The sequence below is a fragment of the Aricia agestis genome, chromosome Z, assembly GCF_905147365.1.
Source record: "Aricia agestis chromosome Z, ilAriAges1.1, whole genome shotgun sequence".
NCBI classification, from domain to species: Eukaryota; Metazoa; Arthropoda; class Insecta; order Lepidoptera; family Lycaenidae; genus Aricia; species Aricia agestis.
The window spans coordinates 1,424,737-1,713,094 of NC_056428.1; the positions used below are offsets into that span (position 1 = coordinate 1,424,737).

The 288,358-nt window shown below is 35.0% G+C and overlaps 2 protein-coding genes across 2 annotated transcripts; one reads left to right on the plus strand and one right to left on the minus strand.

The window, feature by feature from the left end:
* Positions 1-114,464: 114,464 nt before the first annotated feature.
* LOC121738817 (protein embryonic gonad-like) lies at positions 114,465-240,773 on the plus strand. The gene is made up of 3 exons (XM_042131068.1): positions 114,465-114,677; positions 168,337-168,414; positions 239,815-240,773. The coding sequence occupies exons 2-3, from the start codon at positions 168,337-168,339 to the stop codon at positions 240,721-240,723; spliced, it is 987 nt and encodes a 328-aa protein (XP_041987002.1). The 5' UTR covers positions 114,465-114,677; the 3' UTR covers positions 240,724-240,773.
* LOC121738816 lies at positions 192,604-195,802 on the minus strand. The gene is made up of 2 exons (XM_042131067.1): positions 194,483-195,802; positions 192,604-193,913 (listed from the first exon to the last, which is right to left on the minus strand). The coding sequence occupies exons 1-2, from the start codon at positions 195,566-195,568 to the stop codon at positions 193,896-193,898; spliced, it is 1,104 nt and encodes a 367-aa protein (XP_041987001.1). The 5' UTR covers positions 195,569-195,802; the 3' UTR covers positions 192,604-193,895.
* Positions 240,774-288,358: the final 47,585 nt, after the last annotated feature.

Below are 288,358 nucleotides of genomic sequence, written 5' to 3' on the forward strand. Positions count from 1 at the left end.
TCAGTTTAATGGTACGAGTATTATTTGCTGAGCGATTGCACTCAGTTCTGCTTCATCTGTACCCAGGGTTGCCAGCTGTTTGTTACATACATTGTATGAGAAACCTTATACCTATTGCTTATTTGTGTATCACTTGTTTTCTTCATAACTTATTCCTTAAACGTAAACCAGTTAGGGTTTTTTTTGTTTGTAACAAGAGCTGAAAATATAAATCATAATTATTGTACATACACAATTTCCATTGCTGCATAATCTTACGTACATAATATAATTTAATGTCTGTCTGTTTCATATTATTTAATGTAAATATTATATCTTATATCTTCCGTTGTACTCGAAGTATTCATAATATACAGATCAACTTTTATATTACTTATTAGATTCAGCGATTTAATCGCGAAAACTAACACAATAATATGGATACTCGATATTAGTGTTGTTAATCTCAACATAATTTTCTTGAAAAGGCTCTGAAATTTCTGATGTAAGAAAATTAACTACAGATAAAAATAAAAAAATGCACTCTTTTAACGCTAGCTTGCCCATAAAAAGGATGTTTATTTTTCAGTTTGCAAATTATTTTTCTGCCTAAAGATCTTTATAATGTATCTTTTACATATTTATTATAGTAGTATAGTATAGTCTATTGTTGATAATTTGACACCTTTTTATACTATAGTAGAAGCTCTCAGCGACCCTATTCACCCTATGGGCTATGAGTCACGACGCGCCAGGTCAAATTTCGTAAGTCAACCTCCCGACGGCGCCCACGCGACTCCAGATACCGACTCAATGAGATTATAACAAAAGTAAATTAATCAAGTGAGTCATCCGCCATTGTTTACATTAGGCCTTACATCAAGGATTCCTTAAGTGGGTTCCGTAAAATTGGGCCTAGAGGCTCTGCCTTTATGGGCTTTGCAATAGCTTTAAGGGTGGCGACCGAATCAAGTAATTCGGAAACGAATAAACCTAACACTGCGACCGGCACAGCGACGCGGGCTGCGGCGTAGCCAGACTTCAGCACGATGTTTGTGTGCGTGCGACAAGACGTATTTTTATGAAATAAGGGGGCAAACGAGCAAACGGGTCACCTGATGGAAAGCAACTTCCGTCGCCCATGGACACTCGCAGCATCAGAAGAGCTGCAGGTGCGTTGCCGGTCTTTTAAGAGGGAAGTAATAGGAGAGGGTAGGGAAGGGAAAAGGGTAGGGGATTGGGCCTCCGGTAAACTCACTCACTCGGGGAAACACAGCGCGAGCGCTGTTTCACGCCGGTTTTCTGTGAGCCCGTGGTATTTCTCCGATCGAGCCGGCCCATTCGTACCGAAGCATGGCTCTTCCACGGTATGCGAATTTTATTATAATTGCATAAGTTGATAAAAAATACGTATTTTTACAGAAATAATTAGTTCTTAATTTTATAACATTTCATTAATAATTGCCACGTCATTTAATATGGCAGTGTAGATGAAAATACACACTAGTAAAAAACAGAAAACTTGTATAATAGTTAGATTCCGAATGTTTGGGGATAAAAGGGCATAAGGACTCTCTCTCTGATCTATCTTGTTATTTTACAGGTAAAAAAGGATTTTAGTTGTGTCCATTCTTCTGCTGCATACCGCAAACACATGGAAGAAGAAAAGAAATAATATTTAAATACAAGTCCTGTTAATATATTTTATTTATGTGCTAAATATACGTGAACTCAAGTCTATATTATGTTGTGTGCTCGTTATGTTCATAATATAAGCAGGACTCAAAATATTTTAGATAACAAATTTCATAAAAATAAGTTTCGATTTTTAGACGTGACAATTTATATTATTATGCGTACCTATTGCTTGTTTTCCTCATAACTTCTTCATTAACTCAATCATCATAATATCATTATCATCACTATCATATTATCAAGAGTACAGGCATACTATCGCATTTATAATACTAGTAAGAATCCGAGCGTTGATTGTAACAAAGGATACTAAAGTTGCATCTAACATTTAAGATCACATTTTAATCAAATAATGTAAATGCTAAACAAATAGCGATGTTTTATTGTTCGCTGCACGTAGGCTTGAGATAATACGGCCTTATAATCTGAATCATATCCATAACATAATCCGATATTTCAAATGAGTACACTATAAATAATAATGCCAATAAATCCAACAATCATTTACGGTTGCCCACATAGACTGTGGACTTAACCGTCTATTATTTGAGATCATGGATCCGTTATTTATAACAATAACAATCTAAATACTTGTGTAATATTTATTGTTAGGAATCAGTAAAAATAAATTAATGTTTTATAGTGACATTTCATACATACTTTACCAATATTACTATCAACGTGAAAATGTGGGTCTGATCCACCTTTGTACGCTTAAATTGTTTAACTGATAATTTAATAGATAAAATTTTGGTATAGAAATATGTACCTGGAATTCCAGGAAATGATTTGGTTTGGTTTTTAGCCTGGAAAATGTATGGTTCTCGCGCGATAAACGTATAACATAACGACGTTGCGCGTAGCATCTATTAATATTTAGGTACAGTTTCCTCGTTTATGTATTTGATATAAGTAGGACTTATGTTAAAAGTTTACGTGGTCGCACCGAACGTGGGTCTCTGAGGGAGGAGACGGTACCGCGAAGGCTGCAGTGAATGTGCAAAGGTTAAGTTCACATGTACATTTAATTCGGCTCCGACCTTAGATTGATTGAATATCATTACGATGATCTTATCAAAATAATTTAATTATAAGACAATAGTGATTTCTTGGAGGACGAAAGCGATAGCTTTATAGAGGTGTCCTGACACAATTTTTTTTTTGTACTCCTTAGACCAAAGTTAGCCAAATCGCTTCTTATTTTTATTGAGTTTCAATTTCCATATTTTATTATCTTTTGTAGATTCAACAATAATATTTTCAATAAAAATTATTATTATTGGCTTAAAAATTTATACAGGGTGCAATTAAACCTTCCTGCCAAATTTTTTCCAGTTCAAAATCGTTGCAGAACGGTCACTCGTGGCGCGGGGGAATGAGCGGTGGTAACGCGGGGGGAGGCGCGCTCGCGGGGTCACATCACGCGCCGCAACGCATCGTGTCCATTAATTGTAGTGTTTTTTAGGATAACTTTCGGAAGCTATTTCTCAACATTTTAGTACTGAGTAATTATAAAAGAAAAAATATGTGTATTTTTATTTTTAACATGGATCAATATACATATCAAAATTTGACAGGAAGTTTTAATTGCAACCTGTACACAATGAACCATAATTTTCCTGTTTTTTTGCATTGTGATTGCCATTTTCATTTCATGATTTCAACAGAAAAGTAAATGTTGACAGAAACTTCGTTACCGCGAAAATATTTTTTTATCTGATTGAGCAAATATATTTTTATTCCATTGAAACTAATGTTGTTCCCGGAGAGCATATCGGTTCAGTGGTTTGAGCGTGAAAATAGAAGCGGTTTTACTGTAACATACTTTAAATTGGAAATAATTAATTTCTTACTAAGTAATATAAGACTAGTAACTTAACCTTACACTACCTTCAAGCGCGCTCATCAGCATATTTACTCAGTGTGTTGTTCCATACCGTATGTAATGCGATATATGGTGTGTTTGTCTGTTTGTAGAGAAATCCAGGCTAATCGAAACCCCGATAATTAGTATGTGGGATTATTTCGATCACGTAAACGAGAAAAATCCCGAGAAGCGTTCGTTTGTTTGTGTAATGAGAGAAATGGGCAGGCGTTAGATTGTTTGAGTTGCGTGGATCATAGTGTAGTCACAATGTTCAGTAGGCTAACCATTCTCAAAATGTTCTCCAAGAAGCACAGCGGCTCCGCAGAGGCTCTGCGAGCGATACATAAAAAATTTGATTTTAGAAATGTCATAGTACACCAGCGTGGAGATAATTCATTCGAAGACAATACATTCATTTATTTGGGGGATCAATAAAAAAAGTTCCGCCTTCTTAAAAGAGTTGTGCCACTAAAATTTGAGAACCGCTGAATCTCCATATTTAACTCTCTAAGTCAAAGATACACGCAATAATCGGATGACTTAAAATGTGTTTTAGACTCTGTTAAAATATTGTTTTGAACATGGATAGTACCCTGTATTAACTTGATTATAAAATGAATTACTGTAAAAGTCTTCAAAATGATGACATTATTATAATATTATGTTTTAACGTAATTTTGTAAATTGTTATGAATATATATGTCGCAGCCGACTGGTCTAAATAGCCGTTCAATCAAACAGCTAGCCCTTTGACTGAACAACGCCATTCAATCACACGGCTATACGTCGTTTAGCCGACTTGTTGACTACAACGTTCAACACTACAGCTAGACGACGCTTAGCCAACTGGTTTGTTTTTGTTTTGGCGGGGGGCTGCGCCTCCCGAGCCACCCTTTTATTTGACGGCGGTCGCCGGCTGCTGCCGCAGCACGCTCGCTGCGCTCGCTCGGCTTCCTCTGTATTGTGGTCTAAGTTCTAACCTAACCTAACCAACTTTTGGACTTTCTGGATTGCGTTTGTTTTTGGCTGGGGGAGGCTGCGTCCATCCATTTCATAATCCCGTAATTTCTCCTCGAATATATGTTGAAATTTTAATTCACTTGTATGTGCCTCTACAATTTTTGTCTCTTTAATAACACTTGTAACTTTTATTAACTACTTTCTTTCCGAAAAACAACCACAATCACCAACAAACACCTGCTAGTTGACGCCATATTGTAAATAAAACGCACCTAGCGCCGCAGCGGTGCGTGCTGAATTACTTCAATTAGACGGCGGCTTTTGAATCAGCTGTAGTGTTGAACGTTTTGAGCGACTAAAATATTCAATATAAAAGCTAGACGTGTGATCGTATGGCGTTGTTCAGTCAAAAGGCTAGCTGTTTGATTGCACGGCTATTTAAACCAGTCGGCTGCGACATATACATGAACATATACAAATACAGAGTTTTCTATTCTTTTTCAATATCTCGATTGAATAAGTTTTAAACTAGTTCAATAACCCAATGGAAAAATTCTTAATCGTAAAGTAAACGCATTAATGATTTCGTGTCACGTGCGGAGCGAGCAGAGCCGTGAAAAACTGCGGCGTGTGCCAATAGCCTGTGGTCTGACGGACCGGTGTCATCGCACTATAATAATCGCCATAAAGGTGCGATTACACTCAATATTATAGTATGAATAGCATAAAGTAGGGTATACCTGTGATTATGATAAAGCGGGCTTTATAGACAAGTTTAAAGCGCGTGCGACTGTTTTGCTCTTCAAGTTATGTGAAATAATGCGAATGTGTACACTGTGCGTGCGACTGACTCGTTTCGAGTGTGTTCTACTGTATAACATCGCTTACTACTAAGTGACGGAAATCATCAACTTGAATTTGTAAAAATATTTTTGCAGCGAAGTTCCTTATCGCGCGTTCGGCGTAAAGAAGGCTAGACAGAACGATATTTGACCTCGACACTTTTTTTATTAATGGTGACATGGTAAGGGCAGAGGGCGTTAATAGTATTCCTGTGCGTCAACTACATGGCGTTTTTTAAGAATAAAGCGTTGTTAGTATTCCTGGGCGTCAAAAGATGGCGTTTTTTCAATATTTTTTGAGTGTATATGTAAACAGCTTTTTGAAACACAGCTTTGTTAAGAAATAACTTCGTTCCATTCGGGTGTCCCTTGACACCTCTCAAGTTTTTAATATATCTTATGTTCGTTGAAATAAATAGGTATGCAAAATATGCTTTAAATAAAGATTTTAAATGCCTTTCTTTATTGACTTATAGATATTGAAGTTTTATGCAAAACCAGTGTGATTGTGTCTTATTTTTTCTTTGTTTGCAAAATCGTGTACTTTTTATTCAAGAATACGTTGGATTGTGGAATCGCAGAACCTTGTGATGTTTATTGTTATCGGCCAGATAATATATTGTATGCGCTATGATGAGTGATAGGTATGCGTGATCCAAGATGTTTTGAATAAAAAACAAAGAATAATGTAAGTATTGGCAATTTACCTCCACTATTTATATGTATAATTAATTGTATTTCAGTAGCACCCAATACCTACAGGCTACAGCTTAATAATATAACATTATAGCTATCTACCTTGAAGTAAAACATAAGCAATGTTTAAATTAAAATACATCTAGATGTATCTCTTATATTTTGATTTCGGTTGTCGCTACGCTCAGTAATTTAAAATGTATGGAGAGCATACAAAAGCACAGATTAGAAAGATCAATATCTAGTAGTTGATTTGGAATATAAATTTAAATAGGTCGATTTTCTGGACAAAATTATCTTGTGGCTTCGCCAAAATTTCAGTTTTGAGTTTTTGGGTATTTAGGCACCAGTCACTAAGATAACTTATAGATACGATATCGCAATTCAGATGCCTATAACTCTATCACAATATTTGCACTAGAGTCGAGTCAATTCAACTATTTTTAAAACGTTTTTCCAAAATACCATATCAAATATTTCTGGTCTGTAGCCCAAACATTTCAAGACAATATAATGAGGTACAAATTATGTGCATTTTGAAATATTCTTCTAAGTTAATTACTGGGCGTGGCAGCTACTGGGTCTACTGTCAGTCTCGCATTTACATAACAAAATACTGGGCAACCGCTAAAGGTGACTTACATCGACAAATAGACGACTCTAGCGAGAGAATAAGTCGTAGCATGATGGCTTTTTAGACTATAATTCTAAAAATCAGTCTTAAATATAAACACTCAGGGGCCATCAACCAAAATTTAAGACTTCAAGTGTGTGTGCAGTGGGAAGAAACTGATAGTGTCCGGCATTGGAAGATGATATTGCTAGAGTCATGCTGAAACAAATAAGATAAAAAAGTCAGGTAGACCTTCAAAACTTGATGCCTTCTAAAGAACCCGCAACAGATAATATTATGTAGATGGGACTCGAACTTTATAGTTGCTGGTCGTTTTTACCTTTGTCCATATTTATTATAGACTAGATGCTTATTATATCATTTATATTACTTGAATTCAATTTATTCCATAACCTGTCCAAGTAATAGCTTATTTCTAAGGTGGCTTGTAAAGCTCAAAGCTCAATGAACGTAGAGCTTATACAAGTGTTAATATTATCTCGACATCGTGTTAGCGGGAGTACGTGCTCTCGAATAAAATGCTCATATATTCGGTATACGCGCTGCTGGGGCGACCATGCTTTATGGAGTAAGTAGGACATAGGTTTATCGTATGCGCCGAAGGTGAATATTATTTTGTGGCATTTCTGGCAATACATAAATTGGGGACTCTTATATACATTATCTTTTAACGCGTTAGCGGCTGATCCGATTTTTATGAAATTGGAGAAGTTATCTTCTTATTTAAACGCTGTTAAGCATCTGTGTACTATGTGTACCCACAAAAAATACGTATTGAGTTATGAATGCAGTTATATTATGTAGATCATTAACAGACACAAGATTGCAAAAAATGTTTTATGGGTTAGTACACAAATCTTTAACAGCGACTATTTATGGTGTGGTTCGTTCAGTGCATATGATTAGTGCAATGAATTTACTGGCAACCTGGACGGCAACCTATTTTCATAAGCTTGGATTTACCGGTTACTGTGGCCACAACAAACATCCCATAAGTTTACCTAAAATATTTTGAGTAAAATTACCAATTTGTGGTTTATCCTATCTTTCCAACTATTTCGGTATCTATCCTACATCGTACCCACTTAAATATTCACCGCAGTGGACGCGTGCCGACTCCCAAACCGCTGCGCCCGCGCACGCGTCGTCGCCATCGATACGAATTCAAATCGGATTAATCCAACATGGCCGCCGACAGTTATGTTCGACAATTATTTTGAGTAAAGACAACGCTTTATGGGTTCTGTCTTGTGCAAATCAGCGGAATGTAGACTGAATACATAAGTTGTGTTTTTGGAAAACCTAACATGAAAGTTGAAACTGTCAAAAGAAGTGACTATATTCAAGCAGATCTATCCTTATTGTTATAAATATAAAACACTAGATGACGCCCACAACTCCGTTGCACCAAAATTCGTTTATCGCGCGGGGACCGTACATTTTTCCGGGATTAAAACTATCCTATGTGTAACAGATAGACAGACAATACACACTTTCGCATCTATATACGTATAAATAAAATTGGAGTGTCTGTTTGTAATATTGAAAGAACCGTTTATTACTACATGCATATGTATTTATATACGCTACATACACCAAAACAACTTTTTTTACAATTTTTGTCTGTATGTCTGTCTGTCTGTCTGTCTGTTTGTTCCGGCTAATCTTTAAAACGGCTGGAGCTATTTTGCCGGGACTTTTTTGGTAGATAGCTGACGTAGTAAGGTGTAACTTAGGCTACTTTTTAACCGACTTCCAAAAAGGAGGAGGTTATATTTTACTTTTTCATATTTGTCAGCGGACTATCCATCTTTGTTATTATACTATGTAGACGCGGACGAATTCGCGGGCAATAGCTAGTTTATAATATAATATTAGTATGGATTGTTAAAATGGACCTATTTCTTAAAACTGCAATAAAAATTAAAAATATGAACCACAGTAAAAAATATTAGACTATGCATTTAGCAAGCTAATAAAACTGAACAGCTAATTATAAAATTACAAATTTTTCAGTTTGTGCCAATCTGTTTTTGTGAGAAAATTGTATAATATAGATTTTACGCGTAGCGTATCAAGCCAAGTTTTAGCTATCATAACCTTAATAGCACTGAGTGTAATATTTTCATTTTACTGCTCTTATCCACTTCACAAAAATACATTTTTATTTTTTCATGGGTAATTGCTTAATCGAATAACAATACGTTGTTAGCCAATCCATTAATTCATACTCATGTCAAGGTGGTCGAACAATGCGGGATCATACCGTAAATACTAACCTCGCTTTAGCAATGATGTCACACTTTTGGACACTCGCAAAATTTAAATTCGTAACAGTTTGATGCAAGTTAGAGGAGGTAGTGTGAAAATGCAATTATTGCGAGTATATCTATATATGTATATAAAAATGGATTTTCAATTGTGTTAGTAACGTTAAAACTCGAAAACGGCTGAACGGATTGGGCTAATTTTAGTCTTAAAATATTTGTAGAAGTCCAGGGAAGGTTTTAAAATTTAAAGTGACACGAAGTTCACCGTGACAGCTAGTTTCTTTATATAAATTGATTGAATTTGGATTGGCCCAGAAATTTTTTCAACAGAAGATTTTGAAGAGATATTTTATTAGTAATGATGAGTTTGGCGATATCGATCCTGGCGACACAGGAGATACAGTGGTGGGAATGTGTAGTGGGCCAAAGCCCGTTTTAAAAAAAAAATAGTGATGATGAGTTGATAGCACGTTTGAACGGGTAGGCTGATTGAATCAGATTGATTTCAGAGCGGTCAGACTGATCGCAGACTGACTTAGCGGACTCGTTCACATACACGGAACACAAAATGAGTCCGGTCAGGTTGACCTATGTAAGTCAAGCGGAAACTATAATATATGGAGGCATTTTCGTTGGTGCTAAGTCATTTACATCTATCTGCACAAACGCCTCATCTTGTCTCTTGTACCTCAAATCATCTTCGCCGCAAATCAATCGGCACGTGCCGTCCGTGACAGGTATATAGCGCCTGAATGTCGATCACAGCGACTTGGCCACTACCGCTACCGACGGTGCCAGGTGGAGCTAGGCTTGCCAAATAGAGCTGGCCATCGCCAAGTGGAGCTAGTAAACTAGTGTAGCCAAGTAGAACTAGTAGGAAACTATGCCAAATGGAGTAAAATTAATATAGTGTTGCCAAGTTGAGATAGGGTATCATAACTTTTTAATACCAGCCGGCTTTGCCAACTTTTCTTCTCATAAACGCTTTGTGCAGGCAAGGAAAAGCTTACATTGTTAATTAAAAGAATAATATAAGCAAATATGGGAGAATAGGGCTTTTTTTGTATAAGTATTCGTTTTTTGAGAATTTTTATTTGTAAGAGGGTATTTTATTGCATTTTATTAATAGAATCTATTTTAATATCGTACGTTAAGCCTTCAAATTTATAGCATTGTGTTTGTACATTTTATATTTAAAAATATTATTCCCACCAAGAAACACAACGAAAATCATGCCCAGAATTAAGAAAATCCGTGATATTCACCCAAATGAATTATTGCCATATACAGAATAAATTCTTTTCACACCCAAACCAGTGTAAATACGGCTCGGGTTAACGACCTGCAATTAGCCGGACTAATTTAACAAAAATATTTAACCACGAACCATTTTCGGCTAATATTGATTTAGTGTATGTCCGGAACGAATCCGAAATAGGCTGGTTTAAAAGTTCGAAAGTTTTATGGTTCACGTGTGGTTATAGATTAGTCCGCCATTTCATTGAAATAATATAATTACTTATTATAATGTTATTTCTATCTTGTAATGATTTTCATATTTTGTTATAAAAAACACACATACAAAGCAGAAAAATTGAGAAGACTGCTAGAAAACTTTGGATTGAAAATACTGAATGGAAAAAATACTAATGCGAAATACTAGTCACATATTCTATTTCACGACCTCTGTAGCTCAGTTGGTGGGCTGCTAGTAGCTCAAGCCGGGGGTCACGGATTCAAATCCCGCCGACGGAAAAAATTTTTTCAAAGTCATGGATGTGTATTAAATATGTGTATCATAAAAAATCTTAAATATATGTATAGTATAAAAGTATAAAATATATTTCCGTTGTCTGGTACGCGTAACATAAGTGCTTCAGGTACTTACCACGGGGCCAGACTGACGTGGTGTGAAGCGTCCATAGATATTATTATTATTATTATGTTTGTGTAAGGTATTCCTTGCTCACGGGCAATTAAATCCCGGACCTTTGGAAGGCATGCGTGGGGCAGAAGCCAACACGTAGAGGCCCGTTACACAGTTTCATCTAAATGTTATGTAACACTGGCCGGCGACTCTCCCTGTCCGCACTATGTAGTACTGGGAGTACGAGCAAGGAGAGCCATCGGCCAGTGTAGGACTATTACTGGGAATGGATATTAGAAATGATACCGGGCTATGGGGGTGAGGTGCTAGTGGACTGGGTAACTAGGACTATGGAAGGACTATGGCGTCTGCCGATACAACTTGTATCATAAAGTTGGCAGACGGTGACTCGCCAACTCTTTGAATGGGCCCCTCAAAATGGTCGCACGCACGGTGCACCGTGGCGGCAACATTGACAGAGCGGCTTATTATTATTATTATTTGTATTACTCTCTTTTTTAATAATATACATACAACTATAATTTGCGTTGCGCGCCGCTCCATCCGCTTAAAAAGGTATCCCAGAGTAATTGAACATTTTCCTAAAATAAAAAGTATCCTATGACTTTCTCAAGAGTTTACTCTAAGTTAAATTTCATCAATATTAGCCAAGTAGTTTCGGAGCCTATTCTTTGATTAAAATTAAACCATTGTGTATTGTATACAGAACCTAAATAATATTTAAAATGCCTTAAAGCCACGTCGCGGGACCAAAAGAATCCCCTATTTATTGCATCTAGATCTCAAAAAGTCCTAAGATTCCAAATTGTAGTTCTATTATGCGCTTATCTGGCGATCAGCAATTCGGGCGTGAGAATGCCGCGTATATCGCCGGACTTATCGTGATCGGGGTTTATCTCGAGATCGCTCGGACGACGCTGACCTCGCGCAAACTGATAATGATGTGCCTTATGGACCTAGGAATACTAAAAGGTGTGAGGTAGTCTAGATAGAAATAATATATAATATTAATATATCATTTTAGCAGCATTATAACTCTATTTGTATGAATATTACTATAATTATTATTCTATGTAAACAATTTAAAACTTACCTGAGTAAGTTTAAAATTATACATTTTTGAAATAACGTGGCACAGAATATGAACTTTTGTGCCACGATAACTATACCGTTCAGACTATAGTGATATTTAGAATAGTTTTTAATCACTTATTGAAAGGGCACTTTTGGGACTTCATGCATAAACCATTGTAACGGCTTAGAAGATATTAGATATAATGATACTTTGAGTCCTGCAAGCACCATAAAATGGTTGGTAATATGACAAAAGGCGCGTTTTTTGCGCTTATAGAACAATTAAATCAGTGACACAATTTTATTCAAAGCGAAAGAGTTAATGATTCTGCAACATTCTTTATAGCCATAGCTGCGATACAAACAAGTACAACGCGATAAATTACAATACCACCTCTGACCCCATCAACGATGCCCAAACAAATCTGGACCAATAATAATTATAAAAGAGATATCGAGTCGAATCGTCGATTCATCGATAACTAAAATCAATAAAATCGATTGTCTCGATTGTAAAAATCGGCGCGTTTGATCCGTCGGCGCGCTTTGATCTCGAATAATGCGACCAAATTAAGTCAAAAGCGCTAAGTGTGTGTCGAATTGTGACATCTATGTTGCATAGATAGTTGAGTGGGCTGTGTTAGGAAATTCATCATCATTATCAGGTACGTGCTTAAGCATAGGTTTTAGCTGTAACTTGTTTAAATTTTGAGACAGTGACAAGATGTTTTGCAATATGTACGATGGTGCTGTTCTGTACCTTTTTTTAAATGAAATAAAGGGGCAAAGGAGCAAACGGGTCACCTGATGGAAAGCAACTTCCGTCACCCATGGACACTCCCAGCATCAGAAGAGCTGCAGGTGCGTTGCCGGCCTTTTAAGAGGGAATAGGGTAATAGGGGAGGGTAGAGATGGGAAGGGAAGGGAATAGGGGAGGATAGGGAAGGGATTTGGGCCTCCGGTAAACTCACTTACTCGGCGAAACACAGCGCAAGCGCTGTTTCACGCCGGTTTTCTGTGAGAACGTGGTATTTCTTCGGTCAAGCCGGCCCATTCGTGCCGAAGCATGGCTCTCCCACGTATACTGTAACGGATTTCCTTTTTTCACAATTTAGGATATTTAAAGGATGAAAATTAGGAGAAAAAATGACTCCTGATAAGTTTAGATACCTCATTGCGACAGTTAATAAAACCGATGAAATTTGTTACATTTTTAATTATGACAATAATTCAAAACTTATTTCTGTTCAGTATTGACGCATCAGATATTTTCTTTTTTTTATATAATTGCTTGTTTAAATTCTCTACTTATGCAGCTATGTTTTAAATTCATATTTTGTTATTATCTAACCATGAAGAAAATAAAAATATTATCATGATAACAAATGAGCCAAGAGAGATGAGATAATAGATCCTCCCGCGTATCACAGAGGCGTGTAGCGTTAACGAGACGCTTGTCCTGTCAGCCACGTGACACCTGACACGCTGTGCAGCGCTGGGCAGCGCTTACAACGCTTTATTGTTTATTACCTTTGAAGCATTTGAATAAATTCATATTAGTTATTTAAGCTTGTATACACTAATGTGATATTAAACTAGATGTCGCCTGCAACTCGCTCGCTTATTGCGCAAGAACCGTACATTCTTCCAGGATGAAAAGTATCCTATGTCCTTTCCCGGGACTCAAATTATCTCCATATCGAATTTCAGCAAAATCAGTTCAGTGGTCTGGACGTGAAGAGGTAACAGACAGATAGACAGACGGACAGACACACTTTCGCAATTATAATAATATTCGTAACTATATAAGTAAGTATGGATTACCTTTAAAGCATTTTAATAAATTATTAATATTGGCGGCGTTAAGTAAAGTAAATTATAAGATGAATAAAAGTTAGAAGTGCTAGAATTTATGTTGCTAAGGCCTAATTTCACCAACGTCTGTTAGTGTTAACAGCTTGGTAAAATGTCATGTCTTCTCTTTCATTCTAATAAAAAACGAAAGAGGTAACGTGAAACTAATTCGAGCATTAATTTAACAGTCGTTGATAACTTTAACTGCAGTCGTTGGTGAAATTGGGCCTAATGCTCGATTTATATGAGCGTCCGCCCAATCGCGCGGTTTGGCGGCTACTCCGCGAGATGATAAGCAATTACACATATGTAAATGACAGCGATTTGGCTTGTGCATCTGTTAGTCAATACACGTAGATTACTTTACACCCATTCTTTAGTCATCTAAAGTATGGGTGTAAAGTAATCTACGTGTATTGACTAACAGATGCACGAGACAAATCTTTCGAAATCTACAGGCTGGATCTTTAGATATAGAAACTTAAAAATATGTTGCTCTTTTTATGAAGGTTCGATCTACTATGAATGTTTTTATTTTTATTTTACCTCTTAAGTAAATTTTGTAATTCTAATTTTGCCCACGTATTTCTTTTGCTATACAGGAATCTTCTATATTTTTTTGTTTTATTTCACCTCTTAAGTAAATTTAGTAGGCCAGTAAATAGTGTAATTATATAACTTTTGAAAGCATTTCAAAGTATATCGCGTTCGTATTTCTATTAGATCCCAGGCAATAATAATCTTATTTAATTAAGTATAGAAGGTCTCTAGTAAAGTACTGTAATATAGAATGTATACCATAGGCACCTCAGGTTCCGGAAGTATTCTAAACAATTAATAATTATTTTTACCGTCCCAAACCCATGTGGGTGTTTTGCGTTAATCAGTTGCATCGGACAAGCATCTCGCCAGCAATCACAGCATCTCGCCAGTAATCGCAGTGTTGCCAGCAATCGCAGTGTTGCCACGGCAATAAATTATCGTCAGCACTTCCCCAGTCAGAGTTCACACCAGCATTAACCGTTAATATCTAGCTTGACCTCGGGTCGCGAGCTCCTGATTTAGTTCAATTATTATTGATTTATTTCGCACAGATAACATTTAATAATTTTGTAATTTATGCCCCTACGCCAGGTAAGTTTATGTGCAATTACTAATGAAAAGCCCATTTCTATTAGTTAAAACTATTATTAACTGTGATAGGTTCAGCTAAAATAATACTACAGTCTACACAGCTGTATAGAATAGAAATTACATTAAACGTAAGAAAAATAAAATCTTTGACTATTATTTGTAGAAAAGCAAAAATATGAAATGTAGAGACAATGTTAGATTGCAAAAAATATATACATGTAAAAACTACAGACATTCCCAATTGAAAAACTAAAAAGTATTAAAGCCGCATTCATCACAACTATATCTATTTATACGTGGAAGAGCCATGCTTCGGCACGAATGGGCAGGCTCGACCGGAAAAATACCACGTTCTCACAGAAAACCGGCGTGAAACAGCGCTAGCGCTGTGTTTCGCCGTATGAGTGAGTTTACCGGAGGCCCAATCCCCTACCCTATTCCCTTCCCTACCCTCCCCTAATTCCTTCCCATCCCTACCCTACCCTATTACCTTATTCCCTCTTAAAAGGCCGGCAACGCACCTGCAGCTCTTCTGATGCTGCGAGTGTCCATGGGCGACGGAAGCCCCCTTAGTTCATAAGAAAAAATCTTTTATGTAAGGCTGGATTCATATGCGTCCGCGTGAACGAGCGGTTTGGCTGCCGCACTATGTATGAACATAGTTTAGTTTTATAAAGCTCGTGAACTATGACCTGATCGATTTCTACGTACCGTACCGTTCACGAGTGCGGTTACAAATTGTATAGAGACATCATACGGTGATACCGAACGTTGTGACTAGTGGGGTTAGGGTACGAACGTGGGATTTGATACTGTTTGTGAAATGAAAATATTATGGTGAGAAATTTTTAGGTTCAAATACTGTCGTATCCCTTAATGCTTATAGATACAATTTTTGATACATGAATTAAGTAATGTGCGAGTAAAATGATGTCGTTCCGTAAATTTTTTGACTTTGAATAATACGGGCAGCCCGTATGATGGAAGCTTTGATAGCAGCGCTTTATGCCAAACCCGATCAAAGGCCTTCGCAATGTCCAAACTAACAGCCAATGCCTCTCCCTTCGACTCAATTGCCTGAGCCCAACGATGAGTCAGGTATGCCAAGAGTTGTGATAATGGATTAAAAATTTAAGATTTTAAAAGACGAAATTCTGTGATTCATTATTACTATAACTAGTCATAATATTCTGGTAATGTATACATATTAAATTAACCAGAATGCATTAAATAAAATAAAATTTAACTAATTTCAACAAACCTTGCGATAGGAATCAATAATTTCATCCTCCACATAAAATCAGTATCAAATGCTGCCACCATATCTTGAGTGTATCGATCAGAATCTTCTACTAATAATGATCTATGATATCTCTAGGAACCTCCAAATGTTCCATACATCACACGCCCCGGTATTGACAGTTGGATGATTTATACACGTCACATACAACCTCATACACTTGCTAACGAGTCAACTATTTCATTAGAAAGTATAAAATCAAGTGATGTGTGAAATTCGTAACGAGTTCTCATTAGGCGCATTATTCGGAAATATGCGTTCTACGTGAAATATGAAAGATTGATATTCTGTACGTGAGGTTTTCAAATATTTGTCTCCTGATTTGATGTCAAATGATGATGTTGTTTTTAATGAAACTAATATTTTAAATATTGATATTATAAGTTTGAAGCATGTCCTTTTGCTGAAATTGTACCTACTCGTATTACTGTATGTCATGTGATGAAAGGCATAAATATACTTGAGTGTTAAGAGATTTCTAAGATTGTTGGAAAATAAGGTTTTTTTATGAAAAAAGAGGGCAAACGCGCAAACCTGATGGAATGTAACTACCGCCGCCCATGGACACCCGCAACATCCAAAGAGCTGCAGGTGCGTTGCCGGCCTTTTAAGAGGGAATACGCTCTGTTTTTGAAGGTTTGCAGGTCGTATAGGCCGGAAATACTGCTGGTGACAATTCGTTCCAGAGAATGGTTTATATCTCAGAAATTCACAGTTCCAATACGATAAACGAACTTCTGTGCAACATTATTAGCACTGACATAATATTTTCTTCCTCTTCAGAAGTTCTTAGGACAAATTTCAGCTTAACCACCTGCTGCACGAGCGAATTTGACAATATTATGACCTTGATTAAAAATTTAGTCCATATATCAGCCACTCAATAATAAAACCAACCTGCAATTTTTAGCAGGGCAAAATCCCTAACAAATATTGATATCTTAATCAAACCTAATAACTCCTTTTGATATTTAAATAACCAGATACACATGACTAGGTTTTTTGACAATGTGTCTCTGACTCATCCCGATAAGATCTCGGCCAAGGCGTCATGTTAGTGAACCACTAACGATGTTAGTGGACCACTCATTAGTGGTTTTAATGGTTGGGGCGCGGCCATTAATACAGATCGCGATCTCGCCCCGTCGCTTCGTTAACCCATCAGGTTATCTACACAATATACATCTTAACTATTAAAATTATCTGCAATTATGCAGATCGCATTATGGAGGCCTCACACGTTCAGATCCGTGTTGGATCTAAGTCTAAATCTCGAGTAGTCAGTCGAATCATTTTCTCTAAACGTAACTGAGGTGAGCTTTTTATATATATTTATAAAAATACAGTAGAGGATGTCAGGAACAGGTCGAGTTTTTTTACTTGTTCTCTTCAATTGTCTTGTTTATTATATTTTTATATTCATTCTTAGATAATCTAAGATTATGTATAATTTGGCCTGAACGCATGTTTTAATTCCTGGTGATTTAGAGCTCTTTTCTCGAAGGTTGTTTCTTCCAAGTCTGATTGGAACGATGCAGGCTAATCACACGATTTGCTGACCTGATTTTAACGAAACCGAGACTTAAAATCTGTAAAAGTACCTAAGAACCTATAAATTTTGAGAATTCGATGGAAACTCCACATCACCAACACCCGAATAGCACAAAGAGTTTCTAGTACAGCAGCGAAAACGTTCATTTGTAAATACCTATTTACATGAACTCTCACAATCACACTCTTTAGTCCGCTGATTGGTGTTTGTATTATTTGTGAATAAATCCAATTCTGTGATTGACAGAGCGTGTAACAAGTATATTGGTTCGAACGAGAGCCTTCATAGATCAGTAGTCATCAGAGGGTATACTGTGTAGTGCGTATAATATTATGAATTTGTAGAATTGAAACACAATTTTAGCACCCAGCTAACTTTTTGGAGATTTTCTGTACCCACTTACCATATCTTTATTATTCTACGTTTCTTTTCATTGTTACTAGCTATGCCCCGCGGTGTTACCCGCAAAATTAGGAGTTCTCTCAGCACCTTCGGGACCGTTATAATGTCTTGGTGCAAAATCTTACTTTAGTAGCATATACTTAGAATACTTCTTCTAGAAATAAAATCACAATGAGCTCGAGAAGTCTACATATCTCATGGATCCCATGATCAAATTGTCACCTTATGATAACAGTAGCACCAAGTTAAAATAATATTATAATACTTTAAAACAACAATAGATATCTGTAAATAATTTAAGTAATTTAAAAGTATATGGAAAGTTCTTACCAATAATAGGATGAGCATAATAAACCAATATAACACCTCTCCCATTTCGAAAGTCGGTTAAAATTGTAGCTTATATGTTATTCTAATGTATAAGCTATATTATTGTAAAGTTTTGTTAAAATCCATTCCGTAGTTTTTGCGTGAAAGAGTAACAAACATTCATACATATACATCCACACATACAATTTTTTTTTGTTCGTTTTTTTTTTGAAAAAAGCTATTTCCTATGATATAAATTATATTTATTACTTATCAATGAAGATACCAAATAAAGAAGCAATATGAGTCGTTTATCATGGGTAAAACGCATTAATATTATTTAATTCATTAATTTTTTCTCCTCTAGTGCCACATGTAGGCATTAACAGTAGTTTACTGCACCATCTACACCATTACCTCTTCTATGCGGAACCACACTACCGACAAAGCCGGTTAAAGATTACAGGGGTCGACCCCTGGTAATCGATGCTCATTAGTGGGTCATTACGTGTTCTCACGTTACTTGAGCTTTTCTACGGAATTACATCATCATCACTATCCTCTATCGCCAACTAAAGCCTATTAGTGTGAGAAAGAGAGTCTTGAAGAAGTTGAAAGAAGTATGTTATCGAAGTAAGGCGCAGGAGAGAGACAGATGGAAGTCTTTGGCTTTTGCCCAGCAGTGGGACAGTTTAGGCTTATAATATTATTATTATAAGCCTAAACTGCCCCACTGCTGGGATCTATATTTATATATTATATCGAAGTACTTTTTTTTTTTGACGCATTCGCTATTTTTTATTAAATACAAAATAAGTCATGCGAAAATTTACCTACCAAATCTTTGCAGCAGAAAAAAAGTTTACATTAAAATACAAAAAATGTTGGTACAAACCTTTTTATTAAAATACCAATTTCATTTTTTTTGCTGTGTATAAGTCTACCAGAATCTGATGGCAATTTTTGACAGTGCCAGATTTTCAAAATATTTCCTTGATCATTGGATATTTTTTTTTATTTGTATGTTTCACACACAAAATAAGCCGCTAAAGGAACAAAAAGGGATGAATATAACATTCCTATTACCCCGGTATTGATAGAGTCAATTTATTTCTCACTTTTTACCATCAGATTCTGGTAGACCTATAACACTACGAATAATTTAAGTAAAAGAGTTCAACGAGCGCAAGCCGAGGTTATTAATTTTAGCGGTACAGTACCTATTCAGAGTATATTCTGCAAATATTCTCATTGTTTCTTATGCATAACAATTTACAAGTATCAAAGCTAACCATTCTAATATGTATATTAAGATGAAGCCATTTTTTATAATTATGAATAACCGCAACACCTGCGCACGCCCCTATCATAAACAATAATTATTGTGACAGACAAAACTGCATAAGTCACGTTTCATAACTTCGCAAAGTCATTCTGAACAAAAAAAAAACTCATCCTCTTTGGTCTAAACAAACAAAAAAAAACTGTTCCATATTCAAATTTGGCGTCACAACGCACCCTACATCTCAATGGCAGTCATTATCACTGCGCCACAAAAACCTGCGCCCGCGCACCGTTCCGAGAAGGTTAACCCTTTGTCTTTTGGGTTGGAGTTGTATACAGAATGATCAATTCTTCAATGTGTGATTTTATTAAAATTAATGTCGAATTCATGTGGAAGCATGTCAACATAAAATATTTGTTATAACAAAGTTTTTTTAGTTTTTCGTCTTCACTTCAATAAAATATTAACATTTATGATAATAATGTTAATATTTTATTGAAAATATCATTTATTTGCAGTTAATTAAAACGAGTGACCCCAATTACATTACATCATGTAGTTACAGTGAACAAGTGATTTAGGTAATTTACAAGCAATGATAAGTACACGTTAATAAATAACATTGCAAGGTATCACTACTTAAATTTATAAATAAACCTGTGTTTTAATTTACACAGCTCTTTACATGTCAAAGTTGCGAGAAAAATATTTCTGAAGCTCCCTGTATAATTCTTATTCCGAGACGCGCCCCTGCTGATTGGAACAAAAAACAATAATGAGTCGTAAATATAATAATATAATATAATAACGTCTGTTTGTCACCGCTCGTGAGAATCGGCCTTAACTGTTACTATTGTAACAGTGATACTCCTCAGGGATTAAAGATTTTGCGGTATTTTGTGAATGGATGGATACCGTAAATAAATTCCGGGATTTCTTGAACGACAAATTTTAGTTTATACTGTGAACAGTGGAGTGGCTTGAATTTTGCAAATATAAATTTTTGATATATTTTTGTCTTTCGTAACTCTTTGCTTAGATTACTTTTTAATCGTATGATAAACGTTTAGTTATTTTCTTAAAAAAAAAAGTAAAATTAGTCTATTGCCCTTTGATAACAAAGCAAACTATTTTATTTAAAAAATAATAAAAAAACATTTATTATTATTATTCAACGGCATAACTTTGTATTTAAGTTCATAGATAAAATAATAATATTTTATCTATGAACTTAAATAAAATATTATGCCGTTGTATGATAAAATATTTTTTATTATTCGGCCATAAGGCCGAATGAATATTAGAAGATCTTGCGTTGACTACCTTGTATGACTTTAGTGGTACAAGACACAGGTAGTGTTGCCACAAAATAGTAGTAATTATTGGTCAATTAAATTACTATATTAAGTTTATAATTATAGGTATTGGGGCCATCGCAAATGCGCGGCCATAACGCCTTTTGGGGCCACTATTATTGTACAAAAACATAAAATAGGCAACATTACGTACACAACTATATACGGGTGACTTTTGCGTTATGGTATAATAACTATATCTTAATGCCGTTGATCTAAGCTCCTTCGATATTGGTTGAAATCTAGCTCTTTTCTAATTATAATTCTTACTGAGTTAGTCAGTTGTTGAATAAGTTAAGTCTCTGTCTGAAAACACATGAGCTAAAGAATTTATTTAGAAATAATACTTTATAATTAACTCGTAAATAAGCAACTAAAATACGTTGAAAAAATACATAAGGTAAATACCTAACCCAATTACTAACACCACTTTATAAAACCCTATAAAATTCTAAGTAATTTAAACAAAAAATCTAAAATGTTAACAACGGTGGGGTAGTTTTCTCTTGGAATATAATATCATAATAATATTATTATTACAGCAACAGTAATCGACACGTCATGATCTAAATAACTTATTCAGAAAGTTTACTCAGCAACTTTAACAATAAAATGCAATCTCTTATGGCATTTATAAGAACACTCTGCTTTTTAAATTAATGTTATTAAACTGGAAAACCGTACTATAGACTTGAAAATTAATATCAATAACTCGCCTATCGATCACAAGCCTAACAGTAATACAAAAGCAATAATAAAACAAATGATTCTGTAAGTTCATAAAACGTAATTAAGTTTGCCATATTTGTGGCGGACTGATTTCTGTCCAAAACCGAACTGCGGTTCGATTCCGGGTTCGGTCAATAATTACATGAAATTGTGTTGCCGTCAGCATTATCATTATCATGATCGTCATCCATACTAATATATAAGTGTTCCTGTCTGTCTGTTACCCCTTAAACTGCTGAACCGATTTTGATGAATTTTGGTACTTTGAGTTCGTCGAAAGGACATAAAATAACTTTTTCCTAGAGTAACGTACGTAAAAAGGTAGCTTTTCAATACGTTTTTCCGGGCAACAGTTTAGGCGCAACCAAGTTGCAAGCGTCATGTGGTAGGTAAATAATGATTTCATCATTATCAACGTCATCACCATCATCATTATGTTTAGCATGGTTAACCAGTAGCAGCTGTAGTAACCATATTATTATGGTCCACATCATAAAAAGTAGGGGTTACCACAATTTTAACAAAACAAGTTTATTACCGAAAAAACTTTATTCGTCAAAACGTAGTTTAAAATTAATTGTCTATAACACGATCAAGTCGATTAAACTACATCTTTTTCTAAAGGTTAAAAATAAGACAATTCAGCTCTGACGACTAAATTAAAGTTCTAAATACTAAACTGTCGGTAAACAAGCAAAAAAAAAATGATGATCCAAATTAAAAAAAAACAAGATGGCGTCTCATTAACGCGGGAAAACCAGGCACGAGGCAAATTGATTTTGCCGCTCAATCAGACGGGACAAAAACTCGAATCCTTTTTGGCGCGAACCTTTTTTGTAATTAGAACAAATTGTTCGGTTATGATTGGCGTCGAAATAGGTTTGACGTCCGCTTTGTGATATAGGGTGTTATAAAACGTTTTGTACCTGTTAAGTTAGATCGTATCTTAAAATTAAATTATCCTCAGGTGGTAATAAAATCTTGGAAATGTGATTTATACGGCGATCATATTATGTTCAACATTAATAATATAATAATTATTGTTATGTTTTAGAAGTTACGCTGCTTCGCCAGTGAGACAGAATCCCGCGGTAACTGTTCACTTTACCGAAATAAAAAGTACCTTATTTCCTTCCGTGATCTGATCGTGATTTATGTCAAGCACGAGTTTATCAAAATGGAAACAATATCGGAGTAAATTCTATGCAAACAAACAAACTTTTTCTCTTTGTAATAATTAGCGAGTTGGAAATATCACCTAGGGCAGAAAAATAAGAAATGTCTCAGATCACATGTAATTGTTGGCCGAGGCAAAGCCAAGGTCAACAAACATATTGTGATCTGAGGCTATCTTATTTACTACCCGTGGTGCGTATACTATTTTCCTCATCGACGGAGGCGGAAAACGGCAACATCGATAAGCGCAGCGGGAAGAAAGTTGACGTTTCCTACCCTGAGGTGAGAAAAATTACTTTTTTGCACATAATTTTCTAGTAAAAATGATTTAAAATTTAAGTACCTAACCGTATAAAAAGTTTTTAAAATGACGTCACAACATTTTCATCCAAACTTTTCAGTATTATTCCCACCAAATCTACTTCACCTTAAGTAAACATCACGTCCATTCATAAGAATTTACATGTAGTATTGAATAGGCAATAAACAAAAATATGTAAGAGCAATATCACGGTGACGGTGTACCGGCCCACCGAGTTGACCCGCGGTTCAATACGGTGTAAACTTGTGTTTTCATAACTTAAGGTGTGACGTACAATAAAACATGATATTGGTGCCCAAAGATTTTATCATAAATATTTAATTTTTATAGAAATGAAATGAAATGAAATATATTTATTACAAGAATGTAGTGCATAAAATAGACAAGACGTAAAGAAGTGCAATTTATTAAGTTAGTATCTGGGAAACCAAGCTTTGCTCGGAGTTCAAGTAGTAATGAAATTCACACAAATCAGGCTGCGAAACAATAAAGTAATTTTTTCATGAGCAGAGGGCGTTACTAGCACAAACAGTAAACAATAATCCGACCAAAATCCGACATGTTGTACATGTCATATCAGAATATTGACACAAATATTATCAAACGTCGAACAAAACTTTTTATTTACTGTCTATGATGGTGCTACCTATCCTACTAGATGTCGCCCGCAACTCCGTCGCGCCAGTATTGGTTAATCGCGCGGGAACCGTACATACCGGGATAAAAAGTGTCCTAGGTCCCTTCCTGGGGCTCAAAATATCCGCATACCAAATTCTATCAAAAAAGGGTCGAGCGGTATTAGTGTGAATAGGTACCTATTCAAATATTCAAATACTTAATTTGCAAACCAATTATACAATATTAACAGACAGACGAAATGACAGACACACATTTTAACCGACTTCCAAAAAGGAGGAGTTTATAGGTATGCTCGTCTGTTTTTGTAGCGTTCCGTACCCAAAGGGTAAAAACGGGTCCCTTTTACTAAGACTTCGTTGTCTGTCCGTCTGTCTGTCTGTCTCCAGACTGTAACTCAAGAACGGTAATAGCTAGAGAGTTGAAATTTTCACAGATTATGTATGTCTGTTTGCCGCTATAACAACAAATACTAAAAACAAAATAAAATTAATATTTAAGGGGGCCTCCCATACAACAAACGTGTTTTTTTGGCCTTTTTTGCTTTATATCAATAATGGAAATAGGTAGGTACTTGAACTTTTCTCAAAGTACTTAGTTATATGTGTTCTTTAATATTTAATAATAATATTTAAAAAAAAGTAAGGGGCATATAAATAACCCAATTTTGGCTTAATTTTGCTCTATAATGCTTCGGAACCCTTCGTGCGCGAGTCTGACCCGCACTTGGCCGATTATTTTTGTACGCTCAACGATCATTTCACCGTTTGTGGACGGATTTTCAAGATTTTTTGAATTTATTTAGTAAAAAACATTAGTTTAGTAAAAAATATCTTCCTAAGCAGTTTTTTTTAATGTAATCATAATCCTCATGCCAGTGTGCGTCAATCCGCCGTTAATATGGTTAGCACCAGCTTTTCCCGTGTGAGCTCTCCACCACCACTCACCACTTAGAGTGTCATGATAAAATTATTAAGAGATTGTACCATTGTTTATCTGTCGCCGGGTTTCACACGACCACTCAAAAATCATTGATTAGCGTATGATTTTGGCTGATATGACATGTTGTGTGATTGTAACAGTACAATAATTGTCATCGGGTTGAATGGTTCGTGGTGAAAAGCTGCTTTAGCAGATGAAATAGGAGCTTTCTTTTTATACTTAATTATTAAATTATCATCTATAATTGTGATTGTATCTGTAAATCTTAAATACATAAATGCGCGGTGTTTCGAGGAACATAAACTCCCTATAATATTATACTGTTACTTAATTTCATACTTGCACTAAAAGTAAAAAAAAATAATATATCTTTTTCTGTGCCCTCTGTCGCTTCGAACGACAAGTAGTTTTTTAATTGATTTCTCTCTATATTATAACGTTAATGCTGATGCTTCGTCTACCAGGCACCCGTGCTTAACCCGCGACCGCAGGGCGAAGGAGCGCCACGACAAATGTTTAAAATAGATTACATTTTTACTTCCGCGCTGAACGGTGACACCGCAATGAGATTAGCTGTACTGCGACTGAGGCTGTTTGATACTTGCATGACTTAATTATTATTGACTGATCGCAGGAACGTATGAGTTGTCTCGGAACTGTCGGAAACTTGTATGCACTTAGCAAGGCAAGTAGGAGGTTTTTAAATAGCTTAAAACGAAAATATTCCAAAATTATCAATAATATTAATTAATATTATACACAGATATCAAAAAATATTGTGAGTAAAATATGAATGATAGAGACCACACTCTTACAGCTTTATTTATTTAAACACTTCATGTAAAAATTTACATAGGCAGTAGTGTAGCCTAGTGGCAACAATGAGTATGTTGAATAGGCGCATTCTAAAACAATATTAGTTAAAATATGATGTAATAAAATATCTTATATAAAAAATTCTCGTGTCACAATGTTAGGCCGCGTACTCCTCCGAAACGGATTTACTGATTTTAACCAAATTTTATATGCATATTCAGTGGGTCTGAGAATCGGCTACTGGGTACTTTTTATATTGATAAGTTCATTTGTTGAATAAATAATAGTAAATTATTACAACTCGAGACTGTCGGCGACTATTGTTTGTGCGACGCGACGGGATAGCGATGGACGTTGCCATGGTGACATACCTATTAAGTCACTTCAATAAAATAATATGGGCGAAATACTATGGCAAAGAAACGTTTGCCGGGACAACTAGTAGTTTTATAAAATATATTAATGTTTGATCACCTTTTATTTTTATACATTTTATCATAATATACCTACATAAACCGTACAATACCTGTTACATACTAATACACACTATCAAATATTATGATAATACCATACTTAAACTAAATAATTAAAAATAAGATTTATCGAATTTTTCACCAACTTCAAAAAAAATTCTCAGTGTACTTCATTGCGAGAATATTGTGTGCTTGCTAATTGTTTGGTTGGTTTTTTCTGCCAGTACTCTTTGAAGCCTGTAATTGAGTGTTGTCTCATTACAATATTTTTATAGCTAAGTATTTAAAGTATCAAGACGAGCCAAATAATAGGTAAAATATAATTCATTTGTGTGTAATATCGTTGTACCCACAGACTAGTTACACAAATACACTGCGGTCACGTAAACGGTAACTCAACTTTCTCATTTAACTCATCATTATGTTACTTTGTTTATTACTTTACTGTGGTATTTCTTTTTTAATTTTCTCTGATAGGTCATGAGCAATGGAAATGGTAACTATTTGCCTAATGCGATAACATTTTTTTCGTTCCTCTTTTTGTAATTTTTTTTAATTTAACCTTTTTTTGATAAAATATAGGGACAAACAAGCAAACGGGTCACCTGATAAAAAGCAACTACCGTTGCCCATGAACACTCGCAACATCAGAATAGTTTTAGGTGCACTGCCGCCATTCTGACAGGGAATAACCTCTCTTCCTGAAGGTTTGCAGATAGTATTGGTCCGGAAATACCCCTGGTTTTTGAAATTTTGTTCTAAAGTTTTACTGTATGTGGCAGACAGTTACGCAAAAAAAGCACCGTAGAGGATATAGGTGATTAGGATGGTATATCTTTGCGTGGACTGAGTCCAAAAAGTTACAGGATGTTTATACCTCCTGTAACTTTTTGGTTCCGAAAAATTCCTCAGAGTTTAGAAATAATAGCGTCACTTCTTCTTAAATTGATGTTAAATTGTCTACTAGACAACGAATTTAGACTACTTAATTCTATAACATTGTCTCCGCATAAAAAGGTAATTTACAATTCAAATACACAATAAAGAACACAATCCTGGCCATTAACAAAAAACTTAGACGCCATGTTTAACGTTCCAATCCAAATTCAAAATTCGAAATCGTATCGCGTCCTGACGTTTCCTCTACGTGCGGTTTCCGCGCGCGGTCGCACTACGCATCCCTAATCGCTTTTATTTTTTTTATTTTTTCTTGTCGAGGCAAAGGATATATTTTTTCTATGTCGCCTATGTTATGTATCCTGTGGCTGATTGATATGAAGATATGGCGAAGAAAAGCTTTGTATTCTACGCGCGTGGTTTTGCATTGATCGTAATATTGTTTGAAAAATATGTAAATTATTGAATGTAACGCTTTAAATATTAAATCTTACAATAGCAATATTATAGCTTTAACCAAACTATATTTTAGTTCTTCTATACATTGTGCAGATTTAGTTTTGGCCAAAGTTTTTTTTATCAACTTATATAAAAGTAACACTTGAAATTTTGATAGGTAAAACCATTTTTCAGAAGAAATTACTAAAATTTCGTGTTTGTTACGTGTAATCCCAACATTTCAATTCATTACGGATAAGAATAAGATTGTTTATTTGCAGAAAGTACCGTTACAATAGGTGTTACAATAGTCATACAGAGGTCAGTCTTTCTACCTAATGCTAGGTACCCGCAACTCTGCCTTAAGCGATGAGTGGAGCACCATGGGGTTTTAGTGGGTAGACTACGCAGAAGTCCCACATATCCCGGCCGATATCCCCGATTTGCCAGGGATGCGCAAAGCACTTCCCCATGTTAAAAAAAGATGCAAATTTTATAGCGATTATTTTGAATTAAATTTTACAGAATTTTTATTAAAAAAAAATGTCGTCGATGTTATTTCATAAAAAAAAACTACGGGAATAACTTTTACATAAGGCGCTCCTTAACATCAAGCTCTATTGACTTACTACCTACGAATGTAATCTCATGTACACTCTGTTATCCTACTGCTCTCTGGTCTATTTAATATGTATCAAGTTCGTGATGACTTCATTGTACGAAGCCCGATACGTTTGAGCTGTAAATTATTTTAATGTGCAGCTCTTTATGCTTGTTGAGTAAGCTTCTATTATTATATATTGTTACTTGATACTATTGTTATAATATAGTTTATTTATATTTTAATAATGGTTTTATTATCTTGATTAAAAAAAAAGTTAGTCTCACTAAAACTCGATAACTATTGATTTGATTTGGCTAATTAATTTAGTTTGGAAATATTCCTGGAAATCCAGTGAAGGTTTATATAATTATTATATAGGACTTAGGAGTAAATTGATACCAAGTTAACCGGTTCATTCACTATACTGAGATATTAGATACTTCATAATTATATTGACAAAAAATATCTTTGGCTTAAACTATCTATGTAAAAACTTTGCTGACAAACAAATTGTAGAGCTGAGAATTATAGAGAGTAAGCTTAGCTCGTTTAAAATAATAGTCTAGGAACAAAAAAAAATATAATAATTTTGGTCTACTTAAAACTTCACAGAGGGAAGATTACTATTGGTCATTGAAATAAAATTCCGTCTAACCGTAATTCAAAGATTAAAAACTAGATGTCTCACTCAGTACAATTAATGAGAGTATAATGCGCGATGTTATCGTCCCCGTAATGTATATCCCGCTTGTCGTTATTAATAACCGTAGATTAGACTACAATATTGTGTTACTGAGGTATCCATGAGAGGTATAAATAATCTTACTGTAGCAATTAAACAAGGCATAGAGTATTTCTTTTTTTCATTCTGAATCTTTTTAATTAAGACAAAATTGTTATGAATGCAGCTAGTTGATTTAGCTAGTATGACGAAAATTTGTGTGATTAAAAATTATGACATCTTAATAATTCTTAAATATGCTATAATTTTTTTATCATCTTTTCTAGAATGTTTTAAGAAAATGACGAAAATGTTTTACTTAAATGGCTCTAAAGGCGTTAGTAACTCTAAATAAATATTCAAAGTAACCGCGGTTACACATCACATAATTGTACGTAATGTACTAATTTTAATTCACCGTGGCGAGTCGTTAGTACGCCGCGCGCGTCGCCGCCGTGCCTCCAATACTGAACGTTATGATCTATATACGAGGTATACACGAGCGCGGTGTGCTCATCGAATAACAATACGTCAGTGTGCCCACAGATTTTAATCGCAGAGTATCCTATTAGGGAGCACCGTAAGTTTTCTATTTGGAGTCGTATTAGCAATTGAAAACGTGTGTTCATTACGACATAGGAATAGTGTTTTTAGTTTAGTTCTATTATACATAATACGACCAAAATTTAATATTTTTTTCGTAAATAAATATTAGTTTTATGTATTTTAAAGTAGATTATAAAGACATCTTAAAAAATATGACATTATTATTATTTAAACATTTATAGTATATATAAAATATTTCAGTGATTTACAGCTGGGTAAGGTTACAAAATATTATCATTAACACAAAACCATTTGTCTCTCAGAGACAAAGTGCAAATACCCTCAATTGCCTTACATACTCTTTGACGATATTCTGAAAATAATTCAAATGTGACATTAGCTGCGAGATACCATCTACGGGATTTCCGGCGCCCCCCCGCAATGTGAGGGGGGGGGATTGCTAATTTCTCAAGAACTTAGATGATAAGTCATGCTACAAATATTTATCTATTGTTTGTAAATGATGATGCGATGAAATTTTTACATGTTTGTAGTATAGGGTTTGCACATAATATCAGATTTTATATCCAGGTATATATGTTTAGTCTCCTGACTTATTTTAATATTATTTAATAATGCTTTTGAAACTGAGTCACAAATACAATGAACTATTTGCTAATTAAATTAGCCTTTTTGTAAGGAGAAAGCTTTTTACAAATATTTTAAGATCTTATATATAATTTTTGTAATGTACTTAGTGTAATTTTTGTTTATTTAGAATTAAAATAATATCGGATTGTATAGGCTTCCGATACGTATTTAGTTATTATGGTATAGAAATCAGATTTCTCATAGCATTTCCGCAACGAAAAAAAAAAAAAAAAAAGGTGTTGGGTTAAAAAAAGTTCTTTTCGAATATTGAAATGTCATCGGATCTATCAGATTAAGATAGATGATGTTTAGTACACCTGTAGGGACATTTTGAAATAATATAAAAAACAAGACTTCATATTTTCTTAAGTAAGCTTCCCAAATATTTTATGTTGCACTAAACTAAAATCATTAATTTAGTCCCTGTTGTCTAAAATCTCTTATAATTTGCCTAAATAAGCAATATTCTGAATATATTTTCCTCTTCATAACCGAAACGGCTGCAGTTTGTAAACCCACCGCTAAAATTAATAACGCTCTTATTTTTTTATCAGCTTTACCTAATGAACAAAACCTACTAGGTCTCCATGACGCTCGAGTGACTACACAAATAGCACCCTCCCCTCCCCTAGTCTCTAATATAATGTGGTCCAATTTTTGTAAGCTAATATCGACGTTACAGTACAGTATACCTTATGTAAATAGTCGACAAGTAGACCTATCTCCGTTACAAATCAATCGCATGCCAGTCATCGGTTTGTCAATGAACTGTCATTACTATGCTGGCGCAGATCGTTCTGTGAAATGATTTAACTTGTGTTTACCTCATTAGCACAAAAAAGCGAATCACGGCTTTCGTATACGTTGACGTACAATATCTAGATACCCTAAGTTGCTAATAAAAAATATATCCACAGCTGAACATAATATAACCTCCTCATTTGATTTGATTTTCCACCCCTATAAAAGATTTCAATGCGTAAAGGTATAAATAAGTCAGAAAAAACGTTAGCTTGTCTTAAAGAATGGTATATAATAGTAATAATTATATTATAACTTTAGAATAAGATATTATTCTGTTAAATAATATTCTAGCGTCGAATTTTCTACTTGGAATTTTCCAACTTCTAAAAATGACGCATGCTTAGGGGTTAAAAAATAAAATACTATGTAAATTGGAGGCAAATTCCTAGTTACTTTGTGGCGTCTTTCCTTTGTTTAAAATATATTGTGTTGAAATACAAAGCTTAGCCTTTTCAAAAAATTATAAACTAGATGTTGGCCGTGACACAGGACGTGATACAAGAAAATGTTCATAATAGCTTTTTTCCTTCTGTGTGCTCTACTTAATATTGATTTCAAGTGCAATTATAATCTGCTTAGTAGTTATGTAACTTATCTGGTAAACAATAGAATTTCCTATTTATAACATAAACAACGCTTTTACTAAGTGTACATTTTCTTTCGCGTGACTTATAGTTTTAATAGTTTTAGCTATGCGACGTCCCTAGTAACAGTACGTCAGTGATAAGATACAAATGAACTATTTAGTATTGGCGGCGCCCGCGTCGTGCGCCGATCTCAAAGTATAGTTAGTTGCATTTGATGTCGATCGATCCCTTCTTAGAAACGTATCATGGAGTCACAGTTTAGACAATGAGTTTAGTACATTATCGCAGTGATGGGTGGATTGTAGAGGCGACGATGTGACTATGTGCATAATATGAATGATTATATTGTACCTATTATTATAGTAACAAGAAAATATTCTAAAAGTACCTATGCAAGGTGTAACAAAACCAAGTGGTAATACTTTAGTATATACTTTAGTAGTGTGTATATGTCCCTTGTATAGAATTGACTGTAAAAGTAGCAGCGCTAAAGGAGCAATTTTCTTTTGCGCCCAAGCGTCATGATTTTTCAATTCTAAAGTAAAAAATAAATATTCTTTCATCGCTGCTACAGTAAAAAAAAGTTACTCTTTCAGCGCTGCCACATTCAGAGCTATCTATACTTAATATTATAATTCTGCAGAGTTTGTTAATTTGTTTATTTGTTTGTTTGAACGCACTAATCTCAGGAACTACTGGTCCGATTTGAAAAAATTTTTGAGTGTTAGATAGCCCATTTATCGAGGAAGGAGGAGGAGGCTATATTTTATCACGCTAAGACTAATAGAAACGAAGTAATAGAGGAAAATGTGGAAAAAACGGGGGGAAATTATTTGAAAGGGCTTATTTGAACGCGCTAATCTCAGGAACTACTGGTCCGATTTGAAAAATTCTTTCAATGTTAGATAGCCTATTTATCAAGAAAGGAAAGGCATAGGCTATATTCTATTACTAATAGGAGCGAAGAAATAGAGGAAAATGAGGAAAAAACGGGGGAAATTATATGAAATTGCTTATTATCTTAAGATTCTTAAGAACTACTGGAGTAATTTTTATGTTATTTGGCAAACATGAAGAATAGACCACGTTAAGGGACATAGGCTATTTTATTGCAGAAAAATGTACGGTCGCGTGAAATTCCTAAATTACGCAAGCGAAGCCGCGCGGAACATATAAATAAAATCGTAGGAAAGTCAATGCTATACATTGAATATTTTTGTACAATAAATAATACTTGGGACGTGATCTACTATACTAACGCGGACGAAGTCGCGGGCAACAGCTAGTATTATATAAGTTTCGCCGCACACACACTCTAAATTAAAGTATTATCACTTAATTTTGTTACACCCTGTATAGTGTTTTCTAGGAGCAACGCAAGAATTTTAGTCTGTTTCAACATTGTTAATTATTGTAACTGTTAATAGTAATTACTGTTTTAAAAAGGCGCCTTGTAGTCAGCATACCTATCAGAGGTTAGTTTCTAAAACCGGTGGTACCTTAGGTTCGAAGTTTCGAAAAGATTTTTTTACTTTGAATAAAATTATTTTGATTTTGATTTTCAAGGTCGTTTTTCCTCAGTCAAGAAACTCTTAAATATAACAATTATCATTAGTACTTTTATATACTTACCAAAATTTCCTTAATATTTCTGTCTCTGTGAGACTTACCGCATCTATCCATGAACCTACTACACTACAAACTAATTGATCTACAGTAGTATTATGGATCATCGTGGGCGCCGGCGAGGCGTGATCGTTTGTGTGAACTAGTGCTATGGGTTACGTAATTAAAAATGTAACCTTCAAAAATCATTATTAGTAATAATTAGTAATTACTATATTATTATTCCGCTTAGATGTTTTAATCTCAATGTAAACAAAGCTCAGTATGGATGGGTAATATAATAGCATAATGCTACCAATTTTAATGTCATTTAATCAGCACACAGATTGTGTGCTGATTAAATGACATTAAAATTGTGATGTGGGTACATTATAACTGCAGTCTTGACGTTGAAAGATACTCTTTTTGAATGTAGAGTTTACAATAATTACGTTACTATTTACCATCGAAAAAATTTAAAAGCAGTGGGACGTAGTATGGTTGGATTAAGTCAAATACTTAAATATTATAATCATTGAACATTGATGACTGTCTTTGACATAACGCAACCGAATTACGAAGATCCGCGATCTGTCTATGAATCAACTTCTCTGATGAATGAATGAATGAATTAATGAATATTCTTCATTGCATTTACACATACATAATATTATATAGAAATTCAAACTTAGTAGTAAATAACTAAATAAACACAAAAGGCGGCTTTATTGCTATGCAGCAATTTCTTCCAAGCAACCGAAAAGCAGGAAATTATTTAATTATTATATTCTCTTATACAAAACAAATTTTGAATTGAAGAAAATGACTTTGATATAAATTGTTGACAAGATGTTGATAATAGAGGCCACTAGACCCACCCACAAAGCAATTAGAATCAAAAAGTCAATAGGTTATTAATTTTCACCCAAAAATTGTGGCCCGCTACAAAGTCAACTTTCTTAACATACAAAGAACACCATAAAATGATTCACACGTCAAATGATTTCCTGTGAAATGTATTTATTGTGTATTAATAGAGATATAGAGATTGAGATTATCAGAATCCCGTTTTTAATATTGTGTGATTGACAGTGGAAAATTACAATAATGTATGGCGTACCAATTAGAGTCTTAATATTGAAGTTTTCTAAGCAGTATATTATGTTATAAATAATTGTTAAAAACGAAATCCTCGTTTGGTAGACTTGTCCTACACCTTGCCTGTTCTAGAGGTAAAAGAGCAAATTTTGCAGATTCATTCCTATATTAGTATTAAGGCGAGGATAAAGCCCAATTAGTTATTCCGTGACTCCCGGTTTACCTAGTTCCAATACAATAACGAAGTGTTAAAAAATATGAGATATAAAGCACAATATTCAAAATACCTTAAACCATAAACATTTTAATAAAACGTAATACTTTGGCTGTAATTAATTTACAAACTTACCTCCGAAAAAACTCTATTTCATCGAAATATAAGTATTAACTAGGACAATTGTACATTTTATTTGAATAAATTGTTAGTAAATCTATATTAAAAATTCTTTAACCGAACAATTTTGTTTCTTAATATTTATTTCCAAAGATATTTAAAAAAAACATGAAAAATAGAGAAGATTCGCCCGAGAACCTATAGTTTTATGCTAAGCTAAAATGAATCTTATTGCGATGCGTATACGCTTGGTCTTTGGTTGTGTGCAACGTTACCGTTTTTGATTGAGATTAATCCCCGCCTTAAGCCGCAAATACATTATCTACAACGACCACAGACTTAGGTCCAGGTTTTTAGGATTTTTGACAGAAGCATATTTATTTACTAGCTCTTTTATTTATTTATTGATTCACCAATAGAATCACATTTAACAAAATACAGCACAGTTTTTTATGGATGAAATGTGTTCCAATGAAAGGTGAAATACAACATGCTTTGCGACAATGGGATGAAATGAAATGAAATATTGTGAATGAAATGAGTATTATTAATTAACAATATTATGTTTAAAATATAAAGTAGGAGACAAGGAAAAATAAAATTGAAAAAAGAAACAATAACTTCTTATAAACTAAATAAAAAAATAGTTTTAACGCTTATTGGAAAATTTTACAATACATAACGTTAATAATATTATTATGATCGGGGAAACAATATTTGCGGAATTAATTAATCGCATTCACTGTATTACTGTTATCAACAAAATGTTGTTTTAATTTAAATTTGAATGCACTTAGCTTGTCGGAAAATATACAAATGTTGGGGCAGTTAGATAAAGCGTTGTAGGATCTACACAATCTTCTGAGTGGTGCGTAATGGCCCAGGTTGGTTCTTGCAAATTTGACATTAAAGGTTTTATAATGTTGAGTAACGTTAAAAATGAAATGCCAATCAACAAATGTGCTTAAATAAATTTTATTTCCGGCAAAAAAACTCGGTAACATGGCATCAGTAGAACCCCGAGTGAAATACTCGTATGTGTTCGCGTACACACTTTTTCACACAAAAACAGTTTTTCAAGGCGCTGGTAAGCTATTTTTGTCAAATAATACCTAGTAGACACAAAATTAATAACAAAATTATACTAAATACGGTAGTAAAAAATTAAATATATCGTTTCAAGAAATCAGATATCTCAGTCACGAAATCCATTACAGTTCTAACATTTTTGTGTTGACCTTACGTGGCTAAAAATAATTTGGGAATATTTTTGTTATAATTGATTATGCTACAAGCAGATACAATGAAATATTATTTATTTTATTGCTACAGCGCTTACAACCTCTAAATTAAACAAATTCATACAAATAAAAAGTTTGGGACGGTCAGCAAAAAAGTTTGATTATATTATGATTGTACCTTTAATATCGTTAGAGAGTATTTTGGATATATTTTGTTTTTTTTTTTCAATTAAGTATTATTATTATACTTATAACTTATTAGAGATTGAGCCTTTAAAGTGCGTTCATATGTGTGGTTGGCGATTAGCTTAAATCAAGTAATTATTTTCGCATCAAGTCTTATTATAAAAAAAATCTATTTAAAAAACCATGGAATATTCACTTCCAAAGGCTCTTGGGTTGCACCCCGGAAGAGGCCTCTATAGTAAACGAATGCTTCAGGCTAGCATACACTTTCGCCATAAGGTTACTTCATTATTATTTTTTTTATCTTTATTTGCACAAAACATGATAAGAAGATGTTACAAGTTTGCGAAAACAGTACATGTTTTGCCGTTTTAATGCCATGCAAATATTACAATAAATAGGATCCTCTAAATTCACTAAATTAACAGCCAAAATATTTAAATATTCATTGATTCTAAAGTAAATATGTAACATTGATATTAATTAACATACAAATTGGAATACATTAAAATGGAATTGAACATTACAGGACAATACTTTATTCATTATCATTGAATTTCATTTAAATACTCTTTAACTGTGTAAAAACTTTTTTGATTAGGAATGATTTTAATTTTATCTTAAATTTATTTAAATCATCAATTTCTATAATTTCATTGGATAATTTATTGTAAAGTTTCAGCATCATTACTTACGTACTTTTGTTAAATTTTGTAGTTTTTGATAGTGGCATTTTTAATTTCCGTTTGTGACGTGTGCTACTGAATTTTTCATATAAATGTATATTACTTTTCTTAAGGAATACTAAAGACTCATATATATACAAACACGGTAACGTTATCTTTAGGTCTTTGAAATATGACTGACAACTATCTGATTGTTTTAGGTTGCACATGAATCGTACGCATCTTTTTTGTGCCCTAAACACACGTTCATTACCTGTGGAGTTCCCCTAAAATATCACTCCATACCTTAAAATTGTGTGATAAGAAGAGTACTTATCTAGATTTGCCACTTTCGACAACATGTGTAATGCGTATGAAAATTTTTGTAGTTACGAGTATACTACCTCGATATGCGAGTTCCAGGTTAAGTCATTGTCTATATGAAGTCCGAGGAATTTAGTTTCTTTGATTTCTGATATAATATATTTGTCATAATTAATTTTTAATAATGGTCGTACTTTATTTTTATTTGCAAATGTCATGATCTTAGTCTTGTCAAAATTTAATATTAAATTATTGTCATTAACCCATTTTATGATATTCTTTAGTGCATTATTAATTTTTTGTTCAAAATCAGTTTTACCATCGTCTAAAAATAATAAATTACAGTCATCTATAAACATTGTCATCACTTCCTCCAACAAATTTTTTGTTGAAGAAGAGGATACAAAAATGGTTCATTTAATGTTATCTAAATGTAAATTATACTACCCCCTCCGTCTTACCTTATCCGTCACGTTACACCGTCTTACTTTACATTTGGAGGACATTAAATCCATATTACTGACTGTGTCTGTCTGTTACCTCTTCACGCTCTAATCTCTGAACGGATTTGCTTGCCTCGGGAAATAAAATAAAATATCTTTTTATTTAAAATGGGTATCATGATACACTTTTTGAAAGTCGTAGAAAGAACGAAGAAACTGCATTGCCTACCACCGGCTCGGGAACTACCCCGCCGAGAAGAACCGGCGTAAGAAGCTCGCACAGGTCCATCTTTTACTAAAAAAATGGAAAATTACAATTTTAAAATAAAATAATATACATAAGAATGTTATGGCTTGCAGCAATAAAAATAAAAGAAAAGTAACCTGTATAGAGCCACCCTATTCCCAAGGTGTGCTCGATGAAAAGGACATAGGAATGTGCGGTTCTCGCGTGATATAATCGCGTGATAATTTTGGCGCAACGGAGTTGCGGGTGTCATCTGCCTGCCTAGCATACGTCAACGAGATGTCTCACTCTCGAGATAATTAAAAACATACTCGTCTCATAATATCAAAATCTCGACATTATCTCGACAAAACTCTATAAAAATGTGTTATTTCGATGATAGATCTACGCGAGGAAAAATGTTTGTCATGCTAGGGTCAATAGAAATGAAGAGACAAACCATCAAACATCGAGAAAACATGTAGAGTGAGATACCTCGTTGGCGTATGCTAGGCAGGCTGGTCAGTCATTTTTTTTCATAAGTTGTTTAATCTGCTGACGCTACCAAAGTCGTGACTGCGAGTCGTGAGCGCGGGTCGGGGACGGATGGTGAGTGATGATGATGATCTAATTACACCGTGATGTACAAGGTGATATTTGTATTGCGCGGAACAACGTTTGTTCCAAAATATTAGACTTCATTGTTTTAGAGAGGTTATATTTTTTAGTTTATGTAATTAAGTTTTGAAAAAGGAAAACGAACAAGTGTGTATTTACCAAATAAGATATATCTATTGGGTTTTAAGTTACTACATAGTACGAGTAAGGTAGGAACATGTCATATTAAAGAATATAATATTTGCCACGCTAGATGTACTGCTACAATTTGTTTACTGTGCAGGAATCGTATACTTTTCCACAATAAAAACTATTGCATGTCCTTTTCCAGTATTTAGTATCTTCATAAAATATCATATTGTTATTATTAAAGATACATACAATATAATATAATAACAGGGAGCTTTATACAAAAGGATGTTAAATAAACTTTATTTTATAGGTCAAAGGATTACCTCATCGTTATATTATTTTAGAATAGCCTCTTCTCGCCAGTGTGATAATTATATGGTCAACATAGCATGTAAAATAATAATCTACATCAGGTTTTATATAACAGTAAATAAGACTTTGCAATGTTAGTAGGTACTAGGTGACTAGCATAATTGTTTATTTATTTCGTTATCTAGGTCCTAAAAGCATTGGACAATATTGTGAATCTATATTATATTGATATTATAAAGCTGAAGAGCTTATGAAATACCGGGAAAATCTGCGGTTACCGCGCGATAAATGAATTTAGGCGCAACAGTTCGCGGGCGTTAATGTATTACTAGACCAATTTTTATATACTTTGGCACAGACAGTAAATTGAGCATGTCAAAGACATGGGGACCTTTTTCCGGGAAAATGTAGTTCTCGCGGAATTCTTTCCGACAATACAAATTGACGCGAATGAAGCTACAGTATTAAACTAGTAGTTAATAGCTTTATTATAATATCTAACTATTAACATATCATAATACGTAATCTAACAAGTTTTCCACCAGATCTTGTGTGATAGCCTAATTACTAATAACATTGTGCACATAGTATGTCGGTTCATGTATGAGAATGAGATACACAATTACATGCGAAGGTCGCAGCTGAATCACGACCGAAGATGTTATGATTGTTAGTTTGTTGTATATCTTATAAACAAATATTTTGTATTACTTGAAGAATGTCTAATCATATATTTCTGTATTTTATACTTACAATGTCTGTTTGTTGCCTTTACTTGCTTGAACAACTACGGTGATTTGGATGGAATTTGGTATATATAAAATGCTCTTCAATACCAAAGGGCACAAAGTTTTAAATGCGTTGAAATGTTCATTCTTTAATTACTATTTATCATGTAAAATTCTGCCTCTATTTCTCTTTGAAATTTACTTAAATTACGTTACTTTGTAAAACGATTTAAGTCTAACCAAACTAACCATCCTTTTTTCTTTCCTGGGCCTAAAGTACATCCTTAATATCAAACTTTTTTTAAATCGTCACAGCGTCCTAAGTTTACAAAAAGATCATTTCCAATTCGTAATTAACTTAGTACTATGAATAAAACCTTATTTGAATTGCCACGTGGCAAACTTGGTAGATGTAACTAGTAGCTCTGCTCAAGAGAGAAAAAAAAACATTCTTTATATAAATGAAATCAAAACACAACCTGGATTAAATTCCTATAATGACAACCCGCCCACCGGCTCTTCAGTTTGGGCTTAGACCAGTTAAAACTGTTTGGGCTTCGATGACCACTCCACAAACAAAACATTCCACGGGTCAATACCAAGATGTTAAATACGATGGATGTGGTTGGGGGTTGAATTTTTGCTGGGAGGAATATAAATGTTTTTCTGTACCTAATCTTTCAAAGATTGTAAAGTATTGGATTGATTTTGGTAAAATTAACTACAAAGTTTCATTATCTAATAATATTAAAATATTACATGGATATACAACCATTTAAGAATAGGTCAAAGTTTTGACACATCAGATACGAACCTAAAGTGTTAAAATTTAATTCACATTGCTGTGTGTTAGAGAAATTGTGTCTGTCTATTAATCTGTCACTTTTCCACGTATGAGATTCTTAAACTATTTATGTGTGGATATACTTTGTACCCCGGAAGAATTTCCAAAAAAAGTCTCAGCAGCATTAGTGTATTTTGATTTTATATGTACTTGGTTGCAAATAAAGGTTTTGAAGTTTGAAGTTACGTAGAATAGTTTTTAACAATTGATTTTCATTATAAAAGTAAGCTGGACTTATGATACCCGCCCGTTTTTTTTGTGCCTATTTGAAGCGGAATCTGCGCCCCAATGCGGGGGAAGAGAACTAAATCTGACGTAACTTGCAAATGGCCGCTTCATCACTATTCAGTGCCAATATGGCGACTTTCAATCGTCATTTTTACGTCAGATTTAGTTCTCTTCCCCCGCATTGGGGCCGCTGGTTCCGCTTCAAATAGGCACAAAAAATAGCTGCAATTTCAAAGGGTATCATAAGTCCAGAGTACTTGTATAATGGAGGTCAGTGTTTTTAACACATTGCAAAAATATCTGCTTAACAGTGTGCAGAGAAATATTGATCAAAGTATCAATGATTTTCAAACAATACTATCCTGTTCATTTGCCACATCCACCAACAAAACTTTCGTCAATAAATTCGGTAACGCGTAGGCTATGTTGTGTTAGAAAGCTGGCCGTGTAACACCGGAATCCGAACGATAAACATTCAGATCTGGCTCTCCGACTATTTGTACTCCGAGAGCTCGCGGGCTTCCGCACTATTTGTTCTGCCCTTAATTATCTTACGAGTTCCAAGTAATTGACAGGTGACGATTCAATCACAAATTGAACAACATAGCCAGAGAGCCCTTGAAATATCTGTCGTTTCTGATTTGGTTTGGTTTTTAGTGTTCCGTACCCAAAGGGTAAAAACGGGACTCTATTACTAAGACCTCGTTGTCTGTCCGTCTGCGTGTCTGTCTGTCTGTCTATCGCCAGGCTGTATCTCAAGAACCGCTATAGCTAGGACTTCTGAAATTTTCACAGATTATGTATATCTTTTGCCGCTATAACAACAAATACTAAAAACAAAAAAAATATATATTTTAGGGGGGCTCCCATACAACAAACATGATTTTCTTAGCCCTTTTTGCTCGATATCAATAATGGCAACAGGTAGGCACTTGAAATTTTCACAAAGGCCTTAAATATATGTGTACTTTAATAATCAATAATAATATTTTGATAAAATAAAATTTAAGGGGCCTCCCATACACATATACAATTTTTGGCCTATTTTTGCTCTATAACGGTACGGAACCCTTCGTGCACGAGTCCGACCCGCACTTGGCCGATTTTATTATTTGGGATGTAAGGTTTATAATATTATCAGCTGATCTCGCTTTATACGGTATAAGAATCCTCAAAGGATAAAATCATTTGATCTAGCGAGTAGTATAACTGTTGACGTTGTTTTCTCATACACGTTGTGATAGTCTCAAAGGAAAATCATTCGACTGGTAAAAAAAGGTTGTCATTTCAGATGTTGTAAATACTACTCCTCATAGAACCTTCCATTTTGCAAACTTCGATAGCTGACTGTTTGGTCCGCTTATATTTTGGGTACGAAACATCCTTTCCCATGGTCTGATTCATAAGGCTGAGAAACTGAAGAAGTTATCAAGAAATCTTTATTTGATTTAGTCACCAAAGCTTTCAGATTTTAAAGTTTTTTTTTGTTTAGTTCATCGAAAATAAATGAAAGCTTTTCTCATAGCTTTTTAGACTATCAAATTGCTAGAGCTTTAGATAAGTTTCATTCAAATGAAGTACATTGTTGTAGCGTATCTGAGCTTTGGTGATGCTCATTGTTCTGCGGGAAAAATGTAGACAATAGATGAGAGCGCGCTGACCGCCGACGGGCCCTGGACTATATAGGTTAGGAGCTGGAGGCTATTTTAAATATACTTTTAAATACCTTAGAACATTATTTTTACTTTTATTATTTCCTGTGTATAATTAACATAATCTGAAGCAATAAGATTTTGATATGGGGATTATAGAGTTTACTTCCCGGGTAAAACAAAAGATAAACGGAAAAAACTAATTTCGGCCCAACAAGCAACAATTTTTTTTTTATAATCATAATTCATGGAAATTAAAATACTTTTCTTGGAAAAATCGTGAATTTACAGAAATATTCAGCTCTTATTTTGTCATAGGTAATGATTTGAGTTTACGCATTTTCAAATTAGTGCATAACTGTAGGACTGAACTGACTTTAAACTCGAAGACTCCTCGACTACATATTCTCATTCAAAGATATTCTACCATTCACATCATCCTTACACCAACTACATAGCGATCAATGTCCCTTACACTTATGGCAATATGATGATGAATATAACTATGAACAGCGCATTGTGGCGGCTGTGACTGCGCATATTCTCGCCGTTCATCATCGCCATGAATATTCCTGTAATAAATTAATTGTACCCCTGACCCCGGGTGTTATGTATTGAGAGGGTAATTACTAACCATATAAACTTAGTAGCCATACGTTTGACGCGTTTAACGCGTAGTGCTGTGGTTTTGAGCGTTTGACTAGGAAGTTATGGGTTTGACTCCCGCGTTTAATAAAAACTAAACAAAGCAAAATATCCTAATCCACACTAATCTATCATAAATACGAAAGTGTGTTTGTCTATTTGTGACCACTTTACGCCCAAACCGCTGAAAAGATTTTGCTGAAATTTGGTATGGAAATACTATGTGTCCCGAGATAAGATAGAGGATACTTTTTTTTTATGAAATAAGGGGGCAAACGAGCAAACGGGTCACCTGATGGAAAGCAACTTCCGTCGCCCATGGACACTCGCAGCGTCAGAAGAGCTGCAAGTGCGTTGCCGGCCTTTTAAGAGGGCATAGGGTAATAGGAGAGGGTAGGGAAGGGAAGGGAAGGGAATAGGGGAGGGTAGGGAAGGGAATGGGGTAGGCGATTGGGCCTCCGGTAAACTCACTCACTCGGTGAAACACAGCGCAAGCGCTGTTTCACGCCGGTTTTCTGTGAGAACGTGGTATTTCTCCGGTCGAGCCGGCCCATTCGTGCCAAGCATGGCTCTCCCACGTATAATTTTTACCCTGTAAAATGTGCGTTTCCCGTGCGATAAACGAATTTTGGTGCAATCTAGTTACTATTGTCATCTAATGTCAAATTTTAAATCTGCCAATTTATTTTTTTTAGTTAATATACTGAATGTCACATATACACATACACATATACACTCGAAAACATAACACTCCTTCTAGTACAGTGGGATAAAAAATACCTCTCGCAGCTTGGTTTATCTTTTACTCCTTCTTTACCTTGTTCCATATGCGTACGCACCTTTACAAGAGAACTTTATAGTTCCATGTTATGTCCAAATGTAATCTATTTTGTCCATAATGTGTATCGTTTGGTCGAACGTTAAAGTAACTGCTGGGCGTTTAAGCGCGGTTTTATAGTGTAGTAGTTATCTTAACTAGTCGCGTTCTAGATAACCTATCTGTGCGAAAGACTTTGGAGTGTATTTCACGAGTTTTTTTTACAATTTCGAAATTCTTATCGGGGCTTATTTAATGTGAGTCCATTTAATCGAATTGATAAAATCTCTGCCTTTTACGATAATTTCTAATGGCGCATCCATAAAGTTAGGACATAATATTGAAAATAGATAATGCCCGCAAATTCGTCAAACGTTACGTAGTTTATTTATCGCGCAAAAAGGGTAAGTTTTCCCCAACTCAAACTATTCTATGACGTCCTTTGTCTCTCAAAGAATCTCCATGCTAAATTTCATCTGAATAATTTCAACCGTTTATGCGTGTAGAACTAACACACAGAGAGATAGACAGACAAACAGACTTTCTCATTTATGTTGTTAAAAGGGTAATGGACAATTTCTTTAGGATATGGTCTTACCCCAAAGATTTAAACATCTATTGAACAAACTGTTTTGAGACCATGATGTACTGATTTTTTTTCTAATTAACTGTTCAAGAGGTGTTTTAATCTTTTGTAGTAAGACTGTTAGTGTCTAAACACACCATGCCGAAATTCCGCGGCGGAAGTTCGGCATGATTACGTCAGCAATGTTAAACGCATACAATATAACGCGACGGAATTTCGGCATGGTGTGTCATCGGTAATTTAAAATACATTGCAGGCGTAATCATGCCGAACTTCCACCGCGGAACTTGGGCATGGTGTGTTTAGAATTAGACACTTAGATAATGAAGACCTAGTTTATAATGATTTCTTAAGTTTACGCGAGTATCACTCATATTATAAGGTTTAAACACTAAATTTGCGTTGCACCAACTAACTTTAATTATGACAGTAACTTTAATTATAACTTTAACTTTGACTACAAAGCAAAATGTCAAATCTTTGGTTAAAAAAAGACGCCATCAAGACGCCATATTTATCCATAACTATAGAGCTCGATAACACACAAAATAAACGCTGTCATCACACAAAAACGCCATTTTTGACAGTTCTCCTTTACCAGCAGCGCCCCCGCCTTGTTGGGCCAGCTGTCATCTGTCAATTTCTCCGGTCAGAGTTAAGGAGTTAAGGTTAAAGTTAAAGCTAAATTTAGCCTTAACTAGAACCATAACTTTAACCTTAACTTTAACTTTAACCATGCCTCTGGTGCAACCCACACTTAGACTATGTTGCACCAGAGGCGTGGTTAAAGTTAAATTTAAAGTTAAAGTTATAGTTAAGGTAAATTTAACTTTGACTTTAACCTTAAGGTTGGGTTGCACCAGAGGCGTGGTTAAAGTCAAAGTTATTTTTATAGTTAAATATGGCATCCTTTAGCTTTAACTTTAACCTTAATTTTAACCGGAGAAACAAACAGTGCTACTGAAAATATTCAGAGCAAGTTTCGCGTGGGGCTACATCCCATTAGCATGGACAAAGGTAAAGGTGTCCTACATACCAAAGAGTGGGGACAGAGATAAGGCTTTACCGAAGTCCTACAGACCAATCAGCCTCACCTCTTTCATGCTCAAAACGATGGAGAAGGTGGTCAACCTACACATAAGGGACACCTATCTCACTAAAAAGCCTCAGCATGAAAGACAACATACCTACCAAAAAGGCAAATCTACTGAAACGGCTCTAATGGACCTAGTAGATCGCATTGATAGAGCAATTGAAAATAAAGAGATTGCGCTCTGTGTCTTTCTAGACATTGAAGGTGCATTCGACAACACTTCAACTAGCTCTATCACAAATAGCCTGGCTTTGAGGGACATGGATCCAACTACTGTACAGTGGATCAAAGCCACGCTCGACAATAGGGTAGCCTCATCGACCATCATGGACCTGACACTCTTAATCAGGCTGACGCAAGGCTGCCCTCAAGGAGGTGTGTTGTCACCTGTGGAATGGTCCCTGGTAGTGGACGACCTACTAAGGGAACTGAACCTCAGAAGATATTACGCTCAAGGGTACGCTGACGACCTGGCGATTCTAGTGGTGGGCAAATGCGCATCAGTGGTCGCTGGGTTAATGCAGTCAGCACTAAGAGTCGTCGAGGATTGGTGCCGAAGGGTCAAGCTAACAGTAAACGCTGACAAGACGGTCTTGATACCTTTCACCAAAAAGAGGAAGTTGGAGGGACTAAGACCCCCAACACTCTTCGGGAAAACTGTTAAGTTTGCGAGTGAAGTCAAATATTTAGGAGTAATCTTAGACAAAGGACTCACTTGGAATAAGCACATCGAGTATATTACGAAAAAAGCTAGATGTGCTCTGGGTTCCTGTTGGAAGCTTGTCAGCTCTAAATGGGGTATTCGGCCGAAGGCAATGCTATGGATATATACAGCCATAGTGAGATCGATTACCACATATGGCTGCGTAGTGTGGCAAAAAAAGGCTGAACAAGTAAACTGTAGTAAAAATCTGAACAGCGTTCAGAGACTGGCATGCCTAATAATCACGGGTGGGCTCTCGTCAACACCCACCGCTTCCCTCGAGGCCCTGATCAACCTAACTCCGCTTCCTCTGCTTGTTCATATGGAGGCCAGAAAGGCGGCTCTCAGGGCCAGGACGGCGGGCAGGACAAATTGGGCCTCCACCCCATTTAGACAGCTAGAACAGTCTCTTCGTGAATCACCCATCATGCCATCAGATGCCATGATCAAGGTGCATAGCTTTTCGAAGCAATATCAGGTTCTTATACCTGCCAGGGAGGACTGGGAAGGAAAAATCCCAATTGATGTTCGCCCTAGCGATATACTGTAATTTAGAATAGTATATTTATTTCCAAGAAATTTGTAACAATGGTTCTTATAATTAGTTATAGTATCAAAATTTCTGCCTCACTGGCGTGGAAATATTGTCTTATTTTAAACATTTGATTTAAATCTTATATTATTCTAATGAGCATGCAACCGTCGCTATTTAACTATTTGAAAAGATTAAATCATTAACATATTTTATCATTTTATAACATATTACTAGATTGAACTCATTTCATTATCATTGTCTTCATTAAAAACCTAATTACATTATATGTCAAAAAGAATTAGATATTACATATGTATAATAATTATTAAATTAATCAGGTCCACAAGAATCACATACATGTCGGAATCATTTCATACGACACCGATAAATTAATTCTATATAATGTCATACTACAAGTTAAATAAAAAATAAATAATATAAATGTCATAATTTCTTAAAATGTAATCTGGATCGAATAAATTATTGTCTTATATTGTCACATGCCTATTCTATATATTAAAAGTAAATTTAAATTTATTTGTTACTGCTATATCGTCAAAGTATTCTTGTACTGAATAAAAGCATTTTTGTAATAGCCATTCAAATAGCGCCTTCTTAAACTTAGCATAAGTATTATTGTCATTTTTTATATTGTCTGGCAGGTTATTGTATATTTTAATCGTCATACAGTAAGCGTTTTTGCTATTTAATGCTGATTTTTGTGTTGGTATATTTATTTTGTTTTTATTTCTTTTGTTTCTGGTTTCTTTATTGCCTTTATTTTCAAATAAAAAACTATGCTTCTTTACAAAAAGACAAGATTCTTGTATATACAAACACGCTAGTGGCAGATTTTAAAATTTTGAAATAGCGGTTTGCAATGAGTGAAATTGTCTACTCCTGCCATAGCTCGTATACATTTTTTTTGTACTATAAATACCCTGTTCACATCCACTGAATTGCCCCATAGTATCAGACCGTACCTTAGAGATGAGGAGACATAACCATGGTAAGTTACCAAGGTGGCTTCCTTAGATACAATATTTTTTATTCTTTTAAGCGCAAATATGAATCTATTCAGTTTATTGCAGGTATTATCTATATGTATTTTCCAATTCAGGTTTTTATCTATATGTATCCCTAAAAAAGTAGCTGATGATACACATTTAATTGGCATTATTTTCTTTTCTAAACTTTTATTTTCGTCTATAGTTTCTTTATAAAACTTAATAATTTTTGTTTTTTCTAGATTTACCTTAAGATTGATAGTTTGAAGCCAATTTGTAACATTTTTCATTTCGTCATTTAATATATTTCTTGGGCATTTTATCAACAGAGTGGTATCGTCAGCGAACATACTGCAGTCATATTTTATTATTTCTGGCAGATCATTTATATATATTAAAAACAGATTTGGTCCTAACATGCTACCCTGTGGTACTCCGCATTCAGAATCTTCATATTCTGATCTATACGACATTTCTTTGTTTTGTTCAATGTGACTTATTTCTACACACTGCTTCCTACCTGTAAGATATGATTTAAACCATTTATGTGCATTTCCCCGAATACCGTATTTTTCCAATTTATCTAATAATCTCTTATGATCAACGAAGTCAAATGCTTTACTTAGATCAAGAAAAACCGCAGCTACAGCTAGTCCTTGGTCAATAGATTGTGTGATTTGTTTGACTAGTGAAAAGCAGGCCATTGTCGTTGATTTTCCTTTCGTAAATCCAAATTGTTGCTTACAAAGTAGATTGTTCCTATTAAGGTAATTAAGTAGCTTAATTTGCATGGCCTTTTCAAATATTTTTGAGATTACTGGTATGAGTGTCACCGGTCTGTAATTTGACATATGCTTTGCATTACCTTTTTTGAAAAGAGGCTTAATTACTGATATCTTTAATTGCGACGGAAAATGTCCCTGTTCAAACGATAAGTTAACTATGTGACATAAAGGGTAGCATATGTACTTTGCTGCTAATTTTATTATTTTTGTACAAATATGATCATATCCAGTTGATTGTGTGTTATTAAGAGAAATTATAATCTTATAAATGTCATTAGGAATTAACGGAGATAAATAAAATGAATTAATTGGTTTATTTTTAATATTAATATTATTGATGTCATTAGAATAATTATTTTTTGTAATGTCAATAAAATATTTATTAAATAATTGCGCAATATCGCTAATTTTTGTGTATATTTTATTATCTATTTCTATGGCGTCAATATTCTTACTTGTGCTTTTTTCATCTAGATTATTTCTTATAAGTGCCCATGTTGCTTTACATTTATTTTTTGATTTTTTTATAAAATTCGTATTGTTTTTGGCTTGCGATTCATGTATACATTTTTTAAGTACATTGCTATAACTTTTGTATTTTTTTAGCAATTCTTTTTTATTAGCAGTCCCATATCTATATTTATAATACAAAATACGTTTACTAACAGTTGACTTTTTTATGCCCTTTGTAAGCCAATTTGTTTTATTCGGTCTGTTGTTCATTTTTATATAAATCCTTGGGAAACAAAGATTGTAAAATAAAACAAAAATTTCATAAAAAGATCTGAAGCTTTCTTCTGTATCTTTCATTTTAAATGTGTCAGAGAAAGAGAGTGCGGCCATAGCATTTAAAAATTTTCGAATATTCTCTTTATTAAAATCATGCCTTTCAACAAAGTAAAATTTAGCCTTCATTCTCACTTTTATATGGTTCACTGGAAATTTTATGGATTGTCCAGTCTCGTGATCCGATAACGCCAAATGATGCACATTTGTTTCATATGTTTTTAAGTTACTTGCAATTTGGTCAATGCTGGACAGCCCACGAGTTGGTTGATTTATATTAGTTTTTAAGTTATGGTTAGCTAGAATGGCTTTTAAATCTCTATGCTCATTTGTATCCTTTAGTACATCTATGTTCCAGTCACCGCAGATTATTATATTTTTATTATTAGATCTATGTAGTTCATTTAAAGTGGCATCCAGACTATTTATAAATATATTTATGTTTTCTTTAGGGACCCTATATATACATAAGACTATCGTATTATATTCAGTAACTTCTATACCACAGCACTCAAATATAAATTCTTTTGCATATTTTGTCAATTCAATTTTTTTAAATTCTAATTCGTTCCTTATTAATATGCAAGACCCCCCTCGTTTTTTATTTCTAGAATACGTAGCAGCTATCTTATAATTAGGTAATGTCAAGTTTTTTTCATTATTTTTCATTAAAAATGTTTCCGTCAAACAAATAATGTCAATTATTCCTATCTGTAAATTTAACGTAGTTGTTAATGCAATTTGTAGTATATCTAGTTTATTCAAAATTCCGGCTATGTTTTGGTGAAATAAAGTTAAGTATTTATTGTTTTTTATAAAAAAGATTTCTCATTATTTTTTACATTTTTATTTGTTACTTTTTTAAAATAATGTGTTATTTTGTTTTTGTCTTGTTTGCTGTCTATTTCATTTGTTTTCTTTATAGAATAATATGAAGAGTCGTTTTGATTGTTGCATATTTCGCTACGTATATTATTTTTCTGTTTTAAACTCTTTAAGAACGTGCTTTCATACTCTCGACTATCTATTTCAAAATTGATTTGTGTACTTATTTTCTGTAGTAACGAGCTGTGATTGTAAATATTATTTACCACATTGAGCAATTTAACATTAAGAAAGTCATTTAACATGTATTTAAGTCTATTTGTTATATAAATGGGATTCGAGTAATTATTGTTTAAATATGGCGCTATTATTACATTGGTCATGGCTAGTTTGGGAAGTGATAGGATAAGACTATGCGCAAATGAATTGATGGTATGTTCATTTACATTTGTAGCTATTATTATATAATCGGATGTTGTGAATTTACTAGCCGTTTCTTTTGATATGTTTAGTAACTGAGAGTAGTTAGCATTTGATTTTATAAAAGATGAAACCAAGAATTTGTCATTCCATTTATTATTAATATTTTTATAATTTTTTATGTTTTTACTTAGTCCCTTAATTTGTTGATCCCCGATGATATATATCTGTGGTTTGTTTTTCAGTGTTATTTTGTTGTACTTTTTCCCAATGTTAGTGATGTTTTCTAAGTATTCATTTTTACAGATTTGATATTGTAATTTTAAGTACATTTGATTGATAAATTTGTTGTAATTGGATTTGTCCTGAGAGTTAAGTAGGTGTGGATGTACGAAAGTGCAGTTTGTATAATTTTTAGCCAAAGAATAGATAGTTGTATTGAGAAAATCTGTGTTTAAATAGCGATTATAGTTTGATTCACGGATGGATCAAGGAAAGACAACCGTGCGGGAGCCGGATTCTACGGAGGCAGAGCAGCAAGAGGCAAACATGCCAGTTTGGGGGAGTTTGCGACCGTGTTTCAGGCTGAGGTCTTCGCAATCATCGGTTGCTTACTAGAAAGCCTAGAGATGGCACTAGTTAACAAAAATATTTTTATCTTCTCTGATAGTCAAGCTGTACTTAAAGCACTGACTGCTTCAGAAGTTTCGTCAAAATTGGTTCTGGAATGCATTGAGACGTTGAACATGCTAGGAAAGGACAACAAAATACGCCTAGTATGGGTCCCGGGCCACAGTAACGTCCCCGGTAACGAAACCGCGGACGAACTTGGACTTGGGCTTGGGGCTGAGAGTCTCATATATGGCCCAGAACCAGTCTGTGGAATATCTCCCAGTGCCACAAAGCAAGTGCTCGAGGAATGGGTTCGCAAACTGAGCAGGAAACAATGGGTTGAGACTTGAACACTCTAAGGCACTAATTTCTGGCTTCAACAAGAAACTGTCAGGAATAGTGCTCACCTTGGGTAGGAATCAATTAAGAATCCTTACCAGAAGCCTAACTGGGCACTGCAAGCTCAATAAGCACCTTAACAGAATAGGTGTTAGTAGCTCAATGACTTGCAGACATTTTGCATTGTGGTTAAATCTAAAGTTAAAGTTAGTTGGTGCAACCCAGTCTTACAGTCCACCCGTAACCACCGTGCTTTACAGCAGTCGAAAAGTGCTCCGCGACAAAATCCGTAAGTGTTTAAACCTTATAGTATCAAGACCACTATAGTTAGGGTTGATAAAGACGGGTAATATGGCCGATTTACATTGTTTCAATCCAGCAATGCAATCAGGTGCTAGATTGCTACTGGAATAATATTGTAAACGGCCACTGGAATGTGCTGGATTGGATTACTGGATTATTATCGCTATTAGTCCTTTAATTCAACAATATATTTTATTTCTCATAGCGGTACTCGCATCCCGGTTCGCGCGTTTGACCCGGTACATCAGCTTAGTGACCGCCCGCATACAACTTGCCGTTTATTCACTAATAATGCGGGAAACTACAATCGGGGTATGCGGAAGGCTGTGTAAGAGGAATCTTGATAGTGTATGAGTATTTATTAACATAAATATGGATCCAATGGCAGATGGCGGACGGCGCTTTTCAGGTGTAAAAGGTCAACGAATACTTAGGTTCGAATGATAAAAAAAATATGCCACCTAGAATTGACATGACTCGACTATGCCTGCCTACGAATAAATTAATCAATTATATTGTGCATAAGTTGATACAGATTTTAAACGAGCCCAAAATTTGTTTAGCGCGAATAATCAACAGAACATCGCCATCTATTAGTGATATTTGACAACAGGTTGTGTATTTCACAATATTTTATTCCTGTTGAAGATGCGCGGGTCACGCGTATGACCTGCAGGTTGTGCGGTGACCGCTCACAATTTTATAGCATTATTACATAATAATGTACTAAATGTAGTAGACCGGTTTTAGTGATATTTTAAAAATGCGACTAGAAATATCATTCAAAGGGGTAACTATGAGGATTATTTATTTATTTAACCGTTTATTGCACATAAAAAACATGTAACAAGTAAAGAAAGACGACACAACAGGTACTGCTTATCTCTAAAGAGATTTCTTCCAGCAGACCTAAGAAGAGAAATTTGATCAGAAAACATCAGATAGGGCGTGCACAGATAAACACAAATGAAATATACAACTAAATTATTACTATGATAAACAGTATTATATGTACAACAAAAAAAAAAATTAAAATAATAATAATAACATACTTACTATATATAATACAATATGTATACTATACAATAAACTATATAAATTATAATATACTATAAATAAATACATTATATATGTATATTTAATAATCAAGGCTGGATTCAGAATTGAGGAGGATTAGTACAGTATGATAGAGAATATCAGGCTTTATCAATACAGTATAATTTAATTTAACTTCAAAACTATGTGTAGAAACGGAGGGTGTTGTAAAAGCGAGTTTTGCTGTGCTTTTTGCTGTTGCTCAATCATGTGTACAAAATGAACACTCTCGTTTGTCTCCTACGCACACAACGCACACAGTGTCCTAACTTACATAAACATTGTAATTTCACTAATTAACATGACAATAACTCACAGTGAAGTGCTAAGCAAACCTAGTATTAAGTTATTCAAGATGTATTTTAATTTGAGTGCGCACTTATTAGGAACTCAATTAACCAATCGCTTTTTAGGGTTCCGTAATCGAAGTCTAAAAATCTTATTATTATAACTTTACTATCTGTCTCTTCGTCTGTCCGTCTGTCTATCACTACTTAGTCTGTATGTACACAACTGCGATTATCAGATTTTTGGCTGCTTTGTTCAATTACAATTATTTTCGTAGTCAACGACACAGAGCCCATCGTGGGCGAACCCAACTCGCACTTGGCCGATTTTATTAATGTTTGTAACAGTCACAATTTGTATGTCACAATAATATTATTGTATTAAAAAATAATTAATTCTTTTGTTTTTTAAATTATCCACTTACTTGTGTAGCTTAACAATTTTGTTATTATAGAAACTTTTCTGCATCTTAGGAGGCGTTATCCAGCCTGATGGATTGAACAAAGGAAGAGAGAGTTCTGCGCACACACTCGGGCACTATAAAATTGCTTTAACTCAGCTTGCCTGATTGTGACGGTCACCATCACCGAAACCGTAGGTGGTATTATATACGGTAAACTCTTTGCAGTTCAAACGCTAGTTTAAAGTTCACCTGGTACAAGTTTATGCAACAAAACCGTCCAATATAGATGCACATACACGGCACACTCACCTTATCTATTTATAAATTGCCGTAACGAAATCAGATACACGTCGTTTAGGGCACACAAAATGTTAAACAAGATGTCTATCGGTACTTAATGTCATAATTGTTGCCTCATATACGCTAGCCCTGTTGGAAATGCATGTTTTAGTTGTAATGAGAGTTATTTTTGAATACAAATGTCAATGTTACCTGGGCATCACATTATTTAACTAATATTGTACAAAAGTGAAAGTTTGCGCGTTTGTTTGTTAACGCAAAAACAATCTAATGAATTTAATTCTTTTTTCCTTGTAGTCACAACGGAATCCTAAAATAGAGGGGTATGATTCCCTCTCATAGCATCACTGTTAGTATCTAGGTTAAAAGTTAAAAGGTACTTAACTAGTCATTCTCCTTCCGTAGAATTCTTAAGGTGTTTATATTTTAATGACATAGAAATCATATTTTATTGATGATTATTATTTTTATTTATTATTTTCATAAGGTATGATGATCTCATAAGGTTTTGGAACATTAGTCTGGCGTTCCCGGATGTGAACAAACAGTCACTTTTAATTTCACCGATAGCATCGATCACTCGACCTTTGAACGAGTAAGCGCGACCTCTGTAGGGCTGCGAAAACAGCGACAGGCTAAGCATGGTTACAAAAGAATGCGATATAAGTGGTAAAGGGACTAAATGACAGACGTATGCACATTGCACAGTGAATCTGTCACTATTCTACCATTGCAAAGAAACTCTTTGTTTAAAAAGTATTTAGATGTTAGGTGAAATAAATGGAGGTTTAGTGCCAGCCAGAAGCGTACAAATCGAGCAATCAAAATATCAAATGATAGGGAGAATAAAAACTCAGGGAGCAATAAAGAAATACGTGTGGCACTCGGGTAATTACATTATCAAGTTATGCAATTATAATTGAATGAATAAAATTCGCATACCTCTAGCCACACGCTCACAAACACCGTGCCGAAGTTTGGCAATGACCGCGATGACCGCTCACTGTGCCCGTCGGAGTGGGGGTGTAAGGGTGTAAGGTTCTTTTTTCTTGATTCTATCGCCACGATAAAAGCTATGCATGGCTTAATAAATATTTTTCCCCTTTTTGACAAGATCACGAACCTACTTGAAATAGTATTTTTTAAATTCCTATTTGTTGTAGATTCTTCTTTCCACAGGCGGTTGCACAAACTTTCTGTAATTGATTTCATCATCATCATTATCATCATCAGTCTATTGTCGTATAAATAGCGCTACAATCCTGTATCGCATAATCGAAGTTTTCTAGGTGCCTCGGTATTTTATGAACGTCAGTTGAAATCAATCTAATTGGCACCATAAAATGGTAGATATTCGCTGTGTTAGTGGCCGCACGTGTAATCAGACATCTAGAAACAATATCAATACGGGCTATGGGAGGACCGGCCCGCCCCACAACAATAAATATTTAATTAAACATAATATTCTCTTGTTGTTATCTTCATCATCATCAGCTCTAACTGGATCAACCGAGTAATCAGGAATCGGATAAATATTACAACAATATTTGCTAATACTGAAAAATGTATGGGATAAAATTAAAATAAATTACTATTAATTACAAAAAAAATTGTTCTAGGGTATCATAGAACAATTTTTTTTTTGATTACTATCTCGTCTAAGAGTTTTTTGAGTAACTTCATTTTGATAAATGGATAAGACGGACAACTTTTTTATTTGCGAAAAATCTTGAAAGTTGTAGCTAACAGAAATAGAAAGATTTCATACTTTGACTTGATGGTCCTTTGAACATTGTCCCACAAATAGAACAATCCATATTTTAGGAACAGTGTTAATTCAGCGCTAGAATTAAGTGGTCGCACTCGCTATTCTTTTAATGTAAGAACGTCTTAATATGAATGGTTTCTATAGTTCCTTAATAATAGAAACCTTTTCAATATATTTGTTGGTTAACGGTTTTCTTTCGATAGCAAAATCACCAGATTCAATTGTGTCTTTGTTGTCAAACCGTAACAACAAAATTCTCTTAAAACTACTTCTTCTTCTCTAAAATCTACAAAATCGAAATCGAAACAGAGCAAAAGTTATCGACGATGATATAAACATACAGACAAACATACAAACTCCCACGTCCGACGTCCGGGTACAATCTAATCTCGACCGCAACACTGATTTGCGAAAATAAAACGAGCGCGGATTACAGACGGCGCCGCGGTAATAGCGTAGGGAGGGATACAGCTTGTTATCGATATCGATAAATGCTACGATAAGGGTACTATACAATGACATTCACATCAATTTTATGAATCTAATCTAATTATATTAACTCTCGTTGCAGTTACAGTATTTGTTGTCGAAGCTAATGAAATCATTTCGGTTTAATTGTTCAACTCATTTGCACTTACGGCACGTTTATCCAATATCTATTTCATTGTCTTATTTATCGTTAAAAATAACTATTTTTATGAGTGTTTAGATAATAGATCAAACAGGAGTGGTAATTGTAACTTATAAGCGTAAACAGTGACAGACGACAATTTCTTAGGCCAGTTTCACGTAGCGGCTGTAACTTCTGCCTGGTTTATTCTGCATTATCCGATAAAACTTTCGTAGCGTTTTATTAAAATATATATATACTCGTAACCTACAGTTTCAACATTTAAAGCCCTGCTTATCAACATCGTAAAAGGCCTAAACCGCTGTCAGTTTTTCACAAGTTATCGACATGCACTGCGCACATCACTAGTTTATCGAGCAATTTCGCAAATATAATTTGTCTACTTGCCTAAACTGAATTATTTTTATAATTTAATGGCGCGGTAATTGGAGGTCTGCTTCTGTGCGGACCGCGGCGGGATTGCTCGTATCATCGCTCTTAAGGGGAAGCCTTGAACTTAGAAAAAATAAAATATATTATGCTTACTAGATAATATTATAAATGTGACAGAGTGTTTATTTATCTATTTTTCTGTTTGACCGTCTGTTACATACACCTTTAGTGACTAAACAGTAAACATACTAGGCCGAAAAAACGCACCCGAAGTTCAGTGTTAGATAGCTTATTTTATCGAGGAAGGCTGGTTATATTAAGATCTTTCTAGTAGTCGTTTATATAAATATTTTCCGCGAATGATTTTAAAATATAAATAAGTATTAAGCCATAAGTAAACTACAAGTTTATTTAGGAGCAAAATATTTTATTTTCGTGAGTTTTCGAAGTAATACATTAAATAAACATAAAATGAGTGGTAGTATAGACTCCAGAGGCTTCCCCTTAACAGAGTCATTACTACAATGAAGCCGGCTTGTGATCTCATTCCTGTGTATTTGTTTTGTTGTGTGCTGATGAATGACGGATACTAGCTCGTTATAGTCCATACGTCTTATTAGTTATTAGTTACTAATGTTCCCATCTGTCTGTCTGTTTGCCACCTCTTCACGTTTAGGTCACTGAACCAATTGAGATGAAATTTGATATGGAAGTAGGTACATAGTTTGAATCCTGAAAAAAGTATATATTAACTAGATGACGCCCGCAACTCCGTTGCGCCAGAATTCGTTTATCGCGCAAGAACCGTAAATTCTTCTGGGATAAAAAGTATCCTAGACTTTTCCTGGGATTTAAAGTATCTCCATACCAAATTTCAGCTAAATTGGTTTAGTGGTATCGGCGTAAAGAGGTAAGAGATAGACAGACACACAATTTAGCATAATTTTTTTTAGTATGCGTATTTAACTTTTAATTTCACAAGCAATATCTATCCCTTCACTAATATAATATTATGTATTTACGCTGAGTCTGAATTAACTATTTTAGGTACTTCTATCTTTTTTGTCACGTGACTTTACCAAAGTCTTTTCTTTCTGCCTTTCCTTTTCTCGTATGAATAAAGAAAAGGCACATTTAGTAATATGTTGGTGGAATTGGCACTTAACCTACTAAATACTTGCATTCTACAATCAATTCGCAAACCTCTAACCTCGTGAACCGATTGTGAAGCACCAGATTTGTTACGACTGAGCACGCCACCATGAGGTAAAAACTCCATAGATATAGTTTAGACAGAGCAGGCATAGACCATTTCAGCAATTCTTGTATATATATATATATATATATATATAATTGGAATCTCGGAATCGGCTCCAATGATTTTCATGAAATTTAGTATATAGGGGGTTTCGGGGGCGATAAATCGATCTAGCTAGGAATCATTTTTATAAAATGTCATTTTATTCGTGTTTTATTGAATACCGAGCAAAGCTTGGTCATACAGCTGCTAACATTTAAGAAGCTGTTAACATTTAAGAAGCTAAAATCTTCTTTAAAAATCCAACAATTTTAAAAACAGTAATAGTGTGATGCTTCGATGCATCCAATGTGAGTAAGGACAATAATTAATCTAATTATTATTTATTACTTTGGTCTGTTTAGTTATGACAAGCAGTTATGATTTTAGAGTATGCTGAAAATACCCGAAAATGTTATCTCCCATTTGGTTTAGGCGGTTAACGATAGTTTATTTTTTTTCTCGTATCGATTCAACAAAGTCAGGTCTTTTTAAGATAAACTATTAAACTTTATAGGTACGGCACATAAAAAAGATTCTCATACACTCCTACCCCCTTACTAATAAACGTTGTATACCTAAGCTTTGAATAGTTATACAGTGTTTTGTTCCTGTCACACAAGTGACATTTTTAATTGAATTGAAGAAGACAAAACACTGTATGACTATTCAAAGCTTATACAGCGTTTATTAGTAAGGGGGTCACACTTTATTAAGTTTATCGAGGAGTTTTTAAACCTAGAACATTATTTGACTCAGTTTGTTGTTCTTTAGGTGCGCTCGCGACACTGTAATTATCGATTTGGCTGGTCTTGGCTGGCTCCCACGCCATCTCTATCTACACCAAATCTATGGGAAGTCACAACAAATTACGCCGAACGATATTGTCTGTCAATGGACGAGTAATTACACTTTGATTTATAATAACCAATTATTTATTGTCTGTGCCCATTCGTGTTCTAATTGTTACGGGTATAATCGATTTGTGTATCGATTTTTTATTCGTAATGGACCACCCGATGTGTGTGTCGTAATCGGTGGATCCTTTTACTTTTGCTGGAGGCTATTAAAGTTTATGTGCAAAATAACACTATCGATTGCAACGATTTTGTAATTTGGAGCAGTTATTAAATGTTTTTAATTGGTAAGCTCTTTGGAGCTTCTGTGGATGTCTAAAGACGGAAAAATATTGTGAAAGAACGGAGAACCTAAATAAATAATTGATAAATAAATGTTGAATTTTCATCGGATGAATTTTACGAGCTTTACGAATGAAGCCTTAAATGCTAAGTAAAAAATATGAATAAATGTAGATGAAGTGTATTAAAATCGTAAGATAAAAATTATAATATGGTTCATATTACAATGGATACAGACATCCAAGTTTGTGCAATGAAAAAGAGTTCAACGCGAGCGAGGCACTAATACGGTTTTGTATAGTATTGCATTTAGTGTAGAAAAATTATGATTATATTAATTATGTGATGAGTAAAAATGTTCTAATTTAGAAGAAATTCTCATTTTTAGCCTATCATCCTCCACTGCTGAACGTAGTCGTTTCCCCAACAAGCAAGTGCCAGCCATCTCATCTTGGGCAGCCCTCGGACCATTGAGCTGCATTTTCAGCTGCGGACATTTTCTACGCTTACGAATTTGATAATAGTTCAGTACTAATTTTCTATATATATATATATATATATATATATATATATATATATATATATATATATATTTTTTTTTTTTTTTTTTTTCAGAAAATGTCTTTTTATTCGTGTTTTATCGATAATCGATGAACTGAAAAATATGACTCTTCCTGACATCTATTGGCGAATAATAATACTATTATGTGAGCAACTAATTGTTTTAACCACCAACAGATGGCGTTATTAAGTAACACGAAGTCAATGACTAATGAGTGTTTGCTATACCGAGCAAAGCTCGATCATCCAGGTACTTAATATTTAAGATATAATAACTACTAATAAATAAAATGCAATGCCTTCCACCTGAAAATTATATAATAACTTTTAGGTTATATTGTTTTTAACGTCACTTTTACTCTGTCACAAAAACTCTGTTAATTCCTCGTTAACGAGTGAATGTATAAGCGATAATTTTACAGTTTGGCAAAATGATTGGTAAATGGACAAAATTCACAAACATCGGACATTGCCTTATGTTTAAATAGTAATCTAACAAACCATATAGGCCGTATCAGAGATCAATTTGATGTAATGATTTTTCTCGGACAAGCAATGGGCGTACTTTCAAGCTGTGCGAACAAACATACAACGTTACAATTATGTTACTCTAATTTATTACAATTGTAATGTTGTAATATTAAACAAATGGTTCAATAACTCGGTCAATCTTTAGATTTCAGCTATTAAGTTTCCTTACTTTGTCTGCATTGTGGGCTTGGCTCATGTATTCGCACGGGTATTGAAAAATATGTCGTGTCAAAAGGTTTATACCGAGTGGTAAAAGTTTATGTATTTCCTATCCAGCAGTCAGTTTCATTGACACGCAAGCACAGATAGAAACACTAATTTAAAATGTTGCACTTTTGTTACTCTAGACGTTTTTTTGGTTTCCGGTGGCCGTGCTAAAGTTGTTTAAAATTCGAATTTTTATTTTTTAAGTTGTATAATTGTATAATTTTAAGTTAGAATTGTAAATTTTATTTTAAAAAAGAATAATTTTTTTCTCACTTTTTTGGTAAAAAGTGGGACCCCGTGCGAGTTCCTTACGCCGGTTCTTCTCGCCGGGATAGTTCCCGAACCGGTGGTAGGCACCATTAGCATCAACGTTCTGAAAGTATTTGTTACAAATCTATTCGGAAATAAAACAATTTTTATTTTTTATTTTAGAATCATTGGGTGACCATAGGCGCTGGAAAGTAGCCGAAACGTTACAAATGATAAAACAAACCAGGCCTTTGCATCCATTGTGGATGATTTATACAGTATTTTCAGAGCGACGTAACCACTCCTCAAATACTGTAGTGCCTGGGACAAGATTTTAGATGTCCGTATGGTTGCCCAAGCGCATACGGCATTCTCGCAATACAGTTAGTCTAGTTCAGAGGAAAGAACATGGCAATACGTCTGGGACCAACTGTGAGCAGGTTTCCTCATGATGTTTTCCTTCACCGTGCGAGCGTTATTGTGAAAAATCGAACGATATTGAAATTGAACCTGCACCCTCTGCGAGTGCGAACCAAAGTTCTACTGAGAAAGAGTGCGAATCAAAGTTCTTAGGCCACGGACGTTCTTGATAAAACAGCTCCATGACAAAATCCATAGCTCAGAACTTTCATTTTTTTTTTTTATGAAAAAAGAGGGCAAACGAGCAAACGGGTCACCTGATGGAAAGCAACTTCCGTCGCCCATGGACACTCGCAGCATCAGAAGAGCTGCAAGTGCGTTGCCGGCCTTTTAAGAGGGAATAGGGTAATAGGGGAGGGTAGGGAAGGGAAGGGAAGGGAATAGTTGAGGGTAGGGAAGGGAATAGGGTAGGGGTTAGGGGATTGGGCCTCCGGTAAACTCACTCACTCGGCGAAACACAGCGCAAGCGCTGTTTCACGTCGGTTTTCTGTGAGAACGTGGTATTTATCCGGTCGAGCCGGCCCATTCGTGCCGAAGCATGGCTCTCCCACGTATAAGATTTCATATACTTAAGCTTCACCCGTTAGCTGTTACCTAGTTTACACATAGATTGTTCATAATAACATTATAATAGAGAATCTAAGCGCATTGCCCATCAGCTACTCCACTCATACACTTATAGATTTATGGCGGAGCTGCAATATGTATTGAAATCCGATGACCTGGAGATCCTAGGTCCTAGGTCATGCGCCATTAAAGAATATTTCACAAGCCCATACAATGGCCGAACGTCGGGGACTAATAACAGGCTCCATACACAATTAACGTATAAGCCGCGTGTAGAGCTGGGAGGAGTAGATAGGGATAGATTAGTTAGCATTATTATTGTGAGTAGATACCTGCGAAAACTATTTTCTATACTAGGATTTTATGATGCAAATCAATGTATTACAGGTCTCATAATAATAATACTGTTAGCGGCAACACCAGAAGCTGATTCACCTAGCCACCCCCCTACCCCTTAGAGTGTATAAAAACTGCCTCGCCACGTGACTCGTCCTCTTTTTCCCTTTTCTTTTGTTTAATTTTGTAATTAATTAGTTTGTTAGCAATTTAGTGATTTAGTTTTGTTATTTAATTTTTTTTTAAAGTGTTAAATTAGATTTATAGAATTGGTGTTGATTTTTTTTTATTAATTAAGGTTTCCCTGCCTAAAAATACAGTATATATGAATAATGATTATATTAATCCTATTACATATTAAAATGAGTGTGGCAAAGCGCGCCACCCCGGCAAGTGCGCCATATAGCTATAATTCCTTACTAATGATTGGAGATTTCCAATCAGTATTATAGAATTAGTATAGCTATAAGACGTACTTGCCGGGGTGGCGTGCTTTGCCACACTTACAATATATTTCGAACGAAATATTTTATTGTATAAGAAATCATCACTAGTAATAATGTATTCAAAGCCGTTGAAATTACGACTATTGCAACTATTAACTGATATGTACAATGTACATAATATATTATCTGAAATAATTACTGTAACGTATTTAGGACAATGCAACTAATTGAATAATTTAATGGTGAGCATTTTTAACATAAATGGTTTAAATCAAACGTTTCACAAAAATTCTGCCATGCCATGTTCTATGCCATAATATTTCTGCCGCATCTATGCGTTCCTACTCTTCGCGCCGACCTACGGTACTATTTTGACGTGTATGCGAAAATTTACACCGCAATAAATAGTTGAATACCGCCGGACTAGAATAACGCTAATAATTTCATTGGTGCATGTGAGGAATTGCCGGGAATTGTATTAGGCGGCTGCGAAGAGGCACTTAAATGTATACTGAGGGCTGTAATACTACGGAAGAGAAGAGTCAAAAATGGTTCCACGAAATGTAAACCTTGGAGTGCATTTTGTGGAAATTACGTACTTTCGGTTGGGTTATCTTATATTAACTAGGGTTTATAATACATTTTTTGTAGCTGCGTATATTTTTGTCAGTAACTGGAACTTTAAGAAAAGCAAAGTATATAAACAGAATGTGAACTCCTTTTTTATACATTCCGATCTATTGTATATTTCGATTTATATTAGTTAATGAAAAGCAACTCGATCGAAATATTATAGCCCATCTGTTTGTATGCTTGCTATGTTATCATACCATCGTAACTCCCGATTTCGATCTAGTTTTTCGTTTGGTAGCTGATAATATGATGGAGAGCGTTTACAGCTTTCATAGTCCGCTCAGTCCTCAATCCTAAATCCTCCTTATACTTTTTATGATTGTGTAAAGATAGCATAACTTTCGCATTTATAATATTAGTATATATTAGCATACAGTGTAGTATTAATTCAGTATTTAGCGTCGATCGTGTGGGATAGCGACAAATGGTCGGCGTTGTTTTTTCAGCTGGAACGTGACTGGGGCGTCTGTTTTATGTTAATGCGATTTGTACCGGCCCGGGGGCTTCTTTATTCGCTGGGCTCTGTCCTGTCATCATCATTATCAACTTGCTTCTTGTCTTAGTGTCTAAACACACTAGGCCGAAGTTACGCGGCGTAAATTCTGCATGACTACGCCCGCAATGTATTTTAAATTACCGATGACACACTATTCCGTCGCATTCCGTCCGTATTTTGTATGCGTTTGACATTGCCATTGTTGTAATCATACGGAATTTACGCCGCGTAACTTCGGCCTAGTGTGTTTAGATACTTAGGTTCGATTCCAGCGTTGGAAGATTCCAAGATTGTTAAGAGTGTTGCGAACCAGTTAGATGCGCGCCATACTTTTTATCATCTGACAAGAACTAATAATATAATATTTCACGCGTTGAATGGTCATGTAAAAAGTCGGTCCCAACGAATTATGAAACCAGCCTCCGTCACCAAAACCGGATTATTTTCGTCATCTTCATCATGACAGTGAAAATTTTGTAGTTGTATTTTAGACACAGTTTATAATTTCTGAGAGTTTCAGCATTTTCCTATAATGATGGGAACATAATATTTAGAATTCGGTAAATCCAACAAACTTGTTTTTTAAACTATGTTGTTTTGGTTTTTATTTCTATACATTTTTTTTTATCCTTTACGTAGATTTGTGAAAAATACGCTTTGTCATTTACGGTATCCTCTTGCGACTTTCGATCGCAATTTTTTTACTTTTTTCAAAAGAAGTGCACGTTAACTGTTCATTTTTATATTTTTAAATTAAAGAAGCTACACGTGGATTATGTTTTAATCAAATAAATAATTTCTCAATCGTCCTCGATCAATATACCGCAATTACGTGATCGTGAGGCGTACGATTGTTTATGAGATATACGCGTGCAGACATATCGCACTCGTGAGATGATTTCATTATTATCATGTAAGCTTTATATATGAATAATACAGTCTTGACCTCTTAGGGTCAGTGCATATTCCACGTGATGAGATGGTCCATTTTTAGGGTTCCGTACCCAAAGGGTAAAAACGGCAGCCTATTACTAAGACTTCGATTTCTGTCCGTCTGTCTGTGTGTCTTCAGGTTGTAACTCAAGAACCACTATAGCTAGACTTCTAAAATTTTCACAGGTTGTGTATATCTGTTGCCGCTATAACAACAAATACTAATAACATATGGGCGGGCCCATACAAAAAACACAATTTTCAACCTATTTTTGCTCTATTGTAGAACGGAACCCTTCGTGCTCGAGTCCAACTCACACTTGGCCGATTTTTTTTGTATGGCAGCCCCCCTTTTTAATTCTATTTTAATGTTATTATTAATTATTAAAGATGATTTATGATTTTGATGATATCTAGCACGCACGCAATTTTATATATTTTTATAACCTTTGAGTATCGCCGAGTCGCGTCTCGTTTTGTTTCATTGGGAAAGTTCAGTTCAAAACCAAGTTCTTAGTTACCATTAAAAAAAAATCACGGTTTAATTTGTGATTCTGCAAACATACTTAAAGATTCTTGTAAAACTCGAGAGTTGCTTGGCTACTTGTCAATTTTCACATTCGAATTATAGAAATTATACACAAGTGTACACACGAAATAATTAAGCAATCACCGAAATTTCGTCAAACCGATGATACAGTTATTCACGAAATCGAAAACGGCGCCGCAACAAATTATACACAACAATTGTATAGGCCTATCGTCATGCAACTTTCAACTCTATTACCATAACATTAGAGTTGTTCAAAATGCGAGGTAAGTAACAGTTTCTCATATTCGCAAACAAGATAATTATTATTTTAAACGGTTTAAATATTTAAACTTGGAACGGAACGCTCTTTCCGTGTTCGCGACTATGTTTGTTTTTTTCGGACACGCAATATTTTTTTTTACTGTCAGATTCATGATGTCATGACGACCTCTGTGGCTCAGTTGGTGAGCGAGTTGCTAGCTCAAACCGGGGCTCGCGAGCTCTACGCCGACGGAACAAAAAGTTTTCAATGTTCCTGGGTCTTGGATGTGTATTAAATATAACATGTATAATATTATAATAAAAATCCTAATGTACTTATGTATAGTATAAAAGTATTAAATATTATATTTCCGTTGTCTGATAACACAAGACCTTCAGGTACTTACCATGGGGCCAGACTGATGTGGTGTGATTTGTGAAGCGTCCATAGATATTATTATTATGAAGTACATGTTAAAATATTAACGGTTCAAGTTTTTTTTCTAACTATTCCTGCCCCTTTCGCATGGCCGCAGTAGAAATGCGAAAGAATAGAAACACTGTATAGATAAACTAAAGGTACCGTTCGAATCTTTACCGCGGCTATCCGCGACCGACAAAAATTTAAATAAAATACCACTTTGAGACCATAGACTATAGTCTATTTACCCTTTGGGTACGGAACCCTAAAAAAATATTTATTTGTCTGTAAATAAAGTTTAAAAGAAAACTTTTCCGCTTTAAGAAAAAAGTTTGCGCAGCGAAACATAAACTATTAATTGTTGAATGAAATAAAAATGTATGTATTATGAAATCTTATCAAGTTTGTCCTTGTCTATCAAAATTATTACAACCAAAGTTATGCAAACCTTCAGTTATAATTATTACAGTGTGACAAGTTAATTTGAATTAAAAACTGTTTCGTACTAATAACTATCTGAATCGCACTCAAATATTTATCAAGAGCGCTTTAGATAATACTTAAATTTAAAGGCATGCGCATACTTTCAAAAGATATTTAACAGTCGTGTTAACTGAAGTAAAAAAACAATTATAATCTGTAAAATCTGTAATATATGTAATATAATATGACGTGATTGAACAAAAATTTAAAAAAAAAACATCAATTAAAGCTGAATAGAAAAATTCATACTCGTATCATGAACTAATTGTATAATAATTATAAATTGATAGAAAAGTAAAACAAAAACTTAGATATGTGGGATATGCGTGTGGTGGTCAAAGGAAGATCTTCCGACCGAGCGAGGTGTTATGCTCGGTCAGGTCGAAGCCCACGTGATACATTTCAGCTGTCGTATATATACCGACGCGCTCAGAAAACTTCGATAGCGCGATGCAGGAATGTTAGGCGAATTGTGGGTACCGCCACATCACTCCCCCCGAAGACCGGAGGTCGAATCTTGAAGTCGTGTCGCTTGAATCGCCAGTGCCAGTGAGTTCCAGTGAGTCGGAACTGTTGCAGTGAGTCCCAGTGAGTCGGAACTGTAAGCTGCTGCACGGGATCCAGTGAGTCGGATAGCTGCCGTGCGGGGCCGATGCTAGGTGCTGACCAGGAGAGATGTGCTCTGCTTGCTGACCGGTCGGTGTAGTGAGAAAGCCCGATGATGCCGATGCGGAGTCGCCCAGGCCGCGGTACATTGCGGCTAGTGGACGATGTACCCGATGAGGCGATGCTGGCTGGCGCGGTGCGGAGGGGCGGGGAGTGATGATGATGAAGGAGGCGTGTTCTGTCGAGGGTCACCAATGTGGGATATGCGTGTGGTGGCCAAAGGAAGATCTTCCGACCGAGCGAGGTGTTATGCTCGGTCAGGCCGAAGCCCACGTGATACATTTCAGCTGTCGTATATATACCGACGCGCTCAGAAAACTTCGAAAGCGCGATGCAGGAATGTTAGGCGAATTGTGGGTACCGCCACAGATAATATAGATTAGGCAGAATAATTAATAATATTATTGTCCCTAGCTGAAGGCTAAGACTTAAAGAATATTTTGGGTTTTCTGGGTACGTAGTATTGTAACTTATTGTTTCGTATTGTTAAATAATAAATTTTATTTCGTTCGTTCTACCACACATTCTTACAAAAAAAGGTTTGTTAATTTTTGCAGAATATTATATTAACTACTCTTTTTGCAATTTAAAAGTTTGCGCCTCGCCTTACGTGTGGGCTCATCGTAGGTTTTATAATGACTTTCTCAGCGCAGCCTCAAGGTGTGAGTGCAGTAGGCGGATCCTTGGCTTAATTGCACCGTGACGCAACTAATACAATTAACAGATGAATATTCAATTCATAATTAGATTATGCTTGGTTAAATCTTTGGGGAGCAATTATTTTTTCTTAATTTTAAGAGGTGGTTTGGAAAAATAATCTTTTACCAAGCTATGTTTTTTCTATCTACAAAAATAAAATGGATTTTCAATTTAGTTAGTCTCTCTAAAACTTAAGAATGGCTGAATCGATTTCTTAACTTTAGTCTTGAAATATACCTACGTGAAAGTCCAGGGAAGAATAGTGATACGAAGTTCACGGATTTATCTAGTATTGACTAAATCCATATCCATGCTAATATTATAAATGCAAAAGTGTTTCTGTCTGTCTGTCTGTTACCTCTTCACGCCCAAATCGCTGAACCAATTTTGCTAAAATTTGGCATGGAGATACGTAACGTACGTTGAGTCCCGGGAAAGGACATAATATTAGGATACTTTTGTCCCGGAAAAATGTACGATTCCCGCGCGATAAACGAGTTTTGGCGCAACGGAGTTACGAGCGTCTATATATTATACTACGAATGAATACTAATATTGCGATAATAAATTAAATACTACTCGAGTCTTCAGCTGTAGTTTTGTGATAAATCAAATTTGCAATAAAAACGGAAATTTACCATGTAGATTCCTCGGCTCAGTACTCCTCTATTATTTCCTTAGAAGTCGCCTTAAATTTAAATAAATTACAAGTTATAAAGATAAATTATAATATATCAATAACTTCTACAACACATATTTACCTCTTGATATGATACAAATAGATGAGATCATACATTATTTAATAGACTGCTGTAGGCTCTATGTTGGTGTGGCGCGATTACTTATCTTCATAATTGTTCAACTTATTGAGTCACGATACAGGAACAGATGCTTTGGTATCCGCTAAAATATAATTGAATTAAAGACATCCCTACGTTTTAGATTAAAATATCCTTAAATCGTGGAAAAGACATATTAAGATGGATCTTATCAAATAAAAATACAATGTTTAAAACTGAATAATCTTTATTGTAGTGCTTCGCTCGCGCTAAACTCGTTTTCATTGTACAAATTTTGCCAGCCGTGCTAGATCTGTCGATCTGTTTCTATGAACCATATTTTTGAACCCCCAAAAAGAAGGATGGTATAATTTGAACTTGGTTGTCTGTCAATTTGTGTGTTTATGTGTATGTCTGTAGCATCGCTGAGTGTATGTCTGGTAGTTGGCAGCTACCAGATGGGTGGACCGATTTTGATCTTGTTTTTTTTTTTCTGTTTGAAATCTGATATAATCGAAAGTATTCTAAGCAAAAGTTTAACATCATAAGCTCGCTCAATGCTGAAAGCTTTCTATTTATTTATTTCATGAAAGTTTGTAAAATTCAATCCATTAATTTGGTTATTTGAGCTATTGTCAATCTACTGCTCTCAAAAGCTGCATAATAAATGAATACCTCAGTCAGACTCAACATTTGTTTGATTACGAACGGCGAAGTCGAATGGTAATGAGATCGTGATTCTAATTTATGTGTTCTGAAGATTCATCTCGTGCGGGCTTGTGAATCGGGGGACCTGTGAATCGGGGCACTTGTTAATCGGGGGATTTGTGAATCGAAAAACTAGCGAAAAACGCCCCGTATTGAAACGGGTTAAAACTTAAAAGTAAAAACAATTCAAAATAGTTAAAAACTAACAAAAAACACGTTACATTCTGGGGGTGCTGGCAGAATAAAAAATAGAACAGCGGTAGCAGGCGTACATTTTCGCTACGCAGCTCTCCTACGCCGCGCCGTTGGTCTACTCTCCCTTGGTCTTGGAGGCCGCATAGGAAGGCCTTCCGACCGAGCGCGATGGTAATATGCTCGGTCAGGCCGGAGCCCACGTGATATATTTCAGCTGTCGTATATATGTCGCAGGGAAAGGAAGATATCAGGGATATCCCGAAATCTCTAGGGATATCACGAAATCGCGGTAGATACCGAATATTCTTGTCGTTACGTCTTCTTACTAAACAAATCTAGGGATTTGTCATTTCACTAAACTAAATCTAGTGAAATGTCAGGAAAGCGGATACCGCCGAATAAAAATCGAGCTACGCATTTCTCTCGCTCGCTCTAATACCCACACGGGCACTAGTGGGAGTGATACAAATGCGTCGCTCGAGCTGGCGCGGCTCGTGTGATTTTAGTCGTTAAATTATTACGTGTACGTTAAATTTGAATGCGATTTTCTAAATATCACCTTTTACGACTCTCGAGTTTCAACATTTTTTAACATTTTCCAGACTTACGCGCATGTTACTTGCATGGTTCGATAGCCTGTTAAACATTTCACTAGATTTAGTTTAGTGAAATGACATATCACTAGATTTGTTTAGTAAGAAGACGTAAGAAACAAGAATATTCGGTATCTACCGCGATTTCGTGATATCCCTAGGGATTTCGGGATATCCCTGATATCTTCTTTTCCCTGCGACATATATACCGACGCGCTCAGAAAACTTCGATAGCGCGATGTAGGAATGTTAGGCGAATTGTGGGTACCGCCACAGTCTTATGAATTTTCGTTTATTTATCTTGACGATAGTTTAACATATTTTAAAACACTTAGGAAGTTAATTTCACTTTTATATAAGTGTTGAGTACAAATGAACGTGTGATTTTTAGAAATAAAAAAAGACTTAAATCAATATTGTAAAGTAATGGAAAATCCATAAAAATAGTTTCCGTGCTTATAACCTATTACGCTCCTTAAGAGGAGTCCACACCGCCCTTTTTTCCATACAAACGTTGTCCCCTGTTTCCTCCCTGGATAATGCTAGTAGAGTTATAATTTTTTTCCTGAATATCTACGGCCACTAATACAATGTCCCTATGTTTTCTTATTTTTCATAATTTAATTATTAAATAAGATATGAACGTTCAAAAACCCAAAAAAATGGCCAGATTTTCCGCTGTGTTCAAACGTCCAGAAAACAGATTTGGCTAGATTATACAAAAAAAGCAAAACATAGGAACACAGCTCAAGCCTTTTTTAATCTTTGATGAAAAAAGTACTTAAATCGGTTAAGTTTTGGAGAAGGAATCAGGGGACAACGAATCGTTGATTTTCTGGATTTTCTGCAGTTGTCTCTATCGCGTTCTGCGGTATAGGCTTGAGGTAAGGGAGACAGCTATAGATATTACACGTACTTTTTTTTCATTTCTCTAGCCCCTGTTGTATCCTCTTAATTTGAAAGCACCGTTACTATGAGGGAAGTTGCCACCACTTAATGACTTCTAACATTGTCGTATTTATTCCACAATTTTACTCATCAACTTGCTTTGTTAGCTTCAAGTCTAATGCAAAGAAATAGAGCTTATATTAGCTTAGCGTCTTCTAAGCGCATACGCGACAAAGTTGCTAGAGAAGGAGCGAAAACAAACAATAATGTGCAATATTGGTGAGCTTTATTGCAATACAATAAGGTTTGTTATTATAAAGCTGGGTGCAAATAAGCTTAGGTGTTGGAACAATCTCGTCAACGTCAGAAAAGAAATATGGTGACCATGGCAGGAACATCCTCGCTATTATTTGCATTTAACTTTGTTTAATATTTACGAACATTCGTGACTCCGTTTCGATAATTTCCTGAATATAATTCTTCATGAACATCGAGCGTACACAATATTTGGACTCTAGAATTCTACGGGCTATACCATGAATTAAATAACACGAAAGTATCAAATCATTTTGTCGCCATTTCATCATCACAAATGAAGTGACATCTTGTTTATCCGTGTTTTGCTCTTTACAGGTTTACAAAATGATTACATTTGCTTCAAGTGGCACGTGACCTCATAAAAAAGGCTAATAGAGAGGTGACGCAGCGTAGGACAGGAAGTCTCTACCGCGCGGCGAAAAAGACATACATTTCGTAAGTAGGCACTTCAGTTGTTTCGTATCCTCTTCTGCCAGCACTCTTAGAATGCAAGTCTTTGTTTTTTTAACAAAAAGAAGAGCGAATATTATTTTATGGAAAATTTCAGGCTTTCTTAGACTTATCAAAGTATTTTAGAACTGCATAGAAAATTCAAGACTTTGGTACATCGCCATTATCAATTATTAGATCTTTTAACGCAGCACGCAGCTTACCAAACGCTGAATTTATCTACCCAACGTCTATACTAAGTCGACTGTTCCTCTCCATAAAAGCCAATCTTCACATCTTCGCTATGTACAGCTTTTTATTTGACCGTAATGAAATGTGCGCAGGGATGCGCGGTGCAGTCACAAATTGATCTCTATCCATACACGAAGAGGAGAGAATTGGGTGGACACGCCGCGTGGTTTATAGAGAAAAGTTTGTGAGTATTGCTGATCTTTTATGTTTCTAATATGATACCTCGTTTTGTAGCAAAGAATCAAGATTCACGAAAAAGTGTTACTAGCACATAAACGGATCTTTTCTTTCATATGCTCGTAGGTATAAGCACCTTTTTTTCACGATTTTACCGAGAGATTAATAGAATGTGAAATAGATTTATGTTTTGTCCAGAGCCTTAACTTCTACGACATCAAACTTTAAAAAAAAATGTTTCTATATTAAAAATAAAAACTTGAGAGGTGTCAAGTGAGACCTGGATGGAACAAGTTCCAGTTTATTATTTATTATTTACAAAAAAACTGTATACACTCAAAGAGAGAGAGAGAGAGAGAGAAACACACGCTACCATTTTTGCTATAGTTGTAAGCCGTGCGGGTTCGAAAATTAAGACGAAAAGTTGTAACGAGATAAAAGTGTCGTTACAACTTTTCGTACATACATGACGATTCCATTTTAGCCATTTGGCTACGGAACCTTAAGAACTTTACTTGTTTACCGATTTTAAAACAGATCATTTTCCATTTCATCCAGCCACCTTCATCTTAAATGCTTGTGTATGCCAAGGATGGATGAACAAAAAAGTCATAGTAGAAAGCTCAAGGCGTGTCCACACAGTCCCATCACCACGCGTGGGTGTGGCGCATCCACGACCCCGGCTCCCATTGAGTGCAGATAGTATTGTCATGGGAAAACGCCGCGTATCCGGCCGCACCACGACCCCCCGGAATACGGCACCTAGATTATCTAGCTGCGGTATTCCGGGGTATGTTTTGTTATTTGGAAGTGAAGGTTATGTGCACTTTTCGAGACCTGCGGGGCTAAAATGGTCGCTTTCAAGAATCATGATATGATTCATAATATGATTCATTTTTCTAAAATCGCAAAATGCAACTCTGCTTGCAATTCGTTTCTGTATTTTTGTACTGATTTGACATTTGTCAGTTTGACAGTTTTGACAATTCATTTGCTGAATTGATTGAGAAGAATTGCTAAATGTGACCATCAGTTCGAAAATTCGCGACCCCCGGATTAAAGCACCTAGATTATTTATCTGCGGTATTCCGGGGTACTCTTGTTACTATTTTGAAGTGCAGGTACTCTTTCACTTGTGCATTTTTTCGAAAGGGGTAAAAACGTGACGTAATCGAAAATTCGTAAGATGGACGGAGAAAGTAAAAAATTGTAATTTTGCCATCTATTTCTACCACATGGCTATTAATGCCTACCCTGTTGTTTCGCCACTTCGTCCTGCACCACTTTCACGCACTCCGTTATTTTTGTTACTATTTTTAAACCCTTGAAGCGTCTAAGCTAAACCACTACTATTTAGATTTCTTATTGATAGAGTTATCTCAGTTAGAATTAATTAAAAGTGTTTCATTAGCAAGGCAAGTTTACTCTGACGACCTCCAGATCTGCAAAATCAGGAAACCATTCTAGCCACCATTCTACACATACATTGTTGAAATCACTTCATTCATAACTTTATAAAATTACAGACCGTATGTAGATGCCATACGTTTCTTAAAGCTGATCGCACATTTACATGGGAGAGCCATGCTTCGGCACGAATGGGCCGGCTCGACCGGATAAATACCACGGGCTCACAGAAAACCGGCGTGAAACTGCGCTTGCGCTGTGTTTCGCCGAGTGAGTGAGTTTACCGGAGGCCCAATCCCCTGCCCTTTTCCCTTCCCTATCCTCCTCTATTTCCTTGTCTACCCTCCCCTGTTCCCTTCCCTGCCCTCCCCTATTATCATATTCCCTCTTAAAAGGCCGGCAACGCACCTGCAGCTCTTCTGATGCTGCGAGTGTCCATGGGCGACGGAAGTTGCTTTCCATTAGGTGACCCGTTTGCTCGTTTGCCCCATTATTTCATAAAAAAAACATATTTTGTCAGCACCGTACGCGCCGAACGCAGCGAATAGTTCACGAAATGCGGCGCGTACGGTGCGGATGCGTGTGGGGTTTCACATCATTTCATGCTGCTTGCTTGCTGATAAATGTGTGATCACCTTTAGTCTATGCTGGCCATCACGTATATGTCATTCCCAGGGATCCGATCGATTTAATACAAAGGGGTAACATCGTATGATTATCGCGTATTAAAAACGCATCATCACCTCGTTTGGTACCGGTGCCCACACCATAATACTTTGATTTCTTTATGGAAGAGTGCTTTTTGTAATCATCGAAATCGGAAGCCTCGTTGACCGTTTGAAGTACCTATTTACATCTTTGTAAATAAAGAAATTGAACTGAGTTGAATTTAATTGAACTGAATTGAATTGAGAAAAGAGATGATGATGATGGTATACGGCGGATGCGACTGGCGTGAAGCAATTACTCAGAGATAAGCAGATGGTAGTAACACTCGCGAGCGGCGACAATTTGTTAATGCACACTAATGTACTGTTAAATATCGATTCTTGTTAGGCTACGTGCACACTTATTAACCCACTTTATCTATATTCTGGCTTCTGCAATACAGTCAACACTAGTGCAGGGGTCAGAGGCTTCTTATGTAACTTCTATTTTTAGTATAAATAAAGATATTATTATTATTATTTATTTTAAGTCTTGTCTCGGTTTTCACCGGCAGAATGAAGCAGGTACGGGCATTTGCCAAGTATCCTGTTCATAAAATGTGAAGTTAAGTTGCTGTGAGATGTTGGAAAGGATGAAGATGAATTAAGAAAGCGGCGAACTATAGAGCAGGTATCTATAACAATTGATTTTTGTAACTGTATATATGTATTTTTGTGTAGGTCAAGAGATTATTATTATTATAAACCAATAATAAAGAGGAAAGGCTCTAAAATCCTAGCCTGATTTTATTTATTTGTCTCGATCTAAAACACCGACGAAACGACCGACGAAGTCGGCATGGCCGCGCCATGCCGACTGTATGTGCGCCGCAAACTCGATCACACAAAAAGTGTGCCGTCTGCGATCTCCCTTATCGAGAAGCTTAAGGGAGATCGCAGACGACATACTTTTTGTGCGATCGAGTCTGCGGCGCCCATACAGTCGGCATGGCGCGAGTTTATTTATTTATACATAGAAAACTTACAGCTAAGTAATGTCGGTGGCAATTTTATGTATAATTATCAGAGACCCAATTACAAGTTTTCACCTCTAAGTAAAAGATCAAATTATACATGATATTGTGAACAGTCTTTTGATGAATTTTGGCACAAATATGAACCAGACGACGAAGAAGGACACGTATAATTATGATACTTTTTATCACAACAAATTAATGTATGGCTTCCGCAAGATATAATTTTTATGCAGGCTGACCTGCTCAAGTTCTAGTCATTATAATTATTTTCTATATTTAATTGTAGTTTAAAATAACCAGACTGATTTGAATGTAATTTATCTTATACTGAAAAAGACAGTCTAGGTCTCTAGCTGATAAAGTCCAAGTAGTCGTTTTATTTCATAATAATTAATAAATCTTTAATTGATAACTCTAGAGAATATTAAGACCTAATTTTATTCAATTATGTTACGAGTACCAAAATCTTTTCACCAATTCTTTTTAACAAAGATTAAATGTTGTGTATAAAACAACGTCTATTAAATTAACCAAAGACGCTTATACACACTTTTCTTATTGGTTATACAATATACAGTATACTGCGAACTTTAAATCGACCTCAGAAAGCGTCTTGTGTACACTCAGCCTATGTTAGAATCATTAAAACTATTAAACGTATCTAGGATTAATAAAATGGCGTTAATGTCGGTCGCAGTCGCACAAATCCAGATCGTATCACTAGTGTTGCCGATCCTCTAATGGCGGCCATTACCACTGATATCGATAATAATTATTACTTAACACATTATTATTTATTATTATTTCTTTTATTAATATAAAGTAGAAAAAATAAAATTGTGATTTACGAGTAAGGCGGTGAAGGATAATTTTATCAAAGTGTTTTGAGTTTAATTTTTTTTAAGACACAATAATATTTTGTTTGCTTTTCAAGACCTGCGGCCCACAAGTCCTTAAAAACCATTTAATTAATTAAAGGCAGACAATAATATTATAATAAAACAATGCAACAAAATAACAAAGTTCCTAGTTGTGGTGTGCTTAATCAACATAATTGCAAAAAGTACGCTTTTCAACAGAACGAACAATATATTGAGTAACGATAAAAACTCTATTTTTAATAAGATTTATGATATATCCAGTACAAAATAATTGCGAAAACTAATTTAGTACAAGTTATTTAATAATTAGTACACATGCGATGCTGCAGGTGCGTTTAGTTATTAAAGTAGGGGAGGCCCAGATTCCTGTACGTGAGCGAAGTGGAAACATAGTAAGTTTGGTAGGTTAGGTAATACAAAGAAAAAAATATTAAAGTTTTTTTTACTCTATTGGTGAATAGACATTTTCAACATTAATCTGCAAATCTTAGATAAAATTTCGAGGTACTAGCTTGATTTTGAGAATGAAGAGCTTTTATTTTTAAATATCCTAATATTATGTCCCTAATAAACTCTATTTTAATCCTATTATTAACATATATGAAGATATGATAATATTGAGACATATAAAAATATCTTTTTTAAGCCACCAACCAAATAAAACATGTGCCGTGCTTACGTACAGAGTATAGAACACCTAAATCTGACTCATATATCAACTAGCAAAATCCTCGCTTTGGCTCCCCTACAATAATATTTGTGAAATTAAATGCAAAAGCGTTGATAAGAATACCTAATTAGATTTCAATGTATAGCAATAAACTTGGGAGATAATTTTGCACGGTAATATTCATAATTCTGCTTTAGTACACCTTTTACTGAGTAGTAAATGTGAGTTATAGATAATTATTACTTATTAGTTAATAATTTACTCTTTACTATAAGTGTTACTCTGTTTTTATGTTATTAGTACTATGTAATTACTGCTAAAGGCTGTATATTTGGCGTGAAAGCATATTTGAGGACACACTGATAACTCTCATCATATCGTATCGTATCGATTTGGTTCGGATCCTATCATTAACAGGACTGAAGAACTGTTCCGGATCCTATCATTAACAGATCACTTTTAAAAAGTGAAAGAAAATCAAACCATTCTGACTTTTTAGGTTGGACCAATCGTTTTTGAACTTGAAAAGACAATTTCATGAGATCAGTTTAGCTAAGGACCCTGGGTACTCAGTCACTTTCAATATAGTAACGACACTGGTATTATAATGTATTTGACATCGTCGAATCTTTCGAATGCATTTTGACTAAATGCCATGCCGTGCGCATTTTTTCATCGTTTTTCCCTAGCCATTAATAATAAGAAAAAAAAACAAAAAAAAATACACACACGGCATTTAGTCAATAAAGTAAAACCTACATCGACGCTTACTTTAGACAAATGATATAAAATTCAACACAAATAGGGTTTTTCAAATTGATGGCGTTTACTACAGTACATGCACTTTGTGTTCACATGTTCACGCTATCTCCAAGTTATCAGTTAAGCTCAGGCGAAATTTGTCACAACGCTGGTTCAAGGGGTGATAATATAAATAGCTTAAGAAAGAATTTAAACATTTCGCACAAAGTTTAAATGTGAACGATTGTGTTTCATCTATGACTCTTATTTTCATATTAAGTTCAACAAATTTCTACAGCCAAGCTACAATCAAATTGGTTCAACTTTACGCAACGCTAATACTATGCTATCCCACACTTTTTTTATTTATGAAATAAGGGGGCAAACGAGCAAACGGGTCACCTGATGGAAAGCAACTTCCGTTGCGCATGGACACTCGCAGCATCAGGAGAGCTGCAGGTGTGCTGCCGGCCTTTTAGGAGGGAATAGGGTAATAGGGGAGGGTAGGGATGGGAAGGGAAGGGAATAGGGCAAGGTAGGGAAGGGAATAGGGTAGGGGATTGGGCCTCCGGTAAACTCACTCACTCGGCGAAACTCAGCGCAAGCTGTTTCACGCCGGTTTTCTGTGAGAACGTGGTATTTCTCCGGTCGAGCCGGCCCATTCGTGCCGAAGCATGGCTCTCCCACGTTTTCAATAAAATAAATTAATGCAAGATAGCTAATGGTCAGGAGCATGTAGATGTTTTTAGATTATTTAATAATGGTTGCTAATAAAAGAGTTAAGGTACATCGATCGTCACCCATTCCGATTTATCCAAAGTATCGGTCCTAAGGTCATTTCTTCACACTGCTTTTCTACGATACCTTGATATACCTTTCACGTAAGATGCGATTCATAAAATATACTCTAACCTTCAGCGGGAAAGCAAATTTGAGCGCCATATTTATTCAGTAATAGCTTGTCCGCTCCTCCGATATGGTCGGTACTGGGGTTCGAATTCCTGAATGGGATGTCCCATTCACCGGTGTATGTTTATTTCTTTATTGTAGTCCAAGTTTGAGGCTGAAATATGTAAGCAATTTGCCTTTGACCAACATTGAAGTCGTTGTGGAAACGAATAGGTACCTTTTATTAAATAAATAGCTTGTGTTTTACTGATTAATATAATAATTAATTTAATTTATTTATCTATATAAAATAAAAAAAATTACCATCCGCATTCACTAATTCGTTGACAGAACGTGTGCGTGTTACTTAACAGCTTATATAAGTTTAAACTTATATAAGCTTTACTCACCTTTTATATTTTGGAAAATAGTAAAATAAATTATAACGTGCTTATGCTAGGCTATCTAAAATATATCAGTTTTTCAACTTGAGAGTTGGGGCCCTTAGAATGAGATCTTGAATATGGTATATTGTCCTTGATAACAAATCTCCTTTGGATCTACAAATACTAAGTACCATGCTCATTTTTCATATAAAAAGGTTGACGTGGTGTGAACCGTCAAAACCTGTATTGACAGTTTTCACACCGCACCGTGACGGGCGATGCAATTCATTTTACGCGTGTCCATCACCCGTCAGCACACAATTGGCTTATTGTGAAAACATTAGCAATGTGTAATAGCAATTGTAAATAATATGAGGATACTAAATAGAAGTGAACTTGAATCGAAAAGTGAGATTTTGTAATTAACATTAATAGAACTTAATTAAAAAGATACACAGCTAATCTATGCTTACAAAATCCCGGATATTAGCTCACTCAAAGGACGCAACTCATCTAAGTGTCACAAATAAGTTTCTATCAGTTCCTATTATTGAAGTGGCATAGTCCCGTCTCTCAATAATCATATAGCTTCAAATATTTACGTTAATTATTAGTATTACTAAGTTTTCATTAACTTAAAGTCACTTAAAGTAAAAATCTTATCTCCCAAGTGAGTTTTCGTCAGTCCCGGTTATTAGAGTGTTACAGGCATTTTTTTACAAATCAAAACTACTTCAAAAGTTGTTCAGTTTCTATAAGATTAAATGTATTCATAGCGCAAGGATTCGTTTTCATTACCACAAAGGACATCTCATCTGCAAAGTGTCACAAATGAGTTTTCGTCAGTCCCCGTTATTATAGTGACACAAGGTCGGGTGTCGTCTCCCACGGCCCGGCGACCCCGGGTTCACGTCCAGCCCGAATCAGCGGATCAATCGCGAAACAATCACAGGTGGCAGCGATGTACTGACCTAGACTCACCGCATGCACTACAATGAGAGGGCTAATGTCTGTAGAATCTGGTGGTGGTGGTGCAGTAGATCTTCGGAAAAAATCCAGGCTGATGACTATATTCTGTATACAAATATTAAGAAATTTAATTGAAAAAAAAATCGACTTGATTATCTAACTTTGAAGGCGCATAACAAAAAAAATAAAAATGCTATCGAGCTGTAATTTTGGGAACACGTATTTTTCACCGTGATTTCTTTATTTTATTAACAAAATTCGCTAATCTTTGACCTTGTCATCATCCCTTAGAGGATAGTTTCTATCAATAGGCCTTAAGAGCTTAAAATAAAAGATTATATTTTATAAAAAAGTAGTTTTTAGAAACATCTTGTAAAGCACAAAAGTTTAATAATAAAATATAACTGACCAAAAAAAAATCAAACATTATAAAAAATCTGTTTTCTAGACCTAACAGATTTTAAGATCTAGGTTTAAGTATGTAGTCAAGTTAAGGTCAGGTGCATTCTTAACGCTTTGTCTATAATGTTACATCGCTGCATTCATATGTGTTGCGCATTCTATATCTGCATAATAATTATACGTAGATATTGGCTGTGTGGAAATCGCGTCTAAAAACAATATATTGTTAAATTGGGTTTTACTTAACCAGGTTTTGTAGTGTACTGGATTCTCACTATTTGATTACACCAAAAAGCTCATACGTAAATTGATTTATCATGGAGGTCTCATTATAGTTAAGAGAATGCTTATGTTTTATCTACGAATAATAAAAACTAAGGAAACGTAACCCTTAACGTCTTAAATTTGGTTTCTTTCGAACTGTCATGTAACGTCAGCCTGATACTGCTCAAGGCCACCTAAATATTGCCTAAAAATTTTTGACAAGTATTGTAGAACATGTTTTTTGACGGAGTTACTTTTCCTTAGTTTTTATTATTTGTAGTGTTTTATGTTACGATACTAGACATCCTATGAGGCCGCCGCGTAATTAAGGATTTTTTCTGGAAAGCATACATTTTCTGCAAAACGGTAGCCTATTAAATGTAGGTGTCCTAAAAACTTTTGAGCTTTATAATATTTTATTATAGATCGTGGTGGTAACCGCAGCCCACTATGTTAATTGCAGGTGTTCACAATTTTCAAGAGAGCTTACTTTACAGTCGAGTTAATCTCAAAGAACCTTAAAACTAGCAGAAACACTAGGTCTGTTTCAAAATATGACCTAGTTTAAAGGTCAGTGCTTATGACGTCTAGAATCAACACATTACTAATTATTGGTTCCAATATATAGATAATACAATATGCTAGATGACGCCTGCAACTCTTTTGCGCCAAAATTCATTTATTGCGCGGAAACCTTACAGTTTTCAAGGACAAAAAGAATCCTATTTCCTTTCCCGGTAGGTACTGAAACAATCACGTTAACGAAATCGGTTCAGCGTATTAGGCGTGAGGAGCTAACAGACAGACAAATAGACAGACACACTTTCGCATTTATAATATTAGTATGAATATTACGACTGTTGATTGGTTCCAAAATATACGTCAATGCGTTGACGTATATGACTTTAATACGATGTCATTATATTGGTGTCGAATAATAGTGCCGGTTCTTCTCGCCGGGATAGTTCCCGAACCGGTGGTAGGCACCGTAGCTAATATTAACATTCTGAAAGTATTTTCTTAAAATCTACTCAGAAATAAAACATTTTTTTATTTTATTTTTTTATTTTATTAGTGTCAAATTAAGACGAGATGAGCTCTGGCCAAGTACACTGGGTTTCCGAATTCACACGTCATAATAAAGAACTACCAGGAACTTATAAGTCAAAAGGAAGACATTACATAATTAATGTTAATCATTAATCTTAACAATCCGATGCTATTCTCGTACGTGATAATTAATAATGTAATTTCCTGATAACCTTTCAATACTCCAATATACCCAAGCGTTTTTGTAACAACACAAAAACAAATCGCAATCTAATAAACATCTAATAAACAGAATCAATCAATCGAAATGAGTTAATATCGATCAGGTGGCAAAAACGAGTCGATAAAGTACATCTGCATTTTTGTGTGGTTCCGTGCATAAAAGAGCTTTCAAAGTGTGCTGATTTTTTTGTAAAATCTGTAAATAATATTTAAGTATTTAAAGTGTGTTCCCCTGTATTTAAGTGATTTGCCATTTTCAGAAAATATTATAATTAATACGAAAAATTTTGTCTCCCTCTACATTTCTGTTTGCCTGCTATACCTCATTTGCGCTTAAACCAGTGAAATGATTTTGAAGAAAAATTTTTGAAGGTAAATTAAACTGGGCAAATCCTAATAACAATACTAACTACCGCACTCGAAAACAACTGTAAAATAGTTGAATAGTTGAATGTTCACAAATTATTGCCATATAAGGCCCATGTCTTATGTCAAATTCTTCATTTAATTGCAGTTAATTAATTTTTGTCTCTGAGTACGGCAGTATTTCACGTTTTAACTATTGGCTAATGCCAAGAAACCCTTGCACGATTTTAACAACTTTGAAAAAAAATGTGGATATATTTGAAACTGCGCAACACCTATACTAACCGCTGGCCAAGGGAACCCTAGCAAGGTGATGACATGGGCAGAGCGAATCAATATAGTTCGACCCACATGACCTACTCAACTTCTTGCACTTTTTGTGTCCGTCTGTATTGACGACTGCAAATAAACGTGATGTTTTCCTCGTGATTTAGTTATGCTCGATTATTCATCATGATGAGCTAATCCTTAAAATATAATTCACCAATCTGAATTAATCAGGTTGGGCGAAGCGAGTTCTAGTACTTATATCCCACAACCTGAGCACTTAATATTATGTGGTACACTTTACAGAAAAACTTTGTATTTTAACATAATAATATTTATTTATGTGTGGGTGTGTTATCGGTCAGTTAAGGTTTGATTACTATTAACTATACTTAATATAAAAAACTGCCTCAACCTTGAAGCGGTCCCGCGACGTCGAATTGATTCCCTCTAATACATTTACGTTGATATTATCGATATTTCTCGTTGAATCCGTATCATTCTTTCAGTACCTAGCTTTTCATAATTTATCTATCTAGCAAATAAATAGCTTACAGTTACGAGTACTCTCCGCACCCCCTTTGCAGCAAGAAGCTCAATAGGGATGATGACAAGGTCAAAGGTTAGCGAATTTTGTTAATAAAATAAAGAAATCACGGTAAAAAATAAGTGTTCCCAAAATTTCAGCTTGATAGCATTTGTATTTTTTTTGTTATGCGCCTTCAAAGTTGGATATTCAAGTCGATTTTTTTTTTCAATTAAATTTCTTAATATTTGTATACAATTCGATAGCTAATCAATTAAAATCAACTTTTGTTATGAAACCACTTTCATAAACGCAATATTTAATATACCTGTCAAACAAAGTTGTCTCCCGATGCGTACAAACTACGAAAGACTGACGTCATACTTTCGTAGCACTTTGTATGGAGCGTTTCGGGCAGGTCTTTTTTATGAGATATTTGGATTGTCATATCTTGGAGAATTTTTAAGCTATCAGAGTCATTCTTTCAACGATGTTTCTATTTTTTAAGTGTCTTTCAATTACCGATAAGAAAAAAAAATAGTCATCATGCCTATTGTTTTGGTCTCGGCGCCGGCGTCGAAAAGACTCCGCGCGCCTCTCTTATAATTTGTAAGTAGTTTTCATATTATTGAGGCAAATAACACCGAGTGTGCTTGATGAAGAAAAAATCGAAACTAGGATAAGAAAATTCCGATCACTTTTTCTGCCCCTGTTCACACAAGATAAGCTACTTTGGGTCAATGGATTTTATAAATAAGTTTTTACTAAAAATTCATTTAATTTTCTGGATGAACTGATTACTTTTAAAAAGAGAAATAATTAAATTTATGAAATAATAAATAATGTTGAAATGAAAAGTGTTTTGTTTCCCAAATTCACCTACGACGTCTTTAAGGCTACGCGCGACCACTGCCGTTACAAAATAGTCCTACATACCCGGAGGAGTTGTCCCCAAACCCTCCGGCATGCGCAACAGCATTCCTCGTCTCAAAAAAAAAAGGACCTCCTAGGATAGGTACGTGCGTGACTCTAGCATGACTCTTCACGCTCAAAGAAACTGAATCTCTCTTCAATATAGATCAAGGTTTCACACACAAACATCTAACAAACCTGACAAAGTCGGATCACATTCCCTTCAAAACACCATCATCATTAGAACGATTCTCACACCGTTTATGATCTTTAAAATGTATTTATATAAATTGTTCGTAATAATTATGACCCCAAAAGTCAGGGCCGATACAAAAACTCATCATATTTTTAAATTATAACACGAGGTGTCGGAATTGCCTCAGTTAGACGGTAAAGATCATGACAGGGCGAGCGTCAATCAGATCATTGGGGTGGCCATGCTTCTGTTAAACGGTGGGACAGTCCTAACCGCGGCTTAGATTTATTATGGAAGACCAACAACTTATGGCTAGCTAATCGTGCGTTATAAATAATTAAAAAAAAAAGATACATACAGCCGAACGTATAACCTCCTCCTTTTTGGAAGTCGGTAAATATTAGATGTATGTCTGTAGATTTTATTAATTAATTTATCTAATTATTCTCCTTGAAAGCAAGTTTTGTACTGATTTTGACCCACATAACTTACACAGATCAATAGTAAACAAATAAACTTGAACTACCTATTTCATCCAAGAAAAAAGGTCGGTTTCACTGGAGATAAAAATGCTTAATGTATGTAAATGTAACAAAATATATTATTGGTTCTTCTTATCAAAATGGGTTACAACTTTTAGGTAAAATAGGTCAATTCTGAAGATAATATTGTTTTTTCAAATTTGTTTAGAAATAAAACCATTCTCATTTAACTAATATTAAAATAATATCTGGATCTAAGCGCTAAAATCATAAAATCTAACGTATCTAGTTAAGTTTCCACACGCATTTGTAATAATTTAAGTCAACATTTCTTATTAATTGTTATCAATCCCTTAATGGTAATGCACGTCCTATTGGTTTTAAAAATTGTCGGCGTCAATTTCCATTCCAGATAAGGATCTTTAATAAATAGCTACTTAAGTAAATAAAAATTGACATCGTAAAGTGAACGTATCTAAACAGTCCGATAGCGTTATCTGGGGAATGATGGTCACCCGAGCCAGCGGTGCATTAACGTCAGGACATTAAGATTAAGGACACATCTAGCTTTACCGGAGATCGTGTTTTTATGCTATATTTTCAATCGCTTTGACGAGTGGATGCGGTATTTTATAAGGGTATGTTCAGATGCAAAAGGCGTGCAAGCGTGTCAGCGACGCGCGTTTACTTCATGCAATTTATACAAAGTGTACTCGGACGGAATTCGACGTCGTGCCTTACCGCTCTTAGGGTATGTTCAGATACCATAATTACGCGCAACGCGTTTCTGAAAACGCGCGATTACGACTATATATGCTAAGGCTGCTTTTCCACCGCAGCTGCGTCGTGTTTTCGAGACAGAATAGAATCGTTACGCTAACAAATTACTGGACTAATTTTTATGTTATTAGCTACGAATAATAAAAACAAAGAAACGTAACTCCCATACTTTTACCGTTTTAAATTTGGTTCTTTTCGAACTGTCATGTAACGTCAGCCTGATACCGCTCAAGGCCACCTAAAATATTGCAAATGTATTGAAATGTGTACCTAAGGTACACTTTTTTGACAAATATTGTGGCGCATGTTTTTTGACGGAGTTATTTTTCCTTAGTTTTTATTATTCGTAGGTTATTAACTTATTAGGTACAAATGTAACGTAGACCACGGGGAAAGACCTCGGCTACATTTTTGCTGGAAAAACTATGGTTATACGGTCACATTATCCAATCGACATCGCTGTTAAATAAATAAACTCCTGTTAAAACACCTCAGAAACCACACAAAGTCAGCATTATTTGCAAATAATAAATAATTATTGTCTCATATCTTCATAGAATGAAGTTAAAGGAAGTCAAATTTTCCCTAATCGTAACTCGACTAAGTTAAATAGACAGATAGCCTATGTCTTAATGTTCTCACTGACTTCTAGAGGACGTTAAACAGACAGGTATAAATTAGCGCCTATCGCTTCAGGCACATTCCTACTAGACGTTTCGCGTATAACCTCATAAATCATAATCATAGTTAGAAGTATTAGTGGTAAGCAGGGATCTTAGGTTATAAAATAAGCACTGATAAATTGAGGCTGCGAGATGCGGAAAAGCGACTAACAGATTTTTCGAGTCATGATAAAACCTCATTAAATATGTTTTCATCTAGCTCTGTAGATTTTTTAAAATATAAACTTCTTTAGGAGCGTTGTTTTTTTCGGTATGGTTAAAAATGCTAAACACGAGTATAATTTGTTTTATTACATAGCTTTATCAAAATCTACTTCACTATATCAAAAGAGAAGGAAGTAGTATTCTCTCTTGAAGTCTTCTTTTCACTTTTGCTAGCACTCCCGGTGTGCAACTTTGTTTTTTTTATTATGTTATCGTCAGTGTGCTAAAACATAAAATAGCACATCCAAGCTTCGCGGCTCAACTAGCTCACGTCACCTTGACATTTCCCGATCGGTATGAAATAATTTGACATAATACCTCAGCAGTCATTACCGAGATGCGCAATACTTTGCTTAATCCACTGTTTTTGCTTGAAATGATATTATTTTAATGGCGTTAGATTTGAACAAACAGTAGTGCAATCATAATTTTGAGCGTGAATCGAAATTCGTAATAGTAGAACAAGGTTTGAATGTCACAGATAAACTTGTAACTCAGTATTTGCAAAAGCATACGGAGACCAAAGTGTATCTCTGTTTAGACATTTACCCCCTTACTAATAAACGCTGTATAAGCTTTGAATAGCTATACAGTGTTTTGTCTTCTTCAATCCAATTAAAAATGTCACTTGTGTGACAGAAACAAAACACTGTATAACTATTCAAAGCTTATACAACGTTTATTAGTAAGGGGGATAGACAATAATAATATAATAATAACTCCCACACCGGTTTTCAGTGACGGTGGCCGGTTTCATTGAAACTTCAGTTACGCAAGAGTAATTATGTAGTGCCCAAGTGTGTGTGCAGTACACAAGAGCACTCTCTATTCCTTTTACTCTCATAACCCAGTGGGACGGAAGACCGACACTCAGGCGCAGGATCGACTTTTTACATGACCATCCGACGCATGGATCATCTTACTTGTCAGACAATCAGGTGATCAGCCTACATTGTCCGAACCAAACTTGGAAATACCATGTTTCGCGCGGGACCACCACGCGGGAATCGAACCCACGACCTCCGAGTCAAGAGCCACGCTCTTAACCATTAGACCACGGACTAAGGAGGCGTTAAATTTAGACAAGTTTAGTAACTTGTCAGCAGTAGTAAATATAAATATTCCATGTATACTAGTTATAGTATACATGGAAATAATAAGTAATTGATACTGATAAGTATAAATTGAAAAAAAAAAACAGCAGTAAGCGTAATGATGAATCGTGGCTAATAAGTAATAATACTCTCAATCGTGTCAACTTCCAAACAAAAGCGAATCAAAATCAGCCCTCCCATTTGAATAATACAATGCCACGGACAAACTCACACAGAGAGATACAGAATTACATGCCAAAGTTATAAGTTTAGCACCCCTCAGTTTTCGTCGGTTGCCATAAAAACTAAAAGCCAGATGATAATGATAATAATAGCAAAGTAAGATTTGGGGAAGCATCCCAGATTCTACCAAACAGTTCCCATACTTTCGAATCCAAAAGTGCGACCTCTGCAAAGGCAACGATCAAACGATAGTGATCTAGATTAATGATAACGCTAGTGTAATTTATCAAAATCACATCTGAGGTTAGATCGTGTCAGATATGCTTATTATGATGTTTTTCCTTATTGTATTTCTTGTTTCATTATCGCAAACTAACAGTAGTAACGTCCTTGCTATAAAATTAGTTTTTTTGATTGATTCTATACTTCATTCTCTATCTCACAGTAACCATAACTAAGTAAATAAATAAATAAAATAAGCATTGTTTTATTTCTGAATATATTTTAAGAATAATTTTGAAAAAATGTTGATACTACTGGTGCCTACCACTGGTTCGGAAACTAACCCGGCGAGAAGAACCAGCGTAAGAAACTATACGTATACGCCTTATTTTAAATTACCGATGACACACCATGCCGAAATGACGTCCCATTATTTGTATGCGTAGCGCATTGCGAGCGTAATCATGCCGAACTTGAGCCGCGTATTTTCGGCCTAGTGTGTATAGACTTTAGACACTTGCGGTAAAGGAAACCCGCACATAGTCCCAGACATCTCTCTTCCTGAACTTCCTACCAGATTCACCTTCGTGATATTTAAGTATTTTCTGTTAGTTGTCCAATTTGCATTGGCCATACAAATAATTTCGTTGCCCTAGCTACGTGTTAATGAAATTAACTGAAACCATTGTTTAGCGGTCAAACATATGAGGGAAGCTATTTTATAATACGTGGGAAAGCCACGCTTCGGCACGAACGGGCCGGCTCAACCGGAGAAATACCATATTCTCACAGAAAACCGGCGTGAAGCAGCGCTTGCACTGTGTTTCGCCGAGTGAGAAAGTTTACCGGAGGCCCAATCCCCTATCCTATTCCCTTCTCTTCCCTTCTCTACCCTCCCCTATTACTCTATTCCCTCTTAAAAGGCCAGCACCGCACTTGCAGCCCTTCTGATGCTGCGAGTGTCCATGGGTGACGGAAGTTGCTTTCCATCAGGTGACCCGTTTGCTCGTTTTTATTTGATAAAAAAAAAATAGTTCGATGCATCAAACTACGTAATATGGCAATTAATAATGGTATCATCTCATCACCGTTCAAAACTGTCAAAGCAAATCATAAAATATCGATCCTACCCACGACTAAATGTCATATTACCTAGTATCTATATCGATTTAAATATCGAATCGAATCCTATTTCGCTTTTATAAACCGCTTAACTAAATTTGGAACGATTTATAAACGAGATCCGAAGTCATGCTAGATTTAAGTAATAATATATCGACAGTTGTGATAATATATGGAATTTACATCAAAGGTCGTATGAGGCTGATATAAAGTACTATAAATGGCCTGATTTAGATAAAACATCGGCTCTATGTTGATTATTTCGGAGACGTTTTGTGGATAGATAATAATTTAACAAGAACATCGAATTTGTTTTAGATATGTACAAGTTTTATTGGAAAAATTCATTTATGTTTGAGATGGTAGCACTTTTATCTGATGCTCCGATATTGTAATTTTTTTTCGGAAATTGGGCCTTCCACTTAGAAACTTGGCCGATTACTTTTTTTCTGCTCAATACGAAAGAGTTAAGGAACCATCCTCATTCAATATTAGTACTATCAAGTTATAGTAAGTGGGTAATAATAAATATTAATAGTAATCATAGAGACAAGCCGGATCAGGCGTAGAACGGACTTTTTACATGCTTATTCGACTCATGGACCATCTTCCGTAAGACAATCTTCAATCAAAAAAGGCTTGAAATGCAATTGTAAAAAAATGATGGAAACAACATTTTTCTAATGCTAGGAAGTATTTTTTTTTCTAATTTTCCAATCCATTAGACCATTACATTCTAAATCTGTGTAAAAGTAGTTGATGATATTCTAGAACACAAATATGCATTTGCAAAGGTATGGTCTGCCTTTTGTCCCCATAGCAAAGCTGTTTCCTGGGACCCCAAGTAGGGGTCAGTTAGCCATGAATCGTGCTGGTCACAGTGAAGACCACCCATTCACAGGCTATAGCACGCATGTGAATTGAGCGAGATTGTGTGGATAAGACTTTATCTGCAGTGGCTTTATGAAAGGAACGGCAGTGCTGGCAAATGCTGTTTTGCTATTAATATGTTGTTTGCTGAAATTTTGTATGCTTATCGGGTTGGTCTAAGAAGTAACCCATGTCTATATTTTATATCGTAAATAGCGTTAGCAATGAGGTATGAAATTTAGACGTGGTAGTGGAATAAACAGTACCCAATCGCGCCTATCAAAGAATCTGAGATCGGCGTGAAATAATTAACTAAGTGAGATAATTCAAGTGAGATGTAACGTTATAGGCTTGAATTCAGAAATTACAATTCCTCGCTCTATCGGAAGGAAAATCTTCCAATTGAGCGTGGGTTAAGGCTCCATATCATATTTGATGTTCCCACAACGTATGTGACAAAACAATGTTTGTATGTTTGTGTATCAGCTAGTTTTAATATGACATTTAATTTCCATGTCCACACAACATCAACGAGTATGTTATTATTGTAATTGGATTACGCGACTTTTTGTCATCGCATGCGGCCATTGTCCACCTGTAGCGACTAGCGCCGGAACAAACTAATAACATTGTGACTCAATATATGTTAAGTTCGTTTCAATTCCCTTAATTGAAATCATAAAGTTACTTATGTCAGAAATAGTTTCACTCGGGCATCGCAAAGACTTCTATTTAAACTGATGGGGCATCGTTGATGATTTGCTTCAAGACGCTTTTGGTGAAAAATGCAAGTTGCCTAAACTTTGAACCACTCGAGCAATTCGTGTGACAAAATATGATCCTACGAGGCCTAAAGGTACGCGCAAATTGTGAGGAAGCGCATTTTTCCCATAAGTTTTACTTAGTCAGACCTAATGCCTGTTGTACTGTCAAAGGAGTTGATTCATAGGCAGATGGCAGACCCAAGTTATTTGGTTGCGTTACGCCAAACCCAGCCATCAGATCACAACTATAGTTTGTGCGTTTTATGATGATATGCGTGACACATTATAATTGATAATAGTAGGGAAGTTACCTACCAAAAATGTATCGATAATTTAAAAATATCAAATCACTTCGTAAAGGAATTGCAATCGAAATTATCGATTTCGTACTGACATTTCAGTGGTGCCGGCGATTTAAGATGGCCGCCCTTTTTTATCGATTCGATTTCGATTCAACAGTGTCAATCTCTATTGACGTAAGTTAAGTTTCATGCATCTGACATTTTTCAAATGTTTTTGTAACAATAATTTTATACTCCTATTTCACAGTTAATAATATAATTTTATATTAATAAGTTTGCATTTAGCAAATTTTCATTTTTATTCATTTACAATTATAGGAAACATTTGTTTTTGTAGATGGAATATAATAAAAAATAATACATTTTGATTTTTTTTGTTTTCTTGTAAAAATATTCCGTAGCAAGGAACATGAGAACTGTCACCCATATCATCTTAAAACGCACAAACTATAATATTGAATTATGTAGGCCCGTCAACTGCCTATGAATTAGTTTCTTCGATGGTACCTCGCTGCGGCCCGTCATGTACGCGTACCTTAAGAGGATACACCAGGGGCTAGAGAAATGAATAAAAAGTACGTGTAATATCTATAGCTGTCTCCCTTACCTCAAGCCTATACCGCAGAATGCGATAGAGACAACTGCAGAAAATCCAGAAAATCAACGATTCGTTGTCCCCTGATTCCTTCTCCAAAACTTAACCGATTTAAGTACTTTTTTCACTAAAGATTAAAGAAAGGCTTGAGCTGTGTTCCTATGTTTTGCTTTTTTTTGTATAATCTAGCCAAATCTGTTTTCTGGACGTTTGAACACAGCGGAAAATCTGGCCATTTTTTTGGGTTTTTGAACGTTCATATCTTATTTAATAATAATTAAATTATGAAAAAAATGAAAACATAGGGACATTGTATTAGTGGCCGTAGATATTCAGGAAAAAAATTATAACTCTACTAGCATTATCCAGGGAGGAAACAGGGGACAACGTTTGTATGGAAAAAAGGGCTTTGTGGACTCCTCTTAATGCTATCATAAATTATCGTAAAAGGCGTAATTATGGGCAATGGTGAATAAAATCGATTATGAGCTATTACAAGTGGGTTATCGGTCCGAAAACACGCCGGCCGCTGCGGCTCAAATTACAGATCACAATGTACGGTGACCACGGGGTTGGGTTTCGTGGTATAGTGTTTTAATGTCTTAATTAAGTTTATGGGCAATATCGTAGCGGGTCAATAAGGTGGAGCGCAAGTCGCAACCAACAGGCTCCCAATTTATTCTGATGTTCGTTTGGTTATGCTCTATATCCGTTTTTTTAGTTGGTGCGGACTGACAGAAATTTTGCAGGGACAAGATGACAGATGTATCGATAATAATTATTCAGAAACTTGGGTTTCGAAACAATTAATCTCTGTGATGATTAAATTAAGTACCTGATAGATATAATATCACTTTCAAAACAATTAACTAAATGTGTGGAGTTAATTATTTTTATTTAAAGTATCTATTGTATCAAATTATTATGGAATCGTCTTAAAAATGTTTTGACTGATTTCTCTATCGCCTGATTGCCCATTCATATATTTCAGAAATCAACTTTCAATCATATTATAAATACTTGATCGATTTTAAGTCTCAAATAAAGGCAAACCTTGGCCACCCTACGACCAAGTGTTACCAAAACGTTATAATATGTACAATCATGAGATCGAGTTTTGATAGTGTTTATGAACTAATTTTGCGCCGCTCGGCTCTTTGACCGTCTACTCGGAAGCCGAAATCTGTTATCATATAAATTATTCCGTTTCGTTTTTTTGGCACAGAATTTATGGCGAGTCGATATCACTGTACGTTTATATGCTTGTACTGTACAAAACTCAAATTTTCACATTTTTATTTTGACACAGAATTTATGATTAGCCCTATAAAGTTGTTAAAAGCCTAGGTTTTTTATATTTAATTGCTTAATTGAACTAATAATAATAATATCTATGGACGCTTCACACCACGTCAGTCTGGCCCCGTGCTAAGTACCTGAAGGACTTGTGTTACGGGTACCAGACAACGGAAATATATTTAATACTTATATACTATACATATATTTAAGATTTTTATTATATCATACACATATTTAATACACATCCAGACCCGGGAACATTGAAAAATTTTTGTTCCGTCGGCGGAATTCGAACCCGCGACCCCGCCACACACTCAACCAATTGAGCCACAGAGGTCGTCAAAGTCAAATTGTACCTAAATATACAGTTTTGACTACGACAAACAGATTTTTGGAGACTCACAGAAAGCGTTTAGTTTTTAGAAAATTCAGTCTCACAAAAATTTGCATACCATTTTGTACTTTTATTATACTTTGAGACTTCATCGAAACTGTAATCAATAAATTCGTTTATTCAAGCAGGTTCGACCATGGTAAGAGCCATAAGTCTCGAAAAAACTGTTTTAACCGTATTATGTATACACGTATCATAAACTATCAATATAATGTTACAGGACTGAGACAAATATTGCGCGCATCTGGCGGAATAAATTTCCACATCTCAATATACCAGTTCGTAAAAATATGTCATATTATTCGCTCGGTGGCCATAAAACAATATCGATGTTATAAATTCAGTTTACCCATCACTACGTTATAAATCACTAGTGACGAGCATCGATCACTCGGTCCATTCGATTCATGAACCGAATAACAATATCGATTTAGCGTGATACAAATCTTAACGTGGTCGAAGATCTATTGTTTCACCATTATCATCAGGTTAGTATAGAACCAACCTGTATTATTTTTTTGTAAGTTGGTTATCTATTTTAAATTTTTTAAAGCTGTAGTAGGTAGTAATATATAAAAAAACAACTCTAATCATCTGAATATCTTAAACGATGATTTATGCGGTAGATAGGCATTAGGCATATTATTATAAAATATCGATTTTTAGGGTACCTCAAAGGGTAAAAACGAGACCCTATTACTAAGACTTCGATGTCTGTCTGTCTCTCTGTCTGTCCGTCTGTCTGTCCCCAGGCTGTATCTCAAGAACGGTGATAGCTAGAGAGGTGAAATTTTCACAGATTATGTATTTCTGTCGCCACTATAACAACAAATACTAAAAACAAAATAAATCAAATATTTAAGGGGGGCTCCCATAAAACAAACTTGATTTTTTTTGGCATCTTTTTGCTCTTTATAAATAATGGCTACACGTAGGTACTTGAAATTTTTACAAATACCCTAATTATATGTTTAATTTAGTAATTAATATTTATATTAAAAAAAAAAAAATAAGAGGGGCTCCCATACAAAAAACACAATTTTTGGCCTATTTTTGCTCTCTAACGGTACGGAACCCTTCGTGCGCGAGTCCGACTCGCACTTGGCGGTTTATTCTTACTTCTAGTTGGTCGTGTGATCCAACCTACAGAGTTAGGTAACAGAGTCATTTCCTTGTCTAATGCGCTCAAGAGCACTGTAAAAAATGATCACAAACAGCGATTCAAGCACAAAATCAACAACGGCAAAATCGGTAGAAGCTATTATTCTTGTAACTAGTCGTGTTATAGGGCTACCAGTATTTAAATAAGTTCAAAACCATGTTTACATCGAAATGAATGATGAATGCCCTAAACCAGCGGTCGGCAAAACGCGGCCCGCGGGCCGCATGCGGTCCGTGAAAGTTTTACTTGCGGCCCGTGAATGAATCTTTTGTGAATAAGTTTTATTTATAAAAATGTTTTCTAATATTGCTAGTAGTTATAACAACTTAAAAACGTAGCTGTTTGTGTCATTTTGTAATAAAAAATTTCTAGAAAAGCCCTCATTATGCGTAGGTATATAATTGGGCTTCTAGGGTTAATACGAGTATAAGGCCTGCGGCCAGCCATTAGTTTGTTTTGCCACCTTGTGGCCCTTGCCTGCCGAAAGGTTGCCGACTGCTGCCCTAAATGAAAGTCAAAAGGTTATGAATAACGAGGTACTTAGTTGCGACAGTAAAAACCATAGCAGGCATTGTCGGGGCGCCCACGCGGCTCCAGATAAATTATTAATAGTGAATTTATAATGACCCAGAGTACAGATAACGTGAATTAGAACAGAGAGGTGAGGGTATGTTTGTACCTATTGTGGATCGATCTTTTTTTCAAAACCTAAGTCAGACTAACTTTGTGAGTAAAATGTTGTCCGCAGCTGCTATGTCTGCGATATAATCATAATTGTTTAGCGCGACATTTATAAATTTACTACTTCAGCGTTTTGAGAATTCAAAGCATCTCCGTACTAATTTGAATCAGTTCAACGATTACTGTTTTAAATATTTTTTACTTACCAATGAAAGTTTTAATGCTCCTCATAACCATCATCAATCCCTTCGAATCCAGAATTATATTATATCCCAATCTAACCGTTAAGATATTATAAACTATGTTTTATTGAATAAGAACCCTATATAATTTTGACATGGCATGATGTCCAACTAAGATAATCAAACACAGAACTTTTTTGGAAGTCGGTTAAAAGTGCATCGCATTGTCTCATCACGTTGCAATGTAAAAGTTGGTTAAACCGACACTTACTGTATTCATCCTATCATGTTTTTTTCTGTAACTAAATCAATTCACAGCTTTATTAAATCAATAACTAACACTTAATCTATGATCTCGTCTGGCTGACTGAGTCACTAGCAACAATGGTGTCGAGTATTTGCATAATTCGACACGACCAGTCAAACAATATAGGCTTTATTGAGACTTTACGACTGCTGTCCCGATATTGATTAAGCTCAAAGCTTAGAATTTTTGGTTTCCTATTGGATTTTGTGTAATAAACTGCAAGCAGCTTACTTCTGCAGAGTTCTGCATAATTGTTGCTTATTGTTTTACGAAATGTAAGTGTTTGGACAAACACGAAATATTCAGCAAATTGTTTTACTTTTAGGATTAATTTTAGATGATAATCGATTGAAGACCATAATAATGTAATAAATTAAGCTGTTCCCCGCGGTGGTATCCGCGGTTCAAGTAATATATAATAAAAAACTATGAAAAGTACCAATAATAGGGTCAAAACGGGACAATACCTACATGGTTCTATAACAGTTTATGGTAGTGATGACGATGATGATGACGAATGTAATATTATGCTTTGTGTTATTAAAACAACGTCGAAATTCCCAAACTTGTATCTATAAAGAGTCAGGAGTGCTCTCAGCAACTCCCGAACCTTGGTGCAAAATCTTACTTGTTGGTAGCATAATATGCTTAGAATACTGCTCACGAAACCGAAGTCAATACATGTTTCCATATAAATTTTAAGGAGTTCCCCCGATCACTTATGGATCCCTTCATCAGGTCACCACTTTTATGAATATGGTACCAAATTGGGATGATAACCTATACACCAAAAGAACAATTTTGAAAATCGGTTTACAAACGGTGGAGTAGGCAATCGTTGAACATAAAAAAACGAATATAACACCTCCTCCGTTTTAAAACTCGGATAAAATTGTAACCTATGTGTTATTCAGATGTATAAGCTATATTATTGTAAAGTTTTACTAAAATCCGTTTAGTAGTTTTTGCGTGAAAGTGTTTGTTACACATCCGCACATCCATACATCCAAACTTTCGCCTTTATAATATTAGTAGGATAAAACGCATTAAAATAGTCAAAAATATAAGTTAATACATACCAACGTATCTTACTACACATTACCAAATGTTAGCAGAATTATAATTTTTATGAACTACAAATTTTTTCAACGATATTCTAAGATTCATAGGGTGTGGCGGTCACAAGTCACAAATCATATAATTGTATTGTACGCGGCATTGTGTAGAAATCATCGAAATGTGAAGATTTACTACTGGGTGTAGCGCAGGAATTGAATATAATAAATAATAATTTAATTCATTGGATGTAATAAAAATTATAATAGTTAATAATTTTTGATAAAATATTGAAAATGTTAATTTGATCAACATCTCATAATACTTAGGTATGTGAAAAACCTGATTAAAACTCTGTAAAGAAAAACGTTTGTGTAATTAAAGTAAGTTTTCAAATTCCAGTCAATTTCTCTCGTGTTTAATTAGCTTAGTTTAGCTAAAGTTTCAGTCAGTCCTGTCATACTGCCTGTCAAAGTCTTTCATCTCGTTCCTGCGCCACCGCTTGTCTATCTGGCTGGTGAAACCTTTGCCGAAAGATTTGGATACGGCTATGAATGCATCATATTAAAACATACTGAGATACCCTGAAGCCTAATTCTTTGAATAATATTAGAAATATTTTTCAATCTTTACGAATTGTAAATCATTCTTTTAAACAGTTTAAATTTTTTATCCACTCATAAACTCTATTGTTGGTACTAAATAAATGTCAAAATATTTTCACCCCCGTATTTACGGTCAGATGGGGTAGGATTTGGGGCATTTGTTTGATAATTTTATTTATGTAGCGTGAGCCACTTCATTTTAACAAACTTGTATGCATCAACGTAAATTGTACCTTTACATCTTAAAATAGAGTTTAAATTTGAGTGGTGCGCGGGTAGTCTATAAAAGTTTGAGAATGGAACTGTAACAGTCGATTTAAAAGTCGTTACGACAAAATAATATCGGCGATTCGACGCGCCTCCTAAATTACTGTTTAATACGCCGCTGACAAAGACGAGTACAGGGTGAACTAATTTATGTACTTTGTAAAGTCGAAAGGTGCTTAGAAAGCCGTTCTTGTGAAAAAAAAAACATGAAAGTATGAAGTACCGAAAAACTAAGCAGCTGGTGTAGAGTTATGAGATAGAAGATTTTTAGCCTACTGCCAAGAGGGTTATGTGTTTGGCGCGTATCTTGTATGTTTGTAATATTCTTCATTACCTTGTATCTCCAGAACCGCTAAACGGATTTTCACAATTAAGGTATCGTTAGATTTGTCTTAATGACCCAAGTGTTCTTTAGGAATTGTAGAGAATACGTGTAGAAAAAGACATTTTTTACCCGATTTCGCCATGAGAAGGGTTTTTTTAATGAAATAAGGGGGCAAACGAGCTAACGGGTCATCTGATGGAAAGCAACTTCCGTCGCTCATGGACACTCGCAGCATCAGAAGAGCTGCAGGTGCGTTGCCGGCCTTTTAAGAGGGAATAGAGTAATAGGGGAGGGTAGGGATGGGAAGGGAAGGGAATAGGGTAGGGTAGGTAGGGAATAGGGTAGGGGATTGGGCCTCCAGTAAACTCACTCAATCGGCGAAATACAGTGCAAGCGCTGTTTCACGCCGGTTTTCTGTGAGGACGTCTAATAAAAAAGGGTTGTATATTTTTCCAGTATACATAATATATTTAATACCTATGTATAATTCTTTGACATGCTCAGCAGCCTGAACTGATTCGTGTTTACTGCAGTGAGAGTGACAGGTATAATAAAATTGGGTTGGATTTTTGGTCTCTCATAATGTTTTTACTTGTAAAAAAATTATTTTAGTGAAATTTTGACTTAACTGTAACTAGTTTTTAATAATGTTTGCTAGGATAATTTAACGACGTAAAAGAAACGACGTAATTTCGAGACGTCATAGTTCACATCAATAAGTGCCTCAATATTCGCAAATTCGAGTGCAAAAACAACAGCGTTAGTCACACGTAGTATGCTAATAACGACAGTGTGAAGTAAATCACAGGCCAAGGTGAGGACGACGAGCTAGGAAACTTGGAAAGGGCTAAATTATTTTAGCATTATGTACTATAATGCCTTCCACACCGGTTTCCGCGACGGTTTCATTGAAACCAGAAGAATAGCTTCATAAGAGTGATTTCATGTTTTCGTGTGCGGTGCACGAGAGCACTTCCGCTTTCTTCGAGAGTCGTAACTCACTTTGTACAGATGGTGCGACCGACTTTTAACATGCCAATCCAATGCATGGATAGTATTTCTCGACATATTATGACTTGGATATATTATGACTGACCGAACAAAAAATAGCACGCTGCGCTCCAAAACTGGTGTTAAAGACGTCGGCATGAAAGCTGCAAAATTAAAGTGGGACTGGGCGGGTCATACGAGCTGCATGCATCCTGACCGTTGGGCAAAGGTAACCATAGAGTGGATAGCAGTAGACGGAAGACGCCGCCGTGGACGGCCTCCAAAAAGATGGCGAGATGAACTGGATGCCTACAAGCCAGGCTGGCCTGCGGTGGCGTTGGAGCGAGACAGATGGAAGACCTTAGGGGAGGCCTTTGCCCAGTAGTGGGGTAGCATAGGCTCATAAAAAAATATACGACTAGGCGATCGCCCTAAAGAAACTTGGAAATAATATTTTTCCAACGCGAGAGCTCTAAGCTAGGAGTCACGCTGTAAGCCACTGGACTATCGACGGCCTAATCATCAGAGTTATAGATACTTAACATCATCATACATATTATCATTTGATGACGTGAATGTGCTGAGTATACTGATACTTGACACATTTTAGATACAGTAGTATTCTAGTGAATTTTATACGTGGGAGAGCCATGCTTCGGCACGAATGGCTCGACCGGAGAAATACCACATTCTCACAGAAAGCCGGCGTGAAACAGCGCTTGCGCTGTGTTTCGCCGAGTGAGTGAGTTTACCAGAGGCCCAATCCCCTACCCTATTCCCTTCCCTACCCTCCCCTATTCCCTTGCCTTCCCTACCCTCCCCTATTACCCTATTTCCTCTTAAAAGGCCGGCAACGCACTTGCAGCTCTTCTGATGCTGCGAGTGTCCATGGGCGACGGTAGTTGCTTTCCATCAGGTGACCCGTTTGCTCGTTTGCCCCCTTATTTCATAAAAAAAGAAACTACAAAAGTATTTATTATTCTTCAAATTCACATCCATCAAATTACCTTATTGTATAGCGTCTCGCAGTCTCAATATTCGTAGCTAAACGCCACCCACGCGTCACATTTCGTACAATACAGTTTTCCCATGAACTCAACACCTTGGAACTAATCTGGATTATAAGTGTATGACTCATGTGATTATTCATAAATAATGTAATGATCACTATTGCGATGCTAGTGTTAGGTAAGGAGCTATTTTTATATCGCATGGACGCGGGTATAAAGTGGCCTCAAAAGGATATTGAAAATGAAATGAAAATTCACTATATTGCGACAGTAATAAAAAAGGGCCATTTTAAATATTATTTTTCAGCTAAACTAAGAAAAAAATTAATTTATGTCAGTCTTTGGTTTCTCTTAGTTTGTGAAATAGTTGTAGTGTGGTCTAAAAACTTTTAAAGTATATAAATTCCAGATTTAATGAGACACTTTTGTGTGGCGTAAAACATTGCGTTAAGCGTAACGTGCAAAAAGCGGACGCACTAACGAACTGCATTGTTGAGGTCATAGAGATGAAGTAAAATCGAACACTCTATGGGTTTCGTGTGTGACGCGGAACATAAGCGATCGCGATTACGCCCTTGTTTGTTTCTAGTAATTGTATCAGTTATTTTGCCAGCTCTTATTTGTTGGACAGCAAATGAACCATAAGCTTTTTTGAAATAAAATATCTTATGTCATTTTTGTGCTCAAAGTAGTTTTGCATTATTTAATTAAAGGCCCTTTAGAAGGTTAAGCGTAAAGAGGTATGAGATAGACAGACATACTTTCACATTTATAACATAAGTATGGATAACTTAATTACATACTCATACAGCAGCACTATAATGTTACATTTAAATAGATATACGCAAAAAAAAATATTACAGGAATTTGTTAAAAAACTACTGTATCCGAATTTTAACCGAGTCCCAAGAAAGGAGAAGGTTCTATGTGGCCTGAAGGCCTGTGGATATTTTTTTCGTATATCGTCAAAAATATTATTATATTTAGCAGGATATTGCTAATATAATTTTTTATATTTCTAGCTTCATTCGCTCATATTTAAAATGAAATGTAGTTAGAAATATGTTAATTAAGTAATTTTGAAAAATCACAAACGCGAGAGCCTACAACTTGAGCCTAACCGATCCGAGCAAAATCGAACAGCCTCCAACAATAGGGAGTCCTCGATACATCGACAAAGCCCGCGGTGAAAATATATCACCCACTGTCTCCGTAACCGATGAGCGCTAACTCTACCTCTTGTGCAAACACAAAGAGAGATAATTAAAAAATAATGGAAAGTATTTACGTCTACGCCTACAAAATTCTAATGAGAGAACGACTTTTAAATGCCCATCTGACGCATAGATCTGAATTACCAGACAATCAGGCGCTTAAAACATTAGCGCATGGTCATAAAAACAAGTTTATGTTGTTCCATCCTGAGATTGAACCCGTGAAATCAAGACGAGAGCTTATATTCTCTAAATATATTGAAAAAAAAAACATTTAAATACAAAAAATGTTTTAATAATTCTAACTCTTTACCGGGCTTTGAAGGATATTGCTGAGCTTTCCTCAATAACAATAATCGCATATTATCGTTACTATCCGATATAATTTACAAGAAATTTGAGAAACATTTATTATTTGACTTCTAATGAATCACTGCTTAATTGAAGTTTATTTTTTGGCGCATTTTTATAATAGTACAGGTTCCGTTTTAGCTTTTTTCTATCTCTGCTCAAGCTAATTTTTCTATCTCACTTTAGAGAATTATCGCAGAGTAGTTCGTCTTATCAAAATGAAGCTATTCACGAAAAATTATAGCTGGTTAAAAAATGATGATGGTTAAAAAAAATGTTCTTAAACTTTATAGTATAGGTTTACCCTACCATAAAGTTTATTCCCTGTTCAAAATATGTGATCGCCATCATAATTCCTGGTAACAACAAATAAATATTTGTCAACAGTTATATCGAAACAGATGTTTGGGCATTTTTTCCTAATTTTATCAGGCATCATCAAACCATATTTACGAGCAGAATCACGTTATTGATAACCATCGTCACCTGGACCACTGGGGGTCGCGGGGACCCCAAAACAGATGTTGTGACAATAGTCGATACGGTAGGCGGTGACTGGTTAACTGCGCGAGATGCGGTTAGATGCAGTAACGGGGGAAAGATGTGTGTGGACACGTTTTGTGGAGAAATAGGAGAGTTTGTGAATGGTTTTCAAGCTTGTTTAAAAAAAATATGTTGGTTTTTGTGTACGCTATGTTAAATGATGGATGTTTATAATTATCACATTATGACATTCGTGTATTTTGAGCTTTTGATTTCACATTGAATCAACATTTAAGTATAAACCAAACTGTAATTTATGGAATAATAGATATAATATAATATTTTCATGCCTTATCTAAACATAAAGCATCGTCTACACTCTACGATATACGTCATATTAAATGATTATGCAAAACTTTCCTGTAAAGCACGTCATGTCCACACATTTACAGTGACGAAATTAATGTAACAAATTGTACAATATTATCACGATGGCAATAGTAATTTATCTTCACCGGCCACAAAGCGAAAGAAAACATTGTTCACAATATTGACACGTTTTTGTTCAGCTGGGGTCGATGCGACCCCCCACTTAACGTGTTATTGTCTGTCACTGCGCTTTAGGGTTTGCCGCAATACGATGAGGCACTTTAAATATTTTGTGTGATTAAATATTTACATACGATTTTAAAAATATTTCTGGAATATGCGTTCTAAATTTAAACACAAATATACCTACCACGTATATTATATAATGATAATAATTATTATTAACAACATATTTTATTATTTTAGTTTAGATAAATCATCTTCAGGTGTTATTTCGAAACCGATCGTGTAATTTGTTAAAAAATATAATTATTTCTGAATATAGTGGAAAAAGTGCACGAAAAATAGTGTTTTATTCGTATTCAACATGAATTTCCACCAAGAACCAACAGTACAATCAATTACATATATGTAACTCAATTTTTCTAGTAACTTCAATGTAAAATCAAGTCAAAGTATGATGAATCTTTTCTATTTCTTTTAGCTACCACTTTCAACATTTTTCGCATATAAAAATGTTGATCGTCTTATCAAAATGAAGCTACTCACAAGAAAATTAGCTTGCTAGTGATAAAAAAAAATGTTGTTCTAGAGCTCCCGTACTATTAATTATAACATTATAATGTACCCAATATTTTGTGCTTTAATTTTTTTATAAAATATAAGTACTTAATTATAATATTATTGATGTAAAAAACACATCAAAACCGACTTGACTCAAGTAAATTTACTTTATTTTATCGCTATCTCTAGCGCCTATGAATTGGACCAAGCAAATTCGCACACAAAATATTTTGAGAGATTGTGTCAAACGATTCCATTACTCCATATTGTTTGGGAACAATTGTAATGAAATACTGCCTACAATAAACTCTCGTCCTTATTTATAAAGACATAAAATTGAAAATCCTTTCAAAAGTTTTGAACGTATGTCTCACAGTCACAGTCATTCGTCAAGGTACTTACTTCTTTGTACTTACTTTATTTATTTCTTTTTGGAATGATTTCTTCCATTAATGTCAAGTGGTAGTTAGAATTGACCGACTATTCTTTGTTCATTCAAACACCGTAAATTATATTTTGACATGTATGAAAATCGATTTGTCTCGTTTTGACTGCTGTAGCGATTTTGATAAAACTACTGTGCAATGCATCAAGGAACTCACAATGATTTGATTAAAGAAATCGATTGATAAAAATAAACTTTTTGTTATCGACACAAAATGCTATAATTATAAAGGTATAAATAAAATACAAGATATTAATTAAGTCCAATTAATCTAAGTTGAAATTTTTCTAAATAGTTTCTTTTTGACGTTAACTTATGATCATTAATAAACAATGATTAAATATAAAAGAAGGTAACGCGCATACATTTTTTTAAATATTATACCTATCTAATTCGATTTTAATAATTTATCTAAGTAAATTTCATGTTTCTAAATTGTTTTTTTTTTTGACGTTAACTTATGTTCATTAATAAACAATGATTAAACATAAAAGAAGGTAATGTGCATACATTTTTTAAAATATTATACCTATCTAATTAGAAACGATGACACAAAACTAAATTCCTAATTTCGTATTATTAATGTTGCCTATGCCAAATAAATAATACGTTCGTTCAAAAATGTGACAAGGGCTGACCTAAAAACGATAAAATTCTGTAGAGCGAGCATTCATCAAACATGATCGCAAAAAACGACGCGTGGGCGCAGGCTTCGGGTAAGTGGGAGATGAAATTATACAACTTTGGTTCTACGATTTTTTGATGTAATATCAATTTAATAAAATGCAAAAGCGATACATAAAATTTTGATTTAATAACATTTTAACATGATATGACTTTAATTAGAAAAAAAAATCTTAAACAATAAATTATATAGATGCCAAAACTGGTAAAAAAAATGTTTCTTCTATTGAGCGGCCTCTTTCCCTTTGTTGGCCTCTGTAGCTCAAACTCAAGTGCTACGGAAGTTTCCGGTTTGTAATCCTGCCGATGTGTCAAAAGTTTTAATTATCGACCCGTTCGCAAACCCTTCTGGCAGTTCGGGTATATGATGGACATATGCCCGAAGCGTCCAATGTATCCGCATTTATAAATATGTACTAATATTATTATAAATGGGAAAGTATGTCTATCGCTCTGTCTGTCTGTTTACCTATCTGTCTGTTACCTCTTCACGGCTAAACCGCTGAACCGATTTTGCTGAAACTTGGTATGGAAATACTTTAAGTCCCAGGAAAGGACATAGGCTACTTTTATCTCGGAAAAAATGCACAACGGCGCAACGGAGCTACGGGCGTCATCTAGGTATTATTATACTTGTGGGTCCTTGGTATCCAACCACGGAACCCCAATCTCGTCGTTATCTATTTGGGCCCGCATATTACCGTCCTGCTGCCTTCCCGGTATCATCGGAACAAAACATTCAAGTGTCGATAATAATTTATTACAATTTGTTTGAGTTTTTTAGGTCTTTTAGGGCTTCGTGACCTTAATAATATATTTTTGAACGTATTGTGCACGAGTGATTCAGGTATGCGATAAACCTAAGTTTGACGATATAATATTGTGTAATGATAATAATGAAAATGAGAAGAAAAAGAGTCTGTAAAATATTATTACTATAATTGTGTACATTAAGACGTTTAGTCCAAAAATAATGCCATACGTTAGAATAAACTTTCTCTCTTATTATTAAAATAAGAGAGATAGAATTTTTACTTTGAATACGACGATTATTCTTAAACGTAAGCATTTTATATTATTATTTTATAACTTCTGTCTACAATATACATGCAACAAAGCATCTGTCATGAAAAACAGTAATTAAAATATCCATGAGCACAAAGACTTTCCGAATATTGTTACCGCGAATTCCATATCAAGACATCTCTGTAGAAACCATAACTCCGCCGAAAACGAGTGACATAAAATTTTGATACAATCAAAGGACATTGGAATTAACAATCTCATAAAGATCTCATCATCTCATAAACGCGAATCTCACTTTACGTTTATCGCGTCGTTAAGTTACGGCCGTTTACGTTATCGTAACGATAACGATAACGCCTTAAATGTTTACACGAATTGTCGCCGAATTCCTTTTATGTGATTTAAGGAAGTCGAAAATCTTTTTCGTTTAGGGCTCCCGCACAAAACTGCGAATTTCAGATCCCTTAGGGCTGGTAGTAATATGTTTGATATTATATGTAATGGAGTAAAAAAATATATTTGTATTAAGTCTAAATAAGTGAATGGATTAAGATGTTTCGTATTGAAATACTTAGAGGTTAGGAACGTTGAACAATTAAAACAATGCATGGTATTAAAGTTTCCGCGCTTTGAATGATATAAAATAAAATATATTAAACTAGAAGTCGCCCGCATATCCTTAACGCCTAATGCAACGTTAAGTAAGCATTAGTAACACACTTAACACACTATAATATGATAAAGGGGAAAGTTTGTAAGTTTGTATGTTTGTTATTTCTTCACGTTTAAACTGCAGGAGCGATTTTAATAAAATTTGGTATTAAATTTGTTGATGAACTTTATTAACACAAAATACGGGAAAATATCACAATTTATTTTCCGTAATAAACCGCGGGAAACAGCTGGTTACATATAATTGCCCGGAAAATGAGAAAGGCTTTTACTACGAAAATTAAACTTTATAATATAAAGTTTCATTTTTGTTATCGTCTTCATTTTAGTTACAAAAGTTATTGTTCATTATAAAGCACAATAAAGACGAATGGTTTTATCTCGGTTTATGAGTTAGGTTTAACGCCGGTCGTAAAGTGTTTGCGAATACCCGGGTTATGTATGTTTGCTTTATAGTTCACACACTCGAGAACCTTAATTATAACGATAAAATACGTAATATTATAACATGGCTATGTAGATTTGGTCATATGCCCACGGAAGCTTATAATATGTGAGTTCGACAGAAACTGTTGTTTTGTTTTTCAGCATGTTTTAATTTTCGCGGCGTTTCGAAAAGAGATGGGGATTATTACTTGAACTTCTCTACCGTGCTTAGGATTTTTCTGGATCTGGGCCACGTGCGTTGTTCTGACCCAAGCTAAAGTACTCACATATGATTTTGCTCGATCGAGCAATAACGTCGAGCAAAACCCGCGGCTCGGGATTTCGTCCACACATTCAGCATTGCTCGATAGTTTTATTCTAAATCGATATATTATTTAATTCTATCAAGCCGGCTTGATGCGAGCCTTCCAGCGGCTCGATGTGAGCCTTCGAGCTGTCAGTTTTTCGGTCCACACAATAATTATTATGTACTCGATTCAAAGTAAAACTAACGAGTAAAACCGCATGCGAATACTTAGCATAACAGTTAAAAAAAGTGCACAATGCCGCTAAAACTCACTTCACAAAGTTGCTATTGTATTTCAGTAAAGTTCGTAAGTCAAGTTTCTATTCCTTCTATGAATTCTGATAATATAATAATAACAAACATCCAAATACTCCAATATTTTTTTTACATAAAATAACTATTTTTCGCTACAACTAACGCCATCTGTGTCTCACGGGCTGAACTATTACGGCGCGTGCGAGCGACAGGTGCGCGAGCGCAGGTTTAAGGTCACGGGTAGTATTTTGAACTTTGATTTTACTATAATAAGGTTTAAAATGAATACTGGAGCGCATCGGTAATGGCTTAGTGATTGATTTACTTGAGAATAGGTGCAGGTTCGATCATCGTGTAAAGCTTTTTTTAAACATAATATTAAACATAATTTTCAAAATAGGTTTCAATAATGCTTATTCAGAAAAAAACGTGTTTTTTGTGCGAAACTAAACTTTTTGTGAATGGAACTTGGAAGCGACTAGTAACTAGAGTCTGTAGATTAAATTTATATTATAAAACATTTCGTTTATCGCTCAGCATCTTCTTACATCATTTCGTATTCCGTACCTAATAGAAATTATTTTGTGTACTTTCCTGGCGTTTATAAATTACTAGCTGTTTAACCGAGCTTTGCTCGGTATCCGATAAAACACGAATAAAATGACATTTTCTAAAAATGATTCCTAGCTAGATAGATTTATCGCCCCCGAAACCCCCTATATACTAAATTTCATTAAAATCGTTGGAGCCGATTCCGAGATTCCAATTATATATATATATATACAAGAATTGCTCGTTAAAGATATAAGAATAAGATATTCTCTTTACTAAACTTTATCATAATCCATTGAACGGTTTTAGTGCATTTAATATAAGGAAAACATATTTTGAACGAAGTTCTTGCTGAACGAGTAATAATATTATAATTCACGTGCCAACATCAGACATCAACGCGCAAGCTGCTCGCCATAATTGAACGCATGTGTTAAAATGTATGCAGTTATTGTTTGATCTTACTATTATAATAGAATGTTTTTATGGATTTTATTAAAGGAACTTCTTTAAATTTGTAATTGATAATAATTGTTCTTGGTTCTATTAACTTTGTTTCAATTAGTTTGGAACCGCCCAGCGCGGTAGAGCGGTTTTGCACGATTAGGTACTTCTATGCTTTTTTAATTTTGTATTTTTTATTTTTAAATAAATGGTGAATAGTTTATAAATTTGCAGCTTTTAGTGAAATTTCAACAATATAGTTTATTAAAAATTGTTATGTAATTTTTTAACAAATCGTTTTTATGTAAGATTCTTATAAGAGTTTAGAGTTTTGACCATTCTCATAAGTGTCTTATAAAATTCTGAAAGTTTTCTAGCACTGACTGAATATACGTGAACTCTATACAGTGCCCCTGTATACATACATACATACCCTAAAATTGTATTACTTTGATTTGTTACAACCCGTATAAGAACTGTAGGTGAGAAATGAGGGTTAAAAAAACAAGTGTCCCCTGCTTCTTAACTTTAGTTGTAGGTGATAATGATTTATGATAAAAAAAATATACAAAATAATAATACAATCATTATTAATAGTATATTATCTAATAAAAGAAAATTTATATAAAATACAATATATAAAACTATGATTAAACAATCCAAATCGATATTTCATAATAGCTCACTTTTATAGTTTAACAGCCAATTTTATTATCAGAGCTGTTAGAATTATAATTTAATATTAACTAATTGTGTATTTGTGTAGCACACACTATAGACGATAAATTTAAACGTAACAATATGACCAAAAATAAGAAATTTAATTTTTATATTTGGTTTTTAAAACACATAAAAATTATCAAAAATGTTAATTTATTAAAAAAGAGAGCATTTTTTTAAAGCAGCAATATGTTTAATAGTATTTTTAATTTAAGATATAAGTATCTCACTTAGCCACTTATTCCGTTATACTTGTGGCTTATGTTATAATGAGTTTGAATATACAATATTAGTGTAAATACCATTTTTATAATCTAATTACTATCTTAAAACTATGATTATTAAGTTAATTTGAGTATTATTTTTATTATAGCAAGTTTGATAGGTGCTCAAACTTATTTATTAAATATAAGTATTGCAATTCACAATTATATAGTGACGTCAAAAAAGACAAATATTGTTTTACAAAATATACTATAATAAATTATTAAGTAGATAACATTTTAAATTTTCTGAAAGAAATTTAGAATAAAAATAATTTAGGTACGAAAGATGTCGGTAGCAACTTGCATCTCTTAAATGTTTATAGTGTGCTCAAGGGTTAATAATAATTAATATACTGCAGAATATAAATTATACATATTTAATATTTATATCAATAAAATACAAACTAATAAAATCATAGTGCATTTTGTATAAATTATTGTAGATTAATATATTTAACACGTTACACAAGCAGGTTGGCAAATAAATAATAAATAAGAAAGAACAAAAAATAAAGGAAAGCGTGGTTTCCGTCGGAATGAAAAAAGACTTAACATATTTTATCTACTACTGTTTAATAAATTTCCCCAGAGAAGACTACAAATTGTCTAATTTACCATACCATAGAAAAGCTGATTTTCTTGGTCAACCGACTTTCAAAACGAAGGTTTTGTGTTGTAAAAGTATTATAATATACTATAATACTTTTACAACACACAGACAGACAGTGAAGTCTCTCTTTTCTTTACGGAACTCTAAAACAAAATCATAGTGCATATTGAATCGAAACTGGTCCCCGCCGTTTGCGGTTTATGGTATTATCGCCGAGTACAAATTGGAAACGATGTTTTTATAGGGCGCCATATAGGGCGGATAATAAAAAGGTTGCGCGTCCCTGCGCGGAACACCCAAGTTTATTGGGCACGACGCGTTATTTGTCACTCCTTATTTATATTTCCACTGTTGCGCTAGAGAACCAGTGGTTGAGAAACTTTTTTTATAACGGTTAAAAATGCAGTACATTTTGACATTTTACTACAAAAGATTTAAACACCCGTTGAACAGTTGATTAGAGAAAAATTCAGTACAAAATGGTCTCTAAACAACTGTTCCACAGATATTTAATCTTTTGTGGCAAGAACGATAATGTCAGAAAAATTTATTTAACTACGTTAAGACGAGTTGACAGATCGCAGCCAAAATTTACTGGTCATACGCAACATATTATAATAGTACGGTTATAATATAGAAATATTTTCTTTATTTTATATTACGATTTCTGACATAACGACGTTTTTGGTAAAAGTTTATAGGGTAGGTACCTAAACAGGATTATCATTTATCAGATACCTACCTATCTAATTATTATAGGTACATTATTTTATATTCTAAACAAATTTTCTATTTATTAGATATAAAAAATTGTAACATACTAAGCGGAAAAACGTACATTAGCATGTTTTTAGATTCATATAAAACTCAAATGTCACTTGATTTTCATAATCCTCTAGCATTTATTCAGAACGTTAGCGGATATCTGAGTTACTTAACGATATTATGTATATTTCGTATCTAGGAGAACCATCTATTTAGATGTATCTAAGTACGAAAAATAACAAAAGATGACATTTTAAGTTTTTCCTCTAATTTCAGCTCTATCAAGCAAGAACATTAAGCTAACTCTTAATAATGATTGCTGGTAATATTGTATTAAAAGTTAAGCTGCATCCTTTAAATTTCAAGGTCCTAGATTTATATTGCTGCAATTTTAAATTAAAAGCCTTCTCAAAATTAGATTATATTAAGAAATAGAACCACCAGTTGTGTACCCATTGCCTAAATTGTTAGAGTAAATATTGTACACATATTAGTGTTAATAAGATTGTCGCTTGAACTATTTTGTGTCACAAAAGACCGCCCAAACACCGACCGCACAAGAGTCCCGCCCTAAAATGTTATTCATACGTGTAAATTAGACGTGAGTAAAAAAATAATTAGACTTTTTATTTAAGTATGTATTAGACGCACACTATGGATATTTTCATATAATATGTTATGTTATGTTCGTGCCAATCTAAATTAATCTTAGTCTTTAAAGTTTTAAGTATACGATTAATGAAAAAGCTAATGTACTTTTTAACGCAAGAGGACATTTTTTGTTATCCTAAGTACGGATATTAAGTTTCCGTCACTGTTCACCGTATGTCATATTTTGTATGCAATCAAAATTTAGTAAGTCAATTTTGATTTTTGTGTATTTATGTTACTAATGCGATATTATAATATTATAATAGTTAACATCCTTACGGTCACGTGACAAAAACTTGACACTGATTCTTTATGGGAACCGATGCAGTGTTAAAGGTCAATCGATCGTAAAAAGTCGATAAAAATAAACCGCAACAGAATCCGCGAGGATTAAAAAAAAACAGATTCTAATTAATTTCAAATGCTTATAAGATTATTATCGGCGGTATAAACTCGGTAATAATTTATTCTATTTAAGCTCACCGGTCCTCAAGTACCTGACCTATGCACAACCTCGCGTTATGGGTACCAACCTGGTATTAAATTTACATTATTATAAGATGAGCCGTAGGGATGGGAACTGTCGATAAATTCGAGGTCATGATGCTCTATATCCAAACTTACTTATATTATAAATGTGAAAGTGCGTCAGTCTGTTTCTTAACTCCTCACGCTTAAACTGTTGTACCGATTTTGATGGGTATGAAGATCCTTTAGTCCCAGGAACGAACATAGGATACTTTTTAACCCGGAAATTTTACGGTTCATGATAATTATGATTGAATTTATTTTTAATCTTATGCAAGTTTGTGTTAAATATTTCTGTATTGTAATGAAGTTTACAAAACTTTAAAAGCTAAATCTAGATTAAAATGTTTGAAATTATGTTTATGTAATGCAATATTTTTATATCAAGGTTCAAAAAGTTAGATCACGAATAGTTGTTTATAGTTCTTAGAATTCGAAATCGAACATCACGACAAATATATTAGATAAGTGTCATTGTGATTTGTCAAACAATAAGCTTTTCGAAATTTCATTCGAAGCGAAAAATTAACAAGCATATTATCTAGTATAATATTTTAGTGTTATAAGTTACGGCCAAATGTCATCGGTTCATGATTATCAAACGGGTAAAGGCCAATAAGATAAAATCAAATCGATCATCTATGTTATTTCAAACAAAAATATATCTTTGTCGTTTTAGTAAATTAGATATATTACGATTTATAAATAAAATGGCGACAATTTAAGATATTAGGTGTCCGCTCAAATCTGTTGTGTTAAAACATCGTATAAATCACCTGTCATTTAAAAAATTAGGCGTTTCTATGCCCTAACCATTGATTCGATGTGAGTTATCGCTTTTGGTAGTGAAACATTTGTTATGTTCAAATGAGATAAAATTAAGTGTTTTTTGTTTCATGTTTCCAACCTAATTTGTTAACGAAATCATCGTGAGCCGTGGAAGCGATTTTTAGATTTTTATTAAACTAACTTTTGACCTGCACGATATTTATCCATTATACATTTTAAATTGTCGTCATTTTATAAGGTTTTTTTTATTCATAAATCACAAATTACATTTTTATCGATAGTATTATCTTATCGATAAATCGACAGAGTTATTCCTACTCTAATATACGGTGGTTTTATCGTCGATACTGTAGTTCAGATCATAAATTAGTAATTTATGTGATATGTGATGCTCAAGACGGGAGGAAAATATTGATACATAAAACAAAATCCCACCAGAGTTCAGCCGGTTTTGTGATGATGGGTAATAGTAAATTAGATTGGATACAATGTATATTCCAATATTGGCAAGAGTCTCTGCAATATTTGAATATGTATCATGAAATCTGTTTTAGTTAGACATTATATTTAGAAGATAAATAATGAAATAATTAAGATATTGTGCGCATATTGTTTCTTTCATTAATATCATTTTGTTACCAGCGAACAATATGTTTTTTTATTTGGTGTTTCTTGGTGTTAAGCTCATCATTTGATTCTTTGTACGGGAGCCCTAGATTTTTTTTTATTACTATCAAGCTATTTTTTGTGATTAACTTTATTTTGATAAGACGAACAACATTTTTATTTGCGAAAACTCTTGAAAGTATTGTGTATGAAATTTCTCTCTGTTAGCCACTATCAGAGATAGAAATTTCATATATCATGAAAAGGATTTCATACTTTGAATTGATGCTCCTAAAATATGGACTGTTTTATTTTAGGACAATGTTACTCTATTATTGTTATTTTTTTTAAATGACTATTAAAATCTATCGATATACAAAAAATCTGCTCCGTTCCAGTTCCAAGGGTTCTGTAATCAACAAAACTTGGTTGACTACTGAGCCCGAAAACAGAACCCTAACAAGCTGATTTTTGTATATTGGTAGGTTAATATTTATAGTGTGACCATCAAGTCAAAGTATGAAATCCTTTTTATTTCTGTTAGCTACCACTTTCAAGATTTGTTGCAAATAAAAATGTTGTTCATCTTGTCAAAATGAAGCTACTCACAAAATATTATCTTGATAGTAATTAAAAAAAATGTTCTAGGGCTCGACCTGTACTATCTGATGTATATTACGCAAAAGACGAGAAATTTTGAAATAATGACGTCATTATGGTCCGTTAATTGTTTTCAAGTATTAATTAGTGCAGTCCGACTCGCAGAGACCTTGCAAGGTTTTATCGATTCACTTATCGAAGTTTTGCGCATCCCTAGTTTATTTTTCTCAAACAATTAAAAACATCTAGGTCATAACCAGTTCCATGATGTCATCGTCGCAGTCCCGACACTGTTTCTCATATACTCATAATATTTACTCATATTATATATCCGGGATTCTGACGTTGATTATTTATCAAGCAGATACATCGAGGTGAAATTCGAAGTGTATAGATAACAATGCCTTAAGGTGACACGGTCAGCACGTGAAAAATCGCTATAAATTAAATGTAAGCTTTATCGGCTTTGGAATTTGGTATAGAGATGACCTTAAAATCTTCAAAAATATATGGCGCTATGTCACGCGTTCGAAATGTGCTTTTGAAATATGGGAAACGTGTTAAAAGATTATAATTCTGGCCCTATTTCACACGGGGCACACCCACAAAGCCTAGTTATTTTGTGATTCTTAACTTTTTTTGTGATAATTGATTCTAGTAACGGATAAATTATCTTTATTAATAAATTTTATATCTTTATGCTTCTCTTACAGATAACAGAATATAATTTTTTACATTTTATAAGATGTTACACCGTGACTTTGAAATTATTGGAGTTTGTGTATTTATTCGTTTTAAATAGGTGCGAGATCATTGAAAGAGGATTCAAGGAAGTTTATTTTAACTTGGAATTTAAATTGGAATGTTTTACTCAGTACAAAATAAATTATGTATTTGATGATGTAAGTGCTCCCGTCATGTAATGAACATATTAAGATGTAATGAACATAAGGGCGCGTTATCGGAAGGTTTCTGAAGATATTCTAGTACTGAAGGTCCTATTGCTTGTCCTAAGGATACAGAGCAATATAATATTATCATGGTTCCACCTTCAAAAAAATAAAAAAAATTGTCAGCGGTTCTTGGGTGCTGACTGCTGACTGCTTCTTTTCCCCGATCTTGACTTTTCTGAAAAAAAAAATTCTTTATGAAGTCATTACTGAGATTTATCGCTCGTATTAATAATAAACACGTAAAAGTTAAAGCGATATCCTTTAATGTGGCCGCAAAAATTAATACGGAATAATCAAAAACCCAGCGTGAATCTCAACATCGGCCGTAGGTATGGCATTTAATGACCCAACGACGGGCGCATTCATTACGGGAAATGGAATATGTCACCGCTCCCCCTCTAGTGATCTACAAACCCCCACTTGGCAGTCAATGCCCCCGTAACGGTACAGGCGGGGCCTGTGCGCCGAACGCCAATCCGCGCGTGCGCCGCCACGCGCCCGTGATCTAAGCGAATGATCTAGTGTTCTTGTCATTTCGCAAGCTTCCGATTGGTCGGAGATAATCGCACGAATTCGGTGATCTAATTTAATCATGCGGCGTGTTCGGATCGAATCGTGTGGCGTAAGTTTCATAATCGAAAAGCGCGACCCGATCTCTCGCAACACCTATGCGGGTCGTCGATAAAATATCGAGAGGCACCTGCGCTCGGGACAAATAAATTACTGGGAAGCGAGGAGCCGACTGAATAGCCGCCGCGTCATACGGTACGTGTTTTATGGTGCGACATAGAGAAAGTAACGGTGAATCTACGGCGCGGCCTTCCCACCCGGGGCCCGCGTGTCGACTGACAGATGAGCGCGGCTTAACCTCTGATAATGGGAGGGAGGGGGACGGAGATAGGGCGCGGCGGGCGAGCGAGCGGGAAGGGAGACGTGTCTTCTTCGGTGATGGTGAAGTGCAAGATGAGTGTACAGTCACACACGGGCCGCAACCGAGAGAGCCTCGGCACGGTCGATCCCGATTCGCGCTGCGCGTACGCACGCGCGCTCTATATTTGAATCGGACGATTTTGCACAATTTGTGCGAATCGTAGTGACAGATTGTGCGGAGTGTGCAAACATGATGATAGCAACAGTTGAGTGAACTAATTAACTCTTTTTGTATTTTGCGGACCTGCCTTCCAGACCGTTTTCAACCACAACAGTAAGTTTTATTTATTTTATTTCAATAATAATATTTTAATTTTTTTTTCTTGTAATTGACCTTAAATCCTAGCTTACGTTGTTTTAAATTGCCTCAATTTATCAACTTATACTGTGGGGCTTATACATATTTTTAAAGTCCATTAATTTTTCTTTTGCACAATTTTTTCAAGTAATAAAATTGCAAAGCAATCTTTCACTATCGATACAATATCATAAAAGAAAATGTTTAATTCAGAAAATAATCCACACTTAATTTGACTTTTAATTTTATATATATTTGCTAAGAATATGATCTTTCGTAGCAGTTGGCAGCAGTTTTATCATAAGAATAATAATATTATTTAGTATTTTAGCTGCACTCTATCCGACTCCTTATATTTTTCTTAATTTATATTTAAGCTCTTTTAGATCTTCATCTCTGCTTATAGCGTCATCACATCCTAAACGTTTATTTGTTTTTCATTATTTTTTCGTGATGAGTTTTGATGTGCTCTATCAAACATTATTTCATGCTACAAAAATAGATTTTGATGTGTACTTGATCGTAGCACGTGTCAAAATCAGTTTGATGTTGATCGATCATCACAATTACAACCTCTGTGCGACCTTGTCTATGAAGTGATCAGTTTTTGTTGCATACTGACACGGACATTATATTGATGGAAATTGTTTTATGCGGCAACCTTTATTTATAATGTTAATAATCTTGAAGTTTTTAACTTCTTCTTTTTCTACTTTTGGATTCTACGTTCTATTACGATTATTGTATTAAACTGTTTTCTTTTTTTGATTGCAGAATAAAATGCCTCAAAAAGTTAATGATAAACAGCTCTTATTAATTCCAAATTTGAATGTGCCGACAAATACAATATTTTAATTAAAATATCATTAAAATAAGGATAGGGATATCTTTACTACGGAATTTAAGATAGTGACACCAAAAGCATAAATATTATGAATACAGTATCTCAAAATATTCAGTTTAAATTTAAATATAAAAAGAGAGTAATATGAAAGAAAAGAGCCGCTCCAATAAAGATAATGAGTGAACTTTTATTTAACGATAAATTGATTGAGCTAGTGTGAAACACTTTCGTGGGAACTATGGCCGACTAATTTAGTTTCAATGTAATTTGGGAGATACATGAATTCTTATGTATATTAGAAATTCTCCACTAAACTAATAGAGGCTTAACTGACTTCCAAAGAAGAGTATAATATAGTTGAAAAGTTAGGATGTTTTGTAATATAAAATTAATTACAATTAGAGAGATAAATAATATATATAATAGATTGCAACTAGAGCTAAGATAAAAAAAAACGGTTGGACTAATTTGGCTTTAGTTAACCTTAAAATAATCGTATTAGAGAAGACGTAATTCTACCTATTGTGGTAAGATATTCTTAAGATACCTAAGAGCAATTATTTTTAATAACAATAACAATTATTATAGGTGTAATAAAACATATTATACTGAACAGATCTAATTTTAGAACTAAAACTTCTGAGTTGATAAAGGAATTCTGTACGATAATTTAATTTAGATATAAAAATCTGTACGATAATTTAATCTTTACTCTACATCAACAAAATAATATTATCTTAAAATATAAGTAGAATTTTTATTCTTTTATTTAATTTTAAATTATCTTTTTAATGCTGATCGCTTACATTGTTAAACATAGATTATCTGATAACGTAAATAAGTACAAAGACTGACAGGAACAATAAATAGTAATAAAAATTGGGTGTCAAGAATGACTGGATACTCAAAGATATTTGAGCCATTTGGCGCCTCAAACTTGTTCAATTCATCATTATTTATGTATTTAGATAACCTAGGTCCCATAAAGTCAGTTTTAAATATCAACATCACAATAATATTCAAATTATAACTTAATACGTATTTAGATTCACAAGCTTTACGAAATATTTTGCTTTGAAATGTTTTGAATAATTGACAAATCTTTTGAGAAAATAACATACTACATTTTAAACTAGATGACACCTGCAACTCCTTTGCCCAAAAATTTGTATATCACACGGGAATCGTACATTATTTTGAGATAACAATTATCCTACATTCTTTCCAAGAACTCAGTATCTCCATACCGAATTTTTACGAAAATTGGTTCAGCGATTTGGGCGTGGAGAGGTTACAGACAGACAGACTTTCGCATCTATAATATTAGTATGGCTGTCAACCTACATGTTACATAAACATTAGAAAGAAGCTGATGATTCATTTAAAGATATGTTTATGTTTAAAATATTATCTTATCCCAAAAGATAAAAGATTATAATCAATTAATAGACTTAGAAGCGTGGGCTGCATACAGAAAGTTTGCAGGATCTTTTACTTTTTATTCTTGGTACACAGTTCTGAAAAAATACTCATTGTGGGTTTGTAGAAGTCTTCTAAAACATTTATAAGGCATCTTATTGGTTTAAGTAGCAAGTATCCTTATCATTTTAAGTAATTTGTTTAATTGTATTTCTACTATTAATATAAATGTATTTAATGTGTCTGTCCGTCTGTCTGACATCTCTTTACGCTCAAACCACTTGACAGATTTTTCTGAAATTGGGTATGGAGATATTTTGAATCCCGGGAAAGGACAAAGGATACTTTTTATTCCCGAAAGATGTGCGGTTCCCGTGCGATAACGAATGTTGACGCAACGGAGTTGTAGCGTCATCTAGTCTTAATATACTTATGCAACCAATAAATATGTCGCCGCATATTTTGATAAGACAACGGCACTTTAATTTCTTTGGAGTTGACACCATACAACATAATATTATTATTTATTAAATTGTTATTATTAGATTTTGAAGATTAATCTGTTTTGACGTGATCAAAACGTAGACGTTAAAAGCGTAATTGAATAAAAATAATCAGTTAGTCTTCAGCTACTTTTTGTTACTATTTAGCATACCTAAATCTTCCATACTAATATTATAAATGCGAAAGTGTATCTGTCTCCTCTTTACACCCAAACCACTGAACCGATTTTGATGATAGAAGATACTTGAGTTACGGGAAAAGACTAGGTAAGGGTACAAGGGTACTCTTTATTAAGGCAATGGAGTTGTAGGCGACATCTAATAAAAATAAATAATTACATCTTTAGCTACTTTATGTGATTATTTGGCATACATAATGCTTATTTTTTAGGTGGAGGAAACTTATAAAATAAAATCAATAAAATCACGACATGTCACATTATTATACTTTATCTATAACGTGAAATAAAATAATGTGCTCACTTTGATAATAATAAATCTTAAAAATTCAAAATTCAAAAGACATAAAATATACTTTTTATTGGTACAAATGAAGATTAAATTCATTAAAACCGTATTAGAATGAAGTCAAATTTAAAATAGACTAAGCGTTCGCTGGAGGTCTATTTAAGGGTGAGTCACACTGTCGCAAACGCACCGCTTTTTTGCATACTGAAACGAACATGATAACTAAGCAAACGTTGCTTGATAACAATACAGTAAAGTTATTTTTAGCACGTGTAGACAGATTAAATTATGGATGATAAATTAAAACGAAAAAATACTGAAAGAGTGAATATATATTTTGTGAAATAATCTGAGATACTCTGTGCCGAGAAATGATACGCGATACTATTTATTATAGAATTGATGCGACAAAGTTGCGGAAAAGTCTTATACAATATACAATAATTAATATAGTTTATAATATTATGATTGCGGCGATGACTTGAGGTACAATTAAAAAATAATATAACAATTGACAAACTATATAAATAAACTATCTTATAGTAATAGAACTTCAGGAATTTACATAATGACATAATTTTAATAATACATCATAGCTACCGCTTTGAAAGTGATCGATGTTTTCACGATTTTCAATAGAACTCTTCATTTCACGATCGTGCGCGCTCACCCTAAAATCCTGGTCAATAATTTAGGCGATTCTCTCACTCCTCAGCAAAATAAGGCAATTCGTAGACTCCGCGATATCTTAATAGAAATGTTCTCAGGTATTAACATAAAATTTACAAATCCCCCGGCATATTTGCGCTCTGTCCGTGTCAAAACACCTATTTATTTACTAATTATGTAAAAATATTTTATCTGCGTAACGCATTTAAAGGTTACGCGTTATACATTATACACCTGAAGCACATTACATAAATGTCAAATTATAATAGAAAACTATTTTACACAGAGGAATACAAAGTGTCTATTTCCATTTTTCATATTTTTTATCAGATATCTTATGATAATTTTTGTCTATAATAGTAGTTTCAAGACGGATATATACACACACTCCATGTTGACTGTCTTTTATGCTGATAGATAAATATTATGGTTTATGTTACATTTCAACACAATTAAAACGACGCACAACCGCGCGGTAATATGCATATGGTGTGTATTAACCCGATTTACACACACAAGTAAAGAAAATTCAAAACCTACTGCTAGTAATATATAATCTTAATTCTGGTTTCTTCTTCACATAATATCAGGGAACTTATTCTTTAACTTGCTGGTGCTGGCAATCCCGTGGAGCAGAAAATCGTTCGGAAATTTTTTTCCGGAATCCCAGGTCTCAAAGTATCTTCATATCAAATTTCATCAAAATTTGTTCAGCGTTTGAAGCGTGAAGAGTTTACCTCTTCGTTTCAGACATACTTTCGCATTTATAATATTATTAGTATGGATTAGACTGTATTCTTCTATCCGTAACTCTAGCTGCACCTTATCAGGATACAGTTCAGTACACACCATTTAGTCATCGGAAGATAAAAATCGGAGACATAAATAATACGTCCAGCAAAGCCAGTGAGATGGGCCCGTATTTGTCAAGCAAAAATTAATCCTCCCAGCTTAAGTTTGATTTAATGTTGTAATTAATTTAATATACTTAACTGGTAAACTGGTATATGCAAATACCTATTATAACATGACCGAGCATTTACTAGCGTTAAGTAGTTTAAATCTTTGAGGGAAAATTTTTTGAAAAACAAAAAAAGCCCTTTGAGACTTGGAAACAATTTTAGCGAATTCTAACATCACAGCCAATCACGATGGATCAAATTTTTTTGGCGATATTAGTAATGATTTTATCCTATTTTAAGCTCACTTTTCTTGAGCTAATAAAATTAGCTTTGTATAAACTAGTATATTTTGATAAGCATACTTTTTGCTACTCAACAGGATATAAATTAGGATTTTAGTGCGATTATATCTAAAAGTGTGTTCATTAAAACTATCGAAGTCGGGTACAAAAAGGATTTTTGCGAGCTATAAAGATAAGGCATGAATATGTACGACCAATAAAATGAGTAATCGAGAAGTCACTTGATGAGTTGCAACAGAATGTAATAAAAATGGCTAGAAAATGTCATCTTAAATGGTAGTGGTTTATTGTAACATTGTATAGTTTAGTCGAGCAAAAAACAAACAATACTAGAATGCATTGCAAAAAGTTAACGCTTTAGTTTATGCAGAGTTACTTGGTGTTTGTATTATAACACGTATGAGTGTTTTAACATATTATATGTATCTATACTATTAATGCATAATAGCAGCGCCTAAACGCATGAACTGGTTTTGATTTAGAGTTCGTATGCTGTAAAAGAAAGAAATCACCAAATGGCGGACCGCGGTCCGTATCCGGACCGCTGACCATTGTCTGCGGACCAAACATTTTCTAAGATGAACTTCGTTCAAAATAAATTTCGTTCACGATTTACTGATGAACATCTCCAGGATTTAATGTCAATAGCTTGCACCAGCTTAACTCCAAGCAAGCAACAAAAATTGACACTTTTCTCATTGATATTATGTAAATAAATATTTTTTTTACAAAATGTGCGGACCGCGAAGTGCATTTCCCGCCCCGAGCGAAACTAATTGGTGACCGCTGGTCTAGACTATATCGTAGCTGTATTAATACGTCATATTTGATTGAAATAATGGAATCTAGGTACCAATTTGGCACAGGTCGCTCTTATAGTTATGAATCGTAAGTCATAACTTATAACTTGAAAACTTCTTTAAAATTTTGTTATTACGACAATTATGTCCTTTCCCAGGACTCAAAGTATCAGTGTATCCAATTCGGTCCAGTTGATCAAAATTTGATCAAAATTGAAAAGACATACAGACTCACTTTCGCATTTATAATAATATTAGTATGGATGTAAAAGTCAGTAAATTGATATGTTATTCCCATATGGCATATTGCCGTATTTGGCGTTGCCTCTAGATATAGTTATCTCTGAAGGGATGTCAGTCAAACCAACCCGTATTTGATGGGATCATTTTTTACTTCGCTCCTTATATAACGTGGGCAAAATATAAAGATTTTACTCAAGTAAAGACTATGAGATGTTTCTGCACAAAATGTAGAGTTTGCTAGCACTTTTATTTTTAAGCTATTTTTCGATTTTTCTTAAGTATATTAATATTTTGTATCTATTGCCAAAATATCTTGTGTAGCTGAATCTTTTCAGATAGTGTGATTTCCTGTAAACTTATATTTTATCTACTAGCTAATACCGAGTTTTGTGCGGGCTCGCGTCGTTTTTCTGCGAGGTAAGGTTATCTGGCAGTTTTTTGTTATATTTTAATATTAACCAAACCTTGACTGACCGATGATAACACATCTACTTAGTATAAATCTTAAATCTTCGAAATCGATCTAGCTAGGAATCATTTTATCATTTTTAGAAAATGTCATTTTCATGGAATACCGAGCAAAGCTCGGTCAAAGGCTAGTAAAAATTAATACGTTAAAACACAAATCGATAGGCTTGATAGTTTTTCCGTACAGTGTACCACAGTTAAAGTACTCAGGTTGTGGGATATACTAGGGCTCGATTCGCTTGCCAATCTTGCAATCAAAATCATGTCATGTGATAATATATTTAGTACATAATATTAACATGTGCATAAATAACAGCAAAAGCTAATCAAAACAATCAAGTGGAGAAGCTGAAAATGTTATTTTTACTGCTTTCTTTACTGTACAATTATTGGTATGCGAATATTTTTTGGGTTTCATTTTTATTTCATTTGGGTCTAAATGAGTTAATGGTCTAGCATCGCCCAACAGCTATGTCCACACTGTGCACTTTCATCTTCAATTTTCGTCATCAACTTACATATTGGCGCATTCAATAATTGAATGCGTCAAGGAACGCAACGCCAATATTGTCATTTTTGAAGTTTTGGATACGGTCAAAGGGTTCTGTTGACTGCGCTATAACGCATGCCCTTGACGAACAAAAAAAGGCACAGTGTGGACAAAGCTAATTTAAATTTAAATTACAATCCAAAATGTCACTCCCATGACAGAATTGTAAATAAGGTGATGTCACCGGGCCCTAAACACAGAGAAAGTCTCAGTTTTTACAACAGGGAGTGTCTACTGTTCGCGGCATTCCACAACCTATTCCACTGACTTTATGGAGAGCGTAAAATTTAAGTGGTAAGTAAGTAGCGAATAAAGCTTATACCAATTTGAAAATGTTTAGAATTATTGCATTCTGATGTGTTTATAATTATGTAAACATTCAATTGTTATTTTCACTTTTAGAGTTCATAGTACAGAATAGTTCCTTTAGCATTTTCAATCAAGTCTAAAGCTCCAAAAATGGGATGACAATTATTAATAGGGATGATGACAAGGTCAAAGATAAGCGAATTTTCTTAGTAAAATAAAAAAAATACTTAACGGTAAAAATAAGTCTTTCCAAAATTTCAGCTTGATAGCTTTTGTATTTTTTTTTGCTATACGCCTTCAAAGTTGGATATTCAAGACGATTTTTTTTTCAATTAAATTTATTAGTAACTTAATATTTGTATACCATTCGATAACTTTTGTAATTTAAAGCTTATGTTATGAAACCACTTTCATAAACGCAGTAATTAATATAGCTGCCGAACAAAGTTCTCCCACGATGCCTACAAGCAACTCTAAGGTGACGTCATAATCGAGTAGCATTTCGGGCCGGTCTATTTTATGAGATGTTTGAATCATCATATCTTGGTGGATTTTTAAGCTATCAGACTCTTTCACCGATGTTTCTATTTTTGAGAGGTCTTTCAATCACCAATAAGAAAAAAAAAATAGTCATCATACCTATTGGGTAAACGTAGATAACTCAGAAGTATGGTAACTTGCTAAACGTTTATTTTCTTGAATCATACCGAAACCGTTATTTCTGAACTATGTATAACTCTCATAATTTTTGATATGGATAAATAATATATTGTCGGGGAATTGATTTGATTTGCTCTTCGACTACATTCGGATATTTTTAATATCATAACAGCGTGATTTTGTAATCAAATGCAGATGAAAGATTTTTTAAGTGTTACTAATAGCCACTATGTATATTGACATGTTGGTCTGATTATGAATCTTTTTTCCTCAATTCTAATTTCTAACCCACACTAAGATTAGAATTAAGAGACTGAATTAATTATTATTTATATAATTATGTTGGTTTGCTAACTAAGCAACTTTGGTAAAATTGCGATGGTTTTCATCACGGAAAAATGTTTGGGTCTGACCCTGATAAACAAATTTTAGCCCAAACAAAGTTGCAGGTTGATAGTAGTAGATACCACAAAACGATGACCCAATCTAAAGCCCCCTTTACAAAATCCCTTGACTGAAGTGTTTGTAGACGCGTAACAAAAAACGCCAGCCTGGAGATCAGATCAAACATGAGTCAGTGTCAACAGCTACCGTGCGTCATGTCATGTCATGACACAATAATAGGGTTATTGATTTTTATTGAGAATTGCCCAAATATTGCGACATGTTTTAAATGCTGAAAAAGAGTTCTGTGAAAAAGGTAAGCAGTATTATTTATCAAACAACTTCTATGTCTTATATATCCATTATTTAGCTTGGCTCTCGGAGATCGTGGACCCATAACGCCAAGAAATTTCAAGTTTAAAAAATTGGCAAACGTACAAAAACAATGAGTTAGAAAATGGGAATGCCAGTAGAAGTAAAAAGCGTTCTTGCCGGGCGGTAAAAAAGGGAATGATCTGGGGGCACGGCAGTGTCCCCGCCAAGTCGTATTATCTTATCTGAGCCAGAGCCAGAGAGCTTCTCTTTATGTCTTACGAATTTTCACGTCCTCATTTTCACGTTTTTACATGCACGTGTACATTTTACAGGCCACGAGCATTACGTCATAAAATAAGTTTTAACCTTTTTTAAATCACACGTTAAGGTTTGTCTTTACTATCGATAAAAACTTCAAGGATCCTCAGCATTCCATAGCTACAAGTACTGAAAAGGATGTAGATTCCACGATCACAATGAACTCATAACCGATCAATCAAGTGTTGTAAACAAATCGTTGATTGTTTGGAATAAAAGGCTCTAATTTGTGAGGTGGTTGGGGTCAGCCTTCAGCCGTGACACCCGGATCATCATTAAGGTGCTTGTACATGCAACGAACGATCTGTACAGTTTTTAAAGTGATTACTTTAGCACTTTTTGAAATGGGTTGAAAATGTTAATGATATCGTCGGGATACGTAAAGTAAGGAAAATTCACCTTGTAGGCTTGTAAGTAAGAAAGGAAGTTATATCTTTATTAACTAAGCATCGAAAATGTAACCTGCCCAATGCCCATGTTGTTTCGTTTCTACTTATGTCGACACGCCGGGAGAAGTAATAATATTGTGCTTTATATTTTCTAATAAGTCGCTGCGATAGAATTTATTAAAAGAAAATTATTTGAAAAATGCTTCGATTTAATTCACATTTCATTATTATTTATTTCCCTAAAATCATGTTATGGTATTATTATTAACAAACCATACTATACAAAACGATTCAAACTGATTCAATCCGTCATAATATCACTAGTGTAGAGTCTCCTTTAACCGTTTTTAATTCACCGATCGACTTAATTATACTTGTATAATTAGTTATATTAACTTTTATTATACAGATTTAATAAATTAGTTTTCTCATCTACTCCATCACAGTATTATTTATAGCTTTAGACACTTGGAGAAGATTGAGGTTTGATGTAAATACGTCATCATTTGAACCGAAACAATACAGAAAATATCTATGGACGCTTAAATAATAATAAATATCTATGGACGCATCACACCACGTCAGTCTGGGCCCGTGCTAAGCACCTCAAGGACTTGTTTTACAGGTACCAGACAACGGAAATATATTTAATACTTTTATACTTTACATAACATATTTATGATTTTTATTATAATATCATACACAAATTTATACACACCAAGACCCGGAAACATTTTGTTCCGTCGGCGGGATTCGAACCCGCGACACCTGGATTGAGCTGACTTCCTTGAAGTAAAATACAGAAAATATTAGATATTTTGTTTTATACAATTAAAACAAAACTTAATACTAATTGCCTGCCCTGCCCTGCCATGCCCTGCAGTTTCTGAGTTTTTTTAAGCCGAAGTTTGTCTTTTAACTATTGCTTTTGATTGGCTAGCGTCAAAAATTGACTAATCAACAACGCTAGAGAAAAGATAAACTCCCGTCAAAACACCTCAGAAACCGGGCATAAGACACTTATTATGTATAGTCAATGTTGTACTAAAAACTTGAGAGGTGTCAAGGGACTCCCGAATGGAACGAAGTTATTTCTTATGTTCAAAAAACCTGTACATATTATCCACTCAAAAAAATATATTAAAAACAACGAATTCTGCCACTATCATGCAGGTACTAATAAAAAAGTGTCGATGTCAAATATCGTTCTGTCTAGCCTCATTTATGCCGAACGCGCGATAAGGAACTTTATTCAAAGAATAGTACTATTGTATTATGTTAAAGTTTAGAAATAAAATATTTTAACGAGTTCGTAGTCCAATTTAAATGATTAAGGTTTGACCTCTGGGGCCCTCTCAAATTGAGCGACTGCGAGGTAATTTTTTTGGAGCTGTCATTTCTGACGCGCCCGTTGACGTGTCACGTCAGAATTTCCAACATTCTCGTGACGGACGAGTTAATTCGATTCTTGAATTCCATTTAGCAATATAGTTTAACAGATGACGTTATGCGTTCTATGTTTCTGTAGCTTTTTTTCTGGTGACTAATGCAAAATTGGAGACTAGAAACTAATATTATCATTTATCATTAATTAAATGAAAAATGTCTGTCTTTATGGAAATGTGATAAAAGTTTTATTATAAAAACACTAGCACTCTGGGAGTCCGTCAGAAACGAGAATGCAGAAGTACATTTTCGCCATGCGGTAGAAAGAGAGGAGTATATATGCCGGTCCTTAATCGTTGATTAGGTTATATTTAATAGGTAGTCGCACCTTTTAGCTCACTTTTACTCATTCCAATAAAAGTGCATTTCACTTCAAAATTTACTTCGAATTGAAATTTCCCGTTTCCAAACCACAATTTCCTCTGTCATCTGTCAAAAAGCCATCTTGTATAACTGACGGACAGTTACGGCCGCTTTCTGTATTGTTTCGGTTCAAAGGTTTCTCGGGGCCAACGCACCATAGAAACAATGTAACACAATGAGTTTCAGGCAGTTCGCACTGGCGGAAAGCACTAGAAACGCTCGTAAACCGCATCACTTTCCTTTGAGTTTCCCCTTGTTGTATTGCTAACGTTAATTGCTGGTCGAGCTCCGAGGAATCAGGGTGCGGGCCAAAATGTTCAAATATCCTTAATTCCCCCAGAATCTGTAGTAATCCATCCACCCCATCTCTCATAAGACGCGTTAACGATTATGATTAGATTTTGCATGGAGATAATTTATTGCACTCCTAGGCCTGGGAAAGGACAACTTTAGTTTTTATCTCAATGCTTACTGTAGACTCGACATGTAAAAGGAGTTTTTTTTTTAAACCAAAATGAAAAATTTGATTACCTTTGAAAGGAGGTTTAAAAGCCTTAAATAAGTTTGTTGTAATTTTAATATAGCCGAGCCAGGCAAACAAAGGCAGGGAAGTGACAATCTATTTAATTAACACAAAGGTAAATCCTACCGCGGCAGGAGGAAAGAACCCATTGCGCGCGCGCCGTTGTACTTTATGGATTGACGTGTGGTACCGGTTAGAAGCGGTAGAGATTATTTAATTTTTATTATGTCCGCTGTCCTGGATGGACTATTTAACTTCTTACGTATGCGTAAACTACTCATCGTATCATATAGTTTTTTTTTTTAATATCTAATTCCCTAATATATTTTTTTTATTACGTAAGTAACTAAATAATCGTTAAAAATATTAAAAGTTCGTATTATAGCATACAAGACGAGTTTATCGATTTACTATCTATCTCTATTGACTTTTTTTTTTTGGTTTTATCTGCCAAACTGATAATATAATTTGTTCGAGCCGACCGACGACCCACTTGAACATAATATCTCAGTTAAAGTTAAATTTAGATATAACTAGCTGTCCCGGCAAACGTTTCTTTGCCATATAAAGTATTTCACCCATATTATTTTATTGATGTGACTAAATAAGTATGTCACCATGGCAACGTCCAATGCTATCCCGTCGCACAAACAATGGTCGCCGTCAGTCTTGAGTTGTAATAATTTACTATTATTTATTCAACAAATGCACTTATGAATATAAAAAGTACCCAGTAGCCGATTCTCAGACCCACTGAATATGCATATAAAATTTTGTTATATATAATATCAAGTATAATAACATCAAGAACAGGAAAAGTTTCGCGATATTTAAATCAGAATTAACTTAAATATAGGCACGTAGGATCTCAATTCCAACTTGAAGCGGCAGCGCTTCTATATTTCAAAACGATACCGCCTATCCCTTGCGAAGTAGATAATTTTCCGCCTGCAGCAACATTAACTGCTTATTGTTACCAACAATTAGCCGACTCCTAATTATTTTAAGATTTCCAGTAGCCGTGATCGCTCCAACTGGTTTACCATTTACAGCCAGCAAAATAGAAGAGTTTACCGCGATTTAATTAATTTATTACCGTGTTTGGCTATATTGTATAAGGGCTAGTTCATGAGAGGAGTAAAGATGTCGGCAATCTTCATCTATTGACTATTTCTTATGCTACCTAATATCTTCTTCTTGAAATTGATCTTAAATATAGTGAATTACTGGCAAAACTATTTTTTAGTTAGATTCTTTAAGTTCGATCTGTTTGTGCAGCCTTATGTCACTTGGGCTATTCTACATCTGTGAATTCCATGAAAATCAGCCCAATATTTTCCAAACCTCTAAGAATTGAACAAACACCCTTTTTAATATTTTTTATCTAAATTACTGTGGCATTGTATTTTTTATTGCGTAGCTTAGCTATTTAAATTAGTAGCATCATAGCCGCCATTAAGCTTTGTATAAAATCAAAACTGAATCATAGTATTGATTACTGAATATCATAATAACATACAGTAGGCAAGCAGTTGACGTTAATATATAGTATGTTACTATATTAATGTACGCTTTATTATAATTAATTCTAATGATGTTTGCGCACAGAATCAAGATGCTAAGTTAATAGCTAAGTACAAACCTGTATGACCAGTCTTTGGACGCATATGACTTACACTAGTAACCTATTATTGGGCAATTACAACTTTTTACATAACGACGCCCCCACCGAATGATTAGAGAATGTGCTACTGTGGGGTTTTTGCTGTTATGGCATCTAGATTTTTGGCATCTAGAAGTCAAAATACATCATGTGAATTTTTTTCAGAATTTTTCTATGGATATTTACAAAGATATAAAAAATTATGTGTTTATTCCATTACAATACTAAAAATTGTATTTTACACCAAAAACTGGGCAATAGGCTATTGTGAAAAAATATGTCAAAACGAATTGACGATAAACGACTATTGCATGACTATTCGGGTAAATAAATTGCTGCCTACTGCACACTTCCACTCCTGCGCATCTCACTTTCACACTCATTCCACTCAGTTAGCCGCTGATCACCCACCTTAGGTTCCCTTCCTTCGGTTAGCTGAAGTGAGGTGTCTACCTAACTTCAGCTAACCGAACCTTTACAGCTGGCCACCAAGCATTGTCGAAGGCCCCCTCTGTGTCCAGCGATACCACAACAGAAATTTTCTCCTTCTCTCTCTTCTTTCTGATGTGGTTCAATAACCTATAGAGGGCGTCTTCAGCGCACCTTTGGGGCATAAAGGCATATTGGTTGGGTTTTATTTTGGACAACTTGTAGAATCTAAGTCGGACACGGATCACGGATCGCAGAAGACAGGACCGAAGAGTCAGGAATTGTCAGACTTTCTTCATTAAAAAAATAAGAATGTCTGACTGTCCCTGGCTAGCTTTTTTAGATGTTTTAAGTCGTTAAGACGTTAAAACTACTAGTACTTAGTTAAGACGTAAGAACGTAGTCGTTTTGGAAAACATCAAGTCGTAAAGTCCTTCCTAATATACGTTAAATTAGGTATATTGCTCATATTTTTATTTTATACTTTACGGCTATTAAAGGAATCCGTCTTCTTCAGTTTTCAGGAGATATAATCATAATCTGTTTCGATTTTTGTAATCCACATGCGGGTTTTCTTACAAACAAGGATGTATGGGCAATACTTCCTACAAAATAAACTAATCGTGGCCGATAAGCAGCGAGATCTGTTACAAATTAACGAGAACGTGTTTAGATATCTTCTTCTTTCGCAAAGACTCCTAAGAAGTGCTTAAAACTGTTACGACAGCACTTGTTACAGTTTTACGCCTGCAAACAACTGTCAGACAGTCAAACATTATTCGTGGAAGTTGTCCTGCAGGTTAATTAGGAATGCGATTGCTAGCTACTATAAGATGTGCTGTTATAGCGTGTTGTGTGAATATTGTATTGTATTGTAACTTGAGAAGTTTTTAACATAGTTTTGATCCTGATTACATTGAACTGTATTACGATGTAGACAGGAGTCGACGATCACCGTCATATAAGAAAGGCCTATGATGCTCTCGGAAGACTGTCTAAAGCAATTTCCTTCCATTATCATTCATTTTATTAGAACATAATATGATATTGATTATTGTGACACCAATTCTGGTACTCCGGTGGTGATGAGGGTTATGATTAACATTTTAATTAACTGTTATGATTATAAGTACTACTAAAATGATAGAGCCAGTCTCCAGAGTGTTTTTTTTAACCAAGAGCTGTTTCGATTGCAAAAATGTCATTTATGTCATCAAATAATGAATGTATTAAAATAAAATACATATTAATTTATTTTACCTATAGTAGAAAATTATTGGAATAAACGACAATTATAAAGTGTACAATATTTGAATCAATGATTTCTAAAACAACATAAGTAACTAAAAGTAAAATTTTCAGGAGACACAAAAACCTGGATAATTTTTGATAATGCAAGTAATATATAATTATGTATATTATATTTTATATTTCTGTATATATAGCTCCTAATAATGTTTTTTTATACATCTTTTTATTTTATTTTAGTATAAATAAATGGATAATAAAGTTTTTCACTTATGTGCTTTTGACATTAAATCTGTTACTTGTGTTGTTTTGATACCCAAGAAACTACTGTAACATAAACTTTATTAATCTTAAAATCATAACATAATGTCGCTATTGCCTATGCTTACTTTTATAGTTATGCATCATCTCCCACTTCATCTACAGTTTCTACTGTTGTGGTTGGCCACCCCAAAATTTCATCATAGAAGTCTTTAAAGGTATCAGGTACATAGGAAATTAACTTTTTGATATCTTAATTTTTTTTTATATTTATCGGTAAGTACCAAAAGTTCGAAACGTAATGTTGGTCGAATTTATTGCTAATTTACGCCATTGAAGGTCAAACAAAGGTTAAACGTATTTGTTCAAAAATATAAGTAACTAATGGGTATTTTTTTCGTTTAAATACAGAAAAACGATCACTGACCTTATTCCTCGAAATGTTTTTGTAATGAGCAAAATTAAAAAAAAATGGACAAACCCCATTGTATGCACTTGTGTTGTTCTAACAATCACCGAAGAGAAATGTCAGTCAGTTATGTTGTTCTAACACTAAGCGGTATTTTCAGTAGTTCAATTTACATAGAAAACGCAAAGCAATTGTGTTGTCTTAATGCACAATTTATTAATGGCCATAGACTAAATCCAAAATCGCTATAAACTCGATTTCGGCAAAAATGTTAGTTATGTTGTTTTAGAAATCATCGATTCATTTTTTAATCACCGAATAGTAAAGTAATAGGTGTTTACCAATATTCTTATCCCAAATTATTGCAATGAGATGTTATATGTGCATTTTATTGAAGTCAAAACGCAAAATTACCCGAATAATCATGCAATAGACAATAATGTTCAGAGCTTGACCTACTCCAGAACGATAAGTTGCGTTTTGCTTTATTAAATAAAATCCTTCGGTGGTAATTAAATATTGTTAAGATAGCAAGATAGGCAAAAAAATTAGCTTTCATTTGAGATATAAAAAGTCTTTGATGCTTTTTTTGACGGAGTTACTAACAAAAATCAGTTTTTCGGCTCTCCTACACATTTTCATTTTTACGATTGTCCGATTATTCGGTGGGGGCGTCGATAACATTTATATTGTACTAGATGATACCCGCAACTCTGTTGAGCCAAAATCACGCGGGAACCGAACATTTTTCTGGAATAAAAAGTATCCTATATCCTTTCACGGGACTGAAGGTATCTCCATGCCAAATTTCAGCAAAATCGGTTCAGCGGTTAGGGCGTGAACAGATAAACAGACAGACACACTTTCGCATTTATAATATTAGTATGGAAGTATGGATATGCATACATAGACTGTAAATAAAAAAATATAAACATTTGATACCATTTGTTTATACCTATATATTATAAACATTTGTTTGTATACCATTGTGTCAGGAGTCACTGTATATATTTGAATAAAAGGCGCAGAAGTTTCATATAGCCTACTTTATACCACAAAAAAAGTGCGGTTCCTGTCTTAATTTACCTTCTCCAAGTTGCGGACTATAATAAGTAAACATTAAATTAAATATCAATTTAAAATTTTCATGGAAAGCTCACGGTTTGTTTTATATTTTCATTTACTCAAGTATTACCATCCTGTATACCAGAAACATATTACACACCCTGTATCAGAATTATCAAACATCAGCAGTACTAGAGGTACAGGATGTGCGGTACCGTAACTGTATGACCCGCTCGAGACCAGCTAATTACGAACCTAGAACTAGCTTTCTAGACTTTATATCTGTAATATCAGATTACATTAGCACTAAAAATGTAAAGAGTAAACATAAACTCGCTGATGTGATATTAAAATACTTAAAGTTTATTAGAATGGTATATACAAGCTGGAAGTATATTGTGTTAAATTAATTTGAACTTTAATTATTAAATAAATTAAATGAGTCGACTAAATAAACTAGCAAATGTGCTGTTATTGTACAGCTGACACGAAAATTTCCTTGGTATCATAATAGCCACCCATATTATGAATCTACTAGCTGTCCCGGTGAACTTTGTGTCACTTCGTTCAAAATCAGCCCAATCCGTTCAGCAGTTTTCGAGTAGAAAGTGCGACCAACACAATCCATTTTTATATTGAATCTATACTTATATTGACTTATAACTAAACTGAAACGAAGTGACAACGGGTTTTCATTAATTAATTGGCATGACGAAAATGAAACAGGCCCTAATAGTAACTCTTAGGGCCTGTTTCACCACTTTATGATAAAGTACCGAATATGTTATTAACAACTTTTTTGACAGATTCGCCATACTTGATCTGTCAAGTTAATTGGTGGATAGCCTATTCGTCACTTATCAGGAAGTGGTGAAACAGGCCCAAGTCAGTATTATTAATATTCACAACTCTGCAAAATAGAGAACAAAAATAAAGATCAGTTTATACCATGGCAAGGAATACATAATAATTATTGGTTGCATCTAATAATATGCTACGTAATTAAAATGGTTTAATTGGAATACAATATTTTATTATATGAGTGACACTAACTAACCAGGTGTGCAAGGTGCTATGTCAACCTTCTTGTTATTACTATGTTATATCAGTTTATCATCATCATCATCAGACTAAGATAGTCTGCGAACTACTAACTAATCAGTAACCACTAAACAATCTAATTCATGTTCTCAAATTGTCGTCGATATTATTATATCATTGAACTGTGTCGCGATAACTGCAAAAATAGTATATACTCTTATGTTCAATTAATAGCTTTAACCGTTGTTTTTTCAGCGTCAATATAATGAAGCCTCAATCCTTTCTAACTAGATGAGTTTGTCCTGAGAAAAACACGTTTTCGTTTTAAGTTTCTAGCTATAGACTCTAAAGGCAATTTGTCTTAAACGGCAAAAGCTTAACTATTATTATAATGTTTTGTTGAATTTCGAAATTTAAAAAAAGAGACTAGGTTTAAAAAAAACTATTTTCACTTGCTGCAGCCATCAGAAAGGAACTATAATCAGGAGCAAATATAATGCTAAGCGAAATATGACGCCATAATATCACCCATATTTAAAATCGAAACACATACCATAAATAAAGATGAGTCGTCAGTTTTTTGCATATCGGCGCCATTTTGATGATGGATGATCTGTTTGGACGGTCGATATCGTTTCGAGCTTCAATGCATTTGATGACAACTTTTGAGATATGTTTCATTAATTCCGGCACGATAACAACCCAGCTTTCAAAATTATGCAAATTTTTCATGTTAATGCAATGTAATGCTTGGGCTGGCGAATAACGCGCATCACAATAAATGAAATTGAAGATTTAAGGGCTGTTTCATGACCTAGTAAGTAATGCATAGCTCTGGACATTTTATTACAGTAAGGGCCTGTTTCACCACTTCCTGATAAGTGCCAAATAGGCTATCTACCACTTAACTTGACAGATGGAGAATCTGTCAAAAAAGCTGTGAATAGACTATTCGGCACTTTATCAGAAAGTGGTGAACCCGGCCCTAAGTATTATAATATTAATGAACCAGACCTTCTTAATTTACTAAATGATGACCGCAGAAGATGATGCGCAGAATTTCGTTGGAATCATACATTTTTCCGGAATATAAAGGTCAGGAATAAAACCTAGGAAACAAAGTATACCATTTCATCTGAAACAGACAGACATACAGCCAGTCAAACACACTTTCGCATTTATATTATTTTGTATGGATTTACTGTGAAAATATGTTTATTAACAAAGATGTCAATTTAATAAAAATTTTAGTATAATTTTCCTTAAAGGTCTATCAAACTATGTTATAAGTATAATGACTTAATAGCTCATATCGGCTCATTAAGAAATAGTCAATATTTTAGTTATGACAAAACGTTTAAAAAACGATTATTAATTTATTGTTAATTTAGATTTTAGATCGATACATCACATGCTAGTACGTGATGAAATCATAATTTGACAAATTTTAATCATTATTATCGTTATGTTACTAAAATAATTAACTTTTAACTATTAAAAATGAATTATGTTCTCATTTGTGGACACATAACTTATATTCATATAAAGTTATGAATACGAAGTTATGAATATGAATTAAGAATTAAAATGCAAATATTGTTTAGGATTAAGACAACCTTTCGATTTCAGTGTCTGCCTAGATAAAGCAAATTGTTTACAAGTACTTCTGTAAATAATACCTAAAGTCTATACCTACTATAATAATACACGTGACAATATCATATTAACATAATTATGAATATACAGGACATTTATCTTATTTATTCTAATAGAATGCTAATCGTTTAAATTATTATTTTAAATGATATTTCAATGCCGAAAGCTCATTCGTGTGCTTAGATTGAGATGATAAAAAGACCATTTAATTTGGTTCTAAATTGTTGTACATGTGGTCTTTTTTGTTGAAATTATATTTTTATGAGTCTCAGTAATGTTCAAGGAAATATTTTTTTAGAATAATATCAAGGCGATATTAGAATCGGGTACCGTAGCTGAACGCGAACGAGCAGAGGGTCACCTGATGGAAAGCAACTTCCGTCGCCCATGGACACTCGCAGCATCAGAAGAGCTGCAGGTGCGTCGCTGGCCTTTTAAGAGGGAATAGGGTAGGGATGGGAAGGGAAGGGAATAGGAGAGGATAGGAAAGGGAATTGGGCCTCCGGTAAACTCACTCACTCGGCGAAACACAGTGCAAGCGCTGTTTCACGCCGGTTTTCTGTGAAAATGTGGTATTTCTCCGGTCGAGCCGGGCCTTTCGTGCCGAAGCATAGCTCTCCCACATATATCCCACGTATATTATGTAGCGATAATATTGTAGTTCCAAAGAAAAATCTACAAACCCAGCGTAACGCTCGGTCAGGCGGCAGGCCTTTTACAGCCTGGCCGACAGGCCTACAGTAATTGTCGTCATTTCGGACGTATTTATAACGCCTATTTCAGAAACTTCGATATTGCGATTTGGGATTGTGCACTGTTTTAGTATAGTATCATATCAGAATCGGGTCCCGTAATTTAAAAATACGATTTATCAAAACTCTTTAAATTCGTCCACGATATAATATACCGACAGTAAATTTTATCGCCCCAAAGAAAGATCTATACTAACCCATTGTAATGGCCGGCCAGGCCAAAGCCTACTGTTGTCATTTCAGATGTTATATTATTATTGATCATGCATGTTTCAGAAATTTCGATCGCTTGGTTCAGGATTGTGAGCTATATCATCCGCTATTGGATCAATTTCATCCTTCCATCCATCGTAAAGAAATATCCCCGAATTATCGAAATCCGTTACAAAAAGATTTGAAGTGATCGCAAATTGGTCATGGTTCGTTTTCAAAAACCCATTGTGCGTTCGGTCGCATGATTTGACAAATATTGTTGATTGTCAATGTGGGTTTTTTATATTTTGGCCGCTTTTATTGTGAAAATATCAAGTTGACGTTTGACTAATAGTAGGATGAAAATTAGAGTGAAACGCGTAAAAAATATACGCTTATGTTATTTTCGTGAGAGTGACGTAAACGGAAGCCTGAGGCCTAGGACGACCAATACCATGGAAAAATTTCACTTTATCTTAATCTATAAGCTCATCTGGTGTTGTGATTTTGCAAGGCGGATTTCACTTACCATCAGGTGAAGTTCTGCTCGTTTCTTGCTCCACTTCATAAAAGAAATGCCAACAATAGACACACACTCAACGATATAATCATATCAAGTATGCAAATTCTCCCCTCAGCTCTCATTTCGTCCGATTACCCCTGGCCGGGGTCGAGTGTATTATCACAGTGTAATGTATTATAGTGGAGTGTATTATTTAAATATTACGCCACTTAACCGAACAATACACGCCAGAAGTCAATTTAACTGGTTTAATTTACATATATGATAAATGCCGTATGGGAACATTTTTCGGGTCAACTTGACATGATATTTTGCTTATTTATGACGGAGAAAGTCATAAAATATTGTCCGTATTGTAATTAATGTTTGGGTTTAATATTAATTATTTAGGGTGACAATAATTCTTATTGTACTTCCGGTTTTAGACGGAAGTTAACTTCTGAACCATGATGGGATTTTAATAAATATATAGTTTAATGGTCCGACAAGAATGTTTGCTGCACGAAATAAGAATCAATGCTGCTATCTTGCTAAAATATGTCACTTTAGAGATCCACACGTCTTCCAAGCATATTTTCCATTAGCATCCTTACAGATCTGTATACAATAATAATTATAACAAACGTTTTATGTGGGCACTTTTCATACAACTTTGTAACGTAAGTAAAAAGTACAATGCATCTAAGTTACATTTAAAAACATTTTTTAGAGGGGAACTAAGAAAACAAGTAGGTAATAGGTATGTTTTTATTCATTTTGTATATTTCTTCCAAATTTATTTAAGTACGAAATTAAATCAAAATCGATCAAAATGGTAAATTGTAGAATGTAGAACATTGTACTTTCACGTTAGATCATTTAAGGTATCCAAATGAAAGTGAAAACCCATAAGGTTAAGCATTCAATCAATGGGCAACCATTCCCAAGCTATTAAATGGTATTAGAAGTTTAATACCGTACTATAAACTTAATGCCTACATTAATTATGTAATTTTAATGTTTTTAATTTAAACATTGACGGGAGAATATCGCTATCATACTTACTTACGCTACATTAATAAACTCTTAAGCTGAAACCAATAGGCTGATTTTGATGAAATTCGGCATGTAGATACATTGAGCCCTAAAAAGATTTTTGCATAGTTTTTATCTTGAAAACTGTATGGTTTCCGCTCAAATCCCGAAATTTTAATTAGAATGTTAAAATTTTGCAATGGCTCTGATTTGTATATTATGTTGGTCTGTATATAATGCTAAGTTTATGTGTAAAACTTATTTATAAATAAAACGTAAGGCCTAAATATTATTGCCTTATCAATTTGTCCGGATGTTCACTGAATCAAAATATAAAATTTAATCATCTAACATTATAGGTGTGAAAACTGCTTACTAATGAGTTGAAATTATATTATGTTACTAGATGACGCCTGCAACTCCGTTGCGCCAAAATTCGTTTATAGCGCGGGAACCGTACATTTTTCCGGGATAAAAACTATCCTATGTCCTTTCCCGGGACTCGAGGTATCCCCATGCCAAATTTCAGTAAAATCGGTTTAACAGTTTGAGCGTGAAGAGGTAACAGACAGACAGACAGACGGACAGACAGATAGATAGACACACTTTAGCATTTATAATATTAGTATGGATATACTTTAAAACATCTTTTTTTTTTTTAATGAAATAAGGGGGCAAACGAGCAACCGGGTCAGCTGATGGAAAGCAACTTCCGTCGCCCATGGACACTCGCAGCATCAGAAGAGCTGCAGGTGCGTTACCGGCCTTTTAGAGGGAATAGGGTAATAAGGGAGGGTAAGGATGGAAAGGGAAGGGAATTGGGGATGATAGGGAAGGGAATTGGGCCTCCGGTAAACTCACTCACTCGGCGAAACACAGCGCAAGCGCTGTTTCACGCCGGTTTTCTGTGAGAACGTGGTATTTCTCCGGTCGAGCCGGCCCATTCGTGCCGAAGCATGGCTCTTCCATTTAGATGAACGAACTCACAACACTTTTAGATTTATCTAAGTGTGCCCCAAAGCTGTGTACATAATATTTAAACTAAAATCCAGCGGAAACCGCACTTTTTCCGGAAATAAAAAGCGTGTATTTTTCGCAAAGTCTACTCTAAATCTGAGTAAATTTTTAAAAATTTTATTTTATAAAATCAGATACATGATTTGCACTCGCGCCTCGACACGAGCCGCGAGACGCGTCACGAGCCGAGCCACGAGATGCGAGTAAATCTCGTAAGATAGGTGGTTTCAGAACCTAGTCGATGTAAACAAAAATATTTTCCAATTCCAATGTAAAGAATATTTTTACAGAAAACTTTTGTGTCCTATCCGGAACCCAAAGTATCCGTATACCTATCAAACTCGGTCCAGCAAAGGGGAAAACGTGACTACAATTTATTTGGCCACATTATTGTTTACAAGAGCTTTTAATTAAATTACGCAACTCAATGGGCACTTTAAAAAATAAATGTAACTGAACCAGTATACATCAAGACGTCACGTTTAATTTGGGAACTGTCTCACAATGGCATTATGCGTATTGTGTCATTGTGCTATTGTGCGAAGTTTGCCAACAAACGACAGAAACCACGCGTGATTAATTTTACAAGAGCTCCTAGCGCTCCCTTTAAAAAGCTTTGTTCATCATGAGTACGTTTTGAATTTGCATTTGAAACCTTGTTTTTTATGAAGCAGACCAGATTGTCGAATTTTTGTTGACTATTATTATTCATTAAAAGCTCCATATAAGAATCGCTTGTACTGCTCTCAGGTCAATCTCACCGGACTATGTTTGTGAGCCATGTCAGACGGTCAGGTCGGCCTGCCATCAGTCCGTCTGTAACGATCAGCTTCCTGTATATGGGGCCATAAGTATCAAGTTTGGCTGCAAAATTCTGAATAGTTTTTCATGATCGTCACTTCTCTATTACTCCGAATTTTGATCATAATATAAAAAGGTGAATAATAACAACACTACCTCCACTTTCTTGCAAAACAGATATTCTATTCCAAAATATTCGGCAAACAAACATAAAAAAACATAATATAATATAAGGTCGAATTGAGAAACCTCCTCCTTGTTGGAAGTCTTTTCAAAAATAGAATAATATTCCACATTTCCTTTATTTTTTCGCTCCCATTAGTCGTAGTGTAATAAAATATAGCCAATATCTTTCCCCGATAAATGGTATATGGCTAAGGGTAATAGCAGTGAAATAATTTTTCAAATCGGATCAGTAGTTCCTGAGATTAGCGCGTTCAAACAAACAAACATACTCTTCCGCTTTATAATATTAGTATAGATGTACACGAATAATATTTACTTGGAGTTTTGAGCAATCAGAACTTGTTTGACTCTTGGTTTGGCTTGTCTATTATTTAAATCCATTGAATTTATATTGCTGAAGTTATACAAAGCTGTATTTTATATGCTCTTTAATTGACAGAATCGGTTTAGCGCGTACAAGCTCTACAATTATAGAATCTGATCTGACGATTTTTGATGGTAAAAACTGATTTTATATGAAGCTGTATATAGCCAGTTTTTGCCATGGAAAATGCCATGGCAAGTTGATACCTTTATTCTTCCGCGAATAAATTTACTCATACGTAATTATGGCCGACATTATTAAGGTATTGAAAGTATGCGGCGCGGCGACATGGCTTAGTATTTATCTAGACACTGTACTTTACTACTAGACCTGATCTAGATTTATTGAGGGGATATGACAACACATCCTATGAATGCGCATTGGTGTATGAGAAAATGCGTGGAAAATTAGCGTTTTTGTGTTTGTTTACTGCAGCGTTTCTCCGTAAGTGCTTAGTGTTATTTATATAGTGATTTGTATGATTTGTAATGTTAGAGGACTTCGATTACGAGAATTATTTTTTAATCTAGGAGATATGAAGTATTAGATTTTATGCAGCTCTTGTATAATAAGTATGTAATAAGATAAGTATGGTAATTAGTAAGTGATTCCTATTCTTTCATATCTCTGTCTCTCTTCTTCACAATCTGTATTAAAGTACCTACGTATTTGCCTTTACCGTTTTTGGCTTAGCCTGAATTTTATTTTTCTACCACTTGCTCATTTTTACGAGAACCATTTTTTTTTTAAAAAGAAGTAGAAAAAATAATGAGACAACCAGTTCCAATACATTCTCAAACATATTAAGTATAACTTAAAAGAAGTTTAAAAAGTATATAAAAAGTTAGAATCTCATAACCGAAAACATAAATATAAAATTAGTTCAGTCTCATTACTTCCCTTCGATATAGATATCTACTTTGTATTGGCAATTCGTTCCAAAGCATTTGCTAACCGAGTTTTAAGTACTCGTACTTAGTATGGTCCAAAAGTAATAATTTTGAATTCTATCTCCATAGAAACAAGGTCCTTTGGTTTGTCGTTTGATACTAGCAAGTTAGTAATACAATACGCGTTAGTTTGTAAGGATTGTGAGTTGTGCCTTTGTTAATTTCAAAAGTTTCTGATTTAATGTGTCTTAAACTGAAATTCACTCGAACAATAGAGTGTTATATTTTAATCGTAGGAATTTTTCATTTAATTGTTAGCGTTTTGCATCTTATTGTCTTATCTGAGTTCTTAGAAACCCTATTTTGCTTCATAGTTAACCATATCGATCCTTACACACAGATACACCGTATTTAATTTTTTCGTAAATATTTACGTTTTTTATATAAAATCGTTTACAAAACTTTTATGAGTGATTGATGATGTTCATAAGATTATCTCACAAGTCACACCAGTTTTCTTTAAATATTTTGGCAATAAGTAATGCGGTTTCACAAAGGGCAATAATCTTCTTAAAATCAACTAAAATGTCGAAGGAACCATTTCGGATGATGATCATTAGTCACGAGTTACGTCAATTGAACAAAAACAGTTGACTCAAACAAATTGAATGTTCCCACAAGGAGGTGAAAATCCAAGGGTAAATATGGGATCAGAGATAATAAATGATCCGGATTAGCAGACACTAAAACGACCCTTGAAATCAAAGACGTAGAGACTAAAATCGGTCGAAAGGAAGTTGATATCATTAACAAGAATGGCATTAAAGTTTACAATCAAACTGCAGTATCGAGCGATAAGAATAGATCCGCATGTGTTCTTTTGATTAATGATATGACTATCACTGGAGGAAGCTGCACAATTGACAGAAAAACTGGTTCCTCTATGTCCAGGAGATAAGGTTGACATTTGCTCGGATTATAAGTGTTTGGTTAGTCAAATAAAAAGGTTCACTAATGATGCTCGGGCATCAAATATTCATGCAGTTTTTTCGATTCATTTTGTTACACTTAACGCTTTTTAGGACGCATCTGCTTACTCTTTGTGATCGACTGCTATTTGTTTATGCGTTTAGATGAATATTGTATGAGGTCTGCATGGTATTAGTTTAAAAGATTTGGTTTGTCCATTGCGCAAGTATTATTAACACCTTAATATTGACAACAATAACATAAATTAACAAAAAAGACCTAAAAATAACAAGCATTCAAATAGGCTAATCGGATTACCGACGCAATGTCTTCAGCATACTAATTATAGGCAGTAGCAAAATCTTTTCTTTTGGCGCATATACCCTACTGCAAATTGCAATACACCACCACCTATATAATGTATCTTAAAGCCGCCGTACATAAAAATAAAACTTACAATTTGCTTCAAGAATTATTGCGCGGAACTCTTGGAACTCTTATAGAAAATTAATTACCAAAGCAAAGTGAAAAGTGAAATATTCATACCTAATTACTATATTATCATATTGAAAGTAGCATTAAAATTAGTATAATTGGTAATTCGAAACGAGGTTCCTCTGCATACCCATTCATGATCTAAATATCATAAATTATTATTATCTAAAACTAGTTTATTTCCTTGAATGCGACCCAATAATTAGTAATTGCTCACATCCTACGAAACACTAATAAGTAAATACTAATGTTTTTATTATCTGCGTGCATTTATTAAATAGCGCTATCTGATATTGCTGAGATATGCGCGGTCAGCGCTCGGCCTAGTTTCCACGGCCACCGTACCGCTGCCCCCGAATAAATAACCCTCCTGACGCACAGAGTGTATGGGAATAAGGCTACACTCGCAGGGCACGGGCTGTACAAGTTCACTATCTCCCTCATTATCGACCTAACGAATATCTACGGCCGTTGGCCGAGAAATGATGACAAATATTTTAGTATGCACACTAGATGCACCACGCGGAAATATTTCGCAGGACATGTTTATTATCATTGCTAGAACTTTCGCATGTTTAACCCCTTTAGGTTAAATCTTTATTGGTATGTTTGAGGTTATGATTTTTAGTATCTACAATTATTTTGTTTGAGCCATCCAATGCGTCAACTATAGTTTAACGATTAACGTTGATTCTGCATTAGTTTTTTTGTTGGTAAAAAGTTATGGAGAAAATATTTTTTCTGTATATTCACCAACGTTATTGCTTAAACATAAAAATAGAGCAGAAATTACGCGCATACAAAATAACAACGTCTGAAATAGGTAATCATTTATTAACAGAAAACAAACCTACGTGTACTTAAGCATATTTATGACAATTTAAATGCAGCTATAATGATTTATGGCAATTTAATTTCCCAGTGTGGCCACATTGCTCTACATAGAGCTGTAATATATCTGCTCGGTCCGCCTCCCGCTGTCGAGGCTGTTAATAAAAATGTTCGCGAATATTATAATGTCTTCCTACGCAATTTATAATGGAGCTATATTTTGTTAGACTGTGTTTATTCGAACTTGATATTTTTAAGCGAAAAGTCTTTAGCAGCTTAAAATTTTGAACTCGCGTTAAGAAAAACCTGATTGAAAATTCATAAGATACAATAGGAGCACTCACATTGATAGATAGAGAGAAAAGTAGAGCGTTGGTGCATCGTAGAATAGTAATATCCTCCTCTGTACCACGCGGTGAAATAATAATATGCTTGTTTCTGTTATTTTCTTTTACTGTTGGAGTATAGAGGAGTGTTTTCAAAACCTAGAATCTTATAACTTTAATTTTATGCATTTGGTATATTCATATTTTTTTTATTCTTTATATCACCGATATTTTAAATAACCTAATTATCACAGTTAACAAGATCCGCATCCGTAATAAGGAAACATTTTATTACTGGAATAGTTGAAATATTAAAATCGTTTGGTATAAATAACTTAATATAAGCAATCAGCAATCCGATCCGGGGCCCCGCTGTGTCACCTCCGAAATATTTAATTTCGACAATCGACAGGTTCGGATATTTATGTATCACCTCTAACATTTCATCAGGGTCGGATATATTATGTAGCACGTGCTACGGGCCCCACGCGTAGGGGCCCTAGGCTTCAACCTTTGAATAATCGGTGGCTCTAACGTCATGGATGAACTCGGTCAGCGACTACTGTTTTTTAAGCTCTTGCTGTCCTACGACTGGGCCTCAAAGTCTACAAGTTGTAACTTATCTTATTACTGCAGCAATGTTGTTACACCGTAGTAACATGCAATGTTAAAAATATATTTATGCAAAGTAAATACAACTATCTACATTTTGTTTAAGCAATTCTGGAAATAAAATTGAAAAAATAGGTTACCATTTTAGATGAAGACCATTTATTTACAAGTAGTAAGTAAACTGAGGGCTCTGTACCAGAATATTATGCTATGGGCTCTGCGCTAGCTGAATACGGCACTGTATTTATTTTATAATATGCCCCACCTACGCGTCTATTGTATAGGCCTAAGTAATCATCTAAGAAAAATGTTGGTACTTTAGGCGTTTTTCTTGCGAGATCTAATGATCTCGTATTGGTGTCTCGATTGTATCGTATACGTCTTATATTGTTACTTCTGTTTTAATATTAATTTCTTTATAAATTAATAGAAATTGGATGTTAACTGTAACAAGTGGTAGTCAAATGCTTAATTTTGTACAAAATATCGCCCACAACTTTGAATAATCCATACTAATATTACAAATGCGAAAGTGTGTCTGTCTGTATGTTACCTCTTCACGCCCAAACCGCTGAACCGATTTTGCTGAAATTTGGTATGGAGATACTTTGAGTCCCGGGAAAGGACATAGGATACTTTTTATCCCGGAAAAATATACGGTTCCCGCGCGATAAACTAATTTTGGCGCAACGGAGTTGCGGGCGTCATCTAGTAATCATAATAAAACGTCTTTTCCTGCGATTAAATCAGTGCCGAATCTACAGACACGATAGGACATTAAGGGCCTGTTTCACCACTTCCTGATAAGTGCCAAATAGGCTATTCCCCACTTAACTTGACAGATGAAGTATGGAGTATCTGTCAAAAAAGTTGTGAATAGCCTATTCGCTTCTTTATCAGGCCCTTATAATATTATTAGTTTCTATGCAAGACAAAACTGTTAGCTTTTATCAATTTTTAGAATTTGGTGTACATTTTATTTCAAAAATTAATGTTATTTTAGTTCAAAAATTAATGGAAGCAGGGAAACTTATCTAACACTAAAGCATTAAGATAGGTTAATGCAAAAATTTAAGTTTCCATTAAGTTGGGACTGAATGATAAAATTTTGTCGCAAAAAGTAATATGTAACAGGATTTGTGTAAAAACTTTACGACTGATTTAATAGAACTTAATGCCATTTAAAGTAGATTTAAGGAAGAGATAATGAGTTAAGAGCCAATTAATATTTGCATTAAAAAGGTTATGGTTATTCTAGGTAGAGGCAGGATACGTTAAAGTTACATTATTTAGTGCAGGGTAAAATAATTTATCCAAGAGCGTATCAGACACGCCTTATAGCAAGGCACCGTAGATATTATGAAATAGAACTATACATGATACTGCGTACTCCCAGATGTTTTAACTTTTATCGCTATGCTAAATGTATCATTGTGCTAAAATATAATTTAATATGTTAAGTATGACATGCTTGCTTGAGGTATTTTGATTAAAATGAGTTTGGCATTGGCCGATATGGTATTTTAGCAGTAACATTAAACATCACTAAACTCCAAACGACGAATCAAGGCACAAAACTTCAATATTTGTATTAAATTCTATGCCCCGTTTTATTTTTATTTTTGTGTACTATTAAAAAGGTATTTTACTCTCTACGGAACCCTCTTTTTAGTCGTATCCTGACAAGCTCTTTTAGTTATTTCAATAGGTACTTGATTGTGTGATACATAAGGTATCATATTAAAGTATTTGCTAACAGTATACCTTCGGTCCACAGATAGGAATCATCAATTAATATTAACAGATCGGTGCTGCATAAGTTAGGCAATAATCAGCCTTAATCCCTTTTGGCACGATTTCTTTTTATCTGATGGCTAAACCCAAAAATTTTAATACGGCAACGGGGCATAACAAAATCAACCGTATTCGAATACAATAAGGTTGAGATTCGTGGAGTGGCATCAAAGAATAGCTGCACGGTAGCAGATTTGATAAATGATACGAATTCGACACGCGAGCTAAGCTTGGGAATCATGCTGATTAAATTTAGGACAACTTGTTCTTTGCATTCATTGGGATATTTTTGACAACGATGTGGGATGAACAGCTTTTATTTTCATTTCAGTTTTGGTAGGTTTTAAAAACTATTTCTAAGATTTCTGCAATAATTATTAATAATTCTCATTGGTAGTTAATTTGTCGTTAGACAGTAACGTTCTATAGTTAAAGGTTCAAGGTATGTTTCACATAACGTGCATCAAATATTATATTAAATAAAAAAAAAACATAGAGCCAAGTATTAAAACATAATTATTATCCTATTAAATTCAATTCGTTTATTTTTCTAATGCGTGTTATATTCATATGACGTATTTTATTTAGATTTAGTCTCATCACATAGGCCTACTAAAACTATCCTATCTACTATCCTAGGTAAGGTCCTATGTAACTCTGTGCAAAAATAAAACTATTTAAAAATGCTTTGAGTTTCAACGACTAGTGACCATAAAAACTTCTATATCTTATATCTTTAAACGAGCAATTCTTGTATATTATATATAATTGGAATCTCGGAATCGGCTACAACATTTTCATGAAATTTAAAAAGTATATAGGGGGTTTCGGGGGCGATAAATCGATCTAGCTAGGAATCATTTTTAGAAAATGTCATTTTATTCGTGTTTTATCGAATACCGAGCAAAGCTCGGTGAAATAGCTAGTAAACTTAAACCTTGTACATAATACAAGGGTAACTATCAATATGACGTTTGCGACTTATAATAATTTTACGAGTGTTAGATCCCGAGACCGCGGTCTAATGTTTGTAAATCGGATTAAACAGTCGTAAACCTGGCAGCCTCGTTATGGTGAGCTTACGGAGTGACTGTTACACCGAAACGAACGCTCGACTTAAAAGTATTGAATAACATACGTACAATTGTGACAATGTCTGTGATAAAACAGAAGGAAATATTGTCACGATAAATTAATTTACGTACATTTTACCGAGATAAAAAGTATCCTATGTTCTTTTTCGGGACTCAAAGTATCTCCATACAAAATTTCAGCAAAATCTGTTCAGTGGTTTGGGCGTGAAGTACCTCTTCACGCCCACATACAGACAGACAGACTTATATCGCATCGCATTTATATAATATGGATTACTTAAATCAAGAATAGAAAATTTCCAACAGAAAACATAACATTAGTAGGTACAATACAACATAGTACCGTTTATAAAATTAAATGGCATTTTAGACGCCTCCAATATGATCCTAATTTGATGGAGACGCCGCTAAAATGTTGCTAACTTTCAGTGCCATAGGCGTCAGCACAGAACGTTATTGTTTTGTGGGGGGCAGGTTTCGCCGCGCCGAGTATAATTATTACTCACCTTTATTTTTTATTCTCTTTTTTTATGATTACTTTATTAATTTAGTATTCTTCTTGTTTGTATTTGTACTATCATAACTTTATCATTATGATGTCACATCTTGGTCCTAGCAGAATATCAGTGCAGCAGTCTTGCTGCTAATGCTGAGCTGGGTCCATCTTTGGCATCACACAATATAATGATAATTTAATTTTACTTTGTCCTTGTGCGTCTGTTTGTAAATATTGTATTGTGTGATGTGCAAAATAAATGTTTCTTATTATTTATTATTATCAGTAGGTCACAATGGTAACGACCACAGAATATGTAACGACAGACTGTAATTGTTATAATATAGAGGTTCTTAGAAAAACACTTCTCCTTGATAATTGATACTTGATAATTACTACCAATAACAAAAGACGTTACAGTACGGTGTGAACGTAGCTGCGGTCACAAGATCAAATATTTTACGATACAAATGTATGTAATCAGAGCAAGAGCAGAAACGGTTTAAATCGTCAGGTGTTTTTTAACTTTCAATTAAATATTTACACGTCCATAAAATATATTATTCAGATCGTAAACTGTCGCCAACTTTATTGTTTATTTAGCTGTGGATCGTAAAAGTGAGTTTCATAATTGATAATCTTAAAACAGTTATGTAGATAAGCTTATAATCATAATTCTTAATATTATGCCTTCATGTTATTAAACCGCTAGTTAGTTTTGTATTAGTAGTTACTCTCTTAGGTGTGTTAGTAATAAATAGTAGCTTGTTTCAAATAATAAACAATAGTCATTAAAATAGAAAGGTACTATGTCTCTATTTATTTTACTACGAAAAATTAAAATTCAGCCAAATTAACATTACTCCATACTCTTTATAAAAGTGAAGGTCTATCTGTCTATCTGTTACCTCTTCACGCCTGTATAGGCGTGAAGAGGTAACAGATGTGAATAAAATCGAAGTATAGACTTTTTACAAAAACAAAAACCAAACTATTTCACATTAACTTACAAAAAAAAAAAAAAACCTCATACCGAATCCGCAATACGCCAAACAGATAATATGTATGTGAAAGATGCGGCCCCCTGCGACTCGTCGTAATATGCGCGTACCTTAAGCGTCTACAATCAAATTACCTTATCTAAGATTGCGAGATTCACAGTTTAGCTGGCGACATCAAACCTGTCTGCAAATGGGTGAAACCGTCGCAAAGGGACCAAGTAACAAGACTATAGCGGGATGTAGATCTACCCAAAATTACATTTTAATTCAGATAATTTAGTATGATATTATATATAATATAGCTAGTAATATATAATTTTATATTACTAGCTGTCCCGGCAAACGTTGTTTTGCCATAATATAAAGTATTTCGCACATATTATTTTATTGAAGTGACTAAATAAGTATGTCACCATGGCAACGTCCATCGCTATCCCGTCGCACAAACAATGGTTGCCGTCAGTCTCGAGTTGTAATAATTTACTATTATTTATTCAACAAATGCACTTATCGATATAAAAAATAGCCATTAGCCGATTGTAAGACCTACTGAATATGCATATAAAATTTAGTAAAAATCAGTAAAGCTGTTTCGGAGGTGTACGGTAACTAACATTGTGATACGAGAATTTTATATATAGATTTTTAATGTCATTGCATCGGCTGCAAGTTTGAGGATGACAAGAGGACAGAGAATATTATTATAGATCTTAATATGTTCCTGAAACTAGAGTTAACAAGTAATCGTTAAATTTCTTCGAACGTGGCCATAAGGACTATTTCGTAGTACATATTTAATTATTATTAATAATATTAGGAGTTTAATTATGATTAATAATATTAAATTTATTCGATACATGCAAATACATACATTCAAAATAGCGTGAGCAGAATCCTCGCCCTCATCCCTGTCATATAAAACTTTGAATGAGTCTCACGAGTTAAAAATGTAGTTTATATTTTCTTCACTGCCAGTATTATATTGTCCAAATGTCCACCACTGTAGCCTGCAACAATCACGCCTTGCACCACACGAACGTGGGTGGTTATCACCCATTCGCATAGGAATTGAGACGAGACATTGTAATATGACGCGAGAACTACTGCGTAAATTACGCGTATTATAGCGCATGTGTATAGCATAATAACATTTTGTATGTCACGGTCAGCGCAGACGAGATATTTGTGAACGTGACAGCAGCTACACGAGCCTAGACAAGTCTAGCGGCGTGTCAAACTGACACTAATACTAGGCTTGTCTAAAGTAAGCTAATTATATTATCTTTACTAATAATGACAAAAATTTTGTTTGTTCGCATCTAACAGGGCTTAGAAAATATACAATTTTAATGTGGCATAGACGTAGAATAGACCAGGTGGTAGGATATGAGGCCGCACAACTTCTAATATAAATCGCGATGCGTCTGAGATGAATACGGGATTCTTGACTCTTGACGTAATGTACAATTTGTTTTGTTTAGGATTGACGATTCTACGTACGTAACATGAAGAAAAATCAGCCTTTTAGTGTATGTTCTATAACAGCAATTATAATTCACTTCACGACTTTTCGTCGCTACTATCGCAACTATTGCTACCTTTGCGCAGCGCAACAGATATTTTACAGAGGCTGCAGCGATATAGCAGCCCGTCTGCGCGAAATAATTTTCTGAAGATACCCAACTTTCCTCTTCTCACGTTAATAGTTAATAAAACCTTGTATTTATACTGCTAATGCTGTACAAACATAATATTTACATGTCATTTGAGATCTGGATTTTTATGACTCTAAGCAAAGGTTGTAAAATCACATGTTACGATGCTATTAACTACTACTATAGTATGTAATTGTATCCTAGATCTTAAACACTAGATAGCTGTGTCGGCTTTTTAAGGTCTTGGGTTAATAGCTACCTATGTGAGTCGGGCGTAACGTACTCGCGAGTATCTCATATTTAAGCTCGTTTTCTGTAAATCAACAAAAGCGCTATATTACCCCGATTTTCTTTAACGTCTAATAACGCAGTTCTTTTAATTAATGCTTTAACTTCACTGATTTATTTTGAGTAGATATTATGTCAATAATATTAATATTTGTTTTCCAATTAATGTGATTACTGTACGAGTAGTACCTAAGCACCCTTAGGTCGTGTCGTGGCCTTTATTATTAAGTTACTTATTTTGCAGGTAAGTAAGGACCTAAGAACTAATGCAAAAGGATAATACTTTCTGAGCTCGAAAAACGTTATAAAACTAAAATTTCACACACACAGTGTGAATTTTGCCACACATTACGGTAAAGTTTTAAAATAAAAAATATCAACAAATGAAGACATTTTTAATCGCCAATCTTTCCGACTTTGCAACAATGCAAGTTATTCAGGTGAAATTCAAATCAGATTGCCATTTCTGACGCGTTAAATGTGGTTCGTGGTTTTGGGAGCGCGTGATAAATTGCCTGTAATTGTATCTGGCGTTAAAAGAAAAATTGGCGGGTAACAATCTGAATTTAAATCAGTTGGGTGGAGCGTGCAGCGAAAGTAGGTGAGGACTGAGGATGGACCTTAAGGTGCTTGTAAAGGGCCTTCATGTGCTGATCATTTAGTATGGATAATGGATATACTTGTAGTACGGGGAAAGGATAAAGAATAGCTTTTACCCCGGAAAATGTACGGATTATACGTGATAAACGAACTTCCGCTCAAATTATTTGCGGGCAACACAAAACATTTAAACATCTGTTTAACATTTGTTTTGAGACCATTACGTACAGATTTTTTTTTTCAATCAACTGTTCAACAGGTGTTTAAATCTTTTGTAGTAAGACCGTAAGTGTCTTAACACACCATGCCGAAGTTACGCGGCGGTAATTCGGCATGATTACGCCAGCAATGTCAAACACATACAAATTACAATACGCGCCGGAATTTCGGCATGGTCTGTCATCGGTAATTTAAAATACATTGCAGGCGTAATTGAGCCGAACTTCTGCCGCGGTAATTCGGCATAGTATGTTTAGACACTTATATTCTAATAAGAAGATATCATAGTCCATCGAATGGTAGCTACAAATAAATATATTTAAAGGGTAATAAATCACTTAGGTACGGATATTTTGAGCATGCTAGATTTTGTGCATAGGCAGAATAATTATCATTATGGTCGTACCCCAAAAATCTGCCTTTGTGGACGATTTTGCATTGACTGTATGCCACTGTCAAGTGGAACCTAAAGATGATTTCAGAATGGCAATATTTTTTACACAAAAGTATTTTAGTTGACTTTATTACTTATATCAATAACCCCAAAACGGAAGCGTTAGCCAAAAATCGATTCTCACTGTAGGTCGCATTATGTAGGTGTCAATAATTATAACGGCCGGGTTCATTACAGGCAGTGCAGGTGGTCGGTTAAATCGATATGCCACGACTCGATGATTTAGCATCGATACTGACAGATTACGATTTTTTCGACCCCCTTTATGCGAGTAATATTTTATAAATGAAGGCCCAGAGCGTTGGCTGTAACTGTTTTGGAGCAATAATTGTTTGTCATGATGATGGGCATTATCCATCCCAGTTTTGGATTATGGTAATACTTTAGTAACTTCTGATATTCGGCAAGCAATTCTTATACTAAGAACTCACATACGGTTTTGCTACATAGTTTTACTCCAAATCGAGTAATAATTACTGTGTGGACCGCATAACTCACAGCTCGAAGGCTCGCATCGAGCCGGCTCGATGGAATGAAATATATCGATTTAGTGTAAAACTATCGAGCAATGCTGAATGTGTGGACGAGAGCCCGAGCCGTGGGATTTGCTCGACGTTGTTGCTCGATCGAGCAAAACCGTTTGTGAGTGCTTAGCATTATATAACTGTCTTACTGGTTATTATTTGTTTATTCCCATAGTAACTCACTGGAGAGACTTATAAAATGCTTATAATATTATAATTGGCATTTTTATCCTCTATAAAAAGTATCGATAAAATATTATTCTGATAAGAATCGTAGCTACTATTTATTTGGTTCTAATTGGAGACACCTTAGTTTTTGATTTAATAATACGTCCTATATTCTTATAAGAAAACATAAAAGCACATAACAAAGAACAGCTGTTCGCATAATATATGCTCGCAGCTTCGTTGCACGTTCATTTATCGTGCGGGAACCGTACATTTTTCGGGATAAAAGTATCCTATGTTCCGGGACTAAACTACCTCCATACGAAATTACATTAAAAGTGGTTCAGTGGCTTAGGCATAAAGAGGAAATAAACAGACACACATTCGCATCTATAGTAGGTAGATCAACTGTACCAGCAGCTATTTAATATCAAAGTTCATACACTCATTCTCATACTTGATGATGAGGTTGATGACTAATATAATGATGATGATGATGAACACTCAAAGAGAAACCTCCACGTGTTTGGCGAGGGCGACGCGTATCGGCAAATTGACTCGGTCGACGTGTTTGCTGTTGGCTTTTCACACCGCGGTGCGCGCGGCGGCGACAGATCTAAACGAAATAACTGTATGAGATACTAGTCGACCCGGCAAACAATGTTTCGCCGTTATTTCATATTGTGGCATATTTTAGGGTATGAAAAATTATATAGGTATTAAATTAAAATAAACTAAAAAAAACCCCCAAAATTTTTCTCTGTTTGTCTGTCTTCTTCACGCCCAAACCGCTGAACCGATTTTGCTGAAATTTTGTATGGAGATGCTTTAAGTCCCGGGAAATAACATAGGATACTTTTTGTCCCAGTAAAATGTGCGGTTTCCGCGCGATAATCTAATTTTGGTGCAACCGAGTTACAGGCGTCATCTAGTATGTAAATTGTAAGCTATAAAACAAAAAAAAACTAGTTCATTTCACCGTGAGGAGGTAACAAAACACAAGCATTTATTAGTACAAATTTTTGCTATTACGTCATTGATTGATGGTGTATACTAATTGATTAATTGTATAACATAATATACACATCGGGGTATGAAAATAATTAATTGCACTGCTACTGTATTGCAAAAACTATACAGCCTGGGGCCAAATTAAAACCAATGAAGTGGTCAAATTTGAAATTAATTGACACATTCAATTTTGACATCGGATTGATCGAGCACTGATTGAGAAGAATGGTCTAATTGGAAGTTATTCTTGTATATCGAGTTTAAATTAATAAGTGCACTTTATGTGTTTAAGAAATGGATTTGAATAAAAATCAATTTTAATAATGCTTCATTTTTCTGGTCTTTCTTATGTTCTTTTTAAAAAATCATAGCTGAAATAACTAAATAAACATTAAAAAAACAATCGTAGCTACGCTGACTTGCTGTGCTTGAAACAATAATTATTTCAATATATTTTTTTATAATTTTGCCCCCAAATGACATTCGGTGAAACCTTACTGGACTCTTTATCTCGCTTAATTTGTGGACGCCCCCTAAAATAAAATAAACCCCTCTTAAAAATCTAAAAGCTGAGCTATGTGAGGGCTTGCGTCGTCACACCTTGGCTGAATGATGAAAAGACATCAATAGGGGTGATAGTTTTTCCATAAAGTGTACCACAAAATATAAAGTTTGTGGGATATACTAGAGCTCGCTTCGCTCGCCCTGATTAATTATAATATTATTGATTAATTGTAATAATCACATATAATATTTGACAAAAAATGTTGAAAGTTCTAACTAGATTATCAAATAGACCACAAGGTATAGGATTACCCACGCTGTCAACAAATGTCATAAATTCGAAAACGTTTCGCGGAAGCAAAATATCCATCTCCTATTTGCACATCTAAAAAGTATATTGCTATTCAAAAGTGAAGCATATTGGAATAATTTAGAGAAAATTTTTCGTTGGAATTGTTTTAGTTTAAAACTGGTGCATATAATTTAGCGTCCAACCTCGGACATTGACCGGGCAAAGGTTTGTGGAACACAAATGATTTGCTATAAACATAAAAACTTGAGAGGTGTCAAGGGACACCCGGATGCAATGAAGTTGCATCCGGGAAAAAAAACAAAAAAAGGGAGAAAAAGAAACACGTGCTACCGCACGGCTTACAAGGAACAAGGAATTTTGTTCCAATATAATGCTAAGTCCTCACATGCGGTTTTGCTCAATAGTTTTACTCCAAATCAAGTAATAATAATTACTGTGTGGACCGCAAAACTCACAGCTCGAAGGCTCGATGGAATTAAATATATTGATTTAGAATAAAACTATGTTGAATGTGTGGACGTTATTGCTCGATCGAGCAAAACCGTATGTCAGTACTTAGCATATTTTAAAGAATTGAAAATTTTCTTTTATTCTAATTATTAGCCCATAGTAAGACAGGGATATAAAGTTTATTTTCCAAAAATTATGTCTAGAATCTATTGCCACAGTTATTGATGTAATTATTATTTTACATTTGTTACACATAGGATCGATCTGTGGTGAGCCTTCATTGTTTTTGTTATATTGCTTATAGACGACTTAGGATTGGTAGGCTTTATTAAATCAATACCTGAAATTTATTCGTAGCCTGAAATCTAAAATGGTGTCACTCTATGAGTACATCTATTCCCATTAAGTACAGCCACAGTCAGGTTCTTCTAATGAATATATCTAAAGTTTATCTGCACATAGCATAGCTTTCCATACGTACAAGCTTCATATATACGGTCCATATGTTTTCAATGACTTGTCATTTCAATGTTTTGGTCACAATATTACTCACAAAAGACAAACTAGTTTAGAAAAGCCGTGAAAATTAACGTGAAAAACTATAACAAGTTACTATAGTAAGTAACGGTAGCACGCGCGTGAACATTTTAGTGAGTGATTAATATTGTATCCTTTCTGCAACAGAAAATAATATTATAGTGGAGAATTTTTTTCAGTGACTTAAACAACTTATCAAGAAACAAGGTTCACATTATACATAACATTTCTCGCAGGTATAAAAAGGTTCAACAAATATTTCGACAAAGGACACGTTTGTCAAAAAAATAATATACATACAGTATAAAAATATGTGACTTATATAAGGATTTTTTTAAATTTCGGCCATGCGGGGGTAAAATTGGTAATCAACGTTTGCTTCCTAGTTTTATTTCCGGGCAAAGCCACGGCTTAATTATATTAAAAATATATATTTCGATCTAATTATATTAATAAAACTTTTATGAATATAATTAGATCGAAATAAGCTCACAATACGAAAACCAATCACTAATACAATAAACACTTTGTTAATTCACACGTACACTTACAATTGTAATTACATTACTATTAGTAATTGCTGGAAATAATTATAGAATTACCGATGAATCGGAATATATTTCATACTGGAGCTTCCAGCCGTTCTTTCTTAATTCAAATGTAATTTCTAATTAAATTTAACTTCTAATGAAGCTCCATTGAATTTATGTTTAGTTTTAAAATGAAATTCTGTTTATAGCCTAGCATAATTAAGAGTAGAATTGTGATTTAATTTATGAACGATACATCCAATGCTTTTAAGATAAAATTAAATATTATGATGAAAACAAAATTTTCAGTAAAATAATTACAAACAAAGTTATTAAAGTATTTTCGATAAAAAATAATTCGAGTTGTATAAAATGTATACGAAAATAATGAGATTATCAATTTTAGCTTCGACTGTACTCGGCTTGCCTTATACGTATCGTAATAAAAGTTTCATTAAAATTACATCACTTTGTAAATCACGATTAAAAGTTGAATAAATAACCGAAATTTTGACAACACTCACTTAACCACTCGGTTAAATTGAACTCATCACCGCGAGGTACAACTGACAGGCGAAAAAGTTAAAAAACAAACAAAACTTGAAGTTTTTAATTTAACCACAGCTTAGTGATAAGGTACAGTCGAAAACAAAATGTTAAGGACGATAATTGATTTTATATTGTGCGACGGACCAATGACTTGAACGTAAATAATATTGTATATAATATTATTTACGTTCGCCATAAACCGAAAATACTCTTCAGTGTATAAAACCTTGCATTGAAAAAAATTAAAATAACTTTATGAACCTAATATCAAGTGATCGAACTGTTTTCATGTTATATCGTCTGTGTTATTTTAAAACTACTTTGTTAATCTAGCTGTTAGTTTTCCTAAATAAATAAAATAAAATATTTTTTTCTCCAAAATATTATACAGCAAAATAATGCTATTAATTATTGCGGTCCGTACAAAAAATGTACCGATAAGCAGTGCTACAGAGTCTGTGTGCAATTACACTGTGCGCAACGCGAGGCGACGCGACGCGGTAATTTTCAGCTGTCAGCACTTTCCCCGCTGATATTAATTTGGGTGCCATCGATGTTAAATTATTATCAAGATTCTGAAAATTAGGTTCAAAATGCGGAGTGTCAAAAACTTGGGTAGCAATTATTGTTTTGTTTGATATAGTTTTTTTTTAAGAATTACAAAACACCAATTAAATTACAAAACACGTATTAATATTTTGAGACTTTTCTATTTTGTGTTATAATTACCTCTATTCAAGTATAATAATTAGTAGGTTTATTTGTTTCAAATATGTATAATGTATATTAGCAGTTCTTATCCATAATTTTGTTTGTATATAAATTCGTTAATCATACCGAAACCGAAAAGTTTGTCGGAATAAAAATATCCTTAGGTACCTACTCATTTCTTAATTTATATAAAAATCATCAAAATTGGCTCAGCTATTTTAGCGTGAAAATGTAACAGACAGACACAATTTTACATAATATAATATAATAATATCAGTGACATTATCAAGCAGATTCACAAACATTTTCATATTATTATATCAGGTATAAGTCCACTTTTTTCACTTTGCTCGAGAGTTTCCCATCGATGAAGATAAATTGGTACTTTTTTACTTTAAATGTCAATTTTAAATTAATTTCGGGCCAGTTTTGACAGAGAAATGAACTAAATTAATGAGCGGGCTGTATCAACATCATCAGTCATGCGCATGCGCAGGGCTGACCTATATTAGTTTATCGTAAGATTTGATTGTGATTCATAATATTTTTGAGATGTGTCATAAGTTCATAACTCAAATGTTGATACCTACTTAAATAGCTGAAAATATGAGTTGTGTCTACTAGGCCAGTAGACACTAGTCATATTTTCAGCTATTTAAGTATCGAACGCACGGCGAATTTTGAATATGCGGTTTTTTTTTCTTTTCAATCTTATAGGAGTATCCGAATTGCCGATGAAACAATATAATAATAAATTCGCGAGAATAAATATTGCGCGGTGAAAATTCGCAGTGCGGACGGGGTAAAAGTATCATAGTATATTATACTGTCATGTCGAAAAGTATTTGTACCTTTTCTTAAAAAAATATACGGTTAAATTTAGGTATAATGAAAAATTAACTGTCTAGAACACAGATAAGGCACGTCCGAAAAAGTCACACCCTGTGCAGCCTCCGTTTAAAAAATAATGACTTCATTGAGCAAACTTCAATTATAGATAGCGATCGTTCATACCGGAGCAATAATACCACCAATAAAAACACCATGTATACAACCAGAAAATACTACCAATATTTTATATAGAGTGTTCTTTTAATTTTAGGGTGCTCAAAATAATAACCTCTTGTTAATAAAATTGTTTATTGCACACTCATGGTATGTTAAAATAACGTTTTTCTAATACCTACGTTGGAAAACATATTTGGCAGAGAAAATAGGAACATAGGAGTTTAGCGAAACCGTAGTATTTAAAGTAGAAAAGAAATAGGATGTAGATTTGTAGAATCTAGCTAGAATTGTGTTTTATTATATTAGAATCAAATGAAGAAAATTTGAAAGTATTTTCGATAAACATAAATATAAAAGCTTCTAAAACTTTCAGTGCCTCATATTTAGTCTACTTTGAGAGCATAGAATAAACCTTAAAATAATGAAAAACCATCAAGTATAACCAGTAATAATAATTATGAACGCCATGTATAAAGGAATTCTTGAAAATTGACCGCTCGCGACAAAATTTTTTGAAGAAGAATTTTAACAAGGTCGATTCGGCTGATTGGCCCCCTATTATTTTAGACTTTTTGATTGAGCCGTTGACAGGGCCAGTTATAAAGCTATAAAAATATGAAACGTTCATAAACTGCCTTTAATTTTATCTCGTTAGTCTGTTACTATAAATTTAAATTGCCCGTAGCGGTTGAATTTGTTAAGATTCGTAATGTTTTCATCGCTTCATAAATTTATAATTATAGTATTATTATTAGCCTATGCTGTTACACTGCAATTTATAATAATTGAAGAAAAAATATTTTGCATAAGGCTCTGTCTAATTCTGATCTATACGCTCTGGGTTCTAAGACCTATTAGTGCTTAGTACCACATAAGTTACCTCTTAAAATCAACAATAGCGTGACAAAAACACGCGAAATAATGCTTAATTCGATGTGTAGAGTCGAATATCCCTCAAAACGTTTTGGAAATATTATACTCATTGCTGACGTACCGATCTGCATAAGTATATTAAAAATCGATATAATGTAATATTTTGGATCCAAAATGTTCGATTACAGGGTTTGATAAAAGGCGACTAGTCACTAAGGCAGCCTCTGTAGCAAGGCTTGCTCTTATTTTGATAGTTGTCTATCTTATCTTCTCTATGTCTCTTCAAAAAGATAAAAAAGGAGATCTTAACGGTAACATATTTTGACATTCAACCCATTTCATAGTTTTTATTTTTATTGATAAATTAATTAAGAGTTGATTGTTATTAACGACAAGCGTAGGCGCAGCCCGTTAATTAAATAGATCGTTAAATATTTAGTTCTTTAATTACTTAAAATGATCTCCAAATAGTTTACGTTATTAAGTATTTTATAGGTTTAGAGAACATGCAAATCCGAAACATAAAATTGATCTTTCTTGAAATGTCCTGCCACCTAGGGTACCTATGTTCATATAATGTTCGACGCGTATTTTTTTGTGTTAAGAAGGCAGGTCGCTGTAGCCCTGACGTCACTGCGACCCATAAGGATCTACTGTGACTCCTTTGTACTAGACCAGGGGTCACCAATTAGTTTCGCTCGGGGTCCATTTTAATAAATGAAATGACCTTCGCGGTCCGCACATTACGGAAATTACAAAGGCTTTTCTTTTCATCATCATTTACAATTATATCAATGAGAAAAGTGACAATTTTTGTAGCTAATACGATGTTCGGGGTGAAAATTGGTGCAAGCTATTGAATCCTGGAGATGTTGATCAGACCGAAATTTATTTCAACGAAGTTCATCTTCGAAAACGCTTGGTACGGTCCGCCATTTGGTGACCCCTGCACTAGACTCTATAGTATCATCCCCACTTTTTATTTATTATATAATATTTAGTAGCGTGTACAAGTACTGTATACAAATTTCAATGTTATACTAAAGGCTAGATTTATATGCGGTGGCGCAAACGCTAGGTTTGGCTACTACACAGAGAGATCATAATTCAAAAGCAAATATTATAAATATGTAAGGATTTATTAAAATTGCGGCCAGCGTTGCCAGATGTCCCGATTTTTGCGGGACTTCCCGATTTTTTCATCATAATTATTAAATGCGCGGGACAGACTCAGTCCCGCTTCTCAGGGAAAGCCCGAACGTACGTGCAGCGTGCTGAGAAAGATAGGTGCGTAATAAAGATAAAAGTACGGGAGGTAGAGGGGTGGATTTTCTTTGGCTACTTTCTATCTTTTGTCACGTAAAAGTTATTCTAATGCAAATAAAAAGCTTTTTTTTACATTGTCCCGCTTTTGACTGAAGAATCCCGCTTTCGAACTTTAATATTATAAGCACGTTAAAATATGGCTCCTGTTTGATTTTGTTATAATAGTTTTGACGACTATGTACTATGTGGTGTTACATTATTCAACAGAATACCGGATCACAGTCTAAGAAATATGAGCTATTAAGGTATCATTATAATCTAGCGACCACCATGCCGCCGGATATGCGGGAAACTCAGTTATTTACTTAACTGTTCATTTTATTGCAAGGAATTTGCAGTAAAAATTCTGACTGGTCTGCGCTAAATTCTAAAATATGTTCTATATCATATCAAAATGACATAGAAAACAATTAAATAAAATCTAAACGCCATATTTTTACCGCGCTTCGTATATCGCATAGGCACCGTAAATTTTTCAAGGATGAAAAGTCCTATGTCCTTTTCCGGAACTCAAAGTATCTTTATGCCAATTTTCAACAAAATTGATTCAGCGGTTTGGACGTGAAGAGGTAAGAGACAGACTTATAAACTTTCGCATTTAAATATGCAATATTAGTATGGATTTATAAATTTTGACGTCGACCGGCGGTTTAAAGAAGTACCAGCATTTCAGCTTGCCATGTTGCTTATTTGTTCACTTTTCACCAAATACTCAAAGTCACTATTGATGGAATGTCCACAATGTCTTGGCCATTCAAGAATATATTTTAGCTTAGATCACAATATAGTATGATCTAAAGCAATTAGCATTAATTACTGTCAACCGCCATATAGAGATGGCTGACGTTTGTCGATTGATTGATATTCTATTGGCACGGTTGTAGAAAATATGTTATAAATTAGATTACTGTAATATTGTCGGATATGGTATTATAGCAATCTAGTTTTTATATAGATTATTATCGCCTCGTTTTTAGAGCTTGTTACAGCTACATTGGAGTAGTGGTTCATGAGTTCTACATTTTGATACTTGGTATCATTAACATTGTACCCAGGTCCATCTACTTTTCACTTTAATATCGAATAACAAACATCCAAACTAGTACATATTTTATCTACTTTCAAAGAAATCATTTTTAAACTTACTTTAACCGCGTGCTCCAAGAAATGTCAAAATGCGCGACTCGGGAGTCCTCAGGTCTCGAGCCTCAAGAAAATATATTTTATAATGCATTAGAGTTGTAATTAATAGATAGGCAGTCAGCAAAATGCTTTCTACTTAATTTGGCATTGCCAGATTTTCGACATTCAGTGCCATTGGCCTGTTATCAGTTTTTTGGTCTTGTAAATAATTATCAGTCCGTTAATAATAATGAGAAAATTACCGATGTTCATTTTGGTCGAAGTTTCCATTCACTTTTTGCTGAAATGGCAAGGTCATTAATGTTTTTATTTAGAACCGAAGTGCCAATTTAATTATGTAATTACATTACAAATTGTATGTCGGAATGTATGGTAAAGTTTCTCGACAATTATTTACAATGCGGTCGTTATAATTGCTGAAGTTGAACTGGGGCGTTTCTTTTTATTTTTAGGGTCCGCACAAAGGGTAGAAAACCGTAGAACAAATTCGATTTTCCCTTTTTGTAAGGTCTTGAAATATTAATTTTAATTTTTTTGTTCAGTGCTATTTTTAGTTATTTAGAATGATACCTTTTATATCTGCCAAGTCAGAGTAAAAAATCTATAATTAAGTTTTTTTCTGTATTCGTAATATTTTGAATACCATAGACTGGTAACAATTATAATATAATAGTATATAGTAATCTGTAATGAAAATATTATATGAGTGAGCTTATTACCACTTATTACTGAGCAGAAAGCTAACTTAATCCTTGCTATTTTAACGAGACTTGTTACCAAAATGACCATCCATCTTTCATCATTTCGATCTTAATGCGAAAAAACCAGAACACGCCTACGTTATTTGTTTCCTTAATCGAGTTTAAGACGGATTCGGGTCGAGTACCACCCGTACTTAGCGAGTACAGTTGCTCCTGCGAAGAAGTTCCATGAATATGTCAAGATGTTTAAGGTCCGGCAATGCAATAAGTATTTTACTTATTGCATTGCCGGACCTGCAGATTTGTTTGTATTATCACAATTTTTATAAGTACATAATATTATTTTATTAAACTTAAAATTTCTTTAACGGCGTTGCTGATCCCATTTTGTTAGGATGGGAAAATTTTAAACTCTCGTCAGGACTAAGGGCTCGTAACTTTATCAAATTAGACGGAAGGAAATAAGGTAAGGAAAAAATATCATCTCTCTTTTTACCGTGCGGAGAAAATTCACCTACCTAATGTACAATGTACATTGTACATGCTCTGGTGTTTTCTATTTACCTGTCAGTTATCTGGCACTCCCAAATTAACACCACCACTTTTCCTATTTATACAATTTCTTCAAATTGATCTTGTATCATTCGATCTCTACGATTACAATAATAATTGTAGGTACCATCGAAGAAATCAATTCATAGGCAGTTGACGGACGTACGTCATATGGTCGGATTATGTCAATTTAATGTAATTCGTGATCTGTCAGCTGGGTTTGACAATACACGACCAAATTACGTAGGTCCGCTGTCTGCCTAGGAATCAACTTCTCTGATAGGACATATTTTTTCATTCCTACGAGTAATATTATTTTACCCTTTATCAAGACCACACCACGCTGTCTTTCGCCTCGATCCCGATGTCATTATTTATGCACCCTTATCTGTCATCTTGAGTGATCATTCCCGAATTTGGCGGATCTGATTAGCGGGCTTTAATTAAGTGATGCTGGTCGACGGTTTGACTTGATGATATCGACTGATGAATGATTCTCGTAAATCGAATCAACCTACTTTTTACCCTGCACTTTCGCACTACGTCCGGTCCGAATCCGATCCTAACCAGAGATTCACAAATGATGATGGCACAATAGACAGAACGACAATAGGCTGACTTAGAAGTGTTCTCAAAATATTTTATACGTTTGACGTAGCTAATTAGCTTTATATCGACCTGCGCGACCCTACTAATACGTTGCTAAGCCGTTCTAACTTCTAAGTATGCTTGTTTGAAGTCGGCCTACTGGTTCGTTCTGTCCATTGTGATGATGGGTGACGTTCGAACTGGATTTAGTACGTAAGCTATTATAGAAGCAATTCTACGTTTATTCCGGAGCGTATTTTTACATATTTATTGGAAAGGTCTCTAAGAATGTAAAAGCGTCCTTTTGTTGGTCATGAATTTGACAGTTTAAGTATATCTCATACCTATCACGTTTAGGGCCAGTTTCACCACTTTCTGATAAAGTGCCGAATAGGCTATTCACAAATTTTTTGACAGATTCTTCATACTTGATCTGTCAAGTTAAGTGGTGAATAGCCTATTCGGCACTTGTCAGGAAGTGCTGAAACAGGCATTTAAACGGCTGAAATTATTCGGACGATAGTTGGTACAGAAATACTTTATGAGATGGGAAACACCACAGGGATTTTGGCACTAAAAATGTACGGTTCTCGCACGACAAACGAATGTCGAAGCAACGGAGTTGCAAGTGTCATCTAGTCTAATGTAAAACCTTCCTCCGATTGTCAATTTATAATCCACATTTGTTAACAAGGATCTTCTATATACAGCACACAAAGGTCGCACATGCATCAGTGTCTTGCATACATTTACTTTTGTAATGTCAATACCTGAACTTAACACTCAACTGACGGACGTTTTAGCGTATAAGGAGTTGACTCGGACACGGAGCGGATTTGCAATTGCCATCAAAACACTAGGAATTGTCTCACGTACTCAAATACGGGAATGTTAGCCTTAAACGTACTCTATTTAAAATAGGCATGGACTTGGAGGATTCTTAGTGGTATGCAGATGAATAGAATTGTAGCGTCTTTTAATACTTAAATGTGTGGATTGGCAGTAACCTTTACTATATTATCTGTCTTAAATACCTAAATATAACCCTTCAGTACCTAAATAAAATGTCGTAGTAATTATAGCTAGAATCGTAAAATTTTGCACGGGAGTATATCCTAAATACAGATTACAAAACACATTTTTGCTTTCAAATTATTACTGTCAGTTAAGAAAAAGCTTAAGCGGTACGCATCCTTTTAAGTTTTATGTCCGGAGATACTTTGAGTCCCGGAAATGGGCATAGGATAGTTTTTATCCCGGAAAAATGTACGGTTCCCGTGCGATAAACGAATCTTGGCGCAGTGAACACCATCCACGGGCATTATCTAGTAATGATATAGATATCTTATATCTTTAAACCAGCAATTCTTGTAATTCTTGTAAATATATAATTGGAATTTCGGAATCGGCTCCAACGATTTTCTTGAAATTTAGTATATAGGGCATTTCGGGGGCGACAAATCCTAGCTAAGAATCATTTTTAGATTTTTCGTGTTTTATCAAATACCGAGCAAAGCTCTGTCAAATAGCTAGTAATGTTCTTATTACTGGTACGAGTTTGACTATATTAGTCTGATATAGCTAATATTCGTTTTCGAATTCGCAATATAAAACTACTAATAAAACCTAAACTATCAAAGAAACCGCCGCCATAAAAATATCCTTTTATTGTCGGCTCTCTTTGATCCATAAAAATGTTTAAATTAATTAGGAATTTCATCAAAATCTACACTAATTATATTTTTTATGGCGGAAAATAGTTGGCGTCCTAGTCACCTGGCAGAGTGCGTTGATCCGTTTAACTTAGCCAAATGAATGTTAAGGTAAGTTTAATGCTGTAAGTTAGTTAGGTTTGTTGTAATTATATACTTTCTTAGTACTCTAAAACTATGTCGCCAATGACCACGGATGATATTAATGTATGTTTTATCAATATCGATAGAATATTGATAAGATAACCAAAGTATTGCATGTAAAAGAGGCATAACTTAACGAATATTTAAGAACTTTTAGCCAAAGATCTGTGCTAGATAAAATTTTATGTCTTTATTAAAAACTGATGAATATTTATGCCGTGTGGTCTTACGTGTCGGATATATGAGTAAGTGAGTACCTACATAATGTAATGTCATGCACTTTTAAAGCGATATTACATAAAATAGCTGTTTCATGTGTATGTGGCGGTACCCACAATTCGCCTTCCATTCCTGCATCGCGCTATCAAAGTTTTCTAAGTACATCGGTATATACGACAGCTGAAATGCATCACGTGGGCTTCAGCCTGACCGTACATCGCTCGGTCGGAAGAAATTTCCTTTGCCCCTTTATAAAGTTTTCGAATACATTTTAATAGCATCCTATATGAAATCTAAAAATTATTAAAGGCAAAACTGAATGGCTGACTAATCAGCCAATACTTATCTGGATAAAAAATTACAAAAACAATTTTTATGTGCTGCTCTTAAGATATAAGCATTCAATAAGAATGAAATTTTACTCCAAGAGTTAAAAAAATAAAACAAAATTTTTATTCCCGTTAGCACCAACTATTCCAAAATTAAAAAACCTGAACCCAATAATTTTTCCCGCCCTTCACGTCAGCGCTAACGCCACTACGTTTTACATAATCGCTGCCAAAACACGTCAATCTTATCACTATGAGAATAAGGTTGAAAACGGATGCATCAGAAACTGTGCTAACAAGGTGCGTATTAACCCCTTCAAGCTGTCATGTTTCCCCGTACTGTGAATCCAACTGTTTGTTTGTAGAAAGTTTTTATGTATATGTAAGTGGATGTTACTGGTAACGATTTCTGCAGTGTTGATTTTTTTATCGAAATATGACACGTCACAAGTTGTGCCTTGTGACGTTTCACATTCTGATTTCTGATTAAATAAAAATCATCATGTAGTGACATGGGATTACAATGCACTTTTGCTAGTTCTCTACTTAAGGCTATAGTTATAATATAGCTTATTGATATTTTCATCTTGTATTTAAAATGTTCATGTCTTGTTGTTTATTTTTAAGCTCATCTGTAAACTGCAGATGTTTGATAAAATATTATTGATGTTCTTATCGGATGGTTATATTTTAAAAGTTGTTCTGTATGTCTATATCCTTGTTACCTCTTCACGATAAGAGCGTTGAAGCCTGATAAAATTAGTTCAACTTAAACACAATTTCATAATATTATGATGATGATTGATTATTTTCAAGAAAAGGCATAGGAAAGTGTCATAGAGGAGAAACTACAAAAAAAAAAAACAATGTTTTCTAAACGAAATTGGAAACCTTCTTACCTAAGAAGGTTTCCAGTTTCATTTAGAAACCTAACTAGTTTACCTTACCTTAAATTCGTTTTAATACAATTTCTGAACTAAGGAATACCTCACCTTCAAATTGTTTTCATTTAAGTGCGAGCAAATCCGTCTCTCAACATGTACGTCAGTCACGCCACCACACCGTATCATTATCGAGTATTATTTAACGTTTTTAAAATATGTGAACTTGTTTCACTTTGCCAGATGATTACTAAAATACACAACTTCCTCACGCGATCTGTTTGATCTGCTGTGTCATTTTCTGTTATGATTTGGGTTATGTTTAATTTCCATTGAAAGGTCTCATTTGGGTTTTGAGTTGGCAATTTGGGTGTATTTAATGTGGGACATGATTTTGTACAGCAGTAGTTTCTGTTGTATTTGACTGGGGGAAATCTGAATGGGTATGAGGACTAAAGGGTTAGATAGAACCAGGTATGCAACTCTCAATATTGAAGAATCCTGCATCGCTATCAGAAAAGTAATAAGTAACTTTGTTGATAGCGATTACTTCTAAAATGACCCATCATATCCTTTTCTGATTCATATAACTTCATAAACGAGATAAATTCTATATTTTATCATCTCTATTTACGTAGTATTCTATGTTCTGTATCCTTAACACTTATCTCCCATGAAACATATTTGAATCGACATGTTATGTGATTGACTCACGCACGCAAACGCTGTTATGTTTGCTCTCATAAAAATTCTAGTACGGTTCCATTGAATTATGATTCAATCCATTAATAAATATAACGGGAACGGAAGTATACAAAATAGATCACAGACTTTCCATTCCGAATGTCAAAGAATTTCTTAATTTAAAATTACGGTTACTAACGAGGGACCGTTTGAGGCGTTCATTATAGTTGTGACATCTGAAAACATCGTGACATCTACTAAATGATCCACTTCATACAGTTCAGAGTCATTTTGCCTATAGAAGCACCCTGAATGTAACGGTGTAAGGCTTATTATCGTTTGATATGAGATAACATTGAACGGTTGACCACTTGAAGCGAAGCAATATTTTTGTACGGTAGATTAACAATAATAAACATTTGCTTTTGAAACACGTGGCTCTATGTAAATAGAGTCTTATCCGGGTGAAAAAATTGAATTAAGTCTTAAGGCCCCCATATACCATGGCATATGGTAAACGGTATTGCACAATATAACAAATTCTCTCAGATTGGCCTGCGATCAATCGGCCTCGCTGGTTAGGGGAATCTTTAGGATCAGCATACAAAAAAATAAGACGAAAGAAAGATCAACTAGAGAAAGAGTAAATATAAGCAACATAAAATAGATGCAATAGCGTTGCGCTGTAAGCAGCGTAACGCTATTTCAGAAATACATTTTCAGAAATACATAATACAAAGGAAACAACTTATTGTTTCCTTTGTATTATGTATTTCTGACTAGATGACCCGGTGAACTTTGTACCACTTCCCTCCTTATACTTATATAATCCACCCTGGACTTCCACAAATATTTCAAGATTAAAATTAGTCATATCGGTTCAGCCGTTCCCGATTTCTAGCGAGGATAACAAAGTTAGGGTATTTATAGAGATAAGTACTAGCTGTCCCAGTAAACGTTTCTTTGCCATATAAAGTATTTCGCCTGCATTATTTTATTGAATGTCACCATGGCAACGCCCATGGTTATCCCGTGGCACAAACAATGGTCGCTGTTAGTCTCGAGTTGTAATAATTTACTATTATTTATTCAACAAATGCACTTATTAATATAAAAAGTACCCAGTAGCCGATTCTCAGACCCACTGAATATGCATATAAAATTTTGTTAAAATCAGTAAAGCCGTTACGAAGGAGTACGCTATCTCACATTGTGAGTTGTGACACGAGAATTTTATATATAAGAAGATTTGTCGCCATCTCGTGCCTCGTCTCGTTTCGTTTAGCTGTGAACTGATACAGCTCCAGTAGCATTTAGAACTGCGGTTTCACAAAGAGGCCAAGCACTTCACCCGCACCTATTAGCTATTTTGCGATGTGGTTAGCGGCTAGGTTGTTATATTATCTGAAATCTAGTGTGGTTTCGCCTTTGTAGACTGTGTATAAAGCAACGTAACGTTTATATACTGTGTATAAAGCAACGTAACGTTTATATACTGTGTATAAAGCAACGTTACGTTTATATACTGTGTATAAAGCAACGTTACGTTTATATACTGTGTATAAAGCAACGTAATATCAACGTTTTTGTCTTAATGTGATAAATATCAATAAATAGTATATAACAAAGTATTTTTGCTATAATTATGTCATTATAATATACTTAGAAAATAAATAAATTAAAATTTGAATTTAGATCTTAAAAATTACGCTACAGATAGATTGACGCTAACGTTATTCAGGAGTAAGATTATATAATATACATGATGATTACAAATTATGATGTTATTGTTCTGTCAGCTAGTAGATATTATACTATATTGCAAAAGCTGTTGGAAATAAAGTTTTGCTATGGCCCAAAACTTTCGTTATCTAATTATGAATTAGAGTAGCTAAGCAATTTACCCACTTTAAAAATCAATTTAATACTTACCTACTAATTATATATTTTTTTTTTAGATGAACCAGCAGTGTAAAGTGTGCGGGGAGCCGGCGGCGGGGTTTCATTTTGGCGCGTTCACGTGCGAAGGCTGCAAGGTGAGATCACTTAGTGTTCATTAAAATCTAAATTTTTAAACTATCCTACGAGTGACGTTGTTAAACTGCTCTGAGAGTAACGTTGGTAAATTCTCATACAACGTTATTGCTTGGGCAAGGATAGCTAAATCTTCTTACGAATGAGATTGATGCTCAACCGCTCTACAAATTATGTTGTAGCTAATAATCTTACGAGAGTATTTTACAAGGCAGTCAGTTTTGACGAAAAGTTTAATAGATGCCGATTATTGTTTGGATTCACCCGTGGTTTATAACAATTGAATTCTTAAAATATAAAATACATAAGAAGTAAAATCAAACTGTATGTCACTTTGTAAAAAAACACTTATAAAAAAGCAAATAAAATATTCGATCGATTTGCCTTTCTTACCATAGTGAATAGGCGGAAACCGTAATTTAATGCATATATTAATATATTACCTAGCATTAACATAGTGTTTATGTTAAAAATGCACTTTGCTAGTCTTAAAAATCTAGATTGACGCCTCAATGGCCTTACGGGAGCACCTGATGTTTCCAACAGAAGGAAATAAATCAAGAACGGCCTTTGATAGGTTCTGAACACACAGTGATGTAACAAACTATACTAGAACTTATAACCAAGATAGTATAGTCTGTTTTACCTTGTAAACGCTCGGTGTTGATAAAATTATAGTCGTATTATTCAAATCATAGGTTTCGCACGACGACGCGCTAAACAGTCGGTTGGAATTGATTTTAAATGTCATTTTAACAATCTAAACGGTTAGAAAGAAATATGTTGTGTGTTAGCATTAAATTATGTTGCTTAGTAATTTTTCCTGTAAATCCGCCCGCATTTTTAAACGACTTCCGAAGGTAAAGGTAGTAATAGTGAAGATTACATATTATGTTTTAAAATCAAGTTAGTTAAAAAATATTTAACATCGTTGAAATAATCCTAAAATTAAAAACTAAAAAAAAAAATTAAATGAGAACCTGAACGTAATCACATTAATACAAAACAACGAAATAATACAAAATACAGTAGCAATATACATTTTTTGCGTCCTTTCAAAATTACTAATCCAATACTCCAATATTACAAGACTAGATGACCCGGTGAACTTCGCATCACTTCTCTCCTATGAACTTGAACGAATAATTTAAGACTAAAATTAGCCAAATCGGTTCAACCGTTTTCGAGTTTTAGCGAGACTAACAGAATTGAAAATTCATTTTATTTTTTACAGATTCAAATATCGTCATTTGAAACTACTGTTAATATCATTTAAGGCTTATCTTTCAAATCGGGCCTATAACATAAAAACGGTCGTACTATAAAGTAGCCTAAGCGACTGTAGATAGATTATCAATTAGGGTGATGATTATCTCAGTGGTACTGCAGGAACATTGCAGACAATTTATTGTTTAACTAAGGATCAAGTACGAGTTAAGGTTTTTCGGTGATGGTTCCGTATATTTCTATATATATATATAAAACTCAAAGGTGACTGACTGACATGGTAATCTATCAACCCACAGCCAAAACCATTGAACGGATCGGGCTCAAATTTGGAACGCAGGTAGATGATATGACGTAGGCATCCGCTAAGAAAGGATTTTGATCAATTCTACCCCCAAGGGGTCAAAATAGGGAATGAAAGTTTGTATATAATAATACTTGCTAACGCGAGCGAAGCCGCGGTCAAAAGCTCGTTGTAAATATAAAATGGTGCTGAGAGAGACGAGAAAGAGTACAGAATTTTGCGCAAGTAAAGCTGCAGGTATTGTTAATATGTATGTGAATGTCATAAACAGTATTTTTACATGCTTACGAATAATATTTTAATAGAGAGTAAGTTTTGAAAAGTCTCCAAAAAAGTCTGAAGTTATAGACTATTGCTAAGTACTCACATACCGTTTCGCTGGATAATAGTAATTAAACCACGGCTCGGGCTTTCGTCCACACATTCAGCATTGGCACTATGGAATTAAAATATATCGAATTAGAGTAAAACTATCGAGTGTTTTACTCTAAATCGATGTATTTTAATTCCATAGAGCCGGCTCGATGAGAGCCTTCGCGCTGGGTCGATGCGAGCCTTCGAGCTGTGAGTTTTGCGGTCCACACAGTAATTATTACTCGATTTTTAGTAAAACTATCGAGCAAAACCGTATATTATCAGCATTAGTTTTGGCACAGAAAATGACGAACATTTTTTCGGTATTTTCTTTAGCGGAAAGTATCGGAGAAACAATATTTAATGTGGAACCCTAAACCAGTAAGAGCACGAAATTCCGATCAAATGTTTAACATAATTATACCGCGATAATTTAAATGAGCCGGTCATTTGAGGTTATTTATTGCTAAATAATTTTATCTCGGATCACTTGAACGCTTTACATATTTAAATTGTTATGTTTTTTATTTGGTTCAGATAAGTATTTTATCTTTCAGGGAGGATAGTAATGGGGAGGAGGGTTACTTCATGTTTTTCTATCTTGAGATTTATTTTAAAAACATTCAATAAGACATAATATATTTTAGTCTTGCTTCAAGAAGGGGATAAAAAAACAGAATTAAAGACACTGACGTTAATTATTGTGGTTTAACGAGAAAAATCTAAAGACACAAAAAACCTGAATTACAAATATGAATAGAAAAACAGGTCAAAAACAACGTTTAAAGTCAAAAACATCGAGCGATATTTAAACCAGATTAACTAGGTTTCCGAAATCACGCGTGATCGTAATATTTTAGATTGATTAGTGAATTAATTAAATGATAATTAATAATATTAACATAACAAAGCCACGGTCTATTCTGATTCCTCATATATCACAATCGTGAAATATAGTATCATTTAACATATAAACGTTATAATTAAAATCCATAATCGCCCACCACTTTCTATCATTTCTACATTTTTTAATTAAAATTATGATTATTTATTGCGCGGAACTCCCAACTGGATCACATATACAGCTCTTGACAAAGTATATTAATTAATGTTAATGCTTCTTAGATGTGGCGTAATGCCTGAGACCATTTTGGGGATATTATTTATGTACATCGAAGCCAATTTTTACACAAAAAGTTATCCCATTATTTTGTTATTTATAGATTAGGCAGTACAATAGACTATTATTCTATAATTCTTTCTTAACGCCTTAAATTAATAACGCCTTCGTGGTCTAGTGGTTAGAGTGTCGCTCTCGACTCCAGAGGTCGTGGGTTCCAATCCCGCGTTGGAAACATGTTATTTCCAAGTTTGGTTAGGACAATGCAGGCTGATCACCTGATTGTCTGACAAGTAAGATGATCCATGCGTCGGATGGGCATGTAAAAAAGTCGGTCCTGCGCCTGATCTCTCGCCAGTCGGTCTTCCGTCCCACTGGGTAATGAGAGTAAAAGGAATAGAGAGTGCTCTTGTGCACTGCGCACACACTTGGGCACTATAAAATGACTCCTGCGTACCTGGCCTGGTTTCAATGAAACCGGCCACCGTCACCGAAACCGGTGTGGGGAGTATTATTCTATAATTAATTTATATATAGACGCTGTTATGCATTAACGTATGCTGCACACAAAATATCACGTATTGAATTATGAATGCAGCTATGTTATTTAGATGATTTAGAACAAGACTGCGTTCAAAATTTAAAAAACAAATCGATTAGCCACTGCACCGATTTGGATGAAACAGTTATGCAACTGCCTTTGATCCCAAAGAAAGGATATTTTATCATACGATTCCTGCATTATATTTTCTCATATTATATTCTATTCTTTAAGGCTGGATTTATATGCTTCCGCCCAAACGCGCGGCTTAGCAACCATACCGCGAGATTACAAGCAAATATAATATTATGTTAATGGCAGCTCGATCGCGAGAGCGGGCTGCCAAATTTAGCTGTGTTTTCTAATAAGTATTACGATACCGAAAGAAGAGATTTATTTAATTTTTGCATATTTATCTGATATTTGCCTTACGGAGAATACGATTCACTTATTTTAAATCGATAGTTATATTTTTCGAAATTATGAATCTTTCTGGGCTTTTTAACAAATATATTCTGTTACTATCATTAAATAACTTGCATTACAAGAATCACACACTTTATAAAATATTAATGGCCCTAAATCATGCTAAAGGAAATGTTAGTATTGTATTTAATTTTTAAGTAATCACCAAAAACATTTTTGGGACTTACGACCTTTACTTTCGTGCTATAATGCGGGAACCGTTGTTATTGTTCACTATTAGCTGCAGCGCAAAGTACAATGCTCGTTGGCACGATTCATGGAGTCATTATATCACGATTGGAGGATAGCGGGGTGTGTAGACGGGGCTAGCGTGCTTTGATATTCCTGGCAGCCGGCTCTTAAATAAAACCTTACATACATTTACTTGTAATCCTACGGTGTGGCCAGTGACCACACATAAATCCAGCTTATGTGTGGCCAGTTCATCCTTCTATCGCCCAAAGCACGCGCACATTGGCGACATTTCATAAAACAAAGAATGCAGTATCACATCGTAAAACTTGTCTCTATATTCAGTTTATATGATTTCAAGAACACAAACACTAGTCCACACTAGCATGATGATAGTCATTAAATGGAGCATAGTTTATGTTCATAGGCGTTTTGCATTACCTAATAGTTGGGTTTAATACGAGACGCATATTGCCTATTAGTACTTCGGTTCAGAGGTTAATCGACTGCCGTGTGATTGACAAACAGACACTAAAAACGTTTAAATCTTCGTATATAATGTACACTCGCGGAAATAAATGACAGTAGTTATTTATAGCTATACAAACGACGATTGCCTTTCGGTGTTACAGGGCTTTTAAAATATATTGAAGATTCCCATTATTTATAAGTAAATTAATTATTAATTGAATTTATTTGTCATAACTTATAACTTATGAGTTTTTCGAAAATGTATAGCTTTCCTCTCTTTTTAATAAGTCTAAATAATCGATATTTCTCTGGACAATTTATTGTGAGAATATGAAAAGATTTTAGGATTCAATATAATATTATGAATAATTATACAGTGCGTAATATTATATTGATAAAACTTGTAACATCAACTAGCTATGGAATGCTCAAAGTCGAATGTTACATTACACGCGATTGTTCGTCGGTCAGGGAGGTAGTATTGTAATGTAATGCTCAAAGTCGAATTTATAATGTTACATTACACGTGAATGATCGCGGTGAGGATAATGGTAATTGTAATAAAGGTGTATGAATTTATGAATTATGATTATTGATTAGGTTTTGATTGCAGAATGAGAGGATGGTATTTTTAACCGACTTCCAAAAAAACGAGGAGGTTATATATTCGGCTGTGGATTTTTTTATTTTTTATTTTTGTATGTTCGACCACTACTCCGCCGTTTGTGAACCGATTTTCAAAATTTTTGTTTTGTTATATTAGGTTTCACTCCAATTTGGTCCCATTTTCACAAAAGTGGTGATCTGATGATGGGATCCATGAGTAATCGAGGGAACTCCTCAAAATTTATATGGAAACATATGGTGATTTTGGTTTTATGAGAAGCATCCTAAGCATATTCTACTAAGACGCAAGATTCTGCACCAAGGTATACTATGGTTCCGAAGATACTAAGAGAACTCCGGATTCCTTATAGATACAAGTTTGGGGGTTTAGGCGTTGTTTTAAGAACTGAAAGCATATGCTACTATGCAAATTACATTCATCATCATCATCATCATCACTACCATGTCAGGGTCACCAATGTCACAACTCACATGGTTGCATCCATATACAGTATACACACAACACCATAAAACATCATCAGTCATCACGTTATGTCCTTATTTATTTGGTATATTTCAAAGCGATTTTAATATAAAAAAATATACTTAATGTTGTTTCAAAATACATAATATTTCAAGTACCACAAAATTGAACATAAGTAACAAATTGAACCTTTACTCCAGAGCGTAAGGCACACATTTGGGTTGGACTGAAGGAAACGGGGCACTATGGAAAAAATACTTAGAAAAATTTTTCGTCAAAATTTTAACCTCTTATAACCACCCTTTTTGAATACACCAATCGATAGGGAGCGCCAAGGGGAGTAAGAAAGCTTAAATAAACTTTGCTCAAAAATCAACCCCCGGCCAGATACAGGCCGATATACGAACCTCGTTAGTATGGCGAAAATACCTAAAAAAATTTTGACGACAAAAATACAACCCCCTATGACCACCCCTTTTTATTATACCAATCGATAGGGGTGCCCCCTATCGATTGGTATAATAAAAAGGGAAGCAAAAAAGCTCAGATAAACTTTTCTCAAAAATCAGCCCCTGTCGAATGACAGGCCGAAATGTGACCCTTGTTAGTATGGCGAAAATACTTAGAAAAATTTGGCTAAGGTTTAGGAACCTACGTCAATTAAATGTTGAGGATTGTTTTGGGTGAGAAAAACTCCTACTTACTGTTTCCACCGCCAGTAAACTCTCCGTTTAGAAAAAATTCGCATTTGAGATTTTCGTAATCTTCAGATAAGTCTTGTTTTCTGATGTTTACGAAGTATTTTTAAGGCATCTCAAGGCTGTGATGAGTGGGTCTTACTTAACTACTCAGCCAAGGATACGTAACAAAGCGAAACAAAGGGGGATCTCATCGACATGGTCTTACACTTATCATCTACAATTGGTGGAAATCTACGAAATGAAGACATTAAGGACATTTATCGAGTTCGCGGTAAAAAGGGGCAGCAAAACTCACCCATCGTGGTTGAAACATCGTCTGCCATTATAAAATCGGATATCCTGAGATTAAGCAAGGTATTTCATTTCAAAACAAAAGGACAACTTTGTGCTAAACACCTAGGATTACACACATCGGAAGACACCCCAGTATTCATCGGCGAGCAATTGACCGCAAAGGCTGCACGACTACACTTTTTAGCCAGAGACCTATCTAAATCCGCCCAGTACAAGTTCTGCTGGACTTCATATGGCAAGGTGTACGTACGAAAAACGGAATCCTCACCAGTTATATGTATTAGATCTGAGTCCCAAGTTCACCAGCTGCTTCTAAGTAAGTGACTAGTATGTGTTTCTTGCATTAAATATGAACCCTACGACCAGTGTTATAGAATGAAGCAACATAAAATATGTATTGTAAAGTATAATCACTATATTTCATGTAAATTTAGCATGCCCCTTGTGTACAAAAGTGTAAACATAGTTGTGTTAAAAATACATTTCGAGTCGTGTTTATATTTTGTAATGTTAATTATTATTATAGGATTTGTTTTACTGTATAAAATATTTATTTATCAGCAGACCATTACTTACATACTAATTGTTATTATTATATTTACACATAATATACACTTGCACTCTTCATCACACAACATAGTATTTTTTTTTTATTTTTTTATTTTTTTTATTAAATAAGGGGGCAAACGAGCAAACGGGTCACCTGATGGTAACCAACTACCGTCGCCCATGGACACTCGCAACATCAGAAGAGCTGCAGGTGCGTTGCCGGCCTTTTAAGAGGGTATACGCTCTTTTCTTGAAGGTTTGCAGGTCGTATCGGTCCGGAAGTACTGCTGGTGACAGTTCATTCCAGAGTTTTACAGTGCGCGGCAGAAAGTTACGCGAAAAACGCACTGTGGAAGACTGCCACTCATCAAGGTGATGAGGATGGTATGTTTTTCGCGTGGGATGATAGCGAAAAGTTGCAGGTGGTATGATTCCGAACAATTCCTCAGAGCACTCCCCGTGATACAACCGATAGAGGATGCAGAGTGAAGCAACATCTCGGCGTAATTCCAGGGGGTCCAAGCTGTTTGAAACACTATGGCAGTCAACAATTCGAGCAGCCCTTCGTTGGATACGATCCAGAGGGAGCAGTTGGTATTTTGGCGCCCCTGCCCAGAGATGAGAACAATATTCCATATGAGGCCGAACTGAAGTACTGTCTCGCTCTGTTAAGATCGCCAAGCTTCTTCGAGGCTAATTTGGCCTTACCCTCAAGATGATATCGGAACTGGACTTCGCTCGATATGTTGACGCCAAGTATCTCAATGTTAGGGGAGATGGTTAAAGATGTGCCCTCGAAACGAGGATAAACGACCATTCCTGACTTTTTAGTGGTGAACGCGCAGACTTGTGTCTTGGCGGGGTTGAATTGGACTAAGTTACGTCTACCCCATTCAGAGACCTTCTCCAATGAATTCTCCACCTTGGACACAAGTTCGTTTCGACTCTCAGTGACATTTTGCCGAGAAATATTAGGGGAGCCGGTATATACAGCATCACCTGTACTATCATCCGCATAGCAATGAATGCCTTTGGTTTGTAACATGTCATTGATATGCAGTATGAATAGAGTAGGCGATAGCACACAGCCTTGAGGGACACCAGCATCAACTACGACCTTTATGCTTCTATCTGCTAAGAAACTAGTGACCCACTTACATAATTTCTCGGGCAGCCCGTATGATGGAAGCTTTGATAGCAGCGCTTTATGCCAAACCCGATCGAAGGCCTTCGCAATGTCCAAACTAACAGCCAATGCCTCTCCCTTCGACTCAATTGCCTGAGTCCAACGATGAGTCAGGTATGCCAAGAGATCACCAGCCGAGCGACCCTTACGGAACCCGTATTGTTTGTCGCTTAGCAATCCCTGGCCGTCCAAGTATCGAAGAAGCTGGCTATTGATAATGGATTTCATTATCTTCGAGAAGAGAGAGGTTATAGCGATTGGTCTGTAGTTGGAAGGATTTGAGCGATCACCTTTTTTGGGGATCGGGTGCACCAAGGCTGTCTTCCAGGAAGCCGGGACGATGCCAGTGGAATAGGAGAGCCGAAAAAGACGCGTCAAGACCGGAGCCAACTCTGGAGCACACTTTTTCAACACAATAGGCGGGATTCCGTCAGGCCCACTCGACTTTTGGATATCAAGGGAACAGAGGGCTTTTCGCACTGAGCGCTGATGAAACCGTATATCCGACATGATGCTCGTGCATCGCGGTATGGTCGGCGGTTTCTGCCCCCCGTCATCCAGGGTCGAGTTTGACGCAAAGAGCTTGCCCAGAAGATCGGCTTTGTCTTTTGCGTCCTGGGCCAACGATCCATTTTCTACGTGTAGGGATGGTAGGGTTGGCTTGCAGAAATTTCCTTCAATAGCTTTGGCCAGAGACCAGAATGCACGGGTTCCCGAGGGGAGGCGCTCAAGTCTCTTGCCAATTCTATTGAAGTGCTGTTGCTTTGCCCGAGTAATCTCTTTCTTGAGGGACCTAGAGGCAAGGTTATACTCCTTTTTATATGTCCTGGTATTTAAATCCCGAGCAGACATTGCGTTGGCCCAGGATTGGTAAGCCTCCTGCTTCCGGCGAGAAGCTTTTTTGGGTGATGAACCAAACCAGGGACGAAATTTGCCGCCACTGGGCACTACAGAGGTCGGAATGAAAAGTTCCATCCCCTGCATCACCACATCGGCAACAGAGTTGGCAGTGTTGTCGAGATCATCCGGCGAGAAGCACACGTGCCCCCAAGGATAGGATGCAAAAAACGACCGCATCCCATCCCAGTCTGCTGACTTGTAGTGCCACACACGACGGTATTTAACAGCGCGCTGTCTTAACACCGTCGTAAGTGGCACAGAACTCCTAACAAGGCAATGATCCGATGAACCAAGTGGTGATTTGAAGTCAGTAGGAGGTCCAACAAGGAAGGATTCTGACCATCCACATCTGGGATTCGCGTAGGCGTAGTAACCAGTTGTGTCAAGTCGTTCGCAAGGGCAAAGTTGCAGACGGATCTCCCCGCGTGATCAGTTTTACTGGAATTGAGCCAGTCGGCGTGGTGGGCATTAAAGTCGCCAAGTATGATCTCTGCGGATGGGATCTGCTGCTGCACAAAATCTGAAGCAGCTTGTAGGTGCTCCAAGAGTCGGTCCGTCTCGGGGTCACCACTATGGGACCTATATAGGCACGCATAGACGCGAGGGTGGTCGTCGCAATCTATGCGGAGCCATAAGTTTGATAGGTCCATGACCTCAAGATTGCTGAGGCTAAAATATAGTATAAAACGCACAATTTTATTAAATTACATAAATATTGAAAATAAGTATTATACATTTTATATATTATACATTATTATATATAATAAGTATTATACATTATACATTATTATAGATACATATTATATACAAACTCATATTATAAAGTAAGAGCTATGCTTTTCCAATTATGCCAGTAACCTACAAAATATTATAGATATGGACAGTATAGAATTTGCAATTGCAACTGAGTGTTACAGCGACAGTGTTGCCAAGCTATATATATATATATATATATATATATAGCCAGCCAAATATATATATATATATATATATATATATATATATATATATATATATATATATATATATATATATATATATATATATATATATATATTTCCACCCCGGAGTTGATATTGCGTCCTACATGGCGGTTTTTACCGATGATATTGCGTCCGACTGACTTGTTGCATCCTGTATACGGACGCAAGATTGACCATCTCTCAAATTCAGCCAGAAGTAGTGTTAAGGTTAGTACAATGGCTGGGTGAAATATTGCCATGGACGTTGTTTTGTCACCGGAGTGCTTTTCGGCGTATTTCTTAGTTCCGCTATTTGTCGCGCGAATTTTGGAGGTCGCTACTGTGCGCCGTATATCGGTGGCGTATATTCGATACTTTGTTTACGTATAACACGCCGATAATGTGGATTCCTGTATATTATAAAGTTTTTATCAATTCTAATGTGTGATTTAATTACGTCCCACAAAACGACATCGTCCCAGAGGAGACGCGGGGGTGACAGAGGCGAGGGGGCGGAGTTCGCACGCGACATGCAAGGGCATGTTTTTGTTTATATTTTTTGCCGGCCAGCGCGGACGTAATGACGCTTGTGGTATAAATATTGTGTAGTGGGGCGAATATTTGAGAGAGACTAAATTCATGTCTTCAAAGTTGGGTTCACAACGCCTTCGTAAATTTGATGTAACATTACACATTTCAATGTCTAATTAACTTACAAAAATGCTGCTAAAACTATTTGAAAGTAGAGTTAATATTTCAAAAGTTATTATAAAAAAAAGTACCAAATTATGAAATTTTTGCGTGTCGTTTCGATACTGCCGCTTACAATTTATTATTTATAAAAAAATGAGCTAGAAAGGATTAAAAATTTAATGTTAATTTGAAGATAAAGAAGAGAAGAATCCGATACCAACAAATAACACATCAACTTACATTAAATAACTAAAAATTATATTTTTAAAATGTTCATAAAATTCGCGTCATTGTCCTGCGCATTGTTTGTTTTGAATGCCTTGCCGATATACTCAACGTGACGGGTTGAAACCTATTTTGCGATAAAATCTGCTGGCTCACTTTATTTGATCGCAGTGCTTTGGTGTGGATAGAGGTCTTCGTTTTATGCTCTCTCCCTCTCTTTGAAATACGTTCTACAAAAATTTCCAAATAAGACGTCATTTACATTTCTCGACTGTGCCAACATTTGTCTGTTTTTCACTACTTTTTTTATACCAAGTTATAAAGGCCCGCAACATTTCTAAGTTCTTAATAATTTTCTTTATATCAATACTTAATTATAAACGAATTTAGTGAATTCCTCATTTTCCTGAACGTCTTTTTCCTGAATAGCCCTAAAAACATAATGACGATCATTCAGAATAATGATTAAATCTGTAACTGTATTTCAGGAAAACAGGAACAAATATATCGAATCGATGCAATGTTGATATTACAATTAGGTAGTTATTTGACACATTTTCGAAAAATAGTAGTAGAATAGTAAGAAAAGTAGTAAATATGTTATCTACACTTCAATATTATAAAGCAGGAGAGGTTGTTTGTTTGTTTGAACGCGTTAATCTCAGGAACTACTAGTCCGATTAGAAAAATTCAGTGTTAGATAGCCCATTTATCGAGGAAGGCTATAAGCAATATTTTATCACGCTAAGAATAATAGAAGCGAAGGAATAGAGGAAAATGTGGAAAAAACGGAGGGAAATTATTTGAAAGGGCTTATTTGAACGCGCTTATCTCAGGAACTACTGGTCCGATTTGAAAAATTCTTTCAGTGTTAGATTGTCGTGTCAATGGTTGTCGTGACTGATGTAGATCGTTTTTTTTTAAAAGAAGTGATTTTAAAAACTATTTTAAAGACAAAATAAAATGGCCTTGGCCGTCGACCCATTTTGTAATACAAAAAAAATGTTTTAATTGTGGTGCAACGACCAAGAATAATATCAATATTATTACAAATAATTTTGTTCTACCTATGAAACGAAAGAACATAAAATCGCTTTATAAATCTTCATTTTTCTGGTGCAGCATATTTATTTACAAATAAATATGCAATTTACGATCATTATCCTGATGTCCAGTGTCCTGTTTGTTGTTGAACTGTTTATATACTTACCTGTCTAAAAGTATTTTGGATCGATTGTATTAACTACTATGTCCCTACCTACATACCTACGTATATGATTTTCTTTGATAAGTACTTACCTATTGTATATTTTAAACAAAAGCCCATCAGTGACTGAGTTTAGACTGCGAATTGGGTTGGGACTAATGTATTTTTAAATATCTATACTTACTAATATTGTAGAGACGAAATATTTAATCGTTTGCTTATTACTATTTAACTTACGAGTTACGAGACTACTGAACCAATTTAAATAATTCTTTCGCTATTAGAAAGCCACGGTAATGAGAAGTGAAATAGCCCAAACAAGTGCATCGAAACTCAACGTCAAGTGGTTACCGGGTCATGGGCTAGGCTGTACACTGTACAGTGTTCTGAGATTTTTTTTAAATCTTGACTTGGTGACTTTCTTCATTCATAAATCGACACCCTTGACAAGATTTATAGTAACTGTGATGGCATACTTATAATAATAATAATGTACTTTTATTCAGCTCGATAACATAAAAACCTTAATCTAGACAATTACAACATGCAAATTATTTTATTTTCAATGGTTTTTTATATTAGAATGTTAAGATCGCAACCGGCAGCTTAGCTAGGTTACAGTATAACCTGTGTTAAAGCCACCGGACCCTTTCCCAACTACTGATCGCATATCGCTGATTTTACATTTCAGGCAATTAAAATTAGATTACAAATCAAATCAATGTTTAAAATTAATCAAACTTGATACAATAAACGGGGGCGGTGGTTACTCGCGTCCGTAGGAATTACCTTTTACTACCCTACACGTGTCCCCCGGGTGGTGCTAAACGAGTAACAACGCCGAGTCTCAGGCGGCGGATATGATAACCTGACTCCTAGGCAGTAGTGGCCTTGAGGACTAAATACCCTCAAAAAGTCTAGCGCGGAAAGCAACGGGAAACTACCGCGACTATAATCCCAAGAAATCCACCATGATTAAGAACGCCACCAGAGATAATATGATGTAATGCGACCCGACTAACGCTCGGCGCCAGCTTGGTTCCGGGCCGACTGGTGTGAAATTGGCTACCGGCTGCAGTTGGAAACATAACATCTTACTCTAGCAAACTAACACCCAAGGGAAGGGCAATAACAATAGGAACCTGGAATGTCCGTGGACTTTTAAGGCCAGGAAAAATCGAAGTTGTTGAAGCGGAGATGGAGCGCTATAATCTGGCTATACTAGGATTGAGTGAGACCCATGTCAAAGATAACGGATACCACATCACCCCTGAAGGAAATATGGTAATCTACTCTGACAGACAAGACAATAGTTTTAGTGGTGTGGGCTTCATAGTTGCTAGCTGGCTACGAGACAAGGTATTGGGGTATAATACCATCAACAATAGAATTATATCCTTAAAAATTTCAGCCCATCCACACCCAATTAACTTTGTACAGGTCTATGCGCCGACCACTGCAGCCACCGAAGAAGAGATGGAGGAATTTTACCACGAGCTAGAATTAACCTGCAAAGCGTTACCAAAGAAGGAATGTACTATCATCCTGGGAGACTTTAATGCTAAGATAGGGCACACTGATAATGATCAACACCTAAGGAATGTTATTGGGGAATACGGCTTAGGAGCCCGCAACAGTCGAGGTGAGATGTTGTTAGAGTTTTGCATTGAAAAAGGACTATTCGTAACTAACACGGCATATAAACAACATCCAAGACGTTTATGGACATGGCGATCGCCAACAGGTCATAAAAATCAGATTGACTTCATATTAATCAGCAGCAGATGGAAGTCGTGCATAACTCTCTCAAAGACTTTTCCGGGTGCAGATTGTGGCAGCAATCATCAGCTGTTAATAGCTCAATACAGAGTCCGCCTCAAAGTAGTTTCAAAGCCTCCACCATCCAAAAATATTCTTCTAACACAAGAAGCGAAAGCTTTTGAGGACACACTACAAACTCGACTGGACAGTGAAACGTATTGCCCATTTGACTCAGCCAATACATCATGGAATCAGCTTAAGGCCGCATTAGAAGAGACAACTAGAACAATCACAAATGGACGGAAAGTAAAACACCCTAGATCTGAGTGGATGACCACTTGGGAGGCAATCGCACAAAGAAAGGCTCTAAAGACTGGAGGAATTCGTTCAAAGGAAGAACAACAGCGATACTCTGAACTTGACTAACTAGTACAGCGTCTCTGTAGACATGACAAGAATGCATATATCAATTCTATATGTAGAGATATACAAACACACTCTGATACCCTACATCCAAGAGACATGTTCCAAAAGGTAAAAATTCTCACACGGGAACGAAAATCAAAATCTTGGAACATAGAAGATGAAAAGGGTAACCTGATTTTAGACAAGAACCAAGTGATGACAAGATGGAGGAACTACTGCCAAGATCTGTACAAATATGACGCTGATGAACCTGACACTAGATTAGATTTTACAGATAAAGAACCCGACATCGTTCTCCATGAAGTAGAAGCAGCTATAAATAAGCTAAAAACAAAAGCTTGCGGTGGAGATGGTATATAGGCACAAGTGCTTAAGAGCTTGGGTAAGTGTGGAATCAGAGTAATGCATTCAATATGTTTTAAAGTATGGAGAACAGGACAGTGGCCAGACGATTGGACAGAATCTCTCGTGATACCACTACATAAGAAAGGGTCGACTAAAAAGTGTGGAAATTATCGGACCATCTCACTAATTTCACACGCCAGTAAGATTCTTCTCCATGTTATAAACAACAGATTGGCACACTATAATATAACTAGACAGATATCCAAAGAGCAGGCGGGATTCGTAAAGGGCAGGGGTACCCGAGAACAAATCCTAAACATCCGTCAGCTGATAGAAAAGAGCAGAGAATTCAATGTCCCAATAGTACTCTGTTTTGTGAATTACGCTAAGGCCTTTGACTGCATCGTCTGGTCCAAAATGCTGGAGGTGATGAGAGAGTTGGGCGTCCCCGATCATCTCATATTTTTGGTACAAAACCTCTATCTGGAAGGTCGATCAAGGGTGCGATTAGACAATGATCTGTCAGAGCCGTTTGCTACAGAGCGTGGTGTCAGACAGGGTTGCATCCTCTCTCCACAGCTGTTCAACCTCGTAGGCGAATATATAGGTAATGCGTCGAGTGTTGGAAGATTGGGAGGATGGTATTAAAATTAACGGATACCTTCTCAACAACCTAAGGTTCGCTGACGACACCACGCTTATAAGTACTTGCGAAGTGAAACTTGCTGAACTTCTAGCGCGGCTCGAAAAGATTAGTCGAGACTTTGGCCTCCAAATCAATCGCAATAAAACCAAACTGATGTACGTCGATAAGCTGAACCAAATACAAAAGACATCCTTACTACAAGATCTCAACCCGTAGAGGAGTTTGTCTACCTGGGATCGTTGATTAGCAACAATGGTAACTGCGAGAGGGAGGTTGTCCGACGGGCTCAGATGGCTAAATCTGCGGTTGGGCGCTTAGAAAAGATATGGAAGAATAAGAACATCTATCGTAGCACAAAAATAACACTAATGCGTTCCCTAATCTTTTCAATATTTTTATATGCCTCCGAGACATGGACACTAAAAGCACGTACTCGAGCTAAGATTGACGCTTTTGAAATGTGGTGCTGGCGTAAAATGCTCGGCATCCCTTGGACCGCACACCGGACCAACACGTCTATACTTCAGCAACTCAAAATTACCACCCGCCTGTCCACGCTTTGTCTACAACGATCACTTGCCTTTTTTGGCCACATAGCCCGCCGGGAGCCTAATAATCTTGAGAGTCTCATACTAGCTGGGCAATTAGAGGGGAAAAGAGGCAGAGGCAGAGTGGCTACACGATGGACAGACGCGATTGTCAAGGCTGCTGACTGCACGTTCCAGGAGGCATTTCATCAGACCAAAAATAGAGACAAGTGGAGAGCTCTATCCCAAAAAGCAAATTTTGGTGGTCACGTCCCTCAGCCATGAGGATACGACTAGGAAGAAGAAGATACAATAAACAATACAAAAAACGATCGAAACGATCTACATCAATCACGACAACCATGATTGACTATGACTATCACAGCACAGAACGCAACGTCGCGTCGTGTTTGCTTACGCGCGCGCGTTAACCAACTACTTACGAAAAAAATTATTATTATTGTGAACTTGTATTATAATCAAATACCGTCCTCTTTTTGTACAAAACAAATAAACAGAAATAATAGGTACTATTATAGATAATAGCCATAATTTATATTTACAAACAAAGTATATATATTGTTGTGTAATTTTTGTGTAGTTGTGTAATTTTTTGAGATTTTGGACTGTTTTATCTTATTTTTGATAGGTACGTTAATAATTTTTTAAACGTTTTTATTTTTCTTTTCGACGCCTAAAGGGCCTTTTTTTGAGACTTTGTACTGATAGGTATGTCTGATATGTGATTCTTCAGGTTAATATTTTTCTAAGCATTTTTGTTTTATTTTTTTAACGCCTAAACGGCTAATAACGAATTTCAATTTGTTAAATTTTATCAACTTGTCACGTGGGCAGAGCCACGATTGAAAACTAGTATTGCTTACATACACAAGTTAACTATAGTCAATGTCACAGTAAATTAGCCTCTCAACTGGTCGTTCTTAAAATTGTTAATTTCTTAAATTACTTTTATGTTCCTATTTCGGTGTATTTGATTTGTCCGACACTTTGATTATTATGACTATGGGTTTATTATTGTACCTACTTGATTTTAAACAATAAAACTTAAAAATACCTACTACCGAAACAATTGTTTTATTTTGTGTTCATACTTAAGTTCAGAAGAAACACGCTCACATAAATAAAATGATCATATCAATCATAATTATTCTTAATATTTTTTAGTTAGCCTAGCGGACTTACCTAATTATAATTTAAAATTTAATTAATCTATGTAATATAGGGATAACTTGTTTTTAATGTCTGTTATGTACTCCAAGTTATAGAAATAAGTATTTCATTTTAATCGACTTCATAAAGAGGGATGATTCTCTATTTATACATACATATCGTCACTCCTGTCCCTCATTGGGGTAGACAGAGACCACATCACGCAATGAATTTATTGAGATCTATTATATAGGTACCTATGTATGTATCGATATAACATATAAGGTTAGGAGGAAGCAACAAACTCAACAGTTTATGGCGTACATACAAAAATAATATACGGTACCGATATAATCTCAAATATAGTAAGGAGTCATTTAATTTGTAGAATGCATGGAATTAATATAGTACAATATACGGTATCAATATATCCATACATTTAAATGGATGTAGGAAAAACGATTAAATGCATGGAACGAATACAAAAATATACAATGTGTCACATGATTTCCATCGAGAACGGACGCAAAAAACCAGCGAGAATTATTTCAAATTGAATATCTAATTTTCGTACGTAAACAAAATTTCTCGTCGACAATAGAATTCACATGACAGCAATGTAACTATATTCGCACGAATAACAATTAAAAAGTCATTGGAAATGGTAGACGCCATAGGGTTCGACTTTGAAAAGACGCAACAAGTCTTCGGCGATTTAAATATATATATATATATATATATATATATATATATATATATATATACATGCAACTGAGTGTTACAGCGACAGTGTCACAATTAAATTTTTATCCCACTGTAATAGTATTAACTGAATGCTGGCTATGCGACTATAAACCAATCCCACCAATACCCAACTACAAAATGTTCTCGTCTTCTCATCATAACTATTTCTGTACTCAATCTTCATAATTTTGAAGTCGGTGCCAGTTCCAAAAGTTTCAAATATTCTGTCAGAGAACTAAAGATTCAGCTATCTGGTACCGACTTCAAAATGATGAAGATTGAGTACAGAAATAGTTGAGGTTTAGCCGAATTCGGAAAAAGGCACTATTAGATATATTATAAGGATGTTATTATTGTTTTTACCTTGGAAGTCGGTTTTAATTTTTGTTAAAAATAATTGCTAAAATATTAAGTACAAATATTAGACATTATCGCTTGGATTCTTAGCATATTTTTTATACCACTTAATTCTAACACTATGATCACAACGTTATGTTGAAGTGGTTTTACTTATTTTTCAAACAGTATTATAAAATTTTTCACGAGCAAGCATAATAATTAGTGAGTACCTACTACTAAGAACACAATAATTATTTTCCTACATGAAAAGCAAAGCTCTGTTTCTTATAAAATTATAAGGTACTAAAACTTTTTTTTATGAAAAACCTTTCTTAAGTACGAAAGTTGAATCCATAGGTTTCTCCATTCGTTCGTTATTAAAAAAAAACTTTTAAAAGTTTGGATACCAAATAACGTGTACAAAATTCTCCATCCGCAGTAGTATGGAGGCGGCACCGATATTATAATAACGTATAATGTGGTACGGCTTTTGAATTATTTATTGGCAAGTGAATCGGGTCCATGTAATTTGGGACTAAGTATCGTTTTACATAGCTAATTGTGGGAGATTTTTTTCTGAATATCGAAATTAAAAAATATATTATATTTTTTGTCCAAAGTTGTATATTTTGGTGTCTTTATATTAATTATTATTATGAACTATGTTTGTTATGTTCCTATCCTGATATGTTTAAATTCCATGGGAAGCTAGAAGTAGTTACTAGTAGATCCGCAAACTTTTTATTTAATCTGTGGAAGTATGTGTGAGAGCCTTGAAGGAAGATTTTCTTATAAAGAACTTCTCATTTCTGATGATATATTTAACAACATTTTAGAACCTCCAACTTTCAGACAAACTTCGATAGTGTGATTCAGGTATTTGCGCTATTTGGTTCTCTAGAACGTTACTTCGGGTACAAAAAATAGATGTAAACCAATTTTAAACCACGCTAAGCATACATTTCAACAAAAGCAATCAAGCCGTTTTAATTTTGGCCAAAACTACGATTAAATATTTAGCAAATTGGCTCTGTGTGATTTTAGTTTATTATATTGCTGTACTCACATTGGATATTTTAGCATTACGACATAAATAAATAGCAACTTTTATTAGCAGTTTATCAGCGCCTGAATGACCTCAAGCATTTACTTTTATGGACGCAATGGCGGTTCTCAATAATCTGCGCTATACGTCGAAGAATTAGCATAGAAGATAATTATAAATTATATTATACATTAAATGTTTTAGCGCTTAAATGTTTTGCAATATCCTATATCGTACGTGTTCCACAATTGTAGCAGTCAAATGGTAAATCGCTGGCCAGTATGCCAGCGCGATATACGATATTTTGATTGGCTACGGAGCACTGGCCGCTATACTGCTTAGAGCTTAGGAATTCACGCAGTTATTTTACACCCTAGTAAAAAAGGATTAATAATAATAAAATAAATATCTATGGACACTTCACACCACATCAGTCTGGTCCCGTGATAAGTACTTACCTGAAGGACTTGTGTTACGGGTACCAGACAACGGAATTATATTTAATACTTTATACTATGCATATTGCATAATATATTTAAGATTTTTATTATAATATGATACACATATTTAATACACATTCATGACCCAGGAACATTTGAAACTTTTTGTTCCGTTGGCGGGATTTGAACCCGCAACCCCCGGCAGGAGCGTTGCCAACGCGCCCAAGCACTGAGCCACGGAGGTCGTCGATTACCTGAAAACTTTTGCAATAGTTTAAAAATGTGTAATTAAATTTTAATAGACGTTAATTTAAAAACGTTTTTGTACCATTATAGCGAAATTGTAGACTTTGTTAAGTGCCCAATGAAAAATCGAAGAAATTTCACAAACTTTGTGCAGCATTTAAGTCTTTTTAAATATTTTTAAAATAAAAATAATGAATTTGAATATTCTAATAAACAAATCTACAATAACGCATCTGATTTACTTCATTATATCATATAGAATCGCATCATTAAACATCATGTCATAAACAGAGTGAAATCAGTGTGAATGGGTGATCTGCATTTCGCTCATTTGGTCTGACCAAAACTGTCTAACGGGCACTTTCGTTTCTTTTGTCGACAGGAGCGGGGCGTCACTATGTCGATCAAATTCTATCGAATCATTATCGATACTGATGTGCCAAATATCGATATCGTGATTAGAGCTATTGTTGATTAAGTTCGTTACAATTGTGAGTTCAAAGTTCAGTATAAGGAAAAGATATGAGTGAGCAACTTTACCATTTACCGTTGTAACTACTGCGTTTGAATTTGCACAGCTTTTTACAATGCACTGAGAACGGTAAGTATGAATATTTTGTGCATTTGAAAATACTTTTCCCACTACTGATGACGGTACGACGGTCAGAGTCACAGAAATAAATCAAGATAGAACGGCTAAGCGGGTGGAGTACGCGTGTTTCAATCTTGCACAAGTGAGCAAGATTTGTTGAACATTCATACGTCTCGACTTGATTACACCGGAGCGGTTGTGCAAAAATGCCTCATTGTGCAGTGTCTAATTGTAAAATTAGAAGTACGAAAGTGAATCGGTCAAAAGGAGGTATTTCTTTCCACGGGTAAGTTATTTGTTCTAACTAAATGCAAAGCAAAAATTGACACGATCGATTCCTTAGCAACGCACGCGCGTCGCCGTTCTATCTTGATTTATTTCTGTGGTCAGAGTAGACATTTCTGTTTATGTGTTATGACTAAAATATTTTATTTATTATAGTAGCAATTTTAGTATAATAGTCGTATTATTTAATAATAATTGATAATTGAATGTTATAGTAAGTATTTCAATTACACTCAACATTTTCAGTTCGTTTTAAATGTTTGCAATACCAGTAATCTCGTTACTAAAATAAGTGGTGGAAATTTTCATAATTATCACATTACTTTCATCACCTTCCCGGAAAATAACAGTTTTGCTCCGAGTCGGTCGGTAATTGTATCAAATTGGCGGCTATCGGACCCACCGCCGCGATCGATTTTAAAATCGATACGAAAATCGATTTTAACGCTCATTTGAATTTTCGTACCTATAAGTATCATAATTATGATTAAATTTTGAGCGATTTCGGCACCGCAAAAGGTTTCGTAATTAACAATTTTGCACTCGATTTGGCGGTGTTTTAGATTTTTTTTCTACTTTAAAGTATTTTTAACTACTGATGGAAAACTTTATTTCAAAGTTCTAAGCGTTCCCATCTATTTTTTTAACGACTCATATTAAAATAAAATCGATTGTATGTTGATATATGGGAATCGTTTGTGACATGTATTAACAACACATACCTACTCGATTTACTGCGCAGCGGGCGACGAAACGAGACAGGGCCTCGCGTTATAATACGCCCTAGGCCTTAGGCCAAACATGGCTTTAGGCCACATAAATTAGGCATACTATAAATTGAATTAAAAGTATTTTTGTTGGTAACATAAATAAAATAATCATAAATTGACAATAAGCAGCAAATAGTAGACTTGCACATTTTGCATGGCCATGTCTGAACTGGCTTGCACTGAAACTTAGTCAAAAAATAGCGGAGGAAACAAAAGTTTTAAGACAGGATTAGATAAAAACACACCATTAAATATCCACAACATAAAAATATATATTATACAGTATGCCACCTTTATACTAAATTGAGAATCTTGCGTACACATTAGATAAACTTAAGTAGCAAAACAATCACATCGCACGTCTTCTGTTTGATATCAAGATACGTTTGGTTTCTTGTTTGTGAGTTTTTTCGATAAGGAATTTACCTTTTCAGTTTAGCAATGTTGATTGATTCATTTTTAACTTTGGCCAAAAGCGCGAGTGAAAACAGAAACTCTTGCCCAAAAATATCCATAACAACCGATCATAAGTTACGCTACTGTATAATATTTATACTATGCTCATATATCATACAAAATATAACTGTTTTGCATTACAACAAAACAATTATTATGTGCCAAATAAAACACAGTGTTGAGTTGAAGAAGCGATTCGTAATCTTAGCCTATATAAGTGTCTATGGATTAAAAACTTACCAAATAGTCTGTGGTTTCTCTTAGTTCACTGCTTTACTCACCAGCTGGCGCCCTCTTCTATGAGAATAGGCGCGACGTCATCTGTCAACTTCATAGTGTCTTCACTCACCAGCAAGACCTTGCTGCAACACTGTGTTTTATTTGGCACATAATAATTGTTTTGTTGTAATGCAAAACAGTTATATTATGTAGCCTTCCTAAAACACAGTGTTGAGTTGAAGACGTGTCTGATATCTGCTGGTGCATGAACGCTATGTGATAAATTGTTAAATTTGATACTACAAATATTCTCTATTACTTAAATTATTATTAACAACTGAAACTCACTCTTCTATAAGAAAAACTTTTATTCTGAATATTAAATTATTATTAATTAAAATTTAACTTGTAACAAACAAATAAAATTTTTTTTTTTTTTTTTTTTAAACAAAACAAATCAAATTCTTATCTTAAAACATAACAAATTGTGAATAATATTGAATTATCAAAATGTCACATTACAAACTTATTCCTATAGGAACTCTAGGGAGATAGTAATTTAGCTCTATTCTAATAAATTACTCTGTGTGAGAGAGATCAATAATTTCTTATTAAACAAACAATTAAAAATATTATAAATTGTCAACTTGTTGCTACAAACAAGAAAAATTATTATGTAACAAATCAGCTGAAGTATTATTATCATTATTGCTTTGCACAGAGCGACAATAATATTTACTAAAAGTTTGAGCACTTTTCCAATTTCCCCTACTCAAAATTTCTTCTACAGGTCTATTTTCAAGCCATCCTCTTGAAGCAACGGCTGAACGGATGCTACCCGGAGAAGCTCTTATATCAATTTCTTTAAATATTGATTTGATCCATCCAGTAATCATGGTTCTTGATGCTGGCTTAATAGGTCCAGTTACAGATAAAAATAAATTAGTAAGATCCTGCTGCTGTGATCTTCTATTTTGAGATTTTGAAATAAGAGATTTTATATGTTTGACAGGGCAGATTTTTTCATCAGGATGCTGTAGAAGGCACCAACCAGATTGTCTATGTGTACCGGAATCAGTTTTGGAGCCAAATTTAGGAATTAATGTGATTTTATCTTCATCATTATGAAAATTATTTTGTGAAATATCCAGTAAAGTTAAATCGTGTATACGACGCCCAGATGCCAATAAAAGAATGAGAGATGTTCTCCGGGAAATGTCAAATAATGAATTATTGGAGCTAGTACTTTTGAGCCAATCGAACAGTATTTTTATGTCAAATATTGGAGGCTTAGGAGCTGGCGGTTTAGCGATGGATATAGCTCTCAAAACCTGAGTAACAAAAAAGTTTTTAGAAAAATTTTCCACAGATGTAGCACAAAATGTTGAAATTGCTGATTTGTGCAACAAGATAGTACTATAGGCTAATTTGTCTACTAAAAATAGCTTTGCCAAAAATCTTGCCACTGTGCTACCATCTGGTGTATTTGGGTTTATATTCTCAGACTCACACCACAACAGCCATCTATTGATAGGTGCTTTGTATGTAGTAAGGGTGGACTCCCGCCAGCTTTGTTTTAATAAGTTTTGTTCGTCTAAACTCCAGTGTCTCACTTTGTCTGCCCACCCCCAACCTTCCAGGCTAGAAGAGACAACTTGTCTATCTGTTCCGGCACTCTGCCTGTAGTTTGATCTATCAAGGTCTTCCGCAGATCCTTGATTATTATTGGCTCTCCGAGAGCCCTCGCCTGTAGGTCTGGATGCCAAAAGCACCGAGTCCAATGAGGTGCTATTAGAACATATGTTCCCCTCGCCTTGTTCAGATGGGCCAATACTCGTGGGATGAGGTTTGGGGGGGGAAACACCCAGGCCATCTGGTAATCCCACTGAAGGCTGAATGCGTCGCAGAAAGTTGCGCACCCATCTGTTGAATCCAATGTGGCGTAGCTTCGCACGACGGCGGTCTCTTTTGACGCGAACAGGTCTATATCTGGGACCCCCCACTCTTTGAATATGGCTTCCGTGGCCTGTGGAAGTAGGTGCCACTCTGGGACTGGGCGACCCCTCGAGAGACGATCTGCTATTCCGTTTAGCCTCCCTGGGAGGTAGCAGGCCGACAGCGTTATATTGAGCTGCTCGGTTAACTCTAGAACCCTGCCTGTCAGTTCTAATAGGGCTAGTGATCTTGTGCCCCCCTCGTTCCTTATGTATGCAACGAGAGTACGGTTGTCGGTCTGCAACAGTATGTGAGCTCCCTCTAGGCTCTCCTCTTGGCACTTTATTGCCGCATATACTGCATAAAGTTCTTTTAGATTTGAGTGCCACTTCTTTTGGTAAGGAGCCCATTTGCCTGATAGAAGTAGGCTGTTTAGATGTGCACCCCATCCCGCATCTGCTGCATCTGTTGTAAGAAAGTGTGTTACTTCTTTCTGATGTAATGGGGCCCTGCTGTTGTTTACAGCATTTAGCCACCAAGTCAAATCCTGACTTACCGAAGGTGGTATTACTTTTTTGTCTCTGGGTCGGTTCTGATGAAATTTTTTCAAAAATATTTGCATCTTGCGGCAATGCAGACGTCCTTTTGGAATTGAGTAATTTGCAAAATTTAACATGCCTAATAGACTTTGCATCTCTTTCAGGGTGCAGCATCCTTTTTTTAGCAGACTTGATATGATATTCTTTATTTTCATTATTTTCATTTGGGGCAATGACAGGCAATTGATTTCGGTATTCCAGGTAAGTCCTAGGTATTCCAACTCGTGTGTTGGTATGAGACTGGACTTTTGATAGTTGACATGCCAACCTAGTGATTCTAGAACACTCAGCGTTTCCGCAACCTGAGTGACAAGTTTGGCACGATTCTGATGCGCCAGGAGGTAATCGTCTAGATATGCAAGCAGTCGCACCCCCTTTGTCCGTAGGATTTCCGCAACCCAATTGGACACCGCTGCAAATAAACGGGGGGCAGACGATAGGCCAAATGGTAGGGCAGTCAACTGTAGCACTTCGTTGTTGTATATCACCCTCAGAAAGCGCCGGTGTTTCTCGTCGATTGGCAGGTGAAAATATGCTTGGTGGAGGTCGATCTTGACCAACCAATCCCCATCCTGTAAGAAGGTTATCACATCTGCCTGTGAAATGAGCTGAAAGTGCTTTACGGCGACATGTGCGTTGAGGCCCCTGAGGTCGAAGATCGGGCGTATTCCTCCATCTGCTTTGGTTACAAGAAACATCTTTGAGTGGAAACCTGCATTGAGTACTGGAGGGTGTTCTAAAATTTTCTTTTCTTTCAGCTCTTTGATCACTGCTGACATCTTTGTAGTTACTCTTGTTGAGAACTTGTTTTGGATACTCTTGTTGGGGTAATGTAGAGGAGGTTTTGTTTTGAATGCTATTTTGCCATTGGATATAATTCTTAGGATGAACGGGTTGGCACCTAACTTCTTCCAAGCCTCTACATGTTCCCTCAAACATCCACCCCTGAACACCCTCGTTGGATTGTCACTTTTGTTTAGTGTGGGAACTTGTATTCTCTGCTTGGTTGTTTCGACGAAAGGGCCGGTTCTTTTTGGGCATAGTCTTTATTTTTCTCTCCTCTTTATAAGATCTAGTAGATGGAAATCTCTGTTTCTTATTTGAATGTTGATTAAATGAAGTACTAGACCTCTTTTCTTTTAAGTAACTTGGTGTATTCAACCAAGTCTGTGAACCACCTAATGACTGAATAATAGGCTGTAAGCCCTCTCGACTAAATAAGTATTCCGAGCTGGGTGGAACGTTTTGTAAAGTAGCTCTGAGGTTTGAATTTGCTATTTCTTTAAGAATGCGATCCCGCCTAACTTCAATGCACTCTGCCCTTTTTCCACAGATTATCTGCATGGACAGCTCAGAATTCTTTGATATACTAGATCCGGGACCAAATGTTGTTAAAAATCTCTCACAGAGAGAATTGGCATTAAGATTTTTTGCATCCGCTGAGGCCCAGTCAACAATCCCCCGCAGTCCTGTTTGCAGTAATTGTCTTTGTTCAAGTAAGACATTAGATAAGCTAGCTAATAGCTGCTCTGTAGATGCTAAATAGTCTTTATTTTTACTAAAATGACAAAGCTCTTCATTTATTTTAAGACCTATAAACCCAGGTGTTGCAGCATAAGACTGCATCGCTTTTTTATAGCGAATGCCCTTCCAGGCTTGAGTGTTGAATTTTTGGTACTTTACCAGCTCTAATAGGCGGTCTTTATCAGCAGAAGGTATAATCTTCTTGTCATCATAATCAATGTTTAATTCACCTAAAGTGAGGTTATTTGATGAAGTACATGGTCTTTTAAGGAAAGTTGACTCCAAATTACTAGACTGAACAGCGTGACTAGGGCCTGGTAAGCAATTATTTATGATCTGGTGAGTGTTGGTGTTATGCATTGTTTGACTAGTTAGTTCGGAGACGAAGTTTGAAATCCGACTTACTTGATCCATCAATACATCGACGCGTGGATCGGCATAAGGATTTTGTACATACCTACGACGACGCTTGTTAGGTGGTGGAGAAGCAAAGCCAGCCTCATCCTCCGAAGATGAGGAGCCTGCATCGGCCCCGCTGCTGTTACAAGCCTGTCCCTCGTCCGAGGCGACAGAACTTGCACATTGTGTATTTCTATCCACACTCATTTCACCTTGAAGCACTTTTCTAACACCAACACTAAACACTGTGTTTTATTTTAACAATAAAAAACACTTAAGAAAAATTTTTACGGCTTGCGCGGTAAAAATTTACGAACGCTATGAAGTTGACAGATGACGTCGCGCCTATTCTCATAGAAGAGGGCGCCAGCTGGTGAGTAAAGCAGTGAACTAAGAGAAACCACAGACTATTTGGTAAGTTTTTAATCCATAGACACTTATATAGGCTAAGATTACGAATCGCTTCTTCAACTCAACACTGTGTTTTAGGAAGGCTACATAATAAACAAGTTACACCATAGAAAGGGAAAGTGCTGGCTTTACTGATATATTACTGCACATTAGTCAAATGTTAGCTCGGGTATTTTTGTAATTTGAGCTTCAAATCGCTTCTAATTGCCCGAGTTGATGTGTTCATTAAAACTATTAAGCGCACCAGCTATTATGTATGTTGCCTTATACAAGTATCGTCCGTTTTTAACCAATTTAATATTATAAACATTAAAACATCCACACATCCATACTATAATAATAATACTTCCCACACCGGTTTCGGTGACGGTGGCCAGTTTCATTGAAACCAGGCCTGTTACGCAGGAGTAGTTTTATAGTGCCCAAGTGTGTGCGCAGTACACAAGAGCACTCTCTATTCCTTATCGTTAAGCGCGCTGCGAAACGCTTAACGATAAAACCTCTTAATATAGACAGAGTTTAAGCTAAGCCAAATTATCTGAAATTGTACTTTTTAAATTATGAAAATTGTTATACAGGGTGAAATTAAACCTACCGACCAAATTTTTTAGGGCTTAGGTATCATTAGGAGAGTCTATTTAACCAAAAAAAATAGGGTGTTAATTTTTTTACAACAACATAATTTATCCCACTTAAAATCGTTGCAGAATGGTCACTTCGCAGTTCGCGACGGTGGATAGAGCGGGGGTGACAAGGGGGGTGCAGCGCACGCGGGGGGCACTAATTGTGGTGTTTTGTAGGATAACTTGCGGAGGCTACTTCTCAATATTTTAGTACTGAGTGATTATAAAAGAAAAAATACGTGTATTATTATTGTTAACAAGGATCAATATATCGAAATTTGGCCGGAAGGTTTAATTGCACTCTGTATAATATGGTGATGAAGATTCACTCGATTTTGTTTGTACACTTGCCTAAAGATGGTAGTTTAAAACAATATTGCTTTTGTTTCCCAGCAGGGCGCCTATTATGCTAAATTTGGAAACCTTGTGTGACATACGACGAATTTATATGTAAAGTTGTATGTTAATACATTCCGGCCGTTTTTATTAGAGCTATCAGTTTTACCATAAATATATCACAGTTTGGAGGCTTATTCTGGTATAATCTATACGATGTTGGAACGAAGCAATCAGACCACAACATTTCCCTTACTAGCAAAAGAATCCGTGCCGTACATTCAGACGTCTAGTTATACATTTTTTATATATTTATTTAACAGTTTATTATACTCAAAAACATTTAACAAGTTATACATAAGAAGAAAAATGACACAACAGTTTATTATCTCTAAAGAAATTTCATCCAGCAGTCCTAAGAAGGGAAAGATCAGAAATATCAGATAGGGTACACAGATAAAAATAAATGAAAAATAAAAATTATTGTAGGTATGCAATGAAAACTATAAACATTACGTGCAATGTATTGTTTATGTCTCACAAGACGTACAAAGCACACAGCTATAACGTCTCTATACTCTGCGTGGATCTTTTTATTAGTTAAAGGGCAAGTGTTTTTATTTCCCGTAACGAATATTGTAGAAGTTTGAATTACAATTTTTAGATGTTAGACATAAATACAACTTATACACACAATATAGTATGAAATACCTTTACTTTTTTCCCAAAATCTTGAGCGGTTGATACCGATAGCTGCTTACCTACATAGTTCAATTAAACGGAATATATTTAATTTACAGAATAAGGGCATCAACTCAGTTCAATATTGTACTTATTATGCATAATGTTACAATTTGTTTGATTAGTTTGAACTCGATTTAGTGATTTACAAGGTTTTTATTCAAATAACCAATAAAAGACAATAAACTTATCTTTCCTGCCATTCAAAATGATATCTTTATTTTATAATGATCTAAAACGCTTGTACGGTTATGTTTAGTTTTAAGTTACATCATAAAGATGTAAACAAAACACGTTCTCATTTTGTTTCAATATGGCAATTATTTCTAAGCTGAACGCAGCTTGCAATCTGTCTATAGGTGAGAAAGAGGAGGAAAGAGGAAACAAAACAAATACACCATTATATTTGGTTTGAATCGTATATGTATAAAAAAAACTCGCATATTAATTAAAAATCCAACATGGACCTTTTTGTCTTGTACGCTAACTATTCTATTCAAAATTATTTTACCTCAGAATTTCCACGTAAGTAATCGTTAATGGGTGAATTTCCCAAACGGCTCTTTTTTGTGTCTTCGTTGAAATTACTATTAAAAAAAGGGAATATTGTTGTAAATTATTTGTTATACTATTCAATGGGTAGCTATAGGATTGTTGCAAAAATGTAATATGCCTAGGACTATTACAAAGGTAGAAATAAATAACTTGAAGATCTATTTTTATCAAATCGGTGCTGTCCATCTACTTTTTTTTACAAACAAAAACGCTTACATACTAGAAAATATGAATAATTTAAGGGTATAACTTATGTTAATTCGTAGAATATTAGTAAATCTATTATTATATACCATATTTTATTACATAATTAACGATTATAGTTACTTAGAGGCACAAATGTACTTGTCCTGAGAATTTTCCTCATATCGCTGGATAAAAGAAATTTGAGCATTACTTTTCATCGACGAGTCGGACAGTCTCCCCACCCCAATTTTAATTTACTCCTTAGTATGTGCTTCCACGCAGTCAAGACAGATTTTCGTCAAACCGCTGCATATTCGTGCCAACAATATAAGTATGCCATTAAAATGTTCTCGGGCAATTATTTTATAATATCGATGATTGAATTTTCTTAATGTAATTAATAGTTTTAAAATTGTTGTTTGGTTCTAATAAATATATTAAGTGATTAAGCTTCATTATCTGTAACCAAATTTATCTTAGATATTTCCTAAAAAGTCCGTTTTTTCTCACGTCGCTGCTCTAATATGCAACCACCGATATGATAATTTACACCGAAATTATTATTTTTTATTTTTATTTATACTTTTATTATTATTATTATTTTCCAAGAAAACCAACATAATTTATAGGCGATTTCCAATTTTGGTGGCTTGTCGCCGAATTATTTTACTACATATCTAGGCCGATTAACAGAAAACTTGATACTGGATTAGATTTTTATTTTTATGTAGTCGTTTTATATAGTTGACTCTTCATAATATATCAATTTTATTATTCCAACTTCTGTAGTTGAGTTTTTATGACACAGTTTAGGTCTGTCGCGGAGAATTTTAAAATTTTGGTAGGATTAACGAAACGTTGTTTCTAAAAAAATACCATTGATCCCTTAAGCATAAAAAATACGCCATTTACTTCATTCAGCTACACGCTAACTCGTTTAGGAGGTGGCCTGCCAGCCTGAAATGAAAGAAAACCGTTTTATCACAAAACCCCCGATTTTATGCAATTTTGGTGTACTTAAATTATCCTACTTGTGGCAATAATATCATGTTATTGTTATTTTGAATATCGGTAGAGTTTTGGTTTGTTTATAGTTAAGTTAATGTGCTATAACTTTAGTGCACGTAGTTTTTTTAATGATTATTTTTCTCGCGAATTCCAATTTTAGTGGGTAAGAGGGTGTGTAAAACATTTTTTTTTTACCATTGATTCTTGTAGCATAAAAATACGGCATTCACCTCATTCTGTCATAAGCTAACTCGTCTAGGTGGTAGTTGTCGTACCAGTTTCTCGTAAACACCTAATCTCCAATTTTGGTGGAAACAAAAATTTTCACCAAAATTATATAAAAATGCAAGTTGTTGAAATTCACTCAAATATTGTAAAACATTTTAAAAATATTTTAATTTTATTTTAAGCACCCTGTTCTTGATCAAAATAAATACATAAATATAATATTATAAAAATAATATTATCACATCGCTGGATTAGTATGTCATTTCGGTGGTTAAGCTTATCATATCGGTGCACAGAAATAAAAATCGGTGCCGGTTTATCATATCGGTGGAAACCAGAATTCAAACTGAATTTTCTCCTTAGTCTTAAATGATACGTTAATGATATTAAATTTGGGAACATTTTGTATCCTAAAGAATACATAAAACCTGAAAAGTATATAAAATATGTATAAATAAAAAAGTTCACCGATATGATAAAAAAGGTAATTTGTTGAAATTCACCCTAATACTTTGACGCAAGTTTCATAGGTTCCTCATTTATATATTTTGTAGAGTCAAAATAACAAAATTCTACCATTTAGTATTCCTGCTTTAACCTTTACTGCTTACGTAATAAGGACAACTTGACATATTCTATTCCACTAGTTTACGCGTTGCTCGGGTTTTCTATCCATTGAAAACGTGACGGTCATACCAAAGCACCAGTTTACACACAAATTGATAAAAATGGTACTTTTGACACACTGATCTAAATAACCTTACATAATACACCGTGGATAGAATATGAACATAGTTACAATTCTAATAATTTGAATCTTAAAGATGAGAAAATAAAGTTGATTCTTAGTTGTAGACAAGTTTGTGTTTTTAATGCTATAAATTAGCTTAGGGTGCGTGGTAATGCGTTACAATTTAGTTTGCAACTTCTTACTAGATCGAACTCGTCACCTAACCTCACAAGGACTATGGACATGTCGTCAGAACTTGCAGCAAATATGGACGATCTGGCCAAACTTTTCCAGTCTCGCATGGACGCTTATGAAAAGAGACTTCTGAGTGCTGATCCTGCAGCTGCGGTACCCGACATCACCAGTCTAAGCAGTGAGTTTATGGAATTTAAGTCCTTTGTGTGGCAAACTTTGTCCAAACTAAAAATGCAGCTGGATTTGTTAACCTTAGGCCTTGACAGGCACGAAACATTTCTTCGCAAGAAGATATTACTGTTTCATGGCATACCTGAAACGACAAGTGAAAATGTATATGATGTTGTTTCAAAGGTAATAACGGACAAATTGAACTTAGAGTTTACCTGCAATGACATACAATCGTGTCATCGTCTTGGCTCTCCCAAAACGAAAGCCCGTGCCATTCTAGTCAGGTTTCAAGATTTAGAGCAGCGGCGCTTGGTCTGGGATGCGAAATCAACCCTCAAAAATACTGGCATAGTAATCTCGGAGTTCCTTACAAAGACTAGGCATCAGGTGTTCATGACTGCTCGCCAACACTTTGGAGTGCGTAGTTGTTGGTCCACCGAGGGGAAGATTGTGATCATGTTGCCTGACAAATCACGCCGTAAGATAGAGAGTATGCAGGAACTCAAGAAATTAACGACCTTGTTCCCCACTGAAAAGGAATCACAGGTAGCCGCTCCGCCATCGGATGCCACAAGTGGCCATGGTGTAGGGGCAAAGCCTACAGTAGCAGCCAATAAACCGACTGGCAGAGCTGCATCTTCCTCTCGCCGAGTGAAAAAAATGTAATTTGTGCGTGAACAGTAAAGTTAGCGGCTTATTTATTATTTATAGTAATTATGTGTTTGTTCATGTTTATTGTTATAGTCTTGTGATTGTTTCGTGCTTTCTTCTATCTGCCAATTCCAAGGTAGTTTTGTTTTCTACACTTTCCACCCGGTTTTGTTTTAGTAACTTAATAATTATTATAAATTACTCTCGTTTTGACTTGACAAGCTAAAATATAATTTTGTAAACCATTTGTAAACAATTTTTACAATGTGTAACGCTGTAATGTCTATTGTCTCGTAATTTCTGTCAATCAATGTCAATGTCATACCAAAGATGACAACTGTCATGCTACTGTTTTTTTTTTCTTTATTCTCTCCCTACCCTAAGTTTTTAAGATCTGACTTTTTGGCTGTTTGATATTGGCTTCTGCTTGTACATTGTTTGTGAACTTGTGAATTTTTCATATTATTATAATCTCTTTCCCTGTAGTGGCGATGAGCTAAGATGGGGTAGTAAAAGCTAAATTATAGTCTCTAGAGTCTAGTAAGATATACTTATATATTTATTATTATTTACGTATATAATATATTATATTATATTTTATTACATTATTGGTAACTTTATGGATTTCGGTGACTTTGATAATATAAATAATGACTTTTTCTCATGCTCTTCATCGTCAGATAGTTTTCTTAGTATGGACAGCACTGGTGACGAAAGCTTGGTTTCCCCTTCTGCTCATGATCAACTGAATAGAGTATTTTCCTCTGTCCCCAATAACTTTAACATCGTACATGTTAATGCCCAAAGTATCCCGCGCCATTATTCGGATCTCATTGCGATGTTTGATTCAAATTCTCACGTTGACGCTATACTAGTATCTGAGTCTTGGCTTAAGCCTTCACTTCCGTCCACAAGTTATGCTCTTCCGGGATATAAACTCATCCGCAACGATCGTGTTGGAAAGGGCGGTGGTGGTGTTGCTATTTACCTGCGTGGTGACATAGACTACAAATTTATAGAAGCATCATCAAACAGCTACTCCGGCACGATTGAATACCTATGCATTGAGGTCTCCCTGCACCATAAAAGAGTCCTGCTATGTGTGCTCTATAGTCCATCATTACGGATCGATTATTTTAATACCTTAGATTCTCTTTTAGCTACGCATAGCCCAAACTATGACTACACTTTACTCGCAGGGGACCTCAATACATGTCTTTTAAGATCCGACTCGCGTGCTCTCAAACTTCGGGCGCTATTAACGTCTTTTAACCTTTCCATACTTCCTCTTTCAGTGACCCACCATGCTCCTAATTGTACTCCTACCTTATTAGACCTCCTTGTTACGTCATCTCCTGACCTCATAAAGATCCACGGTCAATTTCCTTCCAACCTCTCATATCATGACCTCATTTTCCTCTCCCTGAAAGTCAAACCACCCCGACGTAAACCCAAGTTTCTTCTTTTACGTAGTATAAAGGCAATTGATTTGAAGGCCTTTAAACATGATGTGTCCAACGCTGACTGGTCTCCAATCTACGCGGCTTCGGGTATTGACCAAAAGGTGACAATTTTAACTGAGATTATAACCAGGATATTTGACAAACATGCTCCTCTAAAAAAGGTAAGAGTAAAACATGCACCGACACCGTGGTTAACGCAAGATATCATTACTCTCATGGCCAAGCGTAACCGTGCCATGTGTAGGTACAAGAAGCGGCCGACTAATGAGAACCTCCTAAAATATAAATATCTACGAAATTTTTGCAGTCGTATGTGTAGGGAGGCTAAGAGACGTCATATACACTCCTCTATAGAACAAAGCAACCATTCTCAACTGTGGAGATTTCTTTCAACGCTCGGCTTTGGCAAATCATCCGCCAGCCTCAATAACACGGTTGACTTAAATGAGCTTAACACTCATTTCTCTGTCCCACCAGTAGTTGTCGACCAGAATACTAAAGCCCATACCATATCCCATCTTCGCTCTCTTCCTCTCCCTTCCTGTACTCCATTTTCATTCACGCCTGTCTCTGATGATGAGGTACGTAAACACATCATGGCTATAACATCTAGTGCAGCAGGCGATGATAACCTGAGCCCTCGTATGATATCACTTACCCTTCCCGAACTCTTGCCAATCCTTACACATATCCTTAACTACTCTTTGACAATGAGTTCTTTTCCATCGGCATGGAAGCGTGCTATTATCATTCCACTTCCAAAAACACCAAATCCATCTTCCGTTTCCGATTTCAGACCAATATCTATACTACCCTATCTCTCTAAAATCCTCGAACACATAGTCTATAAACAGCTTTCCCAATTCCTATCCTCTAATAAATTACTCTCTCCATTCCAATCCGGTTTCCGCCCAGGTCACAGTACTGTTACAGCGCTGTTAAAGGTCACTGATGATCTCCGACTAGCAATGGAGAACAAATGTGTTTCGATCTTAGTTTTACTTGACTTTAGCAGCGCATTTAACTCTGTAGACTTCGATATCATCCTTTCCATCCTTCGTTCCCTTAACATATCTCCCTCAGTGGTAGACTGGTTCGACACCTACCTTCGAGGACGCTCGCAACGTGTCCGCTCGGATGAGGCCACCTCAGATTGGTGCGATATTGAAGCGGGTGTTCCTCAAGGTGGCGTTCTCTCTCCCCTCCTATTCTCTATTTTTATTAATATTATTGCTACACTAATCATTTCAAATTTTCATTTATACGCAGACGACCTGCAAATTTATCGGCACTGTACCATCGATGATATTAATTCTGCGATTGCTGGCATTAATACCGACCTACATAAAATAGCCGACTGGGCCAGATCTTTTGGTATGCTTGTAAATCCGAGAAAATCGCAGGCCATCATAATTGGCAGCAAATACACGACTCAACACTTACGCAATGTGCCTCCAGTCATATATGATGGTACTGTTATTGACTACGCTGACTCAGCTAAAAATTTAGGGATCATCTTGGACAGTAATCTCAGTTGGAAACCTCAGGTTAATGAAGTCAGTAGAAAGGTACACCACTCGTTGCACATGATGAGGAGCCTCCAAAATTTTTTGCCCATTCCTACCAAAATTCTCCTTGTCCAAACCCTCATTCTCCCTATCCTCGACTATGCCGATTCTTGTTACTTAGACTTGAGTGAGGAATTATTGACAAAATTAGAACGCCTGCAGAATCTCTGTATCCGTTTTATTTTTGGATTAAAAAAGTTTGACCACATATCTGGATTTAGATCAAAACTCAAGTGGCTTCCTATCCGTCTCCGTCGCAATTCCCATATCCTTAGCTTACTGTATAATATCCTGTATAATCCTCTATCTCCCTCCTACCTTGTTGATCGATTCAATTTTTCCCGACCCCTCCATATCCCATGTAGATCCAGCGTTAGAACAAACCTTTCCCTCCCACTGCATCGTACCAACTTTTACTCCTACTCATTCACCGTTCATGCAGTCAGATTGTGGAACTCGCTTCCTCATGCTGTTCGCGATAGCTCCACTATCAGTTCATTCAAAAGAAAACTAAAAGAGCATTATCTTCAAGAATCCATATAAATACCGTTATTAAATATACATATAGTATGTAAGTATTATAGGCGAATTATTCTGTATTTATTTCAATTATTATAGTATTGTATATTATTTATTCTGATTATAATATTGTATGTATTATTATTATAATTAAGTATTTAATATTATTTTCTTATATGTAGACTTAAAGAATTATTTTGTGATTGTGCACGCTCTGTCCATTTTCTTACATGTCATATCTCTCCTCATAGGGCTGCTGTAAGAAATTTCTTTAGAAATAAGCAGTTCCTTTGTGTCGTCTTTCCATGTCAATTGTTTTAGAATAAGTTTCTTGTGTACAATAAATGTTAAATAATAATAAATAATAGATTATAGCACTTATGATATCCTTAGATCTAATGACAAAAGACAATAATGATTATTATTTACGGCGTATTCCTCAAGAGGCAATAGACAGACCCACTATAATATAATATATACATTATATATTATACAATGTAAACTAATTTAATTATACAGTGTGTCCAGACTTTATACTTATTTATTTACAATGTGTCCCAACACCAGTGTCCGAACCTTTAATTTTATGATATAGGTATAAGGAATTTTTTATCGACGAATCTCGCACACTGGTGTCGGGACACATAACTACATGTTATAAAACAAAGTCGCTTTTTTTCCCTCATGTCCCTATGTTCTTTTTAATCTTTAAACCTTAACGGTTTTTATTGCGGTTTCCTTTAATAGATAGAGTGATTAAAGAGGAAGGTTTATAAGTATAATAACATTCATTAAATAGTGGGAAAATACTATTATTTTTGAGGTTTCTAATGTGATGTCGTAAAAGATTACATTTTTATCCGCTTTAATTGCAAAAGAGGCCCAACCCTCCGAGATTTATCAAAATAATGTACACTATGAAAAGGTTTTTTTTTAAATAATAATAATAACGTTTATTCAACAATATGACACAGCATTACAGTACAATAATATTTTACACGTTACAATACAAAGAAAGGAAATTAAAAACATCACATACGCAAAAGAGAAAAAATTATAATTTTTAAGAAATAAGGGGGCAAACGAGCACACGGGTCACCTGATGGAAAGCAACTTCCGTCGCCCATGGACACTGGCAGCATCAGAAGAGCTGAAAGTGCGTTGCCGGCCTTTTAAGAGGGAATAGGGTAATAGGGGAGGGTAGGGAAGGGAAGGGAATAGGGGAGGTAGCGCTGTTTCACGCCGGTTTTCTGTGAGAACGTGGTATTTCTCCGGTCGAGTCGGCCCATTCGTGGCGAAGCATGGCTCTCCCACGTATGCAGAAAACTCCGCAATGGTATATGTCTATCTCTAATGAATATCCCACAATAACATTTTTTGTCATTTACTTTTAACTTTAAATAATGGCTAATTTTCGAAGCGATTTTAACCAATACGGCAATAATCAATTCAATTAAATATTTTAAATACATTATTAATTTAATATAAATCTAAATGGCCCTTTACATCATATGGTTCAAATGGATATTTTCGAAGATATTACAGATTTAAAAATTGCGGGACATAGCTTTTGCGGCAGTACCGACCAATGCGGGCCACGAGTAGTAATGAATATATTATGTAATTAAAAACTACTGAATCGATTTTAATAATTTATTCAGTGAGTGACATAGGCTATATATTTTATACCCGTGCGAAGCCGGGGCGGGTCGCTAGTTTTATAAATAAATAAGTACAAATTCTAGATTTTAGTATGTATCAGAAACATCTCCTAGATAAGGCCTAAATATATCATTCTAGTAGCATCAGCACACTTGGCAGCAGCGAGCTGTCGAATATAAATAAAATAGTGGCCTTACTCTTAATACTGATTCAGTTTCGACTATAGATTTGTTGCGATATCGATTTGATTTAGCTTCGATTTTGACCCGAACTCCAGAACAACCTCACATCGAGATCGTCATCGCGTTGAACAAACGTCAAGCTTCTCGATACTAGTAGGTACTTGAGCCACTGGGCCGCTGCAGTTTCGCCCCTGGTGGGTCCGGCGGCCCAGCAACAAGCGGAGGAGGAGGCAGCGGTGGGTTTTAGTGGGTAAACCTGGGTGCTCTTCCTTACCATAGCGCCTGGGGAGTCTCACATATCCCGGCGGCCTTTCCCCCGGGGCTGTCGGGAATGCGTAACGTATTTCCCACTGTTAAAAAAAAGATACTTGAGTCACTGCACGATAATTCGCAAGTGTAGATGTCAAGAGTTCTACCAAGATAATATAGTTGATTAAATTTTCGATTCCATCTATATTCTATTTCGTGTCAGGGTAGATTCAATCTATTTCGATTTTACGTCAATCCGTATACTCAAATTCGAATTAAATACGAATAAATTGACTAGGGTCTGTTTCATCACTTCCTGATGAAGTGTCGGATATCCACATCTTATTTGACAGATTCCCCATACTCTATTTGTTAAGTGAAGTTGTGGATAGCCTATCCGGCACTTATCAAGAAGTAGTGAATTAGGCACATTTCTCGATCCTGATTATTAATAACACATTGATCCACCTTATAATTACCGTAGTGTACCTATAATTGTGAGTACCACGTCCTACTACGATCGAGTTGACTCTCGATAGCATCGGCAGCTCTACCATGAGTTTAAAGCTATAGTTTTTATCGATACTCAATACCGACTACGTAAAATGTCGTTATCGAGTATTTTTTTTTTTTTTATGAAATAAGGGGGCAAACGAGCAAACGGGTCACCTGATGGAAAGCAACTTCCGTCGCCCATGGACACTCGCAGCATCAGAAGAGCTGCAAGTGCGTTGCCGGCCTTTTAAGGGAAAGGAAGGGAAGGGAAGGGAAGGGAATAGGGTAGGGGTAAGGGGATTGGGCCTCCGGTAAACTCACTCACTCGACGAAACACAGCGCAAGTGCTGTTTCACGCCGGTTTTCTGTGAGAACGTGGTATTTCTCCGGTCGAGCCGGCCCATTCGTGCCGAAGCATGGCTCTCCCACGTATCGTTAAATACTTTAAACTCATGGTAGAGCTACGGGAGTACGGTAGTTGTCGCTATCGCATAACAATGTCCGCGATCGGCGGCGGTCTCGTGCGGCGCGTGTGACGGAATGTCGTCGCTGTGCCAAACAGATGTTCAGACATGTGCATCCTTACTAATATCAATGTGAAAGTGTGTATATAACTGTCTATATTTATTTTCAAAAATATTATATTATGATACATATAAGTTACAAGCATTGAGTTCCAAAATCTAACTGAGATTATGACAAGCACATATTTTTAACGCAATAAAATGTACAGTTTCCTTCACTACAAATGAATTTCAGCGTCAAGGAAAGAAATTAATGACATAGTGACTGTACAAGACAAATCTCACTATCTCATTGTACCATCGGAAGTTGATTCCTATGCAATTGACAGACCAACGTTATTTGGTCGAATATGTCAATTCAATGTTAATTGTGATCTGTCAGCTGGGTTTGACGTAACGCAACCACTACTTAGGTCCCCGATTTGCATAGGAATCAACTTGTCTAATAGTACAACCGTAGCTCGGAGCTACGCCGTTAATCACCAACAAAAGAGTTCAACGCGCTCGCATCTTATTCTTACTATTCTTTTGGCACTGTAATCGCAATAGATGATAAGTGATAACATAATATTATAATTTTAGTTAGCTGGGAGAGTTTTAGTTTTTGTTATTTTAAAATATTAGGTATATGAAACCTTTTTTAATTATTTGAAAAACTTTTGGAATTCGCCGTTGAGTTCCATAGACATAACAAAACGTTATTTACAGTACTTTATATAAACCGCAGGTTTCTACTTTTTCCCGGATCGCGACTAGTTTTTACAATAATTCCATTAATGCCCATAAAGGTGATATTCGCGTGCACGCACAGGCGTCGCGATGAGTGCTTTGACACGTAGTCGTTGAGATAAGTGCATGAAGTATTGATCCTTGTTTGCTCCGTGCGGGCTGCTCGCGTACAAATTGCACCAAATGGGCACGCGCGGGAATAGGGTTGCCACACACATAGAATTTAATTAAATTGATTAGTACAAATTTGTTTTAATTAGACGTTTGTAGAGATTCCTGTTTAAAACTAGGCAAACCGTGATTATAATAATTTTGTTAAACAATAGGCAATTATTGTATTTCATGTTTGTGTAAATCCTATCATAAATATTTGATTGTTTAATTATTATTCACAATATAAATCATAATTTCATATATTTTTAATTTCATAAAAATTATAACGTATAGCTTTATAATTAGTCGCGGCTTTATCCAATTCTTTACTTCACTCAATTGTAAATACATAGTAATATAAGGTCTAGGTAGATAGTTAGAACAGTTTTACTAACGAAGCAGCCCTGGCGCTTACTGAAGGATATATAGCCGGTCAGACGCTTTCAACTTACCGACGTCACACGCTCACCTATTCGCGGCCGCATTGTATTTTAATTCGTCCGTGTAAAGAATCACTAAACCATTTGTACCAACTGAAACACGCAATTGAAGATATGAGTGGATAAAGTGGGGTAACTTACATTTTATAAAAACAATTACTAATAATTTTGTATTCAAAATGTAAGAGAACATTTTGAACAAACCTTACAACTTATAGGTCAGGATCTGATGGCAAATTTTGATGCCAGATTTTAAAAAAATATCCTTGATCATTGGATAAAATAAAAGAAAAAAAAGTATCAAAATGTTTTATTCCAATTACCCCGGTATTGCTGGAGTCAATTCATTTTCTCACTTTTTGTCATCTATGATGAAGTAGGTATAGGTCTACCAGAATCTGATGGCAAAAAGTGAGAAAATAAATTGATTCTAGCAATACCGGGATAAAAACTAGAGCTAAAAACTATATTAAGTGTATCTAATACACTTAAAATCAATTATTTTTTTATTTAAAATTTTCCCGGTTCTAAAACCGCCATATTTTATACAACCAAACCAAATTCTTAGTTACCCACATCATCCACTTATATCTTCAATTATGACCCTTAGCTACACAATAAGTACCCGTTTACGAGTTTTCCATAACGCACCTTTATTATTTTCCATAACTTATATTTATTTGACCATCGATCATTTTGCTCTATAAATTGAACAAAAGCATCGAAAGGGCTCCTAAGATCTTGTGTTATAAAAGAACACTAAGCTAGAAATTGTAAAACATAAAACGCCCTTTATTCTGTTATTACTCTAGAATAGTATTGCCATCGTAAAAATAAATCTTCATATTTCTCTGCACTAAGCGGGTGCATTTACAAGCGTTAACTATTAAGGGGCTACCTGGCAATTTCGTCTAACTTCATCCTCTATGAAGTCTGGTGCAACTTAAAGCACAATACCGCAAAAAAAAATTTGTAGTCTGTAGACTGATCTTTAATCTTCAATTGCTCACGAGAATTTTTTTCCAAACTCAATAGGTTTTCAGAAAAAAAAATGTACCGTGGTCATATATTTTTCTGCAAATATTCTACTAGTATAAACTTCCTAACCTGTTGGCTTAGAGCATTGAAAATTTTATATTTAATACATTATCAGTTGCACTACAGTTTCTCACGAGGAATCTTTAATCGAACAGTCACGTCCGTGTGAATAGTATAATTTTCTCCTATTTCACCCCATCAAGGACGCGGCGCGCGTCGTAACCGCCACTGTACAAGGCGCGCTGATATGAATGTTATTTTAATATACTTAACGTCGATATTCGTACTGACAGACATCGACCTGCTAATTTCAGGGCGATATCAGCCTTAAGTACTAGACTTTCGCATCTATAATATATATCAACACTGACTTGACATAATTTGACCAAATCATGTACTGTAATCCGCCGTCGTGTACTTCCGCCGTCAGCTTATGTATTGACCACTACTCTATGTGGCCTTCTGGATGTTGGGATTCTAAACTTCAAATAAAACTATTAATTCTCTTGTAACAATATATATTCTCATCTCATAAACTTTTCCCAACATTAATTTTACTAATTTTATATCTTGCCAATATGAGCCATACTTTTAGACTTACTTCTTACCAATTGTCACTTCTATGTTTTTTAATAACAAAGGAGGTTTACAGAGGAGGCCTTATTCGATTCAACATGCCGCCCACCAAGGACATCTTGTAATGTCCTTAACTTCTAGACAGGTACAAAAATTAAAACTAACAAACAATAAGAACTAAACACAACCGCCCACCGTAAGCTTAGTGCATTAACTAAACAAACTTTTCTAAACAAACTCCAACATATACCTTTAACAATAACAATATAATAGTACTATAAAACAATTAACAAATTATTCACATACAGGTAGTAAGCACAACTTAGACGTGGGTCGTTTAATTAAGGAGCCGTTGCATTTGAGAGTTACGACCCGCGTGATCTGATCACTACCAGGGTGTTTAGTAACTACCCGTCCCATAAGCCACCTAGCCGGAGGCAAGCCGTCCTCCTTTACTAACACTACATCACCCACGTTGGGCTCAGGTATTTGTTTTGCCCATTTGTATCTCTGCAACATGTACATGAGATATTCGTCGGACCAGCGTTTCCAGAAATTTTGCACCATTTGCTGGGTAACCTGCCATCGTCTCAAACTACTAATACCATTATTACCTACCCATTCTCTAATATCTTCAGCAACAGAAGATTGCTCAATTGCCACGAAATGACGAAGCTCTTTAGCAGCCGTAAAGTAAGAGCCGTTGTCGCTCCACATATTATCACTCACCAATCCTCTACGTGACACAAACCTCTTGAACCCTGCAATGAACCCGTCAGCAAATAAATCTCTAATGGCTTCTAAATGTATGGCATTAGTAGCCATACATTCCAATTCCAAATTGGCATGTTCTATATGACCACTAAAACGTAAAATTCCTTCTTCATCTATTATAGGACATAATGACTTTAATTTACTTCTTGATTTACGATGTCCTACCTTCTTAATATCTTTAATTTCCTCTTGAAATTCCTCTTTCTGTACATGTCGTATGCAAACCTTAAATGCTTCTTCTATCTCTTCACTCTGTAGACACACTTTAAATCTTTTCTTATTCTTATATTGTCTCATAAATTTCAAAACTCTTCTATAGTAAGCTTTAACCCGCACTAGCTTCTGTAAGGTCGAATACTTTGTCCACAAAGGAAGTTTTTCTACATTATCTGTAATAACGTGTATTTTGATAGCTCTTTGCTCCATGTTTGTTGCTATAGACTTAGGTCTTGTGTACTCAATTGACTGGTTTCTTAGCCAAGATGGACCCTGAGTTGTTTTAAATTCATCACATTCGCGATCCCATGTTATTCCTAGTATCTTCATAACCTCATCACATTTAATATCCCTTTCCTTTCTATTCCTGTCCTGTACACAACTTCCGAAATCCTCTCCTCTTTCAGAAATTTCCTTATCAAGTTCTTTACAGCTACTCACCCACTTCTGCAACTGAAATCCACACCTGGTAAGTATTTCCTTTATTTCTTTATATATCTGTAATCCTTCTTGTACTGATTGACAACCTGTCATTAAATTATCTACATAAAAGTCCCTTTTTATTATTTCAGATATTTTAGGATTATGTGCTGCCTCGTCGGTTGCTGTCTGCTGCAAAGTCTTCATCGCGAGATAAGGAGCTGAAGCTGTGCCGAACGCTATCGTTAATAATCGACATTCTTCTATTTCAGATCCTGGATCATCACGCCATATCACTCTCTGGAAATCAGTATCTTCAGAAGAAACTTTCACCTGCCTGTACATCTTTACAATATCAGAACAGATACTGATGGGGTGCATTCGCCATTTCATAATGATATGCCGCAATGGCGACTGCAACAAAGGACCTACCGAGATATCATCGTTTAGAGATACTCCATTTAGTCCTTTCGTAGAGGTGTCGTAAACGATACGCACTTTGGTTGTCAACCTGTCTTCTCGCACGACTGCGTAATGTGGTATATAAACTGATGTATCCCCTTTAGAATTATCACGTGGAACTCGTTTGATATGACCAATATCTTTGTACTCCTTGAATACCTTTGAGTAACGCCGTGCTAATTCGGGATTTTTCTTGAATTTAGCTTCTAAGTGCATAATCTGATCCAAATCGTTAACTACTAAATGATGACAATTGACTGCATCACTCGGCGTCGATATCTTGCCTGACAAAATCCAGCCTAATGCTGTGTTCTGTGCCACTGGAAAGCCCGGTGGGCCTTGTATTAAACCATCTCTCAAAATCTGGCCGTAAACTTCTGCGCCAAGTAGAATATTTATTCTACTAGGTGTATGATAAGCTGGGTCTGCCAAGCTTATTGTTTCTAACTGAGGCCAGTGACTTAGTACAAACTTAGTGGATGGCAATAGAGATGTAATGTTCCTTAGAACATACGCCTTGACTTTACAACTAAAACTTGGATCTAGGTGTGAGTGAATTGTCACTGAAACAATGTTCTCAGATGCTAACTCGCCGTTCTCACCACCTATTCCTGAAATCATTGACTTCACTGGCGTCTTTTCGAGTCCAAGAAGTTGAACTGCATCTTCAGTTATGAAAGACGCCTGCGATCCCTGATCTAGCAAAACTCTAAGGAGTTGTGTTGACCCATTTCTCGACTGTGCTTCGACAAGAGCTGTAGCCAACAAAACCTGTGATGAAACTGACTCCTTAGAAAAATGCGATATTACACTTGTGGCGGGTTCACCATCCGATTGCGATTCCTGAATATTCGAAACCGCTGAATTGACACTTACCTTTGCAACGTTATTGCAGGCGGTCGAATTTGAGACAACTTTAGGATGTAGCAACGAATGATGCTTCCGCTTGCAAATGCGACACGAAGCATTATATCTACAGAACTTGGCCGCGTGGTTGGGACCTAAACAATTAAAACATAAGCCACTATTTTGGATGAACTGTTGGCGTGACTCGTAACTCTCTTTTGCAAACTGTTTACAATTACTTATTTTATGTTGTTCCTTACAAAATTCACAATAAGAATGAATCACATTGACATTATTATCAGGGTTTACAACATGATGTACTTTAGACTTGCTATAACTTGCAATTATGTTTGGTTTCGGCTTGACTGACTTTTCATCAAGAAATTCTAGCGCCCGAAATCTAGCCTCTAAAAAATCTTTGAACTGCGATAGCTTGGGAAGTTCGTCAAGTGTGCTAATTTGAGTTTCCCATAGCTTGCGGGACTCACTGTCTAACTTCGCGCTCATTATATAAATTATTAGAATGTCGATGCAACGAGACGTTACGTCAATTCCAAGATTTTTCAGACCATTTAAACACTCCATCGTAGTGTCTAACAGACACTTAACAGACCTAGAATTATTCTCCGTCACATTACCTTGAGTCATTAAGCGCTTCAACAAACTGTTCGACAGAAATCTTTTATTATTATATCGGCCTTTTAACAGAGTCCAGCATTCTTCATAATTAGATGAAGTGACCGGTATGTGTCGAACAAGTTGTTCAGCTTCACCTATCAACAAACCCTTTAAATAATGCAATCGTTGAACATCATCTAAACTCTCATTCTTGTGAATGAGTGATTCGAACAAATCTTTAAACGTTGGCCATTCTGAATAATGACCAGAAAATTTTGGTATAGAAATTTTCGGTAATTTAACACTATCAATAGAAATAGACTTGGCTTGGACTGATTTTACTGAACTACTACCTAATCTTTCGAGATATTCCTTTAATTCACTTTTGTAATCTATGTAAATCTCTTCAACGTATTCATAAATTTCATCAGTAAAATATTCATCTTTAGTTTGACTATCTAAAGAAGCCGTTTGAATTATTTCATTATGCGTATTTAAAAATCCATCCCAAGTTTGCTCAAGTAAATCTAATCGAGTACTGATATACCCACGTGTAATCCTATCCTTAGGCGATTTTCTTAAATTTATTCTAGCCTTTTCAATTACAGACTTCTTATTTATTTGCAATTTATATAGCGCCTCCATTATCTTATGAAACTTTACAAGTGTCAAGAAATATCTGAATTCCAAGTCCTAACCTTGTAACTTGTAAGTAACTTCACTAAGTAAAAATTCTAAAAAAGTTTACAAGTATGAAAATTTCCGAAATTTTTTATATTTGAAACTTTATACAAAAATCAAAAATCGGGCATAGGTTCCCCGGAAAGAACACAATTTCTTAACTCTTATTGTAAGTTAGTAATCTATTTCAATTTTCTAAGTTCCAACTCACTAATACTTAAGGTTGAAAATAGTCTATACTTATTTCGCTTCGATTATTCTCTTTATAAATGGACTGTAAAATGTACTCACAACTTTTTCACCACACTTATCGTTTCACTGTTGAAGACCTCTATCTTCAATTCTCTGGAATAGTGCAGTCTTGCAACACCTTCCGACGATCCGTCCATCTCGCAGCGCCCCTTGACGCCGTCCACCGGAACTGCCTCTTGTCACCAACTTGTCTGCTTGGCTTGGTGACAACTGCCACACTTACAGTGACAGTGGTACCAACTGCAGCTTCTCCTTGCTGCACGTTGATACTTCAGTACCGACGTGATGCGCTTCAATGCCGATCTAGCATTGGTTTCCACGCATTGGACAAAACCCACAGGAATCCGGATCTTCAAACACCAAAATGATCCGCCTCTTCACGGACCAAAATGATCCGGCTCGTCCCGGACCAAAATGACCACTACTCTATGTGGCCTTCTGGATGTTGGGATTCTAAACTTCAAATAAAACTATTAATTCTCTTGTAACAATATATATTCTCATCTCATAAACTTTTCCCAACATTAATTTTACTAATTTTATATCTTGCCAATATGAGCCATACTTTTAGACTTACTTCTTACCAATTGTCACTTCTATGTTTTTTAATAACAAAGGAGGTTTACAGAGGAGGCCTTATTCGATTCAACATGTATCATCATTCATTTTTCCCGATGGAACATTACCTAGGAGTCCCACGGATAGCTCTGGATCATCCTATTTTTTAATATATTCATGATGTCCTGTTTGATAAAGCTATTGCTGTTCACTCGTTAGCAAAACTTCTAAATCTTTAAATGTACTCCATTTAGAATGTATAAACTTTCTCCATTAGCAATAATAAACAGGGTAAACGTAATGAAATGGGCCATGCGGCGGGCAGAAGCTCGAACTATCTGATGTTGCATTTCACGATCAAGTTTTCCTTTTATGTCCTTTAAAGTACGAGCTGCCCTAACCAAATTTCATTTAAGGTACATTTTTATAACTTGGACTTGTTACAATTTCACTATAGAGATTGAAAAACCTATACTGGGAAATAACTGATGCTGATGCTGCGAGTATCCATGGGCGACGGAATAACTCATGGATGACAGAAATTAGAGATTCAAAAATATATGGACAATAACATAGGAACGACTGCAATTGATATAAATAATAAAATTTTGTTACAAAGCCTTTTTATCACCTATTTGAGTAAAAACGTTTGTCTTTCATGCCATTTACACTTTTTTTCAACCAAAATATGTGCAATATAGAGGAAAAAATATTATTTTTTAATTTCAAAAGTTTTGCGCCAAACTACTACGATCTTTATTCGTTTATTTTAACATAGGTATAAATTACTTTCTCAAAAAAAAAAAAAGACAATAATAACGCTTTTCATTTCCTTAACTTTTAAGTTTATTAGGTGACCTGGTGAACTTCGTGTCACTTCCATCCTAATTTATTTAAACAGAGCGCCATCTATTAAAATATCGACTGAATCAAGTAAATAGTTATCGCTATCCTTTTGAGGGAAGTAAAGATATTTCAGACTGTGTATAAAATTTTAAATACAAAGATGCAACTAAAACTAACGTGAATGATGAAACCCAACCCAAAACTGGCTTAAGTGCTAATAAACAGAGTCGTTATAATGTTGATGGCTCAAACAGAGTGGCTCAAACAGAGTTAGATGATGCGAGACGCTCATTAGTTCGGCAAACAATACTAACTCCCTCGTGTTTGCCTGCCCGTTGTCCGACCTACATCCAGTTACCACATCCTGCTCAAAATGTTCATCTTTGAGTATAGATGCAATTAACTTATAGTACATCACCAGCATAAGTTATAGAGACGGTTCGATTTAGGCGTTTTTATAGACCATCTTCATCAGAATCAGTCTGTATTACTCCATTGATTAATATTTACACTATACCAATATTATCAAAACTATCGCATTCATCATTGGCTTCGAAAATTATCATTATAATTATCAAATTCATTCATGTTAAACATCAAGATTATGAAAATGTTTGTCTTTTTAGTGTTTATCATGAAGGTTATTAGTACTTAAGATTTTACTTACAACACTATATTTCTTAAGACACAGTAAGCTAATAGATTAGACTAGATAATAATTATTGTCATAATATTATATTTTTTTAATTTCTGAACAATTGCTACCGTAATATTTCTTGGAATTTTCCGTATGTTAGTAAATACCAATTCCATTAACCTTTTTAAGTAAAACACTTTAGAAACCGCCAATTAAGTTTTTAGCAATAATATATTGTAGGTTAATGATTGATAATAAATCAAAGACAATATTTATTAGTGGACAAACATTAGTTTTTATTATAGGACACACAGGTGTAAGATTATATTTTACATTCATATTTAGTGCACCAATAAAATATAGATTGTAGATATCTAGACCAATTTTTAAAAAGATCACCAAAATGACCTATGATACATTTTTATGACCGACATCGATATGTAAGAAATTTATTTTTATTACAATTTTGAGTTGTAAATAAACAACCATGGTTATAGAAAATTATAAATTACTATAATCAGGTTATGTATATTGTAGTGTCAATTTACAATATTATAGAAAGAACCAAAAACTCAAAAGTAGGAAAAAGACGTGAACACTTTCTTCATTCTTCAAATAGTCGGAAAATATAAATACTTTCAATATCTAAACTTTAACATCTATGACATGACTTACGCTCAATTTGACATCGATTAAAACATGGTCAGCTTTTATTACTGAACTGCGGAAAGCCTGTGGATCCAGGAAATACCATAGCGATCAAACGATATTTTATCAGAGCAATTTCAGATCATAAAGCTCATATAGATCGCTCGTTAAAATTAAGTTGTCTCATAGTCTTTGACTTTCACTTACATCAAGAAAGTTTCATAATTATTATTCGATGTTTAAAATAATTTTAGAAAAATATTGGTAGTAGGATAACGTTTACAAATATAACGACTATTCAGACACATGTTTTGAAAATTAACGCAATCAACTGACATTTTTAATATTGGATAAAGTAGTAAATGCGTTAAATTGTAAAAAACACACTTTGTGTACATAAACAGCAATATCATCATTTTTCTTCTTTAGGAAGCAATTTCTGGAAATACAATAAATATAAAATAATAATAATAGCTCCCACACCGGTTTCGGTGACGGTGGCCGGTTTCATTGAAACCAAGCCAGCTACGCAGGAGTAATTTTATAGTGCCCAAGTGTGTGCGCAGTACACAAGAGCACTCTCTATTCCTTTACTCTCATAACCCAGTGGGACGGGAGACCGACACGACCGGCGAGAGATCAGGCGCAGGACCGACTTTTTACATGCCCATCCGACGCATGGATCATCTTACTTGTCAGACAATCAGGTGATCAGCCTGCATTGTCCTAACCAAACTTGGAAATAACATGTTTCCAACGCGAGAATCGAACCCACGACCTCCGAGTCAAGAGCCGCGCTCTATACTACGTCTAAACCACGGAGACATATATACTACGTCAATACACCCGGATCGGGAGCATGATTTGAAATCACCTTTCAGATAAAAACAATGCAGAATCACAAAGTAACAAACAGACACCCTTTCGCATTTACATATACAATATTAATATGGATTGTGGCATCGTAGTCACGTTTAAAACAAACTAGGATATTCCGATCGATATATTTTTGATCAAACCCGTTATCTATATCGACGCAGGGCGCCCCACTAATAGCTTCATCAATTTTTATAGCAGTTCAGAATCTAAATTCATTTCTTCAATCACCATCTTGATTATATTAGCATATTAATAAAATATTATTAATAATTACAATTCTGTAATTAGCTATGCGGCTAGATCAAAGGCCTTTAGTATGGATTTTATTAGAGTTCATAGGTTATATGTTTTAATGGTAGGGTCTTTCAAGTAAACTCAATTTCTCTATCGGCTATAACGTATTGAAATTGTGGGACATGACGTATAAAATTTTGAATTGAGTATAAAATAAGAATGAATCTTTCGTCAATCCTTAAACCAAATGTAACTACTTAAATTAACAAGAGCAGATAAAAAGTCTTATAGACTCCTAAATTAAATCTAGACGAAAAAGCTAAGAACGGAAAATTCACTAGTGAAATTCGAAACCGCAACCTTGGACATAACGATGAACTCTAACAATAAAATTAAGAAAAGCTTATAATATTGCAACTTAACTAAGAAAGAGTCACTAGCAGGGTTCAAACCCGCGACCACAATTATACTGGCGCATTGACCCACTGCGCATGGCAAGCTTTTTATACAGACCTTTTGAACACGCACGCTTTTTTGAATAATTAACCACAGATCAAAGGCGCTACAATAGACGCTATCAATAGGGTGACCATCATAGATGTCTTTGTCAAAAAACTCCCGTTACATCTCAAAGTATTATAACTTACCGAATCACCGCTCTGGCTGACTTCCCACGACCTCAAAGTTACATTTCGCCGTGCTCTATCCAATCTACTTCCTAGTTGTACTCACTTTCAACTCTAACCCCATGAAGTAGAGTCTAAAATCGTTAGCCCGCAGCACCCATTCAAAGAGTCCACACACATGCATACCTCGACACCTTTTATTTGCAGAGTAATTGTGGATCGATCGGGCGTATTCCGATTTGGATTCTTTACGTATTGAGTTAGGATCGGTTTTGCATTGTGCCGGCGAGGGTGTTGACCAATAGTTAATGTTGGAGATGAGAGGTCGCAGGTGACGCGGTGCGCTATGCGATGTTTAATGTCAGTATGTTTGTAATGTTTTAACCTAAATTGAGTTGGATTTTTGATATATTGATTCGTAATCTATGATTGATGAATGTTTGTTTGTTACACTTTCACGCTAACGTTACGTAGGAAAGTGGATAAGGGCGTTGGAAACTTTTGTTTCTTACCATTTTCTACTGCAGTATACCAAATTTCTGCAAAAAAGAATTCACAAACAAAAAAACAATTTGGTATGGGTAAAAATTATAAACTTTTGTCAGGACCTGATAGAAAATTTGTAAGACCCAGCGCAAGTTGACCACTGGCGAGGCATCTTTTTCTAATATCAAAGTTTTTTATTGTGCAGGTACTTCCCGAGTGTAAGCCTTTTTTCCGATAAGTTTTCTCATCCAAAACCAACATGAACTTTATGTTGTAGATTCTAATTCATTTAAATGAAGCAAATATTAACTTCAATCAAAGATGAGGTAAGCCTTACAATTGCACGTTACTTTCAATATTGACTAACACTTAATTACTAAAAATGGTACAGTCGTTGACAAAAGTGTTTATCTAAAGGTCATGGAGGTCACTATTGTAGGTCATCGCGGCTATTTTAATAATTACAATGTTAAAATGTAACGCGAATGTACATTCATCAATCATAATTTAATTAGTGATTGCATGTGTGGGCGCTGTGTGTGTGTGTGTTTGAATGTGTGTGTTTTTTGAGGTATGGGCCGCTGAATAACGTTTTAGTATGAATTGAATTGAGCATAAAATTGTATAAGATATTATTATTGAAGAGTTCTTTTGTTTTTGTGTTTAATATCAATTAAAGATCTCTTTAACTTACGAAGGCAACAATAGCATGTCACATTTTAAAGCAAACTGTATTAAATTAAGTAGTTTTAAACATAATACTAAGATAATTTCTAATACAAATTCTAAGCACTTATGCGCGCAGCTTTACAATTGACATTGCGCACGAGTCGTTCGCGGCAGGTGGACTTGTCGCTGTGAGCGTGAGGTCACTGTGTGCGCACGCGCTGTGCCCGTGTGTGTGTGTGAACCTTAGGGCGTATGCAAATAAGCGAAAAAATAGGTAACCTTAGTTTTCACTTTAAACACTATTAGCAAAACGGGGGATATCACACAGGAACCGTATATTGCGAACAAGTTTGAATATGAAACTTGACTATGTATTTAAGATTTACTGACTCATCAACAACTTAAGCAAGGATCGCGTGTTGGTAATACATTTGTTTACAATTAGTTTACTGGTCTAATTCGTTGACCTTTGCAAAATAATGACTACAATAATTTGCCGTAATAGTGGGAAACGTATTAGTGCTTGCAACATTATCTAAATAAATTAATGCAAAGGATAATGTGCAATGTTGTTTCGCAAAGTTTCATTAGTGTTTAGCTACATCTGTATATCACCTTGTATATCAGTGAGAGCGGTGATGATGATGGTGATAATCATTTATCACCTTATATCGGCGAGAGCGGTGATGATGATGGTGATAATGATCTATCACCTTATATCGGCGAGAGCAGTGATGATGATGATGATGATTATCGGTCACCTTATGGAGACGAGAGCGTTGATGATGATCTATAACTATAATAATTAATAATATGTCGGCGAGAGATATAGTGATGATGATGGTGATCTATCGCTATCGGCGGTACAGTTGATCTATGTAACGAGCGCCGCGGCCTGTAATTTGGCGGATTGAGCTGTCGTTGATTCGTTACCAACTAATTGATACTGTGCTAAATATGGCACATATCTGATCGCCCGTCTGTTGCGCGGTTCACACGGGGCACGAGACGATATGCGACGCAGCTACAGTTTCATCTCAATTTTAAATCAACTTATTATTCTAATCCAAACAAATTTTAACAACAGCCAATCCATATTGCGTTTTCGAGCCTTATTGCTTTCTTTAAAAAAATTACTTGCGCCCTGGGGTGCCAGCCGAAATAAAAAACGAAACTGTGGGCCTGCTGCATAACAACAGTAGAAATGGGAAGGAATCGACATACTGACTATTTTAGAATTCTTCCGTAGAAAGAAACCGTTTCTATGGTGACCATGCTACGCCTGCAGGAGAGGCTTACATTTTCGCAACGCTACGGTGTACTTCCTCCGTCTTAAGCATTTTCGATCAAGTGATGCCTACTTGATCAAGTGATGAACTTGTTATGACTTGGGTCTATTATACCCGAGTAATTACAAGTACGATAAAAAAGTTTTCTACTCAAAAATTTCATCTGCATAACTGAAGATTTTTGAGTCACATATCTATCCATCATCTACATGCTGATGACGAAGATGATGATGATGATGCTTCCAACTACTGATCTAGACCACACGCACACACTTGCCCCGCTTTAGATCGCCGCAATCAACTCGGCTCCGACGTTTAAAACAATTTAATAACCGTTCATTAGAAAAAATGATTAACAGAAAATACAATTATCGATATTGAAAATTGGAGGTCTCTTAATTGTAGAGATTTGTGAGAAGTGGTAGTATATCACGGGTGATAGTATCTTAGGGTCCGCGTACACTGTGGACTTAAAAGGTTTTTTTTTATTTATTTAATTTAGGGCCGTCTATGGGCTCCCATATCCTTTTTTTGCTATCTTTGTATTGTTTTTCGCACCAAGGATAATTGAAAGGACTTAAAAGGTTTTGAAATAGCCTTCTTCGTTTAAATTTTCAAATAGCAAATACTGTGTTTTTATAAAATCGGTCTCGAAATGATTAGAAAATGTAACAGCGTTTGCAAAAAATAATTAAAGAGCTCTAGCACTCTCTTTGCGTGTAAACACGTATACTTTATTATCATCATTGAGCTAAGACTGACTTTATGCTTATTTTTTCTTTTTAAAAGTTAGTGGGTTTTGAAATCTACTGGAGTAAATTTAATTAAATTTAGAACAACTTTACTTTTATCGCTGTACAAGTTTCACTTTAATACATAATTTTTTCTAGCTATATGTATTTGTAGGAAATATCTTATCAATATAATAACAATTAGTGTCCGACACACCTACTAACACAAGTCAGAAGGTAGTCGCTACTGAAACTACGCCGCGGGGTGAACTTTCTTTCGGCTACAACCGTATCTGATCCAATTTGTAATTACAAGGTGTAGCCGACTACAAAGGAGGTAAAGTCTTAAATATCTTTGATGTAAGTTGCCGACTGATTGGGGAAGTAAGACAGCGTTTTCAACGGAGCTGAGGAGAGAACTTACATACAAAATGTAAATTTTAAGGACCGATAGAATCAGTGCATTTATCTAACTTACACAGTGCAGGATTTCTACTTATAAAATACAATTATTTCTTGCAACGCAGCTCAGATGGAACCGCATCTTTACTCATCCTTAATCAATCTGATTTGTCAATCCGATTTCAATGACGATTGAGTTTGATCCTATGTAGATTTTGATTTATATTCGATCATAATTCGTGCTTTCAAAAAAAAAACAATCCTGGTTGGTTACAAATTGAGCAATCCTATGATCTTACGCTAGTATAAATGTCGGGAGTACTTTAAATCCTAAAAAATTAACGATTGTCTTATTACAAAAAATATCGGCGAGCGGCAAAAAACGGAATTGCGGACAGCACTAGTATACGTTACGTAACTGATTATTTTAAGATTGAACTTTACTCCCAGAAGAAATTGCTTTAGGAGTTCATTCTTGGAATTAATTACCAATAAAAGTTCAAATTAAATAGTCATCAGATTAATGACACGTCTCATTACATGATAACGATCACAATTAGACGGATACATCCGTCATTATCCGCTTATTATATCCGTAATGATATCATTATTGACAACTTGCTCGATTTCTGACTGACAACTAAAGTATAGTACGATTGTTACAGTGTTTGGTAGAAGCTGTAGCGATTGACGATTCCCGTAACAGGGCTTCTTGATACGAATACTGTAATTTCCATTGCTTTTTTCTTTATTTTTCCTTGGCGTGTCCTTGTCACATTTGTCTTACGTACTTAATGGTTGTAATATACTTGATTTGTTATAAAATTATAAAAATCGGTACTTTAGGCCGACTAAACAAGTAAATAATAGTGGTTCTTAGAGACTCTAAGATGTAGCATTTATCTTGATCCTTAATCCTTTGTATATACGAGACGTAAAATATTTTATCCCAAATGCATGGTAGTCTAGTTTTGTTTAGGCGCGAGCTAAAAATATTATACGCGCGTATCTTCTATGCTGCATGGTCCATAAGACTTGCAGCTTTAGGCACACATACTTCATCTTCTACGCTGCGGTCTCCCTCTTCTTCCAAATTTTCAATCACACCACGTGTCCTGACGCATATTCCTAACACTAACAAAATGCTCAACGCTGCTAAAATGTTTCACTACAAAAGACTCTTTCTTAATGACATCTTAAATGCGAGTTTGTTCATTAATCTAATTAAAAATAGAAAGTGAGACCGATAGTTGTATCTCTGGAGCATCAGTCGTTACCAGACGCGGTCAAAGGTGAGCGACAAGCGATTCTGATACTTATATCACAACCACAGTATGACTTACGAGAGAAAATTGCGTAAATAAAACACATTTTTCCACAATTACCAAACCAAATGGGTGCATAGATAAAGCTTGTTATTATAATTGATGAATGCGCCCTAACTTTTATGTTTATAAAGACATCCATATAATAACAAAATATTTCTATCTGTCTGAATTTCTTTCTCCCCTCTCTTATCTTCAATCGCTTAAGACTAAATTTCATAATATGATTTTACTATGAGTCTCAGGAAACGATAATAATAATATGTTAATTTACAATAATTATTGTGGAGCATCGCCCCGTCTCGTTGCAATGTATACTGACCCTTATACTTATTGACATAATCCAAACAAAATTCGAATACTCAGAAGTATTACACATGCTTGTGTACTTACTCATAACTTGAATATCGCGAAGATTTTCCTCAAAAACGCAAAGATATTTCTAAACTGATAAGACTTCCCGGTAGCACTTTCACGGTGATCTAGCACACTACTGAGATCCGTACTTTTATTAATACGAATATTTGCCTGCCTGTCTTTACAATGAAACCCACCAATTTGTATAAAATTCGTACAGATACTTTGTGATCACGCCTCTCGCGTCACGCTCAAATCACAAAAAAAAAACTCTTTCAGCGCTGCTACTTTCACAATGAACTCTATGTAGGTGACGCATTAGATATGTCGTAGGATGATTTGATAAATCCGTGTTTTCGCGAAATCCCTAGAATTTTCGCGAAAATTCTAGGGATTTCGCGAAAACACGGATTTATCAAATCATCCTACGACAGATACAAACCCTAAAGTATTAACACTTAGTTTTGTTACACCCATATGTTTGTGCTTAAGTAATAACCAGTTGGTATTCCCATTTCGGCACCATGGCTAAGTTTACGAGTACAAACAATCCAATAAGAGTCTAAAATATTATAATGAGCCGTTTGAGACAAAATAATACAATTAAATAAAAAAACCTTCGCAAACCCTTATAATGCGACCATAATTACAGGTCATTTCGCGCTTTCAGCGGACTCGTTAATCTTAATTTGTGGCAACAGATTAAAATTGAGGTGATTTTAAATCGATTTGCCAACAAATCTTTTTAAAATTAGACAGACGCTTAAAAGAAATAAAATAGTTTGAAATCTATAAATAATAAGCTTAAGCGGATTTATGCAAGTCACGGAATTAAATTTACATAAAAAGTTGACACAAAACTGCCTATGCTATGAGAAAAATTTATGTAGCATTTTTGTTGTTATCAATTTAGTGTATTAGGCATTAGGCATGTCTGTCCCGGCTAAGGCTTATGTTAGGATTGAAAGGATACAAAGTTCACCGGGTCATCTAGTTTTTAAAATTATAAATGGAGAAGAGAGTATTATAATAGAGAACTTTGATCCTGTAAGATGTAGGAAGACGTAACAGATATAGATACTTTAGCATTCCTTTACGGCTACTTAAAATGAAGAAAAACAACCAAATATACGACCATCTCCTTTTTTAGTAGTAGGAAAAATACAGTGTCTTTGAAAATAGTGATAAAGTTTCCATGCGCCATTAAACTTTTCAAACGTATACAAACAGAGTTAAAAGTGTTAATAACCGTAGCGTCCATTACCACGTGATAAGGTGCCATAAATTGATCACCGCTCGGTGTTCGATGACCCTAACAATAAAAGTGCCTTTACGAAATTGTTGAGGCTGTACGATGGCCCAATTGAAAAGAGCCTAGCGATTGAACTTTAGATTCTTATGTCATAGTTCATCACATAATCAATTTCTTGTAACTTTGTTTGGTTGTTTTCATTGAAACAAGGGCTTTTTTTCCGACGGGAAATGCATTGACGCATCCCGGGGGAATTGGGGACTCCCCCACCAGTATGTGAGGCTCGCTGCGGTCGTAAGGATGCTAAGTGACCGCAGCCCTACCCACTAAAACCCGTCGGTACTCTTCGTCTTCCCGTTGCCGAGTCGCTCATTGAAACAAGGGCTATGTTATATTGCGCACATATGTGCGCAATACACAGTAGCACTCTCTCTTTACTCTTATTTAAATGATGCAGGCCCTACTTTTTACATGCCAATCCGAGGACACGAATGGAAGCTAAAATATAATAGGTAAAGAAAACAAAGTACCTACAGAATTCCGTTCATAGTTTGACATTGTCAAACAATATGAAGTTTATGTCTAGACTAGCTGTCCCGGGACACGTTGTTTTGCCATGTATAAAGAATTTCGATTTTCGCCCATATAATAATTTTACTAGATGACGCCCGCAACTCCGTTGTGCCAAAATTCGGTTATCACGTGGGAACCGTACATTTATCGGGAAAAAACTATCCTATGTCCTTTCCCGGGACTCAAAGTATCTTCATGCCAAATTTCAGCAAAGTCGGTTCAGCGGTATGAGCGTGAAGAGGTAACAGACAGACCGACAGACACACTTTCGCATTTATAACATTAGTATGGATTCGCTGTTTGGACAATAAACTTTAGATCGCTTGCGCTTGAAACTTGTTGTTTATTTTGTTATCGACCCGTGCCGCACAGATAAAGGTAAATATAAAATCGAGGGGCATGAAGGAGCCGAATTAATTAAAGTCTCAAGTCCGATTGTTGCCGTATAACACTTCACGACAAATTCCTCCGCCTAAGGCGGGACGGTGTTATGCGACAAATCTTAATATAATATTATAGGCATGTTAGGCGTTCAAGTAAAATAAAATATTTTTTTATTACAATTTTTATGCAAAACGTTTACTACCACTCAATAAACTTGTATAGGCGTTTTGGGCATTAAAGTAAATTAAAATGTTTCTTTTCTTCACATATACAGGGTGTAACAAAAACAAGTGATAATACTTTAGGGTGTGTACGTGTTCCCTGTAGAGATTTCACTGTGAAAGTAGCAGCGCTGAAAGACCAAAATTTTTTTTCACTTTTGTATGGGCAAGGGCCCGAGCGTCACGAGTTTCCTCATACAAAAGTGAAAAAAATTTTTGGTCTTTCAGCGCTGCTACTTTCACAGTGAACTCTCTACAGGGAACACGTACACACCCTAAATTATTATCACTTGTTTTTGTTACACCCTGTATTTATGCAAAACTTATACTTGCCACCAGTTCAGCATTTTATTTATTGTAAATATAGTTATTATCTATACATATAATAAAACTGTAGAAATGACATAAAAAATAAGTATAAGTTTGTCAAAAAAGAACTTCCTATCTTAGAGTATATTTCAAAAAAATATATTTATAAATGCCTACTTGGCTCTGAGAGCAAGGCTTAGAAAATGAAAGTCTTGAATGATTATTATCTTAAAGTACATAAAAAAATATTTTTAAATCTTTGTAATACTAAATTCTTACAATAACTATATTTTATTGTTTCTATACCGACATAAAACAATAAGTCTATATAAGTACTGGATACTTTATTTTAATAATATCCAAGTATAATAACCATTAAATGAGTAACATTCAATGTTATTTTTAACTATTAACTTTATTATTGCATAAATTAAATACGAATTGCTATCTCTCACGTGAAACCGTCCCCGCCCACACATTTTCTCTACGCCTCATTATATTTACGAGTTATTAAAGTCCACGTTATTTTAGATAACTCTTGATTACGGATTAAAAGTGGATTCGAATCAATATTGTTGATGGTCATGATTACAAACACGCCTTAAATCTTTATAGGAACTTGGAAAACATAATTCATGGCATTTCACAACACTGAGGAATTTTTTAAGGTTCTTGTGGTTCTACTTGTTACAGAGCATTCCATAATATTTTTTTTCCTAAATATTTTTTAGGCATAACACGTATTTATTTATTTTTTTTAAATACAACTTTTTCTTAGTTTAATATCATTTTCACATTATATTATATAATCACGTTAGATAAGCATGAAATACTTCATTTGAAATATACTTATAATGGAGAATGTTACCTAATTTTGATTATTAGCAGTCCACATTCTCTGTCAAAAATAAAGAATATTAGTGAAAGAATTACTTGGATACGTTAATTAGTTTCCGATTTGTAAGCAAAACAAGTTGTAACTATACGACGCGGGCGCCCGGTAACGGTGTGACGTCATAGCACAATTCACTTTAATAATTAATTATAATATTATAATAAAATAAAAAAATAATGGGGGCTCCCATACAAAAATCTCAATTTCTGGTCTATTTTGCTCTATAACGGTATGTGTATTCATGAGCGAGTCCAATTAGTAAAAAAATAAAAATAAATAATCGGCCAAGTGCGAGTCGGACTCACGCAAGAAGAGTTCCGTACCGCCACAGTGATTTTTGTATGGGACGCCCCTTTAAATTTTTATTTTATTTTAAAATTATCTATACATATAATAAAACTGTAAAAATTAAGATTCTGTACATTAAAGATATTTAAAAAATAATAAGCGGAGGGTGTCACTACATCGCTGTAGACGCCAAAAATGTGGTCAGTTTTTTTGTCTGTCTGTCTGTATGTTTGTTCCACTATCACACGAAAGCTACTGATCCGATTTGAATGCGGTTTTCGCAGACATATTTGTCTTCTTCCAACTTAACATCTGGTGTTTAAAATTTTTTCTCCCCACCCCTCTAAAGGGGTTGGAATTTTCACCAAGGCCGATTATTTATTATTATTTTTTTACTAATTAGACTCGCTCATGAATACACATACCGTTATAGAGCAAAATAGGCCAGAAATTGAGATTTTTGTATGGGAGCCCCCCTTAATATTTTATTTTATTATAATATTATTATTAATTATTAAATTACACATATAATTAAGACCTTGGTGAAAATTTCAAGTGCCTACCTGTTGCCGTTATTGAGATAGAGCAAAAAAAGCCAAAAAATCACGTTTCTTTTATGTTGCCCGCGTGGCGCAATTGTGCTATGATGTCACAAGCGGTCGCGGGACTGATAGCGGGACTCGATATTTTTCGAAACTTTGAATGCCTATAAAATCAAAACTACTAGGTATTTTTGACTGCAACAAAAGCTAGTGTATTTGTATACATACAGACTTTACTCAAAATTTCAAGCAATTTGGCATACCTAGTAACATTCTCCATTTAGATTTGAAAGTACTAAAAAGATATACACAATGTAATGCTCAAAGTAGAATCTTTAATCTTGAGTCATTATAATAATTACCTTTATAGATAACTAGCTGTTTGACCGAGCTTTGATCGGTATTCGATAAAACACGAATAAAATGACATTTTCTAAAAATGCTTCCTAGCTAGATCGATTTATCGCGCCGATATATATATATATATATATATATATATATATATATATATATATATATATATATATATATATATATATATATATATATATATATATATATATATATATATATATATATATATATATATATATATATATATATACAATTGTAATCTCAGAATCGGCTCCAACAATTTTCATGAAATTTAGTATGTAGGGGGTTTCGGGCGCGATAAATCGCGAGATTACAATTATATATAGTCTAAAGACTTCCCAATATATAAGTAATGCACTACGAATAATAAAAACTAGTAATGCAACACTAAGCTTGCATCCAAACGGACATACGAGGGGCGTTCAATGTATTCTCGGTATCAGGGTGATTAAGTAACTATGATAGTACTTTAAATATATCATTACGTAATGACATTATTTGAGAGTATAAGTACAAAAATTCAAACATTGATCTTCACTAGTTATTTAGAAATCTCAAGTTGAACACAGCAAGAATGTCTGACTCGTACATTTTTACATTTTTGGATCGCTGTCCGACCATTTGGTTATACGTACCTATCATCAATGCACATAAGCCTAAGTTACTGGGATAAGTACATACCACCAGCTTTGTGGCCCCACATTTTATTATTATTATCATCATCAAATTATACAAATGCGCATCTTTATTATTATTATTATCTGTCCGGCGGGCGCGGAACATTTATACGCAATATATTTTGCTTAATCTAACAATTACATATCTTTAAACAGCGAATAATCTTTCTTTGTAGCAAAGTAAGGTTTTAGAAGCGAAGTATCAAGCAGTAATGAATATTTGAAAGCCCCCAATATAATGTGCATTTTACAATAACGAGGAGTACGTACATGGATGGAGAAAAAAAATTGAAATTAAAAAATCCTTAAAAGTCAGGTGACATGCAACAAAAATAATTAAAATACGTCTATAATCTACACATTGTTAAACAAACAAGTAATTTTTTTCGATAATTATACAACGTTTTTTTTCTATAAGGTTTGAAAATTATAATTCCAAATATTTTTTATTTTGCTTGCCAATAATAACTTTACCTTATTTAAACAAGTATAAAGGTTTGTTAACATTTTTTTTCCAAAAATATTGATTCCTTTTGAAATTGGTTTTCGTCACAAGCTTACATGAATTTGACTAAATTCATGTTTAATACTAAAATGAACATAAAGTAAAATTTATTTTCGCACAACATAACAGCAAATTTATGTAGTGTATTACAATTTACGAGGTGTAATATACAATTTTTGTCGATGCAAGTAGTGCCCGCGGCCAACGAAAAGGATGTCCAAATATACTTTATATCACAGCTTTTATGTTTATTGTCGTATCATTGCACAGTAAAGATCATTAATTCGTTATAAATTAATGATAATGCCCATTTAATGATTCAAAGCGAAAAATTATTGGCGCCGTATCAATTTAAGCGCACCTTAATAACGAATCATTATGTTTATCGCCTGTAATTCGTTTTGGCGTTTAATGATTCATTAACACAATATCATTGAATAAAACAACTGTTTCACATTTTATAGTCGTGTTTATATTCACTAAAAGCGGTGGACGTATTTTGACTTGTTCCAAATTTTTATGAATAATATTATAATAACGTCCGAACGTGACTTATGTAGGTACTATCAGACAAGTTGATTTATAAGCAGATGACGGACCTACGTAATTTGGTCGCTTGTTTGTCAAAACCAATTGACTGATCACGGCTAACATTGAATTGATATAATCCGACAAAATAACGTAGATCCGCCATCTGCCTATGGATCAATTTATTCGATAGTACTAATATTATAACCATTGGCTGTACTCGCATTTAACTATAATATTTTACTTTATATTTATTCAGGCGATTGCTCTGTCCATTTCTATTTAACATAATCAAATCAAATTCTTTATTAAGCATACAATAATATACAATAGTGTTATTGTGCCTAATACGCCGTTTGGACTTTAAACTATATGGACTTTTTGGAAAAAAGTCATTAGCGTAAAATAAAGCCGGTTGGCAGCGGGCGACATGAAGCAACTGCAGACGACGTGTCGCAGCGACACTACTGGTTTGTATGTATATTTTCTATGTAATACCTTGCGCAGCTAGCGACACGAAGCTAGCGACACTTTTCATAGAAATACATAGAAACCAGTAGTGTCGCGACGACACGTCGTCTGCTGCCGCTTCATGTAGCCGGCTTCCAACTTGTACCTTTAGCGTGTTGACACACGGTGCCGCAGTGGCAGCGTTTTTCGCCGGCCGTGTGAAAAGGATTCAAGAATGAATATGCTGTGCGTGTGTAAGCACGCTTAGGGTTGATAATGTTTTTTTATGAAACGAGCAAACGGGTTACCTGATCGTAAGCAACTTCTGTCGCCCATGGATACTCGCAGCATCAGAAGAGCTGCAGGTGCGTTGCCGGCCTTTTAAGAGGGAATACGGTAATAGGGAAGGAAATAGGGGAGGGTAGGGAAGGAAATAGGAGAGGGTAGGGAAGGGAAAAGGGTAGGGGATTGGGCCTCCGGTAAACTCACTCACTCGGCGAAACACAGCGCAAGCGTGTTTCACGCCGGTTTTCTGTGAGTATGATGATGCATTTCTAAATTTTTAAGGATTTTACAGATTCGCAAGGCGTCTTACGCAATTGTAATCTGTCAAATCCATACAGATTTATGCCTCGCCTCGCCTCGCCTCGTCGCGTAGCAGTCTGAATTGACCCTTATGCGGAAGTCAGAACACGCGATGTGTAGCAATTACGTGAGTGATATGTATCTAGAAATTGTCAAAACACAGAAAATGTCTCAACGTTTGTGACTCATACTCATGATACAATACAAGCACTAGATGTTGCCCGCAATTTCGTTACGCCAAATTTACAAAGTAAATAATCTAAGTCATACATTTAATCTATATCGGCTATTAGTTTTCGTGTGAAAGCGTAACAAACATACTTGCATTCACATTTTATAATACATGGAAACATGCGGTGGAAAAAATAGGATATAACTTCCTGTTCTACGCCGCTCGATCAGTCTTTCCGCCTTACGAATGTTCGATCAGGCCACGTGTTCTGTGAGTTGAACATTTTTCACATCCCAAAAAAGGGCACAACGCCTCTGAGTTTTCACTTAAAAAATACTATAGAATTTGCCCCATCTCACGGCTTGGACCATAAGTGTCTTCCCTTATAAAGCTAGCTCTAAACCTTAAGGAAAGTCACATCCTTGTTGCGTGGGCGGCTTAGAGGTCAGCTCGGTCACGAACTCGTCAGTCCGTTTGATAGCTCTCATCTCGTAAATGTGACGTCATCTGTGCATAGAATATCACATTGTAAATTGTTAAGTTATTGCAAGTGGATACATTATTAAATGATTGTTAGGTACGCACACATTATGATATTTTCTATTTCCTTATTTGCGATAGGCTACAAAAATGTATGGAAATGGGCTCGCTCTGCCCTGCTGCGGCCCATCCTAATGTGCGTGTACCTTAACCGGCCATATGTATCACGTAGACTCAACGTTCAAAAAGTTTAAAAAAATCTTTTCTTTTCTTTTGGCATGTATGTGTGCCTGTGCAATTCCACTAAACCCATAACCTGATTTTGATTTATTATTGTAAAGTTAACTTAACCAAAGGAGTTTTGCCGGGAATATGAAAGAGTGATGTTGTTTTTGTATTATTTTCCTAAAATTGTGTTTGTAATATTGGCAGAATATTAACTATTAGATATTCGTTATCGTGCACAAGTGTAGGAAAGTGATGCAATATCCAGAAACGTGCTATTTTGTGTTCCCTCCAAAACTCCATCGAAAGTTTCAATAAGGCGTCTACCACTTTACTGAATACGGACTTGACTTCTTGACTGTATTGACTTTTACTTAGACTTTGACTAGACTTTAGACCTGACAATATAGAAAAACGATGCTGAAAGTTGTATTATAGAATATTGTTTTCCCGCCAATATACTCGACACTGGACAAGGTTAAATAGCCGCCAATAGTGCCATTTTAAGAAAAAAAACTTAATCAACAGCGGTTCACCATTCATTATTTTGCTTATTTCTTGACAAAGATATTGGTTACAACGTTAAGCTGTAAGCACTTGTAACTCCTCAGGTAACAACCGGCGCTACACCATAATCTTCACATAATATTATGATAATAAATATGATATTATTGCTTCTTATAATTACAATCGTAACTGTGTCGTAAAATAAGGAGGCTACTCGAGAGACACTCGATATTTTCGTGTGCGACATAATTTGTCCAAGTTATTACCACATATTTGCGAACACTTGACACTTTGACTTATGTAACTTTCGAAAGGTGTTCAGTGTTATCACATTGTAATTGATGTCCCATTACTCATTAGAAATGACGCTTTGTTTCAAAATGTAGTAAAGTCAAAAATATTCTCTTTGACTATTTTTGTTGGACGTCGAAACATTTCATAGTTCATAGACCTAATTATCGATACAATAATTTATTTATATAATATTATGTTGTAACATAATGTTTTTAAGTAAATACTACCAAATATATTTTTCAACCAATAAACGAAGAAAAAACCTTATGATAATAAATTAGCTCTCAATATATCACGTAATAAAATGTCGCTGCCAGTATGTCTGTTTTGGCCCTATTATACAAAACCATATAAAATTGTTATGAATGAAGGCCATGAGAAAAAACGGTACGCCTCCACTAGATATAAAATTCTTAGAAAATTTGTCATGTAGCATCGTATCTCGACATCACAGCTATGTTTATGATTCATAGTCATGCAATTTGAATTATAATATTATAAACTATATAATATAATATTTAGGCATCTTCAAATTGTATGTGTTTTTTCTGTATGATATATCTTTAAGCTTAGAACAAACGACGCAATTGCGACAAAATTTGGTATGAAGTAACTTTTAGTCTTGAGAAAAGACATAGAATATACTATAATTTTATTATCGATTGGCAATAAATTAAACAAAAAAAAAAAGAAAGTTCTAATTTTGATAGGTATAGTGTCTTTGATAAAGCGTTCTTATAAAATATAAATATAAAAACATGCGATATTTTAGTCACATAATAGCTCTATTAATTTAAATAACCATTTTCAAGACTTAAGATAGATTTTGTAATAAAAATGTACGGTTTCTGGGAATGGCAGGATTTGTGGAGCGGATGCAGAGTTGCATATAATAAGTGAAGTTGCACTTTAGAGAACAAATATTTATTTAGCTACTGTTCATATGAATGAATCAATGAATGAATCAAAGGTATGGTAGATGACTTTTTAAGTTTATAAAAAATGTTCTCAATCAACATTGATAATGATCGCTTCTCATCAGGCGATTTACAGCTCGTTGGTATAAAAAGCCAGTAAACCAGGAAATATCGTACCCGCGGCATGAGTGACTGAATTTCTAATACCTATTATATTCCTAAAGCAGCGATACCATGACGTATGAATTATGTATATGAAATCGTTACTGGGTGCTGTGTCTATAGATCGTATCTCGCGCATTTGATATTTATCTCCGCGATAATCGCCCACAATAAATATTAATGTGCATCCAGATAATTATATCGTGGCCCAGGCACGCGCTTCGGGTTTTTTGCTAACTTTTTACGGTACAATAATATGGTCCAGTTTTTAGATCTACTTAGTATCCTGCGCCTGCAATCATACTATTTAAGTATTGGTACAAAAACAATGTTACATATCATTTATTTTTAGCATTAGATTTGTTGGAAATAGATTAAAGCATACTTTATAAAAAAGTTGCTCGCTATTTCTCGATCACGTAGAAGTTTCTTTATAACCCCCGACGACGCAAAAAGAGGGGTGTTATAAGTTTGACGTGTCTGTCTGTCTGTCGGCATCATAGCTTCCGAACGGATGAACCGATTTTAATTTAGTTTTTTTCTATTGGAGGTGACTTACGTGTAAGTGTTCTTAGATATGTTTGATGTAAATAGGCTGAGTCGTTTAAAAGTTGTAGGGGGTGAAAGTGGGGAAGAATTACTGAATGTCTGCAAATATACTCGAGTGGTGTCTCAAATGAAAGCGTACGCTGCATATTACAAAATAATATGTTGGTTTTTTTTTTAATTTTTAATTAATATTTTTACACTATCCGTATCACTTACGCGTGACTTTTTTTTATGAAAAAAAGAGGGAATAGGGTAATAGGGGAGGGTAGGGAAGGGAATAGTTGAGGGTAGGGAAGGGAATAGGGTGGGGGTTAGGGGATTGGGCCTCCGGTAAACTCACTCACTCGGCGAAACACAGCGCAAGCGCTGTTTCACGTCGGTTTTCTGTGAGAACGTAGTATTTATCCGGTCGAGCCGGACTCAAAGTATCTTAATAATAAAAATCATCAATTGGTCTAGCGAATTAAGCATTTAAATAACTTAGATAACAAACAGATTAGGAGGTCATACGCATTTTCGCATTAATAATTTGAGCATTAATGCATGGAGTTTATCTTGATCACAATAATTTATTTCTAAGCTAAGCTTCGCTTCACTGAAAACACCAAAGAAAAACTCAAAATCAAAACAGTCCTAGCTCAAAAATCCTGAGCTGATGATGATTACTGTCCATAGTTTGGCGGGCATATGAGTAAGGAGATGAGAAATTTGAGATACGGTGTTCGTTATGGGTGCGGATCCGTGTTACAGATACGACCCTCTAATTGAGCGGCGTATATACGTGACTCGCCTTACTTCTGTTACGGTGTGGCCACGAACTTAGAGTTAAGACAAAGGAAGTTTGCCGAACGATTTTGTACCATAATATTATTATTTGTATAAAAAAACTCTCTTCTGAACAAAAATATTTAGGCAATATGCAAATTATGTACATAGTTTTGTCTTTGGCTGTAAAATTGGAAAAACGATTGTATAAGGATAAAACATTGCACAAAGAATTAATTAAAGAAGTACAATGTACAGCGCAAGGAGCACGAAAAACTAATTCCGAATCATACCTTATAAAAAACGGTTGAAATTTATTTCTTAGCACATAAAAAAACACTGTGGCATTTCTCTCGATTGCGCTTACAAAAAAAAAACTTTCTAATTCAAAATCATTTAGTCATTTTGACACCTTCCGCTATCGCTAGCGCTTCCGCCTCTTTCATGGCCCTAGCGTTATTACGAGGATGCTTAGCGATAATGTTAGGATATTTTTACCTAGTGATGTGGGCAAGCCTAGATTCAGAGATAGTGTAACGGTGGTTTTATTTAAGGTGCAGCTATACGTGCCTAAAAGTTTATTGCGTGATCCTTTCATGACCATACTCGTAATTGTAGTACCCGTGTATGACGTATGTTTGGAGTTATTTTACATCTAATATGATTTCAATATCGTTAGGATTAGGTTCATTTTCAAAACACCAAACCAAAGGGAACCAGAATGGAAAAAAAGATAATAAAAATCTAATATTTTTATTTTATGTTCCAACTATACTTAGACACATTAAATACACTATTTACATAAATTTACAAAAAAAATATAATAGTATGAAAAGACTAAAATTGGTAAAATTCTTTTCTTTCTTGACTTTTAGCGAGACTGGCAAAATTAAGGGCCAACCCACACGTACCACAACCACACCACGTCGCAACGACAAAATGCCGTCAAGCAGTGGTTACGTGTGAATGGTGTCGCTGCAGCTTTTTGTAGTTGTGTTGTATGAGCGATGGCGAAAAGTTGCAGGTGGTATGATTCCGAACAATTTCTTAGAGCACTCCCCGTGATACAACCGATAGAGGATGCAGAGTGAAGCCACTTGTGATTTAGTTTATTCTTACAATATATTATATTTGACATACTTTTTTAGGGTTTCGTACCCAAAGGGTAAAAACGGCACACTATTACTGAGACTTCGATGTCCGTCTGTTTGTCTGTCTCCAGGCTCTTACTCAAGAACCGCTATAGCTAGGCTTCTGAAATCTTCACAGATTGTGTATATCTGATGCCGCTGTAACAACAGATACAAAAAACTAAATAAAATTAAGATTCAAGGGAGGCCCCCATACAACAAACGTGATTTTTTGCCCTTTTTGGCTCCTTATCTATAATGGCTATATTATGAAGACACATGATTATTTGACCCAACATTGAAATCCTCAATTATGTGTGTACTTTAATATTTAATCGCAATATTAAAATAAAATTAATAATTAAGGGGGGCTCCCATACAAAAAACAATTTTTCCCTACTTTCGCTCTATAACGATACGGATCCCTTCGTGCGAGACGACTCGCACTTGGCCGATTTTTTTTTGTATTTAATTGTACATTATTGTCTATCAACATCACTTTTACGAGAAAGATCACAAAAACAAAGGAAATAACTAGTTGATTCGAAGTAGATACCACACTGTGTATCTCAGATTTATTTTTTCAAATTATCGGTTTCGGTTATGGTTTAGAAGAAAATGAATTGCATATTTTCAATCTATTATTCATGCTCTACTTTGCTGTACATAAATTATTTTAATCGACTATTGGTTTTTTTTGGACATAGTCCTACTATTTCATTAAATTTTATTGTTTTAATGTATTTCCTTTCATAATATACTTTAGATAAATATTAGGTTGTATGTCAAAGGTTTCTCATTTGAATATTTAGTTTATTGATATTTTGTTCCAATATCAAAAATTGTTTCATAATTTATGTTTCTATGAATAATAAGCAAAAACCAATTTTCTTTATCGTTACTTTAATACATTAGGTATGATAAAATAAATATGTATTAAAATAAAACAATAAGATTGTGTAAATCTATCAGTAGTTTGAGCAATCTGACTTCGAACATAGAGCGGATGAGCATACAATTGTTTTATATAATACTAGATAATGCCCGCAACTCCGTTGCACCGTCCGGGACAAAAAGTATCTCCATACCAAATTTCACCTAAATCGCTTCACCGGTTCGGGCGTGAAGAGGTAACAGACAGACAGACAGACACCCTTTCGCATTTATAATATTAGTATGGATGATTTTTAATTAATTAGTACGAAGAACAAATCTGATGAATTTACTAATAAATAGATCAAAGAGACCAATCTTTTGGAGCCGAAAAAAACAAAATGCTTTACACGTGTTCCTCTAATTTCAGTTAAGCGAATTTGCGTATATTTTATCTATTATACCTCCTAATAGCATTTGAGCTTTTATGGCTTCTGTCTCAGAGACTGTCAACTGGAAAAGCACCCATTATAATGTGACAGGAGAGAGACAGACCGATCTCTGAACCGGTAGAAGACCTATAAATTACGGTGGGTGTCGACTGTCAATATTATCATTATAGATGCTCTTCTATGGTACGAGATGGCCTGCCAGGTCTTCCCGTCACAAACATTATACCTCGACATAATAATATTATATTGGTCTGAAATATTCCACTCAAAACAACACGTAACAGATTCACAAAATCAAATTAAAATTATCCCGATTTATTAAAATAACAAACGCGACTGCCGAAACGTAATTTAAAAAGTAATTAAGCATTAGCATTAATAAGAATTTTAGATGAGAAATCGGGTAATTTTATATTAAAGAGGGTTCCGGTCGAACGCAACATGCAATCAGAAATATTGTTAAGATTCCAAATAATGTGACAGGTCACAATTTAGCGGCGAGCCTCTTCGCGAAACTGTAGCACCGTCACATATTTTACGCTTTCGTACGAGCCTAATTGAGTAAGAAGACTCGGGGCCGCTCGCAGCGGGCATCGTTCAAATGTATCCAAAATATCCACGAAACACACCCATTACTTACGTCGAAGACGCAACAGGACGTAAGAATACATATGCAATATTAAGTTTGAGATACGACCTTCTGCGCGGTGACCCAGATTACGGCGCGACGCGTAATGCTCTTTATAATGACTTTTTGAAAAATGTAGTATTTAATTTCGAGCATCGGCCGAGTGTATAGCGTTTTTTAAACCGCGTGGATAATAAATTAATTTCCTTATTCGCCCGCGACGGAAGTCGGCCCATATTTTATCCTAAATTTATACGTCAGGTTCGAATCGATTCGCATCCTTTTGGGTTTTTTAATTTATTGATGGTGATTTTTCTTTGTTGCAGTCGTTCTTCGGGCGGACGTACAACAACCTGTCGTCGATATCCGAGTGCAAGAACAACGGGGAATGCGTCATCAACAAGAAGAACAGAACGGCGTGCAAGGCGTGCCGGTTACGGAAGTGTCTCCTCGTCGGCATGTCCAAATCGGGCTCGAGATACGGCCGAAGATCGAACTGGTTCAAGATACACTGCCTACTCCAGGAGCAGCAGCAACAGCACATGCAGCAGCTACACTCGAGCAAGTCTCCGCCATCTTTCAACTCGCCCATCAGTCCTTCGTTTCTACCGACCAACCTCCTTCCCGCCGCGGCTCTGGCGGACTACTACAAGAATTCCGAAAAGAACCCGTACACCGAGGACGTTACCAGACACAGTGCCTCTCCATCGGATTCGGGAGCATCATCGGCCGATCCGGAGGACGACAATAGTTCTAGAAGTACCAGTGGACTCAGCACGCTCCGGCCCGCGTCGTCCCCGTGCAGCGAAAAGGATATAAGGATGCACGCGATCAGAAGCAATAAGGATCCGCGACGAAAAAAACCAACGCTCATCCCCTCGCCTTTCGGACCGATGACGCCGTCTCCGAGTTTCTCTCCCCGGACTAGACCATTTTTGTCCGGTCCCATGCAAATACGTCCGATTCCCCCCGGATTGGCATGGCAGAATCGAAACGGGGGGAGCGTTGTCATGCATATGCCGGCGGTGGCCGGCGTCGCCGTTGAACAAGACCAGCCCATTGATCTGTCAATTAAGTCCACAGCAGTGTTGTTTAGGAGTCCTAAGCACGAGGACGATTCTGAGCCCGAGCTCAGCATCGATCTGAGTCAAGATAATAGCAAAGATATCATGAAAAACCCATTAGATCTTAGTCTCGTTCCTAAACGGGCCGAGGAAGTGCCTCTAACTGGATAGGTATTATAAGAATACTGATTAGTAATTTTGTTGTAAATATTTCTTGTTGAAATCACATTCCATTTTCGCTGTAGATTTATAGATACGTTGCCCTACAGCGTAACTTAAAGTGTTATATTTGTTATAATCGTTTATATTTTTATACCTTCTGTAAATATTGTAGCTTATTTTGTACTTGTACTTATATAAAGAGTTTGGCCATTTCTAGACATAATTTTGTTTATATCTGATCATGCTTTAGTTATTGATATTTGCCAGTTTCAACAGACTGTTAAAGAAGATGTTGTAAGGAAAGGACCGAGTAGTTAGTTGACCCCTTATTCATAATTCGTCAACAAAGTGCCACGTATAACATTAGCTATCTATTATAGCTAAAAGTGATATGAATAAGGGTGTAAGTTAAGCAAAATTTCGGATATGCTATGCTTCTAGTTTAGCAGGTAATCCTATTCCGAAGTCTCTGCCATACAGTATTTAAGTTACATTACATTCCTCTAGTTTACCTGAATTCTCTACCAGATATTAGTGTAAATTTATTTGTATGCTTAAGTTAAACGTGTCATAAGTAAATTGACTTGGCCAAAAAAAAATTGTATCAACTTTTTTAAGTAAAATAATTTAAATTCATAAGTGATAATATACAATGTGTCCCGACACCGCTTTAACTTTGATATTTTTATGTTTAATTCCACAAAATTTATAACATAATGTAAGCGTAGTCCACAAGTTTTAAGCTATCAAATGAGACCATTTTATCTTCATAGAATATTTACATGAGAAGTAGTGGCCAGATTAGTGTGAAAGCCCGAGAAAAACTAAAATAGCTGCCATTTTAAAACCGTGAGAGAGAAAAAAAATTGAGAGCTAATTTGTCGATAAAATATGCCATAGATCATGACATTAAATGATCGGACACCGGTGTCGGGACACATTGTAGATTTTATATAAGTGATGAGTGAAATAACCTCTTTAAGGAGCAACTTTAAGTTGCATTGCATTCCAACTTAAGGATAGTAGTATTATAATAAAAATGGTGGCCAAATTAGAGATAATATTATATTCGAATTAATTTAAAGGTTGATGTACATTATTTTTGGCCGAGTACTTTAATTATATTAGAAATCATAAAAGTATTTATGATGTAAATTATACTATATTATACACTTTATTTCAATTGATTTTGATCTAATTGTAGGCAAATTTAATTGCGAACTATAATGCTACCATTATTATATTACACCCCCCCCCCCCCTCCCCTAAAGGCCCAATTCAAGCAGCACAGCGGTGCGGTGTTGCCAGACTTCGGCACGTGCTTAAATACGCGTGTGATTAGACATATTATGCGAATAACAATTGAATAAGTTGACAAAAATGCTATGCAGTAGCTTTACCGCGGCAGTCCGTGAGTGCCACACGTATTTTTTTGTTTACGCTTAGATCAAAATGAGTTGAAACGGAAAGGATAAACGTGCCAGTTTACAAGCCAGTAATTTTACCAGATCTAGTTGAATAAGTGGGATGCGGCCAGTGAAATTATAACGAAATTAATGTACAAAAAGTGTATTATAATTCTAAAAATGTAGGTATTTATTATAGGTAGGCCAGTTTATTGAGTCAATACGTGCATCTAAGACAAGGCAGTCTTTAGTCAGTCTTGGAAATGAACAAATATGTCTTATAGCTGTCTTGAAAGTCGACAAGCATTAGTCAGACTTGTCGCGAGACAGTTTTGTCAATTAAATCCCAAATGGTGAATCGAAACACAAAACTTTAAATGTCAAAAAAAAAACACAGCCGAACATATAAACTCCTCGTTTTTTGGAAGTCGGTTAAAAATTCTCTAAAACTTGCCTCACCATTTTTCTTTGAACATAAGAGTAACTTTTTTTACTTTTTATGGGAAAATCTATGGTGTTGAGGCGCTTGCACATAGAATTCACAAAAAAATAATTCACATATTTCAGCGATGCAGTACACAGTCAAATATAAGGAATTCCTACCCAACCTAAAGTATTATAACTTGGTTTTGTTACATCTTGTATAATTTGTTTTGGATATTCTAAAGACTGTTTTGTCGCAGATGAGCGGTAAACCTAAGTTAGTGTCATTGTGTTAACTATTTTCGTTATTGTTTAGTTTTGTTGTATATTTTTATGCTTTTCAATGCTCAAATCGTTAGAAATTACTATCATGAAATTATCTATCAATGAATAGTCATTGGTTAAGAAGAATAATTATTGTAATATCAATAGACAAATATTTTGGAAACATGTTGCAGACTGAATGAAAAACTCAATTTAACAAATTTGTAGTTGTTATAGGTCATTTTATAGAAGTAAAGACGATTTCCTATAACTAATATAAGTAATGATAGTTATTTGTTATCAGTGTGATAATATATTTTTATTATTGTGTTTACTTTATGAAATCTTAATATATTTGAAAACAATAAAACAAGAGTGCCTTTTAAATGAAGTTTCTTTATTCACCAAAACCGTAGCAAATTCGAAATTTTATCCGTTCTAATACAGGGTGCAATCAAACCTACCGGCCGAATTCTTTTTGGGCTTAGGTATCATTGGGAGAGTCCATTTAACCTCCATTGGACCTTTAATCAAATGCACTCTCCATTTAACCAAAAAAATGGGGTGTTAATTTTTTTTCAATAACCCACTATCGTTGCAGAACGGTCACTTATCGGCGGTGGGTAGAGCGGTGACGCGGAGGAAGCACGCGCGCGGGCGGCACGCCACGCGCCAGCGACGCGTATTGTCCATTAATTGGGGTGCTTTTTATTAGGATAACTTTCAGATGCTATTTCTCAACATTTTAGTACTAAGTGATTATAAAAGAAAATTACGTGTATTTTATTTTTAATATGGAGCAATATATCGAAATTTGGCCGGAAGGTTTAATTGCACCCTGTATAAATGGAAATGTGTGCGTCTGTTTGACTGTTGCCTGTTCACGCTAAACCACTAAAACAGTTTGAATAATATCTGAAATGGGAATACTTTGAGTCCCGAAAAAGGACATTGCATTATTTATCGCACAAAATGTTAGCACTATAGTCAAATCTTTGCTAAACAAAGTTGCAGTGAAAATCTAATTTCATAAGCGTTGAGAAAAAACGATGTAAGAAACTCGTGTAGAAGTAACAGCAAAATTCTGAAAATATTTTCATACACATATTCCATTTTAAAAGACAGCAACCTACACAATATTTAAATTGTATAATATTTTTAAAGAAGAAACTATACAGAATTAATGAATTTTAAGCTAAGATTAATCTTCTTTTACCATCGAAGAGAGTGACCATGTCTACATAAGAATTAATGAAATCAAACGCACGCTAAAATGTACGGTTTCATGATTTTTATTATAACTATAATGTACCATCAAGGAAATTGATTCCTAGGCAGTTGATAGACCAACCTCATTTGGTCGGATTTTGTCAACTCAATGTTAATTGTAATCTATCGGCTGGGTTTAAAGTAACGCTAGGTACGTAGGTCTCCAATCTGCCTAGGAAACAACTTCTCTGATATTACCTACGTTCTTAATCGATAAAAATGCTTCACACCATGATATTTTGGCGCAGATACAGAGGTGACATTAGATTCGTATTTATAGTGAAAGTGACACTGGTGACTTAGGGTCAATTCAGACCGCAACGCGACGAGGCGAGGCGAGGCGCAGCGTGCCATAAATTTGTATAGATTTGACAGATTTCAATTGCGTGAGACGTCTTCCGAATCTGTCAAATCCGTATAAATTTGGAAATGCATCTAAGCATGCAAATGCATCTAAATTAAAAACCTGACTATATCAAAATATAGTCAGGTTTTTAATTTTTTTTTAAATAACCGTTAAATTGTTCTCCTTCATTTCTACATGTAATGTAAACGGAAGAAATTATTCAAATCAAACAAGAGACAAAACCAACAAAATATGTAATGCATTATTCTAACTTGATCATTTCGCTGAGCTTATTACCATACTGATGCTTCGCATAAATCAATAGATCATTATTCAGGAGCCACACGAAAATACACTCTGATACCCCGACATAGAGTCTATAACACAGTCGAGAGGATCTAAAAAGGAAGAATGTGATAATATTAGTCACGACTCCTACATTATGCAGTGATGCTACTGTGAACTACTGTACAGTTTGTTTTTTTGAGGGAAAATAAACAGAATAACTTAGGGATTAACCGGTAAGTCGCAGTAGTATACGAAATGTGTCAGAATAATACGAGAATAAGGCGTAGCTTCTTTATGTACTACCAGAGATATTCGTAGGCAAAGGGCAGATTAAGCTTGTCCCTCGGGCATCCCTGAGATCAAATCAAAGGGTTTTCATGGTATTGTTACCACTGTTGATCCTGGCGACACAGGAGTTGCAGTGTTGTTGAATAATATGTGGTGGCCCAATTTCTCGTTTAAAAAACCCGGGTGTATTTTAGTTAGGTTATGTATAATAGTAATTGGGGAGAAGAAGAGGGGATTTCGGGAGTAGCTCGAGCGTGTCAGATTAAGCTTGCATAGGCTTCGGACATGTGTCTAGTTATCATGGTATAGAAATCAGATTTCTCACGTGGTGGGTATTTTTTTTTTAATATTGAAATGCCATCGGATCTGTCAGATTAAGATAGGGGATGTTTGGTACACCCAAAAGAAGCTTCCATATAGGGACATTTTAAAATATAAAAAAAGAAAGCTTCATAATATGTTCTTAACTAAGCTTCGCAGAAATTTTATTTTGCACTAAACTAAATGATTTAGTTCTTGTTGTCTAAAATATATTTATAATTTACCTAAATAAGCATTTTTCTGCATACATTTTCATTTTCAAAACTTTAAAATGGCTGCAGTTTCTGAACCAACCGCAAAAAACCGCTCTTATTATTTTTTTATCAGCTTTACCTAATAAACAAAACCTACTAGGTCTCCATGACGCTCAAGTGACTACAAAAATAGCACCCTCCCCTCATCTACTATAACCAATAACGTTGACTTTATAAAACCCAAACAAATAACGAAGGTGCTCTTTCAACCTCTGATTCAATTTCTACAATATTACTTGGAACTTTTGGGAGACTACTGAAATTCATAACAATATACCAAAATATGCACAAGTTTCTGTCGGTCTGCCTCTTCACCCTCAAACTAGATTATTATGATATAATCTTAAGACAGAAAATATATTTTTTAACGAAAATAATTATTTACACACGATAAATTATTTTCGGAACACAAAAAAGCAACAATAATTATAGCGTTTAATATGACAAGAGCTCTCCTAGGCCTCTACAAAATAGGCATAACATAAAAAACTATGAAAATCAACTTGGCACTCCCCAACTTCACATTAATAAATATTATAACAAAAAATATATAATTTATTTATTCATTATATAATTTATATATAAATATATAATTTATTTTATATTATAAAACATTAGTCATTTTTAACTCATCAACTTGAATCTATGAGTAGGTTTTACGTGGGCGATCTAGAACTATATTTCACTTGACAAAAGCCGCCAATAGGATATTTATATCGACGACGCGGTAATATCTAACAAAAAATTTGATTGATATCTCCAAGATCAATACGACCGACACCTGCTCGAATTTGTACGTAACTGTCGACGCCGAATAAGGTGCCTTATCAGATTTAATTGATATAATAAGTGAACCGTTTTCGCAAAAAATTTACGCACTTCGAAGAAATAATACCAGAGAAGTGACAAGACGATGCATAATAATTGAAATTTTCAAATTTGTTTTGGTCACCCCTCGTTTTGGTGAGCTAGCTGATAGCTGACACTAGGTTAAATCCTGCAGTTAACTATAATATGAGCTGAAAGTTAAAACTTCTCTGTTATCAAGCCTGCGATTTCTTTAAACACTGCCATAAACTTGATATCTCGTAGAAGCCGTTGTTTGGGAACGTTTTGACATTTGACTTTAGATATTGATGTGAACGGCATACTTTTTTATCAAGCGTAAGAATAAACCACATATAGGGTTGAACAAAATTCAACTTATTGTTAAAATCAAAGCCGTCCCTAGATTTTACGAATCGAAATGTGCGAAGTAACAAATCATCATTTTTTCATGATGGCCGCCGTAAGAAATGTAGCTCGTTAGCGACGATAATAAGCGCTTTGCATTGTACGCTCGTGAAGAAGAGCGTTAACATTCTATATACCCATCAATAGCTCCCGATAGTTTATGGAGAGCATAACGCATATTTAAACACTGAATAAGGAAGAGAGATATGTGCTAAGACGCTCATGATTTTCGTTTTTGCGGGTCGATCCTGCGAGAAAATGGCATTTTTAGAACGGTCAATAACTAGTCTAGTCCATCAGTTCTAACAAACAACGATTTATTTTATTTTCACTGTGAATTTATGTGAAATAAGGTTTATGGCTTTATTGAATAAGGAGGTAACACCTTCCACTTTTTAACAATGCAGTATTTTCTCAATTTTCAACTTGTTATTTTATCTTAACAAGCTTGCACAGAAAAAAAATCTTTAGTAAAAATTTTACAAAAAGTTTTACTAAAGATTTTTTTAACGATTCTATATTATTAAGTAGCAAACTAAATAAAACTTAAATCTGGTCTGAATAGCTAGTCCTTATATCAAATACCTACTGCCAAAATCTTTCGGCGTCACAATAATCAGGTGAAAAATTTTCGTCAACACTTGTGACGACGATTGTACATTAAAAATGCGTTCCGATTTTAACGAGAGAATATGCTGGCCTAATTGAGATTGCACCTCGCCGTCCAAATCATGCGCACACGCTGAATAGATGGGACTTGTATGGAACTGTAAAAAGTAACTGTAATTCTGTCGGTTGAAATATAAATTTGAAAGTTTCGTTCGAATCTAGACAAAAAAATAGAAGGTTTTTTACTTTCATAGTAAAAATGTACGTAGTCGCAAGCTTATTCGGTAATGTTAAGTCGATTCGTTTCATATTTAGATTTAGAAAAATGTAATTTCGCACATAGAAAAGTAAAGCGCCACTGTACTGAAAAAAAATTGGTATAGTGCCACTTTTGTTTTCATTGTGGATTATTACACTGGTGAGGAATAAAAAGTAATGATTCAGTTTAAAGGTAATACTGGACAATTTTTAAAATATTAAAAAATGCAAATATATTTTTATTAATCAAACGTTTAAATACATCTTATCAAATTATTTCTCACATCATATAAATTATAAGACCCTATAGTCCAAATTTTATGTGCTGGGCCTATAGAATTGACAAGTATGAAATTATTAGCATAATTTGAATGTAAATTACCCGAAATATATTATTATACATAATGTTCTTATAATATATTCAGAGAATAAGAACGTTAATGGGTAAGTTATAGCTACTTTAATAAGATCATGTATTATTTATTTTACTCAACTGCGATAGAAGAGTTTTGTGTATCTAGCTTAAAGTTAACCATATTTATATTAAATTGGCACGCCCTAAAAGTTTAAAAGCGGCTGGTCAGTTTTGAGTTTGAAAGTGTCGTTAGATTTGCCGAAAGAGTGACATATTTTTTTTTTTTGTGAATTTGTTATTAAATATATTACCATTTTCTGGTACCCGTTACATAAGTCCTTCGGGTACTTAGTCAGACTGATGTATCCATAGATATTTTATTATTATTATTATTATATTGGTTTACGTACATGTAAATTATTAAGAAATTTTACAACATAAGCGCGTTGAAATCTTTTACTAGTAACGTTGAAAATATCATTATTTTTTATATAATTATAAAATGATAAAAAAAATATATTATCTATATTTTTTTAACCAGTTTTGTTAAAAATAAGTCGGGTGTTACTAAACTAACTAAATTGATTTCGTCTTACGATACTGTTCCAATAGGTAATAAATATTTTATAGATTTTGATTCCAGTTTATTTGGAAGTATCAATTACAAGGCAGTATATATATCCACTAGATATAGTCCGTTACACTGTTGCACCAAAATTCGTTTGTCGCGTGGGAATCGTACATTTTTCCGGGATAAAAAGTATTCTAATAATTTATTGTGTGTTAATTTACCGGGACTCTATATTCAGAAAAATATACGAAATTTTAGCAAAATCCGTTCAGCCGTTTGAGCGTGAAGAGGTAATAGACAGACATATTATACACTTTATGGATAAGGATTAAACAAAAACTACAAGGTTTTTGTTTAGGGACTGTCTGCACTGCGAATTTTGACCGCACGGATTTTTTTCGTACTTCTGTAACACATTGAATCTTATGAGTGGTAAAAATTTCGCGATAAAATGTGAATAAATTCGAGGCGGTTGAAATTCGCAGTGCCAACATCCTTCAACTTCTGGATCAAATACAAATTCAGCCATCGAATGATTGTAAGAGTAGAGAGCTAACGTACAGAGACCAGAAACTGTCTGGGCCCTTTAGACAAAGTATCTTTCGTTATAAACGATGATGAAATGCGTTATCACATATGTATGCGGTTTGACATAAGTCACCACTAAATGACATTTTACAGACGAAGACTAATGTCAAATCCCATACATTTTGATAACAAACGTCAAAGGACTTTGTCTATCCTCTGAATCGACATCGTTTATCAAAATGCCAGATGTCAAAATGAAATGTCAAAAAATGATCTAATTTAGTAAGTGGTATAATCAAGTGATTTATTTGATTGGCAATTAACATTAATTTATAATTAAATTCCTCAGATTAGTATCTACTGACATATACAGGCATTTGAATATACAATCAAAGTATATTGCATTATGGACATTAAAAACATATTAATAATTGGATCGTGTTACCGAAAAATAGCATTTATATGTTAATTTTAGGTGATTTCCCATAATATATTTTTTTATGAATTAACAGTAATTATTAATATGGTATTTGAGTTAATTTTGGAATTCCATGGAAATATTTTTGGATAAGCTGAGAGTTTTAGTAATTAAATAAAAAAATAAAAAGGTAATTTTGCAATTTGCTAATTATTATTAATCCATTCCGAAATCAGCATCTATGAGCTTCTTGTCACTTTTCTGCTAATTTAAATCTTCCCTGAACTTTCATAGAATGTTACCCGTGTGACTTTAGGGAGGAGGCCAAGCCCCCTTATTGTATATCTCCAAACCAACTGGCAACAGACTAGTTATAGCCATGATTAAACTACCTAGGTCTTAACCAGACTTTAACAGAAATCCCTGGACTTTAACAAACCTTTCAAAACTAAGACTAGCCAAATCAGTTCAGCCATTTTCCGAGTTTTAGCGAGACCAACAAAATTTAAAATTCGACGGGTGCAAAGTAAAAAAAGTCATCTGCAATTTTGAGTTTTTCGTTTTTTTGTAGAAACTAGCTTAAAATATCATGTTCTACAACATACCAAAAACAAAAATTCAAATATCACCTTATTTTTGGTACTTTTGTCACGTAAAAGAAGACATCTACTCCTGTTTTGTGAAATTGCACGATGTAGATGCGGATAACTACCGCTGGTCGTCTATACGCGGGACGCGCGGGGGTCATGTTATGCGGCATAAGCGGCTATCTGCCATATAGCTTTTTCTACGTTGCGATTGTGATTTAGATGTCTCAATTTACTTTTGCAAATTAGTATTGTTTATTATGTTTATGAGTACCTATTTATGTTAATTCTTATTGTTAGCTATATTAATTGACTTCTAATTTGTTACTGTTATTTTTTACTGTTTTTTCATGTTCAGAAAGTCCAAAACGACTTTTTAAAGAAGTTGAAAGTTTCCAGAACATAAGTGATAGATTTATAGAGCAAAATACTGTGTTGCCCGATGAAATTATTGAACATCTTATAGAAAACCTTGATGTGTCACCGATGAAGACAAATGAATATAAGTTAACTTTGTAAGATAAGTCCCCATGATCTGAATAGTCTAGGCCAGTCACACCAGTTCACTCTCAGTCTGAAATATAAAATGATTTTGAAAATTTGTCGATCTCAGCAAATTAACAAATACGCCAACACCCTCAGAATACAGTTCATCATTTCAAGTCCGCCGCGTCCATTATCAGTATTAGATCAAAATATTATATATTCTTTTTTATTAAACAGATACTTTGATCTCATATAATCTATGACCTGCTTGAGTTTATTAACTCAAACAGGCCATCGAGTATATTGTCCCTCTCAAACTTTAAATCTTCTATAGACAACACCATTGATGCTTCTTCGGCAGTGGAGGCATCAAGTGAATGTTCTACGCCTTCCTCGTTAAACGGTAGAAAAAGACGTCAGTTAAATATTGATCTAAAGAAAAGGCGATTGAGAAATAAAGACACGTGTATTGATACGAGACGTAAATTACGACAAAATTTAGGTAAACAATTACATCAGTCCAGAAATGGTAAATTGCAACCTGCGTAACATCATATCCCGGCATTTGCAAGTTCTCGCGAAGTTTTTCTATTAACTTATCTTTGACCGGTTTTGGGATCTCTGTGATCACGAGAAGCAATTGAGAAATCGTTGAAATAAAATTTCATTTTGTGTTCTGAAGAATCGTATGCACCCCTCCGATGGTGTAAAACGTCCGGCGATGCTTATGATGTTATAATGAACCCATCATGCTTACAAGTGCCAAGTACAAAGACTTAATAAGCCTCTGCCTAAATTATAATAATTTACAACATAGTTCCTGTACTGATAATGATACTGAATAATTTTTAAATTAGTTTAAAATAATTAAAGTATTGACACAGAATTTCATTTTTGTTGTGAGAAAATACGATTTTTACGAAAGTAAATGAATGATTCCTAAGTATATCCATACTAATATTATAAATGGGAAAGTATGTTTATTTATTTATTTGTTTGTTTGTCCTTCCTTCACGCTCTAACGAAGAAACAAATCGTATTGTTTTTTGGCATAAACTTAATTGAAAGGATGAAAAGTAACATAGGCTACTTTTGGTCTTGGAAAAACATCATGTTTCTAAGGGAGCTTACGGGAATATTTGCAATTTACGCGATTTTCAAATTCCACGCGAGCGAAGCCGCGAGCAAAAGCTAGTATTTCATATTTTAACTTCCTTCTAAATCGTGTACCTTGCACCGAATCGACAACGTAGAAAAAGATATCTACGCAATTATGTTCTGAACTTGGTGTGTTTAAGATGTAAAACGTTTAACTACATATTTTAATAATATAACTTACTTTTAATAATAATATAAAGTGTTACACTTTACGTAGTTACTGATAATCGTACTAGTAATCGGTAAAAATACTTTAATAAGTATAATTTTTAATTCCCACGTAGAAACGACCAAGTGGTAGTTAACTCAGTTGTCATATTTTCAAGCGCAATGTAGATGCAGACAACTACAATATCTCGTAAATTAAACATAATTAGAAGAAATTAAATATACATGTGGATTCATTAATAAATAATGAAACAATGATGAAAATTTCAATAAATTTGATCGGAAATTGACAAAATGGGAGCATTTTTTCCTATTATGCGCTCTCCTGAAAAGTTGCTGTTTTGTAGATGACTCTTTTTACTTTGCACCCGTCGAATTCATGTTTATTTATATAGATAAGGGTTTATTATATTATGTGGTTCTTTTACACAAACCTCTCATGCAATATAGACGCAATAATGAGTACCGTAGTACATAATATTCAAAAGTACATAATATATATTTATGCGTGGGAGAGCCATGCTTCGGCACGAATGGGCCGGCTCAACCGGAGAAATACCACGTTCTCACAGAAAACCGGCGTGAAACAGCGCTTGCGCTGTGTTTCGCCGAGTGGGTGAGTTTACCGGAGGCCCAATCCCCTACCCTAATCCTTTCCCTACCCTCCCCTATTCCGTTCCCTTCCCATCCCTATCCTCCCCTTGGTGCTTTGCGGCCTTTTAAGAGGGAATAGGGTAATAACCCTATTCCCTCTTAAAAGGCCGCAAAGCACCTGCAGCACTTCTGATGCTGCGAGTGTCCATGGGCGACGGAAGTTGCTTTGCATCAGGTGACCCGTTTGTTCGTTTGCCCCCTTATTTCATTAAAAAAAAGCTACAAGACATCGATTGGTGATGCGCTGAGAAAATATTTAAAGTTCTAAGCTTGGTGCCGATGGTTTCAAAGATACTGGGAACAAAATTAGCGCTAGTGTGCACTACGAGTAAATAAATCTCTCGCGATAAGTCCCAGTGCTGTTCCCTGTTTGCTATTATAAGGCATTCTAAAGTACTTGGAAGACACACAATATGTAGCACATTTTGTGCGTTTATTTTTTAATTTTTAATTTGATAAGGAACAGTCAGGCTGATCATCAGATTGTCTAAGAAGAAAGAAGATGATTGGGAAGAGCGTGTTAAAATTCTCTCCCCTGTTGTGTCAGTCATCCATCAGGTTATAAGAGCGAAAAATTTGAGAGTCCTCTCGTGTACTGATCTAACACTCAGGCGCTACAAAATCATTCCCGCATATGGCATTATTTTGTAAGACTTAGGCTACTTTTTTATTGCGTGAGTTGGCTATTTTTCTCTGGTTATAAATACATACAAAACTACAATAACAGGCATAATTCAGCTACACCTTTTTAGGTGTCATTGAAGCTCTTAAAAAATATGTATGTATATGTTATTACATCCGATTCTATCACGTGAAACTCTTTCTCTCTCTTCACATAATATCTCATTCAAGGTCAAGGTTCTCACGGGCTTTCATTGGCGATATAATACAAACATCTACATCATAATATCCGCATCCACGACTCATCAGCAAGGTCAGTTCCCAACACCCCGGGCCCGTCACAGCCCGCACTCAGCACAATACGCATGGCGGAAGTGTTGCACGATTAATTATAACTTGCGCAGAGTAGGTGGACATAGAGACTACATAATATTGTGACTACGCAAATAGACAGTGCAAAGCTGAAATGCATATTAAACGACAGAACACTTTGTAGTCTAAACTGTAACATAAAAGTATAATTTAACATAACAGTAATAAATTTATAAGGCTTATGTTTAAACGATGCAACGCACCTGCAGCTTTTCTGATGTTGCGAGTGTCCATGGGCGACGGTAGTTGCTTACCATCAGGTGACCCGTTTGCTCGTTTTTTATTTAATTAAAAAAAAATGTACCTATTTACTACCAATAAAATTCGAAACGATCACCAAAATGGATATTTTGATCACCAAATTACGTTTCCTAACATATTATCAAATGAATGCTATTTTTCTTATTATTTACTCCCATAAAAATATATGGACGACTTTAAAAATTAAATTTCGACTAAATATTATATATTGTCACTAAATACGTCTTACCAATATTTTAGTTCACGAGTTTCAATTTGGTACGGTAGTTTTTGGTAGGCTAAAAAAAGCTAACGATCGCTAGATTTGTTTTTAAATTCCAAATAATATACTGGCATTCCCAAACATACAACACTTGTTTATGGCTTGTGTCTGCCTGCCAGAAATGCACCTATTTTTAAAAGACTTCAAAATAGGAGGTTATCAATAATTTCGACGCGTATGTAATATTTCCAGAACTGTCCAGTTTTCGTATAGTCTATATCAGCGTCTGAACAAATGTGCCAAATTTCAAAAGTGTATGTGTGTAATGTATGTTTTATGTTTGTGTTCGCATATCTCCGGAACTACCAGTCCAATTTCAGTAATTCTTTTTTCGTTTTACTAGGTATTGTTCAACTAATAGAGTAGTGCAAGTTTCATCAATTATATACATAATATTATTTTTGAAACTTGCACTTGCTTAAGGTTTTTGGTAGTAATATGAATTTTTGTGTAAGACTTTATATTTTGGTGATCAATTTATCCATTTTGGGAATCAAAAAGAATATTTGTACATTTGTTTATTTATTTTGGATCATAATGTGATTTACTTTAGGACTCTTTTTATAAAGTCAATTTAAATTTTTTGGTGTTATTTATTTTATTTCGTGCTTAGGCTTAGGGTCTTAAAAATATTTTTGGTTATCGTTTAAATTATACCCAATTTATAACATGATTGATTGAATTGAAGCAAATAAAGATGTTGAATTTAATTAAATTGAAAAAAAGATTAAATCTTGACAGTCTCCTGCAATTCCTCTGTAGTGCCTTAATTAGTAAATTAAATTTGATAAATGAAATTTCAATTTGTAAGTCTTATGTCATGCTGTCTACTGATTAGGATAAAAAATTAGCGTCAAGACACATGATATGTTTGAAAATTCGTAAGAGGGAGACGGAGTAGATCACCGGCATAAAATAGGAAGTAAACTCTCTTTCTACTGCACTGCGAAAATCGATGCTTTTGCTGTTATCTTATCCGAAACTCCACTAGTACTTGTTGTTTTATTTATCTCGCAGGGTGTCTTTTCTCTAGTGCAAGCCATTGTTTTTATCTGGGTATTATTTTTTTTTTTTTTGTATTTTATTTCACAGGATTAAGATTTTCTTTACCTCTTATCGTCGTCTACTCTACGTAAAACCAATCAAAGCTATCCGCTAGCATCTAATTACCGCACTGTCGTCACCGCAACATGTTCATTACGGCGGGATGACTGATGAACGGCCTTTCAATGGCTAATGCACTGACCTCTGATGTTCACAATTAGATCAATGTGAGCTTCATTACCCGACCACGGCGAAGTAAGAGGAGGGTCATGATTTTGAGTCTCATAAGCTCTGCTCTCTCATAAGTTCTAAACTTGCTATCGTAACTAGACAAATGCGGTATTATTGGAGGCCTCTTCATGGTCCTATCGTGGTTATAAGCTACATGACGTTACCTTTGAACGCCTACATCGGCCTTTAGTGGACATAAAGTAAACAGGATAACATTTTTTTTGTTGGTGTCGTGTGAAGTATAAAATTAAGAAAGGGCTTTTTTAGCTTATTAAAAATAGTACCTATTGTAGTAGTTATAGTACTTATTATACGAAGAATATAGTAAAATGCCTTAACGTTATGTGTTGTCTGTGTAGATAGTGCAATTGCCAAATTAAGCATGAATGCTTTCATAATGCAATTTTTTTTGTGTCAGTCGTAACCACCTAGTATGGCACATTGAAGTTCTTAAAAAAATTACATACTTACTGAATTAAAATAATAATATTGCTTATGTACTTATATGGTGTACTTATATTAAACTATATAATTTAGCTTAAACGGTACCAAGGCTTGAAGCAATTCAATACTTATAAAAATATTTCAGCTAAAAAATATTTTGGACGTGTCCCAATACACAAGAGGAAGCGTCAAATAAAACTGTTTGCTACCAAAGCTTTCATAGTTTCATCGGTCACATAATATGATATTAACTATTTACAAATGTCGCAAAATATGTTGTCTGTCTGCCTTGTATCATGTTTGTAAACTACCTCTAGATATATTTTGAGTTCCCGGAAAGACATAGGAGAGTTTTATTCTAAAAAAAATAACAGTCCCCATACAATAGACAACTTTCGTCGCAACAAAATTATTATTATTATTGTTACAAACGACCATATCGCTACATAGCTACGCTCGGTGGTAGGTAGAAAGTGTTAGAAAATTCTTATGGACAGGTATAGGAAACACAAATCACACAATAAAATGTCAAAGACCCTAGTCATCTATACTAATATTATAAATGAAAAATTCCGTTTGTTTGTGACCTTTTCAAGCCCAAACCGCTGAACATATTTTGCTGAGGTATGAAAATACTTAGAGTTACAGTATAAAAGACATAGGATACTTTTTATCCCGGAAAAATATACGGCTCCCTCGCAATAAACAATTACTTAAATAAGGCGCAGTGGAGTTGTGAGCGTCATCTAGTTAAGGTTATAAACGCCAAAATCTTTTCCCTTACCCCAACATAACTGTAACAACAAAAATCGCACAAGGCCCGGCCGCGGCCATGCTGACGCAATTAATTAAACAATTAATCAGCTAATTGCCGAATGATTCGCTTTTTGTCGGCGACAATTTGTCCGACAGGTTCGGCTAAATGTAACAAGAAAACTTCAAGCTGCAAAGTTGAAAAAGCCGCTGTAAAAGTACAATTTTAACCACGAGTTAAAAGGAGTGCAAAGAAAACATTCGTTTGAAAGAATTAAGAATCTTAACACATCAAAATTCCCAAAACATAGAGAAAATATAGGATCTCGTTTTTATTCAGATCAAGACGAATCAAACAGAAGTGGGAAACGAAGGAACTGCTGCTTAGCACCTCCATCGTGGTTATCGCAGGCACAATAGATTTTCAATTGTAATGCGGCAGTCGGCTGCTGCATGGGGATTGACAGGTTACGCATTCAATTAGCTAAAATTCAACATTTCCACGCGTCATATGATATTTAGCTTTTGCATATAATATAATAATAATAATAATATATTAAAAGTGTTTATCTAAATTCAAAACCAAAACATAATAACAAAAAATAATATAAGTTCTTATTCCAAAAATAACCATAATTTTTCATCTTTGTACCGTTAAACAATTTGTTATATTTAATTGTTTTCCATACATTTAGCTCTCCTGGTTTTTGCATACCATATCGGGTATGATAAAGCGATGCGGACGCACCAAATACCGCTCGAAAACGCACCCAAAAACATGCAGGAACTCAAAGATCAAAATGTTAAAGGGTTACGTTGCTTCAAGAGAAATTAGACTTTATGTAGAAATGACAAGGTGTATTTTTAAGATGTAGATTACAAAATATGAAAAATCATAACTCATTATAGACTCTTCAGACTGAAAACGATGTTGCGTTTTAAATGTATCGTACTTACCTTTATCTTATTATAATCTTATAGTTTACTAAATGTGATTCTTGCTTAATAAATTTTACTACAGAATACAATATGATCAGGACCTATGGCAACTTATAATAATAATAATAATAATAATAATAATATTATACCATTATATAATATGTGTAGTATAAAAATAATATATTCCTCTTAGCACTACCGGAACCTGGGTGTATATTCTTTATTGTATTGAACTTTTTATTTATTAGATTATGTAGAGAGTGGTCGACGATAAATAAGAAATTCAGCCATTGGCCTGTAGCTGCTTTTTTATCAAGCTCAGGAAAATACATGGAAATAAGATAAGTACCTACCAATATTTTAAGCGCATTGACATTTGACATATCAATGGATACATTGTTATTTGAAATTAATGGCTATCATTCACAGACTTGACCTACCTGGGATTGGTAAGGCTGTACTGTTTGTCTACACTACTATTATAAAGAGGAAAGATTTGATTTTTTGTTTGTTTGTTTGTTTGAGTCGAATAGGCTCCGAAACTACTGGACCGATTTGAAAAATTCTTTTACCATTGGAATCCTGCATTATTTCTGCTGAACATAGGCTAATTTTTATTTTGGAAAAATATAAGGTTCCGTAAGATATTTGGGATTTTCGGACGCAAGGTTTAAAAAATCAACCAGAAAAGTTACTTATTTTGCGTACGCTGCCTAAACTATAAAAGATATAGGCATAAAATGTTCTAAGTAATTATAGATCTTTTAAATATCTACAAAAAAGTCCGCGACACACTATACCTATCTATGTTGAGTGAGGCACAATAACCATTTTTTTATTAAAAAATCTAGATTTTTTTTTGGACTATATTTAAATGCGTTTATTTAAATCATGCTATTGACCCTTATCAAAATAAATTATTTCATCACTAAGTACAGTTAATGTAGATAATATTCGGTCTTTGAATGATTAAAATTGGACGTTTGGTTTTAATGTTATGGCGAAATTAAAATATTACGATTTCTGCTGCACGTTGCGAATTGGGCGTCAAGGCGCGATGCGCGGGTGTGCGTGCGGTAGGGGAGAGATTTAATTATCAGTGCCACAGACTCGCCCGGAGAGTCCACGTAAATATTACCTCGATCGTGGGAATCGCAGACACAATAGATTTTCAATAGTTATGGGACAGCCGGGTGCTGCTTTATTGATTTGATATAGACTATCGTGCTTCATTATTATAATCCTAATTTCAAAAAAGCTTTAAAAGTTATGACTACGAAAGTAATATTTTTAGAACTTTTTAAAATAAGTTTTGAATGACTATTATTTTTGATTGCTATTATAATTAATTAATTTCTTTAACTATAAATCTCCAATAGCGGCAGCCGGCTGCCAGCATAACAATTGAAGATCTATTGTGTCTGCGATACCCACGATGCCGATGCACGATGGAAGTATTAATGCATATTTTTTAATCCACACTATTTCTGCTGAATATAGGCTATATTTAATGGGAGAAAAAAGGGAACCGTATTAAGTGTTAATAATTGTGTGAAAAATCTACCAAAATATTCCTTCTTGCTTATCCATACTAATATTATAAATGCGAAAGTATCTCTGTCTGTCTGTCTGTCTGTCTGTCTGTCTGTCTGTCTTGCTTTCACGCCAAAACTACTGAACCGATTGCAATGAAATTTTGTATACAGTTATTCTAGAGTCTGAGAAAGGACATAGGCTACATTTTGATGTGGGAAAATATCTTATTTCCATGAAAATTTCGATGAAAATTAATTCGCATTGCGCGTGGCCAGCGCTCATCCCGGGGGTCCTGGGTTCGAGTCCCGCAGGCGGAACAAAAAGTTTTCAATGTTCCTGGGTCTTGGATGTGTATTAAAATAAAATTTCAAAAATCTTAAACATATTTTATGTATAATATTATAAAAAATCCAGAAATATATCGATGGAATGAACATTTTAGTTCTAATACGATTCAACAGATGGCGTTTTATTTTTTACTTTATTGTAACATAGAACTAATCATACTTATTAGTTAGTATGTTTTTGTTTATAGTTTTTAATACGTTAGAATATTATGTTTAATAATATTATCACTTGGTATAATAATAATCAATCTATCTTATCTTATGTAGAACTCCTACTGCATTTCTAATCCATACTATCCATACTAATATTATAAATGCGAAAGTATCTCTGTCTGTCTGTGTGTCTGTCTGTCTGTCTGTCTGTCTGTCTGTCTGTCTGTCTTGCTTTCACGCCAAAACTACTGAACCGATTGCAATGAAATTTTGTATACAGTTATTCTAGAGTCTGAGAAAGGACATAGGCTACATTTTGATGTGGGAAAATATCTTATTTCCATGAAAATATCGATGAAAATGAATTCGCATTGCGCGTGGCCAGCGCTCATCCCGGGGGTCCTGGGTTCGAGTCCCGCAGGCGGAACAAAAAGTTTTCAATGTTCCTGGGTCTTGGATGTGTATTAAAATAAAATTTCAAAAATCTTAAACATATTTTATGTATAATACTAGCTGTTGCCCGCGACTTCGTCCGCGTGGACTTTAGTTTATAGCGCGCGGTGTCAACAAAATTTGTGTCAAATTTAAAAACTTTTTAATGCCCTGGTAAGTGCTTCCGGTGTAGCGCGGCCTTTAATTAATCAAAATACCCAAAAACAGCTATGCAGTGTGCACATAATCTATACTAATATTATAAATGCGAAAGTATCTCTGTCTGTCTGTCTGTCTGTCAGTCTCGCTTTCACGCCAAACGCCAAAAGTATCTCTGTCTGTCTGTCTGTCTGTCTGTCTGTCAGTCTCGCTTTCACGCCAAACGCCAAAACTTCCGAACCGATTGTAATGAAATTTTGTATACAGATAGTCTAAAGCCTGAGAAAGGACATAGGCTACTTTTTTACTGGAAAAAAGGGTTGTAAGGGGGTGAAAATGCGTAAATTTGTTCAAATTAAGTTAGTTCCAACAATTCATAATAGATGGCGCCGTGCGTCTTCTACATCGCGCTGACGCTTGCTCAAAAGTCTTTCTATAAGACGTGGTATCATCTTTTTAAGTTTCGATTTTTTTCGATTGTTATATCTATTCTACGGTATTAAATAACTCAGTACTTTATCTGCAGTGACGTAACCTTAAATCTATCAATGATAAATAGTTTATGGGTAAAGTTGTGTAATTGGAGGGCTAAATAAGCTTTAAAATTTGGCATAAAGTATAAAGTTTAATATAAAAAAATGAAATACTTATTGTGTGCACACTGCACAGCTGTATTGATTTAAGGGGTACCAGGGTTTTTTTATAAAAGGTTTTGACACCAATTTTGTTGACATCGCGCGCTATAAACTGAAGTCCACGCGGACGAAGTCGCGGGCAACAGCTAGTTCCAAATAAACCGGTTAGCGTTAGTCGCATCAAGTGTGAAGCTCCCTCGATCTCTGGATCTCACGTGCATCAGCTACCGCTTGTTAGTGATATCTGATGACTCTGGGTCATCAATTTCGCTTGATTCGTAAGTTCGTTGTACTGATGAGGCGTCACGATCGGCTGCTGAATTTTAATACTTCTATGTTACGTATGATTGCTAGTTACATTATCCATTAGAATTTAAAAAATCTGGAAATAACCATACTAAAACATGGCGCTTGTCTATATATAATAATATAATAAAAATATATATTATAATATAAAGCTCAAAGGTGACTGACATGGTGATCTATCAACGCACAGCCCAAACCACTGGACGGATCGGGTTGAAATTTGGCATTTAGGTATTCGCCTACGTCATAACATGTACACATAATAAATCACGCTAAGAAAGTATTTTGATCAATTCTACCCCCAAGGGGTTAAAATAGGGGATGAAAGGATGAAATATTATAATAACACTGATTAAAAAAAAGCTAGTTACTACTAAAAATGAAAAGATTTCGTTAAAGAATCTGTACTTATCTATGTCTATTTTAATTCAACTTTGATCATGATCTGTATTTTTAACAAACTCGAATTAAAATCCATACAAACGTCAACACCAACACCTTCTCGATTTTGGTTAGTAATTATTGGGCCACCGCGCGCTAGTGTAGTTGGGGGTGCCAAAAAGTGCCGAGGTCAAATTAATACAAATTCCTGATGATGTTAGGAAAAATAAGGCTGGTCCAGAAACTGCATATTACATAGTAGTGTAATTATTACACTTTCACTATTCGCAGTTTTGCCTTTTTTAATATATTCAATAAGCCAAAACTGCGGTCGTACACCTATGTAATGACGTTAGTAGTTATGCATATTCCTTACTATATTGTGGTGAATCGTCTTATGTTATTTTTTTTAACGGACCACCACACATTCCCTGCACCACTGTATCTCCTGTGTCGCCAGGATCAGCGGTATCCAACCACGAAAGCTCTTTGATATGATCTCAGGGAGCCCGAGGGACATGCAACTGTCTTGGGACCCGCAACGAAATTAATCAGAAAATCCCCATAAAAGCGGGAGACAGCACAAAGTTGCAATGACCGAAAGTCAAAGAACTTAAGGGGCAGCACCACGGAAATAAGATTAATATTTGTGACTCCTAAGCTAAGTGTGTAAGTAAGACCTAGAGTCGTTATGTTAGTTGATCATGCCCGTAACTATGCCTAAGCGGGGAATGGAGCACCATGGGGTTTTAGTGGGTAGTTCCTCGGAGAGTCCCACATGCCCCGGCCGATTCCCCAATCCTCCGGGGATGCGCAAAGCATTTCCCCATATAAAAAAAGGCAGAGTCGTTATAATAATAATAATAATAATAATATCTATCGACGCTTCACACCACGTCAGTTTGGCCCCGTGGTAAGTACCTGAAGGACTTGTGTTACCGGTACCAGACAACGGATATATATTTAATACTTTTTATACTATACATATATTTAAGATTTTTTATTATATGATACACATATTTAATACACATCCATGACCCAGGAACTTTAAAAAACTTTTTGTCTCGTCGGCGGGATTCGAACCCGCGACCCCCGGCTTGAGCTACCAACGCGCTCACCACTAAGCCACAGAGGTCGTCGTTATAATTTGTACTATGTCGTATATTGTTGCTATTCGTGGCTGTTAAAACTACTAAAATGGCCTCAACAGATTTTCGAATGCTACTCAACTCACGACAGAGTCTCAATAATAATTCATTTAAATGATAAGTCGTTGGCTCGTAGGAGCTTATTATTAATATCGAATATAATAACGGATATTCACATGGGGAACTGTAATAGAGCGGTTAGCGATAGCTACCGTTGCGTGCGCGTCGATCGCGAAAATTAAGTCAGCGAGCACGAACTCAGGGGTGGCTAACCTTGGGCTACACTTTGGTAAATATTAACTACTGAAAATTCTCATCCTTACATATATTATAAGTGGGAAGGTGTGTCTATTTGTCTGTTTCCTCTTCGTGCTTAAACGGCTGAACCGATTAAGGTTTTTGGCATGCATAATATTATACTTTAAGAGACGAGAAAGGACGTAATATAGTTTTCTTCGCGAAACTATAATATAGTAGATTTTTGTATGGTAGCAAAGCTTGTAAACTTTTTTTAAACATTAAGAGCTTACTGTATTTGTCTGTACTTTGTGTATACTGAATAAAAGTATAACCAATTTGAGTATAATCACAGCAACCGATTATATTTTAAACCTAGTTAAAACATTATATAAAAAGACCATAAAAGTTAAGATATTTTAAATCATTAAATTACAATTAATAGTACTCAGTAAACTAATTTCTCAAGTAAAGCGAGGAGTACAGTTAATTCATGGTAACAAGATATTACGAGGGAAAAACGTCTTTTGATTTAAGGCGGCCATTTGCGTAAATAAATTATCTGATGCGCCTGCGCTCTGCGGTCAGAGTGCAAACAATTATTGCAAATGAGACAACGAAATCACTGCAATAAATGCTTATTTGACCTGATTACATAATTAAGTAGCAAAGTAAACATGTATCTTACATAAAACATATTAAAGTAAATTGCCCTATCGTTATTATTAGGACTTAATATTAGGGTTTTAAAAGCTAAATTTAAATATGTGATAGTTCATTGCTAAAAGTTAATTAAGAAAATTGACGACTTCATTTTTAAGTCACGAAAAAGTTTAACGCCCCTGCTTAATAGCGGCGCTAGGAAAGAGATAATAATATTAAGGAATATCTAAAATGGTGTTTATTTAATAACACTTTAGCGCTTTCCCATTCAATCAAATAATAATATTTATGTTAAATATTTAGTAAATCATCATCAACCCGTTGTAAGGTTTTATTTTTAACCCTTGATGCAAACAGTGTTGTAACTTGTAAGTCTAACGTCTGTCGGTGACCGATTTTGATAAAGTTATTTCAAATAGTTTTTATTTGCCAATTATGGATGCTCCCTCCCTAAAATTAGCTGTCTGTCAGTACGAATATCGACGATAAGGACATTAAAATAACATTCATATCAGCGGGCCTTGTACAGTGGCGGTTACGACGCTCGCCGCGTCCTTGATGGGGCGAAATAGGAGAAAATTATACTTTTCACACGGACGTGACTGTTCGATTAAAAATTCCTCGTGAGGAACTGTAGTGTAACTGATAATGTATTAAATATAAAATTTTTGATGCTCTAAGCCAACAGGTTACGAAGTTAATAGAGTATTTGCAGAAAAATCGATGATTACGGTACATTTTTTTTCTGAAAACCTATTGTGTTTGAAAAAAAATCCTCGTGAGCAATTGAAGATTGAAGACCAGTCTACAATATAATATTTTTTTCGGTACTGTACTTTAAGTTCTACCAGATTTTATAGAGGTTGAACTTAGTCGAAATTGCCAGGTGGTGCCTTAGGATAATTCGATGTATTTTAACTGTTGGTGCTAATTGGTAGGCATTTTAACCCCCTCCAGCAAGGGAAGGTTATAATGTTTCGTTTGACCAATCTGACAATTGATTTAGAAAATTATAATATTATTGTACGACATGATATTATACACAAAATATTTTCACCAACCGCCTCCTAACGCTAAGTGGTCCCCTAGCGGCCATTAAGGGTACATATCCTTCAAGATTTCACGAATTTTTGTGTGTCACGTTCGTCCTTAGGGCGTAAGAACTTTTGCAAAACATTACTTTTTTTTAAATGTGTTTGTTTTAAGAGATATTTGACCCGCAAAGATCGCTAGGGAACACTAGCGTTAGGAGACCGATGGTGAAAACAGGCATTAGATTCATATTATCTCGAACAAAGGTACTGTTTACTCTAATGATTTAAAGACATAAACTTAGATATATTCAAATACAAACTTACTACTTCCAACGTTTAAGTTTTTTTTTTTTATAAAGTAACGGAGCGAAGATATAAAATTAAAAATATAGACATGTCACTTTCAACAATTATACGACAAATTGCACGAAACAATTCGAGGAAGCCGACACAGGGTTTTTGTCAGCGATAAATTTTCACGAGCGCCGAGCGATGCTCCAGTTTTTTTGCCGGACCCCGTTCAGGTTTGAAACACATAAACTTTTATTACCATTCGGTTCTCAAATGTGCGCCGATCAACTCAGAAAATTGGAGGTATAAGCCACGGAAATATATACCTTAACATATCTGAATAGGTGTGAAAATCGGCTGCGAGAATTTTTTCTTTAGTGATAATTCTCACCCATTCATTAGGGTTTATTAAACGGAATGGGCTGAAATGCAGAAACGGACACCAACGAGCTTTTCTTAGTACTCATTGTTAAATTCGAGTTTCATTATTACCTCATTACGAACTTTTACGTGATGAGAAATGTCGTAAATTTTGGACCAAAATCAGCTCCCGGTAATTAGTGGGGTTTGCTATAAAAAGATGGGTGATTAATTAATGACTTTATCTTAAAGATTATACTAAAACTAGATGGCGCATTATAATTGTTCTAAATGTAAAATTGTCGGTAGTTTGCTCCCTGTGCCTATATTTCTTCTTAGTTTTACAGTGCCAAAAGCTGATTGGTCTAAACTCTAAAATCTGTTTCTTATCCCAAGAAAATCTTAACGCGACTTATATCATTCGAAAGGTACCTTTGTAAGTGAGACAATGCCATGTCTCACTTACATTCCTTCCTTTAACATTTTCCATGCAGGATGAAATCTCTGGAATCAAACTAAGATAACCACTGTATGATGAAGTTTATCCAATAATTAATTAGGTTTTTGAGGTCAAAGAATTTTCCCACAAAAATAATGATGCCAAATAAAAATGTCGGTGATCAGATAAAAGGCCGAAACATCAGGGTCTTTAGCCTACATTGTTTCCGAAAACTGAAGATTTAAGCGATGGTTAATATTAATTCCGCCATTATTACCAACTTTCACATAAATTATATATTTAATTTAAGAGGATGTTTCCCAATCTGACAAAATGATGCCGGTAATTATTTTTAATGACGTTTTAAAGTTATTTTATTTAGTGTATCATTGTCTTATAAACTTACGTAATTAACTTTTATAATTGTTATAGCTTGGTATTTATGGTATTTCGACTACTTACTTACTTCGATTCCATATTTAGCCGACTTCCAAAAAAAGGTGAGGTTCTAGGTGCTGCACCTATATATATTTAGTGATATTTACGGAAACGCCTTATATTATATTGACAATAAGCCCCAAAATATTGGAAAAACGATTTTAAAATTGGAGTTTATTTAAAAGTCATATCCTCGACATCGACTGTAATCGATAATGATTCTTATATGACCAAAGGCGAGCAAGTCAAAAAAATTGAAAAATTCAATGCTCATCCTATTTAAAATGCATAAACCTTGCTTCGACCTCAGAGTATTTTCGTCTTTCAGTTAATTAGTGCGATAAAAACAGACGAGCCAAAATCTAGTACATCGGGAAGTTGCAGACAAAAACCCTTAACAAACAAAAAATCGAACGACATTCTTCTTTACGACTTTAACATAAGTGTGTAATCAGTCGATCGATTTTACCGGGCGAGCCATTGACGTTGTATAAGTACGGATACCAACAATAATAATAAACCTAAAGGGGTAAGATTTTGTATGGAGCCTGGCCATCTACCGTCCGCTAAATGTGTTTTTTCGCGTTCACGAATATTTTTTTCAAAAATGGATAGCAGCTCGTAACTTTGAAATGTGACACTTTACGTGGTTTTGTCTAAGATTATTTTTTGTTTGTATTGATGTTAGCTATCAATTTTTGAAAAAAAAAATACGTGAATGCGATAAAACACATTTAGGGGACAGAAGGTCGGCCAAAATCTTCATACCCCTTTAGACCTGACATGTCAATGGTAAATTGTTTCTAAACTACTATAATAAGGCTGTAATACTTTGTCGTGTTTTGCGTACACGCTATATTATACCTACATTTTGCGTTTTCAGACATCCATTAAAGCCCGTTCAACCCCTTTGTGGTAGATAGTAGACCCGTTCATAGCTGTACCCTCTCCAAGCCTTGTGTATTGCGTAATGAATGATTATTATTATAATCTTCTAACTTTATTATCCTGGTTAGAGCTAATCGTATTATAATACCTACAAGACGTTCTACACGGCTTTGTGAACTATCCATCGTAAAATTATAATTTCACCACAACTGACAGACTGAAAATATGTCAAAAATGGATTTTGAACCTCATTGTTCGCACATAATTTTTCCTGTGAGTCTGTGTACCGTACATCGCTGACCAAGTAAACCCGATTCGATGATTTATTGGTGTGACACGTGTTTTTTGCGGGGCTCGTCTTGCGGAAACGTTTTGGGATCGTCTCGCACTCGCCCAGAATGGAGACGACCCGCGAGCCGCTTTTTGTCTTCCACTTTATTTCTCTTTTCGGGTCAGAAGTATGTTACGACTATTTTGACAGTTTGTGGTTTTGATTTCATGATATTATTATACTTAAGTCAGGCAAACATAACATAATATAATAATATCAGAAACGTAACTAAAAACAAACTAATGAAACCACATCCACATGATAAACTCTAACTTTTTATCGTCCTGAAGTAGGGCTAAGTTTTCTATTGCCGCAGTCGGGTGACAAAATTTTCATTTAAACTTTAAGTTTTTTTCGATCCATAATATTATAATGTTTGTAGTGATGACAAATCTTCCTAATATTGTCTAGACTAATATTATTTAGTTTATCCGATAAAACATGAGAACGGTTGAACCTATTTGCCAAATTTTAGTCTTGAAATATTTGTGGAGGGCTAGGGAAGATATTAGGAGGGAATTGATACGAAGTTCACTGGGCCATCTAGTTATTACGATATTATTTAAAAGTATTAATAGGTAGTCAAATCATGTTTATCATTTTTCATAATAATTCATCTGCATTCAAGTATATAACCCCACCCAAAGTGTAAAGTGTTCAACCCACTTTTCCCAAAATTTGGGTGGTCCGTTGTCAACTATCGATAAACAATTGGACATTAATATCGGACGGGGACAATTAATCACATCACTACGAGTTAAATATCGATAAGAAATAGTGTTGACAGCACAATAAGTGTCAAAAACAAGATGGCGCGCGTCATTACTGTCATACATCATGAACGTGTCATGTCCTAGTAGACCTTAAAATAAAAATGGGGAAAGTAAATGTGAGAGTTATTGCTAATTACGAAATTAAGTAAATTCTTCAATAAAATTACGTATCGTCTTGTAAATTTTTGTAGGTATCCAGGTTAAGTTAAGGCAAGTATATTTTATCAATTTCGACAATGGTTTTCGAAATCAACATTTTGACTAGGTATCGCAAACTTAATAACTTAATTAATTCATAAACATCGTTCTTTTTTTTTCGAACTTTGCTCTATAATATAATTGAAGGCATCTTGACCAAGTTCCCAGGAATTTAACAACTTTGATTATCATGCAATTATTTAAAATATTTAAAAAGTAGTTAAACCAGTCACAGTCAAAGATGAACATACATAAAGAAACCGTTTAAAATACATCGAGCCGATTTAAGGACAGTAGTAGGGCATATTTCTTATGCAACAGAAGACAGTTAAGGTATAGTTTCGAACTGTATTTCTCAATACGAACATACAGAATCAATAAAAAGAAAATCATTCCGGACAACTGAATAAGTTTCACTCCGTTATGGCGGCGCATCGATGTGCGAGTGTAGATGCACTTAAAAATATTTCTAAAATTAAATATCTGAAGATAACTTTCTTACATTAATTATTTGGAACACTAGGACTGCAGTAGCCACTATAACAAATTGCTATGTCACTTTTTAAGCAAAAAGTACAACTTCTAGCCAACTACTTGAGAAAACATCTAGCAAATTTACTCCCCATTTATCTTTGAAGCCCAGGTATTTCGTAATTTTATTTCTCACCTATCATGACTCTTTTCCTATCAATATAATAGCACTTATAAATATACTATTAAATATACGGGGTTTTGCATCTTTACCATCGTTTTTATGTTGAAAAAATATTGTTTATTCTATATTTTATCGTACATCGACGTGTGTCACCCGAAAAAGTCCACCTCGTAAATAACAGACGCATCCGCGGCGCGCAAAAAGCCGAATGTGTAATTACACTGGTCAGTGCCCCTCATACCCTGTATTTTGAATTAAGAAATAAAAGTATTATTCCTCTTTGCATATTTCTGAAACATTAACTTATCAGTTTCGAGATGATAAAAATATTCTATTCTAACTAATAAGTTAGTTGTCACTGAACACGAAGAAATGTAGCTATTATTGCATCATGTTCTTTTACACCTGAAAAACCTAAATATCACTGCCGTATTCCTGTTCTCATATTCGACTACGCAAACTATGTTGAAAAATATAAAGCACGTTTTTCTAAGATCCCTCTCACCTGGACATGAGGATCGGTGAGATTTAACTGGACTCTACCTTTTTCTTCTAAATACGACTATGACGTGGGAGAGCCATGCTTCGGCACGAATGGGCCGGCTCGACCGGAGAAATACCACGGGCTCACAGAATACCAGCGTGAAACAGCGCTTGCGCTGCGTTTCGTCGAGTGAGTGAGTTTACCGGAGGCCCAATCGCCTATCCTTTTCCCTTCCCTACCCTATCCTTTTTCCTTCCCTACCATCCCCTATTCCCTTCTCTACCCTCCCCTATTACCCTATTCCCTCTTAAAAGGCCGGCAACGCACCTGCAGCTCTTCTGATGCTGCGAGTGTCCATGGGCGACGGAATGTTGCTTTCCACCAGGTGACCCGTTTGCTCGTTTGCCCCCTTATTTCATAAAAAAAAACCTGCGTCATTTCTGGTATCTTCTTACTAGCGTGCTGATTCAAATAAATAATACTTACAACATTCCATCATACTCGTGACTTTTATTTGAACCTCTCGCATATAGAAGTGCAAATATGAAGGAACAGTTAGACCACATAATTGATATATTCGAGGCATCAATTAAAGCGGCGCCGTCGTGACTACCTACTACAGGATAGCGCGCCGTGGGAACACGGGAATAGTGACACCACTGTAGCTGGGGACTTGGGTTCTAATATCCTAAGTATCGTAGTAGTTTGGTCTCTTAAGTCTTCGATAAACAAGGACGGAAAATACTTTGAAAATGCTAAGCAGTTATGCCTTTACCTTACCGTATTATAATCCGGAATATCGAAATACATTTGAGTGAGTGAGTCGCAGAATTTCTGCCGCGTAAATATCTTTTCATACAAATCATGACTCACAAAATACGCTCGTGTGAATCAAACAGGACTTTTGTATGAAACTGAATGTAGCAGAATTCTGCTGAACCGAAATTCTGCGACTCACGACTCACAAATTACGCTCGTTTGGCTTCGCCCTAAATATAAATTACCCCTGATTTAGTCCCAAAGACGATTGATTTATAAAGATACATTTTATTAATGCACGTGTATACGATCAGTAGATCTGATAATTATTATAGTATTTTCAAATTTATAGTATCTTACTTTACAAGCATAGGACTTTCATCAACTTAGAGTAGAATTCCGTGAAATCCGTTTCTACTTTCTGTAAGGAACCTACCAGGGCCTGTAGACAAGTGGCAAAGCGCTAACACTGACGCTAAAGCTAGCGCTACAAAATGTATGCGATTTGACATAAGTCATCGCTTCGCTAGCGAATACTAATGTCAAATCCATACATTTTGTAGCGCTAGCGTTAGCGTTAGCGTTAACGTTTTGCCACTTGTCTACGGGGGCTGTCAAATTAAAACTTTATTTTTGTTCTAGTTGTTGACATTTTTAAATCAGTAAGTATACGCTTTTATATTATATATGAAGACTAGCGACCCGCCCTGGCGTCGCACGGGTATATAATATATAGCCACTGAAAAAATGATTAAAATCCATAGCCTATGATCCTTCACGTGGTTTACTTCATATCTGTGCCAAATAACATAAAAATTTCTTCAGTAGTTCGCGAGATAAGCCCTTTCAAATGATTTCCCGCGTTTTTTCCACATTCTCCTATTAGTCTTAGCGTGATAAAATATATTTTATAGGCTATAGCCTATAGCCTTCTTTAATAAATGGGCTATGTATAACACTGAAAAAATTTTCAAATCGGACTGGGTTTTTCAAATCGGGTTCCTGAGATTAGCGCGTTCAAGTTAACCCTTCCAAATAATTTGCCCTGTTTTTCCACATTTTCCTCAATTTATTCGCTCCTATTAGTCTTAGCGTGATAGAATATAGCCTATATCCTTCCTCAATAAATGGGCTATCTAACATTGAAAGAATCATCAAAATCCGTTGCGTAGTTTTAAAGATTAAAGGGAACAAAGGGACATGAGGGAAAAAAGCGACTTTATTTTATAATATGTATAGATGTATAACTTTGCTACTTTTATCCCGAAATACGACTTTTACCGCGCGTTTTTGCATGTACAGCATCTAGTATCCTTTATAAGGTAAAACACCCGAGTCGGATGAGCATTTAAGTCAATTACGCGCTTGATTTTCCGCTTGTCGCGTCCACTAAGTGTTCAGAGACGAGAAATAAAAAAAAAAGATGAATAAGCTTTACTTGAAAAAGCTGTAGTTGTCATCGCTAATTTAAAAGGAAAATTAAGAAGAAGCTTAAACATTTAAAAGAATTTTGATATAGACATGCCCTGATTTTTAGTATGGTAACTCTGGATCCTTACCTTGTGACCGGAAGTCGAGAACACTACGTTGGGAATCCATAAGTTATTTTCCCCAAAAAAGGGTAAGTATAATATTATGTCACTCAGTAGTGCTCTTAAATTCTCTACATTTTTGCAAGTCAAGATGCAAATGTCTCTGACAAAATATGTGCGCTATCAAAAAGATGGTACCATTTATATTATTGTATCCGTACTTAAATTATAAATGTGAAAATTTGTCTGTCTGTCTGTCTGTTACGGGTAACTGTTGAAAAATCAAAATATTATATAGAATTAACATGATATGAGTCAAATATCGAACGCTTACGTCAATTCCATACATTTTTGGCGTTTGTGTAAAGAAGCGATAAAGAAAATGTGTTGGCTAGGGGCTTAGGTCCCACGTTTCCAGTGGTCGCAATTTATTTCTTAATCCAGCGGGTTCGACTCCCGTGCGGTTTCGTGCTCGAAGGCAATTCCGCCAATATTGATTAACAATCACTAATAGAATTGTGCTGGGAACGAATTAAGCCGGAAAACTAGTTTTGAACTAAACACCAATAGGTATAACAGGGAATTGGCTGAGCTTTGGCTAAGAAACTTAAAAATATGTAATACAATTGAACCACGCCAAACCAATGAAATGTATATTTCAACCATTCGATCACTGATTCGACAAATGATGATTAACTTTTGCTAAGAACACTCTTGATTATGTTAACTTACAAAAATAACTAGATCAAAATCGGTCCACTAGTTTGAATACCACAATGTCAGGGACACATACAGACAGATAGACTCGTCAACAGTCATATTTTTAATAATTCAACAAAATTCAATTATTAGTTGAGACGAAGCATATATAAACAGCCAACTTTTCCTGCCTTTGACGGTTTTGAAATGATTACAAAATTATAAAAAAAGCTTAAAAGTTAAAATAAAAAAAAAAAAACAACAAGGCTTTTTCATTTAGGCTAAGTTTACTTTTAAGTCCGAATACATTTTCATACTAACAATAGCATACCGTCATCTTGGTCAGATGCAGAAATCCATTTATTCAGTTAAAAGGAATTTAAACTAGTTTTGCCTCATGTCTTCACTGTGATACAGTTTTTCTGATGCATGGCGCTTCTCAGAAGTTTCCTAAGCAAAGTGGTCTACGAGCTTTTCCCTTTTATGTAAATTAGTAGCTATAATTACTCGCTCTAGTATGCGCTAAACGTAACACTACTGGAAGTATTAGTATGGGGAAATATACGTCATTACGTATACAAGATTCTTTCTCATAAATATAACAAATAGGTCTCTGAGTCTCGCAACCACAGAGATGTAAGTATAGGGGTTACTTAACTTTAATTTCATGAAGAAGTTGACAAAGATGTATGGAGTTTATTTCAAAATCTTTATTAAATTAACTTCATTATTAAATGTCTCTGAGAGCGGCCTTAAAACCCAGTGATATCAGTCTGTGTTGAAGTTTATCAAAAACGAGAGATATAACAGTACTTGATTGTTAAATATTTACATTATTGACTAAAATACGCGTCAAAGTAAACTACAATAATAATTGTTTTGTGCAGTATGGTTTCCGCGATCGACAGGAATATACCGACATTGAATTGAGATATTCAAGGCCAGTGCATAATCTGCAAGAAAATATCTAGTTCATGATTTATCAGTTCAGGACATTTCGATTTCTGTTTGTCCATCACGAAGCTGTATAATTATTATTTATTGCTCTTTAGTCTAGTGACGAACAGACAACGAAGTCTTGTATCTCGCAGCAAAGAATGAAAATGAGGTATTTCTTGAAAACACCGAATAACCTGATAAGTCACAAAAAATAAAAAAATATACTAGCTATATCCGCTTTACAACTTTACAACAATTTCCCCCATTTTCCACGACAGCGGAACGCATTACTATTTATTGCCCACGTATATAGACAACGCTACGACAAATTAATCACAAAAAAAGGTTTTTTTACTCATAAATATACATTTCTAACACACCTTAATCAATTAACTAGATTCGGTGTTACATAAAGACTTCGCCATTTGAGTAAAATTGTTTTGTAATTACTGTTACAAATTACGTTTAAGGCGATGCACATACGTTTAAATAGTAACACCGGATCGTGTTTTAATGAGTAATTAAATAATTTACAACATTGTATACTGTGTATTTCACACGTCAAGTTCCTTATTATAAAACCATGTTACGCAGAATTTTAAACATGTATTAATAACATACATTAGGTAAGATTAGGTTAGCTGTTACGGAGGACGGAGGCGACGCTATGCGAACCTCCTAAGTCTCGTCTAACGGAGCTTCGGGAGAGGATGGGAACCTCCCCGGCTTAGCCAGTAACGGCGCCGAGGGGAACGCTTCAGTTTGCCGAAGCGTTCCCTAACTTTGGTGGAAGCCCGGTCCCTTCTGAGGTAGACCGGCCGGTCGTGAAGGGAGTCCTGTGTTTGTTAGATCCGGGACATCCCTCCTTTCTGCGGCTGAAGGCGAACCGCAGTTTTAGTGATTAAGAGTCTCACATACCCCCGGGGTGCTTCAGCTAACTGAGGCACATCCCCAACCCGGGGCACCCATGATGGGTTTTCCTGCGCAAAAAAAAAAAAGCTGTTCGGTTTTTACAGTTTTGTACAAGTTCGCATAAGGTATGTCATGCTGAAATTAAATTCAACATAGTTCATGTCCGAATATTCAAATTTCTATTTTTAATTTTAGGAGCCAATTAAAAAGTTATCATTTATCAATTGGACTTTTCATTAAACTTTGATTCATAATTTGATATACTCATAATAATTTTCGTTAAAATTATTCTTGAGAGCTTATATTCATACATAAAAATCTGTTAAGGTGATTTTACGATAAGTAAATTAAATAATATAATATGTAGTAAGTAGGTAAAATTTTTACCATATCTCCTATCCTCAACTCAATGGACAAGAGGACATCACATGATTGGCACTACACTTTTCACACACGGTCTACGCCGAGCCTAAGTTTTGAATATTCAAATATTCTAGGTATGGCCGGCTCGGCGCACGATCTATATAAGACATGATTCAATTACATTCGGAATTATGGGCTGGGTACGAGCGGGGTATGATCCAAATGCGTGCGACTGCCCTTATCAGGCCAGAGCATTAGTCCGTCAGAAAAACGAACTAAGTCAAATTGGTGTGCTCCAATTACAACCGATTCGATTGCGTTTATTTTTAAACTATGGGGATAAAATAAAAGGTCATAGTTTAAAGAACATAATATATTATTATTATCTTTCGTCTTAATTCATAAGCTAACGTTTTTTAAATTTTATCCGGATACGGCGCACTTAAAATATTTTTTATAAGTTTGATAGACACGAACATAATTTGCTGTAAAATTTTCAAAAAAGAGAGATTGCTTTTAATATTTTACTACCTTTTTATGTTCAGCAGTATATCACCATAATAATGAATATAATAATTATGCTAAATCGCTAAAATTGTACAATCGAAATGACATTTATCGGCACAGGTATAAAGCTAGTGCCTACCAGTTAGACGACTTTCTCAAAGGTTCGGGGTGAAAAGATGCGTCTGCGCCGCGCCCATGTGACAAATTAACCAGTTACTTGTTATGAAACTACTGTATTATTTTCTCAAAAAGAAATAAGATATAATTTTTGTTAGTGGCATAAGATTGCTTTTGATCAGGCATGTAACTATATTTTTTCCAAAAATTGCTACTTTTTGTCAGTTCTATTAAAAAATATTTTCTAGTCTATTATGACAAATTTCACCATATTTTTTCTAAAAGGGTTAACCATAATATTTTTTACTTTTTAACAATTTTTGACAAAACAGCGCCAAGTGGAACGCATCAACATATTAAATCTATTCCACACATTCAGATCACTTCGATCAATAAATCAGTCTACGCCAAATAAGATGGCCGCCATGTATGGAATGTCCAGCCAAGTGCAAATCCCTGGGATGTTGCCTCACACCCTGGATAGTGTCGCGGCACAAAAACTGACGCGCGTTATGGATGATGATGTTGGGATGTTTTCACAACAAATATTGTATGATTTTATCTTTTATCCTTATATGCTAGGGATATAATATCGACTAACATGGTGGTCAACCAGAAATAGAAAATCGCCATGTCCAAATGATCTGATATGCCGCATATATACTATAGATTGTATGTCTTGACGTCAAGTAAATGAGGTAAGGCTAAGCGACCCGAAAATTAACTCGCAACCAGAAAGGTTATAAATAATAATTTTGTTAGTGTTTTGAATGTCTTTCGGTGTTGGTTGAAGTACCATCAAGTGATGTCGTTCTTTGGTTAAATATTTATAAGTCGGTACTATAATATTTTCTTATACATCCATATTTAAGAAGAAAGAGATCTCGAGGTTATTTTTATTCAAAAGATATTTTTTCAAGTTTCAATCTCGCACCTGACTTATAATTACTCAATAAACTATTGACTCAATTTATCGTTATTGACCCCAAGAACAATGTTAATTGGTGATGAGCTCGTAAGGGCAGAAGTGAAGGATACAGTCTTCTGAATCGATTCAAATCAATCGACAATTCCTGTCAGATACCGCCCATAAACTATACTATTGATGGCTCATAACAAGTTTTCTCTTACTAATTGTGTATACAACGAATTAAGGCGAAGCATCTTGCTTGAGGGTATTTTTTGATTTTTATTTAAAAAAAGTTAAGTTGGGTGAGGCATTATACTTCTCACCGCTTGAAAAAAAGATAACTATACTATAATATGGAAAAATCGATGAATTTTAACAATTATATTATTTCTAGAATAATATGTTTTCCGCAAATTCATAGTCAAAAACTAGTTTACACAAGACAACAAGGTACCTATTCTTTATCTTTTTAATGCATTTTCGAATCCCGCCAACGGAACAAAAAGTTTTCAAAGTTCCTGGGTCATGGATGTGTATTAAATATGTGTATCATATATTAAAAATCTTAAATATTATATGTATAGAATAAAAGTATTAAATATATTTCCGTTGTCTGGTACCCGTAACACAAGTCCTTCAGGTACTTACCACGGGGCCAGACTGACGTGGTGTGAAGTGTCCATAGATATTATTATTATTATTTTATGATAATATAATTACTATAGATTTTCATCAAAATATGCTTGATAAGATCAAAACACACACACAGCCCGTTAAAATATTTTTTATTTCACTCATAATAATTATTATAATATATTAGTATCAGCTTCATCCAAATATCTAATTGTTGTTGAACAAAATTGTTTCTATGTGACAATGTAATAAAAAAAAAGGTAAATTGTAATCTGTGGTAATATTAGGCATATACTCTGTGATTGTCTTCGGTTTTTTACTTTTTAGTTAATATAAAAATATGGCTTCCGTTTCCGTTGTGCTGAACTGAGGTGTAATGTGTAATGTGTAGTAATTTAATAAAAAGGCATCGAAGTTAAGTTGAACTTTTATTTTATTCGCCAACTCTAATAAATAAAAAAAATATTTTTAAATGAAATAAATATCAAGAGAAATTTATTAATTCGAGATAAAAATGTGCAAGGTGACAATATTTAAAATGTAATAAGCGTTCTCTGTGAAAATACAAAGAAAAAAATACACCTTTTAAGCGTGATTACTTTTAGAAAATTTTCCCACCTGTCATGACTTTCTTGACGCACTATATAGGAACTTTTATGTAGTATGTATAATAATTGAATATTTTATGGTATATAAAGTTAAAAGATAACAACAAGCCCTGACAACATTAGGGAGACAAGAAATAAAAACAAAAAAATATATATCTAATAAATCAAAAATAGTCAAATCCTGCGCTGCTCCTTAAATATGTCGAACATAAAATTACAAGGAAGTAATGAGGGTGGACAAAATAAAGTCACATCGAGTTATTGTTGCGCGCGCGCACTAAAGTTTAGGCTTTACGCCTCCCCACAGATAAACATCATAACATCCTTATTAATTCGCCTCTTTATAGTTATAACGCAAGTGCAAAAATGAGGCGAGTGTTTAATTAAAAATCCTAATGAATTACTTCTCGGTAAAAGAAGAAGATTTTTTTAATATTTCAAAATGGAATACAATTTTAACTTAGTGAAACTCTACATAATGACACATTTTTTACAATACAAAATTTATGTTTTTAGAAAATATGTATTGTTCCATGCAATTAACTGTATTTTTAATTTTTAATAATTTTTTTTTTTTTTATGAAATAAGGGGGCAAACGAGCAAACGGGTCACCTGATGGTAAACAACTTCCGTCGCCCATGGACACTCGCAGCATCAGAAGAGCTGCAGGTGCGTTGCCGGCCTTTTAGAGGGAATAGGGTAATAGGAGAGGGTAGGGAAGGGAATAGGGGAGGGTAGGAAAGGGAATAGGGTAGGGGATTGGGCCTCCGGTAAACTCACTCACTCGGCGAAACACTGCGCAAGCGCTGTTTCACGCCGGTTTTCTGTGAGAACATGGTATTTCTCCGGTCGAGCCGGCCCATTCGTGCCGAAGCATGGCTCTCCCACGTATTAATTTAATTTAGTTTTAGTTTAAAATATTGTTTATTATTTAATGCATGTTGAGGCCGAATGTAACTAGTTATTGTATCTAGCTGTAATTTTTTATTAATCATGAATTTATGCATTTAGTGATACAAAACTATATTTGGTCCTTAAATAAATAAATAAATAAAATTAATTATGCTGGGGCTCTAGGTATCTCCGTATGTATGTTTTAAATACTTTTTGTTCTACTGCAATATTATTTCTCGCATTAAGATGTTGTGATGCCCTTTAACATTTTACTCTTATGCTAATTGAAAAGTATAACAAAGCCTTAAAGTAACTCACCTGTATAAGTTTTGTGATTTCTCATCGTTTTTCCCTTTGTGACGAAATCATGATTCATGACCCAAATCGAGCCATATTGTCTCAACACTGGAACAAGTAAAATGATCGTTCAGTGATGCCAGTAACTCGCACTACTATAGCTTTATAACGAGAACTTAAGCATCAAGAATTGAAATCACAATAAATCCAATAAACTATAACTCCAAGTATTACTTAAAGTAGGTTCTATCACAATAAGCTGGTACGAGTAATTTTGTAATCTGTAAAATGTACAAAATTACAGGCAGTATGATTTTTCGTTGTACAATGTACAAGTGTCAATTAATAAATAAATAGAAGTATTTGTTTGTAAAAAAAAGTAACTTAGAGGACAATAAAAGTACATTAAGAAACTTCGTTATATTGATATTGTGCGCTTAATATTAATATTATTGCTATTTGCACACCAGTGTACAAGCTACTGGAACAGTTGCAACGAGCATCGATCCCTCGTTTGAAATCGTATCACGTATTTCTGACATTCGCACAGACAAAATATGTCAAGTGAAATTTGTTTTTATGTTTTTTGCGGTTTTATCTGATGATATTGTTTTTTCCGACTAGGAGTTTGTGGGCGCACGTACTTTTCTCGGTAATTTTTGGTCTCATCCGGTCGTTATGTTTTATATCGTTTTAGCTGACAACAAAAAATTGCGTTCGGTTTATCCATACCACTGGGCTACTAGTTAGGAGGAAGAAATTGCATTTTCACACTTTATTCCTTCCTTCTTTATAGCTTTTGTCAATTAAACTGTAATAAGCAGAGTTGTGTTAATGAAGAGTAATCAAAACAGAAGAGATACTTGCAGCAATTTTATCAATGAATCATTTTTACTTTTTTGGGCTTCACTTCTTTTTTTCCTCGCCCGAATTTTCCGCCGCTTCTAAACTGAAGCGTGCTGCTGATGATGAGGTGCGGTACTGTGGCAACATCGGTGCGGTTAGTGCTTACTGTAAACGTCAGTGGTATGATTTGTTATGCCCCGCCTGTACGTGCCCATACCGGGGTGAGGACACGCTAAATATTATAATACTGTTTATTTAAAAAACCACTAACTGAAGATGATAATTAAGAGTTCAAAGTTCAATTTTTTTTATTTGTAACCAAGTACATAATATATAAATCAACATACATACAAGACAAAGCAATTATGGCTATGTTATGCTTCTGTTCAGATATGAATATAGAGCCACTATTATTATCGTTTTAGCTTGTTGTAATAATAATATTATGAAAATAGCGATTTATTATCATGTAAGCTTGGCGCACATTGTGTTAGGCCGTATTTTATATGCCCTAAGCAGTGCGCCGCTCATGTGCGTAGCCTACAACATTGTGGGTCGCGAAGACTCTTACAATTTCACATAAAGAATATTTAGCCACACCCTTCGCGTCGCTCCGCTATCACAATGTAAGCTAAGCTTAGCCATTGCTTATCGCTATCCACTCCACTCATGTCCGTAGCCTACAATCATCGGCAACTGATCTCCCGAATGGTTTTCCGCTTAGATAACAATTTTATATAAAGAATATTATGCCACGACGTTTCGCGACACTCTGCTAACCCAATTTGAGCTAAGCTTAGGTATCGCTAATCGCTATCCGCTCCGCTCGTGTCCGTAGCCTACAACATCGTCAACAGATGTCCCCGAGTGGGTCGCGTACGTGCGCGGTCCGGCCGATCGCAGGTGCATTGTCATCAATTGTACACACAATAGGGCATTGTGTAACTGTACTGCAGCGTGTCCTGGAAAATTATGTCTAGCATGAACCTAGAAATATTTTGTTAAACAGTTTGTAACGAAAAAGAAAACCAACGTTTTCTATAAAGTAAAATGTTTTTAATGCGAAAATGAGCGAACACATTGGAAAGGCAGCAGATTACGCGCGTATTCTGCCCTCAGTCTTCCCATATCATGTATGTGCGTAGACTTACAATAATTTTATTTTCAAGAATTGCTTCCCTTTGGGTCAAAAGGGCAAAGCATTTCTGTTATTTTTATTAAATATATTTTGGAGAAGCTCTTAAGCCTAAATAGCTTGTTGCGTTTAAGTTTTAAGCTTTAAGCTGGGAGGTCTTATCTCTAGGCTTCCACTTTGGGAGATGATTGATAACTGATGTCTACTGATTGGCACAAAGATTGAGAGCTATCTGCAGCGTGTACACTGTACAAGCAACGTTGATGGGCCATCATAGACGACCTCCCTACCCTCAACTATTCCCTTCCCTTCCCTTCTCTACCCTCCCCTATTACCCTATTCCCTCTTAAAAGGCCGGCAACGCACTTGCAGCTCTTCTGATGCTGCGAGTGTCCATGGGCGACGGAAGTTGCTTTCCATCAGTTGACCCGTTTGCTCGTTTGCCCCCTTATTTCATAAAAAAAAAATGTCCATGCCAAATTTCAGCAAAATCGGTTCAGCAGTTTGGGAGTGAAGAGGTAACAGACAAACTCACTTTAACAACAATATTCAGCATTTTTGCTACAAATATCTGATCTAGATTATCTTATGTACTAAAGTAAGCCACCACAATAAATTCCGAGACTTTTTCTTTTGCGCACGATTTTCGGGAACGCCAAGACACGGTGCATCTCGCGCATAAATTTGCGCGATTTTTTTACTCGCGCAGACATTTTGGAATCGTTTTACGCAAAACGAAAAAGGCTTTTGGTGAAAGCTGTATTTATTGCGCATTGAAGACTATTGATCGAAATCAATTATGTTTGGTAAATGCTGATTTCGGCTTCGAGTGCGACGAGTGGTTTGTTTGTACAGCAAACTTTAGAATATAAAGGCCCCTCTACAAGTAGGACCATAGTAGTTAACCATTATAGCGTAACTATCAAAGTTTTTTTTTAAATTAAATAGGGGGCAAACGAGCAAACGGGTCACCTGATGGTAAGCAACTACCGTCGACCATGGACACTCGCAACATCAGAAGAGCTGCAGGTGCGTTGCCGGCCTTTATATATATCTGATATAGTATAGCTGATATATTATGTCCAACTCTATTAGCAGCATATTTCGTAAGTGATTGAAATAAAAAATGGGAAAAAGCTCCGATACGAGACTCTAATATGTTTGAGGAGCAAAGACTTCTATTTATTGAACCGATCATGTCACTGGAAGTTGCTTACAACTTTTCCTTAAAATTTTCTACCAATGTTCGTGTGAATAATTATGATATATTTACTATGTTTTTTTTTAAATTTCAAATAATATCCCTTATTTTACGTCGTAAGTAAAAATTGTTCATATTGTAAGGAAACATGACCCCAAAAAAATTGCCTTTATTACCATCGACAAACGTCTTTAACCCATCAAGCTCCATAAGCTCACCGGTGAGCGAGACACGATAGAATAACAATAGATTTCCAAGAATCCACGATCGAAGGATTAACTATTTTGCTAATCACTATTTTGAATAGAACAAGACTCTAAAATAAGACTTCTTTAGTTTATCATGCTTAGCCTGCTATTATAAATGCAATCCAGCAATAGAAAGTAAAGTAAATCTAGGCCCGCCATATTGAGTCAGATAAAAAATGATATAAATATCGCGTGCGGAAATCGTCACGCTGCGCGACTGACAACGACAAGTCAGCATAAAAACTGTATTCCATATTCGCTCGCAGTCTGTCGAGGTAATATTTTAAATAGCACCAAATATGGGCATCAAATATAGTAGCTCTGACTTTGCTTGTGATTTACTCTAGAATTGAAATTGCAGCTATGGCTTGGTTACAGGAGGTCAAAATGTAAGTTACAATTCAGTCGTTCTTTTTAGATTAAGCGCTTTTTATAATACAACTAGCTGTCCCGGTGAACTTCGTGTCACTTAAAAACCTTTCCTGGACTTCTACGAATATTTTAAGACTAAAATTAGCCCAATCCGTTCAGCCGTTCTCGAGTTTTGCGCTTAGCAACACATTCAGCGACTCATTTTTATATAATACAATAAAGCTTCTATCAATAAAATGATCTAGTTTAGTAACTTGTAAAACTTGATAATTATTATAGTTAGTCGAAAAAGTTAATGATATAATTTTGGGTGCACTAAAACAAAACTAGCACTCGGAAAACTTTTAAATGATTGAAATGATGCATTCAATAACGCAAGAGTCGAATCTAATCTGCTATACATCACATCCAAAAGTTACGCGTGTAATTTTAACTAGAACTACAATTAATTTCCCACGAATTTATTCGTTTTTTTTGAAGATATTCCCAAGACAATATTGCTGTTATTCCACAAGACACTTAACTTGTATGAAAATAGTTAAAAAAAAACAAATTCCAACTGCAACAATGCATTAAAAAAATTAATGACATGTAGCCCAACATGTCTCTAGCCATTTACAAGAATGTTAACAACTTTTCAATTAACATAATCTATCAAACTTATTCTCAACATCCATAATTCAGATTTTACAAGATAATCTTCATATAGGCATTAAACTATAGGGACATAAAATAAAAATTAATGTTCTAAGAATTGATAATGTCCATGTGCGGGGGCACAAAAACGCTCTTTACCTCAGAACGGGAGCGCAATAGCGAGGGACTTAAGGAGCATGCGCACATGATTATAACATAATATTTTAATATTGTTTTCAGTATTTTTAATTTTTGTAAAGAAATATAAGTACAAAAATAAACACATAATATTGTTTCGTATATTATGTTATACCCAAAGTAAAGGAAATTAGAATAATCAGTATTTAGTATTCATTCAAATTTTTGATTTAAACTACCTAAGAAAGATAAGAAGAATTTCTATGACAAAGCTAGCTGTTACATTTTTACAGTAGAAAGTGAAATCTAAAACAACTATATTTACTGTTTCACTCAGAGATATTTGATATTTACATAGTAATTTAGGTTTCACATAATTTTTCTTACTTTTTTAAAGCCTTGTATACATAAAAAATTAAATAATAAATAATAATAATCATAAAAAGTCTGAAAGTGATAAGTTTATTTCGTCGAAACTTAAAAAGCAAATACGACAACGGTACACACAACATAGTGATCAAATTAATTGAACACAACAAAAAAAACAATTTCCTCGCATCCAGTGTGCAATCCCCTAACTTACCATCAACATCTAATCGACACCGTGTGTGGTCCGATGACAGCAAAAACTGTGCCGATGTTAACATAAATTAACGTTGACACAGCCTGTTTGTGGAACTACTGAGGTAGCGCTGAGTACACAGGGCCCCCGCACCCGCCATCCGCCCTTTGAGGCCCTTTAAGTTATCTCGAAAGCATTTGAGGAGAAATGACGTATCGTGGTACATACGGCCTGTTGCAACTACTGAGGTAGCGCTGGGTACAGAGGGCCCGGGCCGCCTTTGAGGCCCTTTGAAAGTTAACCCGAAGGTATTTAAGGAGAAATGACGTATCGTGAGGTTACATAAAAAAATACTGAGATACTGAGGACCGGGGACACTGGGTTTCCAAGCCTGCTACTCAGTCAGGGCCATAAAATTTTAAGGTACTTAAGATTATCTGACTTCTTTAATGATCTATTGTCTAAACTTGCCCTTTCTTATCCAATGCCTCAAATACCCCACTCTACAATGCAGCGTGGGGTATTTTAGGCTCCCAAAAGTTTGCTTGCCTACAGCGGCTTCTGTTTGCCACCGAAGTTATCAAATACGTGTGATGTCGCGATGACAATGTTTGACGAATCGTTTTGTGGTAGGTAAACTAGAACATATTAGAATAAATTATTTTTCCTGAGACATGTAATTTCTTTTTTTTTTATATTTTATGTAAACTTTTTTACAAGGACATATTTTAAGGCGAAACCACTCCTCAAATTTCTTACAAATTAATTGAGGAAGGAAGGAGTAAAGATAACATTTTGTCCACACCCAACGATTAAATTTAGAAATATTTTTCATACCGGAAGAAGTTTTATTGACATGTTAAAAGGATCTATGATGACAGATTGGCGCAACTCCAAACATTAAGATAAATCTTGCGTAGGCGCGTTTGCAACGCAAACTTTTGTATCTAAATAAAAAGTAAATAAGAAAGTGTGTATGTCTATTTGTCTCTCTTTTATATGTTACATCTTAACGTACCACTGAACCGAATTTAATAAAAGGTTATGCTTTTGGCTAGGAACACGTAAATGTTAATTATTTTCCGAAAAATGACGAAAGCTGCTTATTAATTTCTGTAATAAACTTCTAGTTTATTATAAAAATATATTTCTAAGTATAGAAAAACATAGAAATATGAAAGAAAGTTCCTAAAGTTAAGCTTAGGTCAAACCTACGCGAACAGGCGTCTGCGAAGCGGAGCGTCAAGTTGTCAAATGTGTTTTTTGTATACAAACCACACGTCACATTGCTATACTGTGACAAAACACACATTTGACAACTTGACGCTCCGCTTCGCAGACGCCTGTTCGTGGAGGTTTGGCCTAAGCTTTAAGCCTCAACAAGTCTACACCGAGCCGCGAGACGCGTTCCGGTGATTTTAGTATAAAAGACATCAAACGAGATCGAAGTTACTACTAAATATTTTTATATTATTTTCTTAATGCGACACTCAGAGATGAACATTAATTACTTAACTTTAATTATAAGCCCCATATAATATATGTCAAAAATCTTCATTTATTGCTAATAAATGATTAATAATCATCTCTGAGTGCGGCAGTTACATTTTTGAAATTACAAGATTTTGTGTACTCGTAATTTTGACAATTCAAACAGCCATCTTTATTAATTGATGGACAATTAAAATCTAGACTGACAAATTTTCATACTCAATATAATTATTGCCTATTCCTCTCTACAAGGAAAACCACTCTTAGCATGCCCTCCATAGAAAGTTTCTTGCAGGTGAACTAAAAAGCCATCGAACAAAACCTATTGAATATGGATTTTAAAATGGGCACCGTCAATTAAAATATAAATGAACCAATTAATGGAGTATAAGGCTAATGGATTACCTTTCATCTGCCGCCGTTTTTGCTGGAACCTGGATCTAGGCCAATGGTTCTCAACCTTTAAGGGTGGGTTGCACCAACTTACTTTTTCTATTATAACTTTAACTATTTAATAAAATGTCAAATGAACTGTCAAATCTCTAGTTAAAGTCAATAATGGACGGCATATTTGACGATAACCTTAACCTTAACTATAACAACGCCTCTGGTGCAACCCACCCTTAGTCATGACTCATGAGGGTCCATCTTACCAAATGTTTGACTTGCCGGGTTGGTCTACCTAAATTAAGGGTGGTTTGATAAAGAAAACAAGCACAACTGTAAATAACAATAAAATTAGCACTCAATGATTTCTTAGGTTTACGCGAGTATCACTCATTATATAACAAGGTTCAAACGGCCGCTGTAAAGTAGCCGAAACGTCGGGATTAATAAAAGTGCTCCGCGACAAAATCCGTTAAGTGTTTGAATCTTCTAATATAAAAATTAGCACTCATTTTTCGTTTGGCAAAAATTTTAAAGGTACCGATTTTTATGTGATTTTTGTGACTGCATTCTCTCTACTAACTTCTGAATTCTCACGTATTATATGGCTTCGCGGACCACTTGGAATGCCTTCAGGGACCACCAGTCCACCGGTTTAGAACCACTTCTAGGCGGACATTTCCCTAATTAATGACCTATCCAAGCTTGATCAATGAAAACCGACGCAAAAACTTGTACAGCCTTCGTACCATGAAGGAGACATTGGAGATGCAATACTAATTTCATGGAACTAAATAAATTAGACGCTGCTGACTTATTTTTCTTCAAGCAAAAAGGAGAAAACTGCTATATGCTTCAGCACGAGCGGGTTGGCTTGGATGCAAAAAGTGAAAACTTTTAATCGCAATATATGCTTCAGCACGAACGAGTTTGTTTGGATGCAACAAGGGGAATGTTAAGTTAGTAAGAGCCATGTACGATTGGGCATGATACTGCGACCTTACAAAATACTGGAGGAATCAATAATTCTACGTAAGAGAGAGAGAGAAAAAGTTGGAACGTAACTCGTAGCTTTAGAGAAGGAGGAGGAGATAGGATGAGGATACGGAACTAATCAGATTATCCGTTCGCTCAATTTCTGATTCAAAACTCGTTTACAAAATATGTTTTAACGATTGTTGAAATGACCTAGAAATACATTAATATTATTTGTTTTCTTAACTACGAAGGTTACAAAATTAGGCAATACGTCTTGTAATTAATTTCTTACTTTATCTGTGTCAATTCTATCCGACGCACTCTATAATTATAAAAAATTTAAATATTTTATCAAATTGAAATGCCTACCCATTTTGATTTATTTCATTATTAATACTATTGTAATTATATATAAGGTCTTGCAAAGCAATTCATTGCGAAATACTATCGATTTCAAAATAATAATATTAAGCACAATCAAAGTTGAGGTTTTTTAAAAATACATAGGTATTTTTGAAAAACCTCGGATTTCAATTATTTAAGTTTTTTTTCGATCTTCCAGGTATTTTAAAGTATAATTCAAGTTTAATAATAATATTGATTTATTCATCAACAAGACGCACTTTTCCACATTATACTAGGCGAGCTCTATAAAGCAGGCTTTACACGGATCAACGGACGATACTGGACGTATTTATGTCGCCTATACACCTCGCGAGACAAATTGAAGACCCGTTCGGCTCCTGTGCTACGTTAGGGCGTCTGCACAAAGAGTATCGTTATCTGTTTGCGTGTTTTGGCTGGCTTGGTTTGGCCTTTTATTTGGGCAGTGAAGAAAAACTGCTGGCTCGACTTCTTGCGTATATTATTACAAATTTTTACAATTGTAGTTAGCGATTTTTAGTGAAAATATGAAGGGGTTATAATGCGTAATTAACGATGGAGAATTCAGAATCGAATGTAGGTGCGTATGAGGGGTTCTCACGGAAGCTTCGACCGCGTATCACGTCATCGGCGGCCAATCGCTGCAATTATCGCGTGATGGACGACCAATGGGCTGCTACAGGTATTACACGTCAGCTAGACCAGGATAGCAGATATATCTTGTGCGTGAACATTATCATAATAATAAAAAGTACCTATGTTTATCAGTCTGTTATAATATTTTTATGTCAAAACCGCTGAACCAAATTGAATAAAATTTGGTAGGGATACATTAATAATTCCCAAGAAAATACGGGTATATGTATACAAGATTTTTTTAATAGCTCCGTAATAGGTAAATGGCTTAAATTATGTGAGTGGTTCATGAAAATTACTTTTTATAAAAGAGCATAGTTACAGTTTTTCACAGAAAAATGTGCTCTTCCTGCGTGAAAAAAAATCTGCAAACTTTGTTTAGAATAATTTAGTGTTTTCGGTTCAATCATAATAATTTTTGTTTTTTGAAGTTCAACAATTAATTACAATAATTAATATTTTATTGAATTTACGTTTATCTTCATGACGTTTAATGACAATTCAGAGATATTAATGAGAGTTTCTTACGCCTGCTCTTCTCACCGGATAAGCTCCCGAACCCTAGGTGAACAACAATTAGGACAAATTTATATTGTACTAGCTGTTGCCCGCGACTTCGTCCTCGTGGACTTCAGTTTATAGCGCGCGATGTCAACAAAATTGGTGTCAAAAGCTTTTATAAAAAAACCCTGGTATCCCTTAAATCAAAACAGCTGTGCAGTGTGCACATAATATTTCATTTTTTAAAATTTAACTTTAT

What these genes read in the sequence shown, in the direction of transcription:
- LOC121738816 (XM_042131067.1), bottom strand. Translation starts at nt 195,568, where the DNA reads ATGAGTGTGGATAGAAATACACAATGTGCAAGTTCTGTCGCCTCGGAC.
- LOC121738817 (XM_042131068.1), top strand. Translation starts at nt 168,337, where the DNA reads ATGAACCAGCAGTGTAAAGTGTGCGGGGAGCCGGCGGCGGGGTTTCAT. An exon ending in TCACGTGCGAAGGCTGCAAG is followed by an intron (nt 168,415 to 239,814) that starts GTGAGATCACTT and finishes TCTTTGTTGCAG; the next exon opens with TCGTTCTTCGGGCGGACGTA.